Below are 288,358 nucleotides of genomic sequence, written 5' to 3'. Positions count from 1 at the left end.
TGACATTGTTTTCGAATAAATGATAATGGGATGCTCCTAGTGCCTGCCGGCGTTATTGCAATTTGAGCTCGCTTGCACTGACCCTGGCATAAATCACAGCCTCAAATGGCAACGCCATGTAGCTCAAATGCTCCTGAGCTGAAAACAGTGGCGACCTGTTTTACCAACCGCGCGCGACAGTTGTAAATCACTCCTTGTAGCACACAACCTAGCACACATATGTCATACGCGCCGTAGTGGAAAAACAAGTAGATGGTGGTTTTTATTTTACACATCCCGGAACTGCGTGTGGTTAGACCACTAGTGCATTTTTCATTGCCGAAAACGCGGCCTGTAATAGAGATGTACGCAGCGAAAGACCCCGTCGCTTGTATTTGCGCGCTTTGAAAACGCTAACATTTGCATCAATGTCTTTGATGCCTGCACACCGCACTCACTGACTCGCAGCCAGATGAAGAGAAGAAAGCGTGGTAGCCCTCGTCGGCGTTCAAAGCGGTCACAGCGAGGCCACCATTTTGGAGTGCGGAATGGCAGCTTTATTTAGTGTTATGATTGTAGAAGACGGCGCTTTTATCACTGCGTGGGGCTCAGCGGCCCACATATACCTTTCCCAAGTCGAAGACTTGCCTTCGATGTACAGGGCGTTTCACCTAAGATTTTACAGAATGTTTTAAAATTTTGTTTTTCAGATAGAACAGCGCTTTTTTTCGGCATAGCATTGTCGACGGTGTATTGCATCAGAATACAGTTAAGTTGGGCTAACTAACATGCTGGTTAACTAATATTTAACAGTCAAATTTTTAACTGTTCGGGTCCTAATTATTCATAGGCGTGTACCCTACCGCAGTTACAATAGATACCAGGTTTTAGAATTTCTAAAACGCGGTTGGCCCCGTCAATGCGGCCCAACAAATTTTGGCTAATTCGGGCCAAAATACACGCGCTTTCGAAAAGATTGGAGGCAATGCAACCTTTTCAGCGCAGTAACTCGTCGAAGTGGTTAAGACTGGTTGGGTGACAGCAAGGAGGGTGACCCCGTTTTAGAAATTCTAACAACTGACAAGGATATTAATCACAGTGGATTGCACACCTCTCAATAATTGAGGATCTTAATACTAACGGTTAATAAGTTCATCATCATCATCATCATCATCATCATCATCATCAGCTTCGGAGGCTTCGGAGTTCGGAGGCTTGCCATATCAAAAAGCTTGGCAACACCTGTATCAGCAGCCCATCGATAAATCTACTATCAAAGGAACTTGCGTATCTTAATCAGTGACGTGCCTTTTTTTTAGTCAAGTTGTGTGGTTGTGCGGTATATTTCTCTCATGCTTATTTTGTGTTTTTACTCGTGCCATTTCATTTATATGCTGCCTCACCTGTAGCAATAAACCATTTGGTTGTTAGTCAGTGCTGGTGTTTTGTCCTTCTGGTGTCTCGTCTTTGATTGCTCTGTTTTTCCAATTCGTAAATCATCAGCTTCACTACACCGGCTGCAGGGCAAAGGTCTCTCTCAAGGTTCTCCAATTAATCCTGTCCTCTGCCAGTTGCGGCCACTGCATCCGCGCAAACTTCTTCATCTCATCCACCCGCCTAACTTTCTGCCGTCCCCTGCTAGTTTGCCTTCTCTTGGAATCCACCCCGTTACCCTTAAGGACCAGCGGTTATCTTGCCTTCGCTTTACATGCCCTGGCCAAGGCTATTTCTTCCTCTTGATTTCAACTAGGATATCATTAACCCGCGTTTCTTCCCTCACCCACTCCGCCCTCTTCCAATCTCTTCACGTTACACCTATCATTTTTCTTTCCATAGCTCGCTGCGTTGCCCTTAACTTAAGCTGAACCCTCTTTGTTAGCTTCCACGTTAACTACATAATATTAGCTAACCTTTGGGCTAGTTAACACATCTTAGCTGTATTCTGCTTTGCGACACCGCTGACAATGCTATGCCCCAAAAAGCGCTCTCCGAACTCAAGAAGAATATCTTTAAAAAGTGTGTAAATAGTGAAACAAACTGTATGGTACGGGACACCGTGACTACAGCACAGATCTGCCTAGAAACATCGGCAAACTAAAGTAATCATTTCTATCTTGTAAGAAGCTGCTGGCTAGATTAGCACCATAGGCGTGACGTTTCCAAAGTAGCAGGATGTGCGAGAATACGGTGGTTCTGGTACATTAATTCAGAATTCACTGAAGATGGCACCTGGAAGCGATTCCATCTCAAATATCTGATTTCAAATCTTCTCGCCTTTATTCGGTAGCTGGAGTGCTACCGGAGCCCTCCTAATATTTTAGACTGCCGATCAAAGCGGCCAACGATAAAAACTGAAAACAATCGAATTCTTAGAAAGGTTGAACTACACGAATGGTGGTTGTTGTGTGTTTTTTTATGGCATATACATGAATAAGGCTATCATACCCCAAACGCCGGGTGTGTTGTGGTAGCTTTGTGTATCAGGATTACACACCTTCTGAAGATATTTTAACTTGTGTAGAAGCATTGCTTCTTTAAAAAAAACTGAAACACAAGAAATTTCTATAAACTAAAAGCGTTAAATTAGAGTCCACAACACAAAGTATCAAAGGAACATTCGCATGTGTGCACGACTGTTTCTTTACCACATCACCAGGCGGAGCGTTCCTGATTTCAGAGATGTTAAGAAAAACAGAATAACGCTAAACATCAAAAAGTGCTTCACGAGACTTCATTGCGCTGTATTGATTTATTATCGAGCTCCCTTTTCTAGGGAAATTAACATATCTTCCTTTTTTTACCTTCGATTGTCCTCGAAGGATCTGAGGAAAAAAAACCTTCAGTCTGGCTTTTTTACTTGGTCCTTCAAATGATTCAAGCCCACATGAACGGAGCATTACTGTTACCGACTCTGTCTTTTCTTTACCCTAATTGAAAAACGAAACGGACCACCATTGTTAGAATTATTTCTAATTCTGGTATTAAAACTTTTGTTGGGGGCTCAAGACAACGCCATCGTATTTTAAGGACAGATGTATGAATTTCTTCTACTCGAGTAGCACCTTTCGTCGCAGGCTCCTTTTCCTACAAAGTGCGCCTAATCTACAGCTAACTCGAGTATTCTACATTTAATCAACAATTAACTTGCTGCATTTAGGCGTTCAACATGTAGGTCGTGTAAGGCAGTAGACACCAACATCCTCCTTATTCGATCGCATCCTTTCCGCATAAAGGACCGAAAAGAAAACGTGTTAAAAAAAGGAACGAATTAGACAAGCAAAATGCCAAACAGCCACAGCTGGCTTCGCTACAGTGGTAGAGAGGTTTTGTGTCGCAAGCAATGCGAATAGGTACAGATAACATTTCTTAGTGACGAAATTGCCGTTGCGATTAGCTTATCGTTTTGATATTCACTTGACTATGCGCTAAAGTGAAAAATGCTAGCTGCTATTTGCCTAGGCCTAGTCACATTCTAAGTTTTGTCGAGGCCAAGGCAAGCAAACTTTGATACGTCGAACAATTTCGGACAAAATGTTTGAAAATCGAAAAATTGTGACATACCTTTACATAAATATTGAAGACAATCGTCTCTTTTTCCTGATATGTGGCAAAATCTTTCTTTTAAAGTTTTGCCATCGATGGAATCACGCAGTTAAAAAACTCCCATAGAAAACCAATGGGGAACACTTTTGACGGTAGCAAAAATCTCAATATATTAAAAAAAAATAAAAGATTGCCGTCGGGTGATCTACGCATGCATTTATTGTTATAGTTATATCTTACATTATATGAAAAAAAAAACTGTTCGTAAAATGTTTCCCGTTAAAAAATGGCTTTGTCCAGAATTGTTTGGTATGAGAATATGCGTGTATTTAGATGCCAAAATGTTACTGCTGGAAAGAATGCCGCTTACTGATGAGTAAGAGAGAAGTTCGAAGAAAAGAAGTTTTTGATCAGGGAATAGATAAGCGATGCTGGAAATAGGCGATAATCACGCCAAGCAAATCAGCCTGCAAACTCAAGGCTGCAGCAAGTGGACTGTAGAGGCTACCCGATGCGGACATCCATAGGTCGCTGGTTCGAATCCGGCTCGACGGAGTGATTTTCTTTTTTTTTTTTTGCGCGCAGGCGCAGCGATCTGATACTTTTCAAGCTCGGTTACAAAGTTAACTTTTTGTCCGCCTTCAAATGGTTTGCTAGGCTCTATACTAACGGGCGCTATACTATTTCGGGGCTATTCACTCAGATCATAAATGGCAGTTTTGCCAATATCCTTCAAGAGAAAAGTATACAACAGTTGTATTTTGCCGGTATTCACCTATGGGCAGAAACGTGGAGGCTAACGAAGAGGGTTCAGCTTAAGTTAAGGCCAACGCAGCGAGATGTGGAAAGAAAAATGATGGGTGTAACGTTAAGATATTGGAAGCTGGCGGAGTGCGTGCGAAAACAAACACGGGTTAATGACATCCTAGTCTAAATCAAGAGGAAAAATCGGCTTGGGCAGGGCATGTAATGCGAAGGCAAGATAACCGCTGGTCCTTAAGGGTAACGGAGCGGATTTCGTTTCGTTTCGGATGATGCACCCTTTAAATCATCACCTGTGTACCCCCCTAGCTTGCACAATATTAAAAATTGTTGAATGACAGTCGCTTATTCTTAACAGGCAAGCAGTTGTTGGAGCAGAAGAATTTGAGAGCGTGTCATCAGTGCCGGAGCAGCTATAAACAGGATCTACACGCTGAAATTGATCATAATTCTAAAAATAACAACTGCATTTTTTTCGAATTGACATGAAGCAAGTTATAAGTAGTGATGTAATGCACCGGTTAGTATTTTGCTTTTCCCGCATTTTGTATAGCAAGGTTACAGTATGTTTAAATTTTTAAATATGGGTTTAAACGCCGTGAAACGGGCTGTGAAAAATATACATCCGAGTGGGTTTACATCTGGGCTAAGCAGCGCGGCTTGTTTTGCGTCGCCAGCGTTGCAAATCCGGCGAAGGCGAATGGAACTCACGTCATTGCCTATGTGCGGCTTAAGACTCTGACGGCTGCTGAAACGCCGTCAGCTGGTGCCAACTGTAGCATTTGTTCTCCGAAGTTTAGCCGGCGTAGAGGAGGAATTGTGATACACCATTTCGAGACGAGAAGTGTAGTCACATACGAAATTATGTGCTGAGTGATGATTATGAAAAGCATGCAAGTCCATAGTTTGAAAACACAGCAGGAAACTTCTAACATAGTTTATATTAGAGTTTAGAGGCTATCTTGCCGCTCTATGTTCAGACAACGTCCTAGTCATTACTGCCGGGTGTAGTCTTTCACTTGACTCGGTTGGCTCACGCGATCCCCGGATTCTTTCGGTTTGCTGACAGTTGAGCGTAGACGTGCTGGTAATGGTTTCCTACGATATGTTCGCTGAACGTTTGCTGCATAAGAAAAACAAGCATATCCCAGAAAGAATCGCATAAATAATTAAAGTAATAAAATTGGATGTTTTTATTCAACCACGTCTTTGAAGAGTGGATATGCAGAAATTAACGCTTAGAAAATGCCGCACAGTACCGTATCTAGGTCACACGCCCCAATAGAACAGAATACAATAGAATTTATTTGTGTCTAAAAAAGATGGGGGGGCCTGCAAGTAAAAGCTGCCCGCAGCCCCTTAACCAAGCGAAACAGGCAGAGAGCTAGAGCGTATCCCGTCGATAGCTCAGTTCGTAAAGCGGCGGACTCTAGAGATTTTTTTCTACGCGGATGCATTCATAGGTCGATGGTTGGAATCCAGCTCGACGGAGTCCTTTTCATTTCTATTTTTTTTTACCGTTTGACCTCTTTGTTTTCAATGATGGTGCAGCCAGATCAAATGACCAAATCGGGATTACCAGACCTCTTTGACGATTCTGGTTGGCTCTCAGAGTCATGACCCACAGAAAGCACAGCACAAGGGCCTTTTTGCAGTTTGCCTCCATCTCAATACGGCCAACATGCAACGGCCAAGATGCAACGGTGAGGTTAAAATTTAGATGCAGTCAAAGGTACGACACTCCGAGCCTAACCTTAAAAAACAACTAGCAAAGCACTCAGCACTACTCAGCTTGAACGCTATCCGTACACTTCTTGGAAACAACACTTGCCGGCTCCTTTTGCGGCGCCAAAGTAATCATTTATCTGTCGGCCGAAACGTTACCATCGAGTACTCCCATTGCCTAAACTGCGCAAGCATTCCAGGAGGACCGTGTGTCTATGGTGAGCTATAAACGTTATTCTTTTGCCACCAATGACTGCCACTGATCTTAACCAGCACGTCTCGGACTGCCCATAGCAGGCGTTAAAAGCGCGTGGCTTCCATTGGAAATCAACTTCCCGTAAGCAGTTCATTCTTGTTTCTTTCCTCCTTCCTTCGCTTGAAATATTTAGTACGCACGGCGAGCTGCAGTGTTGACAAAGACTGCGTCTAAAAGAGGCAACATTTTTGTTCTAATTACTTTTATAAAATGCAAAGAACTCTCTTTGCGCTATAGTCCTGGAATATTGAAGAAGCTATTCGGCCTACCGTCGGCGCCGTGGCTTGGAGAAAGACGAAGACGGCGTTCCGAACATATTTTCTTATTTCAAACATTCTACTATTTTGCTTAGCTTTTTTCCCGCACTCATACCTCCTTGGCATTCACCACCGTACCTTGGGCAATCCCCCCGCGTGGGTATGTGCCATTTTCATATGGTGAAGAAGAAGAACGGTCGCGTTTTTGACGCCGAGAATTTCTCGGCTACATGCTACCCGAGCCTTGCCTTGCCTTAATCAGCTTGAACGTCTCTTGCTAGCGGCCCGCTGCGGGGTAGCGGCTGAGTACCTGGCGGTGTTGTGCTAGCTTGCCGAATTTCTCCTTCTTGTTTTCTGTGCCTGCTCCTGTTATAGGGTGATTGGGCGCGGGAAGACGGCTTAATGTCTACCTCTTCTCCCGGCCAAGGAGTTTCCCCATGGTCGGCCTCTCTTCCACAGGACCAGCTCCCAATCGATGTCTTTTTTCGCAGTGGAGTAACCAGCATTCCTGTGGCTTTAGTTCCTGCTGATGGAGGCGCGATTCGTTTGAACAACCCGGAAGCAGTGCAGGTGGCCCTTCAGCCTACATCGCCTCACTACATGCGAATCACAGATGTGCGGCAGTTCGGCAAGGGTGGGATATTGTGCAGGTCACCGGACAAGGATTGTGTCGCCGACCTTTTGAAGTGTACCTCCTTCGCCAACCACCCGGTGAGCGCATTTATTCCGCCTCATCTAGCATGTTCTAAGGGCTTAGTCCGAGGTGTTGACTCTCGATTGAGCCCTTCGGAAACGCTGGAGAACCTCTCGTCTGCGGGCGTCATTGCGGTCCATCGTTGCAGCAGAATGGTAGAGGGGGTGAAAATACCTACAGAGTCCGTCATAGCCACATTCGCAGGAGTAGTGTGCCCTTTAGAGATCAAAGTGTGGCCACTAGTGTTTCGAGTTGACGCATTTAACTCTCGTCCTCTTCAGTGTCAGAACTGTTGGAGATTTGGCCACAGCGCCAAAGCCTGCAAATCTGGCTCACGGTGCTGTGCATGCGGCGAAGGCCATGCTAGAGAAGAATGCCCTGAATAGCAAGAAAAATGTTGCCTGTGTGGTGGTGCCCACTCTGCCAACTGTCCTGATTGTCCTGCACGAGCTCAAGAAGTGCAAGTTCTAGAGATAATAGATAAACGTCGATGCACGCGACGTGAGGCCTTTGCCGCAGTCAAAGAAAGAGCCTCATGTTATTCTAGTGCGGCTGCAAAATGTCCACCTGCAATGGACGCCTCTTGGACACAAGCCATTACCGCTGCGGTTGAAAAAGCAGTGGCGAATGCAATGGAACGCATTATGGAAACTGTATCCACGTGCATTTCACAGGTAGTAGCTACCCAGATGACTAATCTGCTACAAGCGCACGCCGCTCCGCTCTTGTCCTCTATGGTTTCGGCTGCTCCTCCACCATCTGTGGACATCAATAGCGCTCTACAGGGCCAAAGTCAGCATGAGCGACAAATGACTCCTGAAAAATCTCTCCCGAACAGCGTTAAGGACGCATCCTCTGATGAATGTGTTGAGATGGAATTCGATACCCGCGCCCAAAAACGAAGTGGGTCTCCTTTGAGTATCCCGGATCCATCTTGTCCCCAGTCCAAGTCCAAGAAAAGTCATGCAAATCAAAATCCTAAGACCAGGATTCTCGAAGCGGCAGTTGCCGCTGCAGCACTCCCGCCAAGATAGGGTAGTTAAGTGTTCTCCAATGGAATTGCTGATCTATATCCTCAGCTTCAAGAGATTTAATATGCCTATGCAATCAACTTCAACCGGATGTAATTGCGTTACAGGAAACATGGCTTACTACAGATATTAATTATCATCTTAAAAATTACCGTTCGTTCCTGCTAGACAGGTCTTCACGAGGAGGAGGGTTGTTGTTGCTGATTTCCTTAAAGTTTTGTCACAGGGCCTTGATTTCTTTTCAGTATGCGGACAGTCAGTGCGAAATACTTGCGGTTGATCTCAAAATCCCAGGTCAACAGCCCTTTACTGTAGCTAACGCATATTTCCCTTCAGGTGTGCATGACACTCGGCCCCTTGACTCATTGATGTCTAGCAGCAGATCTCAGGTTTTATTAGTTGGGGATTTTAATTCGCACCACGTGACGTGGGGGTTTAAAACAGATTGTTTCGGCTCTAGACTATTTGATTGGGTTTGCGACAATAACATAGTCTGCAACAAGTCAGGAATGCCTACATTTGTACTTGGTATGTGCCGGTCTGTGTTAGACTTAACCTTTTCCTCCCCAGGAGTCTCTGTCACGTCTTGGGCGCCTGTTGACTGCGCGACAAACAGTGATCATCTACCGATTAGTTTCAGGGTTGCGTGTAACTTAACTCTTCCCGAACGACAACAGCGCACCTTCATAAATTACAGTCGCTTTAAAGACACTCTCAAATCAGCTCTCACAATCGATTCCGACCGAAACACCACCACAAATTCCGAATGTAAAGCTACACATATATGCACAGTGTTGGAACGCGCAAGGCAACAGTCTCAATTCATTGTCACAGGATTTAAGGATGCAATCACCAATAATTGGTGGAATGCAGAGTGCACGCGTACCTATAGACGGCGGAAAGCAGCTTGGAAGAAACTCCTCCTAAATCAATGCCCAAAAAATTAGTTGGATTATAAGTATGTCGCAGCAACATTTAAGCGCACTATCTCCCGCGCGAAGGAGGAGTATATTACAAGTCATTATGATTTTCTTTCACAGTCAGGAAATAAACGGGCCTTGTTTAATTTTATGATGAGAAGGAAAGTGATTCCACCGGCTGTCAATATTGAATCCCTCGGTCAATCCCCTGCTGATATCGCTAAGGCCTTAGAGGGAATTGCGGGTGGCCTAGAACGTCGATTCACATCTGCACTTCATTCTCCACCTACATTCTCATGCATCTCAAGTGATTTCATTGAAATCACTATACCTGAGCTTTCACAAATTGTTCTGCGCCTATCACCAGCGGCTCCTGGCCCCGATAAGGTCACTACATCTATGATTAAATTTTGTTTACCGAATCTCCTGAAGATCTATTGGCTCTGGTTAACCATTCCCTTAAAGGTCCATGGATACCCCATGAGTGGCGTCTTGCGGAAATAGTTCCACTACTTAAAAAATAAGGGGAGGGTTTCACTTCTGACAACATACGCCCGATTTCATTAACATCGAATTTAGTGAAATTGGTGGAACGGGTCCTGCTTCGTCGTATCATGTATTTCATTTCTGCAAATGATATCTTGAATCCTTGTCAAATTGGTTTCAGGCCGGGCTGTTCCATTTGGTGTGCTCATACTGACCTTGAGAGCCGTATTAAATTAGCTCGCAGCACTAAACAGTTTGCCGCGCTTGTCACTCTGGATATCAGTAAAGCTTACGACAGCGTCGAGTACTTGATGCTGTTACACAGATTACAGGTCCTTAATTTCCCAAACTATTTCGTAGCCTGGATCTTTGCTTTCCTAGAAAACAGGGAATTTTATTGCTGCCGAAATGGTGTTTCTTCAAGGAAATTTCGACAGACAAGAGGTGTACCGCAAGGCTCAGTTCTTTCCCCTGTTCTTTTTAACATCTTTCTAAGCTCCATTCCATGCATCCATAATGTGACAACTTACGTGTACGCTGACGACATCGCATTTTTTGCTTCTGCAAAAGATATTCACTCTCTGTATCAGATCTTGCAGGATTACCTCAATATTCTTGACAACTGGTTAGGAAGTATTCATCTGTCCCTAAATGTGAACAAATGCGCCTTGTTGGTCTTCCCGGTTTCTCATCCTGTACATATCTGCGCTGCTTATAGAAATCATATAATTCCTCAGGTTCACACAGTGAAGTATCTTGGAGTGATATATGACTCTACTCTTTCCTGGCGGGCTCACATTGAGCAAGTTTCGGTAAAAGGAGTTCGGGCCATTGGCATCCTGCGTCGGCTTTGCAGCGCTAGGTCAGGGATGAGTAGGCACACACTTCTGCTGAGCTACAAAATCTATGTCCGCCCAATTTTGGAGTTCGGATGTGTTTTATTCTCAGGAGCTCCTGCCTATAAACTTCGACCGCTTGTGCTTTTGGAGCGTGAGGCGTTGCGCCTCTGCTTGAGACTTCCAAAGTATGTAGCTAATGTTTTCCTGCACCTTGAGGCGCGAATTCCATCTTTATTAGCCAGATTTCGCCTTTTAACAGTCCAAACCTTTTTAAAATTGTGCGACTCTCCTCTCCACACATACAATGTAATATTTCTTAGTCAACCCGCAGTCTTTCTAAATACCACCTGATCTCGTTTGCATACTCCGCAGATATGTTTCGTGCAGTCTCTCCTCGATCCCTTAAACATTAAGCTCACAGACATCCATCCACTGCATAACATCTCACCTTCAGTCGAGATTGCATTTGATAACATTTTCCCATCGAATGCCAAGCTCCAGCCCTTTCCTCTCCTTCACGGTTGGTTACAGGACCACCTAAGGTCCTTTCCTTTTCATATTCTCATTGCTACCGATGCCTCGCAGGATCGTGAAAAGGCAGGTGCGGGCATTTTTTCACCTGCATTGGGACGGTCCTTTTTTCTCCGTCTCCCTGACTTCACTCCAATTTATCTGGCCGAATTATTAGCTGTCATTCTAGCCTTACGTAATTTAGATCCTGCCGTTTCCCAAGTCATGGTTATGACGGACTCTCTATCTATTTGCTTTTCATTATCATCACCCTCTGAGTCTCGGGCATTACGCCCCTTTAAGCAGCTGATCCCCCTTCATCTAAATTCGGTGAGGTTGCTTTGGGTACCGGGTCATGTGGGCATTCAGATAAATGAGGTTGCTGATTCATTAGCAAGGGCCTCTCTCTGTGGCCCAATAATTGCTGTCCTGCCAACCTGTCAACCTGTGCATATACAGCTGCGGTGAGGTTTCGCAGTTACACAATATTTCAGGAATTTTCAGCCTCGGCGTTTACTTCATCTCCCGAATATCGGCACCTTCTGCACCCTTGGAGTAGCAAAGACTGGAGTTCGCGCAGACTGGAGGTCTCTTTCACGCGTTTGCGATGCCGAGTTCCTCTGCTAAATTTCTACCTTCACAGATCTGGTCTGGCGGTTTCTCCACTGTGCCCATTTTGTGCCGAGCCTGAGACAGTGGATCACTACCTGCTGTTCTGCCGCCGATTCTCTTCTTTGAGGAGGCGCTTATTAGAAATTCCGTTTCACCAGCTGGGTCTGCCTGTGACCACTGAGGTTGTTCTTTCCTTTGGCGCTACTTCGCTTGGACGAAGCAACAGGAGTGCGCGCTGTGCAGTTCAAAAATTTCTTCTAGAAACACAGCGACTCCCATGCTAATATTAATTTTATTTATTTATTTTTCTATTTGTTTTCATTTTTCTGATTTTCAAACAGTTCATTTATTATTATTATTATTATTATTTTATATCTATTTTTTATTTATTTGTTTTATTATTATTATTTTTCTGTCTCTCTTTCAGTCAATACAAAATTGAACCATTCCATATGATGCATTCAAATTTGCACACAAAGCCGTCGACCCATCTTCGATCTCCCAGCTAACAGGACCCCTTTCGTTGCGTCGTCCAATCTTTCACCCTATACCCTATTAATACTCCTTTTCCTCTAAAACTCCTAATCATTCCAACAGTTCACCGCCTGTGTCTTGGCCACTCCCCCGTAGTGGGTATGTGCCATTCTACTTGAGGCCAACCAACCAACCAACCAGAAATGGATAAATCGGCCCTAGGCCGAGGTACTGTTGCGGCTTCTGCTGCCAGTAATACTTACCGTACTATTCTTCCCCGTCTGCCTGCTGGTATGGTTTTTAACTCCGTATTTCTGCATGCGGACCTTGCTGGCCGTCCCTATCGTGCCCAGGACTTCCGAGATGCCTTACGGGGTGTCATTGACCTCTGTGACATCAGCTCTATCGGACAGTTTCAGATGTCTCACGTATGGATGATAACATGCAAGACAGCGTTAGCGAAAGCTAAGCTCGTGAGCACTCAGGAGTTACAAGTGAAAAACCGCCGTTCTCTAGTGATTGACCCGGAACCGAAGACAGTAAAGCTCAAGATACTTTGGCTCCCAGAACACCTTGAATATTTTTACATTCGGGACGCCCTTCGCGCTTGCGGAACGATTACGTCCATCACAGTGGAGCACTGGAGGGTTCTAAAAATGGAGGGCATGCGCACCTTGAATCGAGACGTTGCCTTGACTCTTGCTGATGGCGTCACTGTCAACGACGTGCCTCACATTTTGACAATTTGCCGGTGTACAATGTCTGGTTTTAGTGCCATGAAGGCCACCACTGTGTCTCCGTTGCTACAAGGTTGGCCATATACGCCATCATTGCCGCACTCCTCGGTGTGATGATTGTCGGCGTTTCGGCCATACTACAAAGGAGTGCGTAGTGTCGTATGCTGATAAGCTACGCGGTGGCACCCGTGTCATGGACGACGCATTGCAGGAGTACTTGATGGACGCAACAGAAGTTTTGGATGCTGCTGGTGGCGCGCCAACCGTTGCGCCCATTGACTCAGCGACTACTGACCCGCTGTCTGGCCCGGTTCCTGCTGTGCAGCATGACCCTACCCAGCCTTCGCAGATGAAGCAGCTGTCTGCAGATGATGAGCGTCGATGCCTGGCGGAGCAGGCTCCAGCTATATGCAGTGTCAGTGATGGCACTCTTGGAGCTCGTGCCTGTGCTGTGCGTGGGCCAGAGGAAGACAAGGACGACGGTGTGGCTCCGGCGCCGAGTGCCTGCACTGCTACATCTTCTGAGGCTCCTGCCGGATGTGCCACACAGGTAACAGAGTGCCAACCTGGCACTTCCCTCCCCGACGGCAACTGTGATGCCGATGAGCAAATTTTAAGTGTGGCCTCGAAGCGCGGCGTGTCTCTGAGGTCTGCCTCCTCTGAGGAGGACAGTGTCCTCGCCAAGCACAAGTCCCGCCGTCGAAAGTCAAAGAATAAGAAACCTCCTCGGCGCTCCACATCAAGGAGAAAGGGCGTCAATTCTAGGGAGGTCTCACCTTCCGGAGTGATACCCCCAGACATCCTGGATGCCTGATTGAAGCTCAAGTTAGCCACCATGGCGTCTAACCAGCAGTTGACTGTTGCAACACTCAACATATGTGGACTCTGTTCAAGGCAGAAACAGGTACAGTTAAGCCGATGGCTTTGGGGCAATCCGCTAGACATTGTCGCTATTCAAGAAACTAAGAGAGAACGTGAAGTGGATACAGATATAGCCCTGCGACCTTTCCTAACAGATTACAACGTTTGTGTGTCGCACTCTGTGGGTCTTTCGGCAGGCTGCTTTCTTTTCTTAAAGAAGAATCTACCTATTTCTGACTTTAAGTACCAGGTTGACATTATTTGAGTTGAGTATATTATTGGCGTCAGTCCTGTCTTTTGTGTGCCTTCTGTGTCTCCGTTTTTTGCGCCATTACCAGTTTTTTCTTTCAAACATGAACCAACTCGCCCAAACTAGAGTTTTACTTAGGTTGACATAGAAGGGCGTCTGATATGTTGTGACTTTCGACTGCATGGCGAGTCGTGGAGGGTTATCAAAGTGTGTGCTTCAAATAATCCGGTGCAACGAGCAGCTTTTTTTCATGACATTGCAACTCTCCTAGGATGTGATCGTTATGTCGTTTTCATGGGTGACTTCAACTGTGTGTGTGACCCACGCGATCGCACAGGTCCTAACTAAAACGCTGATAAGAGCTCTGGTATATTATTGTCTATTACCGAAAACGCAGGTTTAATTGATGCCGGATTGTCATCCGCCTTGAAATACATCAGAGGAGCCTCACACTCACGCCTTGATCGCATTTACGTTTCCGTAGATCTCCTTAAACGGCACATTTCATGTGCTGTCAAGCCTGTTTCTTTCTCAGATCATGCTATGGTCATTGCGCGGATTGGAGAATGCGCTCGTCCCAAATTTCAGCCGCAGTGGGAACTGTGGAAGCTTAATTGCGAGCTTCTAAATGATGAGCATTTTCAGCAGCGAGTGATGACAGCTTTGGGATCTTGCTTGGTCATGGATGTCCCATTATTTGCAGCTTGGGAGATGTTTAAGCTAGAAGTTCGTAGCATAGCTATTGAGATCGGCTCCGTGAAGTCTTATCTTAAGCATGGTGAGGAGAAACGGTTGCTTCAGAGTCTTTATAATCTGCATGCGCTTGAATGTGAGGCTCCTGGCTTGTACACAGAGGAAATTGCTGCTGTTAAGTGCAACCTTCAGAAGTTTGATGCAGAACGCTATCGTGCGGCCCGTGTACTATCCAGCAGCAACCGTGCTCTGCACTCTGAGGAGCCTACTAGACAGGCCTTGCTAGATGAGCGTCGTCATGTGGCTGCCAAGCGAATTTCTGAGCTCTACTGTGGTGGTGCCCTGGTCACAAGTACAGATGTCATTGAAAACCACTATAGCTCTCTGTTTGCTGCCACGTCTAGCACTGCTGATGATGATCATATAGCGCGATTGGTGTCCATGATAAACCCACTCAATGAGGATGAGTGCAAGGCAATAAGTGGCTCTTTAAGCTTGGGTGAATTTCAAGATGCAATTCATCAATTGCCGCTTTCTAAAACCCCGGGGCCTAACGGCATCTCAGGAGAATTTTATAAGGCATTTAAATTGGTTCTAGCCCCTGTCCTGCTCCAAATTTTTGAGACAAGTATTGAAGTTGAATTTCTGCCTCAGTCATTTACGAAAAGTCATATTGTCTTGATACCGAAAACCGAGGATAAGGAAAAACTTCGATTTGTAGATGGCTACAGACCAATCACACTTTCTAATGTAGATTATAAGATTTTTGCTAAAGTACTGTCAAGTCGGCTGCAGCTTGCAATGTCTACTTTGATTGGGCCTCATCAAACATGTGGCTTACGGGGGCGATCAATACAATCTAACCTACATGCAGCGCGTACGGTGTTGCAGTATTGCAGTGACGCTCAAGAATAAGTAGCAATGCTCCAAATTGACATGGCAAAGGCATTTGATCGAGTGTGCCATTCATTTCTTTTTGCACTTTTAAATCACGTCAATCTCGGTTCAATACTTTCTACTGGCATACGCCTTTGTTACAAATCCTGTACCACGCGCTTGATTGTTAATGGCCGTCTCTCGCAACCAGTCCCAATTCAGTGTTCGGTGAAACAAGGGTGCCCACTGTCTCCGCTCCTGTTCGCATTATACTTGGAGCCACTTTGCATAAGTGTTATAAACAGTAGAGCTGTCAATGGTTTCCGAATAATGGGCCACGAACTGAAGGTATTGGCTTATGCAGATGACCTTGCGTTTTTTTGTACTGATAAGCCAAGCATCGATGAGGTTATTCGTTTAACGGAGGACTTTGGTTCGGTGTCAGGAAGTCGGATTAATCGCTCTAAGAGTTGCACTCTTTGGTTTGGTAGCTGGGGTTCGACACCTGCTGAATATGCTGGTATAACATGGACATGCAGGCCACCAAAGTACCTTGGCGTCCCTTTGAGTGCCTATAAGCATAGCGCACATTATTGGAAGGACCGCGTGTCAACTCTTCAGCGCTATGCTCAAACGTTTGTCCCCGTGGCCTCTCAATTTTTGGCAGGGCGACCGCCTGTAATCTGTTTCTCGCCACTAAAATATATTATGTACTGCAAATTACTCATTGCGCAAGACTTCCTATCCAGCGTTTTCACAGGGTTTTCGCTACTTTTGTGTGGGATTCGCCTTTTGAATCCATGAGGCGTGATAACCTTTTTCGGCCTGTAAGCGCTGGCGGCCTTGGTCTAGTTCACCTGTATGTCCGACAGATAGTGTCACGTTTCATGTTTTTCTGTGACACTACACACCCAATAGTACGTTCATTCCTGCAAACATATTTAGTTCATGTTTTACCCAACCTCATTGTTTCTTCCAATGTTTGTGACTGTCCGTGTTTGTGGGGCATAATGCAAGAGGTGTATTTGGCTGTCCGTTTTCTACTTGTTCGTTTTTCTCCTGAGTTCCTCTTTTTAGTGTCGAGGAAAAAGTTGTATAAGAATTTGATTAGTATGCTCTTCCCTCCGCCCATGTACCGCTCTCTGTATTTTGGTTTACCGGGGCATGACGTACTCAAAAGAGTACGTAAGATGCCAGTCTCGCCGTGTACAAAGACCTTTTTCTTTAAGTTACACACCGGTACGTTGCCCGTTAGATTGTGTCTACCGTTAATTGCCGCCTTTGTGATGAACCAGAAACAATTGAGCATTGTTTCATCAGTTGCAAAGATGCAGTACTTTTCTGGTATATCCTGCAACGCGCATTTAAAAAAAGAATTCATCTGACTCCACATTCTGTTCGCTTTCTCACTGCGCTGTGATTTGTTGATCAACCCCTGGACATGTTCTTTCTGATTGGACTGCACAGCCTCTGGAAAACCCGTATGATGGACAGACACTGTGAACCTGTTGTGTCTACAAAGGATCACTTCAGTCGAATGGTTATTCATCTAAGAGACGTGTATGCCCAGACTGAGTACGAACCGGAGTGGCACTCACTATTAGTGATGTGCTCTGCATTGCCCCTTTTCTAGTGCATGGTCTTTTCAATATGTATTGTTTAACGCTGTTTTCATAATGGCTTGTATATAGTTCATGTACATAGAACATTGCATCACTGTAATACATACCATGTTGAAGAAAAAAAAAGGCGCCGTGGCTTAGTTGGTTAAAGCGCCTGTCTAGTACAAAGGAGATCGTGAGTTCGAATCTCGCCGGTGCCTGATTTACTTTCTTTTTGCACGCTGCCGGATATGTTCGGTTTTCGTTTTAAGGGGTTCAGTCCCAAAATGACTCAGGCTATGACGGAGGACGTATTGGAAGGCTTCGGAAAATTTCGGCCACCTACGACCACCAAAATTTCGAATGTTGAGCCGATTAGCTGTGCTAGTGGAGGTAATGTACCCCAACGTACATCTCTTCTTATTTCCACTCATAACCGGTGCCCTCTTTCTGACCCCTCCCTTCCCTCCCGTCTGTAAATCTCTCATCGCTTATGTTCAGTTGGGCCACATGGGATTTTACTAAAGAACAAATTATTTCTCATAATTACTCCTCTAAAAGTACAGCAGATGCGGCATCTTTTTATAGAGGGTCAAAGGAAGCCGCCAATAAAAAAACTCAACAATGCAAAAAGTCACACATCGTGGAGGTGCTGGGTATCGATCCCAGTACCTCTCGCATGCTAAGCGAGCGCTCTACCATCTGAGCTACACCCCCGTACAAGCACACCGCCATAACTGGAATACACGGGGAGCAGGGAAACACAGTGAAGAAATCAAGGTCGAACGACGGCAGCCGAAGAAGTCCGAAGAAACCGGTTTCCATCGGGATCCTGAGTAGCGTTTAAACGCATTACTAACCGCAAAGCGCCATTTTGGTTTTCACAGCTATTCCCGAGAACCATCACTAAAAGTCGAGTGGGTGAATAAAAGTAGATAGTGAAATAAAATGGTTAGCGGATATTAACATCCCCTTCACAGATATTAAGGTTTATTTAAGCTTGCAGTTCCAAACAAGATACTCGCTGACCGAATTACATGAGACGGAACACCGGAGTTTGTCTCCTAAAATTCTATGTGTGCCTCGATTAGCGCTGTATTCTTCAGAATTATTTCGAACTAACTTGTCTGGCAAATTACTTCGTGAACACTGCAAGGTATGTATTAGTGGAGGTTATTGCCTTCCCAGAGTGTCTTCTGCAGCTTGCATCGTTTCCATTAGCACATCGCAGTTCTTTTTCTTGTATCCCCGATAATTTATTCATTCTCTCAGCCAATGAGGCCCCGTTTCGACTGCAAATTTGGTCGTTGTAACCACTCGTCCGCATACTTCCCTACTATTCAAAACCAAGAGCATCGAATGACTGCTATTTCTGGAATGGAATTATACATTTTTTATTGTCTTTCTCTTCTAAGGCCTCCCGAAGTTCTTAGCAGCTTCACATCTATGTTTCAGAGACACTAAGAGGAAGCCTACGTCTTCAAGCCTTCGAATACACTAAACCAGGACAGCACCCGTGCACTCCAAAACCATCATCATCATCAATTTCACTGCACCCACTGCAGAGTAGAGACCTCTCCCATGTCTCGCCAATTAATCCTGCCCTTTGCAGTTGCGGCCACCCTATACACTCAAATTTCTTAACCTCATCCGCGCACCTAACTTTCTGGCAACGCTTGCCTTCACTTGGAATCCACTCCGTTACCCTTAAGGACCAGCGGTAATCTTGCCTTCGCATTACATGCCCTGCCCAAGCCCACTTCTTCCTCTTGATTTCGACCAGGATTTCATTAACCCGCGTTTGTTCCCTCATACACTCCACACGCTTCCGATCGCTTCAAGTTACACCTATCATTTTTTCTTTCCATAGCTCGCTGCGTTGTTCTTAACTTAAGCTGAACCCTCTGTGTTAGCCTCCACATTTCTCTCCCATCGGTGAGTACCAACCACGTTGAGCTGTTGTAGATTTTTCTCCTTAACGTACTTAACTTTACTTAAAATATTTACTAAACAAATTTAACACAATAAATCAAATTTATAAATATGCAAATGATACTGCAATAATTCTTGATACAAAGGATTTCGAGAAAAGATGTGTTCGTTTTCAAAAAGACATACATGAAATCATGGACTGGTTTGGCAAAAATTGTATTTTCGTCAATCCTCAGAAAACAACATTTTTATGTTTAAGAAATTCACACAAGCCGGTTACCCTCACTCGACCTTTCCACTTGCGCACTTCTACTTGTGGCACTTGTAAATGATGTAAATGTGTGCCACCAAAACATGAGTCAGTGGTTAAATATTTAGGCCTTTTTTTGGACCAATACTTTATATGGAATAACCATATCGAGTACTTGCGAAAAAAGTTACGAAATACGGTGGTTTTAATTTACAACCTGCGGTGGAATTGTCCTCTTAATTTAAGAAATACAATATATAATGCATTCGTGGAGTCTGTTTAACGCTACAGAGCCACTTTATATGGCTCATGCTCAGAATACAAAATGCAAACGATTGATACACTATTAAAAAGAATAGTAAATAGTATCAGTTATGGCACAGGTTTACGCATGGCCTACACAAAAGAGAAGTACTCCGAAATAGGCATACTCAAGGTACGCGAGACGTTTCGGTTTTCGGTAGTTACGAGACACTATTTTGCAAGTGATTTCAAAGCACCTGTACACAACGAAGTCACCCTCAGGAAAATAGAAAGATACATTAAGCCAAGAGTTTTCACAAACTACGGGGGAAAAAAAACTAGAAACTACTATGCCTCTGCGCTATTTAACGAACTTAACAACGACCTGTGCTATACTAAACAACGGAAAACAATGGCGGAAAGCTTCTGGATGTGGCGCTTAGCAACAATGCAAGAATTACGTGTTTTATGGTTTTGCAAGTGTGAACAGTTCCTTTTTGCATACCTCATGTGTCTTGCCATCTTAGATGTGCTTTTCATGTATTACGGGCCTTTTTCCTTTTCTTCTCATTTTTATCTTTTTTTTCGTGACGAGCAGGGCAGAATCCTGCTATCTTATCATTGCTTTGGATAACAAGTTTACTGATCATGCATCCACCAACTGCCGGGTCAGCCAACAAGAGCTATATGCTTAGGGTGACCAACAGACTTGTGTGTATGAAAAAGTGGTGAATAAATTGTATTGTATTGTATTGTGTTGTATGTGTTTTTTTCATAACTTTCCTGTCATGATAGAGTTCACTCAGTGCATTTTGCGGCTCGGCATTTGTCCTGCAAGGCCTTAGACGCCAAAAGTAGCCTTATTTGTGTCAATTTCTCATAAACAACTTAATTAGACAGGGAAAAATCGTCATCAGAGCAGCAGGTTTCACTGCCATGGAAAAGCGGTTTTGAGTCGCGGGTAGCAAGTGTATTCATCTTAAAGCAGCGCGAAACACAGGACGCAGTGGAAGAAACAAGAGACGACACGAGCGCAATCTAACAACTGAATTTTATATCTCGAATGATTAGATATATAAGAACCAAATAAACGACAAATCAAAAAAGACATCACGATAACCCCTAAAAAAACCCGTACGCGTATGCAGCGGGAGGCTAAATGCCTCATCTTATCAAAGCCCTCCAGCAATCTTAACACATGAGAGTGTATTGCCTGAAAAATTGTCTTTGGTAACAACACTACTATTGTTGATAGCTGATCGTTTTTCTTTGTACTTCACAATGCCCCAAGTGCGAAATGCTTGCTACTGCTTGCCTGGGCTCAGTCACAATCTCTCTTTTCGTTTGGGATAAAGGCAAGAACGCTTTTAAGCAGGTTTCTGTATTAAGTTCACAAAATGTTACTGCCAGAATAGAAAACTATTGTGAGACTTAACCAGAACGACGGAAGTTCAAACAAAAAAAATTGGCAGTGGCTTAGTTCTGCTATGCCAGGATATATATAGCGTGAGGTGTTGATATATCTTGGTTAATCTTGTTGTTATTAGCTTGGTTTCCCCCGTGCTAAACCTTGAAATTCCGGTACGTGTAACTATGACTAAATTGAAGACGAGACCATGTGCAGTATCAATTGTGAAGCGTTTTTTTATTTCTTACGGTTTCTCTTCTTGTTTTCCTCGTTGATGAAGCATAGGCTGTCGGCGTTCGTTGTGTTCATTCGCGCGGGCGTTGAGAACGTTTTACACTCCGATCATTGTAAGGAAAGGAAATGCGCATAACTGGCTCCCTGGGTCAGTGCACGCCTCAATCGTGCTTATAGGTACGTGTGGCGATTAGACAGAGAGATGTGGGCGACAGGCATTGACGAGTTTGTGCCAGAAACGCGGCGCTGAAGCCATAGGCCGTCGGCGTTCATTGTGTTCATTGCCTTTGGCGTTTTTCCTCCAAGGAACACGGCGTAGTAGCTCTGTATCCCTCCACATTTATACACGCGGCGCAATCTCCTCGCGCATGCGCAGTAGCCCGCAGCGGCGAGCGCGCGCGGCGAGCCATGCCAGCTGTGCGTAGTGACCTCACTTGCTCCTCACGCATGCGCAGTGTGGTTGAGCAAGAGAGCACGCGAAACGGAGAGACTGTGGCCAATGTAGCTCACGCTACAAAAAAATTTGATCAGACAGTAGATAAGACATGCGGGAAATAGGCGTAGCACGCCGTACAAGACAGACTGGTAACTCAAGTTTGCCTATCTAGGTCACACATGCGAATCGCCACCGCCCAGGCTAGGCGGAAAACGTTCCTCGCCTATTCCGTCGATAGCTCAGTTGAGGAGAAAGACGAAGACGGCGTTCCGAACGGTCGCGTTTTTGATGCTCTCCGCAGAAATGGATAAATCTGCCCTAGGCCGAGGTACTGTTGCGGCTTCTGCTGCCAGTAATACTTACCGTACTGTTCTTCCCCGTCTGCCTGCTTGTAAGCTGGTTTTTAACTCCGTATTTCTGCATGCGGACCTTGCTGGCCGTTCGTATCGTGCCCAGGACTTTAGAGATGCCTTACAGGGTGTCGTTGACCTCTGTGACATCAGCTCTAAGTCCTGAGTGCTCACGAGCGAAAGCTAAGCTCGTGAGCACTCAGGAGTTACAAGTGAAAAACCGCCGTTGTGTAGTGATTGACCCGGAACCGAAGACAGTAAAGCTCAAGATACTTTGGCTCCCAGAACATCTTGCAGATTTTTACATTCGGGACGCCCTTCGCGCTTGCGGAACGATTACGTCCATCACAGTGGAGCACTGGAGGGTTCCAGAAATGGAGGGCATGCGCACCTTGAATCGAGACGTTGCCTTGACTCTTGCTGATGGCGTCACTGTCAACGACGTGCCTCACATTTTGACAATTTGCGGTGTACAATGTCTGGTTTTAGTGCCAGGAAGGCCACCACTGTGTCTCCGTTGACACAAGGTTGGCCATATACGCCGTCATTGCCGCACTCCTCGGTGTGATGATTGTCGGCGTTTCGGCCTTACTACAGAGGAGTGCGTAGTGTCGTATGCTGATAAGCTACGCGGTGGCACCCGTGCCATGGACGACGCTTTGCAGGAGCACTTGATGGACGCAAAAGAAGTTTTGGATGCTGCTGGTGGCGCGCCAGCCGTTGCGACCATTGACTCAGCGACTAATGACCCGCTGACTGGCCCCGTTCCTGCTGTGCAGCATGAGCCTACCCAGCCTTCACAGATGGAGCAGCTGTCTGCAGATGATGAGCGTCGATGCCTGGCGGAGCAGGCTCCAGCTATATGCAGTGTCTGTGATGGCTCTCTTGGCGCACGTGCCTGTGCTGTGCCAGAGGAAGACAAGGACGACGGTGTGGCTCCGGCGCCGAGTGCTTGCACTGCTATATCTTCTGAGGCTCCTGCCGGATGTGCCCCACAGGTAACAGTGTGCCAACCTGGCACTTCACTCCTCGACGGCAACTGTGAAGCCGATGAGCAAATTTTAAGTGTGGCCTCGAAGCGCGGTGTGTCTCCGAGTTCTGCCTCCTCTGAGGAGGACAGTGTCCCCGCCAAGCACAAGTCCCGCCGTCGAAAGTCAAAGAATAAGAAACCTCCTTGACGCTCCAGATCAAGGAGAAAGGGCGTCAACTCTAGGGAGGTCTCACCTTCTGGAGTGATGCCCCCAGACATCGTGGATGCCTGATTGAAGCTCAAGTTAGCTACCATGGCGTCTAGCCAGCAGTTGACTGTCGCAACACTCAACATATGTGGACTCCGTTCAAGGCAGAAACAGGTACAGTTACGCCGATTGCTTTGGGGCAATCGGCTAGACATTGTCGCTATTCAAGAAACTAAGATAGAAAGTGAAGTGGATACAGATATAGCCCTGCGACCTTTCCTAACAGATTACAACGTCTGTGTGTCGCACTCAGTGGGTCTTTCGGCAGGTTGCTTTCTTTCCTTAAAGAAGAGTCTACCTATTTCTGACTTTAAATACCAGGTTGACATACAAGGGCGTCTGATATGTTGTGACTTTCGACTGCATGTCGAGTAGTGGAGGGTTATCAATATGTATGCTTCAAATAATCCGGTGCAACGAGCAGTTTTTTTTTCATGACATTGCAACTCTCCTATGATGTGATCGTTATGTCGTTTTCATGGGTGACTTCAGCTGTGTGTGCGACCCACGCGATCGCATAGGTCCTAACCAGAACGCCGATAAGAGCTCTGATATATTATTGTCTATTACCGAAAACGCAGGTTTAATTGATGCCGGATTGTCATCCGCCTTCACATACATCAGAGGAACCTCACATTCACGCCTTGATAGCATTTACGTTTCCGTAGATCTCCTTAAGCGGCACATTTCATGTGATATCAAGCCTGTTTCTTTCTCAGATCATGCTATGGTCATTGCGCGGATTGGAGAATGCGCCCTTCCCAAATTTCAGCCGCAGTGGGAACTGTGGAAGCTTAATTCCGAGCTTCTAAATGATGAGCATTTTCAGCAGCGACTGATGACAGCTTTGGAATCTTGCTTGGTCATGGATGTCCCATTATTTACAGCTTGGGAGATGTTTAAGCTTGAAGTTCGTAGCATAGCTATTGAAATCGGCTCCGTGATGTCTTATCTTAAGCATGGTGAGGAGAAACGGTTACTTCAGAGTCTTTATAATCTGCATGCGCTTGAATATAAGGCTCCTGGCTTGTACACAGAGGAAATTGGTGCTGTTAAGTGCAACCTTCAGAAGTTTGATGCAGAACGCTATCGTGCGGCCCGTATACGATCCCGCAGCAACCGTGCTCTGCCATCACCACCTAGGTGGTGTTGGCTCTGCACTCTGAGGAGGCTACTAGACAGGCCTTGCTGGATGAGCGTCGTCATTTGGCTGCTAAGCGAATTTCTGAGCTGTACTGTGGTGGTGCCTGGGTCACAAGTACAGATGTCATAGTTACCGAGTTTGAAAACCACTATAGCTGTCTGTTCACTGCCACGTCTAGCACTGCTGATGATGATCATATAGCGCGATTGGTGTCCATGATTAACCCACTCAATGAGGATGAGTGCAAAGCAATAAGTGGCTCTTTAAGCTTGGGTGAATTGCATGTTGCAATTGATCAATTGCCGCTTTCGAAAACCCCGGGGCCTGACGGCCTCTCAGGAGAATTTTACAAGGCATTTAAATCCGTTCTAGCCCCTGTCCTGCTCCAAATATTTGAGACAAGTATTGATGTTGAATTTCTGCCTCAGTGATTTACGAAAAGTCATATTGTCTTTATACCAAAAACCGAGGATAAGGAAAAACTTCGATTTGTAGATGGCTACAGACCAATCACGCTTTCTAATGTAGATTATAAGATTTTTGCTAAAGTACTGTGATATCGGCTGCAGCTTGCAATGTCTACTTTGATTGGGCCTCATCAAACATGTGGCTTGCGGGGACGATCAATACAGTCTAACCTACATGTAGCGCGTACGGTGTTGCAGTATTGCAGTGACGCTCAAGAACAATTAGCATTGCTGCAAATTTACCTGAAAAAGGCATTTGATCGAGTGTGCCATTCATTTCTTTTTGCACTTTTAAATCACGTCAATCTCGGTTCAATACTTTCTACTGGCATACGCCTTTGTTACAAATCCTGTACCACGCGCTTGATTGTTAATGGCTGTCTCTCGCAACCAGTCCCAATTAAGTCTTCGGTGAAACAAGGGTGCCCACTTTCTCCTCTCCTGTTCGCATTATACTTGGAGCCACTTTGCATAAGTGTTATAAACAGTAGAGCTGTCAGTGGTTTCCGAATAATGGGCCACGAACTGAAGGTATTGGCTTATGCAGATGACCTTGCGTTTTTTTGTACTAATAAGCCAAGCATCGATGAGGTTATTCGTTTAACGGAGGACTTTGGTTCGGTGTCAAGAAGTCGGATTAATCGCTCTAAGAGTTGCGGTCCTTAGTTTTGTAGCTGGGGTTCGACACCTGCTGAATATGCTGGTATAACATGGACATGCAGGCCACCAAAGTACCTTGGCGTCTCTTTGAGTGCCTATAAGCATAGCGCACATTATTGGAAGGACCGCGTGTCATTTCTTCAGCGCAATGCTCAAACGTTTGTCCCCCATGGCCTCTCAATTTTTGGCAGGGCGACCACCTGTAATCTGTTTCTCGCCACTAAAATATAATATGTACTGCAAATTATTTATTGCGCAAGACTTCCTATCCAACGTTTTCACTGGGTTTTCGCTACTTTTGTGTGGGATTCGTCTTTTGAATCCATGAGGCGTGATAACCTTTTTCGGCCTGTTAGCGCTGGCGGCCTTGGTCTAGTTCACCTGTATGTCCGACAGATAGTGTCACGTTTCATGTTTTTCCGTGACACTACACACCCAATAGTACGTTCATTCCTGCAAACAAATTTAGTTCATGTTTTACCCAACCTCATTGTGTCTTCCAATGTTTGTGACCGTCCGTGTTTGTGGGGCATAATGCAAGAGGTGTATTTTGCTGTCCGTTTCCTACTTGTTCGTTTTTCTCCTGAGTTCCTTTTCTTAGTGTCGAGGAAAAAGTTGTATAAGGATTTGATTAGTATGCTCTTCCCTCCGCCCATGTACCGCTCTCTGTATTTTGGTTTACCGGGGCATGACGTACTCAAAAGAGTACGTAAGATGCCAGTCTCGCCGTGTACAAAGACCTTTTTTCTTTAAGCTAAACACCGGTACGTTCCCCGTTAGAACATGGTTAGAGAAAAAGGGCATTTTTGTGTCTACCGTTAATTGCCGCCTTTGTGATGAACCAGAAACAATTGAGCATTGTTTCATCAGTTGCAAAGATGCAGTACTCTTCTGGGATATCCTGCAACGCACATTTAAAAAAAGAATTCATCTGACTCCACATTATGTTCGCTATCTCACTGCGCTGCCGTTTGTTGATGAACCCCTGGACATGTTCTTTCTGATTGGACTGCACAGCCTCTGGAAGACCCGCATGATGGACAGACACCGTGAACCTGTTGTGTCTACAAAGGATCACATCAGTCGAATGGTTGTTAATCTAAGAGACGTGTATGCCCAGACTGAGTACGAACCGGAGTGGTACTCACTATTAATGATGTGCTCTGCATTGCCCCTTTTCTAGTGCATGGTCTTTTCAATATGTATTGTTTAACATTGTTTTCGTAATGGCTTGTATATAGTTCATGTACATAGAACATTACATCACTGTAATAAATACCATGTTAAAGCGAAAAAAAATAGCTCAGATGGTAGAGCGGTGGACTGTAGAGGCTCTCTCATTGCAGACATTCATAGGTCGCTGGTTCGAATCCGGCTCGACGGAGTTTATTTTTCTGTGTTGTGACGCCGCGCTTTCCACTGTTTCATAGCGCACATAACTCGAAATGCCATACTAGGACATTCTTCAAGCTCAATTACAAAGTTTGCTTTTTGTTCTCGCTTAAACGCCTCGCTTGGGAACAGCTAGGTACTGTACGATCGATCATACGATATCAATCACACATAAAAATTCCAGAAGAAGCTCTAAGGTTAACGCGATTTATCCTTAGGATATATTTCCTGAGTATTTTTTATTCTGTTAGGATGATGGACTCTATCGATCTCGACGTGTGTATACTCATAGCTTGCGCAATATTCAAAAATGTTGGATGACACTCGCTTATTCTTAACTGGAAAACAGTAGCTAAAGCAGAATATGAGCGTGTGGCATCAGCGCCGGAGCATAAATATACAGCGTGTGCAGGGCTAAACATATCAAAATTCAAAAATTGCAAAAGCCTTTTTCGAACTGAAATGAGGCGCATGTTATGACTTATATGTAAAGCGCTAGTAAGCATTTTGTTTATTCCGCCTGCTTGAATGCAACATCTACATTAGAGATTTAATTTTTTTAATTATGAGTTTAAACGCTCAGGAGGGAATTGGAAAGTTGTCGAGTGCCACGAATGTGGTCCTACGCAGGCTCTTCGGACAAGACCGCCTTAGCGTCGCCCTTTTTATTCGCTGCAAGCGAAGGCCCGCAAAATCTAACGAATAGCATGCGAAAGTGTGCTCCGTGAGCCCGAATTCACCGTGAATACAGCACTCTCATCCGCGACTTCCTGAATCCCTGCCAGCTTTTCCACCTCCCGCGCCGCCGAGGACTGAGCTTTGCGTTGATGCTGGTTCAGAGATAAGCGCCAGAGGTTCCTGACGGCCCGCGGCGCGTCCACTGCAGCCTGTGCTGTTTATCTTATATTTCCGGTTACCTCATATAACACACTAAAAGCAAAACCATCCCCCTGTCCTGATAAGTCCGTAGATATTCTTAGAACAACCATAGGCGTTCCATTATTTGTGTGCATGTGCATTTTTTTCTCCGCATATTTCAAATAAACAACAGTCGCTCTTCAATCCATGTCGACATTCGATCGTTTCTGCATAAACGTTGCCATTTTGTCACCCTCTGTCTCTACGTCGCTTACAGTCCGGATGTGAATGGGTGCGAGCTTGGGATATTATGACTAAGCGAAACAGTTTCAAACAAAACACTCGCCGTAAAGTAGGTATAAATGCACACACGCACATGGAATCGGTTGCATCAATACATATCGTTCCACTTCCAACTCGACTATAATAGACTCATAAAAAAAATGTATCTAAAAAACTGCTCGTACAAGCATGCCCGGAAGACCGGGACACTCAGCCTTTGTCGTTACAATTATGAGCGAAACTTTAGTTTCCCATCTACGCATCTGGCAAAGAAGTTTTTAGTGCGTTAAGTGCAATGGTACTAATTTAGTTTCTTCTATTAGCACGGGTCTCTCTATCGCCTCTTTTGCAGATTCGTTCGTCAAAAATTAACGGTCATATCCTTTCTACGCACAGATTACCCCAGTGCAGTAACACATGCGTGCCGTTCAATATTTTCACAGGTACGTTCAATGATCAGTGCTGTTCTGTGTGCTGTTTAATGCTCACAATTGAGTTCGAGCGCTCTCTCAAGCAAATGGTACGGAGGCTTCGAACTTTTGTTAGAATGCAACACAAAACATAGTTTAACCTCGTTATGACAAAGTTTAAGTGGTCTAGTGATTATTTCATTATAGCCGTAGCTTCGCTATAGCTCTTGTTAACAGAGCTGCCTAGTGGAATCCTAATTCCTTCCCTATATTCATTGTTTCGTTATAACCCGTTTCGTTATAACTAGGATCGACAGTAGCACTTCAAAACGAACGAAGTTTGTGAGCTCCGAACACATAAAAAGCAGCAGTGTTTTCAAAGTCACTCTTTTTCTTCATATTGTACATTCACTGGCTGATGAAATATCTCTTTCGTACAGTGTATTTTATATAAATCCCTACTTTCCTCCCGGGCTTCACTTCGCATGGAATTAGATTCAGTTTTTAACAAAGCTCTTCTTGTTGATATAGCACTAATCGTAAGATAATTATTATTTGAGAAATTATTATTTGCGTAAGCTTCTACAGCCTCCACAGAAGGTGAAGTGGATGAGATACTGGGGGTGTCTCTTGCTGCCGCAAATGCTTCGGCGGTTGTGCGTCCTGCGAGGCACCCATTCTTTCAATGTTTTCTTTCTCATGTGGTTCTTTCAACTTCCTCTTCTCTGCACGCGGCAATTTTAGCGACCCAGGTGGATATTGTCGTTTGGTTCTGGCGTGGACATACGGACGGACAAAAGTCTGAGGACGAAGACGGATGAAAGTGTAGCCGTTTAATGCGTTCCTGCATGCTAAACGAGTCACAGCATCATTTCATGTTTGGTATGGTTTGTGGGGTTTAACGTCCCAAAGCAACTCAGGCTATGAGGGACGCCGTAGTGAAGGGCTCAGGAAATTTCGACCACCTGGGGTTCTTTAACGTGCGCTGACATCGCACAGTACGGGCCTCTAGAATGAGTGATGATTGTTAAAACAAACGTGAATATATAATCAACAATCTGAAAACACAGCTGGAAACTTCTTACATTATTAAATTACAGTCTAGAGGCTATCCTCACGCTCTTTGTTCAGTGAACACGCTAGTCATTACTGCCGGGCGTAATGTCTTTCCTTTGGTTTCGCTTTGCTCACCCGATCCCCGGATTTTTAAACTTTGTTGACAGCTATGCGTAGACGTGCTGATAATGGTTTCTTACGATATGTTCGCAGAAGGTTTACTATATATACAAAAAATAAGCATATCCCTGAAAAAAAAAAACAGATAATGAATTAAAGTAATAAAATGAGTTGTTTCGTTTTCATTCAAGTACGTCTTTCTCAGCAGAGCGGATATGCCGAAATTACTGCTAATAAATTGCCGCAGAGTGCCGCAGCTATGTCACACGGCAAACCACTAACGAAGCGAAGCAGGCAGAGTGCTAGAGAGTGTCCCGTCGATAGCTCAGTTCGCAGAGCGATGGACTGCAGAGGTTTTTTTTCATGCGGACATCCATATGTCAATGGTTCGAATCCCACTCGACGGAGCCTTTCTTGTTTTTATTTTCCTACCGTTTCGCGTCGGTGCTTTCGATGATGGTGCTACCAGATCACATAACCATTTGCGGTCTACCAGATCACTGTGACGGTTCTGATTGGCTCTCAGAAATTACGCCACACAGCAACTGTGACACCGCACAGTACAAGAGCGTTGTTGCATTTTGTCTCCATCGAAATGAGGGAACCGCGGCCAAGATGCAGCGGTGAGCATGAAATTTACAAGCACGCAAAGGTACGACACTCCGAGCCTAACCTTAGGAAGCAACTAGCAAAAACTCAGCAGTACTGAGCTTGAATACTATTCGCACACTCGTTCGAAACAACACACACCTGCCGGCATCTTTCGCCGCGCCAAAGTAATCATTTGCGTGCCAGCCGAAACGTCACCAGCGCACGCTCGTTCCCGAAACTACGCAACCATTCAGGAACCTGTGCGTCTATAGTGAGCCACAAACGTTATTCTTTTACCACCAATGGCTGCCACTGATCTTAATCAGCACTTCTCGGACTGCCCATAGCAGGCGTTCAAAGCGCGTGGCTTCCATTGGAAATCCGATTGCAGTAAGCAGTTCATTCTTGTTTCTTTCCTCCTTCCTTCGCTTCAGATACTTAGTATGCACTGCGAGCCGCAGCGTTGACAAAGACTACGTCTAAAGGAGGCAACGTTTCTGTTTAGCGACAGTCCACGAATATTGCAGAAATTATTTCGCCTAACATCGGCGCTGAGGCTTAGTTGGTTCAAGCGCCTGTCTAGTAAACAGGAGATCGTGAGTTCGAATCTCGCCGGTGCCTTTATTAAGTTTTTGCAGTCTACCGGTTTTGTATCAAATGTTTGGTTTTCCTTTTATGGGGTTTAACGTCCAGAAACGACTCAGGCTATGAGGGACGGCGTACTGGAGGGCATCGGAAAATTTCGTCCACCTGAGTTTCTTAAACGTACACTGCCATCGCATAGTACACGGGCCTCCGGCATTTCGGCTCCATTGAAATCCAACTGCCATGGCTGGTATCAAACCGATGACTTTCGGGCCAGTAGACAAATAACAAAACTATCGAGCCGCGACGGCAGCTAGTTCGCGTCCGTCCGTCCGTCCGTCCGTCCGTCCGTCATCGTTAGCGTCCGTCCAAATGGTCGGACCACCAAAAACTACAGGCGATATATTATGCTCCCACGTCATCCTCTCAGCCTTCACGCCAACAATCACCAGGCCATGCCGTATGGTAACGGATCCCAACATCCATCTATTCTTATTTCCACTCAGAACCAGTGCCTTCTTTCCGGCCCATCCATTCCCTTCATCTGAAAATCTCTCATCGCTTAGGTTCAGCGGGGCCGCTTGGGATTTACTAAAGAAAAAATTCTCATAACTACTGCCCTAAAAGTGCAGCAGGGTCGGCATCTTATAATAGAGGGTCAAAGGAAGACGTGTTTACTAAGCCATGCATAGGCACTAAAAAACTCAACAAGGCAAGAAAATTATAAAAACAATCGTGGAGGTGCTGGGTATCGATCCCAGTACCTCTCGCATGCTAAGCCAGCGCTCTACCATCTGAGCTACACCCCCCGTACAAGCACACCGCCGTAACCGGAATACGCGAAGAGCAGGGAAACACAGTGAAGAAATCTAGGTCGAACGACGGCAGCCGAAGAAGTCCGAAGAAACCGGTTCCCATCGAGATCCTGAGTAGCGTTTAAACGCATTAACGACCGCAAAGCGGCATTTTGGTTTTCACAGCTATTCCCGAGAACCATCACTTAAAGTCGAGTGGGTGAATAAAAAGTAGATAGTGAAATAAAAGGGTTAGCGGGTATTAACATCCCCTTCACAGATATTAGGGTTTATTTAAGCTTGCAGTTCCAAACGAGATACTCGCTGACCGAATTACATGAAACGGAACACCGGAGTTTCTCTCTCCTCTAATTCTGTGTGTGCCTCGGTTTGCGCTGTAATCTTCAGAATTATTCCGAACGAACTAGTCTGGGAAATGACATCGCGGTCACTGCAAAGCTCGTGTTGATGGAGGTCATAGTCTTCCCACAATGTATTCTGCACCCTGCGTCATTTTCATTAGCACATCGCAGTTTTTTTTTCTTGTCTCCCCGACAGTTTATTCATTCTCTCAGCCAATGAGGCCCCGTTTCGACTCTAAATTAATTCGTTGTAACCCGTTCTTAGCATACTCATCTACTATCCAGAACCAAGAGCATCGAATGACTTCTATTTCTGGAATGGAATGACAAAGTTTTATTGTCTTTCCCTCCTAATGCGTCCCGCAATTCTTAGCAGTTTGACATCTACGTTTCACAGACAATAACAGTAAGCCCACGGCTTCAAGCCTTCGCCCAGGCCATTAACACTGGCAGCTAACTTCTGGTAAACAAATAAGCCAAGAACTTCTTTTTCAGGGGTACGTCAAAGAACACGATCCAAAGAAAATGCGACCAGGTTCGAAGCATTCTGCAGAAAACAATCACGAAAAGTAATATTGCTCGCGCCCAAATGGGACAGCGCCGATAATTGTGATTTTGATGAATGATTAAACTAGACTCTACACATGTTTAGGAATGAGCTCCTGTCAGTGATATCGAGGCAAAGTGTCGAGGGCGGATGCGCGATTTTCGCCATCTTTTTTTGCAAACGAGAGCCGTAAAATCTATATAATATTAAAAGTCGCCGCTCTGAAGTTTAATCTTTTCTTGGGTCCATGGCCCGCCGTATTTTGCGTCTATCGTTACTTGCCTGGAGGTAGCTGAAAACACTGGAATTCCTTGGTATCCCATCGTAAGACCAGGCTTCTAAGCTAATGTTTTCATCAACCCAGATAACATGTCCGCAGGAAATAGTTGCTTACATAAAATTACATCTGAAAGTGTACTTCAGGCTGTTTTGTTTGCGGTGGTCAATTGGAGAGTGCAGGAGCAACTAGCTTGCGATGCCTTAAAAAACTCCGGCTTTAAGCGCTGCTTGATCAATATATACGCAAAATATTTACTTGAAAAAAAGTGTTTTTTTCCTAACTTTTCTATCATGATAGACTTAACTGAATGTATTTTGCGCTTCGGGATTAGTTGCATGTCCTGCAAAGCTTTAGACATCAAAAGGCGGCCTTATCCGCGTCATTTCCGGATAAACAATTGAATTAGACAGGGAAAAATCATAATCAGTGCAGCAGGTTTCACTGCCATGGTAAAGCGGTTGTGTGTCGCGAGTAGCAAATGTAATTCGTGAAAAAAAAAATGTATTTACTAACAATACTACTATTGTGAATAGCTTATCATTTTTCTGCGTACTTGACAATGCCCCCAAGTGCGAAATGGTTGCCACTGATTGCCTAGACTCAATCGCAATCTCTCCATTCGTTTTGGAACAAGGCAAGAAATCTTTTAAACAGATCTCTGCATTTAGTTGTCAAAATGTTACTGCTAGAAAGAAAAACTAATGTGAGACTTATCAGTAAGACGGAAGTTCAAAAAAAATTTTTGATTAGGCATTAGATAAGACATGCGGGAAAATAGGAGTAGCACGCCAGGTAACTGAAGGCTGCCTATATAGGTCATACATGCGAATCGCCACCGCCCAGCCAAGGCGACAAAACGCCTTCGTTCGTTCCGTCGATAGCTCAGTTGGTAGAGCGGTGGACTGTAGAGGACTCTCCGTACGGACATCCATAGGTCGCTGGTTCGAATCCGGCTCGACGGAGTTTTTTTTTTTTTTTTGCGCGGGGACGTAGCGATCTCTACACTTTCATGGTGCGAATAACCCTGCATGCCAAACTAAGATACTTTTCGAGCTCACTCGGAATGTTGGCCTTTGACTCCTTTTAAACGGTTCAGCTCGAAACACTTACGCGCTGTGGGATCGAGCAAACGGTATTGATCGCACATGAAAATTCAGGAAGAGAAACCTGTGTGGTTTACCTCAGGTGTCCGAAGGGCACATTTCCTGAACTTCTTTTGGTTCATTTCGAACGATGCGACTGTATAAATCATGTCTTGTAGACACTTCTCGCTCTCCCAAGATTCTAAAAATTAAATGGTTGTCCATTATTCCTAGCTGGCAAGGAAAAGGTGGATCAGACGGAGAATTAGGAGATGTGTCATAAACGCTGGCATCAATATGTATTTCTAGGGCAAAGCAGATAGAAATAAAAAGAAAGTTCGTCAGAACCTTAATCACTTTAATGTTGTTGTGAGTTGTATAAAACAAGATGTAGTTTACTTTTTTTTAGTAGCACCTAGTTCAATGGAGAATGAAATTATATACTCTGACTTTTTAAATTTGCAGCTGGACGATAAACATCGCGAAAGATTGGCACACAGCGCTATAGAGGTCCTAATTCATATTCGGGCAAACTACGCAAAAAGATCGCCATTTTTTTACTCGGTTCAAAAGAAGCCCAGCGAAATTTCAAAAATTATCCCAGGACAGCGTGATCCATGCACCCAAGTGCGACGCGATTACAGCGCTCTCAAACGCGTCTTGGAAAAGCGCTACGGGATTCGCGCCGTGTGCGCTGTGCACGACAAGGCTTTGCGACGTTGCTGGTGGCGAGATAAGCGTGTACCGTTGCTGACGTGTGATGGCGTGCCGTCAGCAGCCGCTGACGCTTATCTCGTTTTGCAGGCAATCTCATAGTTCGCACTTTCTTGCCTGTAAGCAGCCTACATATTTACGCCAACACTGCAGGAGTTCAATACCCTTTGAAAATCAAAATCATGCCTAGCATTCGGACGAATTTCAATCTGCTAAGCTGTTTTTTGGCTGTCAGTAATAAATCAGGAACTGTCACCGAAAGTCAAGTAGTGGTAACTTTCGTGGTTACACGTCGTGGTAACACGTAACTTTGTAGGCACAAGCCACAGTTTTGCGCGAGAACACGAATATATTTTCGTCATATCAATGCGAAAGCTTTATACTGCTCTGCACCAGCAGAAAGTGTCCGCAAGACGTGTCCACAAATTTTGTCCGCTCGATTCCGTCGTTCTCTGAAGATAAATATGTGAAAGTGTGAGTGTGACAGATAGTGCGTGATAAAATGTTGCCGTTGGAAAAATCTCGTTGATGAGGTATAACTAGTTAATTAAAAGCGATAGAACACTCAAAAGTAGACTTAAACGTCAAAATAGCCATGGACGTCCATATAGTACATGGACGTTAGAACAGCGATGGACGTCGATATAGTATGTGGAAGTTTTGCTTTCGCATTGCTCCAATGCGTGTCACCGCAGTGACCAAAGTTCTTTCATAGTTTTTAGGGCTGAGATGACTGCTCCTTCAGGCGCCGGACTATCGGCAGGCGCACGTCTGTGACTTTAGTTTCCGCCGTTGTAGAGCAGATCCACTGCTTTCAGGTCCTCACTGAATATACCGGGAATTTAAAAACGATTGCAAGCCACCAGCAGTGTAGAGGGCGCAGTTATCTGCAAGACGGCACGGTGTTCACTTTGGGATTGCACTGCGGAGTAGCCTAAGGAGCTTCGAAACAGCAATCGATTTTTTTTATCACGGATACGAACGTTAGCATGAAGAGTTGTGTAGCTCTGAAAACTTGTTTCTAGCACAGTAACGCAAAAAAAATATATTCTGGATTTTTTATCTCTCTATTTTCTGACTAGATATGCGTACTATTTCGGCGACATTTTGTGCGAGCCCCTCAACTAATGGCATTAGAATATTTTTTTTATTCCATAAATATCCTATATTCTGTTTCTGTCTTTGTGCAATTGAAAAGAGAATTATTTGAGCTGGGCTATGATGGGCCCAAACAAACAAAAATGATTAAATTAATGTATGGAAAGAAATTTATGCACAGCACCCTGGAACTGTCAATATTTCCGCAGTAACTGTCAATTTTCCGCAATTTTCCGCGTTTCGTGCTGCATATGACAGGGGATGCAAAGGAATCTGAATGCGGTTTCCTTCATGCTTTTTTTCACATTGAAAAATCTAGTGTGTACAATAAGCTGCAGCGTAGGGAAAGACTGTGCGCAGAAAGAGGACGAGGCTTTGTTTGTACATTTTCGAAAAAAAAACAATGCTCTTTGAGAGGCAGTCGGTGATATTGGAAATGTTTCCCCATTGCGCGCGTCGGCGCCGTGGCTTAGTTGGTTAAAGCGCCTGTCTAGTAAACAGGAGATCGTGAGTTCGAATCTCGCCGGTGCCTGTTTTTTTATTTCTATTTTTTTGCACCTTGCCGATTCGGTAGTGGTTGTTAGTAACCGTCCAGAAGGTCCGATTAATGCGCTCTAGAAACCAAAGGCATTGTACTCTACGCCCACGCCCTCCCAGCCGCCTAACGGGATACATTCGCCATCCAATTCGATACGGTAATGGGCTCCAAAGCACTTGACTCTTTATTTCTACATAAAAACTGTGCCCTCTTAACCACCTGCCCTCCCTTTTCCCATATCTATTATATCTTATGTTCACCTGTGCACCTATGAAAGCAGCAAGTTAACCTGTCAATATCTCGGTAGGTCATAGCAGGAGAGCGATAAGGTTAATGTATTCACGAGAAAATCCTACCTCCCAACTACGGATTCAAAAGAACCGCCGAGCCGGAACTTTTCTCGCAATCATCACCACAAGCCATGTTTATTAAACCAGTATTGGCGCTAAATATCTGAGCAATGCTCTGAGGTGTAAGTTATTAAAATAAAAATACATCGTGGAGTTGCGGGGTATCGATCCCCGTACCTCTCGCATGCTAAGCGAGCGCTCTATCATCTGAGCTACACCCCCGGACACTCCTGGCGAGGCAACAGGACTACGCCAAGAGCCCGGCACCACCGGGAAAAAAATTCAAGGTCGAAAGGCTGCAACAGAACACGACCGTAGAAACTGGCTGCCATCAGAATCTTGCGACCCATTGAAGAGAATTCCCATCCGCCAGGCAGCATTATGGTTGTTGTGTGTAGCCGTAAAGGGTAATGGAGCGGATTCCAAGAAAAGGCAAGCATAGCATGAGGGCACAAAGCAAGGTAGGCTGCTGAGTAAGGAAGTTTGCGGGTATAAAATGGCCGCAGCTGGAACTCGACAGAGTTAATTGGAGGAATACGGGAGAGGCCGTCATTCTGCTGTGTCTGCGGTTAGGCTGATTGTGATGACGTTAGTAATAGGCATATTCGTTTTGACAATTTTGAAAACGCCGTTACCCTCGGCACTGTAGCTAGAAAAACTGTGACCTTCTCGCGCGGTTTTCTAAATGCACCCGTTGTTGTCCTGCGCACTGCAACTCCCACCTTCTCTGTCCTCACCGCGCCGCGGTGCTCACTGCTTCTCGCTTTGAGCACGGGCCACTTAATTTAATATTTTAGTAAACTTTCTAAAGGGCTGGTGAACAAAAACATTACCGCCAAGATTTCTGGCCGAAATGATACCTGTGGCACTAAGAGTGACCAAAACAACACCCTTTTCAAACATAAATGAGCGGAAAATGCAAGCTATGACAATTAGGGATGTGACGTCAACCCTACCCGTAGTTAGTTATCGCCAGCATGGAGCGCCTTTAAGTAGAAGCGTCTGCCGTGGTTTTGTTTCGTTGCACAGCCCATTTCGTTCGCCTTCCTCGTGTCCGCGCCACAAGGTTCTCTGCCTGCATCTCATGGTTACATACTTTGGGTAACTACTTGCCTAACTGGGGCAGAATTATTAGGGAATCTCCACCATCTGCAGCGACGGCGAAAAAAAAAAGTAGTAGACGTTCCGCGCTTGTTAAACCTAGTGATACGAGCGAAAGCTCTGTTAAGCATGGTTTGGCACCGGAGTCGATCCGGCACGCGCCTCATACATGGCGAGAATGAGCCACTGAGTACCAGCGTGGCAGCTGTTCTACCCCCGCTGCTCATGTGGTACAGAAGCGGTGAGACTCCAAGCGAGCGCAGCTGCGGCGCCTCTCCACAGCGAGTCACGTGGTATGACGTCACTTGCTGCACCTCCGCTCCGCCGGCTCAAGTTCAAATGCGCACCAAACTTGACCTTGGGAGTTTTAGTGCGAAGAGTAGGGCTTTCGCTCTAAAGCAACATTCCTCAGAGATGATACCGCAAGCGCCATCTCGCGCCCGCTAGAGGAATGAGCGCTGCCTTTTTCTGGGCAGAAGTTAGCTTGCGATGCTTTGCCTGATCCACAGACATCGCATTTATGTCTTGTTTTTAAGTATGATACTGCACTGGAGCCCTATTTGATCTTTCGGAATAACTGAACGTTCAGGCAACTGAGGTTCAGCATAAACGCTCGCAAGCATGGCACGAGACGGGGAACTCTTTACTGCAAGCCAGCTTGCTTACGGCGCTGCTGAGGGTAGACTTGAGGGGACCGCAGCTTCGCAGGGGGGCGCTGCGGACGCCACTGAAAAGCGCCCTCTCCGGCCGACTCCGCACTTTTGTCCGGGCAAACCGGTCTCCCTCCCATTGAGTAGCTGCGCGAGCAGCGCGCTTTCTCCTGAAAAAAAGCCAGTTCTGCACGTACTTTGCACGTGTTGGCCAGCCTGCAAATCTCTTTGTGCAGTCGCGAGCTTTTTCCCTCGTGCTTGAATGCTGACGAGCTTCAGAGAGAGAGAGAGAGAGAGAGGGAAAGGCAGGGATGTTAACCAGAAAGGATTCCGGTTGGCTACCCTGCACAGGGGAAGGGAATGAGGGGAATTAAAGAGGAAAGAGAGAAGTAACGGGAAATAATCACAGTCTGTCAATTAAGGCAGTCGCTCTCAAAAAGCGAAAGAGTGCCTTGTAAGCCTTGATGGCAGTTGACTGTTGTGGCCACGGACCGAGGATCTTGGCCTCTGTGAAAGGGCGAGGGTCCAGGCGGTCCAAAGCACATCGCAGCTTATGTCTTTCGGCTACAAAGGCAGGGCACTCACACAAGATATGGGTGATTGTCTCATCACAGGCGCAGTTCACACAAGAAGGGCTGTCGGCCATCGCGATCCGGAAAGCATACTTATTCGTGAAGGCAACACCGAGCCATAGACGACACAGTAGTGTTGCTTCACGACGCGCTACATTACACGGAAGACGGAGGCGCAGTCCAGGGTCCAAAGTCCTGAGGCGACGGTTGCACAACTCACCAGAGTTCCACGCTGAAAGTGTGAGCTCCAGCCTCAAAGAACGAAGCCCACACGCTGCGTCAGCTCTCGTTACGGGGATATTAACGGGGATTCCATCATTGTGGGCAGAACGGGCAGCTTCGTCAGCCTGGTGATTGCCATGAATGCCGCAGTGGCCCGGCAGCCACTGGAAAATTATGTTATGTCCTTTCAATGTGGCGTCATGGTAGAGCTTGCGGATTTCGGCAACGAGTTGTTCGTGTGACCCACGGCGTAGTGCAGTTTGCAGGCCTTGAAGGGCTGCTTTAGAGTCGGTGAAAACTGTCCAGTCATCTGCAGATTCCTGACTAATGAACTGAACTGCAGCCCGTAGGGCAGCTAGTTCTGCACCAGTTGAAGAGGTGAGATAGGTAGTCCTCACCTTCATTAAAATAGACCTGGCCGGTATCACCACAGACCCAGCAGAGCTTGTTGAAGTCACTGAGCCATCTGTGTAGACATGTATGCGGTGTTTATGGTTAAAATGCAAATGATGCAGTGTCAGTTGCTTGAGAGCAGACAATGATAAATCAGATTTCTTATTAATTCCAGGAATAGATAGGTGCACCCGGGGTTCATGGAGACTCCATACGGGTGAGCATGATCTTGATGGGTGGGCGAACTGCGAAGGAAGATAGGCACGGTGAGCTTGAATTACATTTGCAAATGCAGTATGTGGTCTGAGTACGGGAAGAGCTGCAAGATGATGACTCGGAACTCGCGTGAGGTGCCGAATGTGTGTTCTCATGGTTTCAACAGCAATGTATGAAGTAACAGGATGCTCCCCAGCGACAAGAATAGTGGCTGCCGTTGAGGCACATTTAGGTAGCCCAAGGCAGATTCGTAGAGCTTGCGCTTGAACACTTTGAAGTGTCTGAAGGTTTGTCTTTCTGATATTGTTTAAAATGGGAAAGCTATACCGCATGTATCCCAGGAACAGCGAACGGTACAGTTGAAGCATCGAGCGTACAGATGCACCCCAGGACTTTCCCCCGAGGAAGGAGAGAATATGAACAATCGCTGTCAGTTTCTTTCGCATGTCGTAAAGATGGGGACTCCACGAGAGGTTCCTATCGATAACAACGCCAAGGAAGGGATGGTTTTTCTCATAGGGAATGGCGTTGCCATTAATATATATGGGGTAACTTGTCATTTTTTTCGCGTGAACGCCACGAGGGAACACTTCTCGGTTGAAATATTTAGGCCCTGCTGACGAAGGTATAACGTCAGTATCGTTGCCGCCTTTTGTAGTCTCGCACGAACTTGGGGACGGGTCACGCTTGATGCCCAAATACAGATATCATCGGCGTACATTGAGATCTGGACTGATTGTGGCAATGAGTCAACCAGGCCGACGAGAGCTATGTTGAAAAGAGTTGGGCTCAGCACTCCACCCTGCTGGACTCCGCGCGAATTTAGATGCGAAGAGGTTGGTCCGTCTTCAGTCTGGACAAAACACGACCTCCCTGACAAATAGCTGCGTATCCAGCTGAACATGCGGCCTCCAATCTGAGCAGCTTCTAATGCGTCCAAAATGGCCTGATGCGTTACGTTGTCGTAGGCGCCCTTGATGTCCAAGAATAGTGCCGCAGTCAATCTTTTCAAGTTTTTTTGGTGCTGGACGGACGATACAAGGTCAACCACATTGTCAATGGAAGAGCGGCCACGTCTAAAGCCAGACATAAATGCAGGGTAAATTTGGTATCGCTCCAGGTACCATTCCACGCGTGTTAACAGCATTCTTTCCATGACTTTCCCGACACTGCTGGAGAGTGCAATTGGTCGGTATGCTGAAATGTCGAGTGGTGATTTTCCCGGTTTAAGGAGTGGTACGAGACGACTGGTCTTCCATGCATTAGGAACTAAGCCCTCGCACCATGACTTGTTGTATGTATCCAGAAGAACCCGTCGAGCCTCTTGGCCAAGGTTGGCGAGCGCGGAGTATGTCACACCATCGGGCCCCGGCGATGACGACCTTCTGCAACAAGCCAGCGCAGCGTCAAGTTCCTCCATGGAGAACAAGTTATCCATTCGTGAATCCCGCGAGGGTGGAACATCACTGCAGTGCAGCGTTGTGGATGGGTTCGGTTGGCCTATTATCCTTGCGCAAAATTCTTCGGCTACCGCGACCTCGCTGCGTCTTTGGTGGAGCGCGAGGGATTTAAACGGGTGGCGCTGTTGAGGGGACGTACGAAGGCCACGGATCACATTCCAAACGCGTGACAAAGGCTTTCGTGGGTCAAGTCTCTTGCAAAATGTTCTCCAACGTTGTGTCTGCAGGGCTTGAATTCTGCGCTGGATTTTCTTCTGCAGGCGTCTTGCATCTCTGAGGTCTAAGCGCGACTTTGTGCGTAGGTATCTGCGCTCTGCCCTGCGCCGTAGTGCCCGCAGTTGTTGTAATTCAATATCAAAGTCGGTGTACTTTGCGACGGGGTTGTAGCAACACGTTGCGCTCTCCATGACCTCCTTAATTTTTTGTTCAAGACCTGTCGAGAATCCTTCCATGCATGCATCCTCCATACGCGCTTTAAAAACTGTCCAATCAATGCGCTGCATACGTGTGGCAGAACGGGACGTGCAATGGCCGGTAAAAATCAGGTAGGTTGGGATGTGGTCACTGCCATGGGTTTCTACATCCAAAAACCATTGGACGTTGTTGGTTAGGCATCGCGAAACGAAAGTCAAATCTAGGCAGCTGCTATAGGTCACCCCTCGAATATACGTCGGGGTTCCGTCATTTAGGCACTGGAGGCCGTGGTCAGAGGCGAAGGAGACGAGTTTCCTTCCACTAAGGTTCATCCTAACGCCTCCCCACATGGTGTGGTGAGCATTGAAGTCACCTATAATCACCCATGGACCGGAGGTGGCTTCAGAGGATTAGCAAAATGTACAGGGGCGCTAGAAAAAAATGCGGACAGCACGGCGCCCACGCGCTGCGCAGTCGGAATTTATCTTCAATGTGTTTTTATCTCGGGAGTAACAAAAAGACGCTAGAGTGGTACATTATTGTATCACGGATGTCTCCAGCGTATTTGTTTTGCGAGCCAAGTATAAGCGTGACGAAAATAAATTCCAACAGCGGAGCGCCTAGGCACTGCGCTGTTCGCATTTCTTTCTGTCGCGGCAGTACGCTCAGAGATGTAGGTTAAAATAAATAGTGGACAGTGAATTTTTTTTTTCGCTGCGCAAACTTGAAAAATGTACTGCTAGTGGATCAGGCCCACTATGTGAAGCAGATTGTTGACGAAAAAGCCGGTACCGTAACGGCGAAATGTGTATCGCAAGTAAATGACGAGGTCATTTAGGACTTGGAATTCGAGCTAAATACCATTTTTTTTCTGGCGCGGCCATCTTCGCAAGATGCTTAATTTCGTTGGGTGGCTGAGCAGTTAGGTGCATGCAGGTTTGTTGGCCAAATAATAAGGGTTTTGTTACGTGTTTCGCTGAAAAATAATGAAAATAATTTTTATTTTAAATTAAAATAAAGTGGCCTTAAGGCGACACGCGAGGCTGAGGAGAAAAACGAAAACACTCACGAAATGCGCCTACCAGCTTCTTGCTATATACGGCAAAGAGAAAAAATGCTCTAGTTTGGTCAATCGCTACAACGGAGATAAGCGGTTTGTATATTTATTTTAATGCCGATTACAGCGCACGCGCATCCCCAAAACAATTTATTTGCAGAGCCATCGCTCATATGCAAATGCTCATTCATGTGCAAGCAAACATTTCGATTATTTTTGTTTTTAGAAATTTTTTACATGTAAAGCAACTTCGAAAATTGAGCCAGGCGTCACAAGTCGGAACATTGAGGCGATCACCGACCTTGCCTCACACGCGTCTACATAATGCCGCTAGCTGTTGTCAGTCTCCAAAATCAAAAAATGACAAAAGAAATGAGTTTCGTTAGCGCGAGCTTTACTAAACACTGCATGCTTAGTGAATTACAGCAAAAACTGCTCAGAAACATTATTACGCGTGCAACATGCCAAACATGCTTAGCAACAGGAAAAAGCTTACTTCACCCTGCCCATAGCAGTTATCGAGGCCTGCCGTTTCTCGTTCTCATCCATTTCATACCCAACAATTCCGGACAAAAACATTTTTTAATAGGAAAAAGTGTATGAACGCATTTTTTTTTCATATACTGGAAGATTTCACTATAGGAATCTCCCATCGATAGGCTAGCATTTTTTTTTCGTATTAACGTTTTTCCTATCGTCAACTGCTCGATACGAGCGATGAAAAATATTTAAGATTTTGCTGCATATAGAAAGGGTGGACCATTACCTTCAATATTTCCGTTACTGTACGTTACAATTTTCCAATATTAATTTTTTTTCCCCAAGAATGTAGGACATCTCCAGGAAATCTGTAGAATTCCACGGGCAGTCCTTGGCCGTCGATGTTCAGAGAACTATTGTGACAGCCCCAGACACGACAAGTTTCTCCACTCTTAGAACGTCGCGGAATTCACAGCGAGCGGCAACAACACTTTTGTGCGCCCGCGAGCAGGACGGCACGTGCTCACAATGAAAGAGAGAGTGCCAGCTGCGCGAGCAGCACGCGCGTACCAGTCGACACGCTGCTGGCTCAATGCGCTCCGCCCGCGACGTGCCCGGACGGAAACGCCAAAATGACCGGCAGGGGAGAAGTGGCGCTAGTGCAGTGGGAGCAAACTTCAGGTGCGCTTCCCTACAGAAGCGGTGAGACTCCAAGCGAGCGCAGCTGCGGCGCCTCTCCACAGCGAGTCACGTGGTATGACGTCACTTGCTGCACCTCTGCTCCGCCGGCTCAAGTTCAAATGCGCACTAAACTTGACCTTGGGAGTTTTAGTGCGAAGAGTAGGGCTTTCGCTCTAAAAGCAACATTCCTCAGAGATGATACCGCAAGCGCCATCTCGCGCCCGCTAGAGGAATGAGCGCTGCCTTTTTCTGGGGAGAAGTTAGCTTGCGATGCTTTGCCTGATCCACAGACATCGCATTTATGTCTTGTTTTTAAGTATGATACTGCACTGGAGCCCTATTTTATCTTTCGGAATAACTGAACGTTCAGGCAACTGAGGTTCAGCATAAACGCTCGCAAGCATGGCACGAGACGGGGAACTCTTTACTGCAAGCCAGCTTGCTTACGGCGCTGCTGAGGGTAGGCTTGAAGTAATGTCCACCAGCTTGTAGCCAGATCTTTGTTTAACCAAGTCGAAGCAAAGGTCCACAGTGGTCTACAGGTCGCGTACTCGCCACTCAAGTATCATGGGATCGATTGTCAACTAACTGCCCCACTTTAATTTTCAGTGCAATTAATTTACTTACAACATTACGTGTCATAATGACATATCAGTCATGCTACGAATTTATAGTCACAATCTAACTCCAATTTTAGTCATTATCATTCCACAGCTCAACGTGTGACTTGACAACCATCCCGACCAATCGTGAATTAATGTGTTTTCGCTTGCGGCTTTTCCTCCAAACGTCGTGCGTAGCGCCGTCGCCACATTAAAAATCACTCACGACGCGGGGATTTAGTTGGTATGGCGTTCAGCTGATAAGCCTAAAGACCTACGATCGAATGCGGTTGCGCAGGCTCTTTTTCGATGGAGGCGAAAGGCAACAACACCCCTGCCTTGTGTGATGTCAGTTCACGTTACGGAATCTCAGGCGGTATAAATTAGTCCGGAGCCTTCCACTATGCCGCCTCCCGTAGCCCGCGTGTACCTTCGCATCGTTATGGACCCAAAGCCTGACCACCCAATAAAGACAACGGCAGTGATATCGACCACCGTGAAACAAAGCTCTTAAAAGATCTATCTTAGTGAAGCAGCGCAACGGCACAAGGCCAAGGGAAGAAGAGGACAAACACAGCGCTGAACTGACAACAAATGTTTATTCCGGATGCTAACAGCATATACATACTCTTTTGCACCTTAGAAAAAACAAAGAAACAGAGAGCAGCAGAAAGTATCAATCCCAGTCATTATGCGCATGCAAAATCCTGCCCACACAAGTTTGAAGTTAGTTTCTCCAATCAGGTTGATAGGCTAACAAACGCAAAATACCCCCTTCATATCCTGGCATCAGTAGCAGAAGGGATATTGAAAAAGCTGAAGGAGGGCAAAGCTGTCCCCCATTCCAAACAAAAAAAAAATCTGGCAGTAATACCTTATGTTCATGTTGTGTCCCACAATTTGAAGAGAATAGGCAAAAAGGCTGGAGTAGATGCTGTTTTTTCGGCTCCTGTCAGACTGAGTGGCTAGTGTGCGAGAGTTAATCGCCCGGATAAAAGATCGGAATCTGGTCATAATTGCAAGAAAAAACACAGGATGAAGTACGTGCCATGCCAAGACAACGTGGTGTACTCAGTCGCGTTGAAGTGTGGTGGGTCATACATCGGCCAAACTGGCCGGTGTCTAAATGAAAGACTTAAAGAGCACGCAAACAATGTCAAGAACGCAGCCCGCCACATAGGTATTCACTGTCGTGACTGTTCATGTTACCCAGAATTCAAAAACAGCCAAGTTGTTACCAAACACAAGGATAAGCTTACACGAGAGATTATTGAGGCATCTGAGATCATGAAGCTGGGTGCGAATTGTATCAGCACTCCTTCCGTTGTCATCTCGGTGAAAGAGCACAACTTCCTGATTTCAAATGATCGATGTACATGCGATACAGCTGCATGCGCATAATGACTGGGATTGATACTTTCTGCTGCTCTCTGTTTCTTTGTTTTTTCTAAGGTGCAAAAGAGCATATATATGCTGTCCTCTTCTTCCCTTGGCCTTGTGCCGTTGCGCTGCTTCACTAAGATATGTCAGACCAACTCGCCCACCAGTTCATGTTGTTCTTAAAAGATCAATTCCAAGTATTTACTAATGAAGAAACGGTAATAACTGAAAAGCATGGTGAGCTTTTGATCAAATTTATTGACGCTAGCCACCCTGAAACAATGTGAATGGACATGAAATAAGGCGATACCAAAATATTCTTTTTTAAAAATGGAAGGAGAAAAAAGAATGGAGGTGCTGGGTATCGATCCCAGTACCTCTCGCATGCTAAGCGAGCGCTCTACCATCTCAACTACACCCTTTTTTTCCTTTATTTTCGAGATTGACATGAAAACAATAAGAACACTTCAGCTACACTTGAGCTGATACGGGTGAAGTTAAAATTTCTTAAGTTTCACTAGATCATCTAGTAGTGTTACCCACTGGGGTGGGTCACGCTGCGCCTGGTAACATTCCCGCAGATAAACAGCACTTTCAACAAAGTTCTCACGTGTACTACGAGTGTTTATATCCGCATGCCTTACTTGCATTCGCGTTTTCCACAAGTTGTGGAGGCCAAGAAGCATTAATAAGTCATAGGGTACCTCTTTGCGATCAACTGGTAGAAATCTGATACCATAAGGGTACAGTGGTAGTTCTTTCTTGATGGTTCTCTGCAGGACATCCCAGAAAAATATGGCGTCCCAGCAGTCTAGGAAAACATGTTCAATTGTCTCCGGCTGCTTACATAACAGTCAATTTGTTGTCCATGGGACAAAGATTCCTTTTCATGGAGCCAGGTTTTAACGGGTGGTGTATTAGAGTGCAATTTGAAAAGGATGTTTTCACTGGCGGCCGGACCGGCATCTTTTTCAGCCGTTTTAAAATATCCTGCCCTGGGCCTCCACGGTAAGGTGCACGATATAAAGGTGGCGGCAGCATAATATCAACCAGATCCTTATACAGCTTCTTTTTGGGAACGTTATACAGGTATTCTAGTGAAAAACGCACTTCCAACAACCTGAAGGAAAGGACAACCTCACGCAAATATTCGTTTACAGCACCACACATGTTTTCACACGATGACACTATGATTCCGGGGAGCAGCCTTTGCAACCGCATTTGCATAACAGTTTTCAAAACATGTAATTTTGATCACGAAGGAACTGAAAGAGCGCTTAACGGTACTATTATGTGTGCGCACAGAGATATCTGGAAAAGGCAGGGAACAAATCTGGTTTACGAGGCTACAAGACATCGACTGTTGCTGAGTTCATGCCCTGCCTTTTAACCGGTTTTTCGCTGCTTGCGCGAACGCGACACCATACAGTGGGTCTATTATCACTTGCTTCAAGGAAGGTGAGAACTCCTGAGATTTTTGCTTTTGTACATTGTGACCAACTAAATAATTTCACTAAGATAATATTATCCGCTAGAAATGAGCCATAAAAAATTACATTATGTGGCGGTCATTTAAAGAGTAGAGGGTAAACCATCGAGAGGTGTCTGGAAGCTTCGGATGTCTTGTGTGCGCAACTTGACGGATATATACACAAAACATTCACAGCGCAACATGTTGGATATGTACGCAAAATATTTATTAACTAAAAAAATGGGATTCTCATAACACTAATATTGCATTGTCGCATTTGACATACTATAAATCCTGCAAGGCTTGATACATAAAAAAGCTGCCTCATTCCTATCATTTGCGTATAAAGAACAAAATTAGACGGCTGAAAAATGCGCTTCAGACTCACTAGATTTTACTGCTCGGAGCCATTTTCTGTGAACAGTTGCATAAGTGATGCGAGATCATAATTTTTTATTAGCAAATTACTTCTATTGTTAGAATTTCATCGTTATAGCGCATGCGGTATACTTCAAATCGTCCTTCCAGTGTCAAGTCCATCCGTCTGCTTTCCGTGGGCCCCTCCGGCTCTTTTCGTTCTTTCGAAAAGAAGAAATGAACGCTTTAGTGTCATAAGTTTGAGTGCTTCCTCATCTTCTGCCTGACTGCGCCCACTGCAGGGCAAAGGCCTCTCCCATGTCTCTCCATTAACCCTGTCCTGTGCCAGTTGCGGCCACCGAATCCCCGCAAACTTCTTAACCTCATCCGCCCACCTAACTTTCTGCCACCTCCTGATACGGTTGCCTTTTCTTGAAATCCACCTCAATACGCATGAGCGTTTTAATATGCGCCCACTTCATCCCCGCAGATTTCTGGACAATACTCGCCATGCCACTGATATGGTAATGACTACGAAGTCCTCGTCTGTTTATTTTCACTTGGTACATGCGCCCTCGTCGCTTAGAGCTTATGTTCACCAAGTCAACGTTCTGTCAAAATAATAATAAACCTCTCAATATATCGGCGGGTGCTAAGACGACCGCGGAAGAGTTAACTCAAGAGAAAACCCTTTCCCAAAATTAATGCTTTAGAAGAACAGCATTGTCGGCACCCCCCAGTAAAGGACCTCCGTAGCCATTTTTGTTAACCCATGTCATCATCATCATCATCAGCCTGACTACGCCCACTGCAGGGCAAAGGCCTCTCCCATGTCTCTCCAATTAACGCTGTCCTTTGCTAGTTGCGGCCACTGTATCCCCGCAAACTTCGTCATCTCATCCGCCCACCTAACTTTTTGCTGTCCCCTACTTTGTTTGCCTTCTCATGGAATCCACTCCGTTACCCTTAAGGACCAGCGGTTATCTTGCCTTCGCATTACATGCCCTGCCCGAGCCCATTTCTTGCTCTTGATTTCGACTAAGAACAATATGTTATGGGTATACAAAAACGAGATTGTTTTACTCAATACGTACGGGCGAAGTTTAGAAAGAAACCTTTCAGCTCAGGCAATGCATTAGCGACGCGGGTAAGAGGCGAGAAGCTCGCTGTATACATTACCCTGAAAAATCAAGGCTGCGTATCTAGGACACACAGGTGAATCTCCACCTCCTAGGCAAGGCTGCAAAACCATGTCGTCCGTTCCGTCGATAGCTCAGTTGGTAGAGCTGTGGACTGTAGATGCTCACTCCCTGCGGACGTCCATAGGTCGCTGGTTCGAATCCGGCTCGACGGAAGTTGATTATTTTTTATTTGAGCTGTGTCACAGACCTATCAACTTTCATCCTGGATGTAAAATGAAAATCCAAACTAGGCCACTTTCATTCATAAAGTTCGCATTCTCTGAAGTCTGGTTCTAAAAAGTGTGCTTGGAAAGGCTTGTCCCTTACATGCCGAAACCTCAGAAACTTGAGGAGACTCAAATCTTTTTATATAAAATGTGTATTTCAAATCAGAACTCAAAATCATCCTTTAATTGGTGCAAATATTTTCCTCAACAACGAATTCTGAGCCGTCCTACAATGTAGGACACTACGCACAATTTGCCACCTGTTACGTGTGGTAAAGCTTTAAACATTTGACATCGACTTTAAAATCACATTTCTCTTCACGCGCACAGGTTTTCCTCCGATAATGCTAAAAAATTATTTCCTCTTTCTTCGAAAATCAAAATAAGCCGCAGCGGTGGCTCAGTGGCTATGGCGCTTGACTGCTGACTCGAAAGACGAAGGTTCGATCCCAGCCTCCGCGGTTGAATTTCGATGGAGGCGAAATTCTGTAGGCCCGTGTACTGTCCGATGTCAGTAAATCAAATTAAATTCAATCAAAATCGCAATATAGTAGGCCAAAGAACAGTGGAGAATCTTTCTGAACGCACACACACACAACTCTTGCACATGGAAAGTTGAAAATATCTCCATACTACGCCAACGGGCGCGAGCTTTTAAAAACAAAATAAACTTTTAGTGTTGATGTGCAAGAAAGCGCCATTTTACACCTAGGACGCTATGCCTATATGGATTAAACACTATTCGACCGAACATAGGATATTAATCGCACATACAAATTTCAAAAAACAAGCACCTAATATTGACGCAAGGTATTCGGAGGATGCATTTCCTGAAAAGTTTTGTGTTTCGTTTAGAACGATGCGACTCGTATAAGCATGACTTGTAGACACTTTTAGCATACCCAAGATTTTAAAATTGTTAAATGGGTTTCGCTCATTCTGAGCGGGAAGCAGTAGGTTCATCAGAAAGAGCATTAGGGAACGCGAAATCAGCGCCGACTGAAAAATATACGGGGTTTCCGAGCTAAAGGAGATCAAAATTTAAAAAAATGAAAGCATTCGTCCGAAGTGAAATCAAGTGAATATTGCCAGGAGATAAGTGAAGCACTGTCAAGTGTATTTTTCGTTCCGCCTTCTTTATTAATTAGTTGACATTAATTAATTACCTTTTTTAAATATTACCTTAAATGCTCAGCACAAAGCGAGCAAGGGTGGGGGAAGTCTCATGTGGAACGCTTTGTCAAAGTTTCGACAAGAGTGCTTGTCTGCGTCTGGGCAAAATGTTCATTACTGGCGCGAGTTTTATAGGTCCTTCTCCCTGAGGAAGAAATTGCAGTAGGGGAGAAAGATGGGATGTGGGAAGGGAGATTGGAAGGAAGCATAAATATCAAATCTGTTGCCGAAGCTTATTTTCCGGCTAGCTTGCAAAACTATCAAAGAAACACGCCAGACATGGCCTTGTTTAATGCTGGTCTAATGCACGGTATTCCACTTGTGCTTGGGTCTTTACGGTCGGCATTATCATACAAATAAAATAAATCAATAACTACCATTATTGCCCGGCGTACAGTTTTTATCATCATTTCGCTTGGCTCAGCCAATCACCGAAATCTTTCAGTTCGTCGGGAGCTATGCGCCTACACGCTGATGTTGGTTTCTTACGATAAGCTCGCAAAGTGTTTCCTATATACAAAAGACAAGCATTTGGGTGAGTGAATGACACAATTAAGGCAATAAAGAAAAGTTTTACTCAAGCACGTATTTATCGGCTCAGCTCGATGTGTAGAAATTGCAGCTCAGTTATACAATACTCAAAGCGCAAAGCGCCGTGTCAAATAGCAAATCACTAGAGTCCAGCGAAACAAGCAGAGCGCTATGGCAAGTTTCTTTGATTTCTTAGTTCGGAGAGGGATGCACTGTATGGTTTCTTGCCACGCGGACATCCACAGGTCTCTAGTTCGAATCCGTCTCTCCGGATGCTTTTTTTTTAATTTTTCTGAAGTTTTGCAATCACTGTTTTTTCGTAGGTGTTTCCTACGATTCTGCAATCAGACGAAGTGACGACTTGTAGGATACGAGAACTCTTCCACGCTTTTGATTAGAGTCGTCGCGGTGGCTCAGTGGTTAGAGTTCTCAGCTCCTGGCCCCAAAGACGCGTGTTCAATCTCGGCCGGGCCGGTTGCATTTCGATGGAGGGGAAATGCTAGAGGCTTGTGTAGTACTGCGCGATGTCGATGCATATTACAGAACCGTAGGTGGTCGAAATTGTCCGGAGCCCTTTCCTACAGCGTCTCTCAGAGCCTGAGTCGGTTTGAGACATTAATCCCCATAAAATCATAAAACGAAGCTTCTCACTGGCTCTCGGAGTCATGGCGCCGCACGCGAATTATTACAGCGCACAGCAAAAGGCAGTTCTCGCCTCCACTGTTGTGCCATTGCCTACACCAAATGCGGCTGCCGCGAACAGGATTAAACAGTTGCTGTTGAAATTTTTGGAGCAGTAATAGGCACCAGAAGTATGCGGAGCATAACTATGACAAACGAATAGCAAAACAGTCATCTTTACTTCGAATGAATGCTCATTCAGCGACTTTTATAGAAACAATTTTCCCTTGCCGGCACCTTTTGTGGCATAAAAAGTAATCATTTATGCATCAGAAGTATATTTACAACCCCGCCCTCTCCTTGCTAAATATGTATGAAAGGGGTTCATTGTGAAACACGTAAAATACTTTTTTCTTAGTTTCTCAACTTTTCTGTAGGGCAGTAAGTTGTGGTTTTTCTTAAGTTTATCTCCATATCCTTCACACTTCGGTTTATTTTGTTTCATGAGAAGAAAGTTATACGTGAGATGTCTATGCGTGAAGTGAAAGCCGCATAAAATCACTTCATTGAAGCGTTCTTGGTGGCTAGATGACTTTCATTCCGTTCTATTAGCTTCGCCTAGTGATATTTGCTCTTTAGTTCTTTTTCCTATTAAGCCTGCCATTTTGCACTGTTTATTGTATACAAATGTCATAAAATATGTATTGTTCGCTTGATTTATTTTACAATTAAGAAAATCTCCGGCACATGCGCCGGGGCTAACCTTCCCTTGATTTCAACGTGGCTAGGGACCCAGCAAAACCTTCTTGTACGTCATTGTCTATGAGATAATATTACATCATGCATTATTTCTCTTATTGTGGGTTGAACTAAACTTCCTGAGGGTTGTTCCGTATTTGCGCTGAGAGAGACAGTGTAGATAAGATTTTTTTTCATGTTTCATTCCTTATTTTTTCTGCAGCCACAGCAAAGACGTAACATTCTGGCATGCAAACTGAAGCGTACTGAGGCAACCAGCCTACTTTCGCCCATTTCCCTTGTTAGTTGGTTGGTTATTGGGGCTTAACGTCCCAAAGCGACTGAGGCCATGAGGGACGCCGTAGTGAAGGACTCCGGAAATTTCGATCACCCGGGGTTCTTTAACGTGCGGGGACATCGCACAGCACTCGGGCCTCTAGAATTTCGCCTTCATCGAAATTCAGCCGCCGCGGCCGGGTTCGAACCCGCGTCTTTGGGCCAGCAGCCGAGGGCCGTAACCACTAAGCCACCGCGGCGGGCCCATTTCCCTTGTGCTAACGCACTTCCAACGTAGAGTGCTGTTTTAGAACCACCCGTGTAACAGTCTTTGTGCTTCTGGTATTTTTCACCTACTGCAACAAATTTGTTCTGCAAACAATTCTTTGGGGTTAGCTTTTCCGCCAAAGTAACATCGCATACAGCAGGGGAAGGTTATCAAGGTGGAAGTGGCTCGAGTCCCCGGGCAATATCGGAAACTGGGTTCAGTATGTTTATTTCACGGTACTTTTCATCAAAGCGGAGGAGAAGTGACTCGACTGGTTGCTGTTTGTTGGTAAACAGTATTTAGCATCTACAGTCTTTGCCAAAAGTAGCCGGGCAGGGCTGGTTCCTTTCTTAGCCGCGTAGCGAGGCACTTACAGCAGCCGTTAAGCTCTGAACACGGCTAACGTAAGGTGAACCCTTGCCCTCACGTTTTGACAGCTTTCAGTCTTCAGGGGTGCCGTGAAGGCTCAGTTGTACGGTTGAGGAGCAAAAACTGCTCGGTTACTTTTGGCAAAGGGGGTAGGTACCTTTAGTAACTATAGGGAAACGCAGATGTTTGGTAGGAACTTTCTTTTCAGAACCTATATGCACGTAAGCATTGCTCACCTGTCTGTGATCGGCGCTTGATTTTTTATACTTATAGGCAATCTACGAAGGATGTTCTGGTTTGGTTTTACAGTATTATTCCCAAAGCAAATAAGGCTATGAGGGACACCGTAGTGAAGGGCTCCGGAAATTTCTGCCACCTTGGGTTCTTTAACGTGCGCTGACATCGCAGACTACACAGGTCTTTGGCATTTCGCCTCCAGGAAATTCGACCACCGTGGCCGGGATCCAACCCGCGTCTTTTGGGTCAGCTCCGAGCGCCATAACCCCTGAGCCACCGCGGCGGCTACAAAAGATGTTCTGTCTGCGCCAGTTGAAAGACGAAAACTTAGATTTTATACTACATCCAGACAGACATTTAAGGTATGATGGCCGGCATATCTTAAAAGCCTCAAAGATCCAAACACCGATACCCAAACACTACCCGTAATCTAACGAGGAGCATACTGCGCAGCGAAAGATCTTGAAAAGACAGAACATATCAGACCCTGGGTGTTTTCGTGCGAGTTATTTCAGTAAATTCAAGAATTGGGCCGCTTTATTTTCGAGGGTGTTAATGCGGTGTACGAATGTGAGCTTTCTGTAACACGTGTTTTTGTTTTCCTGGAAGTACGGCTTCATTGAAGTGGACGGTGTGGTAAATACGTTAGCTCTTTTGGAGCGAGAAAAGAACAACATTTTTTTTTCTGCGGGGCGGGGAGGTGAACGTAAATACATTGCTGTCTGGCCAGAGTGCTACTTTGTTTAGTGTGAGTTGTATTTATCTCTCGAAGTTGATGACTAGTAGATGGACATGCAGTTCGAAGCTTGTCATTGTAGACGTAGTACACAATGTACTGTGGCCGCCGCGGTGGCTAGGTGGTTATGGCGCTCGGCTGCTGACCCGAAAGACGCGGTCGAATTTCGATGGATGCGAAATTCTAGAGGCCCGTGTACTGTGGGATATCAGTGCACGTTAAAGAACCCCAGGTGGTTGAAATTTCCGGAGCACTTCACTACGGCGACCCTCACAGCCTGAGTAGCTTTAGGACATGATGGGATTTGTGGGCGCGAACAAACAGAACACAGGACAGGCGCCTTTTTCACAATTAGTTTAACGGGAAGGAAACAAACACTTAAATATGAAAGAAAAGATATCACAGGTAGGTACTGATAAAAACAGTTAAGATTTTATGTTAGGACTAAACAAACTCAAAATTTACACAGGTAACCTATTTCCTTCTTTGTAAGCGATACTGACGGCTTATTCACGCAATAACCGCACGAGGCAACATAGAAAGTTTCCATCACCTCCCCGGTTCTTTGTTCAGGGTGACGGAATGGAACCTGTGCTGCCACAAAGATAGGCCGGCAATTATTACATTCTTGGGGGTGTTCCCTCACCCCTGAGGCACTGCCATTCTCGTGCTCTTTAATGCGAATGTTCAAACAACGCCCAGTCTGCCCTATGTACACCAGACCACAGAGAAAAGGGTTCTTGTGCACCACTCCAGTTTCACAGCGCACAAACGGAGCCCGGTGTTTGACTGTGCATGCGCGGGAAATGCGGTTAACCTTGTCCGCCTTTTTTTTTTGCACAAGGGGGCATAGTCTACCTAATTTCAAGAGTGCAAAAAAAGGCGGAAAAGGCTAACCGCATTTCCCGCGCATGCACAGTCAAACACCGGGCTCCGTTTGTGCGCTCTGAAACTGGAGTGGTGCACAAGATCCCTTTTCTCTGTGGTCTGGTGTACATAGGGCAGACTGGGCGTTGTTTGAACATTCGCCTTAAAGAGCACGACAATGGCAGTGCCTCAGGGGTGAGGGAACACCCCAAGAATGTAATAATTGCCTGGCCTATCTTTGTGGCAGCACAGGTTCCATTCCGTCACCCTGAACGAAGAACCGGGGAGGTGATGGAAGCTTTCTACATTGCCTCGTACGGTATTTGCGTGAGTAAGCCTTCAGTATCGCTTACGAAAAAGGAAATAGGGTATCTGCGTAAATTTTCAATTTGCCTAGTCATAAGATGAAATCTTAACTGTTTTTATCTGTACCTACCTGTGATATCTTTTCATATTTAAGTGTTTGTTGCCTTCTCATTAAACTAGTTGTGAAAAAGGCACCTGTCCTGTGGTATCTTCTCTGTGTTCTGTCTGTTTGCGCCCACAAATTCCTACATGAACAACCTACAACTAGCCCAGCTTTCCATTCTGTTGAACTAGCTTTAGGACGTTAAACTCCATAAACCAAACCATAATGTACTGTTGAATTACTTTGCCTAAAGAATTCATGTATACTACGAAGATCGTAGTACTTAATATGCACTCCTGATGCAGACTATTCTCTTGAGAAAAGTTTTTCGGCAGCCTAGCACCGAAACGAACTTTAAATTAATGATTAGATGGACGTCGCTGGAGCATTTCAAACTCCTGCCACGGACGCCAAGTTCTGGTAGGGCATAAAGAATCCCGAAGCTCCAGGTTCTGTCATGTTACTTCTCTAGATCGATAGAGATCGCTAGGTGATGTTGTGTGTGTATAAATGCTTTTCGGACTGTGTTTTAAGGCGGACGATATGGTCAGCTGCGGGGCATGCATTTTTAAAACCACAGTGGCGGACACCTTGATTTTTAGTATTCGAGAATAAACATCAACCTAATACTCAGACCACTTCAAGAAGATTTGGTCAGACAACTTGTAAAAGCAATACATCATTAAACCACCAGCGGAGGTTGGCGGCTTTCTGGGCTGTAGGAATTGATCGACAGCTGCTTTTTTCTAAGCCTCAAATGTTTCTTCTAGTACTCATGTTTATAACAAAATTCTGAAGAACTTCTTCAGAGGGTTCAGATTGATGCACCAGAATGTCGTAATGATTTGTGACATGCCTAGCGCTGTATTTCGAATTTCTTGATCTCAAATAAATTAATAAAAGGATGGTTGACGCTAGGAATCGTAGGCAGCCTCTTGTTTTCGGTTGTATTTGTGTATTTAAAACATTGTGCAGTGTGATGAGCTTGAAATTGCAGAAAAATAGTTACCCAAAAGGTCTGCTTGTTTCATACTTGTCTGTATACCACGGCCTGTGAGGAGAGGAAGTGTGAACGCGGAGTAGGTGCCACTAAGTGTTGGAACCTGCTCCCAGAGCTTTTTGATGCGATTGATCTCCTTATAGACGAAGTGTTACTCTGCCGTGATAGTTTTGCAGCTCTGCGACGTATAGGTCGGGCTTTATTTTTGCCTCACTGAAAATTGCAAGATTCTCCTGTTAAGGATACCTATAAAAACTCCCCATGCTTCATTTTTTTCTTTCTTGGCTTGCTTAGTTTCTTGCGTCCAACACACTTTATGGCTCTGGCGCACCGCTTTTGTGGACTGCAGAATAACAAAGCGTCGGCATCAATGATACAAGTCTTGAATACTTTGTTGTTTGATTTATTCAAAGTGTTTCTGGAAAAGAAAAGAATCATTATACTGTTTTTTTCTCTAAGCAAAGCGCAGTCAGCTAACGCCGTGGTTTCTTTGGGATTGCTGCAGCTGATGATGATAATAAGGAGGAATAAGAGATAAGGCAATGAGGTTAACCGGAAGAATAACCGGCTTGCTATCCTACACGGGGGGAAGAGAGTGAGGGGATAAAAAAATGAAAGCGAAAGGAGAGTAACAGAAAATTGAAGTTACATGGAAAGTCAGCGTTCGTTAAAGTCGCAGCCTGTCATGCAGGCCAGAAGTTCGCATGAAGCGGATCAGTGCCTTGGAGGCCTTCACCGCCGAGGGTCGCCGCGGTCAGTGGCCGAGAATCTTCATTTCCTTCAGTGGGCGTGGATCTAGACGCTCCAGCGCACGGCTGAGAGACTGCCTTGCGGCGCTATAGGCAGGGCAGTCACAAAGAATGTGGAATATAGTCTCGTCATACGCGCAGATGGCACATGCAGGGCTATCAGCCATACCGATTAAGAAAGAGTAATGATTGGTAAAAGCTACACAAAAGCCACAGGCGACACAGCGAAGTTTTTTCACGTTGTGGCAGGCCGGATGGAAGGCGGAGCTTCAGATATAGGTCCAAGGATTTTAAACGTGTATTGGAAAATTGGCCGGAATTCCCCGCGGCAAGCATGATGTCCCGCGCAAGTGCGCGAAGTCTTCCCGCTGCGTCTGATCCCGAAAGGGGGATCGACAGAAAATCGCCGTCGTGGTGAGCAGTTCGCGCGACCTCATCCACGTGGTGATTGCCTGCTATGCCGGTGTGAACCGGTAGCCATTTGCAGATAATGTCATGTCTTGCATGGATGACAGAGTGATGTAGTTGTCGAATATCCGTGACCAGTTGTTCATGGGCTCCACGGCGAAGAGCAGCTTGTAAGCCTTGGAGAGCAGCTTTGGAATTGGTGAAAATAGACCACAGCTGAGGGCGCTGCTGATTGATGTGTTCAATGGTGACAGGAAGAGCGGTGAGTTCTGCACCCGTCGAAGAAGTCTGGTGAGCTATCCTAACTCTAATTTCTGTAGTCCATGATTATAAGCGGGTAAAAACTGGCATGTGGTGACTTTTGTATGGGTTGTCTAAAATATCTCACTCTGAATCGCTAAAAACAGATGGTGAATTAAAATACAAATCTTGACAGCTCATTTTTCCTGAGGTTGGGGAGCGTTAAGTAGACTTACCAGAGTTTAACAAGGAAACTTACGGCTCAGAATAAATTTCAGTATTATTAAAATTGTAGTACCGGTTTCTCTGTCCCCAAAACAACTGTGGGCATTACAGTCTCCAACTAGCAGGTAGGGCGCTAGCACCTGCTCTAAAAGGTCCACTTACTCATGAAGGGTTTTTTTGAAGTGCACCTCAAGATATACGGAGGACAGTGTAATTGTTTTCTAGGCACCCACAGTAACTCCTAAGGCTTCAAATCTACTTTTATGTTCAGCTCGCGAGCTGCTACGGCAGGTTCAATTATGATGGCTCTGCCTTCCGAGAGTCTGTTCACCCCTCTCTGTCACGGCGGAACGCTGTATATTTCCAAAGTACATTCATGTGTGCCGACAACTTATATTGTTGCTAAGACGACCATGCTGGCAGGGCCGCGGCACGGTGCCATCGTTTTAGAGGCAGCAACAACAACAACGAAGCGCTCGGGCTAGGCCAGCGGCTCTTAAATAATCTCTTGTCCATCGTTCATCGCGCCTTATTCTTCGGCTGGCCGCTACGTAACATTTGGTGTCAGATACTGCAGAATCATCGGCTCCTGGTCCTGGAGCTTCGGCGTCCTCTGTCAGCCGTGGTCGTCGGCGGAGAGTTCTTGACCTGGGTTGCTCGGCAGTGTCCCAGCCTGTCAGACTCTATCAGACTCAAACCGACCTCGCTGTTGCTCCCCCGTCCCGCCCCCGCCCAGGCCAACCGACGCGTCGAACTGGAGCCGACGCCAAGGCCGACCCGACTACCGACCTTCCAACCGGAGACGCCGCTGACAAGTGAATACACTGTCCCCCTGCCCATGCCGTTCGACACGTTCAAGGGCGTAGGCCGTCGGTTCCTGGCGACCAGCGGCTCGGAAGCTACGTGGACCAGGACTCATTCACTCATTTCTTTCATCGTGGCGGCCAGCACCACACCACTTTGCCATCTCTGCTGTTGCGATATCTGAAGCGCATAACCATTTTGCGCGTCTCTTTGTAAACGATCGGAACGACCGATCGGTGGCCCCGAGTAATGTGACGAAGACAAAGCTGGCAGTGGCGCGGGACGGAGCGCTCGCGCTAGGCCAGCGGCTACTAAACCATCTCATCGCGCCTCATCCTTCGGCTGGCCGGCACGTAACAATATTCGCGTCATGTAGACATACATCAATTGAAAAGATTGAGTTTAAGGTGTTTTTGTCATTATGGTTATTTAAAATTCCTCCACAGTCCCGTTGTATTGTGAATGTCACCTTAATATTGTGTATATGTACAGTGAAAACTATATTGAGTTTGTTATGGCCCCGTGACTTGTGGCCACTCTTGTTTGATCCAAGGTATCCCGCTGTCGCTCTGACCTGGACGGCACAGAGCTGCCTTGGGTCGTGGCTATCACATATTCAGAGGTGCTGGATGACCGTGCAGGAGGCATGAGGACGTCCGAGTTAGACATCGACCTGTGGGAAGAAACTTCGAGGCCCGCCAACTCAGCGGATTGAGTAGCCTGTTTTCGGTAACGGCAGAGTAGTGCTGTGTAGTCTTGCTTAAGACGCAGATGGCCCCGCCGCAAGCTCACCGTGTGCAGCATGGATAGGTACAAAATGACAGTGTAGTGTTCCGCTCTTACTCACCACATTGGCGAAGTGTGTTCTGCGGTGAACAAGAACGTCTTTGCCAGTGCCAATAGTCGCTTTGTTTCTTTGATTGAAGAGTTTTCTGCGCTTATTAGCGTGATGATTTATTTTTCTTTTTTTTCCATGACGGACACGCCCTGGAATAAGCAGCGTGGTCTTGTTCGAAGTTTTTGCAGCGTGGCACAGCGCTACAGTTCTCAGGATGGTGATCCTTCAACGCGCATTTCACGCAAGTCTTGCGGCCGCGGCAACTCTGTGACCTGTGCGGAACCCTCTGGCAACTGAAATATCTGCAGGGGTTAGGTATGGAGGATGTCACATATATTTACAGGCATTCCACTTTAATAGTGTCTATGTGCTGATGCTGATTGTGGGGCCCAGGAGTTTTTTGTCTTTGTCTTTGCTTTCGTTACGTATTTTCATCCGGTGAACATCAATGATATTTTGGTTTGTGACCCATAAAGCATTTCGATTTAAGTAAAATGAACAAAATAAGTTTCGCGGTTTACGCCTGTGACAGTTTTACGAGATCGGTGGGAAGTGACGAAGACAGGGTTGTTGCCTACAGACACAATAGCAATGAGTTTTTGTTTTTGGATGTCGTCACGCAGTTGAAGCAAATAACCGCCTCTGGCCATTTCTGATACCTTCTAGCCAGGGCTCAAAATATCTGTTAAGCAGTTTGAAATGAGACATGGGGATATGTTTATGACTTGTTTACCTTCTATTGCACTACGAATGACGTGGTACTTTGAGAATGTTAACGCCTTTTTGGGGAAAACTCTGCTGCTTCGTCGGACCGTATTTTAATAGAAAGATCTTATGGGAAAAAGAACTATCCATGAAAAATAAGTTTTCCTGTTCTGGCGGCAGCCGCCCTCAAGGGAGTCCTACGAGTGGACGGGCCAGGGTTCAATGAAGTTCTGCCGATGCCGGCTGTACACTTCAGATGAGGCGAAAAAAAAAATCTTGGGGAGAAGGCAGTAGCTGTGAGAAATTGCTAGGGATGTGGAAGATGGAGGGAAGGACAGGAAAAGGTGACTGCCGATTCATCCGGTCGGTTCAGCCCTGGGGGTGCCGTCTACAGGAAGCGGGGATCGAAGTGGAATGGTGCCTGCGCCGAGGGGCCTTAGAGGTCCAGACTCTTGGCTTAGGCCCAACCACTAAGATCCCCTTGTCCACAAGCACGGCCATGAAATGCACTGCTAAACTTAGGTTGGGGTCCGTGGTGGCAGACTCCTCACCAACACCTGCTTTCACAGATGCCCCTGCGATGAAATTACGAATGGACTTTAATTACACTCCGTAAAAACAGTATCGAGCAGCGCGCAGTCTATCTGTGGGTATGTTTTGTCATACCAGCACTATCTCGGCACCGGCAGTTCTTTATGCAGTTGTTAAATATGTTCTGAAAGCAATAGACACAGATCTTGTAGGCGACTGTTTTTGAGGTTGACGGCTTTGTCGAGAATCTTAATATGCGTGGTGTGCCAAGGAGAAAAAAAAATCAGCACTCTTTAGCTGCACTGAAGCCCTCTGCTGAAAAAAAGCGGAAGATGTCCTGCCGAAGACGGTCGAAAAACTAAAAAAAAAATAAAATAATGTGTTTCCGTTGTGTGTTATGTTTTGTTTTATGGAATATCGTACACAACTAAGGTTCTCATGGGCTCATCTGAAACAAGCAAGAATAGTGTAAAAAACTAGCATAATATTTTTACTACGCAACTTAACATCTCAGAATGATAGTATTGCCATACCTATCCCTTTTAAAGCATACTGGGCGTTTTTAAACCTGACTGACTGTTCAGTATTTGTGTCACCAACCAGAAACAATGGGAGTAAATAAAAATGCAGATCTGCGCCATTTTGGTAACGAAAATTGGTTTCGTAGAAAAATAGCAGAACTAAATGTATCATTTGTCCATCACCACTCGAACTGCGCTGTGGGATAAGGGATGCATGAGGGATGAAAGAAGAAAGACATAAAAAGGCGCCACTGGGGAGAACGCCCCTACAGCGCCTGTCTTGCCGAAATTAGGTGCCTAAGGAATTAATAGGATTACCTTGTACTTATCTCCTCGTTTTATTACTGGAGCCTCCCTTTGCGAAAAGAGGCGGTGCTAAAAATGAAATGTATTTAGAACGTACTGCATTAATTTCACAACATTATTGTGTTATTTTGTCTCTATAGTTACAACCAAAATGAATGCCTTATAGGTACAGTAGGTCTAAACTTTGAACATTTTTACAAATACCTCACATATGCAACTTTTGTCCGCCGAGCACATTTCTGGCACATTAAAAAAAAATTAGCTGAGGTCTAGCTTTGATTAAACCCTGTAGGTTGCGCAAGCACAGCGCCCAGCGCACCCGTCTAGCAGCATCCTCAGCTCGCCGTTTAGCAAGCTGCTGTTCACGCTCTTCATCGGTCCGCTGTTGCTTCCTGGCTGCTGCAAGTCAGCGTAGCTTCTCTTTCTCTTTATCGGGTAGCATGTCGAATGAATCCAGCAAGCAAGCGAACGCGCTTTATACCCATTCTTCCCCGTCTCCCTCACATCTGGCGAGAGTGCAGCGCAACAGCTCCTCCACTCGGTAGCGACGGCAGCTGCAGCGCGGCGTGCCTACCGCCGCGACCGCCCGACGGCTTGAAGTTTAGGGGGGGGGGGGGGGGGGGGGGGGGGGCATCTGCAGCCGGTCTTGTTGCTATGGCAACGACGCTCCATCTGTTGCGCGCCGTGCCTACCGCCGCGACCGCCCGACGGCTTGAAGTGGGGGGCCCATCTGCGGTCGCTCTAAAGGTGAAACGTGCCTACCGCCGTGGCCACGCGAAGAGGCTGAGACCTGGCGTAATATTGCTTACGCAATAATATGCACATTCAGCTCGGCTTGAAAAAGGGTCACCAGTTGGCTTTACTGCACGAGACAAATTTAAGCTATCGTACCGCAGAACGAATCACTGATCCGACGGCGCAACAGCTTCGTCGATGATACTTTTCATGCAACGAGCATTAGGAGACTCAGCCTTAAGAAAAAACGGCTTTGTCATACATCAAGAGGTCTGCATAGTTTATTCGGACTTTATATGGTTTTGCTTCATTTGAACTGGCGTTATTAAACCTTGGTGATATATCATATGTTGTAATGTTTGCGTGATATTGTACCATTTTAGACTAGTGCCGAAATATTACTGGCCGTTCTCTACATTCATAGATCCCTGGGAGTCGTCATACCACTCCTGGCGCAGTGGGGCAGCGGTTAAGCGATGCGTCGCTGCCCTGCGATGGCAGCGGCTGCCAAGGGTGGCGATTTTAAATAGGGTAGAGACACCAAGTTTTTGGAATGTTTGCATGGAACGTAGTATTGGAGGCATCAGCAAGCACTACATACTTTATTGTTGTATTATTTGTACCAAGCCATTTCGGCTTCGGTTCGTGGTGGCCAGACTTATGTTTTACGTCAAAAATTGGCACCCATTCCGTGGTTTCGTCACGTGGGCACAAAAAACTGTGACGTTTACCGGCAAGCGCGTCGTCTGCATGAAAAGCGCTGCGCATGAACACGGACAAAAGGACCTTTCGCAAGGCATACTCCACAAAGGCATCGAATGCCTGCGACTCGGAACAGGAAGAAGGATCGGAATTTTATTTTGGGCCAGATACGGAAGATGACTAAGATTATGAGGAGGAGGGATAATATGCCCGGATTGCAAACCAGGACAGTCACTTCGTGTTCAACCCGCTGGCCAGCGATTCGGAAGATGACGCAAGCGGCTGGCCTGAGGCAGTTAGGATTTAGTAAGCGACAGCTGGGCGCAGAGGCAACGTTGAATGTTTAGTAATGTGGTTGACATGTACAGTTTTGCTGGCTTTCTTCTAGAATGTTTTGCGTTGTTCGTAATATCACGGCTTGCGAGCAACTGTTAGATCTTTCTGTCATTATGTTAACAGTCGCTGCTCTAAAATCGTGACGCACAAACCACCACTTCAATGACACCTACTATTGCGTCAAAATATTGCAAGTCGCTGCTCTCAGAAAAAAAAATGTTGTATCTATGTCTTGTGACATATTTGCGCGACATTGTTACCAGCGGATGCAGCATGCGCGTCTATCTCTCTTTCTCCTGAGAGCTTTACACATTCCACGCGATTTGATCAGTTGAATGAGCCTCGAAAAATATTTTCCCGTAGTCTAGCATCCTGTAAACTTTTACCGCGATAGTATATTATCGCATGTAAACTGCCCCGGTCCTAGCTTAAATTTGCATAACTGATGCCTTTAATTTTGTCACTTTAGCACTGCACGCCGTTCGCTGACTTCAGAGACGTTTCTCCCTCCCTAAACCACCTGCACGTGTTCTTTCGGATGTCATGGACAGCTCCTGTTCTCCTAGCCGTTTATGGGCTCTCCCGATCGTATCCTTTCTTACTATACGTGTTTTCGCGCATACTGCCGCATCAGATCTTGCACACTCGTGGAGCAGGTTCGAACCGTGTGAGCAGCTCCAAAGACGCGTTCAGTGCATATGCCTGGAAAACGGGGCTATGAAACCGTCTTCGGCTCTGGGCGCGACGGTGCAAACAGGCTTTGAGTGGAAGTTTTGGGACATACGATGCGAATAACATAAAGCCATGCATACAATTACTGTAGGTACCACTGTCACCTATGCCGTACGATGGGCACGGATCTTGAAACAGTGTGGTGCAGGGAAATGCAGAAAGTGGTAGCCCAAGTGCCTGAAAACACGGAATGCCTGAGAGCCAACCCAAGGCTTCAAATTGAGTGTTTGAACATCCATGCATTCCAAACAGCGTACTTTGGGCGGTTGGAAGGCAGACCTGACCTTGTCAACGCACAGGAGATCCTAGGGTAACTGAACATGACTTTCTCCACTACACACCAAACGTCATGTGAACACCTCGGGTGCACTTCGATACTAATATTTCACTATTGGTGTTCGTTACAGCACTCGCATGTGTTTAACAGGCGTATAGAAGGACGCTTCAAAGCAATAGTTTAGAGCTGCCTTTGGATGGTACACAATTTCAAGCAAGTTTTCAAGTTTCAGTCAGGTTTCAATTGTCGCACTATTGCTAGCAAATCTAAAAGCAGTCAAATTGTAGCTTTAATGGGCTGACTATTTTTGTTCCGAAAGCAACACTACGCGAGTCGTCGAGCCATTTCGCGGAGCTGACGAAAGGCCATACTGCGCATGAGCGAGGAGCAGTGACGTCACAGGAACAGCTGGCGCGCCGCCGCCGTCGCTGCGCGGGTGACTCAGAGGTGCCGCCGCCGGGAAAAACTTCTCCACATGCTCTATTTTTCTGTTTACGCAGTTGTAGAATGTTACACCAAACCTGCCACGTGTAGCCTGCATGTAGAACAGTGAATGCGAACTTTACTGTATTAACTTAATCTTCGTCTATAGCCAGCTCAAGAACACTTCCTACTATACTAAGCAAGTTTTTTAAGCGGGATTCAACGTACTGTTTGACAGCAGACTCATTGCTGACCGCCACGATACACATTAAAGCAAAATAAATGTAGAGAAGCACGTATAGGACTGGGAAACTTTCTGAGGATCGCTGTGTCATAAAGCGTCTTACTGGGCACATGAGTTGTCGGTGAACGTGACTCTGACTTGCAGCACGATAATCATTTCGAGCCGTGCCACTTTACAGCCTCTGGCGTCAGCGCAGTAGCTAGATGACCAAGATGAGCAGGATGAAGAGGAAGCACACGTTACCTATGAGCAGAACATTAAGCTCACATGTTAGTATGAGTGAACAGTCCAGAGCGCCTTGATTTCTGGGTGATAGTCTTTTGAATAAGGCTTGTGTAGCCACACAGAGGTGTCCGCCTGCATGTCTGGGTGATAGTCTTTTGAATAACGCTTGTGTAGCCACGCAGAGGTGTCCGCTTGCATGTTGAGCGCTATCACAGTTTCTTTTTTGATGCCATGATGCCTACGCGAACGCAGGCCTGAACCGGTCGAACCTCCTACCAGAAAGATGTTACCTTCCCAGCTTTCAAACACACACTTGGTCTAATTTGAATTTTCTTGACGGAGCTTGAATACTGGTGCATTTGTTCTTGGAGCTGTATCATTTAGGCACGTAAATACTTGGGCGTTGTCCCGGCTAGCTGAGGAATGTAACGGTCACATGTTACAGTGTTAGCTGTATATGGGACGTGTCCGCTATGTTAAAACACTTCAATGACTCATTGCCGCGCTCATAACTCATTACATGCTTTTAGCTATCATTCTTGGTAAATTTAGGCGAATATCACGGGCGAATCGCCAGGCATGGCGGTGAACATGGGGCCGACCCTCGGAACGAATTTTCCAAGTTTCAGTCCAAAAAATCATGTTACCGGCTGCGATTCCCTACATAGATTATTTAGACACGGTGCCAGAAGGATGCATGCACCGACGACAGGGAGAGAGTGTGTTTGCGCAGTCAAGGTTGCGTAGTGGGCGCCTAATCTTGGCGCTAAGAGTGAGCAGACATGGCAAGTCTCTACGATGTGCTTAACACCGCTTAAACGTCCGTGTCCTGGAGCCGTTGCGGTATGATTTGGAAGGAACGCTGCAACATAACTCTCTGATCGACACCAAGACTACTCAACGTGTCTATACACCCCCCCCCCCCCCCCTCCTTTCCTAAGAGGAACAAGTGCCACTTCAAAAGCCAACGTTTACGGGAGGAAGTATAGTCCTAGTACAGGCTAGACCTCTCCTACAATGCACTTCATGCTTGCACCTACCGTCGAAGACAAGCATTATAACTTTTGGAACAGGCTATCACAGTAATGACTTTATTCGTTCTTTCATGCATCTAGGTTTGTATCACAGCTTTATTAGCGAGTAGATTCTGCTCCTCTCTGGTGAGTGCTTTCTCTTCATTAAAACATGTCGTCCGGGTGCTCTGAAACCTCTGGAAGAAGAGAAATTCCATTGCAGAATCATTTGAATTTACATCAGCTCCGGCTTCAGCGCACCTTAGCCAAGGAAAAAAACTTCCCCAACACTCACTCTGTGTTCCTTTTCGTCAAGACTGGGCCTGGATTTGCGCCATATCTTGACCAGCTTATCGCTGCAGAGGTCCGGTTGCTCCTTTTTTGTCCTCATTTCTCCTGCAACAGCGTAGTATGTTTTATAGCCAATCAGTTGATGATAACAACAGTGGCAGAGAAATAAAGCATTTACTCTATGCGCAGGAAGTAAGGTTTCTACGAAAAAAAATATAAACAAAGGGTGAGTGGTAGTAAACTTTTTAAAGGTATTTAACAGTTGTGACTACAGCGTAGAAAATTGCTGATATGCCGCACTCTTTAACGTACCAAGGGGCTCGTACAGTCACGATTGAATTGCAAGTAAAACTTGGGCGGAATTGCCCAAACTATCATAAAATATTTAACCTTATTGTTTATTTTTGTTCATTTATGGTCTGTAGTGAAGGTTGCCACAAACGCATTCCTGCGTAGGCAGTAGTGCACCATTGTACAGTCCATAAGAACAAAACAGGATGAAATGTATGCGGGAGGCGCTAGCGACCGTAATTTAATCTTTTATGCGTATTGATTCAAGAATGCTCCCGTTAGAGCTGTCAGGAATAAATCTGTCTAAATCAGGATTTGTGAACACAGCAAGTGCAATATAAAGCTATGTTGAACGATGAGTGTAGGACGAAGGAATATGTGGTAGCCAGCATAAAAGGCCCTATGCTTTCTAGCATTGGGTCCGACGCCACGGCGACGCGGGTTCGATCCCGGCCGCGGCGGTTGAATTTCGATGAAGGCGAAATTCTAGAGGCCCGTGTGCTGTGCGATGTCAGTGCACGTTAAAGAACCCCAGGTGGTCGAAATTTCCGGAGCCCTTCACTACGGCGTCCCTCATAGCCTGAGTTGCTTCGGGACGTTAAACCCCAATAAACCAAACCAAACCATCAGTAGTTATGATGCTCGGCTGCTGACCCGAAAAACGCGGGTTCGATCCCGGCCGCGGCAGCCGAATTTCGATGGAGGCGGAATTCTAGAGGCCCGTGTTCTGTGCGATGTCAGTGCACGTTAAAGAACCCCAGGTGGTCGAAATTTCCGGAGCCCTTCACAACGGCGTCCCTCATACACTGAGTCGCTTTCGGATGTTACACCCCCGAAACCAAACCTAAACCAAGCTTTCTAGCATTGTCTAGGAGCTGTTAATCCATTGCAGTGCACCGGTCAGATGAGGAGAGTGAAGTCATTCGCGTAAAAATATCTGCAAAAATGTACCATCTCGAAGTAAATGCGTCATGGAGAGTTCACCAGACGTTGGTAGTAATAACAGTAATCCCCATCAGCTGAACAACATCCACTGAGGAAAAAGGCCTATCTCATAACACTGCAATTGAACACGTCCTATGTCAGCTGCAGGGACCTCATCTCCGCAAAATTCCTGAGCTTATTCGCTCAATTGACTCTAAGACGCCCCCTGCAACGCTCGCCGTATGTTGAAATATAGTCCATTACTTTACGGGGCCATCGGTTATATTGCCATCGCATGACTACCCCGCCGATGTCCATTTATTCGTCTTGATTTTGGCTAGTTCATCCTTAATTCGCGGTTTTCCCTGATACATTCTTTTCTCTTCCTGTCTCTTCAAATTATACCTATAGCTTCAATCTTCGTTGCGCGGTCTAAGGAAAGGTTTTTCGTTGGCCTCTACTTATGAATTGCCTGCTGAGGGATATTGGTAAAGAGCTGTTCATTGCCTGAGAGTGCCTGCGAAATGCACTCTGCCTCATTCTTATTCTCATATTACTCTTGAACTCACGTAAATTGTGCACAGTAATTAGGAAATGCTCAGCAATAACTATGCAACGTTACCAGACTACACCGAACTACCTGCGGCTCTCGAAATAATTATGTTTCAAAACAGACACACGTAAGCTACTTGCAGTACACCCATCATGAAGTCGGTGCGGTCAGCTCACATTGCCCACATGCCCTAGTACTTTCGGCCACTTGGATAGTACTGACATATAAAAAAAAAATGTGTTTCATGTTGGGGCCTGAAAGCCACATGGGAACAACTGGGTCGGGGGCTGCCCCTAATGTGGGTAAGCCCCAATTGGGCTTTGCAGGCACCGCGAAATGCGCTTCTGCTAGACTATTGTAGCTTTCGCTACAAAACATGTGTTCTTCGTCCTCAAGGGCTGCCCAAATCTCCCCAAAGTACGACCTATTTAGGAGATGAGTGGGCTGCCCGCATTCGCTCAATGCAGCCTAAATGAGGTGAGCCCCACATGAGCAACCTCTATTGGCCCCATATGAAATCGATCGGGATGTTAGTGGGCGCCCAACTTGAGGCCCATGTGGGCCGCCGTTGTACAACCCACATTGAGCCCAGAGTGACTCATCTGCACTGCCCACATCGGACCCACAGGGGCCCCACTTAGTAACCCACTTTGTACTACTGGGGGCGCATAATATACTTAGAACACCCGCGGGGACAGTAAGTGAACAAGGGAGAGCCCGCGCGGAATACGCATAAATGAAATAGCCATCGGAATGAGCACAAACCTTAGCACCGTGTTAGATATGGTGTGCTGAGCAAGGTGAGGTGTAGCGGCAAGTTCCGTACTGAGCTGTGTAAATATTCTCGGTATGAAACGAATGCTGGACAAAGTTGTCGGGAAGCAAACGGGCAAATAGTTCGCGCCAGTAAGAAAGCTGCGGTAGTCGAAGGTTTTACTTTATGTAAGGTATTCAGGTGCACCCCACCAGTGCGAGCATACAAGGCTACAGGGTGCCTTTGCCACGAAGAGAGCCTTATTAAAAAATCAGCACCACAAAATCTTTCCTACTTCGCAAAGTAAATGTAAAAAGCGTGTAGGGGAAAGTAAGCGGCTAAAGTAAGTGCAGCAGAGGGTGTATCATTGAAGCACAGAGGAAGCCTGAAAGCAGGAGAGAAAAGTAGCCATTGGCAGAAACGAGAAGCACTTAGTAACAGACAATGGCGCCAACTGCAAGTGAATTTGCTCATATTTTTCATCATCATCAGCCCAACTGCGCCCACTGCGGAACAAAGGTCTCTCCCATGTCTCTCCAATTAATCCTGCCATGCGCCAGCTGCGGTCAACATATCCCCGCAAACTTCTTAACTTCATGCACCCACCTAACACTGTGCCGCTCCCTGCTATGCTTTCCTTCCCTTGGAATTGAATCTGTTACTCTTAAGGACGCTAAGACGCTTGCGAGTGAGATCCTTACATTTAAGGACATATTTTTACAGTAGCAGTAACAATCACGGTGCTATTATCAAATATTGGGCCACTGAGGAAATTACAGAGGAAGTCAAGGAAGCTATATAAAAGGGCTGATGTAAAAAGCCGTAAATTATTCAACTAATTCAATCAGTTAATTTCAGATCTCAAGGACGGTTGAGGTACTGTGCCATAAAAGCCCGCAACCCCGTAAATAGAATGTTTTATGTACTCAGTCAAAAAGCTGGATGACTACTAGGCACAGATTATAATGATCAAAGTCCTACCTGTTACAGCGCTCACCAAGACTCCAATTGCAACAGTAGCAAAAATACCAAAGAAGCTGCTCCAAAAGGACGACATCCGAAAAAGGAAGAGCACTTCTTCCGATCTAAAAAAAAGAATATTGAAAAGGTAAGGATCGGTATACTAACAGTACGTCTTTTAGCCCGCATGACGTAATGGGCAGTAAATCAGTTTATTCAGAAAGCAGCATATGCTTTCTAAATGCGTCCTGTGCCCTGTCTTGTGCCAGCTGCGTCCGCTCTATCCCCGCAAACATCTTAATCTCATCCGCCCACCTAACTTTCTGCCGCCTCCTGCTACGCTTGCCTTCTCTTGGAATCTTGTTCGCCAACCTTGACGACATCGGTTAGCCTAACTGCCTCAGTCCTCCTAACGGAAATAAGCCCCTTTGACATCTCATTTATGACGCCCTAGCTGCGCTGTTCGCGTAGCTAGACTAGCCTAGCTGGATAACGTTCTAGTGTTAAACGTTGCCAGATTAAGTTTGCAATCGCAGCCTGTCCAAAGCCAGAGATTCTTAGCAACCTCCGCTGCGTCACAGGCATCACCGCCACCTTGGCCAGTTGCTCCGCAGTCGCTGAGGGCTGACGGCCGAGGGTTAATTTGTTGATTCATATAGCAGGTTGTGATCATGTACTACTCTACGTAGCATGATTTTCTGTGTGTTATTCTTTTTATTTCTGTTTACATATCCTGCAATTTTACGTCTGCATACTTACGGTTCAGCGCACGCCTTCAGAAACATTTCTTTAGTGGCGACCATTACTTCACCGGGTCGCCCACCTATGCACCCTTCTGTAGTAGCAAAACGAAGTGAAAAAACCCTGTTCCAATATTCCAATTACACCACGCATAAACTGCGCTACGATCTTGCATGGAGCGTTGTGTTTTCAAAATAGAGGGTCAATAAAGACTGTAGTGAAGCGCGCTTTGTCAAACACTACAGCGAGTAAAGGCGCAACATTTGAAGACAATTTCAGGCGTTTCTTGTCTAGCGCTCCGTTTGATTACCGATTTACTCATTTTAGGCTGTTGTTCAGCCAGAGTGGAAGAAAGAGCCCCATGCTCTGTTAGAATTGACCTGAAGCTCTGGGCTATATCTACAGTTGTGTTGAAGGTGTAGCTTTGTGTGTTTGGTTTCTCGATCTATGGACAATCACTATGCGTTGAGTACTGCCATCGTAGCCTTTGGCGACTGAAAACAGCCGTGGTTGCACGCTAGGCATTTATAAGGTTATTCAAGGGAGGCTGGGAGCGGTATCATGTCCTTCACGTGGAAGGTGCTGTTTAGTATGCATTAGGCTTAGTGACGTGATCTTGGCTAATCACCCGGGTGGGCGGGAAAGAGGTGCTATCTAGGATGGGACACATGCGGACATGTATCTGGTATCGGTTGACTACTCTTACAGAGAGTGCACTACAACAGATGTTGGCCCACCTTTGCGCCTGCTCCTAGGGGAAGAAAATTTCACCCGAGTAGTGTCGGAGTAACTGAACTGTAGCAGACATGTGAATACCTGTGCCTCATTGGACAGAAGCGTTGCATGAATTTTATGTTTTTTTGGTGCAAACCCGCCTATGATGAAAAAACTGGTTTATAAAATGGCGTACTAAGGTGCGCGAATCGCACAGGGATGAAACAGTGCGCCAGGAGTTCTCAGTGGTGAACCTAGTGATTAATCTGATAGTTTCTCAGTGCTACTGAAGCTGGTAGGGCTGTCACTATTGCGGTAAATTGGAAGGGGAATGTAGTATATCTTGTTCAGTTCTCAAAACATGCATTGTTTCTTTATAGTAAGCTTTACACACATATTTCAGTGCTTCGCCAGATAGATACAGACCGCGGAACACCTTGCTGCATGTACCTGCCTTCAAAAGATGTCCTTTACGTCAGTTATTTTCACACAAACACAACGTAAAAAAGAAGGGCGCGCAATGTTGCACATTTACTTGTGGGCTAGTTGTTGCACGGTGCGAAATAATTTCACGAACGTAAGCAGAGAATTATGTTGTCAAGCGTTACCGGTTAGAAGACGCACGGTACGAAAGGTTACGAAAGATAGCAGAATGCTTTATGAATGTATCTAGCGCAGATGGTTCGATAAACATCCTCCACAATTCTGTTGAGGGAAAGCATAGAAAGCTGCAGATATCGACGGGAATTTTTCATAGAATAAGTACGGGACAGCAATTAAAATGTCGGGTTTAATTATTGATTCAAACAAATTCACGCCCATTCAGTCAGAAGATGCTTTTATGCAGTGTGTGTAAACCTCTTGATGATAGTTTTGTAAATAAAAGCACCTATTTAAAGAATGTTCTTAAAAGAGACCAACATGGCCGCGGTACGAAAATACACCTTGCTAACCTTGGCAGGTGCAATTTAAAAAAGAAAAACATTTTATTTACTTCGATAAAGCGGGAGGCCCATGTGCAGTTCAAGTGAACCTCTAAGTTCTTCATCGCATCAAAATTCGAAGATTGTACTTGTGGAGCACAAGAGCAGCGCTTCAGCAAGCGGCCTGTGGTTCAGGCGACATAATATCTCCTAATGAAGTGCGACTACTGCACTTACGACAGCCTTTTTGTGGAATGCCCAGTGCTATATTTTGTGGAAGAAACTTGAGTCAGCGTCTATGAGTGAAATTATGTTTAAAGTTTGAAGTTTATTCATTGCTTTTGTATTGCAATTAATAAATGCGCAATAAAGCAGGAGCTAAAGGGGTAGCCTGACAAGGGTGCCTGCCCTATCAAGCAGTAACGGCACACAAGATAGAACTTCAAACAAAACTAATGAGCATATACAATACACCTTGTAGAGACAGCAAACGTTGAAATTTGACAGAAAAGAAACATTGTATTAACAATAACAAGAATGTAAAATAGATCTAATACACAAAGCACACGCTCAACAAAACCTAAATAATTGTATTCTAACGCAGCATAAAATGCATCTAATACACATAGTACACGCTGAACACAAAGTTAAATAATTGTATTACAAAGCAACATAGGGGACACCTGTAAATTTAAATATGTACTTTTTCAGTTTCCAGCAGGAATTTTTTCATTTGTCTCTTTTAGATACGTGCCCTGAAAGCAATCCTGTTTCCTAGATTACTTAAACGGAGGGTGACTTGGCAGATTATATGTTGTGTGCCATAGTTTGTATGTATGCGTGATGTTCCCAGTGTTTCTTTGCATCAGCAGTACTGACTTTTTTGTCTTAGCCCGACATTTTCATAGACCTTATTTTTTATGAATTGTGGAAGCTTGTTATAGTATATTTGACTAGGTTTAAGGATTTTATGCTTTGGGGAAGAGGGGTCCGGTTGTAAATATTGAGTTCTACCTTTGCATCTTTTCAACATTCTTAAAATTTTTTTTTCTCTAATATGGTAAACGCGCCATATTTTTTTTTACTCGTAGTACCCCATACTAGGCAGCAATACGCTAGCCGGGAGTAAAACAAAGTGTACTGTAATTTTTTCTCCAACCAAAGAGGAATCAGGTTGGTTAGTCTAAAAAGGCACCCGACAACTTTACTTTATTGTGATCATAGATTATCTACATGTATATTCCTTCATAGATTTTTTTCAAACCACGCAATTAGAAATTCCTGCTTCAGTGCTTGTTCCATTTTAATATTATTTAGCAATATAGCAGCGCTTGTTTCAACAGGTTTTGTTAACTGAAGCAAAAATTATGTATTTGGCTTTATTTATATTTATTTGTAGCATATTTGTATGCAACCGTGTTCAAAGTTTATTAAAATATTATTTAGCATTAAATTCTGGATTTGTAAGTGCAGTAGACGCAAGGAACGCATTAGCATCATCTGTGTACATAATCGGACGATCGAATCAAGTATATCAGGCAAGTCATTTATATAGATATTAAAAAAATTGGACATGGTATAGACCCTTGTGGGACAATACTGATTTTGTTTTGTTGGGCGATACATCAATGTTGAATTTTACATGCTGATAGCTGTTTGGGAGGTAATTGCGCAAAAAATCTGGTGCACCACCACGTATACCGTAGTAACTAAGTTTGGACAATGGTATTTCGTAGTTAACGGAATAGACCAAGTGTAAAAAACTTATTTTCAATATTGTAGAGTATTTCATGTGTGGCATTCAGTAAAGCCTCCTCGGTACTTTCTCTTTTTCGGAAAGCATATTGATTAGCCGATATAATGTTTTACTTCTCAATAAAACTTTTTAGACGCTTGCTTATACTTATCAGCCAACCCTGCCACACGTGTTTCACATGAATAACCTTTCCGAGAAGGGAGCGGGTACTTACATGTAATGTGATTGGTTTCTAAGCAGTGAATGACCTAGATGGGTAATATGTGCTCTAGTAGCTTCCATATGGTACTTGTTAAGGATATTGTGTGGCAGTTCAATGGTGAAGACCGATCGCCCGACTTGGAAATAGGTATGATTTTAGCAACGCGCCAGTCATGTGTAACTGTGGTTTTTAGTACTAAATGTGTGCTGATAATGTCTTAAAGCTGGTGCCATAATTTAAAATATTTTGTTATTAAACCCACTGTCGTCTGAAAATGATGAAGATTTTAGTTTGCTTGGCGAAGAAAAAATACTACTGTCACTTTTTATTCCTTTCCCCCTGCAACCATATATGCGATATTTACTTCTTGGCATGAGATGGTACTTTCACAAGTGAAGACGGATACGAAAGTTTTGGTCAGGAGTTCATCGCAGTCCGATTCGGGAACTACTTCATTGCCGTTATTTGTAAGGTATGAGGACAATAACTAGAGTTGATTAAGCTCCAGAATCCCTGAGGGTTAGTTCAAAGCATGGATAATAAATTGTGCCTGAAAATCTGACACGCAGATGCGAGAAGGGACTTGCACTCTTTATCGCATTGTGTATATTTTGACCATGAGTAAGAAAAGCGTTTTTTTTTCAGTCTTCTGTGAAGTCGTTTGCTTTTTTTGTTCAGACGACGAAGCTTTTGAGTGAGCCAGGAAGCAGTGTTTCGGTATTTTGAAGTTACAACTGGGATGAACTTATCCGTTAGTCAAGTTAATGTATGCATAAAGAGGGTCCACCTTTCTTTCTTCAGTTGGTCTCGAAAGGTAATTGTCCATAAAGTTGTGAGTAGAAAGAGGTAGCTCCGTATTCTTGCCACCATAGTTGGCCTTACCATAACATCTGATCCCCTTAGTGATGTTTCTTTCGCTCAATAAAACAGGATTTCACCTGTAGTAGTGTGATGATCAGAGACCGCTGAGGTGAACTATGTCGATGTCAGGATAATTTTTTGTAAGTACATCAAGAATAGCGGCTGAAGTCGCTGTGAGATTTGCGTGAAATGAATGGGTAGCTGAGCTGACGAAAGTTCAAGACATGATTTTTACCTCTAATAATGCCATGATCAGACAGAATGTAGAGGTGAGTTGTATCGTCCTGGTGAGTATTCCATCTAAAAACGGCTCACAGAAAAACACGCAAAACACAGGGAGAACGGACAGGACAAGAGCGCTCCTGTTCGTTCTCCCTAAGTGAGTATTCATAATAATTTATAAAGTATACTTACTTGGACTGTTCGAAAAGAGTTGTGACATTTGGCCCAAAAGCCGCCGCACTGTGATTGCGGTTAGCGGGGCAGTAGTCTAGTGACACAGGCATTCTGGTGGGCTTCGTATTTTTCTGAATTGCATGCTTTATGTGCCAGAGTTGGTAAAGAACTGTTACAATTGTGGCCACTCCCGCACCCTGTGAAAGTAAGCGGTCATTTAGTTAGTGACATTTTATTGTACGAAGCATGCAAAATAAGGCGGCAGTCTGAAATTATGACGGGCCTACAAGTTTCTTCAAGAAGTTCACATTTTTTTATATTAGGAGATCTCAAGAAAATTATCGCCCATGCCGACAACAGTGTTCTTGACAGAAAACTTATTATAGCCTCCTGTGTGTAAACAATTGATTGCGAGAGTATAAAAGATAAAGAAATAGAATAAAGTTATTAAAGTAAAGCATTGTGTCTTGGGGTGTGCGAATGTTTGAAACTCTCGAATAGCATTTCGCCCCCATCGAAATGCGAGCGCAGCGACCGGGATTGAACCGGGATTGAACCCGGCAGCTGAGGACCGTACCTATTGAGTCCACGCGGTCGAAAATTATATGAACGAATCGATTATGTTCTATATCTTTTTTTATTTGTTTGCCAGTAACTGGCACAAAGCTTCAAGAAGGCTGGAATTAGCTTCTTTCTATTTTTACCTTAAAACAATGACAGGTGGCCTGGCGCAGAGTGCTCTGCCGCAAGCAAGCGGTTTTGCGCGGGAAGTAGGTTTCAGAACCCCCCCCCCCCCCCCGGCCACCCCGCCCCCCTAAAAAATACTTCACTTTTACAGCAACTTCCCGTATTTAAATTCTCCGCTTATGAGTATCTTTCTACTCCAAGAGGCACAGCTACATCACAAATAAAATTGAAAGCACCTTGTCAGTGGCACATGCTGTGTACGCACCTTGGAGTGGACGAACGGAAATAGCATAGCCAGGAGGCACAAGCCGACATAAGGCGACGTGAGGCAGGTATACACCATAATGAATGTCTGTCAAGGAAAGAGGAACACATCAAGCAAGTTCATGGACTAACGGAAGTACAGTCACAAAACAGATAATTAAAGGCAGTATGTACAACGAGAGGGGCGCAAACTCCAAAGACCGTGATGCAATCTATACCGCCATCTCTCCAAGTATTGCATTGGCCTTACATGGTAGCCAACATGAAGATGAGCAGTGCTCTCAAAAGGATTTGAGATGGGAGATCAAGAACCACATGTGGAAGTTCTGCTGTACGCAGAGCCGAAAATGTGAGCGATGCCTAGCCATTGCCGGCCGAACTGGCGGACTATCTCACCATGGTCAACCGGGCACAAGATCTACGACGAGCTTACTTTGCGCCCTCCACTAAATTGATTCTCTCTATGAATAGAAAGGAAGGGTTCTTTCTGTTTACTCTCTCTACAAATCAAGAAGTTGCAAATATCTAGGCCCTTGATATCTGATCCTTGCCATGCTAGCAGTGGAGGCACGCTCGAATCCAGGGTCGGACGTCGATATTCATAGAGGTAATCAGAGCACCTTAATGCTGGAACTTCGTCCGGGTCACTAACTTAGAAGTGAGCTATATTCTTCACGTCTTTGCCTTTTATGTTAGGACCGTAGAGAATACAGCTCTGAATCGGAGGTCCTGTGATCGAACACGCTTGAAAAGTTTACGGTTCGCGGAGAATATACAAGTAATTGTAAGGGTACAAAGTTCGAGGAGTCAGTTAATCACTCTTCCATGGTTACGTCGTACTACTATGTTTTTCATGCTTGCGAACTATTTTTTCTCTTGACTCAAAGTACTTATACGAATTTGAAACTCAGAGATAATAAAATATTGTATTTTAAGGCGGAAGCCCTTGATGCCTCATCGTTGTAAGAAGGAGTTGCCGACAGAAATGTCACGCTTTTCAATTGGTCGAAACAGTCGTGACGTCAGAGTGCGCGAATTTCAAACGGGGCAATTGTACTTTGGCTAGTAACCATGCAACCAATTGAAGGAATCGTATAGTGATGCTCCAAGTAAGTGGGACTGAGTTTAGTTAATTGCATAATTACCAAATTAGCCTAATCAACCCTTCTAGTCAAGCCAGATAAATAAAACCGAGCAGGAAATTGGTCGAGTTCGGGAATCGTACCCCGGTCTCCGGAGTGCGAGACGAGCCTGCTAACAAGGTTTAGGTGTCCACCCATATATGCGAGACAGATACATTTCCTTTCCTCAAAAACCAATTTACCGCCGAGCAAGGCGTACAACCGAACGGGCGATGGAGTTCTGTGGACTCCCTGGCAGCGTTGCAAGACGCTAGCGCGTTTCACTCTTAGAGGCGAAGCTTAACATATTAACAACGCCTAAGTGACACAAGCAGCAACATGGCGCTTAAGGCTTTCGCCTCACCGCACTTTAGGTCAACAAAGTGACCACCTCAATTTTTTTGTGCATATTGATTGCTCCCTTTCATAGGGGAGGATTTTCTACAAGAAGGCACTTCATCAACCGTCGGAGTGTGGCCCGGCATGCGCCAAAGGCACTTCCTCCATATACAAGAGTTGTGGCACGTTGAAAGGAGCATTATAGCCCCGCATTGTTTTACGTACGTAATTATGCATACTGGGTTCAGTATTTGGAAGCAGGTATCCGGGAGCACGGACATGCTGCGAGAATTCTACAAGGTGGAGTAGTCTATATATAAGACGGCCCCTTGATTTCCTGTATCAATATGCACGTTAACTGCGTCGACTAAAGTTTATAGTGGATTTTAGTTATGCGTGACGAAGCCAGTTATCTTCTCCGTTTCCAACTGATCGCATAAGACACGTCCAAAAGCAGCGTTGTGCGCAAGACGTTTTGACGGGATAATTGGTTCGGAAGCATCAAGATGCGTACAGCGCGTTCAAAAATTCACAGAGAAGGACAAAGAAAGCGCGCTTTATATCGTCTCCCCTTTCTTGGTGCGTTTCTGTCTGTCTTCGATAGAGCTGAGCGCTTTATAACGTTTTATGCGCTGATAATCATCAGCAAACTTGATAGTCTAAATTAGAAAGCCTTGTAAAAATATTTATGCCCGTCCCTAATAAATAAAAAGGGCTTCTCAAGTCATGAGAATAAATGAATAAGAAAGCAATTTTCACCGTTCATTACAGTTTCAAGTACCTTCTATCCGAGGAAGGTGGTTAACAAGAGTTCAGTCATGAGCAGGTTTGTCTGAGATAAAGTGGAATCAAAGCACCAAGCGTAATATGATCGAGACGCCTGTGCGGTACTTACCCTGGCCAAAGACCCCATGTATATGCAAAGGGTGCTATAAATTGTCATCACAGTTCCTAGGGCTAGAGCTGCGGGACAGAAAAGAAGGAAACGGGGAAAGTTTTAAACGTTCACAGGTTTGCGTGTGCATTTGTCTGGACACAGAAGCTTTTCGCAAGTACTTCTAAATAAGCTTGAATGTACCAAACCTCTGCACCTGCCCTTATGCACCTCTCCGGCCTACAAACGATGTTGAAAGGACGAACATTTCGTACAAAGGCTGCGCTGTAATTCATGGTCTTCAGTGGGAGCCTAAGTCACCAATACTGGTCTAAGCTTACCTCTTGAATAGAGGAGCATCGATGCTCTTTTACACTTGTATATTATAACCTCGGATGAATACGTGGCCCTCTTTGAGAAACTCCGCTGAGAGGAGCGAAGCGAGAAGTTGAATACGGCATACAGGAATTCCTGTGTAGCATGAGTTACCTGCTAACTCTTTTTATGGGAGGGCAGAAGCCGCGGAGGCCAACTGCTATGAGTGGTAAGCAGCATACAGCTACCTTTAGCACAGCGCATACCGCTACTGCGTACCGCGCCCCGCCCTACGAACACGCTGATTGCTCCCGACGCGGCAGGCTTGCGTGCTGTTGGCTACTGTTGGCTAGGGTGCCTTGATGCCAGCACCGCCGTTCAGGGTGGAGACAACATCGCGGGCGCCGCCATATTGAATCACACGGGGTCAGCTGCGCTAGCGTGTGTAACGGCGCCACTCTTACTCTCAGCGGCGTGAGAGTGCTTTTGACTAGAACAGTCTTTTTCATCAACATCGCACTGCGTATCTTTTCACTCATGATAGCCATTTTAACATCCGAGGGTCGAAGACATAATTGCATGACTTAATTTTACAGCCCCAGGTGGTCGAGGTTGAACATTTAGTGTTGCGTCTGCTGGTTTGAAAAACGCGCTAATACTTTAAAGATCTGTTGCCGGGCAGGTGCTGCTGCTCCATGCGGATAGAAGAAATTGCTGCCTCTTTTTTTCCCACGATATTTTGGATTTCAATTCCTACGTTCTGTTAACACCCGCGTGTCGTCAACCGCCCGAGCGCTGCGGCTGGTTTCGCTATCGTCGCGCGGGCTGTTTCCGTTTCTTATGCTCGCAAAAACTGGTGTCTGTCTGCTTTCTAATCTTTCAAAGGGTAACTGCGAGTTGCTCGGCCGTTTATTGCTAACAAGGGCGCAATTACATGTGCTTATGGGGCGGGCGCTGGTATATACAAATGATGCCGCCGTATACCGACGTTGCCACTGCTCCTGCGTTTTCTTTCTCGAGGCCAAAGGAAATGAATCGCCCCTGGTTGGCGATAACATAAAGGCATGTTGACGGGCTAGTTGGTATTGCATCTTGAAACTTGGTAAAAAACCCACCTAGGCGCAAATAATTTCACAAGGACACAAAAAGAGACGAGGAGACAACGGACATGCGCGTCTCTTTTTGTGTCCTTGTGAAATTATAGCATAAAGGAGTACTGGAAGTTTCTCACTCGTTTCATTTTTATGAGACGCGCACAACCACCGAATGTTCTTGGGTGCGCTCGCATGCACACTTCGCTTGCTCCATAGACATACGCATCGGTTGCTTTCCTGCGATTCCTCAGTTAGTGAAACACAACAAATAAAGCCACCAGCGGTCGTCCGCAGCCACTGGGCCTCGAAAAACGGAAGCTCAGCTGCTTGCACTAAGCAACTGAGACCAGCCCGACGACCGACCGCTGTGATTCAAAATGGCGCCGCAGGGAGAGAGAGGCGGCGTTGGAGCGGTCAAAAGATGGCACCACCCTGAACGGCGGCGCTGGCATCGAGGCACACTACTGTTGGCGGGAACGTGGCGCCATCTGACGCCGCAAGGGCGATATGCGCATTGTAGTGGCGTCATAGAGTTTCTTAGAGGGAAAGCTGGCGGCGCTGCACTTCAGCCACCATGAACGCTCAAAGCACCATGGGGCAGTGAGCTACTTGTTGCGAGACAGTCGTTGTTTTTCGGGAACACGGAGTGGCACTACTAAGGTGTTTCATTCCGAAAACGCTGTTCGTGAGTGCGCAGACGACTTTCGCGCGAATGCAGTGTGTAAAAACCATAGTAGTGAAATCGCAACGACACACAACGCCAATAAAAGGTTTCACTTTTCCAAAATACCATTAAAAAACCTTTTGAAGTATTTAAGGAACTAAATTTTTTTGAAAACATATTTCCTTTTAAAAGCGCGCCTGTTGAGCACGAAATATTAGTTTTTATAATGTTCAATACTGGGCCAATAGGAGAGCGAGTCGTCTCCTATTTTGGGCAAACTTTGCACATAAAGGCTTCTCTGCTCGTTTGTTGCAATTTACAGACAGGATATTGAATGTTAGGACATTCGTATTTATCGAACAGCTTTATTTGGACATTATTTTTTGGCCAAAAGTTGAAGTTCTGCATTCGGTAGCTCACCGCCCAATGATGCTTTGAGCGCCCATGGTGGCTGAAGTGGTCACGAGGGGCCTTTATGCAAACTCCCATAGACGGCTTGCCAGCTCTCCCTCTAGGTAATAGTAAGAAACTGTATGAGTGGCGTGGCGCGGTGAGCGGTAGGCGCTATGCCAAAAGTATATAATAAGGCTTGTTCACGGGAGCAGTATGAGCCGAATTCGAAGCGTGCTGGCTACATGAAAAGCTTATTAGCATGGAGGAAAAAAAAACTAAGGAGGGAGCGTGACGTAAGGCGGCCAGCGTTCGCAAGCCGAGTGTATATGAAGCCGTTTTCTCCCTCAGTTTTTCGCTCTCCCAGTCAGTCCTTTATGTTTTGGTTCTGGTATGTTTTAGTGCGCGCGTATGCGAGGCTTGTGGCGCGGGAGAAAGTTTCCTTAGTCAGTTTGCCGCGGTAGTCCGCGCATGCAGGCGCGCAGCGTGGCTTGTTTTTACCGCACGCTATCGCGTGGCGTGTTCACGCTGGGGACAAATTCTTTTTTTTGACTATATTTTTAGTTGTAAAGACCAGGCTTCAAGGTTGTCGCCGGACGCTCCCTCCGCAGTTTTTTTTTCCTCTATGCTTATTGGCAGAATCGCATCGAGAGCGTGGGGCTTCCGAGGAGGTTTAGCTTAGTGGAGCGTTTGGGGATCGCGAAACGAGAACGAAAGCAGAAGAGAGGGGCAGAACAGCGTTAACGCAAACTACAGTAAGAAGCGTGCGGCGCGGAGTGCCGCAAGCTTTTTCAGTCATTCAGTGGACTTTCATTGGCAAGCGCTAAAATGTTCGCATTTTGCTCTGTTTTGATGCATTCACGCATGTCCCTTCGACCGACTCTCTTTCTCTGCCAAATCATATACCCTCCTCCTCACTGATCGAACAGCATCGGCAAAACCGACGGAGCCCTTATTCTAGAGGACTGTGAATGCCGAGCACGCTGGTATTGTCAGTGATGTCGGCTGCAATACCGGAAGTTGCGAAATAACGAATTCCGGTGCACTCTGCACATAAATGCTGCAACATGTTAGCTGCACGACTGAGTGCGGTTCCTCTAACAGTATCTAGCCAGGCTTTTTCAGTAGATGCCTAATTTTGGAAGCAAAATCAGCACAATGACTGCCACACCCTGCATTTATCTCGCCAAATATCGCAGCACGGTAATGGTGATTGAGTGCCACGTTAATGTTGGCTAATCATAATAAGCTGTAGGCTTATCTAAACGCCCCTGCAGAATCGTTGCGTTGGAGGCGAGTCAATATTATCATCAGCATGCCTGTCCTGTTAATCGGCGCAGACTGCAAGAAGTAGGCATTTTATTCGCGGTACAAATTTACTGCCTTCACATGTAGCGATGCATGCAAGAATATTGGGTCAGGAATAAATTTCCGAACAGTGGTAAATATCACTTCTCTCACCCGAACCACGTGTAATCCACAACATGTGTTTTTCGGCGTTCTTCCAGCGAGGTCTAATCACGTCCACATACAGAATGGCGGCTTGGGAATTGATTGTTGACGATGTTGTACTGCAAAGCAATAAACGGACAGCATGCGTTGTTCATGGTGCGCATCCAGGAACAGTTTGAAACTGCATTCAGTTAAATAATAGAGCTTACGTAAATAAAAGCTAAGAATAAAACAGAGTAACTGCTAAAGCGCTTATTTGGGCTAATTGGCTCGTCGCCCTTACAGACATCTTGCCTAGCGGAAAAAGGCAGACAGAAAAGAGAAGTAGTGGCGCATTAAAATGCTGAGCGCAAAAGAAGCTCTACTTTAGCTTGGTTTTAACTTTAGGGGGCAAGCAAAAGTGGTCATGGTCTCCAGACAAGTTTAGCGTCGAAAGTGGCACTCGTTTCCGTATAGTCTGATTATACAGGGTGTGTCACCTAATAGTGTACACAATTTTAAGAACAGATTTTTTTTTTTTGCTTAGTTGAGCGGCCGCCGCGGTGGCTCAGTGGCTATGGTGCTCGGCTGCTGGCCCGAAAGACGCGGGTTCGATCCCGGCCGCGGCGGCTGAATTTCTTTGGAGGAGAAATTCGAGGCCCGTGTACTGTGCGATGTCAGTGCACGTTAAAGAACCCCAGGTGGTCGAAATTTCCGGAGCCCTCCACTACGGCGTCTCTCATAGCCTTAGTCGCTTTGGGACGTCAAACTCCATAAACCAACCAGCTTAGTTGAGCGCTTTTTTCGGCATACTATTGTCATGGGTGTAGAACATTAGCATACAGCTAGGGCGTGCTAACTAGGAGGCTGGTTAACTAATATGAATCGAATATTGAACAGTGCTAAGCCGAAAGACGCGATGTTCTAATCCAGAAAGTGTAGTTTTAAAAATTGTGTAAAGTCTTATGTGAAACACCCTGTATTGCGGTACAAGATGACAATGAGGAGCGCGTTTTGCGCTGACGGTGGTCCCTAAAGCATGCGACTAAGAAAGGCCACTCCACGGGGCTGAGAGTTAGTAGAGTAGCAAGATGAGCGAGTCTTGTTCTGGGACTGGTTGCTGCAAAACAACACTTTTGTTCCCAGCGATCTGCAGCAGAACAGAAGCCATTCTGCTTCCGCTGAGGCCGGAGATGTGCAGGAAGCGAGGAAGAGTGGGAAAAAGAGGGAAGGCAAGGAGGTTCACAAGTGTTTCGCTTGGATATCCTGCACCGGGGAAAAGGAGAGAGAGAGGCTACAAAGCGGTAATTTATGTGATCGCTGTAAGGACGTAGTTCAGCACTACATCTGCAATATGCTGGGTGATTTCTTTTAACGACTGCAGATTTTTATTTCAAAAACTGCGAGAAATTCGTCGGTGTAGTAGGTTGAGCTGGATTGTACAGGAAATCATAATTTTTGTATATCATGTATGTATCACAAATTACGAAACTAATTAGCAGAAAATAATTAATAAACATAAAATAATAATTAGCACAAAATAATAATTATTATTATAGATTTTTTATTTCAGGGGGCAAGGTTATATTGCGGAATTGATGGCCGTCAACATCGAAGGTGGGCCCTGATCAAAAGTTTCCTTAATTGGCAATGTGGTTCGAAATACCGAACATCAAACATGCGCCTTTGAAAGCTTGTTGAGTTGGTTTGCCCTCATTACTTAATTATAAAATGACTTCGCTGGGCGTACTATGGTCGCCGAAATGAATTTAACTATTCCTACATGATGACAAACACCAAATGCGGCAAATTGTCAGAGACATCATTTTAAATAAGGAATGTGAGCAAGCCAACTCAACAAACTCTGAAAGCGTAATTTTGACATTCAATATTTAAAACGGCATTCACGATTAAGAAAATTTAAAAACGCAGCTCACCTTTGCTGTTGACGGCCATGAATTTGACGATATAACATTGACCGCTTACATTCAAAATAAAACACTTTTTTTAACTTTAGTCAAATAATTGCTTAAATATTTCTCAACGTGGGGCACATAATGTCCGTCTTGCTCTACATTCCAACTCAGCAGACCGAACCGACATATCTTTCACGGTTTTTAAAATGAAAGTTCGTAAATGTTCAAAAAATCACCCCGTATACACTAAGTTTTCAGAGAACACTAGCCTCATGGGTTCCTGGTAGAAACACATTCATTCACTCAAGAGACTGAAGTGGAGCAATTTGCCGACAGAACAGTGTAAGGCTTATCCCGCTTGTGCATAAACACAACCACGACCTGAGAACCTGCTGGTGAGTCAGGACACTGTTGCCGCAGAGTCAGAACCTGTCGTTCTACCATGCAGGCCCAAAGAACCGTGGTAACGCTTGTCGTGCCTTCAAGGTTTGTGGTCGATGTGGCCACCGTTAAATTACTTTGTTTTCCGTCAGAGGCCGAGGAATAAGGCCTGTATAGGCCAGAACGCAGCGTTTATATTGAAGTTCTAAAGACAAGGTATAGAAAACGTGGATGGTGATTGTTTCAGCACAGCAGCCCGTTACACAGGCAGAGCTGTCGGCATGGCAGTGAAAAATGCGGCGCGCCGGGAACTAGTGTATTCCTACATATTGCAATCAAGTTTGTGCTTTTAGACACCCTCTAGTTAAATACCCTCTAGTTTCATGCTAATTACTTATTGGTCCAAGAGCGGTCAAAAGGCGAAGAAGACTTTTGGCCCTTATTGACAGTGAGTACGTTCTAGTTGACCTTTACTCCTGGATTTCATTCTTCACCTGAGTCGGTAAGAAGCCCAACTGATACTATTAAAAAAAAGCGTTAGCTGCGTTTATGGGAATTTTCACGTGTGTTTTTCGTGTTGAGATCCTGTGGTAATGTGTTATTCCCAGGAAAAAAAAACACAGAATGAAATAAGAATAAGGATGTGCATAAAATTTGAATGATGTGTTCGGTTTTGTTTAAGCAAACTATCTCAAGGCAATAAATTCAATGTCTCAAGGTTTTAACGTCGCAGTTAAGGATCAGAAGTTAAGTGTGCTGCTACACCATGACATTGAAGGTTACTATTTTCTCAAGTAGACGTACTGGTCGAGGACAGTTGCAGCAGCGCTATAGTAAACAATGATATGCAGCATGAAAATGAAGTAGAACATCATGAAACCTCTGCAGGTTATGGGTACTTTTTAAACTGCCATTGCAAGACTGAAAAGCTATGAGCATACACACTAAGCCAAAACGGATCTACTAGTGTGAGATATACAATGCGGTAGTCCTACTAAACGCGTTGTCTGCCCTGTGTGTTTATACCACCTGTGTGGCTCTAGTTCAGTATCACAAATCGCTGCTGGCAAGCCCACATATGCAGTGTACCTAAAATTCGAGACACACTTAAGCACCGCCTTAAGGGTACGACGAGATAGCGTTATTGGGGCCCTTTGGCGGCCTAGGGTCCTTTTTGCGTATCACTTAGCAGACACAGACACTGTAGGATAAGACACACATAACCTCCCTTAACCTGGTCGAATGAACGTGCCTCAATGGCCTAGGTGCAGCCTGCATAACTTGCAAAGCAGTGGTCACGGGCTCGATTCACATCGATTTACACTGATTTTATTTTAAGCGCAACACTATTTTTATCTTGCATGTCGTAATCACGTTTGAGCCATTAATCAAATGGTTTAATCCGATTTATTTCCACACCTTTGCTTCTGACGTCAAGAACCTCTTCATCAATCCGGATTATCTCGGCGCGCCATTTATGACGTTGGGTTACTTACTGAAGGAGGCCCTTAGCCCTGTCGCTTTGATATATCATTCAGCGCCAAGAACTGAACTCTCACAATTTCTCCCGTCCTCATAGCTCTACCAGAAGATGTTGTTGAGGCTACCAATCAAGCCAACATATACTGTGAAGCTAAATGTAGCATTCGAGGGCAAAAACTAAACACCGCAGCATTTTGTCGATCCTCAAGGCTTACAAGAGAACATCGCTGGCGTGGCTACCTGCGCGAACATGCACTATGAAGGCGGATTATGGAATTTACATCAAGCTGAGCATTGAACACCAGGTTAAATATTAAGCTGCTCTATGAACACTGCACGGCAGCACTATTCCAAAGTCAGCTGGAAGCAGGCATGCGCTGACTCATTCGGCGGAAAAGCAGGCGAGGGCTGTGCGACCCATCAGCGAGCCTTAAATGGACCACACGTGCATGAGCCACTTTCGCAACTGCAGTTACATGCAAAGAACCTGACATAAAAAAACCTTGCTTAGCGATCTTGAACGCATGAAGTTTCAAATTAGGCTAGCAAAAAGGAAAGATTTTTTGCAGCTTCGAAAACACATTTGATGGGTCTCCACTCGCAAATTTTAGATATGCAAGCGCAAAGTGTTAGCCAGTACCAGTTAAATGTTAGAGGCTGTCGTGCACTCATGCTGCCTAATGAAGGCTCTCTGGGCAACCTTGGCGATATTTTCTAAAGCTGGGGCAGTTTAAAAGCAGGAGGCGTGCTACTTCGCTCGGAGGCATCATGAACCATTAAGCGCAACATGATAGACGCCGTGAAGAAGACGGGATGATTTGGATGCACTGCACTGAGACACAAACCTTATTCAAGAGCATCATAAACAACTTATTGTAGAAGAAAAAGCGAGATCACCAAAACAACAAAACACTTTCTTCATAGATTGTGTTTGGTTTGGTCGTCTCGTTCCTACTGCTATTATTTGGCGCCAGCAGAGTGTTTTTACGTGCTGACGCAGAAATAAAAGCGTAACGTTGAGCGCCATGTATCAAAGCGTATTCGTTGCACCTTCCTTCACTGTGTGCCTTGCGTCACGTTTAATACTCCTTGAATTACTTGTATATACATATGCTAAGAATCCTCTAGTCTGCCGCGGTGGCTGATAGGTTACGGCGCTCGGATGCTGACCCGAAAGACATGGGTTCGATCCCGGTTGCGGCGGTTGAATTTTGGTGAAGGCGAAATTCTAGAGGACCGTGTACTGTGCGATGACAGTGCACGTTCAAGAACCCCGAGTGGTCGAAATTCCCGCAGCCCTTCACTATGGCGATTCTCATAGCCTGAGTGGCTTTGGGACATTAAACCCCATAAACCAGACCAAACTAAGAATCCTCACTCAAATTGTAAGTTTTTGCGTTATCTTCCTTCAGCTGAGCTGTTCATGTTATTCAGATTGCGGATAAGGAATCCAACAGGACTGTCATACATACTTCTACATGTTGTGTTGCTCAGACGTTAGTTACATGCACACACATTATGGGAGTTAACACGCTTGAGCGTATGTACCCGGGTGGTAGATAAATTTGTATGCGATCACTGCCCGACACCTTAGGTAAATATTCGCTTTTCTTGTCAGACGAAACAAGCCCTGGTTCCGCCATTAGCATTTGCAAAGTACTAGGACTTATATGCAATATTTGACGCCGTGTCACAGCAGATTCCAGAAGAGCTTACCGTTAGTGCAAGCGGGGTTATTTTAATCCTCGTTAATCTACAATCTCGGCATCTCTATCACAGAAGCGTGTGAGGAGCTTATATAAGTAACTTGAAGCGTGTTGTTTTGGCGAAAAGTCAGATTCGGAGCTCCTTGCCTACATAGTGGGGGTATAATGCCTTCCACATTTGCGGCGTATAACCGCCATTGAGAGCGCCCAGCGGCAAAACTCTATGTATAGTACACGAAGTCGAATAAGTGTCTTCCCAGGTCCACCATTTTGCGATGCACAAAAGTATTTTTATAGTCTTTATATTTCTCGCAAGCTATGGCTATTCAAGGAGGCTCTCTTTGGTACCCAGCGGGAAGTCAGTCAAGGCAGGTGCGTGGTCAAGGTTCTGCTGCTATTTTTGAAGGAAATGAATCTGGACGACCGCATCTCCAGCGGTAACGAGAGCGTCCTGGTCACCTCTCCCTGGGACTTATGTTGAGGCTTTGCTTTACCAACGTGCTAGCTCGTGTGTGAATCCACGTGTGGAACCCGTATGAGGGCTTTGGAACGTCATAGGATGTTTGTGCGAGGCCGCCTGCCTTACGGTTTGGACAGTTGACCACGAGACCTGTGTTAAGGGACGTCTGCCAGCTTATATGCGCGTAGACGTCTGCATTATGCCCTTCACCATTCATGCAGCTCCACCGTATTAAACACCATCATCCCCATCATCACTCCCTGCCCCTCTCAGTTCGTCTGTTACCTCGCAAAGTGTGGTGCAGTAGTTCACAGATATCTTGCCCCGGTCGTCCTGCTCACCCTTCCCGACATCAGCCGTTATCTTTCTAACTGTAGTTTTCTTACGTGTTTCTTAAGTGTGGCCGGACTCTGGGTTGTACGTCGTGACCCTAACGTTGACTCGTAAATGTTATGCAGGTAAGCCAAGAGCAGCCGCTCTGAAGCTTGTGTCCTGAGTACGATGAGACCCAGTCCTTGGCTATGACAGCCACGGAAAAAATTTCGCGGAGAGTGTGCCATAGTGGTCATTGCTAAAGTCAGGAACTCGCAGGGTTACAGCGCGAGAAGATGCGGCCGACTCAGGAAGTGAAGTAGACGGAGCAGAGCCCAACACTGCCGCTGTCTTTTTCACCACCCTCTATACCCTCGCACCAAGCGCGCTTGAGCGATGGACGCGCCACCCCTCAGCCACGCAGCCCCAAGGGCTCTACATTTATGCATGGCATTTCATCATAAGTAATTTTGAAGGCAGGAGGAAGGAGTGGATTGTGTGAAGCTGCAGTGCCATAAATTCCGCAAACGCAGTCCGGTTTGCTCCGACGGCATGGTATGCGGCGTTCATTTGTCTGTAAGCACTCAAGGTACGCATCTTCAGTACATGTGTACGGTTAGCAAATTCATCATCATCATCATCACCAACCTGACTACGCCCACCGCAGGGCAAAGGCCTCTCTCATAACTCTCCAATTAACCCTGTCCTTTGCCAGCTGCAGGCACCTAACCCCGCGAACTTCTTAATCTCACCCGCCCATCTAAGTTTCTGCCGCCTCCTGCTATGCTTGCCTTCTCTTGGAATCCAAAGCGTTACCCTTAAGGACTATCGGTTATCTTGCCTTCACAGTACATGCCCTGCCCAAGCCCATTTCTTCCTCTTGATTTCGACTCGGATGTCATTAACCCGCGTTTGTTCCCTCGCCCATTCCGCCCGCTTCCGATCTCTTAACGTTACACCTATCATTTTTATTTCCATAGCTCGCTGCGTTGTTCTTAACTTAAGCTGAACCCTCTTTGTTAGCCTCCACGTCTCTGCTCCGTAGGTGCGTACCGGTAAGATACAATTGCATACTTTTGTCTTGATGGATATTTGTAAACTGCCATTCATGTTCTGAAAGTACCTGCAATATGCGCTCCACCTTATTCTAATTCTTCTAGTTATTTCCATCTCATTATCTGGATCAGCGGCCGCTACCTGCCCTATGTAGACGTATTCCCTTACCACTTCCAACCACCCGCTACCAATTATGAAGTGCTCTTCCCTTGCGAGACTGTTGAACATTACTTTGGTTTTGTGCATGTTAATTTTAGGGCCTATCGTTCTGCTCTGCCCGTCTAACGCATTTATCATGCTTTGCAGCTCGTCCCTTGAGTGACTTAAGAAGGTTATGTCAGCAGCGAATCGCAAATGGCGGCCAGAAAAATACAACGCCTTAACATGTCGTTTATTATCGTTGAATTCAGAAAAGGTGAAGGCCAAGTGAGTTCTTCAGTTCAGTTGTTGCATCAACAAGCAAGTTGGAACGGGAAACATATAGCAATGAGTTCATGCAGCATAATTAAAAATAAAGCAACTCCATGGTCATACTCAATGCAACGAAGTTAATGACGTCTGAAATTGTTCTCCGTTTTACATAAATATGATGATCAGGTTTTCAGGGCAGCAGTGCTTTTCATATTGTGCTAAGGATGGCCGCTTATTTCATACAGTTCTTGGCCCTGCAATGGGAGCCTTGCCTTCACTGGTGCTGTCGCGGAACTGATTGGTGGTATTCGTCAAGTTCCATAAGCCTATTTTTAAAACCATCGTTGTAGCGCAGCGCACGACATGGGCAGAAAACGATAGGACACACACACACAGCGCTAACTTCCGACAACTTTATCGTTTCTGGAACAGTAAAGTTGTTGGAAGTTAACGCTGTGTGTTTGTGTCCTCTCGTTATGTTTCCTTGTTGCGCTACAACGATGGTTTTAGGTCAAAACCAACATGCCCAAGTTTCTACCTTATTGAAGCCTACTTCGAAGTTTCCAATGCATTGTTAACGGTTTTCATTGCTGTCGGCTACAGCTACCGTGCAAATGAAGAAGGGAGAAGCGTGCTGAGTGCATGCGTATGCGGATAATGCGGAAGATCATTCGCCCTTAAAAGACAAGAAAAATAGTGAGAAGCCACAGAGAAGACTCCCGAAATATAGGGACTGTGAACGCAAAATACGACAAACAAAACCGTTGGAAACCAGGAAATCCTGCTCCTAAGCCATTCAAATTTTTCGCCCTCATACGAGGCTGTAAATGTCTCGTTTACATGAAGCTCACTGAATTCTGCACAATATACTCATACTCACCTTGTTGCGGCGCAGACAACTCCAGCTAGAAAGAGTCCAACAAATCCTGGCACGTGCAACAGGTACGTGTTTATGTAGTAGGGCAAAATCTAAAAGTTTTCATAAAAGGTGTAAAAGAAAAGAAACCATATGATATTGTAACGTACTTGCTGACGAAGGGGGGTTTATTAGTAGGCACGAAAGGGAAGGCCAGGCAAGCTGGGGCAACAACAGCGACAGACTCCACACGGCGCGAGCCCTACTTCGTCGTCGTCGCCCTACTTCATATGCGCCACCTGGCAATACTAGGTGGCATTATTCCCCCCTTATGAAAAAAAAAAGAGCGCTGTCGCTGTCGACGTAAGGGGGAAACAAAAAATAAACAAAAAAAACAAGCAAACTGCCGCAACTGAAGCGCGCGAAAACATCAGCACGGTTGCGTCACCGTGTATAGTACGGCTTAAGCCGCACAACGTGCACAATGTCAGAGTCGGGCTGTCGGCGTCGCGGTTGCGCAGCACCGTCCGGAACCACTTCATAGTTAACCTCACTCACACGCCGTACCACTCTGTAAGGGCCAAAATAGCGGGAGAGCAGTTTCTCACACAAGCCTTGGCGACGAACAGGAGTCCACACCCAGACTTGGTCACCGGGTTTGTAGTCAACCTGTCGGTGGCGAAGGTTGTAACGGCGCGCATCTGAGCTCTGCTGTTGCCCGATGTGCACGCGGGCCAGCTGACGGGCTTCTTCAGCACGTTGGGCAAACTGTTGGGCGTCTGGGGCGAGTTGGTCATCCTCTGGGCACGGGAGCATGGCATCAAGCATGCTCTGGACTTCGCGTCCGTACACAAGGCGAAACGGGGAGAAGCGCGTAGTTTCCTGCAGGGCGGTGTTGTAGGCAAAGGTGACATACGGCAGGACCTCATCCCAAGTTTTGTGTTGAACATCTACGTACATGGACAACATGTCCGCAAGGGTCCTGTTTAATCGTTCGGTCAAGCCATTGCTCTGCGGATGGTAGGCCGTGGTCTTGCGGTGTGTTGTGCAGCTCAGCCGAAAGATGTGGTCGATTAGTTCCGCTGTAAACGCCGTCCCTCTGTCTGTAATCACGTGCGAAGGAGCGCCATGTCGCAGGACGATGTTGTGCATGAAAAACTCTGCGACTTCTGAAGCTGTGCCACGAGGGATCGCCTTGGTCTCGGCGTAGCGAGTCAAATAGTCGGTAGCAACTATGATCCACTTATTGCCGCCCTGCGACAAGGGGAAAGGGCCGAGGAGGTCCATGCCGATCTGGTCGAACGGAGCGCGAGGGGCAGTAACGGGCTTGAGAAAACCCGCCGGCTTAAGTGGTGGCGTTTTCCGGCGCTGGCATTCTCGGCAGCTTTTAACGTATCGTTTGACATCAGCAGAAAGTCCAGGCCAGTAATACATGTTCCGCACTCTGGCGAGCGTACGTGAAAAGCCCAAGTGGCCAGACGTGGGCTCATCGTGGCAGGCGAAAAGAACGTCAGATCGGAGGTCGGCTGGAATGACGAGAAGGTAAGGTCTATCGTTGCCTCTCGAGTTCTTCTTGTACAAGAGACCTTGCCGCAAACAGAAGGAGCCAAGACGTCGAGAGAAGTGGCGAGGTATAACCGTATCACTACCTTCAAGGGCGTCAATGAGAGGGCGAAGGTCCGAGTCCGCCCTCTGCCGAGTCAGTAGGTCGGAGGCGGTGAGAGTACCAAGGAAGCCGCTGTCGTCATCGGGCGCTGCGTCGGCAGGATCAACTGGTGCACGCGACAGTGTGTCGGCGTCTTCGTGTCTGCGGCCGGACTTGCAAACAATAGTAATGTCAAATTCCTGGAGCCGTAAGCTCCAGCGTGCCAGGCGTCCAGATGGGTCTCGCAAATTTGCCAGCCAGCATAGGCAGTGGTGATCGGTGACCACTTTGAATGGGCGGCCGTAAAGATAAGGGCGAAACTTCATGGTGGCCCACACGAAGTAGGGCGACGACGACGAAGTAGGGCTCGCGCCGTGTGGAGTCTGTCGCTGCTGTTGCCCCAACTTGCCTGGCCTTCCCTTTCGTGCCTACTAATAAACCCCCCTTCGTCAGCAAGTACGTTACAATATATATATATATATAGGTTTGGTTTTGGGGTTTAACGTCCAAAGCGACTAAGGCTATGAGAGACGCCGTAGTGGAGGGCTCCGGAAATTTCGACCACCTGGGGTTCTTTAACGTGCTCTGACATCGCACAGTACACGGGCCTCTAGAATTTCTCCTCCAAAGAAATTCTAGCCGCCGCGGCCGGGATCGAACCCGCGTCGTTTGGGTCAGCAGCCGAGCACCATAACCGCTGAGCCACCGTGGCGGCCGTATATATGTATATATATATATATATATATATATATATATATATATTTATATATATATATATATATATATATATATATATATATATATATATATATATATATGTATATATATATATATGTTGGCGCAGGAGTACGTAACGAGTTACGCCCGATATTTCCGAGGCAGAGCTCCTCGTGCAGGATAAAATACGTGGGCAAAGAGAACGTGACCTAGGAGGGATCCAGCGCTGTGAAAATCACGTTAAACTAAGATGTTCCAAAGCTTATCACTTTGTACATCCGCATTCACACCTCGAGAGCCTGGAGCAAAGCTCGGTACACTGTGTGAACAATTGTCTAGTACGGGCGGAATTTGTACGGTTGACCGTAGTAACTAAATAAGCAAAAAAAGTATGAGTGTCGTCATACAAAAATAACGCAGTTCCCGTGGCAGTCGTGGTGTACAAATTTGAAATAGGGGCAATAGAGGCGTAGCGGTTGTGTATTTAGCTCGAGATCCGCAGGCTAGAATCATGTGAATGGCGTTTTCTTTACTCTGTTTTTCCTTCGCTTTTTTTCTACTTTTCTAGACGATATTTTCTCTACCGCCATAATTTCACATATTTGAGAAACATATAACATATCCGCACCATATATACGAGACATACAGAACACATATCGAATAAACACATACATACGACGTACGTGTGACACATATAGAAAGATCATTCAATAGTCTTAAATAATTTAGACAGTAGAGCGTTAGGACAGCTTGGTTATTTCAGAAATCTTCGCTATCATTTATTAAAAAGGGCAGTAGCTCCTCAAACCCCACGTCTAGCATGAAATTGCGGTTTTGCAGTATGCCAACAGGTCTCAACAGTTCGCACGAAATAATAGGGCAAGTGTCGCGTAAAGTAATATGGTGGGGAGGAGGGATAACCGCAAACTTGACAGGACTGAAGATCGAGAAGAGGTCAGGACGAGCGGTTATCGTCCTGTCCTCTTCTCGATCTTCAGTCCTGTCAAGTTTGCGGTTATCCCTCCTCCCCAACATGTCTGACCAACTGGCCCAAAGCTTCCCCTTGTTGAAAATAATATGGGTAGGACTAAATGAACTAGCTAACGAAAAGAGTTCGAAGCGGTATCACACAGCGTACCGCGATGAGTGGTTGGCCGAAAATGCGGCATTCTTATAACCCCGAAATATATTCCCACAACCTTTACATGGAAAAGTTTAGAAGTAATCAGGTGAGCTATTCAACGTTTTACAAACCAAGCATGTGTGCCTGGGATCACAAGAACTAATATTCTAGTCAGCTATTCTACGTTTTACAAACCAAATATGTCTGCCTGGGATTACATGAGCCAAACATCTGTGAGGTCTGCAATTTTAAGAACTGACTCTCCGTATGAGACTGGGAAAAAAGCCACTGTATTGGGATCAAAACATTCTCCTTGAACTTAAATGGTCGGCATCCGTTTAATTTCCAACGTACACTTGCTGCCCTCGGTTGCAAGTTTTTAATTATACTGTCTAAAGACAGGCCGCAAATTTTTGACAATAAAGTCACTTCCTGTAGTCTAGTCTGTAGCCAATAAAAAGTCTATACACAGTTTATAAAGAATCTATAGATTTGTGACTGCAGATTTGATAGACAAAAAAAAGAAAGGAGGAAGTAACTAAGGGAAGGTTTGGTTTGTGTTATTGGGGTTTAATGTGCCAAAGCGACCCAGGCTATGAGGGACGCCGTAGTGAAGGGCTCCGGAAATTTCGACCACCTTGGGTTCTTTAACGTGCACTGACATCGCACAGTACACGGGCCTCTAGAATTTCGCCTCCATCGAAATTCAGCCACCGCGGCCGGGATCGAACCCGCGTCTTTCGGGTCAGCAGTCGAGCACCATAACCACTGAGCCACCGCGGCGGGGCACTAAGGGAAGGTAATAGAGTCCTAAAAACTCTATAGAAAGCCTGTACACCATATTTATGAGGCATATGAGAACTCATCACAGGTTCTGAGCGTTCAAGACCAAAAAAGAAGTGCGGAGACAGCTCTGCAAATTGGTACCAAATGACATCCTTGAGAATTGACGAAATGAAGAACTCACTTGATCAATGCTAACGACGTCACCCAAGAGCAGTGGGTCACAACCCCGAAACCATACAGTCAGAGCGATGCCCATCGCAATGGGTCCACAGTAAGTAAAAGCAGCGAGGAATGAGCTGGTCACGGCAGTGCTGGCAAAGGAAACGTATATATAAACATAAACAGACTTAGTGGTCATGATGTCCCATCTACTACAAAAGTTTTATGGCCAACAAAATCGTTTCTTATGCGCAGTCCAAGTCGTCCCGTTTAAAAGGGTCCGTTTATCTCACCGTGTGATCTTAAAAAAATAGACGGCTCCGCAAGATATTTATTTACAGGAACACCGAACTGCAACTGTGAAGCTGTTGCCGTATAGCCCAATGACGAATTCGAGCCGAATTCTCTTACCACTTTCAGCACCTCGCTAGCAATTCTAAACTGCCGTTGCCTTCCGATACTGTTGAATATTACTTTGGTGTTCCGTTTATTAATTTTAAGCCCACAATCCTGCTCTGCCTGTCTAACTCTTCGGTCATGTTTTGCAGTTCATCTCCTGAGTGTCGTAGCAATGAAATTTCATCATCTAATCACAGCATATAAGGTTTTACCCATTAACTCTTATCTCCAACCGTTCTCACCCGCTGTAAAGAGGCGTAGGATAAATAGGACTGGCGAGATCGTGTCTCGCTGCCTGTCTAATTTTTTAATGGAATTTTATTGCTTACTTTATCTAGGACTATGGTAGGTGTGCACCCGCTATGGATATTTTCCAGTATTTTTGCACGAGCCTCTACTCCAGCCTGACTGTGCAATGCCTGCATAAATGCTGATGTTTCAAATCAGCTAAATGCTCTCTCGCAATCTATAAGGCTATATATAGGGGTTGGGTATACTCTGCGCATTTCTCTATTACATATTTGATAGTGTGAACATCATCTATTGTCGGGTACCCTTTACGAGAGCCTGCCAGGTAGTTCTGTTGACAGGAGCCTAATAGGCCGCCGCGATGGCCCAATGCTTACGGCGCTCGGCTGCTGAATTGAAAGACTCGGGTTCGATCCCGGCCGCGGCGGTCTCATTTCTTTGAGGACGAAATGCTAGAGGACCGTGTACTGCGCGATGTCAGCGCGCGTTAAAGAACCCCGGATGGTCGAAATCTCCGGAGCCCCTCCCTACGGCGTCCCTGATAGCTTGAGTCACTTTGGGACGTTAAACCCCATCGACCATCAACCATGATTAAAATGTAACGTTGTCCTGGCCCTATTAGAGTTTACCTTAGTGACGGAGAGATGTGCGCTGCATGCGTTGGCTTTGACAACGATGCTCCAGAAACGCGGCTCTGGTGCACATGCCGCCCGCGTACATTGGGTAAGTTAGCACAGACAGTGAAAAGGTTGGACGCGCATGACTTGTTCCTTATTGAGTAGACACCTCAATCGCGCTTTCAGGTAGGTCACGGTGCTGTCCGCATTAGAACTGTGCTTTCGCACAATATTTCGTGCTTAGGAATGCTACACCACCCGCCATTTATTTTTTTTCAGAGCTAACCGAACAATGTCCAAACGAAAGCGCTGCGTTGAGAAAATAAAAAAAAGTTCGCCGGTCATCGGCCTTGACCTGAGAAAGGATTTCACTCCCTGAAATAGATGCATTTTTCAGTTCTGTTTTCATCGCTAGTGTACATGAGTATAATTAATAACTCTTTTATGATCGGGTCCAAGTGTCGTTCGTTTAACACATTTGAATACTTTCTGCGCTGAGCTTTGAACGTTCATCGTGAGGTACGACAGAACCCCGACGTCCGACAAGCACGCAAGCAGCTTGAATAAAACCCTTGAAAATATTCCACACTGGAACCAATACAGGACAACTTTCCAGGACTAAGCTGCACCGCAAACTTTCCGAGGGGTCACGTGACCGGTCACGCGGTGGCCGCAGATTTAGCCTCATGGGACTAAAGATGTAAAATTTCAAGAAATTTTGAATGGCATGAAAAAAACCATTCTTTTCAGGGTTTTTTTCATGAAAAATTTAAATTTCGCAAAACGTACTAAAAACAGATTTATTTGCAACAGCACAACGATCAATAATAATGCTCCGAAGTTCAGTCGAATATGCAGTTATAGATGTCATATTCTGAAACGAACTTCTTGTTCTATTGCACCGAGAAGATAAATAATGATTTGCACTCCAGGCGAATATGGATATATAAATATCGTAGTTTTGGAACGAACTTCTTGTTCTATTGCACCGACAAAGTGAACATGAAAACTGATCTATAAGTCACTCCATATCGGATTCAGAGTCACTGCCGCTGGATGCGGCACTGCGCGCAGCAGCATGGATTGAAGTTGTGTTCACAGCTAGGTTCAACTGCACATACACTAGCTTTGAAACGCGTTCCCCTTAAAGCCTGTTGCGAATCATTGTATGGACGTCTCCGAAACGTGACCAGTTTCGTTCGCAGCTGGCGGTTAATTATGGTATCTGCAGAAGTCGGCAAGCCAGAGGAGTTAGCGGCTGGTTGGTGCAAAGGCCTTGCCACCAGGTAGATGTGGCCACGTGCTTCGCAGAAGACCCCTGTCCTGGACCAAATTCCTGCGGATGTCCTGTACTCTGCTACGTTGGAAATCAAGAAGCTAGGCTTGTATTTGGCTAAAACCGCTTACGTGCACAGCAGCCTATGTTATTTATGCCGTGTGTGTCGCGCTGTAGAATTTGCAGCCATTTTGTTGTACTGTAGCCGTGAGTTCAAGTATTAGTGCGTTTTTAAGTCAAGCCTGGATCTTATAGGTCACCTGGCCTCCAACCCGCGTACTCGCAGCACGAACGTTTTAAAAGCACTACCTGGCACCGGCGATGACGACTGCTCTCCAATCATTCAACCATGCAAACTGTTATGGTTTTCAAAGCAAAACAAAAAACTAAAACTGAAAGCAAGAAATCATAGAACCTTGAAATATCATTGTGAAATTTTCGATGCTTCTTTCCATTTTTTGTCGGCTGAAAAAAACGAAGAAACCGGTTTTTTTTTCCAAAATTGCAGTGTTTTTTTCAGCCCTTTACATCTCTACATGGGACCTTGATGAGGTAGGGCTCCTCATCTGAGACTTCCAAGTCCCTTTTCGAATGGACGTGCTACGTACCTCTTCGCTTCTTCAAGCGTTCGGCAGGCCATGAGTCTCTGGGTAACAACTTGATCGAAGCCGAGTCGAATAATTGCTGGCGCGAATGAGCCGAAGAAGCAACTCCAGATGTTCTCCTCGTCAGTCAAGTCAAAACTGTAGCTGTTGGAAAGTGAGAGAGAGAGAGCCGCTAAAACGAACCGGTTTTTTTAATAGTGTTTACGATGCGTCAAAATAATAATAATATTAATCTTTATTTGCATCAAGTACAACATGCAGGATGCTGGAGGCATGCTGGAAAAGCTGTCATGATGACTGCTTGACATGGCCGCAGGCCCACTAGACATTGGTCATTTTACAGCATCGCAAAAACAGAAGTAATAAAAAAGTCTTGAAAAGACTAAAGCCAGAACAATAAACAGGTTGTCAATGACAACATACAAAAAGACACTAGCCAACAAAAGCCGTAAACTGCATTTCACAGCGTTCATTATACGAAAATCAAAGCGACACAATAACTAATAAAATAATGAATTGGACGAGTAAGAAAGAAAACCAGGCACTACCGTGACATGGCCACAAAGCAAGGAGATCAGCAGAGAACACTAAGAAAACAATTCTCAAATCCTAACACGTGTTTTAATTCTTTTAAAGATATAATCTCATGAGAAATTTGATCATCGTGTAGTTGATTAAATATCATTGGTCGTCTGGATTTTAGTGTCCGCATTGCGTACATTGTTCTATATGCTTTTATCTTTCGTTGTTCGTTATGACTCAGGTTATGTGCCTTAAAATATTTTGCAGGTCTGATGTCACAAAAAAGAAGCTGCGTTTCTTAATCTTGTCTTAACATTTTAGACAACCAGTAGTCACACGTCCTTAGCACTTGCATAACGTTGTATTTATTGAACAGTTCGCGACTGTGGTTACTACGCACATTGTTCACAGCCAGGAGAAACTTTTTTCTCTAACACATACAGCTTTTGGAAATTTTCTTTTGCCGTAGATCCCCATACCGAATGGCTATTTCGTTTTGTCAGGAGAAGACAAGTGTACTATAAATTTACATGACCTTGCGCATAAAATAATAGTCACAAAAGAAACAGGCTTTGTTCTAACTATTTATGTCTTTTATTCTGAAATTCACTCCAGCGGCCCTGGTAATGTTTCAAGCTACCACTGCTAGGAAAATGTTTCATGCTGAAATCCCAGTTAGACACGCGCAGCACCAGCAGCAAATATGAGTTCTAAGAGAGCTTCGTAACTGCAGGCACAAAAACAATCTTAGGTCTGGAAATCCATCAGAAATTAAAGTTGCGATGAGAACCTCCTCTAACTCTTCTACCACGGCTTTGCAGCATATTAAAATTAAGAAACAAGGCCGAACGAATCTCTAGCCATGCCTACTCGGCGCTGAAAACGAGCGGCCCATGTGAACAGTGTACTTACTCTGCGATGTAGTCCATGACATTCAGGTGATTAACTGGATGAATGGTTGAGTTTGGCGACGAGGAGTCGATGATTATCTTTGTAATAAGCGTTGCTGGAGCAACCAAAATGATCAAAAACTGCATGCAGTCAGTCCATACAACGCCTCGAAGTCCACCCTTTTCAAAGAAGAGAGTGTAAAGTGAGTAATAAAATAAAATGATGTACAACAAAATTCGCCTCCAACGATTGTAATCACGAGTAATAAAGAGCTTTAAATATTTACTGCACACTTCAGCTCTATCCATCCTCACGAATTCAGTTTCGTTCCGAATTATGTGAATAACGTATTCACAAAGTAATTGTCGTTAACCATGATTGAAAGGTTTTAGCTTCTGCTCAGCTCCGGCTATTAAAGAAAGAAACACATATACTAGCTAGGCAACACTCCAGCTTTTGAATGACTGCTCGCAATTCCTTTCATTTATTAGCGGCACAATAACGAGGAGGGTTCGTGCTAACATACTTCCTTTGAATTCTTTGAACCGGTGTTCTCCTCATTCACAGCATATTTGAGGCAGCGAAACAGGCCTTGCCACCCCGGCTCCTGGCGGCAACGGGTGCAACGGATGATAAACTCTAGCCCACCGCTGTTATCGCGCAAACAGAATAATGCTGCAGGATAGTCAGATGCACTGGAGGTCCACTTACGGCACTGCCACTGCCCTTTTATCAACGAGTATCCATTTGTATAGTCTGCGTATGTTGCTGCGCGTAGATTTACAGCGCAGCTGGCTCGAAAGGCTCAAAACGAGCTCAGTATCCGTACCTAACGCACACCTTCACCTTTGATATTTGTCTATTGTAGGCGCGAAGTTTCCCTCGCGCATGCAACCGGAGCTGCGTGAAGTATAAGCCGTGCGGGTTCAAGTGGGGGCTTTAGAGCGAAAGCAGTATTCACGAGCTTTGTGTAATGCTTGACCTTGAGGGCGACCTTGGGCAACCGATAAATAAATAAAGAAATGAACTAAATATTTTAGCGACTGTGATTCGAAGCCATGGAGGCGCGAACTGATCAGCTTTGCTGGCCACTGCACGAGAGCTCTAGGCGATCACCGCACCCGCTCACACATCAGGGTAAATTGCCGCACACTTTCGTGCAATGCCCTGCACGTTGTTTTCTTCTTCAACTAATACTACTACTAAACTGACATTCGCGGTTTGCGCTATTAGGCAGTAGTGGTAGAAAGATGTGCGTTGTATGCGTTGGCATGAAAAAAGGTGTGGCACAAACACGGCACTAGAGCGGTAGGCGTTTGCGTTGACGAGATTGCTGCAGAAACGTGGCGGCACTGGAGCAGAGGCCGCCGGCGTACATTGCGCAAATTGGCGCTGAGGATGAAAAAGTTGAAGACGCGCATGACTGGCTCGCTGGGTCAGTGGACACCTCAATCGCGCTTTCGGGTACGTGACGGTTGTGTACAACATTATGATACTAACACGGATGGGCGATGCCCGCACTGTGGGGAGACTTGTGACATCTCCCACATGTTATGGGTATGTACTCAAAATTTCCGCCTCCCGCCTTCCCCTACCCCTTCCCGAGAGGCATGGGAGACTGCCCTCCTAAACTGCTCCACGCTGGAGTCCCAAAGGGCTCTGGTCAAGCGGGCGCCAGACGTGCCTCGTCATGGGGCGTCCCGGACTAGGGATGCCGAGCACGTAGTGGAGCCACAAGCTGTATTCCAAAAACTAAAAGTTTTCACCCCTAACACCACCACCACCATCTGCAAAAAACTGTGCCTTCGTACAATATTTCGTGCTTAGCAATGCTGAACCGCCAACCATTTTGATTTTTATAGCAGCTTAAGGGTTCTGCCCAGATTTTTCCCGGATGTTTAGTCACAGTTAAAAAGGCTTAGAAGCACATGACTGTTGTAGTGTTCATGCCATATAAAACCGAAAGGAGCACGTGTGCAGGAAATAAGCTTACATCCGCCGGAAACACGCGTATTTACATCCTTTAGCCGAGCTATTTCGTAAGCATCATGTTAACAATATCAGTCTCCTTATAGTTACCGTCTCCTCTACCGCATTTATTTCGCTAATGAAAAGTACGAACAACTTTTCATGACACTCTCAGATGCAACGTTACTTTGCAGTATCTCAAAAATACCTGCCCCTGAAACATAGCCGGTTCCACGCCCCCGAACTAATTACTAATTACTTTCTACAGTCATTTAGCCACGCAGTGGCAGTGTTACTGAATATGCTCGGTCTATTAAGTTTTAATAACACTCAAATAACACGCAAAATTTTGCGTTCAGTGTTTCTAGACGGACCCATGCTTGCTGTTTCTTGCATAAAATTGTAACGCGAGCAATAAAAACATACACGTGTTAGTTTCACGTCTCAAGTGTGCAATTATCGATTTTATTGCAGTATCGTGTGCATGTTAACGCTAGTCTTAGTGTAACGTCTTGATAACCTTTTATACATTCACTTCACCCTCTATTTTTGTAAATTTGTGATAAAATGTGGCTGTTTTTTAGGTATCGCAATATATATCTTGTATAAAATTTTTTGTACTGCTGTCACTGATGCCTGCCGCCGACACCCAGGCGTTGTCAAGCTGTTGCTACAGCTTTTTGGCTGGAAGACCATCAACATTGTGAAATGTTGACAATAAAGGTTAATTGAATTGAATTGAATGTATTGAAACCGGTGGTCACTGGTTTGAGCTGTTGTGTTTTCCTTCATAGCCGCAGGAAATATATATATCGGGAATAATATACAGGAATTTGCCAGTGCTTTGTGAGAAAGGAAATTATTAAAATACATAGTAGAATGGCGAAAATATATAGGAAGCGTGAGAACACGTAATGTACGTGTCCAACATTCTCGGTCAAAAAATTTTGAAAATTGAAAAACTAAGCTACTGTTAGATATATATAGAAGGCAATGGTCCAACTTCCGATATGTAGCAATATTTTCTTTTATAGTGCTCCGATCGCTCGCATCTAGCAGGTAGGTCTACCATAGATAACCGATGGGGAACGCTTTTGAAGACAGCAAGAACATTGATAGGAAAGGTAAATATTGAGGCCTGTCAACGGGATATCTGCCCAAATATTGTTTTTTTCTATTGAAATATTACAACGTATGAAAATATCATGCTCATAAACTCTTTCTATTCAAAAATGCATTCGTCCAGAATTGTTTAGTATGAACGATGAAAATGGGAAATTAAAGTGGCTTTGCATGCTGCATGGGCACCGTCTGTATTTAAGCGCGCAAACCTATGTATCTAACGAAAGTCTCTTCAATATTTGATAAGAAATTAATCGATCAACCACTCTTCCTAGTAATGCTCACCATTCAATGCAGTGGGGTCTTGCGGGGAGCGAGCGACCTACGTGTCCCAAATCCCATGCTCATTAAAGTTATTTCACCCTCTCTTTCACTCCGTGGTTGGACTCCTGTTGCAGTACATTGAGTCTGGCCGCCTTCTATGGAGACGTAGGGCTCCGATAGAATCCAAAAGTAACAATCCATCTTTTTCAAGAGCATCATGACCCCCTCAGAAAACGCATTTGCCAGTTATTGCTTCAGTTACGACCGAAATGACCGCGTATTTAACGGTGCACGGAACCTCAGAAAGTAATAATTGTTAGCGACAATATGCTTGAAATGTGCACCAACTGAGGAGTTGCCTTATAATGACCCCTGTATAAGAATATTAGATGCAAACAAGCTTTCTTACAAGCGCTGTGTAGATAGTTCCGGACAAACCAACACCAATGTTGCACCAGAAGAGCGGTGCATGGAACACTGAAAGAAAATGTGTTGTGCTAAGCAAAGATACTTTATCTGCATAGACTCAAAAGTAAATAAGCATAGTTGTTAGCTAACTGTACAATTATCCTGAAGATACTGACGCGCATACGAAAGTCGAATGCATGACTGAACGTCTCTTGTTAATCGGGAGGTCAGCGCCCAGGTGCATTTTAACGCTGTAGCGCCAAGGCCGCTGTTTTGCGGAAAGTCCGGCTTCGTTGATGTGCCGAGAACATACGAATTGGGCGATAGGGCCGTGACATAACTCATATAACTTCGCGCGGGTAATTCAAACACCCACAACGGTCACACACTACAACAGCGATTACGTAGTACACAATTCCTCATTGATCTGCAGGGTCATGACGTCATTCTACTACCATTAAGTAGCTTCTCTGAAGAAATAAAAACATTTGCGCTCAATAGAAAAATGGTAGAGACGGGAATCAAACCGCTGTCTCTTTGGTCGCGAGCCGTGCGCGCTACCCTTCGACCACGAGGAACGTTCTTTCGATTCGGTTAAAGCGAGGTCCAATGCGGTGTATAAAATAAAGAAATAAATAAACAATAAAATAATAAAACCAAAAGAAAATTGAATAAGCAAAAGCGTCCGTATCTGCGAAGTGATAAGCGAAGAGAACCCCAGGTTGCTGAAGGGACCGTTTAACTCTATCGTGTCAAGCCATTCAGGCGGAGCTCATGTGTCACCCAAATTTTGAAGCGAAAAGCTTCACTAGGCTCGTCATCACCGGGTCTGGCGTGCGCCGTGATCAATTTTAGCCACAGCTGCGCATGCGCGAAGCCGAGCGACGTCGCGCGGAGCGCAGGTGACCGCTGCTGCCGCAGCCGTCGTCACCGCCGCGCGCTGACTCTGTCGTCTGAGCGTCGCCGCTTCTCCTCCTCGCCACCGTTTTAACCTTCGCCGCTGCCGTGCGGTCGCCGCCGCCGTCCCAAGAGGAGAAAGCTTTTTCGCTAGGCGTTGCGAGAACGCGTGAGCGGCGGCGGCGACCATAGAAGAGGCGGCCATCCTCGCCACCGTTTGACCTTTCGCCGCAGCCGTGCGCAGTGCCCATTTGAAAGGAGGGGTATATAAGGCTCGCTTGCCATAGAACCGACGCAGACACTCGCCAGGAAAGAGAAGAATAAGATACAGTCGGACGGTGCAGAAACACCGATTCAGCAGTTGGTTTGGTTCGGTTTATTTGTGTTTAACGTCCCAAAGCAACTAATACCCCGGCCACACGGCAAATTTAATGTCATTCTCATCGAATGAAATTTGTTCGACTTAATGTCTTTTTTTCTGCGCGCTGCTACACGCCAAAAACTAATGTCATTTGGAAATGATGGCGATTGCAATGGAAAGAGAGTACAGCATACAAAGATTTCGATGTATGCTTCAATACCTTGCAAAAAGTATTCCTTTGCTTATGGAAACCTACTTTAAAAACCTAATCGTCATTCAATAACGTGTTGATCACGGCGACACCACGGATCCAAGCCTAGACAAAGTTCAGCCAGCGGTGGCAGGCACATGCCGGACGTCATTTTGTGAAATGCTCTCTATGGTGAAATTAGACAGTATTAGCTGTGCGTCCGCAAAAGCTTTACGCGTGCTACGGGCGCACCTTACGCGCAGTGCCGCCCGTCCTCACAACAGTTTTAGTGGGGAGCACGGTGATTGGGAGTGACTAGCGTAGCGCGCGAGAAGCATAACATACTGTGTTGCCATCTAGATGACAGCAAGTCAAACCTCCTGAACTGTGTGCCGAAAAAACGTTTTTCTCTTTTATTAACGGCAGTAATGGATGCATTCGAAGGCTTTGTTTTTTTGAGCGCAAATCAGTTGGATGAAATGAAAACGTAGATTCTAGTGCAAATTTGGAGAAATACTTCGCAAGGGGTCGTTGCTATGACGACAGTGTACGCCGTACATAGTTAAGCCTAGCATCAAGAAATTCTTAAATTTATTTCAAAAACGATTAATATTTCACGCCTATAATGTTACGGAGAGACGATAATGCACAAAATAAAAGCGAATACAACCGTTTAGAGCAAGCTATCGCGTCGAAAAATGCAGCGGCGACGCAGTATTCGGTCCGAAGCGGGCGTGCTGGGCGTCGCCATTTTGTGAATGTTAACCACGCAAGCCACGCAAGGCTGGTAGCGAGAGTGAGTTTTATTTTTGTCCAATTCTATTCGGCATTCTTATTGATATAAATGAACGACCACACAATCTTACGGACGCGGAAATATTAGTGTTTGGGACGATTTTCTTATATTTTTTTTTCGGTGTATATTCCACCAAGTCTCTGGTGTCGAGGTAACACATTAGCTCGGCGATCGCTGGATAATGAGTTCTGTAAACTCATTCGATACCGAATATCGTTTTCATCGAATGACATTATAGTTTCTTGTGTGGCAGCAAAATAATGTCATTTTGAACGAACGTCATTCGATCGGAATGACATTGAATTTGCTGTGTGTCAGGGGTATTAGGCTTTGAGGGACGCCGTAGTGAAGGGCTCCAGAAATTAAGACCAGCTGGGGTTCTTTAACGAGCCTGTTTTTCTGATGCTGCATTACGTCTGTGTTGATCATCGTGGGAATTTTGATCAGTTTAATCAGAAGTGGTAGCTTGGGAGTTGGCTCAAAAGCAGCGAGAGCATTTCGCTTATCCAGGCTTAACCTTAGGTAAGCCACAGCCAATTTGTTACGGAGCAGTTGTGAAACAAATCCACATGAAATTTCCGTTGCGAATACAGAAACATAGCGTGCATAAGCGAACCGCCAAGGACTTTTGATATTCAACGTTGTTCTGGCTTTCTTGCAGCCTGATCAGTAAAGGAGAGTAGATTATGATAAGTTCTAAGAAAAGCTGATTAAACTGATCGAAATTCCCAAAATGATCAACACAGAGGTAATGCAGCATCAGAAAAACAGGCACACCCGAACCTCTGAATGAACATCCGATGCATTTCCGTTATATTATTGATAATCTTCGGCACTAACTGCTTCCTCCATTATTCGAAATAGCGGAGTGAAGTCTAATCAGTCCACTTTTAGGCTTATTAGTGATGAAGGCAGCGTTAGTCGTGCGGTTCATGTAGCTGCTGTGCAGGAATACATATTGGCTAAAATTTACCTTGGAAGCTCATAATGCCAACACTGCAAATGGAACGCAGGTTGTAACCGTGCAAACAGGGCCGCAGGAAAGAAGAGACAGGACAATGCGCTACCATGTCTTTTCGTACATGCGTTCCTGTTAGTTTGTGCGGTTACGATATGCATTCCATTTCGAAGCACCTACTAGCACCCCTATCGGCATCGCTTATAATGGTTCCTAGAAGCCCACAGCAAGGTGCATATAATATTCTACTTCTATCACCTCTTGGAATAAACCACCTATCCGAGCAACAGCAGTACAATTCCTACATATATACATAGAGTCTGCATATATGAATGCCACGTCTTTCATGGAAGCCTCTAAACAAATTTTATAAATAAGCTTTCTGAGGTAAAAAAAGCTCTGTTTCCGGAAAGTGATACCATTGATTGAGGACGTAAAATATCAAGTGAATCATGTTAACTATTAAATTGGTGAACTAAACTATCATCATTAACTTTTCAGATTATACAGATAGGCGCCTAGTTGCAAGTAGGGGTTTGTTACTTAACTTAAGCAGCAACGAAATTCGTTTTTCAATTTTCATGAATGTGGTCACTGTCATCACTATGCCTAAACAAATTTTGTCCTAATCTCGTGCAATTCGAAAACTGCGCAGCGGCTAAGTGTGCACAGAGATGTCAATCAAATCGCATCACTTCACACTGCATGAGCCACGTGACCTTCTGGGTCGCTGTACGTACTGCTCTGCTCGCCGCTGCTCACTGCTCTTGCCGAGGCGAGTACGAGACGGTCACGTGACGCGGAAGTCGCGCAGGGGCGTTTACTGGTGGGCCTCGCATTGCGGCCAAGGCAGGAGCACGAATTGGGAAGTACGCGAGAATTGGCCAGAATTTGTTTAGTCACAGCGCTGAAGGCAACCCCGTTTTTGAAATCTTTGAAACTGTTGTGGCTATTACTAATTGTCAGCTGCACATCTTTAAACAGGCGCCCATTAGTAAGAGATAAAAAGATGACTATTATAATTTAATCATTTATTTATTTATTTATTTATTTTCATACTCGTAACCTTCCGATGAGGGTCATTACGGACAGGTAGAACATATACAAATATAATTACAAATGCAGCTCTCATTGCGAAAAATACCGACTCCCCCCCCCCCCCCACCCCTCGTTCGCGCAAAAACGTCTCCACACCTAAGAGAAATTCTTCGACATCAGTCTGCTCAACAACATCATTTCACAATTGATTCCACATTTCAATCACATCCGGAAAAAATGGATAAAGGCGCACCAGTTTAGAATTTTTTTAGCCAACATACTAGTTAACGTGACTCATGTGTTTTCTGAAGTCCGCGCGCACAAGTATCACATTGCCAAAGAAGACAGCTTTTAAAAGTTAGTAATGCGCCTCAGCGAAGGCAAGACAACCGCTGGTCCTTAAGGGTAACGGAGTGGCTTTCAACAGAAGGGAAAAATAGCAGGAGGCGACAGAAAGTCAGGTGGGCGGATTATATTAAGAAGCTTGCCAGGACATGGTGGCCGCAGCTGGCAAAGGACAGGGTTAACTGGAGAGACATGGGAGGGGCCTTTGCCCTGCAGTGAGCGTGGTCAGGCTGACGATGATGATTAGTGGGCCGCACTTAAACACCCGGTATAAACCAGGGCTAACCTGTCCATTGAACTGCTGCTAGTTTCTAAAGTAAATGCACACTGCGCTATGGACACGCACGCCAAGTGTAGCATTCTTTCCGTTGACGCTGACACTATGGGCAGTTGCCCAGCTACGCAGTACGCATAGGTGTCACTACGGTATTAGTCGTGGATGTGAACTAACTTCCAAGGACGAAAGGCAGCGCATATTTCCGCATGCTTTGACTCTCCGTCTTCAGCTTCGTCTTCCTCGGTGATGCTACTAAAGTTAATTTTACTGTTAAATAAACCCCACTGTACCTGTTACAAGCGTGATGGAGGCTGCAAAGATGGAGAGGGCGCCGACACTTTGCTGGAATGAAAATGGAATGACAATTATAGGGCCAATTTTTTCGCAACATGATCGTGAGAAAATGGAGATGGCAGAGAAAAAGATTAGTTTCAAGCCGTAGTAGTGTTAAGGGCCAAATGTGGCAAATTTTTATCATAATTATCTCCTTGCAAAGCTCCAAGGAGTTCATTGCTATCCTTCAGAATTACGATCCTTGTGAATACCGCCTTGGTGATACGCACAAGAAAAGGTTATTAGGTAAAGACACCTTCTAAATAATCTTTGAAAGAAACACACACCTGCCATGGAAATTATTTGAAAATCTGTTACCCATAACTCCTTCAAAAGGAATGCTATAGCTTACCTCCTTTCTTGTTCGAATGATTAAAAAGTTGTTCACACAGAAATTCTTGATGTCACTGTTGTTCCGTTAACTCTGTGAATTCTCTTGTATTTCTCATTTTAATACGCCTTGTAAATATCTAGTGTATAATTTAGTCATGGCAAAAGTATGCACCTTCCGCCTATTTTCTACCTTGCATAAATGTGTTTTTTGTATAATGAGAATGTATGAAGTTCTTGGTTCTTTTGCCTCGTGTACTGAGCATTGTGTCGGGTGCTTGGGCCCCGTCAGGCAGAGTACGTCTGCCTTTTGCCCTTGTATCTGATACATTGTTGTCTGAAATAAAGGATATCTATCTATCTATATTTATAACATGTACTCCGTAATCAGCCGATGCCGCCGGCAGCACATGTGGAGTGTAGAATTATTCTTTGTCAGTTTGTTGGGCGGTATTCACATCAATCAGTACCAAGCAAGGCGGCATTATTTCGTTGCTAGTTAAAAAAGACTTTCTGGTTTGACGACCTAGAGTGACTAAGGCTATCAGGGACGCCGCAGTGGAGGGCTCCAGGTAATATCGACCACCACGTGCGAGAGAGCTGCGAGAGAGCTGGATTTGCTTGAGACAACTGGCGCCATCTAAGAGAGATGTGTTTAACTATTTTATGCTTTCTTTTTTTTCTGCTGGGTGGCGCAAGCGTCCCGTGTGTGTTGTAGTTTGTTGCTTTTTTCGAACGATGGAGCTGTGCACACACGATTTTTGAAGGGCAACATTTTTCTTCAAAAATGCCAGGCAAGACGCCCATTGTGTTCTCCGTGCTTCTAAATATGTCAGGCTCATATGAGTAAAATTGTGCAGTTCGTACAATGTTGTAAAGAATTCTGTGTTCGAAAGTCTGCAGGCATATGGAAGTTCATTAGGCTTAGGCTCTAGAAGCATGGCGTCGTGTGTCGTTCATTCTCGAATGAAACGTATAAATTTATTATGTATTCATTCGTACTTGCAAGGGAACGGAGTCTCACCGCTGAAGAGGCATTAGAGGTGTTTTTTAGCCTGCCTGACGGTTCTGAAAGGGATGTGTCAAGTGATTCGGGTGACGAGTTTACCCTACCATCAACCTCGGCTTTCGCTCCGATAGAGTCGTCGGAGTGCGACGAAAACATCGAGCCGCCGCGCAAGAAAATACCCAAGAAGGCATACACACGCAAAAAGAAAACTAAGAACGCGCGCGCTAAGCCCATTCATCATGACAGTGACCATGAAGAGGAAGAAGACGATTCCCTATCAGCAGGATGGATAGCCGGGCAGCCTTGCGACATTCCAGTGAGCATCGCAGAAAATTCACCGACATACTCACAAAAACTAAAGGCAGACTGCAGCGCATGCGACGCGTTTTCTCTGTACTTTGATGAAGAGGTGTGGAAAATGATTGTTGAGGAAACAAACCTCTATGCTCTTCAAGGAAAGATGCCAAACTGGCGCACGCTGACAGTGAGCGAGCTGAAGGCCTACATAGGGATGCTAATACTAATGAGCATTAATAACTTGCCTCAAGTGCACCTGTATTGGAGTTGAGACAAGTTTTTCAATGTTCAAGAAATCTCCAGTGTAATGTCGTTTAGACGTTTTCAACAGATCACTCGTTGCCTGCACCTAAACGACAATTCAAAGATACCTGATAAGACCTCACCAAATTTCGATAGGTGCTACAGGGTGAGGCTCCTAATGGAAATGCTCAACATCAACTTCCAAAAAGAGTACAAGCCTTCCTCCACGTTGCTGTCGACGAGTCCATGATTCTCTTCAAGGGTAGATCGGCAATGAAGCAATATATGCCGCTCAAACCAAAAATCAAGCGTGGGTATAAAGTGTGAAGTATCGCTGACAGCCAGACTGGTTACATCTGTAAATTTGACCTCTATCAAGGCCGCACAGAGCGTCGACCCACTGACGTGGGACTCGGTGAGCATGTAGTGCTCTCTCTAACAGAAGACGTGGTGGACGCAGGCACACAAGTTTTCTTCGATAATTTTTTTTCCTCGACGAAGCTTCTCCAGCGCCTTCGAGAGCGAGGTACATTTGCTTGTGGAACATTCAGATCCAACAAGAAAGATCTGCCTCAAGAGGTAAAGGTTGACAATAAATTGAAGCGGGGATCATTCCTGTACAGATCCAAAGGGCCAATTTCTGTGTACCAGTGGCGGGACTCCAAGAACGTCCATGTGATGTCCAATTATCACGACCCCAGAGAAGAAGCTACAGTGGAAAGGAAGCTGCCTTGTGGAACAAAAATCCAGGTGACATGCCCGAAGGCTGTGAAAGACTATAATCGGTGGATGGGTGGAGTTGACCGATTTGACCAAAAAAGAAATGCCTATGTAGTAGATAGGCGGTCAAATAAAGGATGGCACAGAATTTTTTATTTCATGGTTGATGCTGCCATCGTGAATGCCTTTATTCAGCACGCAGGTGTTCACGATGCTGGCAGCACAGACTTGCTGCAATTCAAGCTCATTCTTGGGCGACAACTAGTCGAGCGGCAATGCTTCCGCATTGGAAGATCCCAGGCAGACTACCTCAGAAAAAATGGGCGCCACAGTGGTTCTATACTAACGGGAGTTCCACACGAAGTCCGTTTTCAAGGAAACAACCACTTCCCACAATCATCTGGCACAAGAAGGAGATGCCGCTGGTGTTCAACCAACCGCGCCGAAGTGCGCACCAAGCTCATATGCACAGGTTGTAACGTGTCATTATGTATGCAGTGCTTTTCTCCCTTTCACTCATCAAAGTGAACCTAAAATCACGATGCAACTTTCTTTTGTGGTACCCCCTCGTGAGCATTGGGACACATGCTGTCCCACCTCCCTTTATTCCTTGTCGTGTGCAGCGGGACACATGTTGTCCCACCTTTTGTGCTAAAACCATTGTACGGAGAGTGACGAAAACTGGTCTGACCGCCTTTTCTTAGCCTCAATAAAGTGTCCTTGGATCAAAAAAACAATTTTTTTTCCGTGTGACCTCATGCCTTATAAAGGGTTAAAGAAGACATGTTGTAGGGCAGTTACTTGCCATATTCAACATTAGAAGCGGACAAACATGCGACGAATGCTCGATTTTTAAATTGATATTTGCATCAATTTCACAAATTCACGTTCAGTTCAACTGCCCTAGAAATTACTGTAGTGCTTCTCTTCATGATCCGAATAGGGGAGGGTTCGCGGACTAGTTATTAAGCGGCAAACATGCACACCCGGCCAAATCTGCAACTGGTGTGATTATTGCATCCCAAATTAAATCTTGTAAAAGGCTTCTCTCGTCTAAACCGCCGGCATGTTCATGCAGTAATTTTACCTGTGAGGTGGCATTTGCTGGTTCATTTTTTTTCATGTTATGCTTGAGTGGAGTAATCTCCTGTATAAATCAAAATTATTAGTAATCGTCATCGTCTGCGGCTACGAATAGCCATAACAAGGTGGATGCGTAGCAACGGTTCTGGGGGCGTAGTCCCACTTACTCTAGTTTGGTTTGGTTTATTGGAGTTTAACGTCCCAACGCAACTCAGGCTACGAGGGACGCCGTAGTGAAGGGCTCCGGAAATTTCGACTACCTGGGGTTCTTTAACGTGCGCTGACATCGCACAGTACACGGGCCTTTAGAATTTCACCTTCGTCGAAATTCGGCCACCGCGCCAAGATCGATTCCGCGTCTTTCGGGTCAGCAACCACTGAGCCACCGCGGCGGGTCCACTTACTCTGGGTAAACGACTTGTCTAGCATGGGAGGAGAGGCAGTTTATCAAGAGAAAGAAGCGAGATGAAGGATAACCATTGCTGCGTGTGCCGCTAGTTTTGGCTCTTCATAGCTAGAGACGATGCGAATTTCCAATAATTTTGGTCCAGTCAGGCACCTACTCCACTCAAGCACAATATGAAAAAAATGAACCAAATGCCGCCACATGCGTCGAATTACAGCATATATGCCAGTGGTTAACCCAAGGTGCAATTAGGGATGCAAAAATTACGCCGATTTAAGATTTGGCCCAGTGTAAGTGCCGCAAAAAGACATCGTTATGCGGAAGGACATATAAATTTCACTCACCGTTAGAAAAATGTAGATCGCGCAGGCCGCTAATGAAATTGTGCTGTTGAAGCGCATCCGAAGGTACTGCAGAAAAAGAGAGTAAAACACGTGCATGCATTGAGTGTTGAACTTAGCAAAGCGCAATAAAAAGACAGGGACAAGAAGAAGAAGCACACAGGACAAACGCAATGCGTTTGTCCTGTGTGCAGTGTGCGTTTGTCCTGTGTGCATGTATTACATTTTTTTTTCTCACTTCAACTTTTAGAGTCGTACTATGGTTTCTTGTTAATTATAATGAGCATAATCATGTTGCGCTCCGACTGCTGTAGGGAGCCAGGGGCATAGTTAGGGGAATCACTTCTCGCCTTTTGGCCCGGCACCTTGGCTATTCCGCACTGTATTGTCAGAATTTCAATAAAATGAAACATTAGACACTTTTAGTCAGCCGTACGGAACGGGCTTACGTACGCAGGAGCGTTGCGGGTCGCGATTGCGCATGCGCAGATGTTCCGTACCGCTGGTCCGCTTGCGTACGTACGCACGTATCGTGCCGTTGCGTGCGCGCGCTACGGGCTCGTTACGGGATGCGTTGACAAGATGGCGGCGCCCGGCTCGCCCTCTTCGGAATAAACACATGTCACCGCTGGATTCTTCGACGCGATAGCTCGCTCAAATGGTAGCGGTTCGCTTTTATTTCACACACTAGCGAACGCGTAGAGGTATAAGCGATAACTAGCTACTGTTCTTCAAATAATTTGGCGACTTTCAAGCTCTTAGGCCTAACTAAATGCGGAGTGTTTACCTCGCCAGAATGGCACCTGGCGAAGCAGTTGTCCAGCTTTTAGTCCTTTGTTACATTTTGTTCTATTTGCATAGTTTTTCTTCTTGAAACGAAAAAAGGCTCGCAGTGCACCCGCCCTAGTTATCAGTAATTACGGATTAAAATTTCTTCAACACAGCGTTGATGTGCTTTGGCGTCTTCTCACTAGATGGCGCTACCGTTTACGCGTGCCCCTGAGAGACGCTACGGCACGGCCAACTAAAAGTGTCGATTATCAACATCGCCCAGCATCGTCTGGCAAATGTTACCCCTCCCGGACTACGATTTCAGAGAGTGGGCCATTCGTGAAACTCACCTCAAATATCGATGTTATGCCGAGTTTGTAGAGCACGGGCACAAAGATATGTGTGGCCAGAGGAAACAGCAACAGAGGTGTAATTACACTCCAAAAAATGTGCCAGCCGTAGGCGTAGTAGTGAGCCGGCATGCCCACGAGTGCAATGGAGGAGAAGAGAGAGGCCACCGTTGAGGCAGCGAGGGGAAGAATTCGGAGGGTCCGGCTTCCAAGGAACACATCTTTTGTAATCCCGTCAGACCCGCCTCCCGTCGGAGGTTTCCGAAAAGAGAAGTAAAGACCGAGGGAAAAGTTCCCTGCAATCAGAACTCCGAAGAGCACGTACTCCAGAGTAGGCATCGCTGCTTCGTCTTCCGCGTGGTTCTTGGACGCCGCTTATCAGCTCAGCATTCGCAGTCTGCCACGGAAGATGCGCCCAAGTAAGCCTGCGAAGTCAGCCTTCTCAAGTACACGCGCTTCAGCTGCTGTTGCTTTAATTGATACTTTATTTTTTTTTTCGCGCTATACGGTGGGAGAGGACCCAAGGAAAAAGCCACTCAAACACGGCTTGAGGTGTCCTTGGCGTCCTGAGCAGGCACTGACCGCAGCGGAAAGCAGCACAATAGAACAACGTACCAAGGCGCAACTAGCTCCGTCACGTTCGATGCAAAGTACAGAACGCAAATGAAAACATATTAGGAGATAAAAATAGTCGACTTAAAATAATCATATCAGACTGGCAAAATCGCGTGCATAACCCACAGTACTCAACACAGAATGTTAAATGTATCACTGGCTGCAGTGAAAATACAAATGAAACAAGTGAAAAATACAGCGAGTCAGAACTTCTGCCTTACTTGGGTCCAAGGAGGAGACTCCGTTATCAGAATGCGTTAAACCTCAAATTAATCTGCGTCAAGATTAGCACCGACTAGAGCACCTGCTGTGCTCAGGGGAGTATCGCTAAGCCTATACCGGGCTCAATTCCTGCAAACTTCATGCACTCAAACTAACATCCTTAAGCAATGGGGGACGCCGGTACACGATGAAGTGACGGCTCCTGATGCGTGCGAATTCGAAAAACTTGCGCGTGCAGCCTGGTCGTTCTGGCTATTTGTGGGCAATGGGCGAGCTCATGTTCCCGTTGTTGAGCTGTGCGCTACGCCGGAAGCTAGCCATCAAACGGCCCGTCCTCCTGTGGCACGTTTTTCATGTGCTAGCTTCACACTTTTGTGCTCGCTTTTTTTTAGGTCAGGGGCAGGACTTCCATAGAAGAGCAAGGAAGATGAAAAGCTGAAAAAAAAAGTAAAACTGCTTCCGCTCGTAGACAGCTGGTGTAAACAACGTGCGCCTGCTACGTCAAAGATACTGTGCGAACACGGAGACCTCCTTTCGCCTCTCACCCACGATTCCCGACCCACTGTGCAAGAGGAAGTGATTGCTATATACGTCCGTTGCAAGCGAAATAAAGCACACCACCCTTGTAGGTAGCGTTCCCCACATCAGCAGTCTGCGCTATGGGCGAGGTGGTTAACCTTCTGTTTGCAAGTGATGTTCATATGAAGCTCAATTTTTTATTTCCCTTGAAAACGCACCTTTATTCTTAAGTTTTATTTGCGCGCTTTTATTTTCGCACATTTCATTTTGGATCTTGTCACCGCCGAGGGTTTTCCACGTGGAGCCATATGCCGAGAAAAAAAAATGTTCTATACACAAAACAGAACAAAAGCCCATATAGTCGGCGATCTCTGGAACGAATAATAAAGAACTGAAAGAAGCGTGTGTTTCCATCAGTGACAGTGAGTATTATGCAGGTGTTCCTTTTTTAGAACGTTGTCGTTTGGCAGTAACACATGTCAAAGGCAGGAGACATACCTTATCGCCTCGCATTACTCCGGCTGTCGTAAACGCGGTCCCATTCTGTCCATGAAATGTATGGGCATAATTCTGGCATAGGTTAGTCATTTACAATATGGCTACATTTTGTCACGGTTAATTTAAAAACCACAAGTGAATTGCCGATAGGAATTTTCGGCTTTGAATCATTGCTCCTAAGTGTGGCTTTTAAAAGGTTAAGGGCTCCTGAGTCTTTAAAACACCTTTTTAGGCAAATTAGGGTTGCACGAGAAATTCGCCGCCTAATGGCCAAAACGTTATTCAGAAGAGCCGAAACCTTAGGGCTGCTCCACACAGCCTGCCTTTGCTTTTCGTATCAATGTTATCTGCGTTCAGAGTTTGCCAATTTAACACGAGGATGCTTATTGGAAGTTTCGCCACTCGCTAGTACGAGTCCTGTTTACATCCTCCGTAGAAAAATACTCTCTTTGGGCGCTTTTCTTCATAGCAGACAGGTTACAGTCGAACATTATGATGTAAAAATAGAATCAAAATCAATGTTTGTTTTTAGAGTATAAATGAATGGAAGCAAATATTTCTGTGGATAGTCACGCGTGCAGGGAGCGATCAAATATAAAACATATTTCATCAAGAAGTCAAAATGAGCACGAAATAGTAATAAAATATCTTTGGGAAGGAAAATTGGAGGGGACACTTAAGCTGCGGCTTACTGGTATGACGCGATAACGCCTATGGTGTAATGGTCATACATGCAAGATTGGTCGTTCTGGACTTGGCATTCATAGATCCCTGGGAATCCTCACTCCACTCCTGGTGCATTGGTGCAGCGGTGAAGCGATGCGCCACTGCACTTCGATGGCAGGTGCTCCCAGAGGTGGGGCATGTGCGACTCAGGCTGCTGTTTCCGGGCAACCTTTCGTGACCAATCATTAATTAAACTGCCACCTGCCACAGTGGTCAGTTTCCTCGCAGTTCGGTGGGCAGGGTGTAATGATACCACGATGTCACGTGACATAGGGGGCTTACTTAGGCTTTTTCTCCGGGGATTTCCCGACAGCGCTGCATGACCTGCATCTGTGCCTGTATTGCAATTGGCCCGTGCGGAGCAACGTCACCAGTGACAGCACATGGACAACTATAAGCAGCGGTTGACGCACCAAGCTTCGCAACATTGCACGTAGTGGCAGCGGCAGCAACGGCCTGTGACCGACTGGATATAACCTTTCTAACCGTGTTTTACAGGTTGGTGCTCTTCTTTTTGCTAAGATAGAAATAAGCTCTAAACGACTAAGTACTTGCGCAAGTTGTTCGGCTGCAGCTGCTGCTGCTGTGTTTTTTGTTTGCTGTGTTGCGGTGTTTCCATAGACGCTATTCCTTATAACATCTTGCTTGCTTGCCAGCAGTCTGTTTCGAAGGCATCTACCGTTATAAAATGCTCTGAGTGTTCATTCTCCTATCATGCTGGCAACTGCTCAGGAGTGGGGCAAGAAGCAGTGAAATCCAAACCGGATATAGGAAAGTCTTGGCTCTGCCCGACATGTAAAGCTTCTAAACTAAGGGGGTGGGAGGGTGGGGGGGCAAGTTGTGCAAAGGGTAAACCTGAACAAGATGCTGATATTGCGGCTAGACTAATCGTGATGAATCGGGACATCATCGCCCCACTCCCACTTCTTCAGAAAATTAATGATCTCATGTTGCTCAAAAAAACTGTTGAAAGCACTGAGGCAAGCATCAGCTTTCTGCCTGATAAGTACCATAAGGTTATAGAAATCACTGACTCCCAAAAAAAAGACATTGACGACCTCAAAGAGACAGTGGAAAACATAGAAGCACAAACAACGAATGAAGAAATTCAAGAATTTAAACAGCAACTAAAGGACCTGGACCAATATGTGATAAGGAATATCAGTCTGAGCTGATATCTGCTCGCAGGCACTTCTTCACACACGATCTACCGGCAATGCTAACAAACAATCCACGGAAGTTCTGGCAGAAAATAAACCCCGCTAATCATCCTGACATTACTCTTACCAACGCGGAACGTAGCAGTGTTCCAGTTGCCGAATGCGCCGAATTTTTCAATGACGCATTCACATCCGTTTTTACCCGTGAAGATCTCCCTCTACCTCCTATTTCTGTCAGCACTTCTAATACATCAATGTCTGAAATATTTATCAGTGAGACCGGTATCCTATCCTTACTAGGGAAGCTTAAAACAACATCAGCATCAAATCACCTTGGCTTTAATAACAAAATACTCAAAAATTCATCTGATGGTATTCATCGCATCTTGTCCGCTATTTTTTCACAATCTCTATCATCAGGCGTGATTCCGCTGGACTGGCACCTAGCTAAAGTTGTGCCAATTTTCAAATCTGGCGATCGTTCCTCACCACTAAATTACCGACACATTTCATTAACTATCACTGTTTGCAAACTTCTTGAACACGTAATTCACTCGCAGGTAATTAACTATCTTGAAGAACATAACATTATCTTTAAATATCAACATGGGTTCCGTAAAGGCTACTCATGCGAAACGCAACTTGCCGGATTAAATCAAGACATACATTCATCGATTGATGCTGGCATTCAAGTAGACTCCATATTTCTTGATTTTTCTAAAGCTTTCGACAGAGTACCTCACAACCGGTTATTAATGAAACTAGCACTGCTTAATATTCACCCGCTTGTCATTGCATGGGTTAAAGATTTTCTCTTTTGCAGGTCTGAATTTACAACTGTCAATAACCACAATTCGTCTTTCAGCGAAGTACACTCTGGCGTCCCACAAGGAAGTGTGTTTGGCCCCTTACTTTTCCTAATTTTTATCAACGATTTACCAGATTCCATTCCTTCCCATATCAGACTTTTTTCTGATGATTGTGTAATTTATCGCAAAATTTATTCTAACACCAATTGCCAATCCCTTCAATTTGACCTGGATTCAGTAACAGCATGGTGCTCAACCTGGCTTATGCAACTTAATCATTCAAAAACTAAATTGATGTCTTTTACTAACCGAATGTCTCGAATTAAAACAGCATACTCCTTAAATAATAGCTCACTCGAGCTAGTCAGCACGTATAAGTACTTAGGACTTCACCTTCATTCAGACTTAGCATGGAACCACCATATTAACCTTATGCTTGTATCTGCTAATCGGTCATTAGGTCTCTTAAAACATAACCTAAAGCATGCTCCTCCTCACCTCCGTGCTCATGCCTATACCACCCTAATTCGACCTGAAATTGAATATGCCTCGGCTATTTGGGACCCTTACCAATCTTACCTAATAAATAACATTGAATCATTGCAGAACCGCGCCGTTCGTTTTATTTACTCCGATTATTCACGTAACACCAGCGTCACAGCGTTAAAGAAACGCGCAGGTCTCCAGGATTTATGTCTCCGCCGTAAAATTGCACGACTATCACTTTTTCATAAACTTTATCATCATCCATCACTTCATAACGACTTTTTTTCTTTGCCTCCTTCGATTTTTGTCCGCCGCGATCATCCCTTTAAAGTTAGACGTTTCACGTGCAGAACATTTATCTATGCGCATTCATTCTTACCACGCACAATATCTGACTGGAACACTCTGCCTTCACATATCGCAACCACCACTGATCCTGATAAATATTTTAAACTTATATCATCAATAACTACTGCTTAACTCTTCGCATACATTGTTATTTTATTTGTTCATGGCTTCCTTTTTTGCAGGGTTTGTTACTAAAAAGATTCGTTGTATTAGTGTTCCTTTTGTATAATTTTAATACTGCACTAATCTTCACTCTTTGCCGCGCTGCCATTCTTTTGATTCTTTTGCTTACTTATATGTCATGAAAAGTGTCTTATTTGTGCTTTTGATTGATTCTTTTGCTTACTTATGTCATCCAAAGTGTCTTATTTGTGCTTTTGTTGTTTGTTTTATATTTGTGGTTTTTTTTTTATTCTGTTCAATTGCCTGTGCCCCCCCCCCCACCCCTATGTAATGCCATCTAGAGGGCCTTTAGGGGTATTCTGTATAAATAAATAAATAAATAAATAAATAAATAAATATGACCGCCGAAAGAACCTTGAAATTCAGGGCCTCAAGAAGATTGATGGTGAGAATTTGTTGAGCAAGTTGCACGAGAGTTGGACATTGAAGAAGTCACACCCAGGGACATAGAAACCGTACACAGGCTGCCGTCCAAACCTCTGAAGACACCCATTATCCTTGTGCAGTTTGCTTCGCGCGCCGTAAAGGAATAGTGGTCCGAACAAAAAGCATTATTCTGATCGAAACTTCCCGACCACAGTTTTTTTGACACCATAACTTCTCAAAATCAGAAACTGCTCTGGCTGGTTAAGATGAGGTCAAAGGAACGTTTGCACCGGTTTGCATGGCAAGAAAACGGCAGGATCCTTGTCAGAAAAAAGCAAGGTGAAGCTGCCGTTCACACAATGTCTGAAGATGACATCAAGCAAATCGCTTAATCGCTTGAATAAGTCACGTGTCTAGAGGAGGGCCTGTCATCATGGCTGAACAGTCCTTTAACTGCTGTTATCATGACACAAACTCCTTCAGAAAATTCATGAAAGAGCAACGATGGAGGAAATCTATATCTCAGTTCCATCTTAACACCAGAAGTTTGCAAAATAAACACATCGACGTTGGTACATATTTGGACTCACTGAATCACAATTTTTCCGTAGTATCCTTCACGGAAACTTGGTTCCAAAACGCACAAGATGCTGTGCACTTCGACAATTATAACTGCGAAACAATGTGTCGTCAGCGACAGAGGGGTGGCGGTGTGGCACTTTATTTCAGCAGAGATATAATGTACACTGTTATTCCAGAATATAAACTTATCACAGAAGACTATGAATGTCTAACAGTTGCAGGTCATGCTTTTGCAGTAGCTGTTATTTACCGTCCACCTTCAGGGTCTGTTTCTGCATTCTTATGCTTCTTTGAAGAACTCAGCGAATACCTGCTCTTATTACATATTCCATTCGACATGCCAGGCGATTTCAATATAAACATGCTTTCTTTCGACAGTTCTTGCAATGCTTTCCTCGCGACGATGCATTCGATAGGACTTGTTAATGTGACTGGCATCGCAACACGCGCAACACCAGACAGTGAGACGTTAATTGATCTATGCCCTACATACTGTTTAGAGGACACTAGGTGCCGTTGATTGTTTTCAGTGAACATTAGTGACCACATTCCATTTTTTGTTTTTTACCTGTCATGCAAAGACAAAGCGGACCCCAAACCGAAATATCGCGTAAATTTATCAGTGCTAATGGTATTGAGAAATTCCGTAACCTTCTATCAAGAACAACATGGTATGACGTCTTGAGAAAGGACGACTCGAACATTGCGTATAATTCATTCCTGCGTACAGTAAATGAATTAGATAACAATGCTTTCCCTCTGAAGCAAGTAAACAGAAAATGGAAAAGGAGAGAACCGTGGATTAATGATGAATACAACAATAGAATGAACTATAGAAATAACCTGTTCCAATTATTTATTGGGACTAAAGATAGCTCTAAATTCCTAGAATACAAAAAGGTTAGGAATAAGTTAAACGCTGACCTAAAGAAAGCCCTTATATCGTACTACATGAACAAGTTTGCAGCAACTTATAACTGCCCGAAAGAAACATGGACACTAATGCGCTCTCTTGTATGTAAAAATCATGATTTTGCTCCCAGCAAATAGCCATTGTTGGCAAAACCTGTCCAGATCCTTCACTGTCAGATAAATTTAATGGTCATTTTTTAGCATCTGGTGCGTCACAGGGCACGCGGCACTGTTCGCCTAGGAGTTACATAACTACGAAAGAAACTAGTTCCATGCTGTTGTCCCAATCACGCCAAGTGAAATCAAAACAGTTATCAAAAGCCTCAAAGATACTTGTGCATGTGGTCATGACGATATTGCAGTCCGTCTTGTGAAATGATTATGCGACATTTTGAGCGTACCACTGTGTCATATCTGAAACTGCATAATGCGTCATGCGTCCTTCCCTGATCAAAGGAAGATCGTCTGAGTGTGCGCAGTACATAAGAGCGGGGCAAAGAACGATCTCGGTAACTACCACCCTATATCCATGCTTCCAGTTTTTGCAAAGGTGGCCGAAAAAATAATGAGCACTAGAATCAGCAGTTTTTTGTGCTCTAAGGGTATAATTGCGAACCAACAATATGGTTTCCAAAAAGTAAAACGCGTTGACTCAGCGCTACTGAATATCAAGGAAAAAATAATAACAAACATAGAGAGACAGCTATATGCTCTTGGTGTATTTCTAGATTTCATGAAGGCATTTGACTCCATTAAACGCGATATATTGTTCAGTAAACTTTACGATTACGGAATTGGCGGCAAAGTTCTTTTTTTGTAAAAAGTTACTTATACAACCGCCTACAGTGCGTTAATATTCATAATACCCGATCAACTACGCAAGTAAATAAATATGGCGTACCCCAAGGTCCCATCTTAGGTCCTTTCGTATTTCTCTTACATATTAGTGACATTGTATCAATACCCCGAACCCCCAAAATAGTGTTGTATGCTGATGATACTAATGTGTTTTTTCATGACAATTGTCTTATCACTCTAATGAAGATAACCAATGCATGGCTCGAAGAATTACCGACGGGGTTGCTGCATAGCCAACTAAGATTTAACAAATAAAAAATGAGCTACATTATCTTTCGGGCTAAAAATAAGGCGACTGACACTGAAGTTAATTTAGTCTTCGAGGGGCAAACATCAAACCGTGTGAGTACTGAAAAACTTCTGGGTGTACATTTCCACGAGAACTTTAACTGGACACACCATATAAATTATTTGAATATGGACCTCGCGAGAACTGTTGGAATGCTAAATAGATTTAAGTTTATGCTCCCAGCGTGGTTCAAACGCCAGCTTTATTATACCATCATTAATTCAAGATTGCAATATTGCCTACATGTTTGGGGCACCACTATCAAAGGTAATTTCGAACGTTTTCATATTCTACAAAAGAAATCCATCCGATTAATAAAATACGAGAATACGATACATGATACGAGAATACACAGCTCCAGTGTTCTACAATAATGAAATACATACAATTACAAGTACATTTCGACAGCGCCTGGCACTGAACATATTCACTCATATAAAATAGAACCTAAATTAATTTCTTGGGATGTACCAACTTCAAACATACGGCTATAATTTTAGAGAAAATTCATTTGCTGAGAAAAAACTCAGAACTTCCTATGGGACGCAGTCGTTAGACTACCAGATCCCTGTCCTTTTACATTTGTTTCCACAACTTATTGGCATCGCAGTGGATGTAGAGTGACCGGGTACTTATAAAGCGCAGATAAGAAATTAGCTACTAGTCGAACCAAAATGACCTGTCTCTTGTTATCCCAATCAGGTTAGTGTTCCGTTTGTATTGCTGTGTTTCTTGTCAGATTATTGATATATATCGATACAAATGTTGCTTCTTCACGCTTCTTGACCCTAATAATTTAGCTGGTTATGAACTAATCTTTTGTTGTGATAAACATTTATGCAACTGCGCTTCTTACCTTTTGACACAATAATAACTTAATTGGTTGTGATGTAATCTTTTGTTTGGGGAAAAATTTTCTTATTTTATTTCGTACTTACGATTCTAATTTCATACAATGCCCTGTTTACAATGCTTCTGTTTTCTGCACGTACTGAAAGATGCATGAAGGAGCTAAACACCGCAGCGGACACGGGACAGAGAAAGAAGACGACACAGGGCGGTACTTCCAACTTGCAACCGCCCTGTGTCGTCTTCTTTCTCTGTCCCGTGTCCGCTGCGGTGTTTAGCTCCTTCTGGTCTCACCAACTGGCCTACACTTCTACCCTCCTAAGTTGAAAGGTGCAATGTATTTTTTTTTCAACTGCTTTTATAGCATAGAGAGTGCAATGTTTCTCGACAGGAGGCGAAGCCTTCTCAGGCGTAGATGAAACGACTTTTGCCTCGTCTTCCCTGGTAGAATATTTCTCTTTTAAACTCTCTTGCTCATGATGTATGCTTGCTTTCTACCAGAAATAAAGTGAATTTGATGATGATGATGATGCTGACGACACCGTATATTCTGGAGAAATAGATCCTCAACGATATCGCGTTTAAACACGCAGGAAAGAATCATTCGCAGCCGAGTATCAAAAAAATAAAGACTGATCAAAAAGTACAGAACAAAAGTTGAAAAAAAAACGGAAGAAAAAGGCAGTGTGGCCGCTTTATTCCTTTCAACAACAGAAAAAAACGCCTTGCAAGGCAACTCAAAGTTCAATGTATTCCAGACTTTAGGACAAATATTTAACTACCCGTATCCCGTATACATTATAACAGGCAGACAGTTTGAAATTTTTGTTTAGTGGGTTGACTGCGCGTATTCGCCAGCATGTCCGGTCAAGAAACAAGATGTGCCAGAAAGTTGCAAGATGGAAGTGCTGATTTCCAGGAAACGGCGCATTACGTAATTGGGTACATTGTCCTAGTAGAAATTGTTGCTGGAGGTCATTTAAAGGGGTCGTTTGCGCTGAAGGAATATTTGTTGTTTTGTAAAAAAAAGGCCGTCATCTCATTGCCATAGATTTTACGGTACAAAAAAGAGCTGCAATGAAGTTGTCATGTTTCAATTCTTCGTTTTGAGTTCCATGATCACCATCAGTAACTTTATTTCCACACTGTGGGGTTAACATTCCTGCTTTAGACGTTAGCCAGGATTCCTTAGGCACTGGCGACGTCTTCCGCCAGTTGAATTATTTTTGCTTGAATCTCCGGGTTGCAGCTGAGTACATAGGTCTCCCTTTGGTCCTTCGATTTTTTGATAGAGCCCCAGATGTAGTGTCCGAGGATATTCCCATATTATATAGTCGAGCGTAGCCCTAGTTTTGCATCTTCAGCCAGTCCGCCCGCCCAGAATATGAGTACTCGAGCTTGTTCGAGGGCCGTTTCGTTTCCGGCTAGGGAGGCGTGGGCGGGGGTCCAGAGAGCCTCAAATGCCTGCTTTCTCTCATTGTCTGCAGGAGTCATCTCCCTTTGGGAGAGGTTCTCCCTCTGGCGAAGCTCGTCACTGCCGACATTTAGCTAACTATGGTCCTGGCAGTTTGCTTGATATGGCTAACGATATTGCAGTTTGTTCTGCCGTCTCTGTGTTGTCCGTGCGGACAGTGGAACTGACAATTAATTCAGCTTCTTCGTTGAGCACTACTCTTCGGCACCGGCGCGAAGATTGCTACTGCGTTCCTGCTGACATGTTTTTTGAACCCTGCTTAAATTTCAAAGTATTCAGTACCACTAAATAAAGCCATAAGAACGCAGTCTTCATCAGCTCCGAAAGGTTTGGATCACGGACTGTTGAAAAGGGGTTAAAGTCTGAAACACCACCTCCGGACTTTCATCGAGCGCTATCTTTCTCTTATAACGCTTCCACAAGTACCGCAGATGGCTTCGTTGAGAACATTATTGGCGGTGAAGAGAGGGGTTCAAACGCGATAGCGTTGAAGACCCCGTTGTCCAGAAAATCCGTTGTAACTTCGGCGTTTGGCAGGGTGAAGAGGAGCTACACGTTAACTATGAGCAGAACATTAAGCTCACGTGTTAGTATGAGTGAACAGTCCAGAGCGCCTTGATTTCTAGGTCGACAGCCTTTTGAATATCGCTTGGGTAGTCACAAAGAGGTGTCTGTTTGCATGTTGAGCGCTATCACAGTTTTGTTTTTGATACCATGATGCCTACGCGAACGCAGGCCTGAACCGGTCGAACCTCCTACCGGAAAGATTTTGCCTTCCCAGGTTGCAAAGAGACACAAGTGAAGGTCTAATTCGAATTTTCGGACGGAGCTCTAATAGTTTGTGCATTTATTATTGCAGCTACAGAATTTAGGCATGTAAATATTTGGGCGTTATTCCGGCGACCTGAGGCATGTATCGGTCACGTAGGCCCACACTGAGGGCCCCGTATTGCAGCGTTAGCTGCATAAGGGACGTATCCGCTATGTTAAAACACCGCAATGACTCATTGCCAAGCTGATTACTCATTAAATGCTTTTAGCTGTCATGCTCGGTAAAGTTAGCCGATTATCACTTGCGAATGGAGCTGAACACAAAGCCGAACATGGCGGTGAACATGGGGCGGCCCTTCGGAACGAATTTTCCTAATTTCAGTCCGAAAAAATCTCGTTACCGGCTGCGATCTCCTACCCAGATTATTCAGAACGTACGGTGCCAGAAGGATGCATGTGCCGACGGCAGGGTGAGAGTGCGTTTGCACAGTCAAGGTTGCGTAATGTGCGCCCAATTTCGAGCTAACGGCAAGAAGACATGGTAAGTCTCTAGAAGTGCATAAGTCCACTTAGACGTCTGCGTCGTAGAGCCATTGTGGTATGATTTCGAACGAACGCTGCCACATAACTCTCGGATCAGCACCATGACCGCGCAACGTGTCAAAGCTCTCCCCCTCCCCCTTCTTGAGAGGAACACGCGCCACTTCAAAAGCCAACGTTTACGGGAGGGAGTATAGTCATAGTACCTGCTAGACCTGTCCTTCAATGGACTTCATGCTTGCACATACCGTCGACGACAAGCGTTATAACTTTTGAAACACGCCATCGCAGTAATAACTTTACTCGTTCTTTCATGCATCTAGGTCTGCATCACAGCTCTGTTAGCGAGTAGATTCTGCTCCTCTGTGGAGAGTGCCTTTTCTTCATTGAAACATGTCGTCCGGGTGCTCTGCAACCTCTGGAAGAAGAGAAATTCCATTGCAGAATCATTTGAATTTACATCAGCATCGGCTTCAGTGCACCTTAGCCAAGGAAAAAACATCCCCAACACTCACCTCGTGTTCCTTTTCGTCAAGACTGGGCCTGGATTTGCGCCATATCTTGACCAGCTTATCACTGCAGAGGTCCGGTTGCTCCTTTTTTGTCCCCATTTCTCCTACAACAGCATAGTATGTTTTGTAGCCTATCAGTTGCGAGCAACAACAGTGGTAGAGAAATAAGACATTTACTCTATGGGCTGGAAAGTAAGGTTTCTGCGAAAATAAATGCGAATAAAGGTTGAGTGGTAGTAAACGTATTAACGGTATCTAACAGTTGTGACTATAGCGTAGAAAATTGGTGATATGACGTATTGTTTAACGTGTCACGGGGCTCGTACAGTCATGATTGAATTGCAAGTAAAACTTGCGCAGAATTACTTGAAGTATCCGAAGATATTGAACATCATTGTTTATTTTTATTTATTTTTTTCCTGTACTTTAGGTTCCCACAAACGTATTCCCGAGTAGGCAGTAGTGCACCATTGTTCTGTTTATAAGAACAAAAGAGGATAACATGTATGCGGGAGGCACTGGCGAAAGTAATTTAACGTTCTATGCATATTGATTCAAGAATGTTCTTGTTAAATCTATCAGGAATAAATATGTCAAAATCAGAATTTTTGAAGAAGGCATGCGCAATAAAGCTATGTTAAACGAGCAGTGTAGGACGAAGACATCTGTGGCAGCCAGCAAAAAAGCTGGCTTTCTAGCACTTTGCCTAGGCCGTGTTAATTTCAGTGGGGCGGTCAGATCAGGAGAGTCAAGTGATTCGATTAAACATTTCCGCAGAAATCTATCATCTCGAAGGTCACCCGTCGTCGAAGTTCACCGCCCTTTGTAGTCATAACAGTAATCTTGATCAGCTGAACTACGTCCACTGTAGGAAAAAGACTTCTTTGATATCCCTCCAATTAAACCCGTCCTATGCCGGGTGTGGCCTCCTCATCTCCGGAAAATTGCTGAGCTCATTACCTCAACTAACTCTAAGACACCCCCTGCGACGCTCGCCGTGGGTTGCAATATAGTCCATTACCTTATAGGAACATCGGTTATCTTGCCTTCGCATAACTACCCTGACGATGCTCGTTTATTCCTCTCAGTTTGGGCTAGGTCATGGCTAATTCACGTTTCTTCCTGACCCACTCCATTCACTTCTTGTCTGTTCAAGTTGTACCTGAAACTTAATCCGTCGTTGCTCTGTCCTAAATGTAATTTCAAAGCTTTTCGTTAGCCTCCAGTAATATAACTGCCTGCTGAGGGGTATTGGTAAAGAGCTGTTCATTACCTGAGGGTGCCTGCGAAGAGCACTCCGTCTCATTCGTATTCTGCTATGGCACTTGCACTCACGTAAATTGCGCGCAGTAATCAGAAAAATGCTCAACTATAACTGGGCCACGATACCAGGTTGCGCTGAACTACCTGCGGCTGCCCAAACCATTATGTTTCCAAACAGACACGCATGTGTTGCGTGTAGTACGCCCATCATCAAGCCGGTGCAGACAGCTCACATTGCCTACATGTCCTAGTGCTTTCGGCTATTTGGATCGGGCTAACATATAAAAAAGTCAGCCCGTCATGTTGGGGCCTGAAATTCCGATGGAGTACCTGGATCTGAGGGTGCCCCTGAGAAATCCACATCGACCCCCTATGGTGATACGTGGGTAAGCCCGAAGTGATCTTGCCCGAGCAGTCCTTCATCGGTAGCTTGTCGGTATTGGGGGTGTTACCGGTAATGAAAACATGTATTTTTGGTCCTCAGGGCTGCGCAATTCTCCCCAAAGTATTACCGATGGGGGTGATAAGTGGGCAGCCTACATGAGTCGCAAATGGGACCGATCGGGATTTAGTGGGCAGTCCAACTGAGGCCCATGTGGGCCGCCGTTGTACAACCCACATTAAGCCCACAGGGACTCATCCGCACTCCTCACATCGTACAAACAGTGGCCCCCACTTAGTAACCGACTGTGTACTAGTGGGGCACATAATATACACGAACACCTGCGGAGACATGGGAGTGAACAAGGCAGAGCCCGCGTGGGAAAAGTATAAATGAAATCGACATCAGAATGGGCACAAATCTTAGCACCGTGCTAGATACTGTGTGCTGGGCAAGGTGAGGTGTAGCCGCAAGTTGCGTAATGAGGTGTGAAAATATTCTAGGTATGAAAAGAATGCTGGACAAAGTTGGCGGGGAGCAAAAGAACGATGGTTCGCAGCAGTAAAAAAGATGCGTTAGTCGAAGGTTTCACTTCAAGAAAGGTATTCAGCAGTACCTCGACCATACGAGCATAAGAGGCTACAATCTACTTTTGCCAAGAGAAGAGTGTTATTAAAGAACTCAAGATCATAAAACCTTTCCTACTTCACAAAGGGGTAGGTAAGCAACAAAAAAGAAGTGTAGCGTGGAGTGTATCATTGAAGTGTAGAGGAAGCCTGAGAGCAGAAAAGTAGCGACCGGCAGAAACAAGATGCACTCAGTAACAGACGTGGGCGCCAACTGCAAGTTAACTTGCACTTATTATTCATCATCATCAGCTCGACTACGCCCGCTGCAGGACAAATGCTTCCGCTATGCACCCTGGCCAATCCCCCGCCGTGGGTATGTGCCATTCAGCCCGAGGACATCATCATCATCATCAAATGCTTCTCCCATATCTCTCGAATTGACCCTTTCCTTTGCCAGCTGCGGCCACCCTATTCCCGTAAAGTTCTTATTGTCACGCGCCCACCTAACATTTGCCGCCCCCTGCTACGCTTCAATTCCCTTGGGATTGAGTCTCTTGCTCTTAAGGACGCTAAGACACTTGAGAGTGAGACATTTAAACTAACGCAAATATTTTTACAGTCGCCGTGATAATCGTGGAGCTGTTATCAAATATTGGGTCGCCGAGGAAATTACAGAGGAATTAAGAGAAGCTACATAAAAGGGCTGATGTAAAAAGCTATAAAGAAGTCAACTAATCAAATAAGTTAATTTCTGTTATTAAGGACAGTGGAGGTACTGTGCCACAAAAGCCCAGATTCCCGTAAACGAAATGATTTATGTACTCAGTCAATAAGCTGGATTACAATGATGCAGAAATTATCATAATCAAAGTCCTACCTGTTATAGCGCTCACCAAGACTCCGATTGCAACAGTAGCAAAAATACCAAAGAAGCTGCTCCAAAAGGACGATATCCGAAAAAGGAAAAATGCTTCATCCGATCTGAAGGAAAAACAACATTTAAAAAATAAGGCACAGTATTCCGACAGTGCGTCTTTTAGCCCGCATGAGGTAAAGGGCAGGAAATCAGTTTATTCACAAAGTAGCAGATGCTTTCGAAATGCGTTGAAAGACGGCAGCAGCAGTAGCAGCTGCCTGGCTACGCCTACTGCAGGGAAAAGACCAGCCCTATATCTCTCCAGTTCACCCTGTCCTGTGCCAGCTGCGACTTATCCTCGCAAACATCTTAATCTCATCCGCCAACCTAACTCTCTGTCGCCCTTTACTACGCTTGCCTTTTCTTGGAATCTTGTTAGGCAACCTTGACGACATCGGTTATCCTAATTGCCTCAGTCCTCCTAATGGCAATAAGCCCCTTTGACATCTCATTTATTACGCGCTAGTTCCTCGAAGACCTCAGCTAGACTAGCCTAACTGGATAATGTTCTACTATTAAACGTTGCCAGATTCAGTTTCCAATGGCGGCCTGCCCAGAGCCAGAGATTCTTAGCAACCTCCGCTGCGTCACAGGCATCACCCCCACCTTGGACAGCGGCTCCGCAGTCGCTGGGGGCTGACGGCCGAGGGTTGATTCGTTGATTCATATAGCAGGTTGTGATCAAGTACTACTTTATGTAGCACGATTTCCTGTGTATTTTTCTTCTTATTTCTGTTTACACATCCTGCACTTTTACGTCTGCATACTTACGGTAGAAAAATTTCATTAGTGGCGCCCATTACTTCACCGGGTCGCCCACCTATGCACCACCCTGTAGTAGCAAAACGAAGCGGAAATACCATGTTCCGTTGCGACCACGCATAAAGTGCGCTGCGATCTTGCATGGAACGTTGTGTTTTCCAAATAGAGGGTCAATAAAGGCTGTAGTGAAGCGTGCTTCGTCATACACCAGAGCGAGTAAAGGCGCAACATTAGAAGACAGTTTCAGGCGTTTCGTGTCTAGCGCTCCGTTTAATTATCGTTTTACTCATTTTAGACTGTTGTTCAGCCAGTGCGGAAGAAAGAGCCCCGTGCTCTGTTAGAATTGACCTGAAGCTCTGGGCTATATCTACAGTTGTGTTGCAGGTGTATCTTTGTGTGTTTGGTTTTTCGATCGATGGACGATCATAATGCGTTGAGCACTGCCATCGTAGCCTTTGGCGACTGAAAAAAGCCGTGGTTACACAATAGGCGTTTATAAGGTTATTCAAGAGAGGCTGGGAGCGATATCATGTCCTTCACGTGGAAGGTGCTGTTTAGTATGCATTAGGTTTAGTGACGTGATCTTGGCTAATCACCCGGGTGGGCGGGAAAGAGGTGCTATCTAGGATGGGACACATGCGGACATGTATCTGGTATCGGTTGACTACTCTTACAGAGAGTGCACTACAACCGATGTTGGCCCACCTTTGCGCCTGCTCCTAGGGGAAGAAAATTTCACCCGAGTAGTGTCGGAGTAACTGAACTGTAGCAGACATGCGAATACCTGTGCCTCATTGGACAGAAGCGTTGCATGAATTTTATGTTTTTTTGGTGCAAACCCGCCTATGATGAAAAAACTAGTTTATAAAATGGCGTACTAAGGTGCGCGAACCGCACACGGATGCAACAGTGCGCCAGGCGTTCTCAGTGATGAACCTAGTGATTAATCTGATAGTTTCTCAGTGCTACTGAAGCTGGTAGGGCTGTCACTATTGCGGTAAATTGGAAGGGGACTGTAGTCTATCTTGTTCAGTTCTCAAAACATGCATTGTTTCTTTATAGTAAGCTTTACACACATGTTTCAGTGCTTCGCCAGATAGATACAGACCGCGGAAAACCTTGCTGCATATACCTGCCTTCAAAAGATGTCCTTTACGTCAGTTATTTTCACACAAACACAACGTAAAAAAGAAGGGCGCGCAATGTTGCAAATTTACTTGTGGGCTAGTTGTTGCACGGTACGAAATAATTGCTCGAACGTAAGCAGAGAATTATGTTGTCAAGCGTTACCGGTTAGAAAACGCACGAACGAAAGGTTACGAAAGATAGCAGAATGCTTTATGAATGTGTCTAGCGCAGATGGTTCGATAAACATCCTCCACAATTCTGTTGAGGGAAAGCATAGAAAGCTGCAGATATCGACGGAAATTTTGCATGGAATAAGTACGGGAAAGCAATTAAAATGTCGAGCTTAATTATTGATCGAAACAAAAATTCACGTCCATTCAGTCAGAACATGCTTTTATGCAGTTTATTTATTTATTTATTTATTTATAGATACTGCGATCTTGTACAGATCATAGCAGGGTGGGACAAAACAAAATACAAGCATATAAACACACACAAATTCACAACATTTACAGGCACTTTTCAAACAGAAGTAAAGAATTTTGATTAACAGTCTCGCTATTAAGTTTATTCCAATCAGTAATTGTCCTCGGAAAAAAAGAATATTTAAAGCAGTTATTTCGCGCGTTCAAAGGGGTGATTGTTAGTGCATGCCTTTGTCTCGTGTTATAACCTGAGGAGTAAGAAAAATAATTAGAGGTATCAACTTTATAATGTCCTTTTATAAGCTGGAAAAAAAAACTTTAGTCGACAAACACGATTGCGCTCAGTGACGGGGGGTAACCCACTTCGCCTCACGAGCTCACTTACAGATGCACGGCCATATGAGTTAAAAACAAATCTAACCACTTTATGCTGTATTCGCTCTAATTTCTGAATGTTTGTTAACGTGAAAGGGTCCCAAATGATTGCGGCATATTCTAGTAATGGACGGATGAGAGAATTGTAGGCCAATAGACGAACACTAGATGGGGATGACTTTAGGGAGCGCCTCAAGAAAAATAGCTTCCGCATTGAGTTTGCTACTACAGCGTCTATGTGTTTTGACCACGAAAGGTTGTTAGTAATCCATAGGCCCAGTGTGTGTTAACCTCTGGCCCAGTAATCCAGTGTGTGTTAACCTCTTGATGATAGTTTTGTAAATAAAAGCACCTATTTAAAGAATGTTCTTAAAAGAGACCAACCTGGCCGCGGTACGAAAATACACCTTGCTAACCTTGTCAGGTGCAATTTAAAAAAGAACATTTCATTTACTTGGATAAAGCGGGAGGCCCGTGTGCAGTTCAAGTGAACATCTAAGTTCTTCATCGCATCAAAATTCGAACATTGCACTTGTGGAGCACAAGAGCAGCGCTTCAGCAAGCGGCCTGTGGTTCAGGCGACATAATATCTCCTAATGAAGTGCGAATACTGCACTTACGATAGCCTTTTTGTGGAATGCCCAGTGCTATATTTTGTGGAAGAAACTTGAGTCAGCGTCTATCAGTGAAATTATGTTTAAAGTTTGAAGTTTATTCATTCCTTTTGTATTGCAATTAATAAACGCGCAATAAAGCAGGAGCTAAAGGGGTAGCCTGACAAGGGTGCCTGCCCTATCAAGCAGTAACGACAGACAAGATAGAATTTCAAACAAAACTAATAAGCATATACAATACACCTTGTACAGAGAGCAAACGTTCAAATTTGACAGAAAAAAAGTTGTATTAACAATAACAAGGATGTAAAATACATCTAATACACAAAGCACACGGTCAACAAAAAGGTAAATACTTGCATTCTAACGCAGCATAAAATGCATCTAATACACATAGCACACGCTGAACACAAAGCTAAATAATCGCATTACAAAGCAACATAAGGGGAACCTGTAAACTTAAATACTTACTTTTTCAGTTTCCAGCAGAAATATTTTCAATTATCTCTTTGAGATACGTACCCTGAAATCAATCCTGTTTCCTAGATTACTTAAATGTAGGGCGACTTGGCAGATTACATGTTGAGTGCCATAGTTTGTATGTATGCGTGATGTTTTTAGTGTTTCTTTGCGTCAGCAGTAACGACATTGTGTCTTAGGCCCGAAATTTTCATAGAGCTTATTTTTTATGAATTGTGTAAGCTTGTAATTGTATTGTAAGCACAACATGCGACCTTCGTCTTCATCTGTACATATCCATCATCATCGCTCATCTTCTTCTTCGAAGGGTTGGTCGCCATATTTACGGGTGCCATTAAAGCTCGCTCCATCCTGCGCTCTGTCTCCCAACTCCGCAAAGTCGGCGACCAGGTGGGCCGAATGGTTCGCCGCGTTTCCTACAAGCGAGGAGGGTTGCGAAGTAAGGATGCGGTGCGGCTCGCGCATGCCTTCGTAACTAGTCGAGTACTGTACTCGACTCCTTACCTCCGCTTACGGAAACATGACGAAGATCACTTCGAGATTGTACTCCGCAAAATTTTCAAGAGAGCCCTCGACCTCCCGGTATCCACTTCCAACGCGCGACTCCTCGCGTTGGGGGTGGTGAACACCTATCGAGAACTCCGCGAGGCGCATCTCGTTAACCAATACACGCGTCTCGCCAGACCGTCTCCGGTCGCCGCCTCTTGGACCGGTTACATATCAGACATGATCACCATACCATGGAACGGGTTCGAGTGCCAGAGCTGTGGAGAAGCGCCCTCTACGTTCGAACCCTTCCGACTAAGATGAACAAGGAGGACCATAATGGCCGGCGCCAGACGCTGGCGAATGCCCTGCACCGCCACTATGGCTCAAAGAAACACGTCTTCTACGTCGACATTGCAGGCCCCTACCGCTCCAGGGGGGAATGGTACACGGCTGCAGTCATACACGAGGGAAAACAGGTGGACGGCCTCTCGTTCAGAGCGCCCAACTACACGCATGCGGAGGAGGTGGCGATCACCCTCGCAGCCTCCCATCCCGACTCTAAATTCATCCGCACAGACTCTCGCGAAGCCTGTCGTAACTTTGAGTTCGCTTGGATCACTCCACTCGCTCAACAAATTTTACACCGCAGTACTCGCGATGGCGATGCAACTCATCGCTCAATCATATGGGTCCCCGGCCACCAAGGCATGCCAGGTAACGAAGCCGCCCATGAGGCAGCCCGCGCACTCACTCATCGGGAACGAGGCGTCCCTTGGGAGGAGCTTAACCCAGGTCACAGCCCTCTCCTTTCTTTTAAAGAAATTACTGAGCACTATCGTGCCGAACACCGGCGATACCCAGTTCCTATGAATGGACTGGGTAAAGCTGGCGAACGAATTCTCCTCAGGCTCTTTACAAACACCCTGCATGGCCCGGCGGTTCTCAAGCACTTTAATCCTTCTTTTGACGGCCGCTGCTCATTCTGTGGGGAGGTGGCCGACACCTTCCACATGGTTTGGGCATGCAAAAAAAATCCTTCTCTCCCCCCAATCACTCCTTCCCCTACCCGAGAGGACTGGGAGGCGGCCCTGCTCAGCTGTCAGGAACTATCGGCCCAACAGGCCCTGGTTCGGCGGACTTGTGTAGCGGTCTCGACCAACGGAATCCCGGAATGAGGGACTCCGCCTAGTATTGTAAGGGGTGAGACCCATTAGGGGCCTCTCCCCGAGCACCTCTCTGTAAATTACTAAATAAATGCTCTTCACCACCACCACCAGACTGCAGCTACGTTCCGGTCGCCAACTGCTCGTACCACCCCCACCGATGGATACCGTCGGCGACAACACCACTCGTACTCCCGATGGGCCCCCCGTTCTTCTTCCCCTCGATTCGAACCGTCTGGGGCCAGCAATGATGAGCCAACCCGAACCTTCTCCATTTTCTGGACACCCCACTTGGACCATCATCACACTCCAGCGCGAGCCTCCAATTTTTGCTGGTCTTCGCGGGGACGATGTCGAGGACTGGCTCGACCAATATAACCAGGTCAGTGCCCATAATCGTTGGGACTCAGCGATGAAACTTGCAAACGTGTCCTTCTACCTCACTGCCGTGGCCAAGACTTGGTTCGTCAACCACAAAGATGCCATCCCGGACTGGGATCACTTCTCGGCACAGATACGACAAATTTTTGGCACATCTGGTGCAAGTCCCGCTGTCTACAAAAAAAAGCTAGACACGTGCGCTCAGCTACCCGGCGAGTCCTACACATCCTACATTGAAGACGTGCTTGCCCTGTGTCGACGTGTCAACAGCGCTATGTCAGAGTACGATCGGGTACGTCATCTCCTGAAAGGGCTTGGGTCATTTGCTTTCAATACGCTCGCTGCTCAGAATCCAACGTCAGTCCAAGATATCCGAACAACTTGCCATCGTCTTGACGACCTTCAGTCACTTCGCCTAAAAGACACCTGGGACACCCCAATTTCACCCGACGTGGACTTACGCTCCCTTATTCGCTCCATTATCCGGAAGGAACTGCACGGCTCCACCTTACCGCCAGTCGACTCCCACCCGCCCCCTGCCCCGTCGTCCTCGCCTTTGCGTGATCTCATCAAAGACGAGCTCGCTTCGGTCACTCGTCCCTTGGCTGCGGAACCACCTGTACCGCGTTTTGTACCTACCAAAGCCAGGGTTGCTGCGACGCCTCCTGCTGCTGTTTACGCGTCCCATCCAGAGCCCGTCCAGCAAACTCCGGTCTCAGTGTCCCCGAGGCCCCCCCCCCCCCCCCCCCCCCGCTATGTGTCCTGTTTGGAGTCCGCCTGCACGTCGGCCGGTGTGTCACTACTGCAGAATTCGCGGGCATGTTGCCCGTGTGTGCCGTCGGCGTCAACGCGACGAGCGCGAGTGGTACCCAGACTTTCGCAACGGAGCTACGTACTCGTCACCTGCTTACCGCCCGACGTTTGCCACCAGTCCTCCTCGTCGCCCATGGTACGGGGACTTCTCCCAAGACGCTCCGCACTCGTCGTACGCTTACCGCCCAACGTTTGCCGACCATACTAATTATCGTCCCTCCTATCCCTCTACTTCTCCGGACCGCTCCTCGAACGGCCGGTCATCGCGCCGCCGCTCCCCATCGCCTTTCCACCGCTCCTCGTCGCCTCTACGTCCACCATCCTCCCAGACAACTGGCCACACGGAAAACTAAATTGTGCAGTTTCCGGAGGTAAAACTGCACCGCACGCCGACCTCTCAATTCCTCCTGCACAGCCATCGAACATGTTAACCGTTGATATTGAAGGCACTCTAGTAGAAGCATTGATCGATACGGGCGCCGCCATTTCTGTAATTAGTTCTGCTTTATGTTCTCGTCTTCGCAAGGTGCGCAACCCTTACAGTGGTCCTTCTCTCCGTGCTGCCAATGATGAATCAATGCGTCCTTCCGGATTGTGTACAGCACGAGTCACTATCGACGGCATCCTGCACTACATAGTATTTGCTGTGCTTCCCTCCTGTGCATATCCCCTCATCCTCGGCTGGGACTTCCTCCACTCTGCGCAAGCTGTAATTACCTGCTGTCCCCCTAGTCTAAAGCTATTGAATCCGACCTTTCTGCCGTTTCTGTCCTGCCTTCTCATCATCTGGTTACCACCGCTGATCATGTACTTTACCCCGGCTGCGAAGATGTCCTCTCTGTTGCTTCTGCCCACGTGAACGCTGGGGACGTTTTCGTGACACCAAGCCCCTGTCTTTTCTCAAGGGGCATCTTTCTCGTCGCGTCCTTGCTCCGCTTCACCAATGGGTCTTCACTACTGACTGCCTTCAACACTACGCCGGAACCCATTCTTCTGCGTCAAGGCACAGCCATCGCTTCTGTGGATACCACTCAACCTGTAGCCGTTCTTTCCTCTGCCCCATCAAGCTTAGCTCTTTCGACCCCTGCTTCTGCCTCGGCATCTATTTCAGCTGCTATCAGCCCCGGTCTCACCCCGACTCAAAAAAATGAATTGCTTGCCGTCTTGACCAAGCATGCCGCTTCCTTCGATACCCAGACAACAACCTTGAGCCAAACCACCGCAGCTAAGCATCGCATCTACACAGATGGTTAGGGCATCATTCGCCGTCGCCCGTATCGTGTGTCTTCTAGTGAGCGCAAGGTTATTCAAGATAACGTAGCCGACATGCTCAAGCGCCACATCATACGCCCCTCTTTGAGTCCTTGGTCTTCGCCTGTTGTGCTGGTTCAAAAGAAGGACGGCTCAGTACGCTTTTGTGTTGACTATCGCGCCCTTAACAAGATCACTAGAAAAGATGTTTATCCGCTGCCTCGTATTGATGACGCCCTCGACTGTCTCCAAGGTGCACAATTTTTCTCTAGTCTCGACCTAAGATTGGGATACTGGCAAATACCGATGCATGAGGCCGACTAGGAAAAAACTGCTTTCGCCACTCCCGATCGATTAAACGAATTCAACGTTATGCCGTTCGGCCTATGCAATGCTCCGGCCACGTTCGAGCGCATGATCGACACCGTTCTCCGAGGCCTGAAGTGGAAAACGTGCCTATGCGACCCCGAGAACATAGTCATTTTTTCTTGAGCCGTTATATTGGTCCGTATACTGTACTCGAACAAACGTCCCCGGTGAACTATCGCGTTGCCCCTGTTCATCCTGTTAATGATCGTCGTTGCCGAGGTGCCGAGATTGTTCATGTTTCCCGCCTCAAACCCTTCGCCCGCCGCCCTACTGTGCTATAACCTGCGCCCGGGCCGGTCGCTTTCGTACGCGAAGGGAGAAAGTGTAAGCACAACATGCGACCTTCGTCTTCATCTGTACATATCCATCATCGTCGCTCATCTTCTTCTTCGAAGGGTTGGTCACCATATTTGCGGGTGCCATTAACGCTCGCTCCATCCTGCGCTCTGTCTCCCGTCTCACAGTATATTTGACTAGGTTTAAGGATTTCATGCTTTGGGAAGAGGGGTTCGGTTGTAAAATTAAGTTCTACCTCTGCAGATTTTCACCATCCTTAAAATTTTTTTCTGTAATATGGTAAACCCGGCAGATTTTTTTTCTCGTAGTACCCCATACTAGGCTGCAATACGATAGCCGGGAAGAAAACAAAGTGTAGTATAATTTTTTCTCCAACCAGAGAGGTATGAGGTTTGTTAGCCTAAAAAGGCGCCCGGCAACTTCACATTATGCTGATCATAGATTGTCTATATGTATATTCCTTGATAGATTTTTTTTAAACCACGCACCTAAAAATTCCTGCTTCGCTGCTTGTTCCATTTTAATATTATTAAGCAGTATAGCAGTGGTGGTTTGAACAGGTTTGTTAATTGGAGGAAAATTATATATTTGGCTTTATTTATATTCATTTGTAGCATACTTCTAAGCAACCGTGTTCAAAGTTTATTAAAACATTCATTAGGATTAAATTCTGGATTTGCAAGCGGAGTAGACGCATCATCTGTGTACATAATCAGACGAGGGAATCAGGTATATCAGGCAAGTAATTTATATAGATACTAAATAAAATTGGATATACTATAGACCCTTGCGGCACACCACTGATTAGGTTCTGTTGGGCGATACATCATTGTTGAATTTTACGTGCTGATAGCGGTTTGGGAGGTATTTGCGCATAAAATCTAGTGCACCACCACGTATGCCATAGTTACTAAGTTTGGAGAATGGTATTTCGTAGTTAACGGAGTCAAATGCTTTACGTAGGTCAAGAAATAGACCAAGTGTGAACAACTTATATTCGATATTCTAGAGTATTTCATGTTTGGAATTCAGTGAAGCGTCCTCGGTACTTTTTCTTTTTCGGAAAGCATATTGATTAGGCGATATAATGTTTTACTTCTCAATAAAACTTTTTAGACGCTTGCTTATGACTATCAGCCAACCCCGCCACCTGTGTTTCGCATGAATAATTTTTCGAAAAGAAAGCTGGTACTTACATGTAATATCATGGGTTTCCAAGCAGTGAATGACCTGGATGGGTAATATGTGCTCTAGTAGCTTCCATATGGTACTTGTTAAGGATATTGAGCGGCAGTTCAATGGTGAAGACCGATCGCCCGACTTGGAAATAGGTACGAATTCAGCAATGCGCCAGTAATGTGTAATTGTGGTTGTTAGTACGAGAAGTGTGCTGATAATATTTCTTAAAGCTGGTGCCATATTTTAAAGTATTTTGTTATTAAACCCAATGTAGTCTGAAATTGAAGAAGATTTTAGTTTGCTTGGCAAAGAAAAAATACCCCTGTCACTTTTTATTGTTTTCCCCCTGCAACCATAGATGCGGTATTTACTTCTGTGCATGAGATGGTACTTTACAAGTGAAGACGGACATGAAAGTGATGGTCAAGAGATCAGCGCAGTCCGATTCGGGACCTACTTCATTGTCGTTATTTGCAAGATATCAGGACAAGAACGAGAGTTGATTAAGCACCAGAATCCCTGAGGGTAAGTTCGAAGCATGGATAATAAATTGTGCCCGAAAAACTGACACGCAGATGCTAGCAGGGACTAGTACTCTTTATCGCATTGTGTATATTTTGACCATGAGTAAGAGAAGCGTTTTTCTTTTCAGTCTTCTGTGAAGTCTTTCCTTTTTGTTGTTCAGACGACGCAGCTTTTGACTGAGCCAGGCAGCAGTGTATCGGTATATTGAAGTTACAACTGGGATGAACTTATCAATTAGTCAAGTTAATGCATGCATGAAGAGGGTCCATTTTTTTTTCTTCAATTGGTTGTGAAGGTAATTGTCCATCAAGTTGCCAGTAGAAAGAGGTAGCTCTGTATTCTTGCCACCATAGTCTGTTTTACCATAACATCCGATCCTCTTAGGGATGTTTTTTTTTCGCGCAATAAAATTTGATTTTACCTGCAGTAGTGTAATGATCAGAGAGACCGCTGAGGGGAACTATGTCGATGTCAGGATCATTTTTCAGCAGTACATCAAGAATAGCGGCTGAGGTCGCTGTGAGATTCGCGTGAAATGGATGGGTAGCTGAGTTGAAGAAAGTTCAAGACATGATTTTTACCACTAATAATGCCATGATCAGACAGAACTTAGAGGTGAGTTATATCGTCGTGGTGAGTATTCATAATAAATTATAAGATATACTTACTTGGACGGTTCGAAAAGAGTCGTGACATTCGGCCCAAAAGCCGCCGCACTGTGATTGCGGTTAGCGGGGCAGTAGTCTAGTGACACAGGCATTCTGGTGGGCTTCGTATTTTTCTGAATTGCATGCTTTATGTGCCAGAGCTGGTAAACAACTGTGACAATTGTGGCCACGCCCGCACCCTATGAAAGTAAACGGCAATTTAGTTAGTGACATTTTATTTTACGAAGCAAGCAAAATAAGGCGGCAGTCTGAAATTGTGACGGGCCTACAAGTTTCTTGAAGAAGAAGTTCAAATTTTTTTTATGTTAGGAGAGCTCTAGAAAATTACCGCCCATGACGACAACAGTGTTCTTGACAGAAATCTTATTATAGCCTCCTGTGTGTAAACAATTGATTGTAAGAGGATAAAAGATACAGAAATAGGATAAAGTTATTACAATAAAGCATTGCGTCTTTTGGTGTACGAATGTTTGAAACTCTGGAATAGCATTTCGCCCCCATCCAAATGCGAGCGCAGCGACCGGGATTCAACCGGGATTGAACCCGGCAGCTGAGGACCGTACCTACTGAGCCCACGCGGTCGAAAATTATTTGAACTAATCGATTATGTTTTCATCTTTTTCTATTTGTTTACCAGTAACTGGCACGATGCTTCAAGAAGGCTGGACTTAGCTTCTTTCTATTTTTACCTTAAAGTAATGACCAGTGGTATGGCGCAAAGTACTCTGCCGCAAGCAAGAGGTTTGTGCGGGAAGTAGGTTTCAGCGTTAAAAAAATACTTCATTTTTACAGCCAGTTCCCGTATTTAAATTCTCCGCTTATGAGTCTCTTTCTACTCCAAGAGGCACAGTTACAACGTAAATAAAATTAAATGCTCCTTGTCAGTGGCACATGCTGTGTACGCACCTTGGAGTGGACGAACGGAAATAGCATAGCCAGGAGGCACAAGCCGACATAAGGCGACGTGAGGCAGGTATACACCATAATGAATGTCTGTCAAGGAAAGAGGAACCCATCAAGCAAGTTCGTGGGATAGAGGAAGTACAGTGACAAAACAGATATAATTAAAGGCTGTATGCACGACGAGAGGGGCGCAAACTCCGAAGACCGTGAAGCAATCTATACCGCCATCTCTCCTACTATTGCATTGACCTCAAAAGGTAGCCAGGATGAAGATGAGCAGCGCTCTCAAAAAAGATTTGAGACGGGAGATCAAGAATCACATGTGGGAGTTCTGCTGTCCGCAGAGCCTGAAATGTAAGCAACGCCCAGCCATTACCGGCAGAACTGGCAGACTATCTCACCGTGGTGAACCGGGCACAAGGTCTACTGAGAGCCTAATTTGCGCCGTCCCCCAAATTTATTCTCTCTATCCCTAGAAAGAAAGGGTTCTTTCTGTCTACAAATAAAGGAGTGGCAAAGATCTAGGCCCTTGGCATCTGACCCTGGGCATGCTAGCAGTGGAGGCACGCTCGAATCCAGGATCGGATGTTGATATTCATAGGTGTAATGAGCGCACTTTATTGCTCGCACATCGTCCGGGTCACCAACTTAAGAAGTGAGCTACATTCTTCACGTCTTAGCCTTTTATATTAAGACCGTAGAGAATACAGCTCTGAATGGGGGGTCCCGTGATCGAAGGCGCGTGGAAAGTTTACGGTTCGCGGAGCTTGTACAAGCAGTTTTAAGGGAACAAATTCTGAGGATTCAGTTAATCACTCTTCCATGGTTATGTCTTACTACTATATTTTTCATGTTTCCAAACTAGTTTTCATCTTGACTCAAAATACTCATACGTAATTTGAAACTCAGAGATATTAAAATGTTGTCTTTTTGAGCATATTGGTTACTCCCTTTCATAGTGGAGGATATTTTACAAGGAAGCACTTCATCAACCGTCAGAGTGTGGCCCGGCATGCCCTAAAGACACTTCCTCCATGTGCAATAGTGGCGGCATGTTGAAAGGAGTATTATAGGCCCGCATTGCTTCACGTAGGAAGTTATGCATACTGGATTCAGTATTTGGAAGCTGGTATATAGGAGCACGGACATGCTGCTAGAATTCCACAAGGTAGAGTAGTCTACATATAAGACGGCCCCTGCATTTCCCGTATCAAGATGCACGTTAACTGCCTCGACTAAAGTTTGATCATGGGTTTTAGTTACGAGTGACGAAGGAAGTTATATTCTCTTTGTCCAACTGATCGCATAACACACATGCAAAAGCAGCGCTTTGTGCAAGACGTTTTGACGGGCTAATTGGTTCGGAAGCATCCCTATGCATAAAGCTCGATCAAAGATTTACAAAAAAGGACAAAGCAACCGCGCTTTGCATCGTCTCGTCTTTCTTGGTCCTTTTCTGTGTGTCTGCGATAGATCTCAGCGCTTTATGATGTTTCATGCGCTGATCATCTTCAGCAAATCCTGACACTTTAAATTAAAAACCCTTGTAAAATTATTTCTGCTCGCCCCTATTAAATACAAAGGCCTTCTCAAGTCATGACTATAAATGGATAAGGCAGCACTTCTCATCGTGCATTACAGTTCCAAGTACCTTCCAACTGAGGATGGTGGGTGACACGAGTGCAGTCATGAGCAATTTTGACAGAGATAAAATCAAAGCAGCAAGCGTTACATGATCGAGACGCCAATACGGTACTTACCCGGGCCAAAGACCCCATGTATATGCAAAGTGTGCTGTAAATTGTCATCACAGTTCCTAGGGCTAGAGCTGCGGGACAGAAAGGAAGGAAACGGGGAAGTTTTAAAAGTTTACAGGTTTGCGTGTGCATTTTCGGACACCAAAGCTTTTTGCAAGTGCCGCTAAATAAGTGCGAATGTACAAAGCCTCTACACTTGCGCTTAAGCACCCCCCCCCCCCCCCCCGGTCTACAAAGGGTGCTGAATGGACGAACGTTTCGTACAAAGCCTGCGCTGTAATCTATGGGCATCAGTTGGAGCCCAAGTCACCAATACTGGTCTAAGCTTAACTCTTTAACTGAGGAGTACCGATGTTCTTTTACAGTTGTATATTACAACCTCGGAAGAGTATGTGGCCTCTATGAGAAGCTCCGCTTAGAGGAGCGAAGCGAGAAGTTTAATAGGGCCGAGAGGAATTCATGCGGAGCAAGTGTTTCCATGTAACTTCTTTTTGAGTATGGACAAAAGTCGCGGAAGCCAACTGCTGTGAGCGGTAAGCAGCATATAGATACTTTCAGCACAGCGCATACCGCTACTGCTTACCGCGTACCGTGACCCGCCCTGCGCACGCGCTGATTGGTCCCGACGCGGCAGGCTTGCACGCTGTTGACAGGAGCGTGGCGCCATCTTGCGCCCTAAAGGAGATATGCGCATGCGCAGCGGCGTGGCGCGGTAAGCGGTAGGCGCTATGCCAGAAGTATATAATAAGGCTTGTTGACGGAAGTAGCATGCGCCAATTTGAAGCGTGCTGGCTACATGAAAAGCTTACTAGGCAAAATCGCGTCGAGAGCGTGGAGCTCCGAGGAGGTTTAGCTTAATTTGGCGATCGCGAAGCGGGAACGAAAGCAGAAGGGACGGGAAGAACAGTAATAACGCCAACTAACAGTAAGAAGCGTGCGGAACGGAGTGCCGCAAGCTCGATCGGCTGTTTAGTGGGCTTGCAGTGGAAAGCGCGAAAAAAGTTCACATTGTGATCTGTTTTGATGAATTCACGCATGTCCCTTCCACCGACTCTCTTTCTCTGCCAGATCATATACCCTCCTGCGCGTAGATAGAACAGCATTGGCAAATCCCACGAAGCCCATATTAGAGAGGACTGTGAATGCCGAGCAAGGTGCTATTGTCAATGATATCGGCTGTGATAGCGGGAGTTGCAACATAACGAATTCCGGTATGCTCAGTACATAAACGCTGCAACATGTTAGCTGCACGACAGAGTGCTGTTCCTCTAACAATGGCTGCCCCGGATTTTTCAGTATAAGTCTAAAATCGGAGGTGAAACCAGCACATTGAATGCCACGCCCTGCATTAACCTCGCCAAACACCGTAATACGGTAATGATAAGTAAGCGCCACGTTAATTTAAGCTAACCATAATGCGCTGTAGGCTTAACTAAATGTCCCCGCAGAACCAATGCACAGAAGACGAGTCAATGTAATCATCAGTATCCTTGGCCTGTTAATCCGCGCAGACGGTAAGCAGGAAGCATTTTATTCGCGGTACAAATTTACTGCCTGCAGATGCAGCGATGCGTGCAAGAACATTAGATCAGAAGCAAGTTCCCGGACCGTGGGAAATGACACATCTCTCACCTGAGCCACGTGTAATCCACAACATGTGTTTTTCGGCGTTCTTCCAGCGAGGCCCAATCACGTCCACATACAGAATGGCGGCTTGAGAATTGATTGTTGACGATGTAGTACTGAAAAGCAATAAACGGACAGCATGCATCGTTCATGGTGCTCATCCAAGAACAGTTTGAAACTGCGTTCAGCTAAATAACGACGCTTGCGTAAAGAAAAGCTATGAATAAAGCGCAGTAACTGCTAAAGCGCTTATTTGGGCTAGTTGTTTCGTCGCCATTACAGGTATATTGCCTAGGGGCAAAAGACAAATAAGAGAAGGAGTGGCCTATTAAAGAGCTGACCTGAAAACAAGCTCTTCTTTCGGTTTGTTTTAACTTGAGGGGGCAAGAAAAAGTGACATGGCATGCGGACAAAGTTCGCACATAAAATGGGTTTGGTTTATGAGGTTTACCGTCCCAAAGCGACTCAGGCTATGAGAGATGCCGTTGTGAAGGGCTCCGGAATTTTCGACCACCTGGGGTTATTTAACGTGCACTGACATCGCACTGTACGCGGGCCTCTAGAATTTCGATTCCATCGAAATTGGACCTCCGCGGCCTCCTTCTCGTATAGTTTGATTATACGGGGTGTTTCACCTAATACTGCACTGAAATTTTAATAACAGGCTTTAGTTGCGTGAGCGCTTTTTTCGGCATAGCATTGCCAGCAGTGTAGTACTTTAGCATACAGCTGAGTCGAGCTAACTAACAGGCTGGTTAGCTAATATTGAATTAAATACTGAACAGTGCTATGCCGCAAGAAGCGCTGCTCTACTCAAAAAGTCTGTTTTAAAAATTTTGTGAAATCTTACGTAAAACAGTCTGTCTTGCGGTACATGGTAGCAACGAGTGTCGTGTTTGGCGCTGACGGTGATCACTAAAGCAGGCGACCAAGAAGGGCCGCTCCAAAGTGCGGACAGTTAGTTGAGTAGCAAAACAACGTTAGTTGCTGCAAGACAACGCTTTTGTGCTCAGCGATCTGCAGCAGCACAGAAGCCATTGTGCTTCCGCTGAGGCCGAAGATGTGAAGCAAGCGAGAAAGAGTTAGAGGAAGAGGAAAGACAAGAAGTTCCATCACCGGGGCATAGGAGAGAGAGGCTACAAAGAGGAAATTTATATGACCGCTCTGAGTACGTAATTCATCACTGCACCTGGTGATATACAGGGTGATCTCCTTTAACGATTACAGATTTTTATTCCAAAAACTAAGAAATGCATCGGGGCGGTCTGTTGAACTGGATCGTACAGAAAAGCGTACATGATGTATATCATATATGTATAACAAATTAGCAGACTAATCAGGGCAAAACGATTGATAAACGTTTTGCTTTTGACTTTGGGGCAAGGTTACAATGCGGGACTGAGGGCCGTCAACATCGAATGTGGGCCCTGTATAGAAGTTTTTTAATCGGCAATTTGGTTCGAAATATCGAACATAAAAAGGTGCATTTGAACGCTTGTTGAGTTCACTTGCCCGCAATATTTAATTATAAAATGCCGTCGCTGACCTTACTGTCCTCGCAGAAATGAAGTTCTCCTACATCATCAGACAAACCAACTGCGCCAGTATTTGGCACACAACAATTGCGAGATGCACCATTTTAAGTATGAAATGCGAGAAAGCGAACTCAACAAGCTCTAAAAAGCGTAATTTTGACAGCCATATATTTAAGACTGAATTCACGATTAAGAAAATTTATAAACACAGCCCACCTTCTCTGTTTACGGCCATCAAGTTGTCAATATAAGCTTGATCCCTTAGATAAAAAGTTTTTGTAAATTTTGTTCTATTAATCGCTTAAATATTTACCTACATTATTTATCTACGTCCGCCTTGCTGTACATTCAGACTCAACAGACAGCACCGACGTACATTCGGGGTCAAAAGTCTGTGGACCACGTGTTCCTCAAACGAAGCCGATAGTTCTACTATTAGCCGGCGGCTATAGCGTGCACTTCGATATGAAGGTAAAAATTTTCTTCTCTCGTGTCCACAGCTGTGGTCTCGAGCCGGCGGCTAATGGCATAGCTATCGGCTTCGCTTGAGGAACACGTGATCCAGGGACTTTTCTTTCCTACGGTATTCTCACGGTTTTTGAAATAAACATTCGTAAAGGTTAAAAAAGTCACCCTGTATACTTTTAAAGTATTTAGAGGACACTGGCCTTATGGGTCCCTGGTCAGAACACATTCATTCTATTAAGATACACAAGTGGAGCAATGGGCGACAGACCAGTGCAAGGTTAATACAGCCTGTGCATAAACATAAATACCATCTAAGGACCTACTGGAGAGTCAAGTAGCTGTTGCAGCACAGTCAGAACCTGTTGTACTAGCACGGAGGCTTAATGAACCGCTGTAACGCTAGCCGTGCCTTCAAGGGTGGCGTTTGATGCGGCCGTCGCCAAATTACTTTGTTAGCCGTCAAATGCCGGGAATTAAGGCTTCTAGTCCGCAGCGCAGCGTCTATATTGCAATTCTAAACGCAGGAACAGGCCTGGATACCCGTCTGTGACCGCCTGTGCACCTTCTACATGGTTAATAACATGTGTCGGTGTTTGTGTTGCAGACATCAGTTTTATGTGCGTCTACTCACCGAGGTGCGAGTGCCTGGATACCCTTTCCCCTGTGTGGAGTAGCCGGCCCGTGCCATGTTACCATCGGCCGACCTCTCCACCTTTTCCTCATTAATATTGTTTTCTCTCTCTCTAAGCACAGGGTACACAAAACGTGGGTCCTCATTGTTTCAGCACAGCCACAGGCGACACAGGCAGAGCTGTCAGAATGGCAATGAACAATGGGTGTGCCAAGTTTAATCTTACATACTGTAGTCACGTTTGTGTTTCAGACGCTCTCTTGTTTCATGCTGAACTTTTTGTAGCTTTTACTTGGTTTCATGGATTTCTTATTGATCGAAAAGCCGTAAAAAGGCGAAAACGAATTTTGGTCCTTGGTAACCGTGCATATGTTCTAGGTAACATTTATTTCTGGATTTCATTAGTCACCTGACTTGGTAAAGCGCCCAACTTTTACTGTTAAAAAAAAACGTTAAGTGCGTTTATAGGAGTTTTTCACAGGTGTTTCATGTGTCGAAATTCGGTGATAATGTGTTATTCGCAGCAAAAAGAACCACTGAATGAAATAAGATTAGGCATGTGTATGAAATATGAATGGTGTGTTCAGCTTTATTTCAAGGCATTAAATTCAATGTATGAAGGTCTGAAAGTTTTAATGTCTCAATTGAGGATCAGAAGTTATGTGTTACTGCGCCGCGGCATTAAAGGGTAGTACTTCGTCAAGCAGACGTACTTGTCGGGGACAGTTGCAGCAGTGCTTGTTAAAAAAAGATAAGCAGCACGAAAATGAAGTACATCCTGAAACTTCTGCTCGTTGTGGGTACTCTTTAAAGGGACCATGAAAAGAATTAAAAGCCGCTTGTAAATGTTAGAAGTTATGCTCAGAAGCAGTGACACCAAGTATGAGTCTTCGGAACTGAGCCGGCAATTTATTATGGCTTTTTAAAAATCGCGTTTTTTAAAATTCGCGGGCCGTTTGGTGTCTTCGTAGGGAGCGATTTTGAAACCAAAACCGGGAAAACAGACGTCACTAGTCCCATGACGTCGGTAGGCCACCACACGCTGTCATTCGCTCGAGCCGCGGCAGCTACGACGTCACGGGCACACTTCCGGTAGCGGTGAAAATCGTCTGCTCGAGGCGCCGCGCGACCCCCTCGGGCAAGCGCGGGCCAGGGCATTGCCTTCACGCATATGTTTTCAATTTACCTCTGCCGCCTCTTTCTGCCGGGAGTTCGGGAGCAAAGAAAGCGCCGAGACCGGAGAGACGCTGCCGACGCACGCTGCTCCTCGGGAGTGCGACAACCGGAAGTCGTAAACCGAACGTCAGCGAATGACGTATTCATGGGCGGAGCCCAGTCCCGGAGCTGTTTTCTTTATTTTTTCTTGGTGCTCCGCGTGTATGAGTTGAGGGGGCAGAGGAGGAGCGTGATTTTTAATCGTCTATAACTTCGTTGTTATTCATGCTAGCTCGAAAATTCTTTCGCTGGGGTGACGAGTGATGGATTGCCTATCTTTACGTAATCTCAGTTAATTTGTTTCATAGTCCCTTTAAACTGCATTCCCAAGACTGGAAAGCTATGAGTACAGACACTGAGCCAAAACGGATCTACTAATGTGAAATATGCTATGTGGTAGCCTTACTAAAGGCGTTATCTGACCGATGTGTTTATACCTAAATAACTTACTTCTCGAGAACCAGCACGGATTCAGGCAAAACCGATCATGCCAGTCACAACTCTTTGAGCTTGTGACTGACCTTCATCAATCCGTACACATGTCTCATCTCACAGACGCCATTTTCATTGACTTTACAAAAGCTTTTGACCGTGTTGCCCACAAACGCCTACTACTGAAGACCCGAAATTTACAGCTCGACGACAAAACAACTACATGGATCGAGCAATTCCTAACCGATCGTTACCAGTCGGTCAAAATTGAGAACCTCATTTCTAAACCCACTCGCGTATTATCCGGTGTCCCGCAGGGCTCAGTATTAGGGCCATTACTTTTTCTAATTTATATAAACGACATAGCCTCTAATATTACTTCATCAATACGGCTTTTCGCAGATGACTGCGTAATATACAGGCAGATAACCACCCCGACTGATGCACTAGCTCTCCAATCAGATCTAACAGAACTAACTGAATGGTGTTCAACGTGGCAGATGGATATCAATGTCAGCAAAACTAAGCATGTAAGATTCTCTAGCGTAGCAGAAACATCACAGAATAATTACTGGTTAAATAATAGTGGAATTGACTCCGTGTCGTGTATAAAATATCTGGGAGTGTTTTTCAGTCAGAACTTAACCTGGGATGCTCACATTGAATACATAACTAATAAAGCCTTTAAAAAAATTGGTCTCTTGAAACGCCGTCTACCCCTTGCGAACGCTGAAACACGGCACAGCGCTTATACAACGCTTATCAGGTCGTCTGTTGAATACGCTTCTGTTATATGGAACCCCTCCCACGCGATTCTTACAAATGCTCTAGAAGCAGTACAAAATAAAGCCGTCAGATTCATACTGTCATCCTACTCACGTCATCAAAGCGTATCAGCAATGAAGCAAGCCATCAATCTTCAACCTCTTGCTACACGTAGAAAGTTCGCCCGGTTGTCATTATTTCACACCTTATACTATAGCGAAACGCCGTTCTCCCGAAATCATATCTTTCCTGCGCCTCATTGTTCAGCTCGCCTGGATCATGCGCATAAGGTACGTCCGATTTTCGCTCGCACACTAAAATATCAGAAGTCACCGCTAGTTTTGTCAATTAATGAATGGAACTTATTGCCATCCAGCATTGTCGGCCATACTGAATTATCATCGTTTCAAACAGCTTTACTAACATTTTTGAACACAGAAAATGCGTCATAGAGTGCTAGATGATTTACCGTGTCCATGACTTTTTGGCGGTCCTTTTTTTTGCTTTGCCATTTCTTGTGTGCTGAACAGCTCCGGAGCCTCTTTTGTGTGCCATTGTATTTTTAGTTACTTATTTTGCCCTAATTATTACTCACTTGTTTGAACGTGTTGAATTTTGCGGTTTCAATGTGTTATACTGCACTTAACCAAATGTTACCCAAACTCTGCCTTCTGTATATTTACCATCATTTGTTATGAGTTGATTTGTTATGTGTGCTTTATTTTAATCATTCCCCCCCTATGTAACGCCCTCTTCTGGGTCTTTAGGGTAAATAAATAAATAAATAAATATCACCTGTATGGCTCTTGTTCAGTGTCGCAAGTCACTGCAGGCAAGCCCACCAGCATAGCCCACCAGCTATGAACCTAGAAATTAGAGGCACGTATATGCTCCACCTCAAGGGTACGACGCGAAAGCGTTATTGGGGTCCTTCGGCGCCCTGGGGTCGTTTTTGCATATCCCTGTAGGACAAGACATACAGGCCTCTCTTAACCAGGTCGAACGAACTTTTGCCAGTCGCCTACATATTTCTCACTCGCGACGCAGGGGTCACGTGCTCTATTCCCATCTAATTACCCCAATTATCTTTTCAGCGCAGCCAGTATACTTTCATGTTGCATGTCATTATCACGTTTGAGTCATGTTGCGGCCTTACAAGAGCAATTCATGTAATGTAATGTTTTGATCACTTATAATTTCCACAGCTCCGCTTCTGACGTCACGACCTTCTTGACCAATCCGGACTGTGTCGGCCAGCCATTTACAAAGCTGATTTCCCTGCTGATCGGCACCCTTAACGCTGTAGGTTTAACATGAAATTCGGGACCATGAACTAGGCTCTCCAACAATTTTCTGGTGTGTTCACTGCTATATCAGAAGGCGTTGTTGAGACGGCCAGTCAAATTAACATATCTTTTGAAGCTAACTGGTGCATTAAAAGGCAAAAAATAAACGCGGCATCATTTTGTCTACCCTCATGGATTACAAGAAAGCATCGCTGGCGTGGCTACCTGCACAAACATGTACTATGGAGGCGGATTATAGAATTTGCATCAAGATCAGCATGCAACCCCAGGTTGAATACAAAGGTGGCCGGGGAACACGGCGCGGCAGCACTATTCTAAATTCATTCGGATGCAGGCACGGATTCGCACATTCAGCGAAAGAGAAGGCCAGGGCTGTGTGACCCATCATTGAGCGTTAAATGGGCCACACGTGTGTGAGCCAGTTTTGCCACCGCAATTATATAAAAACAACATGACATAAAAAAAAACCTTGCTAAGAGATCTTGGGCATAAAGTTTTACATTTATGCGAGCGAAAACAAAGCAATTTTGATTTCTGAAATTGAAGAATTTTGATCATTTGATGTCTCTCCACTCGGAAACCTTTTTCTCCAAGCACAAAGCGTTACCGAGTGCCAGTTAAATGTCAGCTCATATCGTGCACTCATGCCGCCTACTTAATGTTTTCTGGGTAGCCTTGTCGTTATTTTCGAATCCTGGCACAGTTTAAGAGCAGAGGGCCTGCTACTTGGTTTGAAGTCATCATGAAGTATAGAAAGCGCGACACGATAGACCCAATGAAGAAGGAACCGAAGGTGATCTTGATGCACGGCACTGCGAATGAAGCCTTATTTCAGGAGCACCATAAATAACTGATAGTAGTAGAAAGAGAGATCAGAAAAACAACCAAACACATTATTCATATATTGTTTCGTTTCATCGTCTCATTTCTTTTGCTATATTTTGGCACCAGCTGCGTATTTTTACGAGCTGCCACAGAAATAGAAGTTTAATTTTGAGCGCCGTGTATCATATCGTGTTCGCTGCATCTTCCTTTGCTGTGTGCCTCGTGTTACGGCGTATGGTCCTTGCATTACTTGCAACTTGCATATACTAAAAATCTATACTTGAGTTCCCCTGTCCCCAGGCGGTCGATATTGCCGGAACCCTTCACTACTGCATCCCTTATAGCCTCAGTCATTTTGGGACGATAAACCTCTACAAACCACCACCTCAAGCTCCTGTGTCAGTTCTTCTGTGTTCTCTCTTCAGGTGAGGTCTTCATGTTATTCTGATTGCGCATGGGGAATCCAACAGGACTGTCGTACATACTTCCTCCTTTTATGTTGCTGAGACATTAGCGATGCATTCTTCTCGTATTGTTAAATCAAGAAGCGTGGATACTGTGCTAGAGAATGCATGAACGCTTACATTACCTCCAGCAAGCTCAGCGCCAGTGGCACTACCCTGTTTATGCATAAAATATGCAGCCAGTGAGCATTACTGTGCACTTACAACGTCTATTGCTATGTCACTCATAGGATGAATTGCAAAGAATAACCGGTGACTTGGGCAAAGCAGAACGGTGGATCCAGTGCACTGATGTATATAGTTTGTGCAGAGGACCATAGCAATCACGATAAGCACTGCTTATCGGACGCAACTGGGCTGGCCTTATGTTTTGCTGCGTGCTACCAGTATGTATTGACGTACCACTAAAATTTATAATGCTTCCGCTATGGGTTCATTGGCCACAATGGCGCAATTCTGCTTATACACCAGCTTAACAGGATGCTTGGAACATGGTTGAAGGAGAGCCTCAATAAATGTTTTTATCGACGTGCTGCTGCTTCACATTTGCCATTACAGAGCGTCAACAGCCAACATAATTCTGGAAACACGTCTATTGCGTGTAATTTTGGTGAAGTGGACTCTTCAGCACATTAAAATGCTTCCAGAGTTTTCAGTTGGGTAAAATTCTTTCCTCTAGAACCAGGTTGGTCACAGGCGCAGCCCGCTTGTGACATAGGTTCGGGAGCCAATTATTTGTCTCAGCCTCATTAGCGATAATCTGGGGCCTTCATCGTCACACTAGCTTGAAAAAAAGCTACGAAATTTACATGACCGGATCGTGCTTGCAGGATTTATCTACACAAACACAGCAGGCGCGCTGGAAACCAGTGGAGCAGAAGGCAATCTTTATATTAGATTGCCAGAGCACTCTTATTTTAGATTGTACAGGTGAGCTAAATTCGAGAATGTCAGAAAAAAATGTTGCACGGCAAACTGCATCTGTCGTGCTAAAGCTGAGATGTATGCGCGCACATTCTTGGAGTTAACACGGCTCAGCGTATGGACCCGGGTGGTATCTAAATTTTGATGCAATCTCTGCTCAACACCTTAGATAAATATTCGCCGTTTTGCAAGATGAAACAAGACCTGTGTCCGCCGTTCGAATTCGAAGACTGCAAGGGCATATACACAACTTTTCACGCCTTGTCACTGCAAATACCGCTAGAGCGCAGCGTCAATGCAAGCGGTGGCATTTCAGTTCTTGTTGATCTACAGTTTCGTTTTTTTTTGTCGCAGAAGCGTATGAGAAGCGTATATAGATAATTTGAAGCTCGGCGAAAAGTCGGCGGGTGCGGCGGGTTCGGCGAAAAGTCGGAGTCATAGCACTTCGCCCACATAGTGAGGGTATAATGCCTGCCACAGATGCTGCATAACTCCGGAATTAAGCACGCCCAGCGGCCCAGCTCTATGTGTAGTGTACAAAGGAGAACAAGAATAACGGTCTTCCCGGCTTTACCATTTTTCTGTGCACAAAAGCATTTTTACAGCTTAAGTTAAGAACAACGCAGCGAGCTATGGAAAGAAATATGATAGGTGTAACGTTAAGAGATCGGAAGAGGGCGGAGTGGGTGAGGGAACAAACGCGGGTTAATGACATCCTAGTTGAAATCAAGAGGAAGACATGGGCTTGGGCAGGGCATGTAATGCGAAGGCAAGATAACCGCTGGTCCTTAAGGGTAACGGAGTGGATTCCAAGAGAAAGCAAACGTAGCACGGGACAGCAGAAAGTTAGGTGGGCGGATGAGATTAAGAAGTTTGCGAGGATACAGTGGCCGCAACTGTCAAAGGACAGGGTTAATTGGAGAGACATGGGAGAGGCCTTTGCCCTGCAGTGGGTGTAGTCAGGCTGCTGATGATGATGATGATGATGTTTCTCACTGGTCATCGCTATTCAAGGACGCTCTCTTTAGTACCCAGCGGAGCGGGTATCCAGCGGGAAGTCAGCGAAGGACAGTGCGTGGCCAAGATTCTGCTGCTATTGTCGCAGTAGATGAATCTGGAAGACCGCCTCTCCAGCGCTTACGAGAGCAGCCTGGTTACCTCTCCCTGGGACTTGTGTTAAGGCTTTGCTTTATGCCCGTGCTAGCTAGTGTGTGCATGTATGTGTGGAACATGTATGAAGGCTATGAAACGACATAGGCTGTTTGTGCGAGGATGTCTGCCTTACGTATTGGGCAACTGTCCCCGAGACCTCTGGTAAGGGTCGTTTGCCAGCTTATGTACGCGTAGACATATACATTATGCCCTTCACCTTTCATGCAGCTCCACCTTATTCAAACATCATCATCCTCATCGTCACTCACTCTGTTTTCCTTTCCCCTTTCATACACTAGAGCATTAGGTCACAAGTACCTAGCCCCGGCCGACCTCCCACCCTTCCCTACATTTAGCCTTTTTAACTGCAGTTATCTTCCGACTTTCCTTAGTGCAATCGTACTTTTGGTTGTACGTCGTGACTATAACGTCTAAGTGTTATGCAGGTAAGCCACGAGTTGGCACTCTGAAAATTTTGTCGTGAGTCCATTTGGCCCACTCTTCGGCTATGACGGCCGCGCTAAAGATTTCGCGGAAAGTGTGCCATGCTGGTCATTGCTATTAATAGCAAAGTTCGGAACTCTGAAGGTTACAGCGCAAGAATGTGTGGGAGACTACGCAAATGAAGTGGAAGGGGCGCAGCCTAACAGTGGCGCTGTCTTTTTCACCACCCTCTCTAACCTCGCATCAAGCGCGGTTGAGAGACGAACGCGCGAAACCTCGGCCACTCAGCTGCAAGGGCTCTACATTTATGCTTGTCATTTCATCGTTAGGAATTTTGAAGGCGCGAGGAAAGAGTGGAATGTGTAGAGCTGCAGTGCCACAACTTTCGCAAACACAGTCCCTGTGTGTGTGTGCCCCTTCATGACCTATGGTCTGTCTTGGAGATAAAATGAAGGTTCTAGAGATCAGGCAGAGATGCAAAGGAGTTAAATATTTGGTCCGGTTTGCTCCGTTGGCATGAGATGAGGCGTTCATTTTTTAATAAGCACTCATGTACGCATCTTCAGCATGTCTAAACGGTTATCAAGTTGCCGCCAGAAAAACACAGTTCATTAACATGTCGTGTGTTTTCATTGAATTTGGAAAAGGTGGAGGCCAAGTAAGTTGTTGAGTTGAGTTGTTGCATCAATATGATAGGTTGACCGGAAAACAGACAGGAACGAGTTCATGTAGCAGAAGTAAAAAAAAAGCAACTGCATGGTCATACTCAATGCAACGAAGTTAATGACGTCTGAAATCGTTCTCCGTTTTATATAAATATGTTGATCAGGTTGTCAGTACAGCGATGCTTTTCATATTGTGCCAAGAATGGTCACTTATTTCATACACTTCTTGGCCCTGCAGTGGGAGCCTTGCCTTCACTGGTGTTGCTGCTGAACTGATTGGGACTATTTGTGAGGTCGTAGCGCAACACACAACAAGGACACAGAATGAGAGGACACGCACACAAGACTTACTTCCAACAACTTTACTGTTATTGGAAAAATAAAGTTGTTGGAAGTTAGCGCTGTGTGCGTGTGTCCTCTCGTTCTGTGTCCTTGTCGTGTGTGGCGCTACAACGATGGTTCGATGGTTTTAGGTCAGAACCAACAAGCCCATGTGTTAACCTTATTGAAGCCCACTTCGAAGTTTCAAATGCTTTGTTAAGGGTTTTCATTGCTCTCGCCCACGGCCGCTGTGCAAATGAAGAAGTGGGAAGCGTGCTGATTGTGGGCTGACTGTGCGGGAAATTATTCGCGCAAAGAAACGAAAATTAGTAAGAAGCCACAGAGAAGACTCCCGCAATGAAGGGACTGTGAACGCAAAATATGGCAAACAAAACCGCTTGAAACCAGGTAATCCTGCGCCTAAGCCATTCAAATTGTTTGCCCTCATACGGGGCTGTAAATGTCTCGTTTACATGAAGCTCACTGAATTCTGCACAGTATACTCATACTCACCTTGTTGCGGCGCAGACAACTCCAGCTAGAAAGAGTCCCACGAATCCTGGCACGTGCAACAGGTACGTGTTTATGTAGTACGGCAAAATCTAAAAGTTTTTATAAACGGTGTAAAAGAAAAAAAAACCATATGACATATATATTACTACTTGAGGTCTGCAAATTTATGTGAAGTACAACTTTATTCCCGTATACTAAGTGCGAAGAATAGGATAGAGTAAGCCTTTGATGCCGAGTGTCGTGATCTTGTGGCGTACTGTTCACAAGCTCATCTCTGCACGCAGCACGCAGGAGATTACAATGCGCTTAGGTACGCGTTTGGGTGGCAGGTAAATTTGGGCTCATTTGCTTTCTTGAGTGGCGTAAGAGTACATAACGAATAAAGCCGGGTATTTTCGCGGAAGAGCTCCACGTGTAGTATAAAATACGTGCGCAAAGAGAACGTGGCCTAAGAAGGAGCCAGCGCTGTGAAAATTACGTTAAACTGAGATGTTCCGAAGCTTATCACTAAGTACATCCGGATTCCCACCTCGAGAGCCTGGGGCAAGCCTCGGTACACTGTGTGAACAATTGTCTAGTACGGCCGGAATTTGTGCGTTTGACCGAAGTAACTAAATATGCAAAAAAAAGCATAAGTGTCGTCATACAAAAACAACACAGTTAGTCCCCGTGGCAGTCGTTGTGTAGAGTGTTGAAATAAAGGCAGTCAAGGTGTAGCGGTTAGTATAATTGTCACAAAATTCGGCGCATTTTAGAAACAAAGAAAAACCGCCGCGCGCACGGCGTCTCGCTGGCGCGAGCCCAACGGGAGAGAGGGAAAGCCCCCGCCGAGCGCGTGCCTCTCTCTCCACCGCCACGGCGTGCGCCGAAGGAATGAGTCATCCACGCCGATTTGTCTAGAACGTGCGAGTCCTTTCTACTGTTAACCGGGGGAAGAGGGGGAAGCCTTGCGTGCGCTAAGACATGTCCCCCTCCTCTGCACCCGGACGTCGGCTACGCCGCCACGACGGCGCCACGCTAGAACACGCTGGAACCTTCGCGAAACGATTCCTGACTTTAACCAATGAGGACGCGCGGCCGGCGAGAGAAAGCAAGGGAAACTATACAGGAGATACTGCGTGTATGTGCGCGCCTACTTTGGCGCGTACAACAAACAGACGGGAGAGCGAGCCTATAAAAGAAGGACGTTGACCGCTGTCAAGTCAGTCCGGACCGCCGTTTAAGCTTCATCGAAGCGCGCCCGTTCGACTCCCGGGAAAACACCACTCGGCCAGCATCGCACCAACGAGTCGCCAGTCTGCGGGACGGCATCGTCGTGGAACTCTGGTCGTCGGACTGCCGCAGTGCCCGGTGAAAAAATTGTGTTTTGTTTGTTTACCTCTCTCTCTTGTGTTAGTGCACTTTAGGTGCAATATTGCCTCTGTATTGTATTCTCTCTCGAGTTTAACATTGCACGAGTTGCATGGTTTTATTAATCGCCTTGTATGTGTTCGTACTAGTGATTGTGAAATCCTCTGTATCGTCTCTTTGCTGCATAAACTTTGTTTTGTTTGTGAACCTTTGGCTCCGACCCATTCTCTGGCTTGCGACCAGCGAAAGCTGGGCACCGAACGCCCGAAAACCTCTTGTCACTTGGTAGCTGGTCTCCGCTGAGTTTGCCACGCTGAGTCGAGGGCATCTCCTTCGAGTCCGAGACCGCTACCCCCACACGCTCTAAGGGTGTCTGGGAGCTTCCCACGTAAAAGTGCGCGAAGTCTGGGTGACAATAATCAGCTCCAGATCCGCACGTTAGAGTCATGTTAATGGCATTTTTATACTCTGTTTTTACTTCGTTTTTTTTCTACTTTCTTAGATCTTCTTTTCTCTACCGCCATAATTTCACACATTTTAGAAACATATATCATACCTGCCTCATATATACGAAACACACATAACACATATCCAATAAGCACATACATGAGACATACGTATGACACATATAATAAGATTTTTCAATAGTCTTAAATAATTTCGGCAGTAGAGCGTTAGTACAGCTTTGTTATTTCAGAAATCTTCGTTATCAATTATTAAAAGGGTAGTAACTCCTAAAACGACACGTCTAGCATGAAATTGCGGTTTTGTAGTATGCCAACAGGTCTTAGCTGTTCGCAAGAAATAACAGGGCGTGTGGAGCGCAATATATTATGGGAAGGACCAAATCAACTAGCGAACGAAAAGAGCTGCAAGCGGCATTACATAGCGTACAGCGATGAGTGGCTGGCTTAAAATTCGGCGTTCTGATAACCTCGAATATATAACCCACAACCTTCACATGGAAAAGGATAAGAGTAATCAGGTGAGCTATTCAACGTTTTACAAACCAAGCATGTCTGCCTGGGATCACAAGAACTAATATTCTGGTCAGCTATTCTACGTTTTACAAACCAAACGTGTCTGCCTGGGATCGAAAGAGCCAAAAATCTGTGAGGTCGCGAATTTTAAAAACTGACTCTCCGTATGGGACTGGAGAAAAAGCCACCGAACCTAGACCAAAACATTCTCCTTGAACTTAAATGGCCGGTGTCCGTTTAATTTGCAAGGTACACTTGCTGCCCTCAGTTGCAAGTTATTAATTAGACTGTCAAAGACGGGCCCTAAATTTTTGACAATAAAGTCACTTCCTGTAGTCTAGTCTGTAGCCAATAAAAAAGCCTATAGACAGTTTATAAAAAATCTATAGAGTTCTGACTGCAGATCTGATAGACAATGAATAGAAAGAAGGAAGTATCTAAGGGAAGGTAATATAGTCCTAAGAAGTCTATAGAAAGCCTGTAGACCATATATATAAGGCATATGAGAACTCATCAGAGGTTCTGCGCGTTCAAGACTAAAAAAGAAGTGCGAAGACAGCGCTGCACATTGTTACGAAATGACTACCCTGAGAATTGACGAAATGAAGAACTCACTTGATCAATGCTACCGATATCACCCAAGAGCAGTGGGTCACAACCCCGAAACCATGCAGTCAGTGCGATTCCCATCGCTACGGGTCCACAGTAAGTGAAAGCAGCGAGGAATGCGCTGGTCACTGCAGTGCTGGCAAAGGAAGCATGTATATAAGCATAAACAGATTTTGTGGTCATGATGTACCATCTACTACAAAAGTTTTAAGGCCAACAAAATTGCTTCTTATGCACAGTCCATGTCGTCCTGTTGAAACGGGTCCGTTTATCTCATAGTGTGATCATAAAAAAATAGAGGGCTCCGCCACATATTTATTTACAGGAACAGCGAACTGCAATTGTCAAGCCGTCGCCGTATATCCCAATGCCGACACCGATCACGGGTGCGTTTGCATGGCGACGTTGGAGAAGCTAATACGTAATTATAGCTGAGACGGATGAAGAACACTCGGTTCTAGCAAAAATAACGGGTTTTTAATACGCGAAATTTTTTTCGGCTGGATTCCTGCGAGAATATTTGTCACGTAATGTCGGCAGCTACAGTGCTGTTAACTCTCTGGATAGCTTAGCGGGTACAACTTTCGGCTGCCGGGTCAAGGGCGCGTGTGGTCGACACCAGTCCGCGGCGACAGCGTTTCTATAGAGGCGACATAAAAAAAAAGCCGCGGTGCTGCACGTCAGTGCGCTTTACATGTACAGCAATTTCGGACAGATATTTTGAATTGTGGTAAATTGTAAGACACTGTTATGAAAATGTTGAAGGTAATGGTTTATTCTTGTGATATATAGCAGAATATTTCTTTTTAAAATGTTTCCATCGATCGCATCGAAAAGTTAAGACCACCATTGAAAAGCAATGGGGAGTGGTTTTGACGATTGGAAAAGCGTTAATAGAAAAACAATAATTGAAAAATGAAGTGAAATATTTCGTTATATGAAAAAAAATGTGTTCATAAACGGTTTACCACTCGAAAATGCTTTTGTCCAGAATTGTTTGGTATGAAGAACACCAGATGGTCGAAATTGGCTCGAAACTCACTAAATCGCCGTCTATCATAGCACATGTGCAGCTTTCGGACGTTAAACAGTATGTACCGTGCAGCAGAGATTCTTCTTAGGCCAGTTGGCGCATATTGAAATTGTAACAAAAGGGGGGCACCAGAGGATACAGAGACGCGTACACGTGAAAGAGGCGTTTGACGAGAACGGGCGCTGGGTCCGTCCCAGCGCTTGTCCGTGTCTAAGGTCTCCGCAGCGGTAAGGCACCCCTACCCCTTGGCCGTTAAGGTTAGCGCTCTTCACGTGGTGACGACAAGTCAGACAGGCTTTAGCGCCGAAAATGTGGCTCTCACAGGCTCACTGGTGGCACCAGGCGATGTTAGGCGTTCAAAGCAACCTGTGGATGGTAATTATACGGTATCCAATATTTCAATCCGCCGCAATCGAAGATTGTCAACGGAGCCCATGTATCGCACGTCCGCTCGGGACGAACGCTTGCAGCACCTAGACAAGGGCCATCGTGGCACATGATTTGAAAGGAGCGTTCGATAACGCTCTACATAAAAATATCCTGCAAAGCCTCGCCGATACCAACATGTGCGTCGTAAGAACCTACAACTATATCAAAAACTTCTTATCAGCCAGGCAAGCCACTATAAACTTCGGTGGAGATCGAGGAGCGTCTCCAAGCAGCAGCGGACACGGTGCACCGGTACGCCAGGGAGAGAGGCCTCCAGTGTGCGCCGGAAAAGTCCCAGTTGCTTGTCCTTAAGAACCCGAGGACACCCCTAGCGCAGAACATCACGGTGTTTATAGAGAACCACCCAGTAAGGAAACCCACGGAGATCAAGATCCTAATGAAGTATATCCCGCAGGGGCGACAGAACACCACCACTATGAAGAAGCTTACAACATCCACCGAGCAGATCCTCCGGATGATACATCGTATCCGAAATAAACACCATGACATGAAGGAAAGGGACACCATCCGCTTAGTACAAGCTTTCGTGATATCTTGGATAATGTACGGGACGGCATTCCTTAACCTCTCCAGGTCGGAAATTGAAAAGTTGGAGACACTGATCAGGAAAGCCTGTAAGACGGCATTGGGGCTACCGAACTCCACGCCAACGGAAAAGCTCATGGCTCTAGCAGTACAAGCACAATGGCTGTCACAACTCAATAGGCTCGCACTCACAAAAGCCGGCAGAGAACTGCTCGAGAAGATCCATGTTAATCTGCCCTATACAATAGACTAAAGGAAAGAGGTCCCACGCGATGTGAGAAGACGCATCAACGTGCACTCCATTCCACGGAATATGCATCCGGCATATTACATCGAGAGGAGGAAAGCAAGAGGGGAAGCCCTGCAGAAGAAATTGGACAAGCAACCTAACACCCTTTACGTGGTCGCAGCAGGATCACAGAGTGGAGTCATGACAGTTGTGGTCTCAACGCCTTCAGGATCGATGGTGAACTGCGCCTCGATGAAAATATGAAACCCCACTCACGCAGAATAGGCAGCTATTGCATTAGCTGTAGCATCTAACCCCAACGCCGTTGTGCTCACTGATTGCCAGAACGCCTGTCGCAACTTCAATAATGGATTAATTCACAGGTCAGGGTTGTCATTGCTGACTAAGCATCCATCCAGCCAAGCCTCAGTCATCTGGTTTCCCGGTAACCTGGAACTTTCAGGAGAAAACGAAGCCACTCACAGGCATGCCCGAGCTCTTTTATACCGGGCGTCTCCCCTTGATGACTATAAAGAGTGCCGCGACCTAATAGGTTTAGCAGTGTATGCTGACAATCTCGCGTCATACAGAACAACCAGTAAGTAGTACCCAACACCACATAAATCCCTAAATAAGAAGAAAAAACCCTTAGGAGACTACAAACAAACACATACCCAACGCCAGCTAAGTTACACCATTGGTACCCTACACTATACAATCCGCAGTGCCCACACTGTGGCGAGGTAGCTAACCTCTATCACATGATGTGGGCATATCCCTTAGTTGACCCCATTCCAAACCCCCCAGAGGAGCAGTGGGAGGCTATTCTGCTCAGCGATGATCCTGACCCTCAGCACTGGCTGGTGGGGAGGACCAGCGCAGCAGCAACAGCCAGGGGACTACCGGACTAGGCGGCCCACCCACATGCTCTAGAATATACAGCAAATAAAGATGTTTGAACTCAATCAATCAATTTCTAAGGTCTCTTTCCTGTGTACGCGTCTTTGTATCCGCTAGTGCCCACCCTTTGGTTGGAATTTCAGGACTTACCGTGCCGTACCGGAGTGCGCCATACTATACTGTAATATTGTGTACTGTGCTGTACTTTATTGTAGGCAGGCAGGTGGGCAGGCGGGCGGGTAGGTAGGCAGGTAGGTGGGTAGGTAGGCGCAGATAGGTAGGTAGGTAGGTAGGTAGGTCAATTTACATTGGGTAAATTGACATTGACGATGAAAACGGCGGACGAGCATGACTGACTCCCTGGTTAAGTGAACACCTGAGTCGCGCTTTCAATTAAGTAGCGGTGTTCTCCACCTTAGAAGAACTGTGCTTTCGCACAATATTTCTTGCTCAGGAATGCTACATCACTAGCCAATAATTTTTGCAGAGTTCATCGAACAATGTCCAAACAAAAGCGGTGCTGTGACAAAATGTAAAAAGTTCGCCAGTCCCCGGCTTCCGCCCCATAAAGAATTTCACTCCCTGAAGTATATGGCTTTTAACTTCTATGGATGTGCTACGTACCTCTTCGCTTCTTCGAGCGTTCGGCAGGCCATGAGTCTCTGGGTAACAACTTGATCGAAGCCGAGTCGGATAATTACTGGAGCGAATGAGCCAAAGAAGCAACTCCAGATGTTCTCCTCGTCAGTCAAGTCAAAACTGTAACTGTTGGAAGGGTGAAGAGAGAGCTGCTAAAACAAGCTGGGCTTTTTTTAAAGTTGTATATGGTGCGTCAAGATGATAATAATAATAATAATAATAATAATAATAATAATAATAATAATAATAATAATAATAATAATAATAATAATAATAATAATAATAATAACAACATATAATAATAATAAAAATTCAGAGGGCACTTTGACTGTCTAAAGTGGGTAGAGGCGGAAGCGTTTTCCGCACCACCTTCCTGTTTCTGTGGCACCAGTGGCGTCACATATGATTGAGTACTAATTACTAAGTGATGACAAATCACTAATTAATGGTTAATTACTGATTAATGCCTGAATACTAATTAACTGCTAATTAATGAGGCTTAAGCTTCGCCTTTAGGAATGGAACACGACAGCGCGTTGTAGCGCTGCCAGGGAGTCCACGGAACACCACCCGTTCAGCGCGATGCCTTGCCCTTTGAACGCAACGCTTTTTGAGGAAAGGAAATGGCGCAGTAAATTCTCTGTCATCTCGGTGGACACCTGAACCGCACCGTAGAGGAAGGGAGGAAGTGGGAGTGAAAGAAGATAGATAAAGAGGAGCCGTAATGAAGAAAATAAAAATTGTACTTGAGGAAAGGAAATTACGCAGTAACTGTCTCACAAAATTCAGGGGGGCACTTTTTTGACCTAAAGTGTGGTCACTGATGCCCCTAAAAGTGGAACGCGACAGCGTCTTGCAACGCTGCCAAGGAGTCCATAGAACGCCATCGCCCATTCGGTTCTACGCCTCGCTCGTCAGTAAATTGGTTTTTGAGGAAAGGAAATCTATCTGTCTCTCATTTGTCGGTGGACACCTAAACCTCGCGGGAAGGGAATGGAGGAGGATGAGAGTGAGTGAAGACACCGTATTCACTAGGCGCGCCTTTGTTCATTCCAAACCATCGAGCAGGCATGGCGGAGTATGAATATTGGAAACAATAGAGCGTCCCTTGATCCCACACGTCTGGTGGGGACCGACTATATCCTGAATTACTGACTGTAGTCTACGGGCTAAAATCTTCATGAAAACTTTATAATCCACGTTTGTGAGGGCGATAGGACGATATGCTGTGACCTGCTTTAACTTTTCTGCGTCATCGGATTTAGGGATTAGCACTGTATGTGATTTACCATGTTTCCAATATTCATAAAGCGAGGTGTGTGCTGGAATGTTGTGATTACACAAATAGCTGTGTAGCCATCCTTCAGCTAGATCTTGAGAAGGCATTCGATTGTGTTTCGCACGATATCCTGTTCTGCATACTCGACCATGTGAATTTAGGGTCCATTATTTGCGAGGGAGTGGCCTTGGCGTACCGGAGCTGCACGACAAGATTAATTGTAAATAAGAGTTTGGGGGCCCCCATTAGCCTGCAGCGTTCCGTGCGCCAGGGTTGTCCCCTCAGCCCTCTTCTATTCTGCATTTACATTGAAGCGTTGTGTTTGAATATCATAGAAAGTGAAAAAATTCGAGGATTCCAGCTACAGGCAGCAGAAGTTAAGCTGCTGGCTTATGCGGATGATGTCGCGGTGTTCACAGTGAACCGGGAAGGTATAACCGAGGCCGTGACATGCGTAAAAGAATTCACCAAGATCACCGGTAGTAAAGTGAATTGGTCAAAGTCCCTGGGGCTTTGGCACGGTGAATGGCCAACGAAGCCCGGTAATTTTGCAAACGTGTCCTGGGTGACGACCCCAGTAAAGTACTTAGGCGTTCCACTGGACGGTTATCGCGATAGCGATTCGTACTGGAAAGCACGGACGCAAGCCACGCGTGAAAAGGTGGAAAGGTGGAAAGGGCGACACCTTTCAATTTTCGCAAGGGCCACAGTGTGCAATCTGTTTTTTATGTCTAGGCTGTGGTATGTGATGCAAGTGTTGCATTGTGCAAGGATGAACGTACAGAGACTGCACCGGATCTTTGCCGTTTTTGTGTGGGCTGCGGACTGGGAACGCTGCAGCCGGACCAATTTGTTTAGGCGGGTGAAGGATGGCGGCCTGAGTCTGGGACACTTATTTCTGCGGCAGATTGTAAGCAGATTTTGTTTTGTGCGCGATGTAAGCGATCCGTTTTTGCGCACTGTGTGCCAATTAAGGCTCGGAAATGCACTGCCGGACTTTGTTGTCACAACCGAAATTTTCTCGGGACGTATTTTTGGTTACTTTAGAGAGGTTGTCGCGAGTGTTCGATTCCTGTCTGTTCGATTTTCGTATGAATATTTATCTTCTGTTAGCAGGAAAAAGTTGTATAAAGATTTGTGCGATGTAGTTCTTCCACAACCTATGTACAGGGCCTTATACAATGGAGGCCAGGGACGCGACGTACTTAAGCGTGTGAAGGCGATGCAGGTGCCGCCAAGTGCAAAAACTTTTTTCTTTAAATTACATACCGGAACACTACCAGTAAAGAAATTCTTGGAAAGGAAGCAGTTATTTCTACCTTGGGGATCACATTGTTTAATTTGTAAACAACCAGAAACAATAGACCACGTTTTTTTGCACTGTTGGGAGGGGGTATACTTTTGGGACATCTTGCAACGGACTTTAAAAAAGGAATTTCCGCTCGACGCTCATGGTATCCGGTACTTGCCTGTAGAGAGTGAGGATGGGACACCATTCGACCTCATTATGCTAATGGGCCTCCATTGTATTTGGCGCTCCAGAATGGCAGGATATCATTGCGATCCTGATGCACGGCCAGCACGGATCTATTTTCGGGAGTGCATGCATAAGTATATTGAAGTTCAGAAACTTGCTCCTGAAGCTCCCGAGTGGCTCGAAAGAGTCGAGCCTTTGGTGACGCTTAAGGAGTTTTAATATGACGAAGCCACGCACCCCCGGGCGGATAGTGTTGTTAATTATTGCTCATTGCGCTCTGTAAGTGTATTTGTGTACTGTGGTTCTTGCCGAAGTCAGGCAATAAAAAAAAAAAAAAAAAAGCAGGCATGGCGGAGTGGGTAGCATGCTCGTCTCTCACGCCGAAGACCGGGGTTCGATTCCTGAGCTCGACCAATTTCTTAATCGGTAGTTTTTATTTATATGGCCTGACTAGTAAAGCTAATTAGGCTAATTGGGTAATTAAACAATTAACTAAGCTCAGTCCCACTTACTTGGAGCATCACTATACGATCCCTTCAATTGGTTGCATGGTTACTAGCCAAAGTACAATTGGCCCGGTTTGAAATTTGCGCACTGTGACGTCACGACCGTTTCCACGAATTGAAAAGCGTGACATTTTCTATCGACAACTGCTGCTTACAACGATGAGACATTAAAGGCTTCCGCCTTAATAATAATAATAATAATAATAAATCCCCCGCGGTGGCTCAGTGGTTACGGCGCTCGGCTGCTGACACGAAAGACGCGGGTTCGATGCCGGCCGCGGCGGCCGAATTTCGATGAAGGCGGAATTCTAGAGGCCCGTGTACTGTGCGATGTCAGTGCAGATTAACGAACCCTAGGTGGTCCGAAATTTCCGTAGCCCTTCACTACGGCGTCCCTCATTGCCTGAGCTGCTTTAGGACCTCAATAAACCAAATAATAAACCAAATAATAACAATCATAGTAATAATAATGTTTGTTTGCATCAAGTACAATATACAGGATGCTGGAAGCATGCTTAAAAAGCTGTCATGAAGACCGCTTGACGCGGCCGCAGGCCCCCTCTACAGTGGTCATTTTACACCGTCGCAAAAACAGAAGTTATAGCGACGTCTTGAGAAGACTAAAGCCAGACTAATAAACAGCTTATGAATGATACCGTACAAAAAGAAACTAGTCGTCAGAGGCTCTGAACTGCATATCATAGCAATCATTGTGCGAAAATCAAAGCCACACAATAACTAATGAAAGGTTTGGTTTGGTTTTTGGGATTTAACGTCACAAGGCAACTCAGGCTATGAGGGACGCCATAGTGAAGGGCTCCGGAAATTTCGACCACCCGGGGTTCGGTAACCTGCACTGCCATCGCACTGTACACGGGCCTCTAGAATTTCGCCTACATCGAAATTCGGCCGCCACGGATGGGATCGAACCGCGTCTTTCGGGTCATCCGCCGAGCGCCGTAACCACTGTGCCACCGCGGCAGCAATACTAATTAAAAAATGAAATGGGCGAGTAAAGAGGAAAACACAAGGCATTACCGTGACTTGGCCACAAAGCAAGTAAATAAACAGGGTACTCTAAGAAAACAATTTTCAAATCATGACACGTGTTATCAATTCTTTTAAAGAGATCTAAAGAGAGATTTGACCATCCTGTAATTGATTCAGTATCCTAAGTAGTCTGGTCTTTAGTGTCCAGATTCCATACGTTGTTCTATTTTCCATTATTATTTTCCATTATTCGTTGTGACGCGTGGTTATATGTCCCTTACAATATTTTTCCAGGTCCCGAAGTAGCAGAAAAAGAAGCTTCCTTTTTTAATTCTTGACTGAATATTGTAGACAACGTGTAGTCACAGGTCCTTAGCAGTTGCATAACGTTCTATTTATTGAACAGTTTGCGAGAGTGGTAACTAGGCTCATTTTCCACAGCACGGCCACTCGGAGAAACATTTTTCTATAACACATGCAGCGTTTGCAAATTTTCTTTTGTCGTAGAACCCCATACCGAATGGCTATTTAGTTAAGTCAGGTGAGGACAAACGTACTACAAATTAACAGCATGACTAGACGCATAAAATAACATAGTCACAAAATGAACAGGCTTTTTTCTCACTATTTATTATTTCCTTTATTCTCAAATTCACTGATGCGGCCCTGGTAACGTTCCAAGGTACCACTGCTCGGAATTTTTTTTTTTTTTGTTGAAATCCTACTTGGACACGTGCAGACTCTGCAGTAAATATGAGTTCTAAGAGAGCTTCGTAACTGCAGGCACAAAAACTACCTTAGGGCTGGATATCCATCAGAAATTAAAGTTGTGATGAGAAGCTCCCCTTACTCTTCTATCCCGGCTTTGCAGAATGTTAAAATTAAGAACTAAGGCAGAGCGAAGCCGTAGCCATGCCAGCTCGGCGCTAAAAACAAGCGGCACATGTGAGCAGTGTACTTACTCTGCGATGTAGTTCGTGACATTCAGGTCGTTGAATGGATGAATGGTTGAGTTTGGCGACGAGGAGTCGATGATTATCTTTGTAATGAGTGTTGCTGGAGCAACCAACATGATCAAAAACTGCATGCAGTCAGTCCATACAACACCTCGAAGTCCACCCTTTTCAAAGAAGAGAGTGTAAAGTTGAGTAATAAAATAAAATGAAGTACAATAAAATTGGCCTCTAACGATTGTAATCATCAGTGACATATAGGCTTAAATATTTTGTGCACACTTCGGCTCCATCTATCTTCACGAATTCAGTTTTGTTCTGTGATAGGTGAACAACATATTCACAAACTGATTGTCGTTAATCATGACTGGAAGGTTTTGCCTTCTGTCCAGCTCCGGCTATTGAAGAAAGAAACACACACACTAGCTAGGCAACACTCGAACAATTGAATGACTGCTCAAAATTCCTTTGATTAATTAGCGGCACAACAACGAGGAAGGTTCCTATTAACATATTTTCGCGTCTGAAAATTTCTCAAACGGTCGAATTCTTTGAACTGGTGTTCTCGTCATTCACAGCATATTTAACGCACCAAAACAGGCAGGGGCCTTGCGACCTTAAAAGCGGGCATTACGAGCTATTGGGAAAATACAGTTATTGCACAGCTGCCGGCCTTTATTTAGGTCTTATGGAATACTAGAAATAAGCAAAATGCGCACATACAAACTATGTCTAGAAATATTACGCCAGTACAAACTAGACAAAGTAACCTTCTAAACCACCTGTCACACTAAGAACATACGAACTTCGGAAACAATGCATGGAAACACCTCGTGTACGCACAAATTATGGTTTTCAGAGGTTAGGTTGGCAAATTGCTGAATTAATTAATAAATACCCTATTATTGTGGATACTGCACGCAGCACACCCTCTATACGTAAATACAAAATGTTAATAAAAGCAATGATCATAAATGAACTTTAGAGATGAAAACTAAACGTATGCCTATCACATGTATATGATTTGTAAGTACTGCTATGGTCGAATTGTGGTTAAAGTATGCTGTTTGTTGTCGCCGAAAACGAGTGTTTTCTAAGGATGTCTTAATATATTCTGTAAACAATAATAAATGAGTGATCAATCATGTAATGCTTTTGGTTATTTTTGTAGCCTGTGGCGCCCCCTGTAATCCGGGTGGCGTGGCCTCGTCAGGCAATGTATGCCTTTTGCCACGTCACCCTGGACAACCTCTCCGTTGTCTGAAACAAATTCAGAATGAACAGAATGAAACCTCAGCTAATGGCAGCTACGGGTGCAACGGATGATAAACTGTAGCCCACCGCTGTTATCGCGCAGATAGACTAATGCTTCGCGGTATTAAAATTCACTGGACGTCCACTTCCGGCACGGGCGCTGCCCTTTTATCAACGGGAAGCCATTTGTACGGTCTATTTGCGAATGTGGCAGCGCGTAGATCTGTGACGCAGCTGGCTCGAAAGGCTTGAAACGAGCTCAGTATCCGTACCTTGCACACACTTTCACACTTGATTCTGTCTGTTGTTTCCCACCGCAGCTGCGTGGATTACAAGCGGCGCGGGTTCAGGGGGTGCCTTTGTGCGAAAGCAGTTCTTCACGAGCTCAAACCGGCTCACCGGTTTGTGTCATGCCTGACCTTGCGGGTGACCTTCGCCAAATGATAAATAAATAAACAACTGAAATAAATGTTTCCGTGACTGTGATTCGAAGCCGCGGCGGCGGGAACAGATCAGCTTCGCAGACCAATGCACGAAAGCACTATGCAATCGCCGCATCCGCTCAGACGTCGTGGTAAATTGCCACACACTTTCGCGCAATGCCTTGCACATTGTCTTCTTCATCAACTAATACTTCTACGAAACTGACATACGCGGCTTGAGCTATTACGCGGTAATGGTAGAAAGATGTGCGTTGCATGCGGTGGCATGGAGAAAAGGTGTGGACGAGACACACGAGAGCAATACGCGTTAGCGTTGACAAGGTTGCTACATAAACGCACCAGCGTATATTGCGTAAATTGGCACTGAGATGAAAAAGTTGAAGACGCCCGTAACTGGTTCCCTGCGTCAGTGGACACCTCAATCGCGCTTTCAGGCACGGGGCGATGGTGTCCAACATTACGATCCTAACACGGATGGGCGGTGCCCGCACTGTGGGGAGACCTGTGATATCTTTCGCATGTTGTGGGCATGTACCCAATATCCCCACCTCACCCCTTCCCTTCCCGATAGGCTTGGGCGACTGCCCTCCTGAATTGCTCCTCGCTGGAAACCTAACGGGCTCTGGTGAAACGGGCCCCAGACGGGCCTCGTCATGCGGCGTCCCGGACCAGAGATGCCGACCATGTAGTGGAGCCGCAAACTGTATTCCAATAACTAAAAGTTTTCACCACTACCACCCCCCCCCCCCCCCATCTGCAAAAAATTGTGGTTTCGTACAATATGTCGTGCTTATCAGTGCTAAACCGCCAGCCATTTTGATTTTTATAGCAGCTTCATGATTTTGCCCGGATTTTGCCCTGATGATGAGTCGCAGTTAAAGCAGGCTTAGAAGCACATGACCGTTGTAGAGTTCACGCCATAAAAAACCGAAAGGGGCACGTGTGCAGGAAATAAGCTTACATCCGACGGAAACGCACCTATTTACGTCCTTTAGCCGAGCTATTTAGTAAGCATCATGCTAACAATATCCAGTCTCTTTATAGTTACCGTCTCCTCTACCACATTTATTTTGGTAATGAAAAGTATGAAGAATTTCTAATGACTCTCTCAGATGCAACGTTACGTTCCAGTATGTCGAAAACACGTGCCCCTGAAAAATGAATGATTCCACACCACCGAACTGATTACCTTCTACACTCATTAAGGTATACAGTGCCAGTGTTATGAAACAAGCTCAGTCTATCCAGTTTTAATAACACTCTAATAATACGCAAAATTTTGCGTTCAATGTTTTTAGAGTGACCCGTGTTTGCTGTTTCTGGCGTAAAACGCTAACGCGGACAATACAAACATACACGTGTTACGTTCTCCTCTCATATGCGCAATTATCGGCTTTGTTGTAGTATCGTGTGCATGTTAACGCTAATCTTTGTTAACGTCTTGATAACTTTTATACATTTACTTCAACTCTTACTTTTGTAAATTTATGGTAAAATGTGAGCGTTTTTTAGGTACAGCAATATATATCTTGTATAGAATTTTTTGTACTGCTGTCACTGTTGCCTGCCTCTGGCTCCCAGGCCTCGTCAAGCTGCCGCTACAGCGTTTTGCCTGGGAGACCATCAACATTGTGAAACGTTGAAAATAAAGATGAATTGAATTGAGTGTAATGAAACTGGTCGTCACTGGTTCGAGCTGTTATGTTTTCCTTCATAGCCGCAGGAAATAGATATTTCGCGAAGAATATACAGCAAGCTGCGAGTGCTTTGTCAGAAGGGAAACTCGTTAAAATATATAATAGAACAGCGAAAACGCATATGAAGAGTTAAAACACGTAATATATGTGTACAACATTCTTGTTCAAAAAATTTTGAATATTGAAACACTGTGAGGCACTGGTATAAAAATATAAGGGGAAATAGTTCATTATTCCGATATGAAGCGATATATTTCTTTTATAGTGTTTCTATCACTCGCATCGAACAGTTAAGGCTGCCATATATAACCGATGGCGAACGCTTTTGACGATAGCAAGAACGTTAATAAGAAAATTATTGAAGCCTCTCGACTGGATATCTGCACATATATTAATTTTTTTTGTAGTGAAATCTTACAATTAATGAAAATGTGGGGCTAATAAACTCTTTTTGTTCAAAAATATTTCGTCCAGAATCGTGCAGTATGAAGGGTGAAAATGAGAATTTAAAGTGGCCTTGTATGCTGTATGGGCACCGTCTGTTCTTAAGCGCCCCCACCTATGTATCTAACTCAGAGATTTCAGTATTTGATAAGAAATCAATCGATCAACCACGCTTGCTAGCCATTCAATGCAGTGGGGTCTTGCTGGGACCCAAGTACCTACATGTGCCAAATCTCTTGGTTATCAAAGTTATTTCCCTCTCTCTCTCTCACTTCTATTGCCGTACATTAAGTCTGGGCGCCTTCTATAGAGACGTACGGCTCCGTATAGGATCCAAAATTAACAATCCATGTTACTCAAGAACACCATGGCCCCTCAGAAAACGCATTTACCAGTTATTGCTTCAGTCATGTGCAAAATGACCGCGAATTTGATGGTGCACGAAACCCCAGAATGTAACAGCATTTAGTGACAATATGCTTAAAAAGAGCGCCAACAGATGAGTTGCATGACGATGACCTCTGTATAAGAATGTTAGATGAAAACAACTTTTCTTACAAGGGCTGTGTAGATCGTTCCGGATAAACCAACAGCAATGTTGCACCAGAAGAGAGGTGCATGGAACACTGAAAGAAAATGTGTTGTGCAAAGCAAAAATTCTTTATTTGCATAGACGAAAAAGTAAAAGAGCATAGTTGTTGGCTAACTGTCCAATTATCCTAACGCGTATAGCGCTCGTGGTGTTCGTTTCTCGTCTCTTGTGTCCTCGTCTTTTGCTGCGCTACAGTGTATTGGAACTATGTACCAACAAGCCCAAAAAGCCACGCTATTGAGACGGATAGGGATTAGTGCAATGCTTGACTGAACCTCGCTTGTTAATCGGGGGACAAGCGCTCAGGGGCATTTTAGCGCTATAGTGTAAAGGGTCCTGTTTTGCGGAAAGCCCGGCTTCGGAGTTGAGGTGTCGCGAAGGTGCTGATTGGCCAAGAGGGCCGTGACGTCACAACCACATGACTTCGCGCGGATAATTTAAACACCCCACAAAGGTCACATGGTACAACAGCGTTGAAGTAAGTACACAATTGCTCATTGGTCTACGCGGTCGTGACGTCATTCTAAGCTTCTCTGAAGAAAGAAAAGCATTTGTGCTCAATAGAAAAATGGTATAGACGGGATTCAAACCGCTGTCCCTTTGGTCGCGAGCCTTGCGCGCTACCCTTCGACCACTAGGAACGTTCTTTCGACTCGGTTATAGGGAGGTACAATGTGGTGAATAAAATAAAAATAGACACTAAAATATAATCATAAAACCAAACGAAAATTAAATAAGCAAATGCGTCCTTATCTGCGAAGTGATATGCTAAGAGGACCCCACGTTGCCGAAGGGACCGTTTAACAATATTAGTGTCAAGCCATTCAGGCGCAGTTTATGTGTGTCCCGAATTTTTCGGAGCAGTTGTGAAACAAATCAATATGAAATTTTCGATGCGAATACAGAAGCATAGTCTGCATAAGCGTACCGGCAAGGAGTTTTGATATTCAGCGTTGTTCTGGTTTACTTGTAGCCTAATAAGCAAAGCGGATAAGTTCATGATAAGCTCTTAGAAACGCTGATTAAGCTGATCAAAGTTTTCAGGACGGTCAACGCAGAGGTAATCTAGCATAAGAAAAACAGCCATACCGGAATCTTCGAATGAACATGTCATGCATTTCCGTTATATCATTGATAATCTTCGGCACTAGCTGCTTATTCCACTATTCCAAATAGCGGTTTGAGGTGCAACCAGTCCACTTTTGGGCTGATAAGAGACGAAGGCAGAGCTAGTCGCGCGGGTCCATGCATCTACTGTGCACGAATATACATTGGCTAAAATTTACGCTGGGAACTGATAATGCCAACACTGCAATTGGAACGCAGGTCGTAACCACGCAAACAAAGGCGCAGGAAAGAAGAGACAGGACAAGGCGGGACCGCGTCTTTTCGCACCTGCCTTCCTGTTTTTTTGCGCGGTTACGATATGCATTCCATATCGAGGCACCAACTAGCACACCTATAGGTGTCGCCTATAATGTTTTCGAGGAACCCACAGCAAGGTGAATATACTAACTACTTCTATCACGTAATGAAATTAACCACCCGCTCAAGCAACCGCCGTACAATTCCTTGACTTCTGGAACATTTTAGGTTGGATTATTGGTTTATGGGGGTTTAACGTCGCAAAGCAACTCAGGCTATGAGAGACGCCGTAGTAAAGGGCTCCGGAAATTTCGACCACCTGAGGTTCTTTAACGTGCACTGACATCGAACAGCACACGGGCCTCTGAATTTCGCCTTCATTGAAGTTCAGCCGTCGTGGCCGGGATCGAACCCACGTCTTTCGTGTCAGCAGACGATCGCCGCAACTACTGAGCCACCGCGGCGGGACAACATTTTACAGTCCGCATACCTGTATACCACGTGTTCCAGCGCAGCCTGCGACCAATATTTATATATAGGCTTTTGAGGTAAAAAGAATGCTATTGCCATAAAGTAAAACTAGTGCTTGGCGACGTCAGAAATCAAGTGAATCATGCTATTAAGTTGGTGAACTAAAATTTCACCGCTAAATTTTCAGATATTACAGATAGGCGCCTGGTTGTAAGTAGCGGTTTCTCAATGACCTTAAGCAACAACGAGATAGGTTCTTCGAATTTCATGAATGCGCTCATCCTCGTCACCGTGACTAAACAAATTGTGCCCTATACTCGTTCAATTTGAAAATTGTGCTCCGGATAAGCGGGCACAAAGATGTCTATCAAATCGCATCACTTCACAATGCATGCCCCACGTGACCTTCTCTGTCACGCCCGCGCTGTACGTACTTCTATGCTCGCCGCTGTTCACTGCTCTTGCCGAGGCGATGACGAGAAGGTCACGTGATGCGGGCGTCGCACAGGGGCGTTTACCGGTGGGCCTCGCTTTGCGTGCAAGGCAGGCACTCGACTTTGGAATTAAGCGAGAAATGGCTAATATATGAGTCACAGCGCTGAAATCAATCCCGTTTTCGAAATCGTTCAAACTGATGTGGCTATTGCTAATAGTCAGCTGCATTAAACAGGCTCCTATCAGTAATAGATGAAAAGTAAGCTGTAATAATTTATTTATTTATTTATTCATGCTGTTAACCCTCCGTTGAAGGTTACCACAAGGAGGGAGAACATATGCAAACACAATTAAAAATATAACTCCCATTGCGAAAAATTGCATTCACAAAAACAGAATTGCAAATTTCCACCCCGTTCACTCGTCTCCATACCTACGTCTCCAAACTTCACAAAAATTTTTCAACATCAGACTGCTCAAAAACATCATTTTGCAATTGAATCCGCATTTCAATTACGTCCGGAAAAAATGTATAAGTGTACACCAATTTAGAATTTTGTTAACCAACTTCCTAGTTAACGTGACTCATGTGTTTTCTGAAGTCCGCCAGCACAAGTACCACATTGCCAAAGAAGGCAGCTTTTAAAAGTTAGTAATGCGCTTCAGCGAAGGGAAGACAACCGCTGGTTCTTAAGGGTAACTGAGTGGCTTTCAATAGAAGGCAAGCGTAGCAGGAGGCGACAGAAAGTCAGATGGGCGGATGATATTAAGAAGCTTGCAGGGACGTGGTGGCCGCAGCTCGCAACGGACAGGGTTAATTGGAGAGACATGGGAGAGGCCTTTGCCCTGCAGTGAGCGTGGTCAGGCTCACGATGGAGACTAATGGGCCTCACTGGAACACCACGTATAAACTATGGCTAACGTGTCCATTGAACTGCTGCTATTCCTCTCTACGCTATGGACACGCACGCAAAGTGTAGCATTCTTTTCGTTGACACTGACACTATGACCAGCTACTCAGTACGTATAGGTGTTACTACGCTATTAGTCGTGGATGTGAACCAACTTCTAAGGACCAACAGCAGCGCATAGTTTCTGCATGTTTTGACTCTGCGTCTTGAGCTTCGTGTTTCTAACTGATGCTACTAAAGTTATTTATAGTATTAAATAAACCCCACTGTACCTGTTACAAGCGTGATGGAGGCTGCAAAGATGGAGATGGCGCCGACACTTTGCTGGAATGAAAATGCAATGACAATTATAGGGCCACTCTTTTCGCAGGATGATTGTGAGATAATGGAGACGGCATAGAAAAAGATTAGTTTCAAGCCATAACAGTGCTAAGGGCCAAACTTGGTAAATTTTTATCATAATTATCTCCTTGCAATAGCGCCAAGGGGTTCATCACTATCCCTCATAATTACGATCTGTGTGAATACCGCGTTGGTGATACGCACAAGAAAAGGTTACTGAGTAAAGACACCTTCTAAAAAATCTTCTAAATAAATACACACAGGCCATGGAAATTATTCCAAAAATATGTCACCCATAACTCTTTCAAAATGAATGCTATAACTTACCTTCTTTCTTGTTCGAATGATTAAAAGGTTGTTCACACACAAATTCTTGATGTCATTGTTGTTCCGTTAACATCTGTGAATTCTCTTGTATTTCTCATTCTAACATGCCTTGTAAAGATCTAGTGTATAATTTAGTCATTGCAAAAGCATGCAACTTCCACTTATTTTCTACCTTGTAAAAGGTATGTGTTTTGTATAACGAGAATGCACGAAGTTCTTGGTTCTTTTGCCTCCTATACTGAAAATTGTGTCGGATGCTTAGGCCCCGTCAGACAGAATACATCTGCCTTTTGCCCTTGTGACCGAGACCTTGTCTGAAATAAAGAATATATATTTATCTATATCTATAACATGTACTCCGTAATCGGACGATGCCGCCGGCAGCCCTTGTGGCCTGTAGAATTTTTCTCTGTCAGTTTGTTGCACGGTATACACATCAATCAGTACCAAGCGAGGCGGCATTCTTTCGTTGCTAATTAAAAAAGACGTTCTCGTTTAACGTCCCAGAGCGACTAAGGCTATCGGGACGCCGTAGTGGAGGGCTCCAGGTATTATCAACCACCACGTCTTTTTAACTAGTGTGTTGCTTAAACAAGACATGTTGTAGGCCAGTCACTTGCCATATTTTTAATTTCTTTATTCCAGTTTTTGTTCGCGGTATACAAAAATCTGAGCACGGTGAGAGAAAAGCAGTGTTCCACCACTGCTTGAGAAACGTCGCCGCCCCTGAATGTTGGCAGAAGCACATGATGAACGAAAAAAATATATATACATTGACTGACGTGTGAGCATCAAGGGGTAGAAAATTGAAACAACACTCGGTACAAAATAAGTCTGGCTTGGTTTGGTTTATGGGTTTAAAGTCCCAAAGCGACTAAGGCTATGAGAGACGCCGTAGTGGAGGGCTCCGGAAATTTCGACCACCTAGGGTTGTTTAACGTGCACTGACAGCGCACAGTATAGACGAACACGTCATATATTGATAATACCAGTAGCTACTGTAGAAATAGAGAAACTACATTCTTACACTATCACAAACAGGATTTCGAGCGTGGTGCTTTCCAGCAAAAACTAAAGTTTTAGTCAACAGTGCTGTTAGATACACAGGTTGCGAATTGAAGACAGTGACATGGTACAAAGTTCATCAGACAAAGATGTGTTTAGAACATTAGAAGCGGACAAACATGCGACGAATGCTCGATTTTCAAATTGCTATTTGCAACAATTTCGCAAATTCACGTTCAGTTCAACTGCCCTAGAAATGACTTTAGTGCTTCTCTGATGATCTGACGAGGGGAGGGTTCCCGGATTTGTTATTAAGCGGCAAACATGCACACCCAGCCAAATCTGCAACTGGCGCGATTTTTGCATCCCAAATTTCACCTTGTAAAAGGCTTCTCTCGCCTAAACCGCAGGCATGTTCACGTTTTAATTTTACGTGTGGGGTGGCATTCGCTGGTCTATTTTTTTCATGTTAGGCTTGAGTGGAGTAATCGCCTGATTAAATAAAAATTATTGGTTTGGTTTATGGGGTTTAACGTCCCAAAGCAACTCAGGCTATGAGAGACGCCGTAGTGAAGGGCTCCGGCGATTTCGACCACCTGGAGCTCTTTAACGTGAACTGACATCGCACAATACGCGGGCCTCTAGAATTTCGCCTTCATCGAAACTCAGCAGCCGCGGCCTGGATCGAACCCGCGTCTTTCGGGTCAGCTGCCCAGCGCCGTAACCACTGAGCTAGCGCAGCGGGCAAATAAAAAATCAAAATTATTAGTAACTATCATCGTTTGCGGCTACGAATAGCCAAAACAAAGTGGATACGTAGCAACGGTTTCGAGGGCGTAGTCGCACTTATTCTGGGTAAACGAATTGCCTAGCATGGGAGGAGAGGCAGTTTACCAAGAGAAAGACGCGAGATAAACGGCAACCACTGCTGCGTGTGCCGCTAGTGTTGGCTCTTCGTAACTACAGACGATGCGGATTTCCAATAATTTTGGCCCCGTCAGGCACCTACTCCACTCAAGCATAATATGAAAAAAAAAATGAACCAAATGCCGCCACACGCGTCGAATCACAGCGTGAATATGCCAGTGGTTTAACCTAGGGTGCAATTAGGGATGCAAAAATTACGCCGGATAAAGATTTGGCCCGGTTTAAGTGGCGCAAAATGACGTCATTATGCGGAAGGACCCATAAATTTCACTCACCGTTAGAAAAATGTAGATCACACAGGCCGCTAATGAAATTGTGTTGTTGAAGCGTAGCCGAAGGTACTGCAGAGAAAGTGCAAAAACGTGCATGCATTAAGTAGCAGTGCTAATTTGTGCACAGCTGGCCGCAAATACATGAAAGAATGGAAGGTTGTGGTGAAGGCTTTTAAATTCAGATTGAAGTGGATTCGGATCTATATACCTGATAATTATTTAGGCTGTTCACTGAAGGGAAAAGAAGGTGCAGAAAACAACTAGCACCCGGAGATTTTGTCTGCTGCCAGTGACCACGGTTCACAGATGCGGATGGACCTGCTGAGCTCCGTAATATAACAGTACAGAAATATCAGCGCTAGGATTGTGATAAAGCGATAGCCGTGGTAAAATATGGTTTCTTTCGAGTAATACGAATTAATAAAGGCGAAATGCTGCAGCATGAGGAAAAAAAGAAAAACCAAGCGTAGAAGCAGTGTCACTGTCATCCGTAGCAGAGTGCAGTATTACTGCGCCTGAATGCATGACGTCCCGCCGCTTAGTATATATGAGTCAACCACTGTATCGCGAAGTATAGATTCACACGCTGAACTACATATAATAAAAAAAATGCTTTACAGGGAGACAAACGGGGAAAGAATTCCGAGAATTCAGATATTGCATTGTACTGAGGAAGTACTTTGAACTTACGCTGAGCTTTAGTCTCTTAGTCCTCTGTTTACCGAGGATTCAGTAGCGAAAAAAAAAAATCGTGCACTCGTCTCTATACAAGTACAAATGTACACATGTTAGGTGCCTGCATGAAATGATGGTTTTCATGCCACAATTAGCTCAAAAATTTTTTAATTTCTGATCGTCCACATCTGTTCAGTGGCTATCAAGGTGAGGGCGGAACAAGTTCCATATAGCGCGCTCTCATCCTGCGCGAAGTGGGCGCAGCTTCCTCAAAAAACGCAAGTGCGGGATCATAAGGTTTGTAGTAATAAAGAGAACGAACGCCAGTAAGTTTTACGAGTTTAAGCTATTGTACATATTTTCGGGGAAAGCCCTGTGTTCAACATGATGAAAGATCGAATCGAGAGGCATGAGCCTCACTCGCGGGTGCGTGCGTGTGAAGGTCCTTCTGTAAAGTTTTTTTTTTAAGCCAGCACAGTTGTTAGACCAAACAACCACACCATGTACTTTTGTTGGCTTCTCCTGTCTGATGACATTGGTTCTAAGAGTGTCTGTTATCAATTGACGGGCTTACCAGAAAAAGCGCCGGAGTAATGTTCATCACCTGGTTAGGCTGTGGGCTTCAGGAACATAGAAATGGACAGCTCGCTCCTTGCCTTCTAGTCGTGGACGTTTGTGCGAGGTTATGCGTCTGGATGGATGGTAGAGTAAACTTGCTAGGATGCTTTGCGGACACTTTTTCCCAGACGACTGGTTCCTTTTCCTGATGTTAACTTTCCGTGACATAGCTTGCCTTTTTTAATGCTATAGCATTGAACATTATATCATGCTATTTCGCGTTAGTCACAAAAGTAGGTTAGTGGTCGAGAGGGAGATGACCTCAGAAGGTCACATGGTCTTGGGACGTCACCGCAGCTTGCCTAGCGTGGCAAGAAGTTAATTAAAATCAATTGAGTTCATTTGCCACCTGCAGACAATGGCACTTGTGATCATGCAATTTCGCGTCCTGCGTTAGGCACAGAAGTCGCTGGTTGGTGTAGAAGGCGATGACCTGACAAGGGCACGTGAATACGGGGGGGGGGGGGGGGGGGGGGGGACTTCTAAGCTGGAAAACAAGAGGCACTGAGGAGCCGAGATGGGCGAGACACGCGAGTTAGAGCAGGGTCTCAGCGGATTAACTCAGCACATGATTATGTGTGTGGAAAAAAAGATACGATTACTGTGAACTCACTGCGCATGTGGTGACAGACCTGACCCCGAAACATAACATCTAGCAGCAACGTTGCTTCTCATGCTGTCGTTTTCAACTCGTAAGGTGAATAAACTAAGCGTCCTCATAAAACTTTTTGCTACCTTTCGGCCCCTCTGGGCGACGAGAGAAGGAACAGAAAAGGTTTGTGGAACTGTAGCGCTTTGAAATATTACTAAAAGGACATAAAAACGGCGTTGTTAAAAGCATTGACCCTTAGAAAAAGAAGCAGCTTGCTTCCTGTGGGCATATTTGCTGACGCACAGCTGGCCCTCCCGAAGCTCAATATGTTTTGAAAGAACCTCACATTGAAAACCACCTAGTTCAATGTGGATGGCGTACAGTTCAACAGTTTTTTCTTCTGCTCCCAAAATGCCTTATAGTACTATGAAATTGGGAAAACCGCCAAAGGTTAAAATGCGCGAAGCTCATCGCTGTGGCACGGGCAATATTTTGAACTTTATCAGCGTCCATCGGAAATGTTTCGCAAAAGTTACCCCTGCCGGACTACGCTTTCAGAGAGTGGGCCATTCGTGAAACTCACCTCAAATATCGACGTTATGCCGAGTTTGTAGAGCACTGGCACAAAAATATGTGTGGCCAGAGGAAACAGCAACAGAGGTGTAACTGCACTCCAAAACATGTGCCAGCCGTAGGCGTAGAAGTGGGCCGGCATGCCCACGAGTCCAATGGAGGAGAAGAGAGAGGCCACGGTTGAGGCAGCGAGGGGAAGAATTCGGAGGGTCCGGCTTCCAAGGAACACATCTTTCGCAATCCCGTCGGACCCGCCTCCCGTCGGAGGTTTCCGAAAAGAGAAGTAAAGGCCGAGGGAAAAGTTCCCTGCGATCAGAACTCCGAAGAGCACGTACTCCAGAGCACGCATCGCTGCTTCGTCTTCCACGTGGTTCTTAGACGCCGCTTATCAGCTCAGCATTCGCAGTCTGCCACGGAAGATGCGCCCAAGTAAGCCTGCGAAGTCAGCCTTCTCAAGTACACGCTCTTTAGCTACTGTTATTTTAATTCATAGTGTATCTTTTTTTGCAACTATACGGTGTAAAAGGACCCAAGGGAAAAACAGTTCAGACACGGCTTGATATGTCCTTGGCCTCCTTAGAAGTCCCTGGCAGCAGCGAAAAACAACACAAGACAACAACGTATCAAGACCCAGCTGGCTCCGTCAAGTTCGAAGCAAAGTACAGAACGCAAATGAAAACTTATTAGGAGATGCAAAAAGTCGACATAAAATAAATCATACCATACTGGAAAAATCGCACAGTACTCGACACATAATGTTAAATGTACCACTGATTGCAGTAAAAATACAAGTGAAACAAGTGAAACATACAGCGAGTGACAACTCTACCTTACATGTGTCCAAGAAGGAGATTCCGTTAACAGAATGCGTTAAACCTCAAATAAATGGGCGTCAAGGTTAGCACCGAGTAGAGCACCTGTTGTGCTTAGGAGAGTATCGCTAAGCCTACATACCGTGCTCTATTCCCGCAAACTTCATGCACTGAAACGAACAACCTTAAGTAATGGAGGACGCCGGTACACGATGAAGTGACGGCTCCTGGTGCGTGCGAATTCGAAAAACCTACGCGTTCAGCCTGGTCGTCCTGGCTATTTGTGGGCACTGGGCGAGCTCATGTTCCCGTTGTTGAGCTGAGCGCTTCGCCGGAAGCTAACCATCAAATGGCCCGTCCTCCGGAGGCACGTTTTTCATGTGTTAGCGTCACACAAAGGAGTATGGTACTTTTGCGCTCGCTTATTTTTAGGTCAGGGGCAGGACTTCCATAGAAGAGCAAGGGAGAAGAAAAGCTGAAAAAAAAAGAAACAAAAACTGCTTCCGCTCGTAGACAGCTGGTGGAAGCAACGTGCGCCTGCTACGTCGAAGATAGTGTGCGAACTCAGAGACCTCATTTCACCTCTCACCCACGATTGCCAACCCAATGTGCAAGAGGAAGTCATTGCCACATACGTCCGTTGCAAGAGAAATTTAGTACACCACACTTGTAGGTAGCGTTTCCCTACATCAGCATTCTGCGCTAGGGGTGGGGTGATTAACCTACAGCTTGGAAGTGATGTTCATATGAAGCTCAATTTTTTGTTTATCTTGAAAACGCATCTTTATTCTAAAGTTTTATTTTCGCACTTTCATTTTTGCACATTTCATTTTGGACCTTGTCACCGCCGAGTGTTTTTCACATGGAGCCCTTTCCCGATCAAAAAAAAAAATGTTCTATGCATAAAACAGAACAACAGACCATATAGTTGGCGATCTCAGAAAAGAATAACAAAGAACACAATGAAGCCTGTGTTTCCATCAGTGACAGTGAGTATTATGCAGTTGTTCCTTTTTTAGAACGTTGGCTTTTGGCAGTAACAAATGTCAAAGACAGGAGACATACCTTATCGCCTCGCATCACTCCGGCTGACGTAAACGCTGTCCCATTCTGTCCATCAAGTGTACGGGCATAGTTCTGCAGATGTTATCTGGCAGGGCTCTCGTGCGTAGTGCCTCAAGTGATGAGAGGGATGCTGGACCCGTCGCATATCCTCGGGCTCGCACAATCTCGATGCGCGCGACGTCTGACGGGCGTTTCGGGGGGTTTGGTGCGTCTGACGCCCTCTAATAAGGGAGTAATTACTCATTGACGTCCACTCTAGCGCAGTCAAACGGCTATAAAGGAAAGCTAACAGCTTTTTCAGAAACTTCGTAGTTAATGAAAAAATTCGCCCTGGTCCGGGGTTCGAACCCGGGAGCACCGCTTAACCGGAGCAGTCGCTCTACCAATTTAGCTAACCGGGACGGCAAGCTTATGGTAGGGCGAGAGCGAATTGATCAATAACTCGAAGTGGGAAGAGTGTTGGTCAAATGTTTTAGGGGAACCCCCAAGGTGGAGTAGATTTGTATTAAGGGAGTAATTACTAAGTAATTATTGTAGCCGTATGGCTACACTCGAGTGGACGTCAATGAGTAACTACGAAGTTTCTGAGAAAGCTGTATAGCTTTCCTTTGTAGCCGTATGACTGCGCTCGGGTGAACGTCAATTAGTAATCACTCCCTTATTACAAATCTACTCCACCTTGGGGGTTTCCCCTATAACATTTGACTGACGACCTCGCGTCCCGCAGGACGACGGTGAAGATTGCACGTAGCGAAAGGCGGAATGCATTGAAAGATGCAGTCATGCATCCCCATCTCTCCCCACCTTCCCTGCACGCACTTGAATGCGACTAAGGCTGCACGAGGCACGAGCAGCGAGCGGGTAGTTACATTACCACGGAACGGGACCACGCGTGAGTCGGGAACGGAACCACGAAGCCGCCACAGTGGCTCAGTGCTGATGATGCTTGCCTGCTCACCGGAAACACGAGGGTTCGATCCCGGCCGCGGCTGTCACTTTTCGGTGTTGTTGAAATGCTAAGCGCGAGTGCACTGTACGATATCAGAGCACGTTATCCCAGTTATCCGGAGCCCTTCACTACTACGGTCATCATAGCGCGTGGGACATTGGCGGGTTAAACGCCATAAACCCACTTGTCGTGAGGCATGCACATCATACCTATGCTGCAAGAGCTTTAGCTCAATAAATGCTCTCCCGCCTGCCACTGCTATTGAAGCTCTGAATGCGTACTGCATGCGCGGCAATAGAAAACGTTATTCAAGCACGAGTGGATTTCTTTATAGTTTCCTGTCTATAATTAGCGACTACATTGTAGGCAGCTGTAAAGTTGTCGGAGAGCAAGAATAAATTCGCGCTACACAGACCAAAACAGCTGGTTCAGATGACGTTAGCATTCTGTATATGGGACACAGCAATGTTTTACAAATTCGGCATGGAGAAGAACATGTTTAGTTATTTACAATATAACTACATTTGGTCACGGTTAATTGAGAAAGCTCAAGTGAATTGTCGATAGGAATTTTCGACTTTGAATCATTGCTCCTAAGTGCGGCGTTTAAAAGGTTAAGCGCTACTGAGTCTTTAAAGCACCTTTTTGGGCAAATCAGGGTTCGGCGCCCACTGGCGAAAAATTTATTCATAAGATCCGAAACTTTAGGGCTGCTCCACAGATCCTGCCTTCGCTTTCTTTTTATCCATGTTATCTGCGTTCAGAGTTTGCCAATTTAACAAGAGGATGCTCATTGGAAGGTTCGCCACTCGCTAGTACGAGTCCTGTTTACGTCCTACGTCAAAAAATCCTTCCCTTGGGCGCTACCATTACAGTCGAACAATGTGATCTAAAAATCAAATCAAAAGCAATGTTTATTCTGAGAGCCTGAATGACTAGAAGCAAAAATTTCTACGGAAAGCCACGTGACTAGTGTACTGTCGAATATCAATTACATGTGATCAAGCAGCCAAACTGAGGACGACCCTTATGAAAATGGCCTATAGATAGTCTACAGTCTTTTTATTGACTCTATTGACTTCTTATGGATATTGCTTTTTGTCTATTCATAGTCAATAGACTGTCTATAGACAAAAGTCTACTAAAAGTGAATGGCCATTAATCTATAGATTGTCTATAGACTATGACATTTGTATTGCCTATACTGTTCTCCATGATTTGTCTATAGACAGTCTATCGACTTTATAGACAGAATTCTATAGACACTCTAGAGACCGTCTAAAACTTTTTTTGTGAGGGGAAATAGTAATAAATCCTTGGGAAGGGGAATTGGAGGGGAAGCTTAAGCTGCGGCTCAGGGTTATGACGCCATAACGATAATGGTGTAATGACCGTGTGTGCAGGATTGGTCGTCCAGGTCTTTTCATTCATAGATCCCTGGGAGCCCTCATACCACTCCTACCGTAGTGGGGCGGTGGTTAAGAGATCCGCCATTGCCTTGCGATGAGAGGTGCTTCCACCGTTGGGGCTCGTTGCGACCCAGGTTGCTCTTCCCGGGCAACCTCTCGCAGTCAATAATTATTTTAACTGCCACCCACCACGCTGGTCAGCTTGCTCACAAACCGGTGGGCAGGTTGTGATGAAACCACTGTGTCACGTGACCTAGGAGCTTCACTTAGGCTACCACCGGAAAGGACGCGTTCACAAGGAGGAGAAGTGCGCAGGATAACGCTGTTCAGGACAGCGTTGTCCTGTGTACTTCTGCTCCTTGTGAACGCGTCCTTTCCTCTGGTTTTCTACTTACCATGCACGAACTGGCCCTACAAGCTACGCGTCTTGAATCCCTTAGGCTGCTTCTCCGGGGATTTTTCGGGAGCCTCAACGGTATCGCGTTAATACACCCTTGATTGAAGATTTCGGAGCCGAGTATTAAAAAAACAAGGCCTGATAAAAAAGTACAGAAGAAAAGTTCAAACAAAAAGAAAAACGAGAGGAAAAAGGGAGTGCGCGGAGATTTTTTCCTACTGATAAAAAACGCCTTGCAAGACAACTAAAAGCTCACTGTATCCCAGACTTTTGGACAAAAATATAACTACCCGTATCCTGTATACATTGTAACAGGGAGACAGATTGAAATTTTCTTTAAGATTATTTACTGCACGTATTCGCCAGCTTGTTAGGCCAAGAAACAGGATGCCCCAAAAAGCTGAAAGATGGAAGTGGGATTTCCAGGAATCAGCGCATTGCGTAAATGGGGATGTCCTAGTGGAAACTCTTGCCAGAGTCCAATTATACGGGTCGTTTGCGCTGGAGGAATTTGCGCTATATGGAAAAAAAAGGAAAAGCCAACTCAATTCCTTCGATGTTACCGTACAAAAAAAGAGCTGCAATGAAGTTGTCATGTTTACATTCTTCGTATTGAGTCCCATGATTACCATCAGTAACTTTATTTCCGCACTGTGAGGCTGACACCCCCTGCTTTGGACGGCAGCCAGGATCACGCAGGCGTTGGCGGCGTCTTCGGTCAGTTGAATGATTTTTGCTTCAGTCTCTGTGTCGGAGCAGAGAAGATAGGTCTCCCACTGGTCGACTTTATTGTTATACTGTTATTGCTAGATTGTTTATTGTTTATTGTTATCCTTCGACTTTATTGTTAGAACCCCAGCGGTAGTGTTCGAGGACATTTCGTTTCCATGTTACAGAGTCGAGCGTGGCCCTAGCTTTGCATCTTCAACTAGCCCGCCCGCACGGAATGTCACTTTTAGAGATAGTTCGTGGGCCCCTTCATTTCCAGCTCGGGAGGCGTGCGCAGGGTTGAGCGAGCCTGAAATGCCTGTTTTCTCTCACTGTCTGCCGGGAGAGGTTCTCCCTCCGGTGAAGCTCGTCACTGCCGACAATTTGATAACTATGGTCCTAGCAGTTGTGCTTGCTATGGATAACGATATTGCAATTTCTTCTGTTTTCTCTGTGTTGTCCGTGCGGACAGTGGAACTGGCAATTAATTTAGCTTCGTTGAACCCTGCCCTTCGGCACTGGCGAACAGAATGCATAAGATCCCTGAAGCGATGCGCACCATTTTCTTGGGCTTTTCATTCATTTTCAAACAAGATTATTTCCTGTCACATGTTACTGCGTTCCTGGTTTTTCGAACCTTGCTTAAATCTCAGAGTTTTCAGTGCCACTAAATAAAGCAGTAAGAACGCAGTTTTGCTCAGCTCCAAAAGGTTTGCATCCAGGACTGGTGAAAAATGGTTGAAAGCTGGAGCACCACCTTCAGACGTTTGTCGAGCACAATATTTCTCTTAGAACTGATAATCAGGCATTTACAGACGTCGCTGATGGCATCGCTACGAACGTTTTTGGAGGTGCAGAGATGGATTTAAACGCGATAGCGTCAACGGGCGCGTTGTTCAGAAAATCTGATTTCGGCATCGGCGTTGTCAGTGAAAAATCACGAGCGTGACACTGGCAGGTTTTGTCCTGAGAGCAACTTAGGAAGCAGGTGGGCCACGTAGGTCACTTGACCTTGCGGCATCATCAAAACTTACCCACCAGATGGTGAGAAAACTGCCCACTATGGCAGGTGGCAATTAAGTTAATGACTGGTGGCTCAGGTAGACCAACCTAGGTCGCAGGAGGCCTGCCACTGGCAACACCTGCCATCGCAGGGCAGTGGCGCAACGCTTAGCCGCTGCACCACTGCGCCAGGAGTGGTATATGAGGACTCCCAGGGGTCTGTGAATGTAGAGTATAAAAGGACCTTCTGCATATATGGAAATTAACCCATTACGCTATCGCGTCATACCCTTAAAGGGATACTGAACCAAACTCTTGGAGCTGCTCTTTTGCATGTAAACAAGAGCTTGACTGCTAAAATTGATAAATATGACAAGCATTTTAGCGAAAAAGGCGGATAACACGCTTTTTTTCGCGATTTATTGCCGTATCTTTGCACCTGGCGGCCGCCCGTGGAAGCTGCGACTAAACGTCATTACATCCGCGCACCCACCGTTCCCTCAGAAGCACGACTGCCATCGCTACTCGCGGCTTTTCCATGTCTGTCGTCTGCTCACGGCGTAGAGATAAGTCAAAATGTTAATCGATGCTGTCTACATACCATAACCGTATAGCACGCTTACGTCCGCTAAATGCAGATACTTTTTCCGGACCTTACGCCATTTCTAACGTTCTCACTATTAAAACAGAAGCGCGACGGTATTCAGACTAGTGGCGCCATCTGGTGGTTAGGAGGGGAATAATTGTTGTCAACAAACCGACACCACTCTTAGCCTAAAGGGGGCAGAATCTTCAGTCTAAATGAAAAATAAAGCAAATTTATTACTCTAAGTTTTCTTACGGGCGACAGGAGACGAAGCGAAAGACCGGTGGCCCATTAATGGCCAGTGAACGCGCTAAAGAAGCCAGTAACAACGACGCAACCAGTCCGAAGCGAGGTTTCATGCATCGAAGGGCGCCGCCATATTTGCCGCCGCGGGAGGCTGCCATGACGTCACGCTCTTCACCTCGCGCTGGCCGGGAGGGCTTGGCGCGCGCTCATGAAACACCGAAAATAAAACCATCCGCTGAAAAATATGCGCAGTGACGACTAGATTTCCGTGTAATCACATTCCGATAATCTATTTTCAGCGTTTTTGTTCAATTTTCAAATTTTGCTTCAGTATCCCTTTAAGGCGGAGCTGAAGTGTACTCCTCCAATTTTTTCCGGGTGGAATACATACACTTGAGTAGGTCAGTTTTTAGAAATTTTTCCAGCTTAATTGTTACTGGGTCACAATAATGCATTCACGTTGCACTGTGAGAGGCATGCTGACCGAACAAAAGTGCTGAGAGGCATGATGGTTTACGGGAGTTTAACGTCCCAAAGCGACTCCAAAGTTTTTGTTCAAAGTTTGGGACATCTATCTTGTATATTTTAGTGATGTATAACATTTGCTTTGAGTACATGTGTGTATTGCGACTTTCGTTTTGCATGTGTGTTCGCGCTTCGCGTAAATGTGGATCTGCATCGGGACCTTCAGTCAAGCCTCTCCGTTCAGTCAAGCCTCTCCGTTCGATGACGTTCTACGTCACACCTGCGGAAACTCAGGACGTTCTACGTCCGCCGCTTATGAACGTGGGTGGCGCTGATGAACACTCTAAAGGTTAGGTTACATGTAAACATAAATACCCCCGAAAGCAGAAGAATTGACAGCCGTCGCCGTAGCTCAGAGGTAGAGCACCGGACGCGTAATTCGGAGGTCGTGGGTTCGGATCCCACCGGCGGCAGGTGGTTGTTTTTTCTTCTGCTTTTCTAATCAGTTATCTTTAAACGATAACATATTCAGTAATATTCTAAATTGATCAACACCACAAAATAAATAACTTAAAAAAAATCCCCTGTGCCCCTTGGTTTCTGTGGCTGTTGGCTTCTGTCATATTTATAACGAGCCCCTCATCCCCTTCCCTTGTTTGCTTAATTGCTTAGCGAGGGCCTCGATTCTGGCAGCCTTGACGCCTTAGGAAGCATAAGAGGGTTCTCACGCAGCTTCCACCCTCTCCGTTCGATGACGTTCTACGTCACACCTGCGGAAACTCAGGACGTTCTACGTCCGCCGCTAATGAACGTGGGTGGCGCTGATGAACACTCTAAAGGTTAGGTTACATGTAAACATAAATACCCCCGAAAGCAGAAGAATTGACAGCCGTCGCCGTAGCTCAGAGGTAGAGCACCGGACGCGTAATTCGGAGGTCGTGGGTTCGGATCCCACCGGCGGCAGGTGGTTGTTCTTTCTTCTGCTTTTCTAATCAGTTATCTTTAAACGATAACATATTCAGTAATATTCTAAATTGATCAACACCACAAAATAAATAACTTAAAAAAAAATCCCCTGTGCCCCTTGGTTTCTGTGGCTGTTGGCTTCTGTCATATTTATAACGAGCCCCTCATCCCCTTCCCTTGTTTGCTTAATTGCTTAGCGAGGGCCTCGATTCTGGCAGCCTTGACGCCTTAGGAAGCATAAGAGGGTTCTCACGCAGCTTCCACCCTCTCCGTTCGATGACGTTCTACGTCACACCTGCGGAAACTCAGGACGTTCTACGTCCGCCGCTTATGAACGTGGGTGGCGCTGATGAACACTCTAAAGGTTAGGTTACATGTAAACATAAATACCCCCGAAAGCAGAAGAATTGACAGCCGTCGCCGTAGCTCAGAGGTAGAGCACCGGACGCGTAATTCGGAGGTCGTGGGTTCGGATCCCACCGGCGGCAGGTGGTTGTTTTTTCTTCTGCTTTTCTAATCAGTTATCTTTAAACGATAACATATTCAGTAATATTCTAAATTGATCAACACCACAAAATAAATAACTTAAAAAAAAAATCCCCTGTGCCCCTTGGTTTCTGTGGCTGTTGGCTTCTGTCATATATATATATATATATATATATATATATATAGACTGTATAGACGTTCAGACTCTGTAGTGTGTTGTCGCCGAGCTGCACCCTTAGCACGACGCTTTGCAAGACGTTCTTCACGCTGTTCTGGCGTCTCTTGTGCTCGTTGTCGCTTTCTCACTTCTTCATGTCGCTGCCACTTCTCCTTAGAGGACTGCATAGTAAAGCATTCACGTCAAGGCAAGCGCGCATTTATACGCGCGGCGTGCCGACGGCGCTGCCATTTGGCGGAGCGCGGCTGAAACAACGGCGCGCCACCTGCTCGGCGCAGCAGCTGTTCAAGGTCATCCATCCCTACCGACCGGGGTTACGGGACGAGGTGAAACCTGGTGTAGTATTGCTAACGCAATAAAACTGTCACAAGGAGCTCATCCGCGATGGACATCAGGCTCTCCATGCGCCCTTGGCCGCTTCCTATTTTTTGCGACTCAGAGCTCAGGACGCACGGGGCCATCATAGAGCGCTCAGAATTTTAACACATTACTCGCATTCCCTTAGTCTGGATGGGGCTGGGGAAAATCCTGCGATATGCAGGATTTTTGATGTAAGACTTTAGACAATTTTGAAAAGTAGGCTTTTTGTGTTAAAGGAAAACTTTTTTCGGATAGCATTATCACTCATGTAGTGCATCTGAAACAAGATAAGGCGTTCTAACTAGCACGCTGTTTAACTAATATTGAATAGCTAACTGTTTTACTTTTACTTTTAGGATTAATTACAGAGAGGCGTGCAGCCCACCGTGGGCAATTTCCATATCAGGTTTCAGAATTTTGAAAACTAGTTTACTCCCGCCACTGTTGGCAAACAAATTTTGGCTATTTCAATCAGTTACGAGCACTGCAGGGTTGTTTTACCTGCAAGCTTCTCGAAAGAGCGTGTATTTTCGCTTGATGTAGCCAAAATTTGTTGGGGCCAGAGGGTAACCGCGTTTTTGAAATGATAAAAATTGCTATAAATATTACTTATGGTGGGTTACACGTCTCTGAATAATTAAGGAGCCTAAGAGCAACAGTTAAAAAGTTGACTATCCACTATTAGTTGAACAGCCTGCTAGTTAGCACCTCTCAGCTTTATTGTAATGAACTGCACTGCTGAAAATGGTGGGCCAAAAAAAAAGCGCTGTTATAACTCAAAAAGTCTATTTTTAAAGTTGTGTAAAGTCTGAGATGAAGCACCCTCTAAACACAGCGATATGTGGCGGTGCTCTGTACATACCGCGCGCAGTAAACGCGTACATTTCTTATCGCAGACTCGGTACCGTCGGATCAGGCGCAGTGAACAATGAAGATCCGCCGTGCTCGTGAGGGTGAGAAGAACCGTAGGTGAGGGTTAAATATAGTCGTTCGTGCGGCAAAACACATAGCCGCTATGCTTCGCGCTCAAGATTCCGTGCGCCTGAGCAGTAGCTTGACGACGCCAACGACCTATTGCGTGGGTAATGGAGTAACTCATGACCTGGGTGTCGTTGGTCGAAAGATTAAAAAGAACATTGACACCATGATACCGTAGAAAGGTGGAAACATGGAAACAGTTTCAGATTTTCAGTCGATCTTGCGCCTTTATTCAAGAAGGATGTTATGCGAGGATAGCCTACTGCATTGCCCAAGAAAGCCTTATTCCTGAATTATGGGTGGTGGTGGAATGATAAGGTGCGATTCCTTTCAGGAACACCGCCACGATGATATTAAACTTTATCCAGGAGTAAAGGAGTTTATCGTAAGGGAACGCACACTCAAGGTTCATATTTATTCGCTAAGAAGCAACGCGGTTTTGTGGCCTATGTTTGAGATCTCTTTCGCGCCATTTCCTAAAACCTTTGTAAATAGTTCACATATACAGAACCTACTTTCACTGTAATAAATACTGCGTATTAAAAAAGAGAGAATGGTTTTATGGCTTATAGGTTGCGTACTCGCTTTGCAATCTTAAGCGCGCTGGTTCATGTCTTGGCACTTTAAAAGAAATTTTATTTTTATTTCGTTATGGCGTCACGAGGCTGCTTGGGCTGCGGTAGCACTTTCCCTGGACAAACGCTGGGCTACATTGCTGAAGAGCCGTATAAGGCTTCGCCTTAAAAAGTGGTATCTGCATCACTTATCGGGCGACACCTCTATTGCGATTTTTTTAGCTTAAATCGTCAGAAAGGTGCAGGAGGCACTGGGCGGGTTGTTTTTCGATTATTCAACGATTTTCTTATCTTTTTTGATTAAGACGTCGCACTTTGTACTTGTCACTTTAAGGAGACTGTTTTATAGGCCTTTCACGACTCCTTTCGTCACCTTGTCTTCACATCAGAACTCGCACAGTACCAGACCATCCGCTTCCTGGAGTTAGTGCTGAGTTTTAGCCCTAGTCACGTGCGTTGAAAGTACGAGCACCGCGCCAAAAAAACAGTTCCTACCATATGACTCCAGCCACTCGAAGGGTACCTAGCGAGGAGAGACGACTGTGGTGCTTCCATCTGCGCTGACGCATTTAAATGACCATCAAATTGGACCTCGCTACGACACACTGGCAACCAAACTGAAGCAAACTACTTATCCTGCAAACATTTTATTTGCTCTGTATGAAACGTTGTGTCCATGATGAACATCCAGCTTGTCCACAGTAGGAGTGTCATTTTTTACTCGTCATTCCGTGCACTTGTAGATGAAGATTACCGACGTGTGAGGTTTCAGTACTCTTCTCCGCACCTAGAGAAGGGATTTCTTTGCGCGCGCAGGTAAACAACGGATCAAAAGAGCCCATATGTCACACACGACTTCAAAAAGTGATACACGTGCGAAGTAGGAGTGGTCTACATGTTTCCTTTGTAATCTGTACTACCCTCGTGTCACTCCTATCTTGGGCCGGACCGAACTGATAGTATCTCTAATAAATAAATAAATAAATAAATAAATAAATAAATAAATAAATAAATAAATAAATAAATAAATAAATAAATAAATAAATAAATAAATAAATAAATAAATAAATAAATAAATAAATAAATAAATAACAAAAGATGTATGGGACAGACGGGTAGACGTAAGATTGGTCAAGAACGTTTAGGGGAGAAACTTGCCTCAGTATTGCTAGCACTGCGATCCGAGCGGCTGCTCTCCCTTCTTGCAAGGTTCTGTTTTCCTAGCCAAAAATAAAGACGAGCTAACTCGCGAAGTTATGTTTTGAAAGCCGTGGCGATTGTCGACCTTAGTGATGACTCTATTAGCACTCCACCTTTCACGTTCTTGATGAAGAATTTATATATCTCATAGAATTTTGTTAATTTTCAGGCTGAGGGCATTAGCCTGCTGGCAAATACCTGTGGTCTGCGCGGTTTTACTCTCTCACGTTGTCTTCTTGCTTTCAACTACGTGTTACTGTTCTGCATTTTTCTTATGGTGTGGCCATTTACAACCCTGTATCTTAGTTTTCTTTATCTTTTGTATTTTTATCTTCTTATGCGACTGCTTTTTGACCGTCTGCCACTACGCAGCATACCTTCCGCTCTGTTACCCTCCTCACCATCATTCCACTACATATAGGTTTGTTTGTTTGAATAATGTTTCGCTGCTAGTCAGCCTGGTGTACCCTCACGATGAAAACAAAACCGAAAAGTGCGGCGCCTACGCGCTCCGCTATCAGCATTTATTAAGCATGAAATGCTTTTAGCTCCCGTTGTCGGCAGTGTGGTGACGTCACGCCGAGACCGAGAGCCATCATCCGGGCACTGAAATCCACTCATCCGGGCACTGAATTCCAGTCATCCGGGCACTGAAATCCACTCATCCGGGCACTGAATTCCAGTCATCCGGGCACTGAATTCCAGTGATCCGGGCACTGAATTCCAGTCATCCGGGCTCTGAAACGAGAACATCCGGGCACCGTACGAGACTTAAAGATTTAACGAGACTCTCTAAGCCCTCCTACGCGACCGGCATGCAAGCGCCGGTTGGTCTCCAAATGAGACAAAAAATAACTGCTGCCAGTGCCTTCTCAATGTTTATCAAGATATCAGTGGAGCTGTGGGTTTGATAATGCACGGAATTATAATTTCCGATTTCTAATAACGCGTGCAAAAAGCACATAAATGCCACGTTACACTTCGTTGTCATACGTGATCCGGGGGAGAAGCGCTGCGTTCAAAGGGCAAGGCATCGCGCCGAACGGGTGGTGGCGTTCCTCCCTTCCTTTACGGTGCGGTTCGGGTGTCCACCGAGATGGCAGAGAATTACTGCGCCATTTCCTTTCCTCAAAAAACCTTGCGTTCAAATGGCAAGGCATCGCGCTGAACGGGTGGTGGCGTTCCTCCCTTCCTGTACGGTGCGGTTCGGGTGTCCACCGAGATGACATTAGGCCCGTAAACATTTCATGCTTACTCTACTCTCGGTTACGGGAGGCGCAGAGATTTTTTTTTTCACTCCCCCACTGCACAAATCTCTCAGCAGAGAGGAAGCTGTCATTTGGAGACAATTACAAACAGGCTCTTTCCCAAACCTACATACGAGGGGGTACCCAAAAGAAACCGGACTTATTTTTGTTTGAACTTATTTGTTCACATTTTAAGCACAGACCTTCAATCTCCTTCAATGTATTCCCCACTTGCAATGATACGCTTGTCGAACCTTTCATTCCATTTTTCAAAACATTGTTTAAATTCATCTTTTGTAATGCTTGACAGTGCCTCCGTCGTTTTTTTCATTGCGATTGCACCTAGGTGTTAACAAAAATTTGGAAAAGACACTTAAGCTCCGTCCTAAGGGTATGATGCGAAAGCGTAGTGGATTCGTTCCCATATATGCCGGTCATTCTTTACTTTAAATTCATAGATCCCTAGGAGTCCTCCCACCCCTCCAGTGATGCAGTAGTTAAGCGATGCGCCACTGGCAGGTTCTCCCAGGGGTGGGCCAATTGTGCGACCCAGGTTGCTTTTCTCGAGTGACTAATCATTAATATAACTACCCCTTGTTACGGTGGATGCAGTTTGCAACTATCTGGTGGGGAGGTTGTGATGGCGGCGGAAGGCCACGTGACCTAGATGGCCCACCTGCCTCCTAGGGTGCTCTCTAGGGACCACCTGCCATATCCATTCTCGTCATTTTTCGCTCAAAACGCACACGCCGACAACGCCCACACCGGATTTTACCTATAATGCTAGAGTTTTCCATGATGCGATAATAGACGATGTAGCGTCCTTTTTTAGAATCAAGGCACAAGCGCGATGAAAAGAAATGCGAAACGCGAAGCGCGCAGGCGCCGCCCATTTCGTGTTTATTTTTATCGCCCCTGTACATGTGTTCTTCCGAGTGTGGTGTCTACACGCCGGCTCTGATTCCACTGGTATGAGAAGTTCATGCGTAACCGTCCTATTTAAAGTTAAACAGCCAGTGAACAGCTTGCAACCAGAGAGGCGAGTCCAAGGCAAAGGACACTTGTCGAATTTTTCCTTCGTCAGTGGAGCACTTCCGGTCTCCTACAATAGGCGATGTAGCGAATTTCCGCTAGTGAATATGTATCCAAGTATTTGAGCAAACGGCATTAAAAAATGATACTTTCATTTCTGTGTCCTTGAGATCTGCCGCTTTCAAATAAGAGTAATCGTTTCAGGTTTTAGGGGTTTAACGTCCCGAAGCGACTAAGGCTATGAGGGACGCCGTAGTGGAAGCCTCTGGATAATTTCGACCACGTGGAGTTCTTTGATCATTACCACCACCATCAGCCTCCTGACTACGCCAACTACAGGGCAAAGGCCTCTTCTATGTGCTTTGTTAGCTGCTTTGAGCTTTGTTACCTGCGGCCACCGTATCCCCACAAAACTTCTTAATCTCATCTACCCACCTAACACTCTGCTGCGCTTTCCTTCTCTTGGATTCCATTCCGCTACCCTTAATGGCTATCGGTTATCTTGCCTTCGCATTAAATGTCTTGCCCAAGCCCATTTTGTTCCTTTTGATTTCGATTACGATGTCATCAACTCGCGTTTGTTCCCCGAACCACTCTGCCTGCTTTCGGTTTCTTAATGGTACTCCTATCATTTTTCTTTCCATGGCTCCCTGCTTTATTCTGAACTTAAGCTTAACCCTCTTTGTTAGCCTCCACATTTCTGCCCCATAGGTGAGTACTGGTAAGATGCAGCTGTTGTATACTTTTCTCTTGAGGGATATTGACAAACCGCCATTCATGACCTGAGAGAACGTGTCATATGCGCTCCACCCCAATCTTATTCTTCTAGTTATTTCCCTTTCATGATCTGGATTAGCGGCCACTAGTTGACTCGCTATCAATTTTGAACTGCTGCTACCTTGCGAGACTGTTGAGCACTACTTTGGTTTTGTGCATGTTAATTTTAAGGCCTATCGATCTGCTCTGCCTAACTAAATATTTGCAGCTCATCTGCTGAGTTACTTAACAAGGCAATGTCATCAGGGAATAGCAAATTACTAAGTTATTCTGCACTAACTCTTATCTCCAACTGTTCCCAATCCAGGCCTCGGAACGCCTCCTGTAAACAGGCGGTGAAAAGCATTGGCGAGATCGTGTCTCCCTGCCTCACTTCCTTCCTTAATGTGCATTGACATCGCACACTACACAGCCATCTCGCATTTCGCCCCCCACCTGTCGAAACGCCGCCGCGTCCGGGATCGAGCCCGCGTCTTCCGGGGCAGCAGTCGAATCCGATAACCATTGTTATTCGCATATTCCCAGTTTTGAGTGAGTTGCCGAATTTTTCAGATTGTCATGAAATGCCACTGCTGCAGGAAAGCTGACTGGAGCATTTAGAAGTAGGAGGGCCAGTTCATACACAGAGACTCTAGTACTGCCCTCCTCCCGTCCTCTTTTGCAATCTCAAAGAAATATCACATAGAATTCTGGCACCTCTCAGCAAACCTTGCAGACGGTTTTGTTACAGATCGTTTTCGCTACACCCTGACCAAAAGGTTTTTTTTTTCTTTGATGACACTGAAGTTGTACAATACAGCAACGTTAAAGCTAACAATTGCGGCCTGTATTAAATATATAACTCCAGACGCATGTGTAAGATAGGATAGGATAGGATAGGATAGGATAGGATAGGATAGGATAGGATAGGATAGGATAGGATAGGATAGGATAGGATAGGATAGGATAGGATAGGATAGGATAGGATAGGATAGGATAGGATAGGATAGGATAGGAAAACTTTAATGTACAACAGACAGAGGGTAGCCAGGGGGCCACCCGCCTAGACGACGGCCGAAAGGTCTTGACTCTCGGCGGCGGCTTCGGCCAGTCGGACGAGTTGTAACTGAGTCGCCGGATCGGAGCTCAGTAGTAAGGTCTCCCATTGGTCTTTCGTGTTTATACCTCGTCCCTCCCGGGGACATTCCCATAGTATGTGGTCCCAGGTGGCCCTAAGTCAGCAGTTTGCGCATTTGTCTGGAAATTGCCCTGGGTACATAAGACTGCAGAGTGCTGGGTTAGCAAAGGTGTAAGTTTGTAACCGGCGCCAGTTGATGGCTTGGTATCTGGACAAGGATCTATCCGCTGGAGGAAGTCTAGCTCGTTGCAAGCGATAGTGGTGTGTAATTTCTCTGTATGTCACCATGGGATCCCTGTCTGTAAAGACCACCTCGCTCGGGTCCGCCCGGAAGGAGTGGAAAGGAGGCTGTGACCCCGAAGTCCCATCTATTACTACTTTCGATTAAACTTCCAAGAAACTGTGGTCATCCTTCATGAAAAGCTGGGCTGATTGTGCTGCGCAATGATGGCGACTCCCTTTTATGCAAACAATAGGCTTAATTTGATTCTAGTGATTACCAGCTTACTGTGCTTACGGGACGCCGGAGTGTTCGAAATATATAGCGTATAAAAGTAGGCTGTCCTGATTTAGGACGCGTGAAAATGGTAGAACAAGTGTGCTGACTGCATGGAAACCAATGTTTAACCTCTACCATCAGGGTAGCCACTGGCGGCCTATTCAATCAAACCGGGCACCGCTAGAATGATTCCTAAATGTGTACTCACTTTATAATTTACCTAATAATTATAGTTATGCCCTATAATTATGCCCAACATTTCTGAACAAAAATTTTGAGCATTGGAATATGGTAGGGAACTGTTGCAGAAATGTTGGAGGTAATGGTCCATTCTTCCTATCTGCACCAAAATCTTCCTTTTAAAGGTTTTTCCATCGCTCGCACCCCGCAGTTAAGACTGCTATTCAACGCCAATGGGCAACGCTTTTGACGATCGCAAAAACGTTAATAAAAAAAATGTAAGCCTGTGGATTTATGATCTGCGGATATGGTGATTGCTGTAGTGAAATATATATGAAGATATATATGAAGAAATATGAAGAAATTGTGATCATAAACTCTTTGCCGTTCAAAAATGTTTTTGTCCAGTATTTTTGGGTGTGGTGCAAACATCGGGAATATTAATTTTAATAAAGATGTTACCCCTGACGATGATGATAATGATGTCCTCAGGCTTAATGGCACATACCCACGGCGGGGGATTGGCCAGGGTGCCAGCCTGACCTTCACAGGGACGTTTTTATTCTGTTTTGCTGGAATTTCTTTATCTTCGCGTCCTCCTACGTGTGTCAAGCGTACCCGCCGCCCATGTCACGCGCGCGAGCTTAAAAACACGGCGAAGGCACGAAGGTTGTTATGCCGCGTGGCAAGTTCAACAAGAATGGAAAAAAGATGGCTCCTACACATATTTGCAAACAGTGACGGCTACCCATACCCAACAGTTCTGGAGAAAAGCATTTTTGAACAGGAAATACTTTATGAACACAACGTTCCACTTATTATAAGACTTCACTATAACCATCAATATACCGGCAGATCTCCCGTCGACAGGCTTGTATTCTTTTGCTATTAACGTTTTTGGCTATCGTCAAAGCGTTTCCCATTGGTTTTCTATGGCAGGCTTAACTGCTCGATGCGGGCGATGGAAACACTGCAAAAGAAAGATTTTGCTACATATCAGAAGAATGGATCATTAACTTCAATATTTCCATATAAGTACCTTGCATTTTTCGAATATTCATTTATTTTTTTGTCCAGGAATGCTATTCTCTTCTCTGCTACTTCTCTCTCTCTCTGCTACTTCTCTGCTACATCTCTTGGCAATTCTTGCACTTCTCAGCTCTATGGCGGCTTCCGTGCAAGGAACGTTGCAGGGTTCTTGTAGAAATAAACGATTGTATAGATGTAAAGCCTGAAATGTACCAGGACAGGTGGACTGGCCATTGTCCCGAGATTTTACGTGGAGCGAAGTTCAACCCTACGACAACCAAACCAAGACATCGCGACATACCAGTTATACGTTGTGTAATTGTTGATGCAAGGAATTTTAGCACATATTTAGGCCCTGATATGCTACGTGCAGTTGGCGGTTTCCAGTGTAACGCATGGCAGCACTGTCAGGAAGTTGCGTGAAGCGAAATAAGATGTGTCTGCGCGTCGGTTGGCTAATGTGCAAAGACTGGTCGTTTCCACACTGTAGTAAAGAACAATTTGTGACAAAAAAAATTATATTCACTTCCTGAATCCTTGAAAATTCCTTTCCGAGTGACCAGAATTCCGAAACGTGTGCGGTTTGGCGACGGCGGTAAAAGGGTAGAGCGGGCCTTTTAAGGGCAACTGCAGAAGTTTTGAATTCGACGAGCTTAAACGCGTCGAACGTGTGAAACTTGCAGGTGATGCGTATGAATTTTTTTTTAGGCTAGCACTTGAAATAGTAACGTAATCGCCGATTCAAACTGGCGATGGCCTTCACGCTTCTCCGCAGCTCATAGCGCCTCGAACGGGGGGGGGGGGGGGGGGGGGGGGGGGGGGATGGCGGTAGGTTGACGTCATCTACGGCATCGGTACATTTCAAACACATAAATGGTTCGAGCAACGGTGTATGTCCTACTGCATGTTTTATTTAATTTTTTTTCGACCTAAGCGTGGCTCTCAGTATTTTGCCGAAGAGGCTGCATATCCTCTATGGAACATGCGTTCATTTTGAGGACCGCTGCGCTTCTGGTGTCCTGAAACAATAGAAATAGAATTAATTGGGAGGTGATGGGCATATATACTCACAACGGAAACTGCGGACCTTCACGAGAAGCGCTCTCCTAAACATTACCTCGCCATCTTGTTGCCCATGGAATCGGCTTTTTCTACGCCATAGTTTCACGAGCACGTCACTGCAAAGTTGTGGTTGCTCTTCTTCTGCTTGCATTTCTCCTGGAAAGCATATTTTTCATTCTCTAATTAATCAGTCCTGTGGGTTGCGGTTCACAGCGCCACCGATACTGCCGAATTTTTTTTACGACAGTAATTCATGAGTACTGCTGTTTGCGAAATTTTCATCTCAGTTCGCATTAGCGAAACGGCAAAAATTACGTCTTGCTTGATTTCATAGCTCTACGGCACATTTAACCATTTTCGCGTTATAGTGAAATAAAGCCACTGCATATTAATTCGAACGTCGCCTAAATTTCAATAGCGCTTAAAATATAAAATAAGCAGCCTCTCACGCCCCAGAATAAAGCTCAGTTTCATTGTTTGTAGCGCAGCAATGCTTCCAGTAAAGCCGTTAATTTTAATTATTCGTCCATCGTTAAACTCAGCACAGTTTCAATTAACGATAAGGTGATCAGTGAAGAGTAATCTTACCTGTGATGGCGCTAACTAATACTCCAATTATGAGCGTTGCGAAAACACCGAATAGACTACTCCAGAAGTATGACATCCGGAAGAGGAAGAATCCTTGTTGGGACCTGCTAAAATAGAAAATAGAAATGCAACTTTTGAACACTAGCTGAGATTCAAGGCATAAACAGTGCTTGTCGCATACTACTACATAAAGGTCATTCAGCTAAGTAGCACAAACCGGGAAAAAAGGCTCGTATGACCGTCCCCGAGCCTCCGTTTGAACCAATGGGCCATGCATAATATAGGTGTGGTACACTGCCTATTACACATAGAATTTCACCTAGCAGTGATGAGATCTTAAGCGATATCACAAAGCCTGAGACTTCTTCACATTGGTCATCGTATACCTTTCGCCACCTCCGCGTAAAACCACGGCCATGACGTCATCTTCAGCGCCAGTGGCAATGTGCCCTCTAGTGTAGAACTGAGAACACAAAGGGAGCCACACACTCTGCCGAGCCAGCAGAACACATGGCGAGCCATATCGTCCGGGAACTTTGCGCACGCTTCGCGAAAATCCTGCCTTTAGAAATTATTTAATGAGACGCTCGCTACAATATTAGCCAATTCTGATAAGCAATGCGCCTTGCAGCAGGGCGGCCTATATCCCTCGAAAACATTGAGCTTGGTACATGAAAATTCGACATTAGAAAGCATTCAGTGAGACATTCTGAGCGGCTTATGCCAATTTCTGACAAGCTTAATGCGCTTGTTGTCTTGCAGCGTGAGAGATTTTGCGCACCGACAGACGCTGTCCCATAAAGCTTCTTTGTAGGGGTGTGCGATTATCAAATTTTTTGAATACGAATCGAATACGAATACTCGGTTCCAAATATCGAATCGAATATCGAATAATCGAGAACAGAGGCATTTAACCACTACAAAACATTTATTTGAGCACCCAAGAACATCGCAGTTTAACCATCAATGATTAAATGAACACAAAGGGTGTGTGTGGCTGCACAAAAAGCATCAAAGTCTCGAACATTATTCTTAGAAGAGTGGAAATATCAGAGACGATGGCTAGTACACAGCACTGATTAAGGCTGGCTTGCCATAAGCACAAAAGCGCGTTGCTGGGATAAACATGAAAGGTTATCGAGACGGAAAACCAGCTGCTCCGCATGGTCAGGCAGAAGTAGTTCTCTTCTAGCTGAAACGACTCCTCCAGCCACAGAAAATGCCCTCCCACTTGGCACTGAACTGGCACGTATTGCTAGGCACTTCGTGCACAGCTCTGACTGTACCAGCTCCGCAGGTATAGCCACAAAGAAGCTCATCAGCGCAATCAGCTACGGCATGGTCTAAAGTTACGCATTGCTCTAGGCGCCGCCGTGTTGTCATGTCTCTGTCGACAGGACTTGCGGATCGATATGAACGCCGGTGCTCACAACAGAATATTCGGCTAGATACGTATATTCGCGTCGGATCGAATATTCGAAACAGCTCGAATACTTGGATTTCGAATCGAATACGAATACTAAAAATATAATATTCGAACTATATTCGAAAATTTCGAATATTCGCACACCCCTACTTCTTTCGTATAAAAAGCCGTAAGAACACCCTAAGCAAAATTTACTGCAAGCGTAGTATCATCATGCGTAATGTGCCTTAAACCAAACTGGCGAGTGCACCACGGCCCAGCACTAGATTTCTCTACATCATGCTCAGCCTGCTACTGTACAGATAGTTCCCTGTCGGTTCGTGTATACACCATCTGGAGCCTTCGTAAAAAATACGCAGCCCACCGGTTAAGCTTCTGAGCCGTGCAGTGTGGCTCGTTTTGCATAGTCGGCGTTCCAAACACTTCGAAGGTGAGAAAACTCTTGTCCTCATACCTCCAAACCTTTGAGCTTCCGCGACTGCGAAAAGAGCCTTACTTGACGGCTTAGAACCAGGCAGCTTGGGCAGCATATTTTTGGCAAAAAGGTGCATTTAGGTTGTTCCCAAGAAAATAAAAGATGGGGCAACGCGCCCTGTGACGGCATTTTTGAAACGGATCCGCCAAACTCCTCATTCAGAAGCGGTCAATCAGTGCAGATAGGTTTCCTTTGGAGGCGGTTTTTAAAACTCTAAAATAATTTAGGTCCCATTCTAGGCCGATGAAGGTCAATAGCCTGCGAACCTGAGTCCAATCATGGAGCCGAACCTGAACTCTAACATTCAGAACCTTTCCGCCCGAATGGATTGAGAAGAGCAATGGAACCGGCACGCCGCAAGCAGAATCTCGGCATGGGGGCCTTGAAGATGTCTCCAATGTCGCCGAGGGTTCCTCTGGCTACCGGCGGAGGGCGTAAGCTGAATGGCTGCATCCCTCAAATGTCGTGGCGGCGGTACAAAGTTTGTGCTAAGATGTGAGCCCGCTTGCGCATTCATTGTTTTTGTGCGCCCCAACCCTGGGCTAAACAACGAACAGACGGGCGCCTCGGTAAACGAAGAGTGCTTCACGCCGCTAAAGAGTCGACGCTGTGGATCTATCATTGCGTGTGTTCGAAATAGCGCTGCGGCACGACTCATAGTTGAACACCACTGCTGATGAACACGTTAAATTAGTGGAGTAACGCACGCCAATCTGGAAACCAATGCTTTCGGGAGGGAGCAAACTTTTAATGTGTTAGACCTTTCCTGCAAAACATCTCACCCTTGGACGTACTCTCAACTACGAAGTAGACTACATTTCGAAAACATATATTGAACAAGCGCTATTTGATTCTATCGACAAAAAGAAGAGTAGAATGATTTCGACCCCGACCGCGGCGGCCATGTTTCGATGGAGGCGCAACGCAAAAGGCGGCTGTGGGCTGCGCTATGTCAGTGCGGGCTAAATATCACCTCTTCTTTTCTTTCTTTCCCTCCGTCCTTTATCACTTCCGTTACGGTGCGGTTCAGGTGCCCAACGACATATGCGAGACAGATACTGCGCCATTTCCTTTCTCAAAAACCAATTTACCAAAAACCAGTTTATATAATGCTTTAAATGCCATTTGTTAGTTATTTATTCTCATTTTTTGGTTCTTTTCTCCATGAAGCACACTTTGAGGACAGTAGGACAACGTGCCTTATCTCAATGACGAGATATACACGGCTCACTACACGGCGCACGAGTAAGAACACAAGTCTATACACTGGCGAGGGCAGCTGCTTCTTTTGATTTATATTTATGTTTTTATTATATTCAAGTTACAAAGAACCTGGATTTACATTTAGAAATGAGTGCATGATGAGAGAGATATCCCGGCAAATAAACGCTTGCTAATGATATTACGCTCCGTGAGATTGACGTCGGGAAACGTGGGCAGAAAAGTGTTGCAAATTGCCAATCCGCCTTTTTCATCCGGCCGCTCGGCGCCTGCGCGCCTGTTCTCTCCTCCAGCTCCACTGGTTGAAAATAAAACCGCCAGCTCCTATTGCGCATATGCAGTTCATATTAGTGACAGGCGCCTGCGACAGATGGCGGCAGCTGCCAAATACACAAACGCCGCTATAAATGAGGCAGTTCCATCTCCTGTGCCTCTGGTGACTGCAGCACCAACGGCCTTGCACTCCGGCCGCCACGCTGCCTCTCAGCAACATTGACGCCGTTCTTTTTAGCCTATTAAGTAGGCTTAAGAACTACACGTGACTCCAACATGGAATTGTTTTCAACCCGCAGCAGACGAATTTTCGCCACTGCCCAGAGGGCGCCATTTCTTGTGAAAAACGCGGATTCTGGGGTCTAATATCGCGAAGCGACACGTGGGCTATGAGGAATGCCGCAGTAGAGAGCTACGGATGAATTTAAGCCACTTGGGGCTCTGACGTGCTCATGGGCGTTTTTGTGTATCGAAATAGGGATGCCGTAGATGGGATGGCGAAAAGTGTTGCATTACAAACATTAATACGAAGACTATGCGTAAACCATTTCATTTGACGCTACTGTTCATACGGGTCTGTTCTGATATTTGGAAAACGATAAAAGGGTGATGGCCGCATACGTTTCTTGCATAGAAAGCGAAATGCACATGCCAGTGTCGCATCGGCTCCTAAAAGTCGAGCATTAAAGCAAGCAGTGCTTATGCTTTATTGTAATCGCTTTCACTGCGAGCATTTTTATACTGCGACAGACACATCGGAGCCCTTTCATTGTTACAACGATAACTCAACCATGAGAAATTCTCGGATGTTTGCGGCGTCTATGTCAATGGCGGCCCTGAACGCTCTCATATGATATCAATGCAAGGCCACCTTCAGTTGAAGTGCTATGGTGCCATAAAGCCGCGGGAATGGGTGCTACTAAGGTGTCCCTAAGCATAGATTTCAGAAAAGATCCGCGTGTCTACGGTCAATGCACGTTGCCTGGCGTGAAGAAGGTGACGCAGATAAAGTAGGGATTTCGCTTATCGGGAAGAGAACTAGCGAAAATTTTTTAACGACTCCCTTCAATTTTCTGGCGGTATCTGAGAATATATAGAAGACTTACTCGGTGCTTTCCAAAGGAGCACTGATGTTTGGCCACAAAGCTGTGGAGTTGACAATATGGCTTCCAGGGCAGTACTCCAGAGACACCGGCATCCTGGCTGGCTTGGAATCATTCTCTATTACGTGCTTTAAGTGCCACAGCTGGTATACCACTACTACGGTTGTGGCCACTCCTGTGCCCTGTGTGGGCAACGTTTTGTGGACCTGTTAGCTCCCTTTATTCAAATAAAACGAATACTATGAGAGCTAACAATTGGATCAAAAATTTTCACTTGTGGGCGCAGGCGTAATGGTGATGCTCGAATGAAAATATATAATCAAAGATATTTTGGATGAAAGTTATGGCCAGACAGGTCTTAAAAAATAAGTGAACAATATCGAGATAATCTATAGTCCTATACACCTCAAGAACAAAGTGGCAAACAGCCCTGAAAGCATGTCGTGCGGCCAATGTAGTAGACCGGTTGCCACGACGTCGCAGTTAATCCGATAGCAGCCTGTTATCACACGTGACTAATAGGTGCCTCGGTGAAGTGATATTTACCGCGACATTATGACAATCGGTCGAGGGCATTGGTTGGAGGCGTCTTTTCAGGGGTGTTTCCTTACTCGTACTTGGGTTGTATCGAACTACAGTATAAGTAATAAATATACAGTATAAGTAATAAAAACACAAACTGGGTCCTTTTCTAGTCTTGTCCGTGTTGCTATTGCTCTGTAGTTTTAAGTATGCACAACCAACTATCCAGTTATTAAGGATTACGTTAGATAAAGCTTCAGAGGCACTAATGGTGAATTTTTACGAGACAGCAACCTTGACAGAGAACCTGAATCAAATTTCAGAGAGTGATTTGGTATATCCGGATGTCGGCACCATGACAGCATAGCGGACACCTGCTACAGCAGCTAGCAGTCCGAATATGGCCGTTGATGGACTGAAAATTGGAAAAGAAACTGACGCAAAGACAGACAATAGCTGCAACAGAATCTGCGACAATAGTGGTGTGGTATCGCGTTTCACTTTGAATCTCGCGTTAACAAGTGGCAACCTTCCAGTCAATGTTTTTGTACGCGGAATTGAGTGGCGCCTGCCAGTAACACATATACGTACGCACTTGGCAGTGGACGAACGGAAACAGCAAGGCCAGCAAGCACAGGCCGACAAACGGCGACGTGAGGCAGGTGTACACCATGAGGAATATCTGTGAAGAGCAGATAAATATATTAGGACTTTAAGTGAAAATAACCGAAGTACGACCAGGAAGAGAGCGTCGCTGGTCAAGACTCGGCGAAGTAAACCCCGGCAAGCGCTAACTGATATGTAGACCGACACTGCCTTCGGTGCCTCTACTTCCGCCACTTACTTGTACCATGTGACTCTCTTAAATGTTGGAGCGCTGCCGTTGGGTAATACGATTGTAGACTGCCCTCACTATCGTACTTTTTCAGATGCTGAAAACGCATATAAACGACTACTAGAAGCGAGGAAGGTACAGAAAACGGACGGTTGTTTACTGTACTGAACAACGGGAAAAAAGCGCTTCACCCAACACGAGAGAAAGGTAAATGTTTCTAAAAGAAACAAATTTTGTCACCACACAGCATTTTATGCGACTGTTTAGAACCTTTCCTACTTAACCTGGAAAGCATTGTAATTTGGAACGAGAACATAGGCGAAAGAGGCCTCGCATTAGTTTGATCCCATGCAAGCCTTCACCTGAATTATGACAGACACTCCAAACGACTTCAAAAATGCGATGCAGTTTCCGGGACGTTAATATGTACAGCACTGGAATGTAATGTATATCCAAAAACACCTTTCACCCATGGGCCTCTCTCGAGGAACTTATAGCGACTGTATACAAGGACTTTTAATTTAAGTGAGAAAAGGAGCTGAAGGGTCATCTTTTGAACCGGTGCGCCTATTTTGATGTAGTTTTCGGGGATGACGTGCGCTTATGCCTTTAGAGCCTAGCCCAAATTTCAAGTATGCGCAGTGTGAAAACAGTTAATTACATAAAATTGGGCTAGTGAATGCATCCGTTTGGGGAAAACTAATTTTTGAATACATGCAATTTATTCACCTTACCGGCATAGGTCACCCCAGGAAAGCCCCTCAAGGGGAAGAGGGGCTCTTTTATGACTAGGTTTTTGTGAAAGTAAGACCACTGAATTAAACTTTGTTGTATTTTGCTTTCACACCTACTTCGAAATGTGACTTTTTTGCCATTACAACCTGACAATTCAGCAAGATAATAAAATTATTTCTTTGCCCTCAAAAATTTGAGTTACGTAGACAGCGCCGTATTGATAAGTTTTGTATTTGTAGGATTAACTGTATAGTTTTCCTAAATGTGCAGTTTGCACCACGAATGCGAACTAAGAACCATTTCAAAAATTTCACCACCTCTAATTTTACTTTATAGGCCTGTTTTCTGAACTAAAAGGCTTTGCAGCTTAGGTAGGGCTCTGTTTTACGAAACGATTATGTTCAGTGGGAATTGCTTTCAGTATTTGCCTCTTAGTTTCCTGTTTTTGAGCCATCTACCAACCTTATAGGGGTTCGGAAACTCACGAAAAACGGCTGAACAGTAACTGTAAGCGCAGTAGCAGTGTTGAAACTTAACTGCTTCTCTTTTGATGATTGTTTCGTTGCGCGTACTCTGTAGCCGAGCTGAAGGGATAGGCGAGTGCACATGCGCAAAAATGGTATAAAATAGAGGCAGTCATGCTTCCTTCACCGAGTGGCGTGCCGAAGAACAGACGCTACTCACTCGGCCCAAAGATCCCATGTATATTAAAAGTGCGCTGTAAACAGTCGTCACAATGCCGAAGCCTAGAGCTGCAGAAAAAGAAAGAAGGTAAACCATGAAGTACCTAAGTTGTTAGAAATTCGGTGGAGTAAAAATGCTTTATTTACTTTAAAAAACTTCGCAAACAAAAAGCAGCAAGGCTTCACAATTTTTTAGCGATGTCCGACCACCCTTCTAGACCTTTTTCTCGCGTAATGGAGCGTTCTTGTCACTTCTAGAAGAATACCGGGAAGTGTTTTTTTTTCGCGATGGTCAACCGCTTTCGGGCCCTGTTCTCCTGGGTGCATCTTTTGACGTGTTAATCACTCCAGACCTCTTACAACTGCTAGACGGAGTGTTTGAATGTTATGGTCCAGCCGAATATGAAATTGCAGGGAAAAGAAGGAGCAGAGGCAATGACATATTTCACGAGAGATTTAGTTGAGGACGCCATTTTTTATGTTAGCTTAATTTTTTCACACTCTGAGAGAAATGCCCTCCTAATGTATATCTATGTGTAATTGTCACCAGCAGATCTATAAATGACAAAAAAAACAGGTCTGCTATAAGCGGATGGCTTGAGAAAGTAATTAGTAATTCGTTTATTAATTTTGTACTCGTTCTATTCACAACGCGCTTCCGTGGCGAAATATAAAACCACGATAGTGACAACGTGTCGTCAAGAACAATTGTTTATGCAGAGCGAAAAAATCCTCACCTGAGCCGCGCGTGATCCACAGCACATGCTGTTGGGCTTTCTTCCAACGGGGAGCAATGACATCCACATACAGAATGGCAGCCTGGGAATTGATGGTTGACGACGTTGTGCTGCAGAGCATGAATGCGTGAATACGTGGCACATCATTCTCAATGCGCTTCCGCAAGAGCCCTAGGAACATTGCCAATGAATTCTTTTCATGGAGGAGGGAAAAGAGAGGAGCGGCTCCATCTACCCCAGATGTGTTACAACAGCGTGCGGGAAGTCACGTGTAGTTGTTAAGCCTAGGCCAAAAAGCAACGGCGTCGATGTTGCTGAGAGGCAGCGCGGCCGGAGTGCAAGGCCGTTGGTGCTGCAGTCGCCAAAGGCACTGGAGACGGAATTGCCTCATTTAGAGGGCGCGAGCGCATCTTCCGAGCCCGAGGCAGCTTCGCGAACAGTGACGTCACTGCGTTTCATCCAATTTTTCTTTGCAAAAATAGCACAAAGCTCAAGGCTAGACAAGAAGAAACGAGCAGTAGGGACAAGTGCTGACTTAAATATTTTTTACTCTGAACTCAAAACAATGTATATACACCTAGATGCAATATTACAGGGAACAAAGAAGCGCGTGTTCTTTACACTGCGCATGCTCAAAAAGCATGGTCATCTTCTCTTTCCGCTCATGCCTCTGGTGCCGCCCATTACCGTCGTATGTCCGCGGCAGCGCTTTGCCAAGCCCGGAGGCCACGGGCTCCCGTGTTTCTTGTCATATTGCTTCGATGTATACTTGTTGCTCCGCAAGCACTTTTTTTTTCTGCCACGTGTGTGCGTTCAAAAAACAAATTCTTTGCCCAGCAATGTTCGGGAGCGACTCTGACGCATGCGCTGCCAGCTTTTCCGGTGAGAGCAAAGGATGACTGAAAGGCTCAATATAGGGCGAACACAGCACGTAGACAGCGTGCAATCTAATGACATTAGCATGGCGCAAGGCGTTGAAAAAACTCTCAAGCATTAACCCCATAGCGTTAGAGGTTCCGTTCGGCGGAAAACCAGGCGTCGGCATGACTGCAACATGCTAACTGGTTGACAGTGTAGTGAAGTAAAAAAGTAGTTTCCCTGCAAACAAAATAAAACATGCTCTATTGGAATCAAACAGCTATCCTTACTGTCGCGAGCCGGCCATGCTACGTCTACGCAACTGAGTACCGTTTATTCATTGCTATAAATGGAAGCCTTCTACGATCACCTCATGCCGCACAGTGGGTGAATTACTTAACGGAAACATTGCAATGCATTGCAAAGGACAATAAAGAAAATGCTTCTCCCACATCTTGGTACGTGTGTTTGACAAGAGCTGAATGTCCGCATTTTCGGGCAATGTATTGTTGATTGTTTGCTTGTCTTCAGTGAATGTAGAACAACAGACGGCGAAAAGGTTCTGTACTTGTTGCAAGTCCCTGCTGAAAAAAGTTCTATGATGCAATAACCTCATAGAGGCTTCATCATAAAATATCACACAATCTGAATGATATATCATACAATTTGTGTGCTATTCGCTGACATCCCTATGATGACTGTATGCTTTTACAAAAATTTCTGACATTTGTATGATAATTTTCAATGATATGTATGATAAGTCTATGATAAATGGTATGAGTTTATTGCATCGTGCAACATTTTTCAGCAGGGGTATTTTCACTAAACCAATAGGCCGCGCTCATTAGGGAAGTTTCTTCAGGAGTTGAATATACTGCTGTTTTGGATCGCTACTGTATTTCAAGAGGGTTTTATTTTGTTAGTCGATAGCAGCGCTAGGATTTATTCCTTGCAAGAAGCCCAAACGGACTGGCAGTTTGTTCAAATCGACGGAGTTGCTAATGTGGGTGTCTCCGCTGAACGGAACGAAACTGCTGTATCTTGTCTTCGTGTATACTTTCATCCACAATGATTTAGTGCGGCGCTAAACGCTACACGGCGGTGCGAATGCCTAAGCTGAACATGCTATGTTAGTAGAAGTTTAGGTAATAGCTAAGTGCTCAAATACTACAAGTTAGCCAGTATGTAAGAACATCTGCAAATGAGGTTGCACGTATGCCTTTCTTTAAAATGTTTCGCTATTAGTCAGCCTTGGCTGGCATTCTTTCCACATAATGATAATTCCGCAATCTTTAGAAAAACAGTCAAACTTGTGGTCGTGTGATGGCTGTCGATTCGTTCTTTACTAAGCAGTGCGGATTCTTTCTCAAACGAAACAGCAGCTTTATTTAGTGCCAACAATTAACACGTATTTAAAGATACACAGACTGCGGCGCGTCTGAGTAGGGTACGCGACTGCGCGACCGATGAAGAAGTAGCATACAGACAACACAGTAAAAAACCACAAGAGTCAGAAAGGGTCAATACAGCTGAAATTATTTCGTCGTTCAAAATTAAATGAAATACGCATTTGCATGCAGCTAAATGAGTTCAGGGTATTTACCTAGTTGCGGCGCAGACAACACCGGCAAGGAAAAGCCCGGTAAGTCCAGGTACATGCACCATATGCGTCTTTACGTAATGCGGCAGTATCTGAATACAGGAAAAAAGTGTAATGAGGAATTTTAAAATTGCCTTTTATTCTTACTTTAACTATAAAAATTTAAATAAAGGAGTCAAAGCCTTTTTAACACGTTTACGTCTACTTCAATCATTGTCGCTGCATGTAAACGTTTTCTCGGCGGCTAAAATATGCAGTATTCTTGCGAAGGATTTACTTTCGTAATTTTGTTTCGTTTCATGCGATACGTGTTCTGGCAAACTGAATATAATGTCATCATTTGGTTGCTAATTATATGAGGTAATACTGATATCACTGCTAAACCGAAATGTTTAAGTGAGGTGGCATGGACAAATGGTAATTCTTACGGTGACTATGGGTTCAACGGGTTACCTGTAGCTTTTGTACTTAAGTAATCTTTATCTGAGAGGGCTCTGGTAATAAGCGGCTCTGATGCCCGTGCCATAAGAACTGCTTGTGACGAATGCTGGAAGAGAAGAAATTTTCCGTGAATGTTGTCGCGGGTTAATTTACGAACTTTTGACACCGGGCAGAAAAACGTGATTAGGTATCAATGCTACATTTAGAAGAGCCGCGGTACACGAAAGAAGGCTTTATGTTTGTTTGTCGCATGATAATCTGATCATCATGTTTTATTCGGGCAGGTGAGTGACAGGTGTTGCTTGCGTAATTCCTCACTGCATGAGCACAATATCTTATGCAGTGCTAATTCTGTCTGCAACCTCGTTATTTGTCCTGATATTATGCTCTATCCGCCACACTTACGAGACACACGTTCCATAAAAATGTATAACATTACAATGCCTCCTATTTGTGTTTTTTCACTGCATAATATGACCACGGTTAAAAACAGACAGAACAGCAACAACTTCTATGAGCTGGCCATTTTTGAGACCAAAGCGAAGAGTGCAGCTTACTTGGTCAATGCTCGTGATGGCTCCGGACAGCAGAGGGTCGCAGCCTCGAAACCACACAGTGAGTGCCACACCCATCCAGACAGGCAAGCAGTAAGTGAAAGAAGCAACGAATGCGCTGGTCACGGCAGTTCTGCACAAAAATATAAGTACTGTAAGCACAACATGCGACCTTCGTCTTCATCTGTACATATCCATCATCATCGCTCAAAGCACAACATGCGACCTTCGTCTTCATCTGTACATATCCATCATCATCGATCATCTTCTTCTTCGAAGGGTTGGTCGCCATACTTGCGGGTGCCATTAAAGCTCGCTCCATCCTGCGCTCTGTCTCCTGTCTCACAAGTGGTGGAGTGTGCTCTCGATCCCTGCGTCCTCTCCGCCGCCAGACTGCAGCTACGTTCCGGTCGCCACCTGCTCGTACCATCCGCACCGATGGATACCGTCAGCGACAACACCACTCGTACTCCCCATGGGCCCCCCGTTCTTCTTCCTCTCGATTCGAACAGTCTGGAGCCAGCCATGATGAGCCAACCCGGTTCTTCCCAATCTTCTGGACACCCCACTTGGACCATCACCGCACACCAGCGCGAGCCTTCCATTTTTGCTGGTCTTCGTGGGGACGATGTCGAGGACTGGCTCGACCAATATAACCAGGTCAGTGCCTATAATCGTTGGGACTCAGCGATGAAACTTGTAAACGTGTTGTTCTACCTCACTGCCGTGGCCAAGACTTGGTTCGTCAACCACAAAGATGCCATCCCGGACTGGGCTCACTTCTCGGCACAGATACGACAAATCTTTGGCACATCTGGTGCAAGCCCCGCTGTCTACAAAAAAAAGCTAGATACGCACGTTCAGCTACCCGGTGAGTCCTACACATCCTACATTGAAGACGTTTTTGCCCTGTGTCGACGTGTCAACAGCGCTATGTCAGAGAACGATCGGGTACGTCATCTTCTGAAAGGGCTTGGGTCATTTGCCTTCAACACGCTTGCTGCTCAGAATCCAACGTCAGTCCAAGACATCCGAACAACTTGCCATCGTCTTGACGACCTTCAGTCGCTTCGATTAAAAGACACCTGGGACACCCCAGTTTCACCCGACGTGGACTTACGCTCCCTCATTCGCTCCATTATCCGGGAGGAACTGCACGGCTCCACCTTACCGCCAGTTGATTCCCACCCGCCTCCAGCCCCGTCGTCCTCGCCTTTGCGTGATCTCATCAAAGACGAGCTCGCTTCGGTCACTCGCCCCTTGGCTGCGGAACCACCTGTACCGCGTTTTGTGCCTACCTATGCCCAGGTTGCTGCGACGCCTCCTGCTGCTGTTTACCCGTCGCATCCACAGCCCGTCCAGCAAACTCCGGTCTCTGTGTCCCCGAGCCCCGCTATGTGTCCTGTTTGGAGTCCGCCTGCACGTCGGCCGGTGTGTCACTACTGCGGAATTCGCGGGCATGTTGCCCGTGTGTGCCGTCGGCGTCAACGCGACGAGCGCGAGTGGTACCCAGACTTTCGCAACGGAGCTACGTACTCGTCACCTGCTTACCGTCCGGCGTTTGCCTCCAGTCCTCCTCGTCGCCCATCGTACGGGGACTTCTCCCAAGACGCTCCGCACTCGTCGTACGCTTACCGCCCACCGTTTGCTGACCATACCAATTATCGTCCCTCCTATCCCTCTACCTCTCCGGACCGCTCCTCGACCGACAGGCCGTCGCGCCGCCGCTCCCCATCGCCTTTCCGCCGCTCGTCGTCGCCTCTACGTCCACCATCCTCCCAGACAACTGGCCACACGGAAAACTAAATTGTGCAGTTTCCGGAGGTAAAACTGCACCGCACGCCACCCTCTCAATTCCTCCTGCACAGCCATCGAACATGTTAACCGTTGACATTGAAGGCACTGTAGTAAAAGCATTGATCGATACGGGCGCCGCCATTTCTGTAATTAGTTCTGATTTATGTTCTCGTCTTCGCAAGGTGCGCACCCCTTACAGTGGTCCTTCTCTCCGTGCTGCCAATGATGAATCAATGCGTCCTTCCGGATTGTGTACGGCACGAGTCACTATCGACGGCATCCTGCACTACATAGTATTTGCTGTGCTTCCCTCCTGTGCTTATCCCCTCATCCTCGGCTGGGACTTCCTCCACTCTGCGCAAGCTGTAATTACCTGCTGTCCCCCTACTCTACAGGCTTCTGAATCCGACCTTTCAGCCGTTTCTGTCCTGCCTTCTCATCATCTGGTTACCACCGCTGATCATGTACTTTACCCCGGCTGCGAAGATGTCCTCTCTGTTGCTTCTGCCCACGTCAACGCTGGGGACGTTTTCGTCACACCAAGCCCCCGGCTTCTCTCAAGGGGCATCTTTCTCGTCGCGTCCCTGCTCCGCTTCACCAATGGGTCTTCACTACTGACTGCCTTCAACACTACGCCGGAACCCATTCTTCTGCGTCAAGGCACAGCCATCGCTTCTGTGGATACCACTCAACCTGTGGCCGTTCTTTCCTCTGCCCCATCAAGCTTCGCTCTTTCGACCCCTGCCTCTGCCTCTGCATCTATTTCAGCTGCTATCAGCCCCGGTCTCACCCCGACTCAAAAAGATGAATTGCTTGCCGTCTTGACCAAGCATGCCGCTTCCTTCGATACCCAGGCAACAACCTTGAGCCAAACCACCGCAGCTAAGCATCGCATCTACACAGATGGTTCGGGCATCATTCGCCGTCGCCCGTATCGTGTGTCTTCTAGTGAGCGCAAGGTTATTCAAGATAACGTAGCCGACATGCTCAAGCGCCACATCATACGCCCTTCTTCGAGTCCTTGGTCTTCGCCTGTTGTGCTGGTTCAAAAGAAGGATGGCTCAGTACGCTTTTGTGTTGACTATCGCGCCCTTAACAAGATCACTAGAAAAGATGTTTATCCGCTGCCTCGGATTGATGACGCCCTCGACTGTCTCCAAGGTGCACAATTTTTCTCTAGTCTCGACCTAAGATCCGGATACTGGCAAATACCAATGCATGAGGCCGACTAGAAAAAAACTGCTTTCACCACTCCCGACGGATTATACGAATTCAACGTTATGCCGTTCGGCCTATGCAATGCTCCGGCCACGTTCGAGCGCATGATCGACACCGTTCTCCGAGGCCTGAAGTGGAAAACGTGCCTATGCTACCTCGACGACATAGTCATTTTTTCTTCGACTTTTTCTGAACACCTTGTTCGTCTCGATGAAGTATTAAGCGCACTTTCTGAGGCCGGCCTACAGTTAAACACCAAGAAATGTTGCTTTGCTTCCACTTCTATCAAGGTACTCGGTCGCGTCGTTAGCCAGAAGGGTGTAAAGCCTGATCCCGACAAAGTGGCTGCAGTTTTGCATTTTCCTCGCCCATCGCGCGTCAAAGACCTGCGCAGTTTTCTGGGGCTAGCGTCATACTTCCGGCGCTTCATACGCAACTTTGCCTCTTTTGCGGCCCCTTTGCATAAGCTCCTCTGCGCTGGCCAGCCGTTTGTTTGGTCTGAGGCCTGTGAGGTCGCTTTTACTACCTTAAAAAAGGCTCTCACATCTGATCCGATACTGGCACATTTCGACGACAATGCTCCAACGATTTTACACACGGACGCCAGTGGACACGGCATTGGTGCAGTTCTTCTGCAGCGGCAGCACTCTTCGTGCGAGCAAGTCATCGCCTACGCCAGTCGTACACTGACTGCAGCGGAGCAGAACTACACGATAACTGAGCAAGAGTGCCTCGCTGTTGTCTGGGCCATTCAGAAATTTCGCCCTTATTTGTACGGCCGCCAGTTCACAGTTGTCACTGACCATCATGCCCTGTGCTGGTTGTCCTCGCAGAAAAACTTGTCCGGCCGCCTCGGCCACTGGATTTACCGTCACCTATAAATCGGGCAAGAAACACCAGGACGCCGATGCGCTATCTCGTTGTATCCTCGCCCAAACCCAACCTCCGCATCCGCAACCCGTGTCCTCCGCATCCTCAAACTGCCAAACTACCCCTTCGACGGCTATTTCAGCCTTGACCGCCGCACCCATTGACTTGATGCCAGCTCCCAGTCTTGGCGATCTCGCCTCAGCGCAGCGGGCCGACCCTTACTGCCGGACTCTTATCGACCGTCTGAGCGGTGCTACGCGGCCACCGAATGCCCGCCTACGTCGCCAACTTAATTCTTTCAAGCTAGTCAACAACATCCTTATTTGGCACAATTACAGCCCCTTCAGTGACTCATGGGTGCCTGTCGTACCCCGTTCTCTTCGCCGAGAAGTTTTGCAGGCCTTTCATGATGATCCGCCGGCTGGCCACTTCGGCTTTCAGAAAACTTATGACCGCATCAAGCGTCGTTTCTTTTGGCCTGGCCTCTCAACCGCTGTTGGAAAATATATTGCGTCTTGCATCTCTTGCCAACGTCGTAAACGGAGCACGTCTGCCCCTGCGGGCCTTCTACAGCCTCTCCCCTGTCCTTTCTCCCCTTTTGAAGTCGTTGGGATTGACCTCTACGGTCCCTTACCATTAACACCAACGGGCAACCGTTGGATCGTCACTGCCATCGACCACTTAACTAGATACGCTGAAACGGCCCCTGTTCCTTCCGGCTCTGCTTCAGAGATCGCCCACTTCTTCCTGAACGCCATCCTTCTGCGCCATGGAGCTCCTCGTGTCCTTATTAGTGACCGCGGCAAGTCCTTCCTCTCCAGCATCCTTGCCGAAGTTCTTCACGCCTCCAGAACCGTGCACAAAACCTCTTAAGCTTATCACCCTCAGACCAATGGGCTCACAGAGCGCTTTCATCGCACGCTGTCCGATATGCTAGCCACCTACATACAGCCCGACCACACCAACTGGGACACCATGCTTCCCTTCGTTACCTTTGCATACAATAGTGCCGTGCAAAGAACCACCAACTTCTCCCCATTCTTCCTTGTGTATGGACGTCAACCTACCTTCATCCTCGAAGCGTCTTTCTTCTCCGCCCCCTCAACCTCTTCCAGACTCTCACGAACAGTTTACTTCTCGTCTTACCTACTTCCGTGCCATTGCCGGCCTCAATACCGACGCCTCCCAAGCCTCCCGGAAAAACACCTATGATCTCTCCCACCGTGCCATATTTTTTCACCCTGGTGATGAGGTACTGCTGTGGACTCCAGTGCGTATCCCGGGATTGTGTGAAAAATTTTTGAGAAGTTATATTGGTCCGTATACTGTACTCGAACAAACGTCCCCGGTGAACTATCGCGTTGCCCCTGTTCATCCTGTTAATGATCGTCGTTGCCGAGGTGCCGAGATTGTTCATGTTTCACGCCTCAAACCTTTTGCCCGTCGCCCTACTGTGCTCTAATCTGCGCCCGGGCCGGTCGCTTTCGTACGCGAGGGGAGAAAGTGTAAGCACAACATGCGACCTTCATCTTCATCTGTACATATCCATCATCATCGCTCAAAGCACAACATGCGACCTTCGTCTTCATCTGTACATATCCATCATCATCGATCATCTTCTTCTTCGAAGGGTTGATCGCCATACTTGCGGGTGCCATTAAAGCTCGCTCCATCCTGCGCTCTGTCTCCTGTCTCACAGTACACTTATTCACACGCACAAATCTAATGTCATACATAACTTTTGCTTTAGATGGTAAGGAGCGCATCGAATTCGTTTTTTCAGATGTATGTCATCGATGTGGATTAATGACTTATACCAATGCTGGCAATGACACGCAATTAGAATCACAAAATCGTACTCCTCGAGCAGAGCACATCCCTTTCAATCAGGTCAATATACAGGCTGATGGTGTCACTGGAATCTCTGCGCTTGTCTCGTTTTAGAGCGAAATGCTCTAGTCCTCCCATGCTGAGCCTCAAGGTCAACTGGCTCTTAGATTTGACCTCTGACTGGAGGTGAGCCGCATGTGCAAATTCGCGCATGACAGGTGCCTCGACGTCATCACCTTCGTCGCCACAGCTGCGCGCTTGGCAGTCACGTCCGCCGCTGCGCTGGATGCTGCTGAGCCGCTTCTCCTCGCCAGTTGTGGCATTTGATGTGTCACGTGATTCGCTCTTGCGCTTGGCGGTCACGTCCGCCGCTGCGCCGGCAGTCGCTCTGGGCTCTCGCTCTTGCACTTGTCGCACGTGATGCATCACTTGTCTAACCATGCTGAACACAGGTTTCGCTCTCTATCTCCTGGCTCCGCTGAGTTGAGATACAGCCACTTGCGTTCTACACTTCGTAAGTGTAGGGACCCTTTTAAGTGGGCTGCTCGTAGATACCGCTCTGCCGTCATGGATATGGGCGCGTGGCTTTGGGCATGGGCAGCACACATAGAGGGGCCAACTTCTTTTTCTTCGGTGGCCGCGTATCATCGGCGCATGCCGTTAGTGGAAGCGATGACGGTTGGCATGTAATGCGAAGGCAAGATAACCGCTGGTCCTTAAGGGTAACTGAGTGCATTCCATGAGAAGGCAAGAGTAGCTGGGGGCGGCAGAAAGTTAGTTGGGCGGATGAGATTAAGAAATTTGCGTTAATACAGTGGCCGCAAATTGCAAAGGACAGGGTTTAATTGGAGAGGCATGGGAGAGGCCTTTTCCCTGAAGTGGGCGTAATCGGGCTGATGATGATGATAACGGTAACTACAATGAATTACAATCCCATGATGTATGCACGGCAGCGTTTTCTTGCACAATGAAGCAAAACAAACTTCACTAGCATTTTCTGAATACATTCTTTCATGCTTAGATCATAACCCTTGGTGTGGTAGGCCACTCGTCTTAGGAAGCGAGAGTTCGACCATGACATTTCTGTTTAGAAATATAAATGCATCACAAATCACAACAGCGGAAACTGAAAAGTTTTCCAGCAGTGCGTGAGCACCCTCAGGAGGGAGAGCCCTCACGAGTGCGTCCTCACCATCACGTCATGAGGGCTTTTCCATCATTCAGGTGAGGGTGGGGAGGATTGTCGCAGAAAAATCTGTGAGCGCGACGGTGAGGTTGGGCAGAGGTGTTTAGGACATGGTGATGGAGGTAAGGATGCATGATTTGAGAGTGAGCGTGTGCCTCAAAGTTGCGTTGCATGAACTGCCCAAGCCCATTTCTTCGTCTGTATTTCGGCTCAGATGCAATTAACTCGCGTGTAGTACCTGACCCGCTCTGTCCTCTTCCTGTCCCTTAAAGTGACACCTATCATTTTCCTTTCGATTGCTCGTTCCGTGTCCCTAACTTAAGTTGAACTTCAGCGATATTTGCTTACGCAACTTAAGTTGCTGAAGCAATATTTTTTCGCGGCAGGCCTTTCAGAACTGGCAATCATTTGTCTATTATTTGTTTCATTATATTTTCAGCTGTTAGTTCTCCCTCCGGTGCAGTCATCTCCTTTTTCGCTATTGCTTGATGTTTGCTTGAAGGCAGTCGGCACGTGCGGTAGCTGTGAAGCCAGTCGAAGGTGCGGCCGTCAAGGGAGCTCCGACCGGGCCTGAACCGCCTAGTGCGGTGATAACGGCCCCGAAGATGTGCGGCCCAAGCTCCCAGCATCTGTGACACCACATTGGCACTGCACGAGTATCTCTATCCCGGCTACACTGTTTGCGACTGGACCCTGCCATTCCGCAGACAAGGCACCACTTCCCGCACTCTCGAACTCTTTCCTCCGTGTAGCTCGGTCTCTGCGTCTTTTTTTTTTTGCACTCTTCTATTGCATGGTTCAATCGCGTAACATTTTTTTGTGCTTATGCATCTGTTTTCAATCATTAAAAAACGATTACCGGTGTGTCAATCTTACCATAGCCTGAAATTTAACGCGGGGGCGTTATAGAGGTCTTGTCCCAGAAAATCCGGCGTCGCAGTCGGCGTAGTCAGCGTCGTTGACCATGAGCGAAAAATTCGCGAAAATTTCCAGAGAAGCAAACTTGGAGGCATGTGGGCGACCTAGGTCACGTGGCCTTGTGGCGCCATCCCCACCTGCCCAGCCGATTGTAAGCAAACGGCCCACCTTGGCAGGTGGCAGTTGCTGAGGACGATTCAGGCACGAACGCATCGGCCCGACGCTCACCCTACTTTTCGTATTACAGTTGGCCCGGCTGTCTGGATCACCGTCGCGGCTTCCAGGTTCGCCAACACGTGCCAACGATTGCCAACGCAACTTGCTGGCTTCTACTAACTTCGTCACACAGGGCCCAGTGGTTACTGCGTCGGAGCATGTGCGCATACTCCAGCTCTCCGACTGTGGCGCACTGATGCAGCGGGGCGTATAAAAGCTGAACTCTTGGCCCTGGACGAACCATTGCTGAGGACGATTCTGGCACGAACGCATCGGCCCGACGCTCATCCTACTTTTCGTATTACAGGTCTGTAATACTCTTTACTTGTACACACATTTTGTAGTTTGTGCCTGGGTCGTCCTGAAGCAATGAGTGATGATGAAGGGTCCGGTACCCCGTCTAACACAAAAGAAAAGAGTGAAAAGCTATTCGACAAGGCTCCAACTACTGTGAAAGAAGTTGGAAGTTTTCTTGTGAAGCTTAATAGCAAGTTGGAAGCCTTGGGAAAGAACCTGAACCATGAGCTTGGCACCCTGCGGGGATCAGTCGAATTTATGAATGAAAGTTTTGAAGAATTTAAGAAAGAACTGGCCGAGTCTCGTCGGGAGATAAGCGAGCTTAAGGAAGAGCAGAATTATCTAAAGCATGAAAACAGTAAACTTTCGAAACAGCTGCAGCGTACTAGAGCAGAGCTAACTGAACTTCAGCAGTACAGTCGGAGAAATAACCTTGAGTTAAAAGGCATCCCTACTACTGACAGCGAGTCACTGACAGGCATTGTCACCGCTCTTGCCACGAAGGCTGGAGCAGAAATAACGGTGAACGATATTGACCTCGTGCATCGAGTGCCAACAAAAGACAGGAACAAATCGAATATCATCGTTAAGTTCAGGTCAAGTGATGCCCGTGATAAACTGCTCGAATCGGCAAAAAAAAACTCGCTTAATCACATCGGACCTTGGCATTTCTGGATCAACATCCGTGTTCGTAAACGAACATCTTTGCCCAGAGTATAAAGTGTTGCTTGCTAGGGATATAGCGGCGAAGAAACTTCACAACTGGAAGTGTTTGTGTTGTGTTTTGTGGGGTTTAACGTCCCAAAGCGACTAAGGCTATGAGAGACGCCGTAGTGAAGGGCTCCGGAAATTTCGACCACCTGGGGTTCTTTAACGTGCACTGACATCGCACAGCACACGGGCCTCTAGAATTTCTCCTCCAAAGAAATTCTAGCCGCCGCGGCCGGGATCGAACCCGCGTCTTTTGGGCCAGCAGCCGAGCACGATAGCCACTGAGCCACCGCGGCGGCGCACAACTGGAAGTATGCATGGGTATCTCGTGGCCGGATCTTGGCGCGAAAAGCAGACAACTCGGACGTGATCCGAATTTCTACAGAGGCCGACCTCGGCCTTATAGTCTAGTTCACTCAAAATGCTGACTGTACGAACCACTCATAAATTTTTCACGTCAAATGAATCACGCACCACACTGCATTGCAATGTAAGGAGCATAGCTAGAAATTTTGACGGCCTTTGTACGTTTCTAGCAGAGCACAGCTTTCTTTACGATGTTATAGCCATTACGGAAACCTGGCTGATGCCCGGTGAAAGCTATATCATTCCCAATTATGTCTTTCTATCCCGTCCCCGCATTTCGAACAATCGAAGAGGAGGGGTAGGCTTGTACATTAAAAAGGCCCTTGTACACTGCGAATGTCCGTTTCTTAACGCATCGGTCAGTAGCAGTTCGGAATTTCTATTTGTTGCACTTGAAGGTGTCATGGTTGGTGTTGTTTATAGAGCCCCCCACGCAGATCGCAGTAAGTTTGTGAATGATCTTGAATCTGTTTTTATACACGTAACCGATATGAACAAAAAAGCAAACATCGTCGGCGATACTAATATTGATACTTTAGGTGCCAACCACAGTGAATACACTGACCTGTTATTTTCTTATGGATTTACGAATCTTATCTCTACTCCGACCCGAATCGCAGGTTCTAGCTCGACATGCCTCGACCATGTTCTATGCAATTTCGTGCCACCTAGTTATTTGGCTGTGGCATATGATACAGCAGTGGCAGATCACTTCGCGATTGCCTTCTTATACCGCGTAGACGATAGAGATAGCCGTAGAACTTCTGACAGCACGTGCGAACATAGGAAGAAAATTGACTATCAAAAATGCGCACTCAGGCTCTCTGAAATGAGCTTTGCAGACCTCGCCGATATGAATGCCAATGAACACTGCTGCAGCCTTGTCGATAGAATTAAAGCTTTGATAAATGATTGTAGTTTTACGCAGAAAAAAAACGTACTATACACATCCAGTGTGCCCTTGGATGACAGCAGCTGTGCTAAACATGATAAAAACACGCGATCAATGGCACACCAAAATGAAACAAAACAGAGGGAACGCATATTATAGTGCTCAGTATAAGATTCATGGAAATAAAGCTGTTGCTACCATGCGTGTACAGAAGAAGCTATATTTTAGTAACCAAATAAACGCATGCGCCGGCAATTCTAAGAAACTCTGGGCTACAGTGAACTCGATAATTCAGCCTACTTCATCAAACCGAATACTTCCTGACCTGGCCCTTTCCGCAGATAAACACCTGCTATCAGATCAGTTTAACGATCATTTCTGCTCAGTGGGTGCTGATTTACGTCTAAGTATGGGTCTCACAGACGAACCTTCTCTGCCTGAGTATCTTGAAAAGACCTTCGGTTTTATAGAAATAAGCAGTGACGAAGTAATGAGTGCACTTAATTCAATGGATGCCACTAAGGCCACGAGTCTCGATGGTATTCCGGTTTCCATAATTAAAAACAACAGTGGCGTCCTAGCTGCCACCTTAGCCTCTTTATTTAATAAAGCGTTTCTGTCCGGCATCTATCCTGATAATTTGAAGCTTGCCAAGGTAGTCCCTATCTAAAAAAGTGGGAATCCTAATGAACTCGGAAACTATAGGCCGATCTCAATCCTTAGCTGTATCAACACTCTCTTCGAAAAACTATTGGCTAAAAGAATTACGCAATTCCTGACTAAAAATGCAATTCTGTCAACGTCCCAACATGGTTTTCAGAAATTTAGATCGACCACCACGGCTGTGCTTTCTATAACTACTCAATCAATGAAGCACTCAATAATAACAATATTTCTGTTGGTGTATTCCTGGATATTAAGAAGGCATTCGACACTGTGGATCTCGATATTTTATGCAAGAAACTAGAACGATATGGGTTCAGAGGTGTATCACTCGGTTTCTTTAGAAGCTATTTAACTGGGCGACGGCAGTGTGTTATTATTGACGAACACGCGTCAAGTTCGCGTTCTATTTCCGTAGGTGTTCCGCAGGGCTCAGTACTGGGGCCTATACTTTTTACACTCTACATAAACAACTTACCCGATTGCCTAATAAATACCCGTGCCATTATGTACGCCGACGATGCTTCATTGTTGGTGACTGCTAACTCCGTTGAAACAGCCAAGCATATTTTAAACTCAGAACTTCAGAGAGTCAATAAATGGTTTTTAACAAATAGACTCACTTTGAACATAGGCAAGACTAAATATGTTATATTTGCCTCCCCTTATAAAAAATACCAGAATACCTGCTCCGCAATATCGATAGGAGATAAAGAAATTGAAGAAGTTAAAACTATTCAGTACTTGGGTGTAACCTTAGACGCTGCATTAAACTGGAAATCGCATATCGAAAAATTGCGCAGCAAACTATCTTATGCATGTTTCGTTCTGGCCAAAGCTCGGCGACATTTCAAAATACACACACTAAAAACAATATACTTTAGCTTTTTCCAATCCCAATTAACTTACTGTATAGAATCAGGGTTGTTCACTTACATCACTTACATTGAACCTGTTTTACGCCTGCAGAAGCGGGCACTGAGAATAATGACTTGCACAACACCGTATACGCCTTCTCGCCCTTTGTCTTTTAGACTCCAAATAATGCCGGCATTGCAGCTTCGAGATTTTCGCGTTGCACTACTCGTACTAAGAGTCCTCTCCGGCACCTCCCCCTTTCCTTTGAACACAATCCATAGAGCCCCAACTAACAGCCGTTCAGCAGCACAGGGAAGATTTCTGGTTCCTACATCTCGCAATGACTATGGCCAGCGCCGCTTCGAGTATCAAGGGGTAAAAACTTGGAATAAAATCCCCTGTGCAGTCTTTGCAACGTCTAATCCTTATATTTCACTGAAGACCTTTTTTCTGTCACAAATAATTACCTGATTTACAATGCAAATCGCTTTGTGATTGTTTCTTATTATTCTCTGTAGTGTCTATGTTGGGTTTGCCATTTATATGTCATTGAATAATCACTTCTAAGGCAACTGCGTTTATTTTGTATAAAGAATGCTGTTCCTGCCTTCATGTTTTTTTGCACACTCTTCTATTTTTTTTTGTAGTGAGCCCTCTTGTATTTCTGTAATTTGAACCCTCTTGCTTGTACGCTTTGCATTTTTCCACCATTCTTATGTGTATTATTTTGGCATGCATGTAGAAAGCATTTGTCCTCACTAATCTCTTTGCTTTTATTGCATGGATCCATAACTAGCCTTTGGCTAAGGATCCAGACAGTGATGTTATCTAGTGTGCTGAAGAAATTATAATAAAAAGAATTGAATTGAATTGAATTAAAGACTGGTCGCTCGGGAAGAGCAGTATAGGTCACACAAGGCCCACCGACGGCAGCATCTGCCTTCCCAAGGCAATGGCGCATTGCTTGACCACTGCGCTAGAGTGCTGTGCGGACTCCCAAGGATATATGAATGTAAAGTAGAGAATGACCAATTCTGCATATGTGGCCATTGACCATTACGCTGTGGCCTCATGCACTTCAGGTGGAGCTTAAGTGTCACCTTCAGTTTTGGTCAGCTATATGTAACTGTAATTCCCCTGGCACGTAGCCTTCAATACCGTGCTTTCTGGAAATCACCTTGTTGCTCTTAGACTGGTGTAGGATAGTGTTTCGCTGAAACTTGATTCAAAGTAGAATTTTTTGTTGTCCAGTGGGCCATGTACACCCCATGTCTTCTATCTGCGACTAATAAGGCATGACCCCTGTAGCCCGTCAGCTGTCCGAAAGTTCTTCGTACACGAGGGGTGAAATAGTTTGCCGCTCCACCCTCTTCAAACTTATCGAGTGTGCAGCGGTGATAGTTCGGCCCAATTAAGTATAGAAGTGTCTATTACCAGAAAATTTCCTGGCTTAAATTATCCCGGAACTCTCCATCTATCGGCTACTGAGGGCTCCAAGAGAACTTTTCTGTGCTTTTCGGGGCCCCGATTATTCTCTCAGCACAGTCTATTTTAGCCCCTGCCGGAAGTACCGGCGTCATCCAGCTGTCAGCGGTGATCGGCTACAGTAGGATCGTAGTCCCTATGCTACTTCTTACGGCCATTGTTGGTTAGGGAGAACTGCCAAGTGGTAAGTAAAATGCACGCGGCTCGACAGAGCCGAAAGCAGATTTAGCGAACCTAGTTTCTGCCTGGTGCTAACACTGAGTGTCATCTGCACATAACCGTCTGTAATAAGGAAAACTAAATTGAATGTTAAAATGGCTGATTGCGGGGGCAAGGCAGGGCTAGGAAATCAAAGTGAGGGTGAGGGTAAAGGAGGGCCAATGATTTAATAGTGAGAATGAGGGTGGAAAGCAAAAATGAATGCATTTGCCCAGCTCTTGTTCCATGTTCTCAACAATGGAAGTTAACGAAAAAAGTGTTAAAAGAAAAAGCTGTCATAACAATAAGTAACTTCATTACCTTTGGGCTTCTTTGAGTGTTCGAGACGCCATGAGTCTCTGGACAACAATTTGATCGAAGCACACTCGATATAAATGTGCCGTGAACGAACCTAGAAAAACTGTCCAGAGGTTCTCATCGTCCGTAAAGTCCAATCTGTAACTGTTCAGAGGTAACGTAAGCAATCTTATTAAAATTGCACGCACTTGAAGATGTCGTATTTGTCCGCATCTTTTTCTTCATTACGGGAAGTTTTCATTCTCGACAATGAAACTTTAGAGTCGTCATATAGACCAGACTACAAAAACATGTCGTAGCGAAAACGTACTAAAAACAATGCACTGTTGGCATATCCTCGCAGATGCGAACTCTTTTCTTTATGTATTTGTTTATTATTTATTCTATTGATTAGATTTTAAAACTCCAAAATTTGGCAGATGGCTGAGGACAATTGGCACTCTGAACAAGAAAACACGAGAATCGTGCTTTGCAAAAGGACAAACGCAATCTCTCAGGAAAAGCTTTTCCTCGTCGGTTTTTAAATTGCGGCGTAAAAGTTATCTGCTCGAAATCATCGACTTAACAATCTTCTTCACTAATATTGTGCTAAAGACGTTGCCCAAGTGGTGTAAGACATGCTTAACAACCCTACGAACGAAGAAACGTAACGTATTTCTAGTACACTCACTCTGCAACGTAGTCCGCGACGTTCAGGTCGGTAATAGGCTGGATGGTTGAGCTTGGCGTCAAGGAATCAAACACTACTTTTGTAATCACCGCTATAGGTGCTGCCAGGATGATTATAAACTGCAAGCAGTCAGTCCAGACAACCCCTCGCAGTCCGCCCTCATGAGAATAAAAAAAACAAAGATCACATATGCGCAGGTACTTTTCTCGGAATAAACATCGCAAAAGTTTCATAGTGTGGCATTTAAGCCCACGGCAGCCGGAAGAATGGATAACACTAATATATAGCATATGACTATGAGTTGCACTTTTCGGTTGAAACCGAAAAACAGGCATAAAAGTTAGCCGAATTCGTTTTCGGGCTTTTAACCAACAATGATCAGTATTTCTGGCATGCATGTCACAACTAACTAGCTATTCAGTGCTATAGTTACAGTAGGTAACAGCAGAAAATTAAAGTGCTGAAACCTGGAGCATGGTCATAGAAAGGCACGTTAGGAACTCAGTACAATGTTTTGAGTTATGAGACATTGATACGCGAATTCAAACATGCCGTTGCACGTAGGAAGGCTGGACGACTTGGCTAAGCGCTACTGGCTAGAGTAGCACCGACTGCTTAGACTTGTCACTGACTTGTTGCTGCCGCTTCGTTAAGTAGATTTTTCCACTCCATGTAAGGGCACTGAAAGCCTTGAAACCATTACAAGCAATAATTTAGCTTCGGCATTTCTACTTTTTGTGAGGACACTTCGGCTTCCCTCTGCAAAGGCCTCTTACGATGACCATTTATGTGACACATGCTGCTAGATGAGGGGCTGGTTAAAAAAAAGGGTTAATACAAACTTTACGTCACCTTTGACCGCACAGGGACGTCAGATATTTCAACGATAAAACCGAAAACCGACAAAAACCAATAAAAACCGCGTGCTTGACTACATACCGAAGCGACAATATGAAAAATACGAAACCCCATACGTGCTAAAGGCACTATATGAGAGGATAATCGTAGTTCCTCTCACAAGTGCTGTGTAGACGGTTCCAGACAAGCCAATCGCAATGTTGCACCATAATAGGGGGACCCGGAATACTGAAAAGAAGAAAAAATGAATCGATATAGCTTGCTTAGGAAATATCTGTTCTTGCTTACTGAACACAGCATCACACTGCAGAACTTTTGCCCAATTCCCCCTTCAGCGCATAAAAGAAACGGAAAAGCTACACGAAACATTGCGTGAATAAATGAGATGATTGACGACGAAGAGTGTAGTCTCTTCAGAGCACAGTATACAGTTTGTAAATGAAGGTGGAAAATCTGCGAAGTAACAAACATGACTCTTTAAAGGGAGACTGAAGCACTTTTTTTTTTTAAATTGGGCTGGCAGCGGCATCCTATAGTTTTTCATGCTGTATACTGGAATATCGCATCCAAATAAGGCAAAAACAAGCGCGAATTGCCTTTTTTAGCCGAAATATGCGGCCTGTGCCGCGGGGCACGCCGCGCGGCGCGCCGCCGCCCGTGATTGGTCAAGAGAGGTCGTGACGTCACTTTGAGGACTGGAGAAGCTGCCGATGCGGATCCGGCGCTGCGCTGAGTGCAGATCGCAGCTTTCCGTGTCGTTGTAAAAGCGAATAGGGCGACTATTTTTTTTTTACTGACCTCCGAAGAAAAGGATACTACAGTTTGCTCATTCCACGTATCGCCTGAAACCAAAAAAGACACAAGCAAAAAATTCTACGCCTAGCACAAGCATACGCCAGCGTCAAAGACGCGATGCAGACCATGCGTAAAAGGTGCCAGCACAACCTCGGCTCATATTCTCGGAAAGGAAGGGGCGCGAACAATACTCAAGTCAATTACCACCACCGGACGCCTCCTGGCTCGCCCGGAAGAGCTTAATCCTAAACAAAAGGCCCAAAGTACTGTGTACAAAAAATCCTGTTCTCAGTACCCGGCGTTGCAGGTTGGGGCAAGAAAGTATTTCAAGGAAACGGTGAAGGAGCACAAAGTTGGTGTCAAAATTAGCGAAGTGCAGTGGCCAAGCACTGCGAGGCATGTGACCACAAGATAGTGACGCAATCATTGTGCGCTGGAAACCAATCCAAATACGTGCACAAGGCTGCTGCTTCACTCGTGGCGCGTTCAGCAGATGCCAGAAAATATTAATCGCTGCCGCGGAAATGTTCGCCCTTCCTAGATTTGCAGTTTAGGTTCAGTGAAGTAGTTGCCAACTATATGTGTGTTTAAAAGCCAAGCTAGCTGCAACTCGCCCGCTGCCACAACTTGATGAAGAAAGCGAGTAAGGTTGCGGTGTTTTTTTGCAAAAACTCGGTTGGCATTCATTTCTCTCATAAATTTGCATCCGAAATCAACGTCGAACGCTTTCATTTTAATCGCTTAGCTACGATTAAACGAGATGCGGCATATGAAGAGCTTCGATGCTTGCTTGCTTTGCTTTATTGTGCTTTGCTCTGCTTGCTTGCTTGCTTGCTTGCTTGCTTGCTTGCTTGCTTGCTTGCTTGCTTGCTTGCTTGCTTGCTTGCTTGCTTGCTTGCTTGCTTGCTTGCTTGCTTGCTTGCTTGCTTGCTTGCTTGCTTGCTTGCTTGCTTGCTTGCTTGCTTGCTTGCTTGCTTGCTTGCTTGCTTGCTTGCTTGCTTGCTTGCTTGCTTGCTTGCTTGCTTGCTTGCTTGCTTGCTTGCTTGCTTGCTTGCTTGCTTGCTTGCTTGCTTGCTTGCTTGCTTGCTTGCTTGCTTGCTTGCTTGCTTGCTTGCTTGCTTGCTTGCTTGCTTGCTTGCTTGCTTGCTTGCTTGCTTGCTTGCTTGCTTGCTTGCTTGCTTGCTTGCTTGCTTGCTTGCTTGCTTGCTTGCTTGCTTGCTTGCTTGCTTGCTTGCTTGCTTGCTTGCTTGCTTGCTTGCTTGCTTGCTTGCTTGCTTGCTTGCTTGCTTGCTTGCTTGCTTGCTTGCTTGCTTGCTTGCTTGCTTGCTTGCTTGCTTGCTTGCTTGCTTGCTTGCTTGCTTGCTTGCTTGCTTGCTTGCTTGCTTGCTTGCTTGCTTGCTTGCTTGCTTGCTTGCTTGCTTGCTTGCTTGCTTGCTTGCTTGCTTGCTTGCTTGCTTGCTTGCTTGCTTGCTTGCTTGCTTGCTTGCTTGCTTGCTTGCTTGCTTGCTTGCTTGCTTGCTTGCTTGCTTGCTTGCTTGCTTGCTTGCTTGCTTGCTTGCTTGCTTGCTTGCTTGCTTGCTTGCTTGCTTGCTTGCTTGCTTGCTTGCTTGCTTGCTTGCTTGCTTGCTTGCTTGCTTGCTTGCTTGCTTGCTTGCTTGCTTGCTTGCTTGCTTGCTTGCTTGCTTGCTTGCTTGCTTGCTTGCTTGCTTGCTTGCTTGCTTGCTTGCTTGCTTGCTTGCTTGCTTGCTTGCTTGCTTGCTTGCTTGCTTGCTTGCTTGCTTGCTTGCTTGCTTGCTTGCTTGCTTGCTTGCTTGCTTGCTTGCTTGCTTGCTTGCTTGCTTGCTTGCTTGCTTGCTTGCTTGCTTGCTTGCTTGCTTGCTTGCTTGCTTGCTTGCTTGCTTGCTTGCTTGCTTGCTTGCTTGCTTGCTTGCTTGCTTGCTTGCTTGCTTGCTTGCTTGCTTGCTTGCTTGCTTGCTTGCTTGCTTGCTTGCTTGCTTGCTTGCTTGCTTGCTTGCTTGCTTGCTTGCTTGCTTGCTTGCTTGCTTGCTTGCTTGCTTGCTTGCTTGCTTGCTTGCTTGCTTGCTTGCTTGCTTGCTTGCTTGCTTGCTTGCTTGCTTGCTTGCTTGCTTGCTTGCTTGCTTGCTTGCTTGCTTGCTTGCTTGCTTGCTTGCTTGCTTGCTTGCTTGCTTGCTTGCTTGCTTGCTTGCTTGCTTGCTTGCTTGCTTGCTTGCTTGCTTGCTTGCTTGCTTGGACACGTCGAACCGAGTATAAAATCACTAACCGAGCCTTGCTGAGCACGTCTCAGGTGGTCTGGCCGCACCTAAGCTGGTGAGAGCGACACATGCTTAAGCCTCTATAAAGATTCTTAAGGGGCTAAGTGAGCATGTTTCTAATTTTAATAGAGGCGCTTCTTCGGAATGGTGACACGCCTGTCATGCGCGAGAAAATCGAAGGAACTGTGTCATGGTTCAGCCACGCTTTTTCGACAGAAATGTCCAGAGGTCACATTAGGGACAAGCTCTGCATGTAGCCGCTCTTACGAAAGTGCTTCGAGCAGAGTAGGCTTGCTTTCGGTCAGCTTGAATTCTTCGTCACAGCAGCGAGCGCTTGCGCTGCGAGCTTTTGATCTTGCTAAAATCAGTGGAGGACGACACATTCTCGGCCGTATTTGTTCATGGACACGAACGCAGATTAGTACCTCGTGTTGAATCTGATTCTCAAGGTCGGCTGACAAGCTTTGTCCGTCACAACGCACGCAGCACGAGAAACAACGCGCGCTGAAAGCTCGCTCGGGTGCGCCGAAGTATCCCCGGCTCCTCAACGTGACGTCACGTTGGCCGCCATGGACGAGGTTTCCCTCTCCGCTGTTCTCCTCTCCTACGCTCGCGCGGGGCGCGGGAGATTTGAACATCGCGTTTTTAATTGGTGACTGCGCCACTGTTTTAGCCAAAATCGAAAAAATAATTTCACAGACGGGATCAGCAATGACACTACTTCAAAACCCTAAAAAATTAGCTGATTCGAAAACCGCCTCAGTATCCCTTTAAAACAGCGCAAAAGACAGGGACACAGATAGAAAAGACACACACAGAGCTGACTTACAACTAAACATGTCCCCCCCCCCAAAAAAAAAGGAAAATGAAAGGTGTAACGGTAAGGGACAGGAAGAAGGCAGAGTGCGTGAAGGAACAATTGTGGGTTAAAGATATCCTAGTCGAAATCTGGAAGAAATGCGCTTGCGCAGGGCATGCAATGCGAAGGCAAGAAAATCGCTGGTCGTTAAGGGTAACAGACTGCATGGATACCAAGAAAAGGCAAGCATAGCAGGGAGCGGTAGAATGTTAGGTGAGCGAGCATGATTCAGAAATTTGCGGCCATAAGATGGCCGCAGCTGGTGGGCTGTATTAATTAGAGAGATATGGGAGAGGTCTTCGTCCTGCAGCGGGCGCAGTGATAATGATGATAATGATAGTAATGAAAAGTGAGGTAGCACTATGGGCCTAAAACGTTAGTGCACACTCCTATCTACACCTAGGGAAATTAGCTGGACCCCTACAAGCTGCTGCATGTCTATACTTGATATTCTCGTTCTTTCAATGCCTGAAAAAAACACGAGATATGCAATCATGCCTGACACCCTCTTGACCTATAATAGATCTTTTTCTTCTATTTTGAGAAGGAATGGCGTTCGTTACGGTTCCTGTAGCTTCTTGCACCTTCACCTATGCCCCTTCCACACCTAGTTACGCAATGCCCGCATGACTGCGCATCTTTGCGTGGAACGAATAATTCCTTGATCTGAGCAGCCTATATAAAAACTTGGTTCACTTCTGAATGTTCCCTTCGATGCTATGAGTGCAAGCCAAGGTTGAGTACATTTTTCTAAAACAAGCCAACGCGTTAATGCGATCGATATTTAGTGTTTCCTTGACTGCATTAGCGGTTACTCTTTCAGATACTTTGCAATCAAAACAGAAAGATGATTAATGCGCTATTTTTCAGGACTCTGACGTCACCTGTTTTCTGGGATAAGATTAGCAGCTGCGGCTGTAAGAAACCTTTGTTACCTTTTTTAAGGTAACGTTTCAATACTCCTGGGCCACCTTGTAGTTGGTCACAGCTTAGGCATGTTCCACCAGCAATTACTGGCCAGCGGCTATGCGATCCCTCAGCCGTAGTTCGCACAGGTAGCATTATGCATCGGTTGGGCCTTTGGGGGACGACCTGACATTGCCCTTGTTGCACGCCTTTTGTGTGCGTCGTCATTAGCTTCCTGTATTAAGGTAGGAAATATTTTCTAATGCATTATCTCTAAAATGCTGCAAAATATCTGCAGTTAATTTATTTCCACTTACCAGTCTACCCACGTGTAGTGCCTCTTACACTTTTGCCAGATTTTGCCAGACTTTTTACGCCAGTTTAAACATCCGTCCAAATTTTGAATGACGTTGCGTTCCTTATCTCTCGGTACGTACTATCACGATGGAAAGAAATGAGATCAGAGCGGAGCCTAGGCGCTCTGCTGTTCACATTTTTTTTTTAACACTCTTTAACTTCGGTGGTAGCAAACAGATGCAAGAGTTGTCCGTGATGCATTCTAGGACGACTCTAGCTACTTTTTAGCCGCTGCGGTGGCTCAGTGGTTATGGTGCTCGGCTGCTGACCCAAAAGACGATGGTTCGATCCCGGCCGCGGCGGCTGGAATTTCTTTGGAGGAGAAATTCTAGAGGCCCGTGTACTGTGCGATGTCAGTGCACGTTAAAGACCCCTGGTTGTCGAAATTTCCGAAGCCCTTCACTACGGCGTCTCTCATAGCCTTAGTCGCTTTGGGACGTTAAACCCCATAAACCAAACCAAACCTAACTACTTTTTCTTACCAGCCAGGTAAAGCGCGATGAAAAGAAATTCGAACAGCGCAGCGCGTAGGCACCGCGCTGTTCGGGTTTCTTTTCATGGTGATACGTCATGATACCCTGGCTAGGTATTCTTTCCTGCCTTAGGGCTTCTTCGCTTTCCGACTGTTCTCCATCTTTATATTTTACTTTTACCTATAGCTTACCTCAGCGGTTATCGACTCCGATCGGTCGACTTCTCTTAACTGATGGGTGTTGTTCCATACGTTCAAAATCTGGTGTTTTTAAATAACATCCTATGCTTCCTAGAAGAGCTTACTTAAATCGCGCCTAGCTTCTCTACTTCATAGACCAACTGAATCCTCCGCCATTTTATTGAGAATGATGTCATCCATCGCCTCTGTGCTGTTGTCGTATTGCTGGGTCATCTTTTCTGGAGCAAGAACAGGGTGTCCCTTTATGAAGTACTTTTCCCCCAACGACAAACTTGATTATGTTCTTCGTGAACGCTTTCGCTAACTTCGTTTTCTAAGCTAGGCTAATCTCACACTTCCCGATTAAACTGTTGCCACACTTGACCTTGTCGTGTGCCTCTAAATCCTGCAGGTTGGCTAGACTGGCAGATATAGTGAAGTCAATTTCTAGTTTCCTCATTTTGCCACTTCTGTGTACACACAGTTTTATCACGTTTACTGGAGAGCGCATTAATAATTATTCTATAGCTTTCTTGTACAAATAATTGTTCTCACCTGTTATTCTGGAATTGATTTCATAATTAATATTCCCTGCCTCCTTCACCTGCACCTTGGTAGGGACGTCATCTAGCAGTACAGTCTACGAGGTTTTTACTTCATTCGACTCCTGTTCAACAACTTCCTCAAACTCTTTTTCAACGACACGTCATCGTGACTAGGAGTCGATGCTTGCACCTGCGCTTAAAATAGTGAAGGAACAATACTGTACCGGTTACGAGTGTTAGTGACGCTGCAGAGATGGATATGGCTGCGACAGATTGCTGCAAGAAAAAATAAAGGGAGTCATTTACCCTTCTTTGAATAAAAATCTCACTGACAGCTGTGCGGCAGCGGAATGCTGAGGAAAGTCGATGTGGTTTGCAATTCTGATGGAGGGTGCTGAGTTATGTTTGAGGTGAGTGGTAGGGTAGTGTATATGCGGGCCTCACGCACTGTCGCTCATTCATCCATGTAAGGCGGGCGTGACCGGTCCGACAACCAAAACAGGCGAGGGTGAGACTAAACGATCTTGTGGCGCTGTACCTGTTCTCTCGCTTCCGGTCGCATCACTAGTGGGGGCGACAGTGATACGACACACCAGCAAGGCTCACCACACCTGCTGTGCCTCTCTTCCATGCCTTTTCTGCTCACCCTCCTTCTTGCTACGACACCGGCAATTACGGTTCCATGCAACCGGGAAACATGGGCTTCACATCTGCCTCTGTAGAACTGCATACGAGGGGGTACCCAAAAGAAACCGGACTAAATTTTTTGGTCGGCAAAGCTTCTGTGGTGCCGCGTTTTGCCACTAGGAGCGCATAGAACGAACATTCCAGACTCAGTAAGCCGAGTGCCATCGTTGAAGGAGGTCAGACTAGTTTAGGCAGAGTTTTAGAGTGACGACTGTTTTGTGTGAATGTCGTTTTTGCAATGGCTGATTTTCGTGAACAGCGTGCGCCGGTGAAATTTTGATTTTTGCCCGGAAAAAGTTGAATGGAAACTCTTGAAATATCAAGAAAGACGTACAAGGACGATGCTATGGGGACAACTCAAGTGTTCCTGTATCGAATCCTGAATCAAAGCAATAAGCATGCCAATGGAAAACTTCAAATTCACCTCGCCTCAAGAAAGCTCGTCAGGTGAAACCAAACCTCAAAACAATGCTGATTTGTTTTTTCGACGACATGAGAGGAGTCGTCCATTGAGAATTTGTTCCGCAGGGTCAGACAGTTAGCCAGGCTTTCTACTTGGATGTTTTGAAAAGATTGGGCAACAGTGTGCGGTGGAAGCGGCCAGATTTGTGGCGGTCGGGTGACTGGTTTTTCCATCATGGCAATGCCCCTGTTCGCACAGTTCTGTCTCTACGACAATTTTGGACCAAAAATGGCCTGACCCCTATTCCTCAACCCTCATACTCTCCCGACCTTGCCCCGTGCTACTTTCTTTGTTTCCTAGAATGAAAAAATAGGTGAATGGAAAGCGTTTCGCTGATGTTACTGAGGCGAAGAAAAAAACGACGGAGGCACTGTCAAGCATCACAAAAGATGAATTTAAACAATGTTTTGAAAAATGGAATAAAAGATTCGACAAGTGTATCATTGCAAGTGGGGAATACTTTGAAGGATATTGGTCTGTGTTTAAAATGTGAACAAATAAGTTCAAACAAAAATAAGTCCGGTTTCTTTTGGGTACCCCCTCGTATAGTGTCCATTCAGTGGCATAGGAGTTTTAACACCAGTTATAGTGTAAACTGAATGTGAAAAAAATACTGATGAAAGAAAACTGAAGTATGAGAGAAAGATTGCACAACACAACATAGCAACTGTAACTTCACGGCACACACTTGCTAGCTTCTGGAAAAGGCTATGGAGTACATACAGTTCGCAGATAGAATATAAAGGAATCGGTGAGAGCAGAACAGAAATGAAATTTTGTGCTGGAAAAGCTTACAAGGAGTAGGACCCGTCCTCAAAGCTAGCGTATAGTAGGGTGGATAAATTTATTTACATACTTTCAATCCTTACACATCGAAACAGATCATTGTATTACACAGGAGCTGCTCGATTTCACTCACCGTTAAAAAGATGTAGACTGCGCACGCCGTTAGGGAAATTTTTGCGTTGAAGCGTAGACGAATGTACTGCGGAGGAAGTGTGAATAAAAATTAGCATATTAGCATTTTATAGCACCAATGATACAGCACAGATGTCCAGAAATGAAACAAAGAAAGAAGCTTACGCTGCCACTGCTACTACTTATTTTCACACCCAATATGTGGGATTTATTTCTGGGAACACTGCATTTATGCGAAGCTAGGGCGAATGAATCAGTGCCGAAACTGGAATCTTCATACTACCCCTCTATTACATAGCTTATTTTAATTTAGTGAACTACATTATAGCGGAGAGCAGTCAGACATCAAGCCGGAGTAGATGCTGTGATTATTTTATGCTTTGTGTACAGCCGCGAGAGCAAATATGCAGCGGTTACTATAACTAGAATGCTTGCTTGCTGGTCTAGTTGGTTCATTGTAACTTATGGAACAGCGCAAATAAAATTAAGAAAGGGCGACGATAGAGACAGGGTGAAAAGAGCGCTGACTTCTAATTATTTAATGTGTTGAAGATGCCACGCTAGTTTCTGTACATATAAAGCGGCGGACCCCACTTTTATGGATAAACGAAATGTTGCCGGGAGTTTCGGTTTGGCGCGTAGGTATGTGAGCAAAAGAGCGGCACATTCCTGGCACTCACCTGAAATATGGACGTGATGCCCAGCTTGTAAACGACGGGTACGAAAACTCTGGTGCCAAAAGGAAATAACAGCATGGGCAACAATGCGCCATAGAAATTGTGCCATCCGTAAGCGTAGTAATAAGCCGACATGGCGATGAGTCCAGTCGATGAGAAGAGCGATGCCACCGTAGAGGCGGCGAGGGGCAGTATTCTAAGCTTCCGGCTACCAAGGAAAATATCGCTCGCCGTCACATCAGATCCGCCTTCGGCAGCAGGCTTCCGGAAGGAGAAGTACAGGCCGACGGCAAAGTTCGCCACAGCCAGAACAACGAAGAGGGCATACTCCAGTACATGCATGGTCGTCAGGATTTCTTTTTCTTAATCTTGCAGGTCACCTTCCACTCACACGCTCGAAAATTAGCCACTGAAAGAATGGGCACTCAATGGGCACTCTCAAGCTGCAAGAGAGCTCATGTGCATCATAAACTCGCGTGCCTAATACGGCGAAGCTCTAACCATCCTGTCAATTTGATCAAAAAGTCCACAATAAGCCAACTACGTTCCTCTCTAATATCGACACAATAGCGAGATCCAAACCGCGAAGTCAATGCTTAGAACACAATTACGAAAATTCTAGAGCATTGTTTTGAGGGACCTACAGCTGCTCAAAGCAGGAAATCCAAGTCTAGAAATAGCTCAAATCTGCAAGTTGTCTGGGAACAAGGGCTCTTACCACTTCAGTGCGCTAGTGTGCTATAATTTCGCTCTTGTTTCGAGAATATGTGCCCCAACACTTACACCAGACAGCGTCACTCCTATGTTGTGTGCGTCCAGTTCCAGCTGCACTTTTAGGGGGGATATTTTTGGGTCGCAAACGTACACAATGAAACGAAAATACTCTGTCGCTTTATGTGGTCCTCCAACTGTGTCAATAATGAGCGTTCCTGCCCTCATTTAAAAACTTTTCATTTGTGAGGCGACTTGAACGTATCACATTGGTCTGAAAAGTCTGAAAAAAAAAAAACTGCTGCTGCTCAGCATGTGCTCGAAATAATTCGTGTCATATCGCGGAATAACCGCAAAAGCGGCTTCCCTGCTGCGCCTGCAACGTAAGTGTCGTCGTGGTGTGCGAAAGGGAGGAAATTACTTCGCTGCATCCTTAAAAGCAGAGAACCAGGTAATGGTAACAGAACTACCTGCCTGCACATTTGTATTATTTCAGACGCGACAATGAATAAGATGTCGCAAACACATATGCAACCTGCCACGAATCTTGCGCGGTCTGCTTGCGTAAACAAACGTTTTAAAGGGAAGCTGATCGTCCTTCTGAGAATTCGTCGAGATTCAAGGGTTGAAATGTATGATCAGAAATAGAGGCTTTTACGTCGGTTCCCTCCACTTGCTTGTAAATGAACCCTATAAAGTAAGATGAAATGACGCTTCTGTGAAATGACGCAAGCCGAGAATTTGTACAGTAGCAATAATATTGTTCACATAATAGCCGAATAAATCTCGAACTATTCCTCAGAGCCTCGGAAATGTCGCAGACAATTAGATTTCTTATTATAGGAGCCTTCGCCCATATCTTGCAATGGTTTCTTCCTTAAAAACAAGTGGTTTTGCGTTCAAAATGCGCTTAGAGATGTGCAACTGCAAAGAAGGCTGAAATCCGTCGCGACTTTAATTATTGACTGCGGCGCCATTTCAAAACGCTAGCCCAAAAACGTATTCGTATGCTTTATCTTCAAGCGTAACGTATTCGGCCGCTTTAAGCTTGTTGAATTCCGAAGCGTCTTCAGTTGCCCTTTATGACCCAGCTCTTGCAGTTCCTCCATCGCCTGCCCCGATGATCAATTCAAAATTTCTTACAAGACGTCTCTAGTTAGCAAACAGCCTTTCAAGCCCGCATTTCTCTCCTTTCTCTGCTTCTCCATTTTCTGTTCAATTCACTTTTCAATTCAATTAAATATATTTCTCATTTTTTATAAGAGTAAACAAACGCCAGGGCAAGCCACGAAAAGCTACTGATTAGCAGCCTGACGAAGGTTGGTGCCCCCTATGTTTGACACCTTGAAGGGCGGTTGAAGGGAAAGAAAACTTTTTCCATTATCACAGAACAACAACAGCGCACCCATGACAATCGGCATCCGCTGCGGGCGACGTGGCATAATTAAGCTTAATGTGAAATCGGTCTACCCATGGCGACGCTTTGAGTGTGCTTCAGCCCTCTCGGCAACAGTTTAATTTGTGGCATAGTGGCATGGTGAGGTTTTCCCCGCGCAGTTCACACAGCCTTGCTTATATGGACTAATAATGTCTGTAATCTGGCTATATACCTCATTTCATGCATCAGCGCGAGCCTAGAAACGCTTCTAAGGTTCGAGTTTAGCATAGAATACAAATAATAAAGTCACTGGTTTTTGTACACAAGTTTGATCGAAGGTACTGACGTGATTTTTTATCAAGCAGTAATAGCACTGCGGTCACCGACAGAGCTTTGCACGTTTCCACTGAGTTCAACTGTACGTGTCTGAAACGAAGCAATGAAGTCATTGTTCTTGCTGGGTATTTCTGAGCGGGAGAGGAATTTTCGTTTTCAAGCGGTCTGCTGATGATGAGTTGCGTCTAAAACTGGTGGCTTTGCCCGGAGAACAGCTGTGGTGCCAAGAGTGCATTGCACGCGCTCGTTTTTTTTTGTTATATTGTGATTCGTTGTTTGTGATGGTGACTGATTATGTGACGCTATAGGGGGCTTTCATATGTACTGAACTGCAGCTTCGCTTTAGGCAACTGCTGGAATAGAAGTATATACGATGTCTGTTAGAAAATAATCTGAGCGTTGGCCATTGAAAAAAAAAATGGCATAACTGGAGCGTTGGAAACCTAATCACCTTCAAAGTAGTCTGCTTGGGAATCCACAAACTTCTCCTAGCAGTGCTGCCATTGTTGGAAGTATTCCGAAAAGGTTCCTTTCGGAATGGAGTTTATCTCAGCTGTCGTTGCAGCCATAATGTCATCTCTTGTCTGAAATCGCGCTTCTTTCATTGGCCTCTTCATTTTGGGAAACAGCCAGAAGTCGCAGGGGCCACATCAGAAGAGTAACGAGTCTGTTGAACTACAGGAGTCTGAATTTTCGCCACAAAAGTCTGATTCAAGTGCGAGGAATGTGCCGGAGCATTGTCGTGATGGATGCGCCAATTTCCTGTTATCCTCAACTCCGGTCTCTTGCGCCGCACAGCACCACGTAGGCGACAGAGGTTATCCCTGTAGTATTCTTTGGTCATTGTTTGACCCTGTGGGGTGCGTACTCGTGGTGTGCCACACGGAGGGAGTCAAAGAAAGCAGTCAGCATCACTTCGACATTGCTGCGCACTTGGCGGGCCTTCTGTGGTCCATGGAATTCCTCCACTTGATGACTGGGATTTGGTTTCCGGGTCGTACCCGTACACCCAGGACTCGTCACCAGTGATTATGGTGTTGATGAAGTCGGGGTCACTGTTTGTCGAACCCAGCATGTCCTGTGAGACTTCAACAAGAAGCTGCTTTTGCTCCACCGTGAGCAGCTTCGGCACGAATTTCGCCGCAACTCTCCCCATGGCCAAATCTTCGACGAGAATGGAATGTGCAGAAAAATTGGTAATGTCCACCTCTTCCGCAATTTCTCGGATAGTCACACGACAGTCCCGCATCACCACAGCGTTTACTTCGGCAATGACCTGGTCATTTCGGCATGTTGACGGCCGACCATAGCGTGGCTCTCTCTCCACCGATGTACGCCCGTCTTTAAATCAATTGTACCACTGCTTAATCTGTGCGCGGCTCATAGCATCGCCACCAAAATCCGTTTGAATATTAAGAATGGTTTCCACTTGGCTGTCGCCCAGTTTCTGGCAAAATTTGATGCACTAGCGCTGCTCCTGTCGCTCCGCCATTTTCCTAGCAATAAAAAACCAACGAGAGCACTGCGCACTGCCTCACTGAAACGCTGAGTCCCAGAGACTGCCGCTATCCGCAGGCGGGAAAAAATTCGTGCATGCGCACGAAGGTTCAAGATCAGCTGCTGCAAGCGCGCTTGTTTCATATTCATCAGTTGTTCGCAAAAAAAAAAAATAAAGTCGGATACTTTTCTAACAGACCTCGTATGTCGAAGACGACGATGGCCGTGGATCATATGTCGAACCCTGGATGGCAAATACTCTGAAACGCTTTCACCAGAAAGTTTTCCTGTTTAATTAGACCCCTATTAGTTGACTGCAGAGCGGCTTATAAACAAGCGATGTCATAGATTGGAAACATGTTTGCTGATTCGATTGAGGGTTGACCGTTCACATTCGGCAACGTGAAGAACTATGGCAGTGGGCAGATAGCTGGGTGTCAAAATTTAAAGCTCAAAATTTATTTTTCCTCACAATTATCACCATCATCTGCAGTGGAACTTCACCTCAAATTAGGCTCTGTGAAATCAATGCCCTATAGTTATGGACAGACCCTCTCTATGGGTCTTAACCTAGCATTTCGCCCTTAACCCTAACATGGGTATGGACCTGTACGCGCTGATAGCTGCAGCTCTTCGGGATCGACTTCTTAGATAAGAAAATAAAGAGCACTTCAGGCATCCTTTCTTAGTGTACAGTGTTGCTGAGGCATTCTATTTGTCGTTTAGAAAAGAGCTTTCGCGTTGTGTTGAACGGAAAAAGCGCAAATGTCTCTTCGGTTCGGAGTATCTCACCGTAGACATCATCACGCTGACCAGGATTATTTAATTCTATAAATCCACCCCACTCCTCCGTCCTCGTTCATCGCAGTATGGTTGCGCCAAAAGACATTTGCTGTGGGAAGAAATGCACATCTGGTAACGGAACCCTGCCCGATAATATCCCTGTCATGCAAAGGGCATGCACAGTTGTTTCTCCCCCATCGCTCTAGTTTAGGGCCATAGCCCCCTAGGCTACATGATCGACATGATCGACTAGGGTGACCCCACCCGTCTAATACTTTATATTTGCGCAAGACATAACTGAACTAATTGTGATGTTTACTTTATATCAAACGAGCATCTGCGGCCCGTTGGTTTAATACACTACTTAAAAGTGAAAGCAGCGGTCGTGCTTTTATACACGCTATTTCCAAGTTCTTCCTACCAGTGGTGGCAGCCGTCATCGTTACGCCCCTTGATAGCGAACTGTTACTCTGCGTCCCAAATACAGGCCGCAATAATAAGGCACCAAAAATCTTTTCAGATTGCAGATGTCGACCAGTGCCCCCTTTACATAACCGTCAATATCATAACTCTGATAATTATAGACAGCATTCCCGCCCGGTTTTCATGATCAGGGTGCTCAGAAGTTCAAAAGTGACGAAATTTCAGCACTTCAAGAAGCAGCCATACTGACAGGCTTCATATGAGCCGTTCGTATGGAATTCTAGAAATATGGAGTCCGTAAGATAAAAAAAAAATATATGGAAGTCCACGTCTCGCTTGCACAGTGTACATCAGCATTACACAAAATTTCTCTACGAATTCTATACAGTGCACTTGACGTCATATGGAGTCCGTAAGTGTCCCTACGTCTATCTATGCAGTCCATACCGACTCTTTATGATCCGTACAAACTCTATAACATATCTCATGGAATTGTATGGAATTATGGAACTCGTCATACGTAAACTTTCAGCGTTTCCGTTTCAGCGTTAGCGCAATCTTTCTTGGCAGCGCTACGATGGTGGCTGATATAGCTGCCCAGCTGTGCAGAAGCGACACATCAAAAAACAAGCCGCAAATATGCAAGCTCATTGCTTTCTGCGTAAGGATACCTTAAGTAAACTGCGAGTCAGCATCCAAGTGCTAAATAACTCCATCTTATTTTCTGCATTGTCCTTTTGCGAAATAAATTTCCTCACAGCACCGGTCCTCTGGGCCGTCGTTTTGCTGGTGGTGTGGAACAGATTTAATTCCACTAAAAGTTCTAAATCGGCTCAGGAATGTTATATTATAGTTGGCTAAAGCTTGCTATACCCAATGGCGCGAGCTCAGGCAAGGTTCTTTTTATTCTTTGAAAAGCATCACTGTTAAAAGGCACCCATAACCAACGCTCCATAGTAGTTTACCCAGATCAGGAACACATGATGGTTTTCGCGTGACGTACTCTTGGTTTGTGTAGAATTGAAGCATATATGGTGGCACGCTGAACGATCTAGGGCTCGTACTGTGGGCATACTCGAGGCTGTTCAACAGAAAAACAGCACGGAAAAAGGCAAGACACGCCGATACATCTCGAGAGAAAAGAAAAACGAAAGTATCTTCCAACTGGCAACAGTGAGCAAAAACGTCGCCGACCTAGCTTCATATCGCTTTACAAGCAGCAGATGAATGTGGTTGGTTGGTTGCTTTTTGAGGAAAGGAAATGACGCAGTATTTGTCTCACATGTCTCGGTGGACACCTGAACCACGTCCTAAGAGAAGGAAGGAAGGTGGCAGTTAAAGAAGAAAGAGGGAAAGGGGTGCAGGAGTGGAGTGTCACAAAAAGCTACAAATCTTTACATTAGATCGCTATTCTTTACTATAAGAAGATTATCCTGTACAGCTGCACTCCCCCCTCCCCCCCCAATTTACACTCTTTTTGATGGTCAGTTCGCGCTTGCATTAGGAAGAGGCGTCCAATACGAACACCAATATGCCAAGCAGGTTGCCGAATATTAATTTTGGCGTTCTTACAAATGGTCTCCACAGTTCTGGGATGCGAAACCTGTCTTCCATTGGAGGGGTGTGTTGGATATGGAGTCGAGCAAGAAGGCGGCGACCCGACTCCATTAGCGACAAGCGCGTGTACTGGTTTGTAAGGTGCGCCTCCCGGAGCTCCCGGAAAGTATTCACCACCCCAAGAGCCATAAGACGGCTGTTTGAAGTAGTGATGGGGAGGTCAAGGGCACGCTTAATAATTTTGCGAAGGATGACCTCAAGCGCATCCTCCTCTTCTTTCCGTAGGTAGAGATAAGGAGTCGAATAGAGAATTCGACTGGTTACAAAGGCGTTTGCCAGCCGCAAGGCATCCTTACTTCGTAACCCCCCGCGTTTGTTGGAAACCCGGCGGACCATACGGCCCACCTGGTTCCCCACCTTTCGGAGTTTGGCCAATGTAGTGTCTGGCCGTCTGTGTTTGTGGATGTAGAGTCCTAGTACCCGTATCTCGTCACTTTCGCGTATGGGACCGCTCTCAAGAGAAAGAGAGATTTTAGTTGCGCACTTCTGTGAGGGGCGGAGGTGCACAAATTCCGATTTTTGAGGGGAACATTGAAGACCGCAGCGGCGGGCGTAGCGGTCTACTATCGTCGCCGCTGTTTGCAGGCTGGTTTCAATGTCTCCTGTGCTGCCCTGCGTGGCCCATATGGTTATGTCATCGGCGTACAGGGCGTGCTGCACGCCGGCGACACCACTCAGCTGGGCCGACAGGTGCATCATAGCCAGATTGAAGAGCAGCGGGGAAAGTACAGCGCCTTGGGGGTTTCCCCGCGTGCCGAGTAGGTAAGGACCATGCTCTCAATCTTGGATGCGGATGTAGGATTGACGATCCATTAAAAATTGGCATATGTATCTGAATGTGTTGAGGCCACAGTCGGTCTGACTTAGGTTAGTGAGTATGATCTCGTGTGTTACATTGTCAAATGCCCCTTTGAGATCCAAGGCGAGTACTACCCGGTCATTATGGGGGCATTCGAGGGGAACAAGGACTTCCCGATTAAGTTGCAGGAGGACATCCTGTGCGGATCTGTGTGGGCGGAATCCGAACATGGTGCTCGCGGCCTGTCGGAACGTCGAACAAGGCTGCACTCCCTTCCTAGCCTATCGAATATACCAAAATTGCATACGGGATACGGACCCCGCACACCGTTACATTATATGGGCCCCTGCTCATTAGGGGTTGGCAGGAAACGAGGCAGCAGACGCAGCCGCCCGCGCGCTCTCTCACCGGGCTGTTTTCTCCTCCCCACCCGATCAGGAACCCGATTTTAATCCGGTGTATACATTCAAAGAAATTACAGCCTACTATCAAAACAGTCATCGCCTTTACCCAAGCCCATGTAAAGGCCTCAAGAAGGCGGATGAGCGGCTCCTTCTCCGCCTTCTCACCAATACATTACTGTGCCCGGCAGCACTAAAGCATTTTGACCCCTCCTGTAACGGCAGCTGCCCGCACTGTAGTGCGGTGTCTTCTGACACCTATCACATGGTGTGGGCCTGCCCCTCCAACCCGGCTATTCCCCCCATCCCCAACCCAACCCGGGAGGACTGGGAGGCGACCCTGCTCGGCTGCCACGACTTACAGGCCCAACAAGCCTTAGTCGGGCGCGCCCGGGCGGCGGCCACCGCCACTGGGGTCCCATACTAGGGACCTCCACCTAGTGTTTGTAAGGATCGGTCCCTTACGGGCTGATCCAAGCATACCTCCTGTCCTTTCTTAATAAATGTTTTCACCACCACCACCACAAATGGTCAGACTGAAGTGAACGTAGTAACAAAAGTACCCTCCGACGTACTGGATGTCACAGCGTAAGGCACGCACACTAGCCTGCTAGCTGTTAAGGCAGCAGCCGAGATACAAGATTGGCTGAAGCACTCACGAAAGCCCACGAGGAACCGCGGAAGATGCTGGTAATAGGCGTGAAAATCACAAATAATTTCAGCGAGTTCTCATGTCAGATTATCAGTTTTTCCTATTGCGCACAGATTAACAGTATCCGTACAGCACATAGTGAATAAATTCACAATCTTAATGCCGGTATTCCTAAAATTAGTCATTATAATGGCACCGTAATCATTTAAGCTTGCCTATTTACTAGGATTCTGGGTGAATGGATTGTTTCTCACCGTTTTAATTGCATAACTGATACTGACTTTTTTTTCTTTGTTTTTCATGAGTCGAGCGTCCGACCTCAGCCGCACAATATGGGCTTTAGGTGACGTTAAGTCAGCTCGCCATTGAAATCTGGAAAAGCGAGATGAGGTCGCCTAAGGAGACCTCGACCTCAGCTGATGAGGTTCTGGCTGAGTGAGATCGCCAATTTTTTTTTTTTCATGCTCAGGTGAGGTCGAGGACTTTTTGATCAAATGCGCACGTGTGCAATGACACAAGGAGAAAATATAAAGCTTTACAGGATGGTTACCCCCCGCAACGTGAATTCCAGCAACAGCTGGAGTTCGTCGAATATAGCGACGGAAAAGACGCGTGTGAGACAGAGCAATGTGACACTTGTATCAGGACGGTGGCTATGTTGCCACTGAAGTTCTAAACAACATGCTGCGCATCGCGAAGTTAGTGCGTCTGCAGCGCCTGTACCTCCATAGCGTATGCTGCAGCATCACTATATGGTATTACTACTCAAGCGGCTTATTTCATTTCCAACCCTTCACGTCAGGATTGCGAACGATGCGCCGCAGACCAACAAGCCTGCTTTAATTCATCACGCGATGGGACTCAGACTCCAGGCCCGCAGCTGCTGGCTGCTGTTGCGTACTCAAGCTCGCTTCAACCCTGACCACCTTCTTCTCCCTTCGGCACGCCCTCACTCCTTTCTATTCTCTTCTCTCACTTCTTCCTTCTGCGGAGCACTCCACTATCACCAGAAACGAGAACTTCCCTTGTAAAATAAACGTTTCGGAGCAGCTGCAAGAATACTTTTGCCTTAGTATAAGGCACTATAGGGCAGGTCCTGCTTTTGGGGCTTTAAGAACTTCGCACTGGTGTAATGCTGTAATGCACCTTGCCTCATTGTTGCTTCTAGTGCGTTGTTTACTTGGTTTCGCACTTTCGAATGTTGATCGCTGAGAAGGCCACCAACAACCCTAACCGTTCTCTCGTCGGTGGCCAGAAAAAAAAAAATGAGATGAAAATCTTTCCGTGTTGCTTGTACGTGTTACTAGTTGGGTTCGTTTTTGGTAAACGGAGTTCTGAAAGATTCAGATTCAGCACACAGTCCATCGTTCTAACCATTCTTTTAGTTCCGCTTTCTCAGCACGTTATGGGCTTGCTTGATCAGGAGCGGCAGAAGTATTACAGGTGTTTTGCTGTGCGGGGAACGTGGGAAAGACAGCTCTTCCATGAGGCAGTGTGCGCTTGTTTGAGACGGTGGTGTAGAGAGACGATTTTAGCTGTCTCGTACAGGGGTGCTACATCATATTTCAACCAGTAAGGTAGTCCCTCCTTGGGGGCAGATAGCGCATCCAGGCACCCCGTGTATGCTGTCCAGTGTGCAGTCATTGCGAAGAATATACAGCTGAATGGGTTCGCTTCTAAGCCATTTAGCGGGACTATTAGCACATTTGACAGTCCTAAGCTTAGGAGGGTTGAGGACGCAAGTTCCTGCCACCTCCTTGAGCTTAGGGTATGCAAGAGGAGCCGTGCTGCTGGGCTCAAAAGCAGACTCCTTGGGCTGTATACGTTTGACAAAGACTGTAATTATGTGTGTCATTACTGATTGAGCGTGCACACTAGTTTTTAGCGCCAACTTGAAGCGGGAAGGCAGAGAGAAGAGGTTGGAGGATCATGTCTTTTCAGAGCTCTTGGAACTCGGGTGCACTTTTTTCATGTAGTTTCTTGCGATGTTCGAGTGGGTCGCCGGCGCCAGCCAAGGATGTGGGAGTTCGCGTAGTTCCTCCAGCGGCTCACTGTGCGCGCGCTTTCGAGTTCTCCTTCAGTGTTCTCCTCTCTCGTTCTCTCTAGTTTATGCTAACTGCAGCTTTGCTGTTTTGAAAGATTTGCCTCCTAATCACGGTGAGCCGCTCTAAAACGCCGCAATGTTTGTTACTTACAGCATCTTTTCAAATTATACTTTCACTAGTCATACCTGTCAGGCACACAGAACCTCCAGAGCTTCAAGAACAAAACAAGCGGGAAGCCCATGAGCAGAAAGAAGTAAAGAACTCAATGTGCTGACTATCGGCTCACTTCACTTCACTTTATTACCTTAAAGAACCCAGGTAGGGGGTATTACATAAGGGGATATTACATTCTTTTACCGCCAAAGTAGCGAGTATGCACAGAAAAAGGAACGTAATTAAAACAAACAAAAGGTGAAGAAACCTAGGCGACACAAAAGCAGCCCTTTCTGGACCAATCGTAGAGCAGGTCATGTACTCATATAAACTACGCTAACACTATTAAACTAAGCTGACAGCAAGTGGCACAGGCAAGAGTACAGTGGTATATTGCGAGGCTTATCTTTGTAAACCCTGCACACCGGCCCTGGGTCGCACCCGCGTCCTCAAGATGAAGAAGCCAGCGAGGAAGGGCAGATTTGAAGCGCTGATCATTGAGCCGTGAGGCCCGGATTGCGTAAGCACACCGTTTGCTAGCCTTGTTTAAACTAAAACGCGTTATATGACTGCATGAGTTGATCTGGAATGCTCCCAGCATTGATTTTACTATGCCTCCTCCTGGATGCCTTATAATTTCGGTACTTTCCGTGCCTTCATCTTTTCTGAGTATATTCGAGGTTGTCGGAATAGGAGAATCGGTCGATATTCAGCGTGGTGTGTCGTATGGTACCTTGCGGTCCAATGTTTGGCACCATGTTTTCTATTGCTAAGGATGCGCTAGCATGCCCAAGTAGCTGCCTTAATCTCTCCGAGCCTCTTTGCAGGAAGAGCTCATTCTGTGAACCCCAAACTTGGCCTCTTCGGGATTACATCGCTGGCTTTTAAATAACGCAAAAGCTGTTCAAGGGCCCTATTCCTTTTCCAGTTGAAGAGGCCAGTTGAAGATGACAAAACAATTGCTAGAAACAGGGAAAAAACTTATTGAATCACGCGATAACTGATAATGTGAATTAAATACATTCTATTAGTTTACTGACGCTGATTAGGACCAATCTAATATAATAGCTAGCCGAAACACGGTCAACTTTCCGGTGCCTGTGAAAGCGGCTGGGATTTAGAACCATTGCAAGTTATGATTCTAGTGCTGGCTACGCACGATTTCAGCGTATGAATCGGTTATTTACTACCTTGACTGATTGCGTAGGCTCATGTTGCTGAGATCATAGGAAGATCGAGCAGTATGGCAAATACGGACTGGCAGGCTCTCCGAGCACTCGCAGCAAACTGTTTACACATGTGAATTTCTGTTCAGAGCACAAGATAGCGCCTTGCCGGCGGTGATATTGGATGCAATCTCTGACTGCTTATCAAGAGCGGGTGTGAACACCTGAGCTCTGTAGCATGGTGAAATAGTTGCGAGGAGAAAAGAACAAAGAAGAAATGCAAGCGTAATAAAAGTAGATAAAGCTATGCAGCACTACAAGCCGACGGCCTTCACCGTGCAGTGCTTTCATTTTCTTATTTCTGTTCTCGCCTACCAGTTATGCGCACATTAAGGATTTTTATATCTTTTAAAGCGACAGCATTCAAGGTCCCGTTACCGAGAAATTTTGGCGCCGGCGTTGCCGGCGTCGTGAGCGAAAAATTACGAGCATGACTCTGGCAGGTGGTGCAGAGAGAGCAACGTTTTCTGAAGTTGTGTTAACAAATAGCTATGGCACTGTACAGAGAACTTGGAGACTTACTTAGAGGCACCTTGACCAAAAAGGACGGAAAATAGAAGACCTTAAAAATGGCCTCCTCGTTATAAAGGTCCGGGAAGAAACGAGCAGTGTAACATCACGAAAGAGAATAAGGCACGGGAGCTCATGAGAAAAACTGCAATATTTATAAGCAAACTTCCGCTGCACAGGATGCGAATCAACATTGATGCCAACTGTTGACCGGAAGAGAAAGCACAATGCACGTCGCGCTTGAGTAAGGGGGTAGTAGAGAAAATGGCGGATCCGAGCAAAATGATCGATGGTAGCTGACACATCACGTCGATGCCTTGTTGGTACTGACAAGCATTCAAGGACACACGGATTCGATAGTAAGTGATACGAAACAGCAAAGAGGAAAATTACAGACTTTTACTGTTACAGACTCAATTCACGGCACCGCGTATCAGACCACAACATCAAGTGGATGCTATTCACATCAGCATTAATGTTGCCTCTGTTATTCGCAACGGGAACAATGTTTTTGCGCTAACATCGCATGAAAGACACAAATCTACCTGCTGCCAATTTATTGAGCATAAAGCTACCAACAAAAATTTTTAAATTCTCTTGTTGCTCTGGCGAAAAAACTTACCACCTGTATCTTCTACAACTGGAGACTTCAAAACCATTCCAAGTGCTTCCGTCATGCGTCAGCTTGAAAATCTGTTCAAATTACTTCAGGAGTCGTCACTTCACCATAGCAGCATAGTGGCAGTGACCCAAGAGTTTTTGTGGAACACCTCACTTATTGGAGCAATGAGTATTCACACGCATCCGTTCTTCACGTCGTGTGGGTAGTTCTCAGTGCGTCTGCGCCATGCCCCTCAAACATGGTTATAGCAGACTGCTAAGTACGGTTGCTAAGTACGGTATTACAAAGTGCTTTCCTATAGAAACTGTAACGTAGTAATGTCCGGAAGTGAAGCCGCTTCGCCTCCCGACATTACAACATTACAATATCTATAGGAAGGAAGGAAGGAAGGAAGGAAGGAAGGAAGGAAGGAAGGAAGGAAGGAAGGAAGGAAGGAAGGAAGGCAGGAAGGAAGGAAGCAAGCAAGCAAGCAAGCAAGCAAGCAAGCAAGCAAGGAAGGAAGGAAGGAAGGAAGGAAGGAAGGAAGGAAGGAAGGAAGGAAGGAAGGAGTTTTTTGTTCCAAGCATGTGTACATGTTTGAGGGGGAGGGCAAAAGGCACAGTAAGCCTCACGAGACCCGTCCCCCATGGTGCACCTGACACACAACACAGCGCAACATGTATAAGAGTGATGTAAGATAGAAATTAGCACAAACGAATTACAATGGCAAAATTATCATAGCATGTCAAGGAATGAAAGAAAATAAGTAGTCATATACATCTTTAGTTAGGAACATTTTCACAAGTGTAAATTTATAACGATTCTACTAAAAGCATTTCTGTTAATTTTTGTCTTAAATAACCACTCATTTCTGTGTTTATGAATGAGATCTGATATATCTTTGCTAGAATTTAGAACTGTTATCTGGTATAGGAAAGTTTGAGAGCCATAATTTGTTTTTATTCTGGGTGGCCTGGTACAGTAATCTCTTAGCTGGTATTTTAGGTGTTCGTCAGTAGGAAAGCCGCTTCGCTTGAACTGGACATGAATCTTGGACACCTGTATTTCTAGGCATGGTCCTGGCCAAGCTTTGTAGACTGCAGTAATTCAAGTAGACTTCTTTGTATTCAAGGTGTGGGCAGAAGCTGAAGTTCATTTTACCCAAAAGCTGAAAACAGTTACACAAGCATTGCATGCACTAAATATTTCCTGCAATAATATGTGTTTACGGTTAGTAATGTTAGCGGAGCAAATTGACAGCCGGCTGGGTAGATATCGTAGTCAACCCCATAGCACTCACACCATGCTGTCAGAGGAATTCCGGCTCCCACCGCCTTGTTCGGCCAAGCCTCCTTATAACGCCGAAAGGGGCAGGCGACAGCACTCGTACGATTCGTCAGTGTACTGCCATGGGCGTTCATCCTTGTGCGTTCGATGCACACCTCAGCAATGTTTTGCGTCCAACTCAATTTGCGCCGCTAGAAACTCGTCGGATGTGGTTATAGGGGCACGCCGGAGGCGGGTTTTGTAGGACTCGTGTGAAAAGCACCAACCCTGTCTCTTTCTCATAGGACCGCCAAGCGCGTAGCCCCAGTGGTGGTATAGTGCTGGTCTAGTGTACGATACGGTGCTTCTTTGGCAGCTTGCGTGCAAAGCCTGCTCACAGTTTGCCTCAGGGCGTCCCCAACGTGGGAAGTGCACAGCAGTGTTCACAAAACGTTTTCTAAGCCGAGGGCATGCCTCCTATTCCTTTCCGCTGAGGGCCGAACATTTGTTCGGCGAGACGCTGATGAGGCAGGCCGCAAAGGGCACCTACGTCTTTTAAGCCATGCCTTAGGCAGCGAGGATTTGGGCAAACAGAATCGCAGTGACACGAACAGAATCAACGAATGCTTCGAGAATGTGAAGGATAATAGCGCTTCTTTGTTTTCTGGGTTTATGCCTCGTTCTGTTTCTTCATGAGACGGGTCTTCCATTGTGGAAGATGAGGAACGTGTGAGCAGCTTCTATGGCGGCTACCCTATTCCGAAGCCCTACCACTTGCGTTTGGAATTCATTTTTCTGGCGCAAAGAACTTCAGAAACAGAAAAAGCCATTCGTCGCGCAAAGTTTGTAGATACGAACTCCAATGCCTGAGCCTCGATCACATTTCGTGTGAAATGAAGCTGTTCTTTACATATACCGCCCGTTCTTTAGCTGACTTAGAACTGTTTTACAGTTCACTGCGGCAACTAGAAGCAATGAATGGTGCTTAGCTTCTGCATTTTTCCACCCCACTGTTCTCGATTTAGTAACACAGAACTGCTGCTTGCATATGGCACGCAGGTACCGCTCACGACAACACGTGAAAATTCCACTGCGCTGTGATGAAGAACCTTGTTGAGGCTCATTATATGTTACTAAGGAATTGACGGACTGCAGTCTCGAACAAGCTAGAAGAAATATTACGTGCCCTCTTCTCGCTCTTGGTTTCGGCTATACAACTGTGACCACTTTTTCAGATGCGGAAAACTTAAAATTTCTTCCCAAAGGAGAAATCGAAAGCTTCGATGTGAAAATGCTTTACTACCGACTAATATCCGTCAGCTCGAATTAAGATTCTTCCATTCACTAGATACAAGCCGTCGTGTCCTATAATGCGTATACCGGTTCTTTCAATCAAGGCTCTTAGTATGTGAGGCGTCAAGTAGCGTTTGCAGCATAGTTCTTTGATAGGCAACGACAAATCTCGAATCACAACCGGTCCCCTGAGTGGGATAGTTCAAAAACTGTTATTTGAACTTTGGTATCTAGCTTGCTAGACAATATTAATCTTCTCTCAGAGAATCCTTCTTTTCTGAAATTCATCATCACAGGCCGGACATGTTCAGCGTAGGGCAATGGTCTCTCCTATGTTTCTCGAAATAACCCGGTGCCGTGCCAGCTGCGGCCACCTTATCACAGAAACTTCCAAATATCATTCGCCTACTTTCTACCGCGTATTGCAACGCTTGCTGACTATTCGAATTTACTACGTTAACATTAACGACCCTCGGTTATTTTACCTTTAATTACATGCTCTGCCCAAGCCCATTTATTCTTGATTTTTACTAGGAAATCATTAACTCGCGGTTCTCTCTCAACCACTACGCTGTGCTCCTCACTCCTAACGCACCTATCATTTTCCTCACCACAGCGCTCACTGCGTTGCCCTTAAAATAGGTTTTACGCTTTTCTTTAGCCTTCACGTTTCAGCCCCATGGGTGAGTGCCGGTAAGATGCAGCTTTATCTCCTTTCCTCTTTAGAGATACTGGTTTACTTCCTTTGATGATCTGAAAAAAGCTGCTAAATGCGCGCCACCACATTCTTTTTTCTTCTAGGTGTTTCAGTCTCGAGGTCCGGATCTGTGGTCACTGCCTGCCATATGTAGATGCTTTCCCTTTACCACTTCCACCCCTCGCTCTCCAAGTGCTCAACTTTACTTTAGTTTTCTGCATATTAAATTTTAGACCTAGCATACTCCTATCCATTTTAGGGTTAAAGTATTATCCATTAACTCTTACCCACAGCTATTCCCAAACCAGGTATCTGAATACCTTCTGTAAACTAGAGGTGAATAAAACTGAAGCGATCGCGTCTCCTTGCCTAACACCATTTCTTATTATAAAGAGTGCTAGGCACCGCGAGATTTGAAATTACTACTTTGGAAATGCTTTTTGTGGGCTTCAGAAGCTCTGTTCTAAAATTTTAATAGGAAGCTCGGTAGAAAATCCGGCTTACTGTAACTGACAAACATTTCTTCAAATGGCGACTTCGGTATCACTTTGAGGCATACAAGTATGCGTGATTTATATCTATCTATTAACAGTTGGAAGTGGCGCTTGCGTTTGTCGTTTTGTGCGCAGTGTTGTGTCGTTTGTTTAGTTAAAAATGCAGAACCAACTAGGCCTGCGACGTAAGTTGGTGAAGTATTCTGCAGCTTTTGCCAACTTATGTAACTTAACGGAGTCGCGCGCTGGAGCACCTTCAGCCTATCAGTCCGCTTTATTCGTCTTTTTGTGATTAGCTACACGAACAATGAACGGTTTGGCACGACATAGAACAGAGAGTAGATCCAACCGACGTGTCCTCGTCCTGCATTCCACACTGACCTGTGTCTGCTATCCAAATGAGATCATATATTTTTGGCTGTATAAGGTTTATGATTCTTCCGTATACTTAAGCGTCAGGTTCGCCATTATTCGTGAGGAGGTGTCGGTCTTCGGCGGTGGACGTCTTCTTTTCGATGAAGACAGTTGTCTTGATGTTCTGGAAGCATATGAATGGCGTTACAAAAAGTCACTTATCGCATACGTATTCTCAACACTGACTGAACAAACCTATGAGGAGTGTTTTGCTAACATACCTACCTCGTTCTTCTGCGTCTGATCGGATGGCCTTGATTTACGCCAGAGTTTCACTAGCATATCGCTGCAAAGTTCTGGTGGCGCTTCTTCACTTCGCATTTCTCCTAAAATTTGAAAGATTAATTTCATTATGCCTCAGTCTCCACAGTGGCGGTGCGCACAACAGGTGACGGCTGTAATATCCCCCCCCCCAAACCTCGATTTCAATTTAATTTCAATTTCAATTTTATTTATTATCCCACGTACACATGGTAAGGGTCGAAGCAAAAAGCCAGAAATTGTGGCTCGATATGCCCCTCGGCCCCTACACTGCAGGGCAGCAGGTAACATGCAAATTACCTGCACAAATCATATCGCAGAAATGCAAAGCAATGGTTGTCAAAAACGGGTGACGCATCATTAGAAAAAAAAGAATGAATGAAGCGCACAGAAAAAACATTATAACAAAAAGGAAGAGAAAAAAATACACTTTATAGAAAAACACGTCTTTCGTTATTCAAATCAGGTCAAAACTTTATGGTATGAAAGAGATAAAGAAGCAGTGAAAGCATGGTGAAATCTAAAAAGTGGCACATACATCCCGTATATCTTTGCAATAATATATCGAAGAGAGGTATAATACGATGCTTTTCGAAGAAACGTGACATTAGCAGAAAAATAACAGCTAGCTTGTTCATGGCAATGAGGCTGAGGGTTACTAAAGATCGTTACAGAAAAGCATTACAAAAACGTTTCATACTGTAAAGCCTGCAACTTCACACACATAATCGTCCTTTATAAACGTTTGATAGCCTGTAAATGCATTAGTACTCCGTGTTAGGTTTCGCAGCGATTAAGAAATTGTTCATGGTATGCGATTTGAAAGAGTGTTTATAAAGAACGTTGATCTACATATTATAAGTAGTACCTTGTTGGAAAGAAAAGTTAGTGGTACCTGTTAGGGCACTGACTAATACTCCGATGATAACTGTTGCGAAAATCCCAAAGAAGCTAATCCAATAATACGACATCTCAAACAGAGAAAACGGTTGATCCGACCTGCAAAAGAACAAGCGAATTAGAAAGCATGCAGTCATGACTGCCCGTCTGGGCGTCAAGGGCGCGCGCGCGACGTATGAGACCACGTTAAAAACATATGGTTACCGTGCACCGCACAAGTTCAGCCTATAGCAACAAAAACACGGCAGGAAAGGTAGCACACACCATATCATGAGACTTGTTCCGACTGCGAGAAGTGAGAAAATTACTAAAGCCAATATTACACGGCAGGTACCTACGGAAAGTCAACAACACTGCTAGCAAGTATCTCATCCAGTTATTCTAATATACGTCATAAGTTTCAGCAGCTATCGCGTCTTTAAATAGGATGCCGTGTAAATTACAAAGTTTAGAAATACGCATGAGCCACCCTTGTTTAGAGAGGCTTAGCATAGTGCCATCCGCGGTTCCCACTGCGATCCGCCTCCGCGGCAAGCCACTGCGCATGCGCAGATCACCCTGAGGCTGCCAGAAGACGCCAGGTGGCGCCAAGTGCCGGCCAGATGCTTGCACGTCTCTCGAGTAGAGGCCAATCAGCGCGCGGGCGCTTGCAGCGCTTGCATTCGGATCGCGGCAGCGTCTGCAAATCGCGCTCGCTAATTATGGCTATTATCATCATCAGTAACTGATGCTAAATGTGCCGGGAAAATTAGATGAGCTCGAGTGATTTTCGCGGGTTCTCTGGTTATTAACAAGCTTTTACCACTACCCGTCAAAATATACGATGGTTGCATCCCCCGCCAGTGCTAACATATTGTGCCAAAACTTGAAGGCTAACGAAAAGGCTTCATGTGTGGGGACTGTACCGCAAGCAATAAAAATCACAAAGATAAGATGGAGTTTACGGAAACAAAAATAGCAATATGGATTTATATTAAAACGCTGATACGCTGACGCCGACCATGGAATAAATAAAACAGAACCAATACGTTCCCGCACCCGTATGGAAGCATGGTTTGAAATTAAATTATGCTGTAAGAGACACGCGTTTCATTGTAGAGCGTTTTATTTATTTCTCTGTATCTGTATTTCAACGTTTCATTGAAGTTCGCCCCGAGCAGAGGACTTTTTGTCCAACCAGGGTTAGTTCACTACTCAGGGTTAATGCTACCAGAGCGCTTCTTGTGGCGGTTGTTCCTGCAGAGCTGTTAGAAAACCAGAGCCCGCATGCAGACGTGTATCAGATGAATATAGACAAGCGATACTAAGGTCTTAGTGACAACCCTAGAGCAATCAAATAATATGCTTCCACGGAACACGGCCCTCTTCGAATCAAATGAATAACAAAGAAATAATTGGTTTGGTTTATTGGAGTACGTCCAAAAGCGACTCAGACTATGAGGGACGCCGTAGTGAAGGGCTCCAGAAAGTTCGATCACCTGTGGTTCTTTAACGTGTACTGACATCGCACAGTACACGGGCCTCTAGAATTTTGCCTCCATCGAAATTCGGCAGCCGCGGCCGGGATCGAACCCGTGTCTTTCGGGTCAGCAGCCGAGCGCCGTAACCACTGAGCCACCGCGGCGAGGCGCAAAGAAATCATCAGCAAACAAAAGAAAAGTGCTAAAGGGTACCTCACAAGGAAGATGGCAACGTTATTCGCATTTTCAATGCTTCACAATGCAATGAATCGCTGTCGAATACATTCCTCTGAAATATTTGCTGATACACACCGTCGTTTTCTCCTAGCTATTAAATGATTGTATCATCAAATAGGCATGCTTTTTCAGCCTTTGCTAAGAATGTTCACGTTATAAAGCAGTGCTACGCACCCGCAATAACTATTTTTCGTAACAACCTTTTTGTGTGAGCTAGGATGAAGGCATAGCCATCGGCGCTGTTACGTCCTGCTGTGTAAATTAGGTTCTCACTTTTCCTTTCCCTTTTTCTAAGTAACCAGGTATAGAAAAAAAAACTGGCCCCCGATTTGCCTGGTTAATCTAAAACCGACTTAGGTGCGCTATCAGGTTTGCCCTTGCTAAGGTGCGTTCATTCATCCAGAGGAAACCAGGTAGCATTCCGCCAAGGGTCTCGACAGAACCAAGGAGCGCCACCTTAGACGGCTCCAAACCGGGTCTTTCTTAAATCCCGCCGTACTAAAACACGTGGACCCGACTTTCACGGGCAGGTGCAAATTCTGCGGGCAGTATTCTGACCTATACCACGTGGTGTGGGCCTGCCAGTTAAATACAAATATAGCAGTTATAAGTCAGCCAACTAGGGAGGGCTGGGAGGCGGCCCTGTCCAGCTCGGACCTGGAGGCCCAGGAGGCCCTGGTCGGGAGAGCACAGGCAGCGGCGGCTGCCAATGGCATCCCGGAATAGCAACTGCCACCCAGGTCAACGACCATCCACAGCTTCCCCTCCCAATTCAGTAAAGTGCTACAATAAATGTTTTCTCCTCCTCGCTTCAGCGTCTACTGCCGCGAGACACTTCCTCTCATCAGCAGTTTCGCCCGTCCTTTACAGGCGCATTTATTTTGCTGAGCCTTCATTAGTCCGGCCTCTCCGCCCTTTCCTCTGTAGGTGTAGAAAGAAATTTCCTCCTCTCTGGTTGTAGGTATCCAGTTGAAACCCTCAAACATCGTCTGTGCTCTACCCACACGGTTTACAAAGATTACATGGTTTACTCGGTTTACAATCCGACAAGCGTGACAGTGCACATTTGTGTTATCATGGAGTCCCTACTCCAATATGTGTTAATGACATGAGTCGGTGTGTGTATTCAAGAGATGAATTTCACGTGCGTCTACTCACCGCGATGCGAGTGCCAGCCAGTGAGTGTGTGTGCGTGTGTTCGTGCGTGCGTGCGTGCGTGTGCGTGTGTGTGTGCGTGTGCGTGCGCGTGCGTGCGTGTGCGCGCGCGTAGACATCCCCCATGAAGCTGATTGTATTATGCCATCATCAACCTTCATTCGCACTCTTCCTTTCCTCCCCTTCCATTTCCCCGGTGTGGAGTAGCAGGCCAGGGCCATGTTACCACCCACTCCTCCTTTTGCACTCATTAAAATTCCTTTCTGTCTCTCCCTGGAACAACACCTGCCACCTGCCATGGTTGGAAAATGCTTCAACAGGACATAACAGCATTTTCGCCACTGAGCCATCTAGTGCTATCTTTTTCGCTCTCGCCCTACCGCGAGCTTGCCGTCCCGGTTAGCTCAATTGGTAGAGCGACTGCTCCGGTGTAGCGGTGGTCCCGGGTTCGAACCCCGGACCAGAACGAATTTTTCTTTAACTACGAAGTTTCTGAGAAAGCTGTATAGCTTTCGTTTGTAGCCGTATGGCTGCACTCCGGTGGATGTCAATGAGTAATTACTCCCTCATTACAAATCTACTCCATCTTGGGGGATTCCCCTAAAAAACATTTGAGCAACTATGTTCCCACTTCGAGTTATTGATCAATTCTCTCCCGCCCTACCGCGAGCTTGCCGTCCCGGTTAGCTCAATTGGTAGAGCGACTGCTCCGGTGTAGCGGTGGTCTCGGGTTCGAACCCCGGACCAGGACGAATTTTTCTTTAACTACGAAGTTTCTGAGAGAGCTGTATAGCTTTCCTTTGTAGCCGTATGGCTGCGCTCGGGTGGATGTGAATGAGTAATTACTCCCTTATTACAAATCTACTCCACCTTGGGGGATTCCCCTAAAAAACATTTGACCAACCTAGTTTACTGTACTGTTCCTGTCTGGCTGATTCTAAGGGTTGGTCTTATGGCGATTTGTGAGAAAGCGATGCCACTATGCGGCAGTACCACGAACTATTCTAACAGTAATACAGTAACTAGAATTTGATTATTGATCGACGCATTTATCTGCATTTATCTCCGCATTTATCTTTTTCGCCCTTGAGTATTAGTTAAGATTAATGCGTCTACCTGTAGTAAAAGCGATTGGCCTATGTGCCTCTTCTCTCTCTTCGCCTCGTACAGTGGTGCGAGTTCAATATTTTCCAGCTTGTTTTCTGCGCAAGCAGCACGACGATCGCTGGAAATTGCTTGCCTGTAAATTTAATGCAAAAATTGCGCTGCTGGATTAGTAATTTGCCCATTGTAAAGGCGACTCCATCACGAGTGTCAAAGAATTGAAATTCTTTCCAAAGCGCGTTTTCCGTCTAGCACTTTACTTTCACAACCGATGATTTGAAACGCAGAACAGCAATTTTTTTGCCTTATATTCCGTTTAATCCTTGGCACACTACAGAAAGAAATGGCTTGCAAGAGGCAAGCGGCGGCGTACCGTGGAATTTAAAAAAAAAAGAGACATGTAGGACTGAGGCTCACAAGATACAGTCCTCTGTAGCGCCTCCATGTTAGTCCATTGAGGTGCCCCCGCTAGTTCGTGAAAATTGCCAATAAGTACAGATTTATGACCGGTTAATAATGACAATAAAAATGTGGAATGGTTCACTTGGGGAAGGACAGGGCACCTGAAATCCTTATTCGTCCTTCCTACACTCTAAACAAAAAGGAATCAAAAGGCTGTAAGCCGTCCTCTAGTAATCTCCGTTTTATAAAAGGAACTGCAGCTTAGAGGAAGGCTTACGCCCTGCTCCCATACAAGCGTGCTGGTTTTTATAGTGTAGCGATAGCCTGTAATTAAGTAAACGATTGTAGCCGGCTTACTTGAAGACTGCGGAAGTGCTGGAGATGGTAGGCACTGATGCTGCAATGCTCACGCTTAGGTTTCCGGGGCAGTAGTCCAGGGACACAGGCATCCTGGCTGGGTTTGCTCCCTTCTGGATGGTGTACTTCAGGTGCCAAAGTTGATATGCTACTGTAATTATAGTTGCCGCACCTGCGCCCTGTGGAGAAAGGCTGTTACTGAGAACTAGTGTGTTTTTTGTTAGAGCCTTAAATCAGGCTGCAAGCTCTATTAAGAAACAATCGGCGACAATTATTTGAAGGACCCGGAAATGATCATTGTGATGTAGGTTTTTCATTTCTTTTTTTATTTTATTTGTTCTTCGTTTTCTGCGTATAGAAAGCTCAGTCAGGTACACAGTACCAAAGGTACTGCGTACATAACTAGGTTCCTAAACCCCAACTTTGTTCAGAAATAGTGCAATTTTCAGAACAAAAATCACAAATTTCGAACCTAGGAAATTCAAATGCAGCAACTACAAACACAGCACAAAAGAACATTACATACAGAATTAATAAAGGAGTATTAAAACAAACACATTATATTTCAGGCATAACCGTAATAGAACTAATCAACAAAGCCTACATAATTCACCATGCAAAATAACACACACAGGTTATTGTACGAAAACGGATCATGCATTCACAACTGAAAAGTGTTATCGGACCGAGGTCACCTTTATTAAGATACATTCACCAAAACATATCAAACAGCGGAACACTGCTCAAATAAATATTTAACTAAGTCTCCTTTACACTCTGGTTGAAGTTTCCATTGCAATGTTAATTTCTCTATTTTGACTTAGATATATTAATTTTGATTTAGTTATTTCTCTTTTTTTATTTATTTTGCAATCTCGATTTACATGGCTGCACCATTGAAGAACCCAATTGTAGTCTGATGCTTGATTTTTTTTATATGAAAGAAGAAAAAAATGAGCGTCTGGAAAATCATCGCAATTCTTCGGTTCTATTATTTGTTAAACATTTACGTGCTTGCAATCACGAAGAAAAAATTGCAGGTGTTCATGTATGAGCAAGGAAGCTAAGCTCTAACTAAACCAAGCAGTATGGCCGTTTCGCCGGTTTCGACCATCTGAGGTTTTTTTTTTTTTAAACAGCTCGCAGCACAGTATCTGGAAACAACTTATGTCCCAATTTTCCTGCATATAAATGGGGCCTCTGATGTAGGGAAAAGTACACCTTGTGAGCAGAGTGGTGTTCTGAGCCAGTTGGTAAAGCATGTTTAAGGGAGGCGTAGCGCGTCCCTGTCTTTTTTCGCGCTACGCCTCCCTTAAACACCTTGTGAGATTGAAGAGTGCGGATGATGATTCGCAGGCAGCATATTAACATCTAAGGCTAGGATTAGCATCCGGTAGGGGTGAAAACCGTTACAACCAAATGCTCAACGGGATATAGCTACCTAAAACCAGGTAAATCGAGAAATTTCGCATTCATCACAAAATTCTTTGTCGGTAATTATTGCGTTTGTTTTCGAGTATTTTACGTATTGAACACTAAACTCACGAGCGCTGTGTAAGCTGAAAGAGGCATGAGGCATGTCCGTTTGCTTTCACAAAGTTGCGTGCGCGCAGAACAGTCCAAAACGTTCCGTGCGCGATTCTACAGACTTTCACTCATAAAAAGAGCTTTCTACGGGAAAGTGAATATTTCGCCAGCTCAGAATGCGATTGGGAATGCATTCATTATGCGTATTCGTTTCTCATGGATGTGGTTTTAGCTACCTGTTGAAAGAAATTATAGCGCGCTTAAAGCTACTTACGTGCTGTGAATGCGAAACCTTTTGCGTGTCATCGTGAGCTAGTAGTTAACTACCTTTGTTTACTAGGTAGTACTAGTTAGTAAGTAGTACTAATGTCTGAAATGCCTTTCCGGTGAAGGCCTTTACGAAAGACCACACGACATAGGCGTATACATGAAGCGTCGCTTTAACCTAGCCACCACGTCACTTCCGGTCTGATGATGTCCCTTCCTGCTCCCTTGCCATCAGTTCTGGTGCCGGGATCATGGTGACGTCACACTGAATTGTCGCGGCCTGAGTTCGAAACCTACTTCGGAAGGAATTTTATTTTTATTTCATTGACGATACAGGCATTGCGATTACGTCATGAGGTCGCGTGGGCTATATAGCCGTTTCTCGTGGACGGCGGGCCAACGGATTTCGCCTGATGAACCATATCATGCAGCCAAAAGATGGCTCATCATAACTCAATAAACTCGCATGCTTGTGTGAATCTTCTCATGCAGGCTTAGCTAGTGGCATGGACCGCTGGGTGAACAAGCAGGGATGCAGGAATGCTGCACACACAAATGTGTAATCAACTTGTTTTGTGTCTACTTCGGTGGCTGCCGAAATATAATATGCCGTGAATGGTTGGAGCTTACAGTACGAACCCTTTGAGACGAGACGTGTAGAAAAACTCTCGGTAAGGCGAGCGAAATGAACGTCGAAAACTTTCAAGATGGCCTTTCAACTGCGCGCCAGAGTGGGTCCTTAAATGTACAGTGAGGAGAGCTCCATTTATATTTTTTTATAGCAAAATCCGATAGTTCGCCATTTTATGGCTTTGTTGCCACTTGGCCGGGAGCGAAAGATGCATTTATTTCTAAGAAATTTGGATTCGAAGTTGAGAAAGTTTTTCCCGCCGCTCAGATTCAAACTTGGGATTCTCCTATGACGACACAGGACTAAGAGACGTGAAACATGACGTGCACATGACGTAACGCAGACTCCGTGATTTCTGACGACCAGCAGCCTAACAGCAGCCGAAATGAAAGCTACCGCCGGCCGCACGTTGAAGGCATCTATCGGCTATTGCGGCCGTCGCTACAGTCGCTACGCTTACGTTTGCACCGGCGTTTTGCCAGCGTTACCATGCATCCTGTTCTCGAAGTCGTCAACGAAGTTCTCGCAAATAGACACCTTTAGCATACCGTGTGCCTTGTTACCGTTAGTAGGGTCCGTTAGCATAATACCGGAAGCCCGCCTACAGCCGGAGAGCAGGCGCTAATTGGTCCCGATGCTACAGGCGCGCGTGTAGCTGCCGGGTACATGGCGCCATCTGGCGACGTCAAGGAGGCTTACGCATGCATTGGCATAGCCGGGCTAGAGGGGTGACGCGCGCGCTCGTCACCCCTCTAGCCCGGCCATGGCATTGGCTGCGCCTCAGTGATTCATGGTTCCTCGTGTTCCAGTGTTACAAGAACCATTGGTTCTAGCAACACTGTTTTGTCCTATGACGTCATCACGCTTGTACTTGCGAGTTTGGCCTGTGGCGGCGATACCTGTATTATGGTTCTTACTCTTTTCTAAGTTACAAGAGCTTTGTTGTCAGTATGAGTGGCGTTTTTGTAATCAGGAGCTGGTATTCTCTCGTTACAAGCCAACTTCAATTTCTCCTGAGTGTCCCTTTAATGTATGCGAATTTTTCGCGTCTTTTGTAAACGTCACAATTTCTAAACTCCGTGAAGTAAGCTGAGTTGTTCTCATAATCACCATTTCTTACAGAAACGACTCAAAGGAAGTACAATGAGCATCCTGAGAACAATGTAATATTTTAATGTGGAATTATTAGGACCCGATAGAAAGTGCATAATTAAACATGAGGGAGGGTTAACTTTTCGGTGCTATCTATGCATACTCTCTATAAATGTCTGAAATGTAGTTTCCGAACAGCGTGAATCATAATTCGTGACTGAAGGGAGTAACTACGCTAACTTGAAGACTGTCGCATGCGATTACCTATTGTTTAAGGCTAGTACCTCACACGTTCGTCATTTTGTTGTCGCTAGGCATTTCCCGCGAATTCTTGTTATGTAAAGAAATAGAAACTCCCCATCACAGCTGAAACATGTAGAAAGCACATATTATGAACGTACTTTTGAGTGGACGAACGGAAATAGCAGAGCCAGGACACATAGGCCAACATGCGGTGAAGCAAGACAAGAGTATATCATGAGGAAGATCTGCGGGAAAAAAAAGGAGGGAAAATCACTCAGGAATCTTATCAAGCACGGATCAAAATAATACCTTAGTTTGGGCACTACACGAACTAATGATAATGCAAAGCAAAAAAGCGTTAAGACAGACACGCAGTACAATATGTGAGTGTTCTCAGCTTTTGTAGTTTGGGCGAGTTAGTGGCGCTTCCGAAAATAGACAGGAAAGACTCACGCACAAGGTTCGCTCCAAGGTTTTCGTAATCGCGCGTGATTTCAAACGCGTGGATTAAATGAGAATCTAGGTTGGTACTGAAAAAAAGATTCTCAGTTAGCAGTAGCCTAGCGCCTTTATTTTTTCTGTGTCTGTCTTCGCATTAAATGTATTTGTTTCGAACTAAAGATCACTTCTGCAAAATGCATTTCTCTACCTAAGATATAACATCCTAACTGCTGATAGGCCGAAAGCGGACCGTGCGATATGAGCCGTCACTGCCCCAACAGCAGCGCACGCTTCGCACTGTAAGGCTAATGTAAGGAATGCAGGAATTTAAGGAATGTAAGGAAGGACTGCAAGGAATGCTGCATTCAGAATGAAGGAATTTACATGTAGCAGGGCTGGGAAGCAAGAAATACAGGTCTTGCGTTCGTAAAAGCAAAATGCGACTTTCGAAACTTAGGTGCATTATATATGACAACAGGCCTTCTTAGGTTCGAGTGGACCCAAAGATTTCATGTCAAATTTGCATACAAGCTTCAAAGCTAAGCGATTCTTTCCGTTTAAAAGTGGCGGCTGCGCTCAGTAAGGAAACTTTTGATAATTGATGGTGGGAGGATCAATTAAAATTTAGTAGCTGCTTTCTGCTATTTTTAGACGCCGCATTGCAGAAATGTTGAGAGTTGCGTGACTTTGCAATCGTTCATTACCGGAGAAACGGCCAGCACGACACAATTGCCAGGAAGTCTTGTAATCTACATAGCCCATCAATTCTTCAGCTGCCAGCTCGATATCAACCACTTTGCAATTACTTTTTTATTTTGGTGTTGCAGTTTGTCTTTTGGTATTTGTCTGTGTACTCCGCTCCTGCTAGGGCCTCATGACCTGCAGGATGTCATAAATAAACTACACATCAATCAATAATAAGTATAGGTTTTTTTGTTTTCCTCTTTGAAACAATACGATTCTCCTGAATACATAGAAGTCTGCCTCTCCAGGCGCAATAATCCGGCACAAAACGCGCACAGCTAGACACGGAGGCCGCCTAGTTGTGGGTTCCTGTGGGTAGGCCCACAGGAACCCACAACTAGGCGGCCTGCGTGTCTGTGCCACTTTTATGTAACAGCTGGGCTCATCATTTTGAAAACAGAGTATTCCTGTTTCGGATTCTTGCTTCCTCCAGACTAGTGACTAAGCTACTCTTCATGATTTTAACCGGCGATATGCGCACGTCTTTTAATCAACTCCCAGGTCTTGCTAGGAGAGTCGTCTGCTGTACACGCATTTAATCCGACACCATTCGGTGTTAGGCAAGTGCTTTTTGTCTCATTTTTTTTCTTGATTACTCCTCTTCAATTTCACCCAGCAGACCACACCCCTTATCCTGGCTAACACCCAACCCCCTCTTCATGGAGTTTTTTTTTTATTTTATTTTCTTTTCCTCTCATGAGAGCTATCTGTGCAAGGATGCAGTGTTGCATTGCGACATTCAAGTTTCTCACGCACTCCTCACGACTGGGCTAAGTATGCCAGTGCACTTCGAGCAGAGCCAGAGGAGAATCCGTGAAAATCTTGTATGAGAGAGAAGGCGGGGATTTACGTACCCTTCCCAAAGAACCCATGTACATGCACAGCATGCTGTATATTGTCATCGTAATTCCCAAGCCGAATGCTGCAAGAAAACAGAAGATTAGAGAAGTGGAGGGGGCTATGACGTAGAAACTGGGCCATACATTTACCGTTAAAAAAATGCGCTCTCGTTCGGCGGCCACATCTCTGACGTAGTGAACACAATACACCATCAGTTCCAGGTAATTCCATTAAATTTGGGGGGGGATTGCGCCGGTGATGTGTTCTGAAGTTAGCTATTATTTGGCATGGTGAACGGAAATACAGCCTACAAGTAATGGTTACACAGCCAGGAGAACCTGAGCTGTGTAACCAATATTTTCACCGCCAATTAGCCCAAACCATAACGCACCCCGCCGCTGCCGTTCCATGGGTCAGTACAGATAATTTATACCAACGGCAGCGGCTATGCTGTACCATCACGATTGCAGCAGTGCCACGTGCCCACGTTCATGGCGGAACAGTTGCTTTGAGTGGTGGCCTGTTTGTTCATTTTGGCATTGTGTGACCCGGTATTCATTCGGTCAGGGTGCCTTTGAGGGTGCAAACATAGCGACATAGTAGCGCATATTCCTGTGAAAATTTTTAAATCCCGCGCTGTTTATTTTTGGCTCGACATAAGAGCCCATGCTAAACTTATTTAAAATCAAATTTATTTAGCATAAAATACATTTAGTCTACAACTTTGACATTAAATTTCATGAGCTAAAGTTAACAAATACAAGTTGAATAATAAATCTGTGGCAATTATCAAATTAGAGGCAGTTGAAATATGTGCCCAGTTTATCAAGATGACTGCCGATAGTTCTACAGTGGAGTAATCTTCGTAAACAAGTTTATCTTAGCGGACCTACCCTGCGCGCCTTTGTCAGTCACTACATTTTCCAAAATTGAAGTCAATGATATAAAATTGGTAATTATTTCAATTAGGATCGATAATTTGCCATTGTTTTGTATATTGTTCAACTAGCCGTTTATGCCTGTTTTGTTTCAATTTTTTTTCCTTCGAAGAGGTGTGTGCATGCTTTTAATCATTAAATAAACAAATAGTTGCGCGTACCAAAATTCTTCTACCTAATACTGTTAAGTCAGTGAAACTCCAGTGCGCTACATTTCTCAACTGCATGTCCTCGTGTAGGTGAGATAATTTTCAGGCGCGGAATCAATAATCTACGAGTTCCTGTAATACCAAGTTGTAAATATGTTTGTGCACTCTACCGAATTAACCCCACTATATGCATTTATTTATCCCAAAAATTACAGCACTATCCTCGTTCAACCGCTCATGGATCCTACTGCACATTCTGCGCATGAAACCCTCTCCTCTTTTTACGGCACGTGCACTAGGATTATGCGTTGCGGAGGAACCGGCCAATACCATCGTCAAGTTCTTCATGCAGCCTCTTTTTGTTTCTATCCTTGCATGCATTGGTGTGTTGATATGCTCTGCAAATTGACTAGAAGAGACGATTTACAATTAATCTATCTGATTAAATACTTTACAAGGACTGTAATTTGTTTTATGCGCTATTAAACGTTTCATTTTTTTTTTCAAGATTAGCAAAGCAGCGTGCGTGTTTGTGGCTTTGTAGCGAAAAGAACGTCCGCAGCATTGCAAATGAGTATCAGCAATTAGGTCTACCACACCTTCCTCTGAAATAAATAAGTGACGCTGCTTACGCGCCTTCTGTGAACATTAACCCTATGGTGTATTCCAATCACAGATCCGGAGCGGTCCGCACGCTCTGTGACAGTGTGGCTGACCGGCGGAGAGCACCAGCCCCGACTTTGCGTTTGGAAGGCTTCACGCTCCGGCCGGAGCAAACCTTGTGCGCTGCTAGCGAAGAAAGTATACCCAGCGTTGCTTGCGCTCTCGAGCGCCCTCATCAGATACGGAACGGAAGGAAGCTAGCCTACGCTACGCAAACTTCCGATAAAATCCACAGGTTCTGGCAGAGCAGTCCGGACTCCTCCATAGAGCGACCTTAACTCGGTGACTGCTCCCTAATAACCATTGCAAGGCGCGACCCGTGTTCCAGAGCTGGATTAGAGTAGAGCTGCTTCGAGAAGAAACAGAATATGTTGCTCCGGAAGTGCTTCAAATTTGCGATTGTAAGTACCCATTACACTGTTTCCGTGATACTTACTTAAAGGTGCACTGAAGAGGAATCTCAACTCGTCTTTTTGCCCCGGGAACTCCATCTACACGTTCCTAGCATTCTTAGAAACTTCGACTTATTGCCGTGTGTGACCGATTTCCCTAATTAAATCGAATTAACGTCCGGCTCCCGCCTTTATTTTTGAATTCTTCCTCGTACGGTGGGCGGAGTCGACCAACGCGTGGAGTGCCTTTCAACCAGCTCCGTGGAGGCTTTGCTTTCACTTTATGTTGTTTTTTAGGTTTCCGTGATTAAATAGTTTCATTCGCAGATAATATAGCCGCAAAATAAGCCAGTAGAAATAAAAATAAGCGCGGACTATTTGCTTCTACGGATTACTACGTATTACTCCGCCTATGGCAGAGCGGCAAGCCGCCACGGGACTGGGTGAAAGGCACTCCGCGCGTTGGTCGACTCCGTCCACCGTACGGGGAAGAATTAAAAAAAAACGGGAGCCGGACGTTAATTCGATTTAATTAGGGAAATCGGCCACACAGGGCAATAAATCGAAGTTTCTAAGAATGCTCAGAACGTGTAGATTGAGTTCCAGCGGCAAAAAGACGAGTTCAGATTCCTCTTCAGTGCACCTTTAACTCGGTGACCGCTCCCAAATAACTATTGCAAAGCGCGACCCGTGTTCCAGAGCTGGATTAGAGTAGAGCTGCTTCGAAAAGAAAAAGAATACTTTGCTCCGGAAATGCTTCAACTTTGCGATTGGAAGTCCTCATTACTCTGTTTTCGTGATGCGTACTTAACGCCAGCAGTGGTATAAGCGCTCGCAAGTGTGTCCTACCCGCGTAGAATACTTCCTTACCTGACCCGCGTGTAATCCACCCCACGTGCTTGTGGGCTTTCTTCCAGCGGGGTGCAATGACATCCACATATAGAATAGCTGCCTGGGAATTGATAGTCGATGAAGTTGTACTGAAAGGCGACAGGGTAAATGTAAATGTTCTGTACTGAAGCTGCACAATAAATCCAGAAAAATGCGCACTTTGTTGTAATGACCGAAAGCAGACAAAAACAGCTTTGGCTAAGCTCAGCTAAGCCAGGATGTAAATAGCGAAAGGTACGTTAGACGTCGAGCATGTTATGCTCGACGCCTAACAACCACAGCAACCGGTTGTCATGATTGCCGTGGTTACGATGCGTGAGCAGTACTGACCTGCGACGACCATTCTAAATGCGCCGCTGAGTAGCCTAGTGTAGCTTTCGCTACAAAAGCTAGCGGATAAAATTAGTTCCAGTCTCACTTCCACTGAAAGGCCAGATTACTCCATTAAGTAGTCCATGTGGAATGATAAACAGCTTTTTTCTGCTCACATCAGCCCAATATGTGGTATCTAGCCTTCGTAAGATGTACAGTCGGGGACAAAAGTCTCCGGATCACGTGTTCCTCAAACGAAGCTTACAGCTCTACTATCAGACAGCGGCTGGAGACCACACTTGTTGAGATTAAAGAACAAAAATTGATCTTTTACCTCCACAAGTGTGGCCGCCAGCCGCCGACTTATAGCTGAGCTATCGGCTTCGTTAGAGGAACACGTGGTCCGGAGACTTTTGTCCCCGACTGTACTGACGTGGAGAAGAATATCAATATGCCATGTGGAGCACCGCAGTAAAGGAAAGCCTTGAATGTCCTAAATAACGTTACTCTACATCAGCTAAAAATTAGAAAAAAAACGTATGGGCAGCGGTTTGTGTAAATGGTACTTGTCTTTGGCATCGCAGCTTGTGGAATTGATTGCTACCGGCGTACTTTTAGAGCCATGAAAGTGTGTTATTTTGTGTTTGTCTGGCATAGACAACTGCTGTGAAAGGAGAATAGGTGGTGAGTATGCTCGTGGCAAGTATTTCATTGATTCTCAGGCGTTGGGTATAGCTAAATTTAAAGTTTAAAGCCGGCAACATAGTGCTTGAAGGATGTTCCCTTATTGCGGCATGGGGTCTACGTTAATGAAGAAAATGTCGACGTCGTGAACGTTGCTGTCTGAAAGTCAAAAGTTGCACGGAATAGCTGATGGTTATTTTCATGAGATTAACTTTGCAATATTTGTGCGCAAGTTTTATTTAGCCGCGTCCAAGAAAGAGCCATTTCAGAATAATGCAGTGGAAATGTCTAAGTTATCAGCGCTGAAGAATACGATTTTCGCGCCACCGAACATTCTGGTGTGTTGTGATCGTAGCCTGGAGTATAGAGTTCGTCCCTTGAGATGAAAATTAATACGGGAGCGGTACAGGGATGAGAGCTAGACTTGAAGGTATGTGAACGTAACGTATTTCGCCCGTATGACCTTAAGGCGCATATATGCTATTCAACAATTTTCGCATCAAAATGCAACAACAGTACCTGTGGACAGGTGATATGATATCTCATCAGTTACCTGGTGGCGGCGCACACAACACCGGCGACGAAAAGCCCAACAAATCCAGGCACGTGCACTAGTTCCGTGTTTATATAGTACGGCAATATCTGCAGCATATAAAAAAAGAGATAGCAAGGACTGTGGAACTGTAGAAGAGACGCGAGAAAACAAGGTCAGTGTGAAACGTCGCACAGGCGTAAGGAATCAAGCACAGCTCTTTAAAGCACACCGCATTCCTTTCTGACGAAGTGAAAACATGATGAGCTTTTAAATCAAAAGGCTGAGGCTAACAGAAGAAAGTGACTTGATATAAGAACTTCGCAGCAACATTGTATAGATCATTTTTTCTCTGCATGGAATAGCAAGGTTTACTAATGATTGGAAAGTGAACCACGCGGGTGGCTTCACTGCAGAGCGTAAAGCGCTATGTGCCAATGAGAGTTCGAGAGTGAATACTTAAAGAAAATATTGAGTTGGGAAGAAGGGAATTTCTATCCGGAACCTGGACATCATGTTTGAAATGTGATCTTCCTAAGATTTTTATGACTGCCACGTTGCTTAAAACAGTAGGTCCCTTTTATCGACTGCATTGTAATAATCATGCTTAAGCAGGGAAAAACACTGCCTGCTAATTACATTGACACGACCCTACTCCTTATTTGTTATTACCGTGAATGTAATGTCACCAAATATGCACTTGCGGTTTCCAGGTGACGCCACGAAAGTAGTGCTAAAAAGCACCCACTATGCTTCTCATACATTCGAACGTACACTATGAATTCGAATACGCGTATATGTGATTAAATAGAGAGTAACCTGTCCTCTAGCGCACACCCTTTTATGAAAGGAACTGCGCTAAAGGACTGCTTACTCTTTTGTTACTCCTTTATGTTTGTAGTGTAGTGCAAATCCCGCCTGCTGCTTTCGGATGCGTGCGACTAATATGAACCCTTACCTCCATGTCGTTTTTCCGCTAGGGCAGTAACAAATGTAGTTCGCCGATTATAATCTGCGAGTTTCCACGCTGTCAAAGGGCGAGAAATTATTCGGGGATTGACAACCTGCACTGTGCAGTGTGCAGTGGTCTAAATATACAGTCGGAATTAGCCTTGCCGAGGCCAGTCGGAAATTGCTCCGCCCGAGTCGCTGATTTAAGAGGCTGCCTCCCTATCGAAAGCGCACAGTCTCAGAAATCTGCTAGTCGAAACTCAGACTAGTGTCATTCTCCGCGGAGCTCTAGGAAAGCTTCACACGTGGCTATCTTCTGGGGAGTGAAGGCGTAGGAATGTTCGTGAGTGTTGTCGGCTTCGTAAGACAGTTTCTACCGGGCTTGCTTTTGGCGTCTTTATGGCTGTAAACTTTTGTGACGCGTCGAAACCGTATTTCGCTTTTGCACGCAGCTGAACGATCAGTCACATTTGTGATGTTGGGAAATAAAAAGGCCACTGTTGCCTGTAGCGGATGGGAAGTCGTATAAGCTTAGGTGAGCCTGTAGCAACGCGCGAATCGCGTCCCTGGATGAGCTCGGTCCCTCGTTCTTAGAATGCAGATTTCAGCAGAAATACGGGAGCCTTAATTTGCTGCTTACTTGTTCAGCCATGTACACTATGCACTTGCCTGTGGGAAACCCGCGCTGTTGCAGCAGTAGTAGACGTAGATTAAATTCGCCCGTTCGGTGTTGTTTTTTAGCGTGTACTGTCTCTGCAAGCACCCCGCCAATACTGAATTTCGACAAGTCGACAGGCTATCGTTGCGGCTGGCTACCAAATCATAATTTTCAATCTACATTTGCTGTATATACTGGCCTAATCGTTAATTTTCCTTACGGCTGTGAATTAGCATGCATCTTGGGAGCTCGCTGTCCATCATGTATGTATCATGCTAGACGGCGTAGCAGCCCCCATGGCGCAGTTGATGTCCCTCCTAACCATTGCACGCTACTCCGCATCGTACGCGTTTGAAATAAAATGGTATTGAGCCGCACGCTGAGATGGAGGGCTCCTTAGCAACAGTGATGGTGACTATTATTAAAGATCGAGGGCTGCTCGGCCAGCTTGTGATTGGCGGTTCCTCAAGTTTTCAACCTTACGCCGAAAGGCACGCGAGGGTTCAGTTTTGAAAAATTATGCTGGAGCCGGTTCACAGCGTGGTCTGTGACAGGTTACTAATGTTTTCGAATTCCCGAAGAGGGAGAAAAGAACGCGAGTCGACGCAGAAAGCCGGCGAGATATCTCCTGCAGCATAGGCTGAGCTTATTGTGTATACTACGGAGCCAAGTTGTTTTTGTTCTTGTTTTGTTCTTACCCGCATCCGAAGGTGCTACTATACCTTCATAACTCAAGCGCAAGAGGTCTGTTGGCTTCCCATAACGAACAGTTTGAGGCGGTACATGCATTAAAAAGATTTTAATAAAATCAGTACCAAATGAACTTATGATGCCGCGAGGAATTGAAAGCTTGAAAAACACACGAGGAATAGGAGACTTATTACCTCCGCTGCAGAGAGGTTACTTCGAAGAAGTTACAGGACGCAAAACTCACCTGATCAGTGCTAGAAATAGCACCAGACAGCACTGGGTCGCAGCCTCGATACCATATAGTGAGCGACGCACCCATCAAGATCAATAAGCAGTAAACAAGCGCTAAAAGGAGTGAACTGGTGAAGGCAATTCTGAAAAGAAAAAGAAAAACGCCTTTATTATAGGCAGTGTTGATTAAACATCATAAACCGGAGAACACCGAATTTTAGCACACCTAAACTAACCACGCACATAAAATGACAAATAATCAGGAATTAAAAAAAATGCTGTTTTCGAACCCAGACACTGCAGCAAAAAATTAGAAGCACAGATCATATAGCTCTGCATCTTGACTGGCTATCGGCTTTCCTTCACGACAAGCGACGCGGGATGATGAAGCTGCAACCAAGCGGAGTCCGTCTTTGCGAACATATAGTTTTGTCAATGGTGGCACTGAAAGAGGGCTACAATAGCTGTATTGATTGCACAATGCTCGACGTTGTTTTTCTGATCGCAGCGTATCTCCTATTTGTTCTCGCCGCAGCATGAAAAACCATAGCTCTCGGTGCTAATGTCTGGGCATGATCTTGTTGGAATGCTAATGGTTGGTCAAATGTTTAGGGGAATCCCCCAGCTACGAAGTTTCCGAGAAAGCTGTATAGCTTTCCTTTGTAGCCGTATGGCTGCGCTCAGGTGGATGCCAGTGAGTAATTACTCCCTTATTACAAATTTACTCCACCTTGGGGATTCCCCTAAACATTTGACCAACACTGTTCCCACTTCGAGTTATTGATCAATTCGCTCTCGCCCTACCATAAGCTTGCCGTCCCGGTTAGCTCAATTGGTAGAGCGACTGCTCCGGTGAAGCTGTGGTCCCGGGTTCCAACCCTGGACCAGGACGAATTTTTCTTTAACTACGAAGTTTCTGAGAAAGCTGTATAGCTTTCCTTTGGAGCCGTATGGCTGCGCTCGGGTGGATGCCAGTGAGTAATTACTCCCTTATTACAATGTTAATGGTTGTAAACAAAAGAGAAATGGGAGTCGGTTGGTTGCACATTTTTGATTGAAGTAAGGCGCTAAACTTGGAGTTAGACGAGACAGATGGGTGCACAAGACAAGCGCGCACTCACAACTGGCTAAAACTTGGTCGTCAACGCGCGTTATTTCTTTAAAAAGATAAATGGTTGTAGTATGAGCAGATGAAAGTTAAGAATTCCTGGCGTAGCTTTGGCATCCTATCTGACATAGTGACTCAATGGCTACTGCAATGTGCCACTGAGCTTGCGAACACGCGTTTGCTTTCTGGACGCCGTGAAAAAATTCTCCGAGTCAGATATTGGTGCATATTAAAGAGCTGCAGCTTGTCAAAAGACGCTGTAGCTTTCTGGAAAACGGCAAAATTTATAGCCCCCGAGTAAAGCTGAAATTCGGGCTTGTTGGTTTGTAGTCCTTACGGTACATATTCTGCGTTCTCACATATTAGCTACGGCAGGAAACGGAGGAGCGGCCAAACAGGGCTTTGCTTGTTTGATAACGCACAATCTGTAGTTCTTGTGGGGCTGCGGTAAGTTAAGTGCACTTTTTATTGTTACGTGTGGTGTCTTCTGTAATGTTTACATTCGTGTAAAGATTTTGGGGGTTCTGAATCATGGCTTAGGACAAAACGTAATGGTTTTTAAGAGCACAAAGAAAATCTGTCGAATTATGCTGCGGTCATTGTTGTACTAAGTCGTTGTACGGTGCCTCACAGACAATTGCTTACAGTTTGTAGAAAGTAAAATCGTTAGAATAAGTCTGCTTTCATTCACTGAGTCGATGCTGGACGCTAGTGTACACTCAGCACCGTATCAACGTCTCCTCATAAGTAGGAAAACTTTGGTACCTTTGTGCTTCTTTCATCGTTCGGGATGCCAGGAGTCGCTGGGCAACAACTTGATCGAGGCACATCCGGAGAATTACCGACGCGAACAAACCAAAAAAACAAGTCCAGGCATTCTCGTCCCTCGTGAAGTCCAGGCTGAAACTGTCAACACAAGAGAAAGAAATCCCTCTTAACCAAAGTTGGCCTTTTGCATGAGCTTAGTACAGCTTTCTAGTGTTTTAAACTGCTCGTGCTAAAACGCTCTAAGCAACCAAACGAGCTTGTGGCCGTTATAAAGCTTCCACTCTTAGCTGAAATTTTCTTCCATATACTTCAGCTCACATAGAGAAGTGCAGTTGCACTGTTATCTTTGTTTCGAATTTAAGTAATACAGAAAACATAAATGGCAAACTGAGGCGAGGATCCCTGAATGTGCGTCTATCAGAACAAAAGCTCCCTTTCCTCAATCAGACTTTAGTCAGAAATCAAACACTATCAGTAGAGTGCTGTGGCCGTACTGCCTCGGATTTCGAACATGCTTTTTAGTGAGATCGTAGCTTAATGCTACTGCAACCATGCATAATCTGGTACGTTAGAATACAAAAAATTCGCTCGCAGTTCATGCACTTACTCTGCAATGTAGTTCTTGACATTCAGATCCTTAACTGGAGGTATTGTTGAGTTTGCCGATAAAGAGTTGATCAATATGTTTATGATCAACGTTGTCGGAGTGGCCAGGATAACTAAAAACTGCATGCAGTCCGTCCACACAACTCCTCGAAGTCCACCCTTGTCGGAAAAAGAGAATATATAGAGGGTAAACAACACTCATGATGTTTTGTAGCCATATTGCAGTAATATATCGCAGAAAGAATTTCAAGGTTTTTATGAATGTGAGGATATTGCTAGAGCAAAAATATGTTTCGCTAACCAAATTGTCTCGAAGCGCTATTTGAAAACATGAACATCTTTAAGCTTATAGCGAAGGTCAATTACACCAAGAAAATATACATAAGAACAGAACTGTGGAATGAACTTCCAGGATGCAGTTAGTTTCTAATCTCCATACCGCATTCTAAGGTAGTAACCTTCGCAGGGCCCTCTACTTGGTACTTTGTCAAGAAATCAAAGCAGAACTATTTGAAATAAGTCATCGTGATCGGTGGGAGATTTACAGAGATGAGAGAGAGTCAAAAGGCTTAGAGCGATTCTTACCAGAGCTGTGTAGAGCGTGCCGGACAAGCCAATGGCTACGTTGCACCAGATGAGCGGTGCGTGGAATACTAAGCAAAAATATTGAAACAATACACTGAGTACTTGACATACTCCTTCATTCAGCCGCGGAAAGGACTCAAGCGGTAGCCTAATAGTCAGTCTTTATTTTGAAGAACATGCGCGCACTGTAGGCAACAAATGTCCGAGTAAGCTTTCTTGAAGACTGATGAAAATGTTCACTTGGCATGAATGTAGTACAATGGCAGAACAGAGTAGCCGACAAAGATTTCAGTCTTTAAGCGTTCGCATAAAAACCCTTCACCTTTGTGTGTGTCTCCCATATGGATAGCAGGCACTCTGGAAGGCTCGGGACACGCAAAATGCAGCCTGAGAGCTGCCTCTTGCGTGGTATATACGGCGCGCCACAGGTGCGGGTTCAAATAACACGACGCAATTCTGCGCCTTTCACGGCGTCTTCTTGAGAGCGCCTTTAAAATGCGCTCGCAAATCCGCTGTTCACTTCATTCAAATCAACCGATAAGTGACGCCACAATACTACACTAGTGTTTGTGGGGTGACAAGTTGGTGTCCTAAAGGTCAGACAACTCTGAGGCCTGTCAGTGACACTACAGCTGATTACTGAAGAAAGGGGATAGGCACCATCTACCACTCTAATAGGAAGCCTAAATGATAGTCGTAGCTTCCTCGTCCTGACTCACAAACACCTGCATATATGTGGCATCAACAGATGATTTTTTCATTTTTACATTACTTTTTTTTGTTATCATCGCAGGAAACACTCGCTTAAGCGCCAGTATTTCTCTGTGCGGTAGGAACGGTACGTATATGCTCTATATAAAGCACTCTTTTCCCTAATAATTAGTCCTGTTCTTCCGTTGTCTTAGATAAATAAATTTCTGTATGAAGTGCAGATAACTCCAGTGACTGGTCACAAATGAAAACGAATGTATTCCAAGACTAGACAATTTGGTTAGCTGCCCCTTTCATTTCAGTGCATCTCCACAACAGTCATACAACGGAGTAAATCAATTCCACTGTACCAGTGACAAGGGTCAGCGACGCTGCAAAGATGGAGATGGCCCCGATAGTCTGCTGCAAAAAAAATGGAAAGAAGTCTATTCACTACTTGTTTGTATGGGCAGCATCAAATAAATGTTACAGTGATCGAATTAATGAGCATATTGTAATGCTCCGGAACGGCTTAGGTCAGGACGTGCTAGAGGTGATAGACATGTGATGTTCACGTGGAGTGAAAGCGGACGAGAAAGGGAGGCATGGACCGGGACGCCAGAGGAACGTCTTTCACTGCCTGCTACTTATTGTTATAAAAGAAAAAGACGAAAGATGAAGAGAGTGAAGATGGAAGATGGTGATGTCGCTACGCAGTGAGCGGCAACGAGGTCCCAACGTTAGCTACACGTCTACCGCGCCCGTTACAACACTGATCTAAAGGACAAATGTCTAAGAAATTATAATGTTTATAACCACGCGTGGATAAGCAAGCAAATATTTCATTTAGATGTCTGAACACAAGTCCCGCAAACATGGTACCAATTAACAACGCTTACGTCTAAGGAAAGCAGGGCTGCACGTCTGCAGCACAGTTCCCCGAACCACGTCTCTCAGAAACAGGTAAGCAAAGGCGATGTTGTACGCGGTGTTCAAAACGTTTTAGAGGCGACTGGCGAAACCTCTGCGTCAGAAGAATTTAAGCACGGCCTTTTCTTCGCACCGCCATTGGCTGACTTTGGCTCAACTTTTAAAGAAAATCCCCTCGGAGATTGGACGGGAGTCCAGACATTCCACAATAGCTTGAAGAGCTGTCGATTCATATCGGCACTGAGGGTACTCACAAAGATCTGGAATGTAGATTCAGTTCTATATTCGACATGCCTGCCAGTTTCTAGTTTTCACCATTGACAGGAACCAGAAGTTTCGTTCTAAAACATGCCATCAAAATGCGGACTAGAAGGAAACAGCTCGTTGCTGATGAAAAATGGATATGGCATACATCGCCTCGCGCTCTTGCGGTCCGGTGGAATAAACCTTTCAACTGAGTCCCTTCATTTGATCTTGAATGAAGTTAACGAGAAAAAAGACGCAAAGGTAATAATTCCAAAATAAAAATGTTCACGAAGCACGGCTTCTTGTTAAATAGCCTATAATGTACCGCGCAGTGCATCAATGGCGCTTCTGCATCTACAAAGACAAGGACTCGCCAAGAGCACCGGGGGAAAATAAGGGCAAGCGGGCTAGAAGTTCCGGCGCCGTTATACGGGTGCCTTGTTCATAATTGTCTTTGTTAACACGGCATCAGAGTCGGCGCAGAGACTGCATTTACCTTTCGCTCGAGATGGACCGCGGGACGATAATCAACGACTGAATTCTAGGACGATTGGTTAACACGGAGCTTTATGAGTTCATCGCGTCCAGTCATGGTGTTCAGAAGGTGTGAGCGCGCGTGAATGAGCGCTTCACTGCCAGCCAAGCGAAGTCAATGTAAAATTTTCAAGCACTAAAATACGGTGGCGACCTAGGCACCAGGCTGTAGTCAACTTGCAATCAGGCTTAATCGTCAACTATGCAAAACAATTTATGATAAAGAACTCTGTGGTCGTGAGTGGGTTTCAAATCCGCGGCGGCACGAAGAGATCAGCTTCGCTGGAAGCTGCATTAGACTATTATGTCAACGCCGCAGCGGAACATCCGGCGTGTTTTACTGCCAATGTCTTATTTGTGCTTTGTATGTCGTTGTCGTCATCCACTTTCATACCTGCGGAATAGATCCAGAACAGACCGGTGTCATATTGCCGTCTTAACGCGAGCCTCGAACCGAAGCCTAAGTGAAAATAAAGTTCGAGCGCACCTAATTCGCTAGTCTAAAACCTCGCTAAATCATCCGTGTTTTTTTTTATTCCATGCTTTTAACAAAAGCTTGTTTTGCGACATGGAGAATGAGTAATGAGAGGGCAACAACTAGAAGAATACGAATGGGGTGGAGCGCATACGGCAGGTTCTCTCACATCATGAATGGCAGATCACCAATATTCCTCAAGAGAAAAGTACACAAAAGTTGTACCTTGCCGGTACTCACCTATGGGGCAGAAACGTGGAGGCTAACGAAAAGGGTTCAGCTCAATTAAAATACGCGTACAACGATGGAAAGAAAAATGATGGCTGTAACATTACGAGATGGGAAGCGGGCGGAGAACGCGGGTTAATGACAACCTCGTCGAAATCAAGGGGGAGAAATGGGCTTGGGCAGGGCATGTAATGCAAAGGCAAGATAACCGGTCGTCCTTAAGGGTAACGGAATGGATTCTAAGAGAAGGCAAGCTTAGCAGGGGACGGCAGAAGGTTAGGTGGGTGGATGAGATTAAGAAGTTTGGGGGGATAGGGTGGCCGCAAGTTGAAAAGGACAGGGTTCATTGGAGAGACATTGGAGAGGCCCTTGCCCTGCAGTGGTCGTCGTCAGGCTGATGATGATGATGATGAGAATTAATATCCCGTGCCAAAAGGGGTTCTGGTAAACTCTGAATTATTATTTTGAAAGGGTTATGCAGCCACGATTGCAATGTCTTTAGGTATGATGTATGCCACTTACCGTGAAAAAAATGTAGACAGCGCAGGCTGTTAACGAAATTTTGGCGTTGAAGCGCAGTCGAATGTACTGTAGAGGAAAAGAAAATGTAAATCTGTTTATTAGGACATGTTCACGTCATGGCGTGGTACGCTGTGAGCAGCAAAATAAAAACATAAAGAACCTTGTTGTTCGGCTCATGAAGCTTGCAACCGCAGAAGTTCCGGTTTGAAAATGCTGTTTTTAGGCCGAATAATACCAATTTGAAAATGTGCCCACACTTGACTCTGCACTTACCCGTCCGCGACCCTCTGGTGGTAACTCTATGTAGCATGTCGCCTTAAATAAAGAAGCAGATAGCAGGTCTCGCTTCAACTGTATATAAGTTGAAAATCACTAATCTTCGGACAAACGGAATTACATACGGCGTTGTGAAACGAGAGCAAGACCAAAAACCGCCGCCGCTTTGGCTCAGTGGTAAGGCGCTCGACTGATGACCCGAAAGACGGGGGTTAGATTCCGGCCGCAGCGGTAGAATTTCGAAGAGGCGAAATTCCAGAGGTCCGTGTACTGTGCGATGTCAGTGCACGTTGAAGAGCCCCAGATGATCGATATTTCCGGAGTCCATCACTACGGCGTCCCTCACAGCCTGAGTTGCGTTGGGGCATTAAACCCCATAAACCAATGAAGAACCGGTTAGTGGAGCACTATTAACTGAGGTTGTATTCCTCATCTGAACGAAAGGCTATGAAAAAGCACATTCATTGCTACTATAAATGACGAACGCAGAAAACTGCAAATCATTGATATGCTGTCTAATTTCAGTATATAGAGGGCCATAACGCACACCCTTTTCTATGTTACTTGCAGGAGTTATTTATTCTTTTGCAATTTCGTTATGAACGGAAGGAACATAAATTTCATTTAATCCCTCGCTTTTCATCGAGCCTGGTGGGACGAGGATTCATTGCGCAGATTTGAGTAGCACACACCAACAGTTGCCTAGGATGCCCGCATCTGCGCAGCCTCTGGCTGCAGTTCCATGTTCTCACCTGGCATGTGCGCGGCACATGTTATATGCCTGTTGTTAGCAGGAGATCGCTATCCCATTGTTTACACCAACTTGGAGTGCACAGAGTGGAATGAACGCCTGCAAGGTAGGTGACCTCGGAAGCTGCTGTGAACAACGAACGAAACAGCGGTCTGTCGCACCGTGTGCTCTTCGCGCTAGTCAGCCCTCTTTTACCGACACGAGGGAGCATATCAAAGTGTGGGAGTTTCATGTGTTATTTACTTGTTTACGACGATTTTGATCCTTTTTTTACATATCTTTTTGTTGTAATTAAAAATAAGCCTTTAGTCGATATTGTGCGCTTATACCTATGGTTCGCTCCTTTGTAACCTTGCCGAAAATACTGTTACTATCTATAGCGCAATATGGGCCTGAGACGCTTTGGGATGTTAAAACAAATAAAGGAAAAAAATTGCGCAAACTAGTGTTTAACCAACTTGTTTATTAAGGTTTAACGTCTCAAAGCGACTCAGGCTATGAGGGACGCCGTAGTGAAGGGCTCCAGAAATTTCGACCACCTGTCGTTCTTTAACGTGCACTGACATCGTACAGCACACGGGCCTCTAGAATATCACCTCCATCGATATTCGGCTGCCTCGGCCGGGATTGAACCCGTGTCCTTCGGGACAGCAGCCGAGCGCCGTAACCACTGAGCCACCGCAGCGGGTTTTTTAAGCTTGAACAAGAGCAAAACCCAACGCATGTGGTAAGGTGGCGCGATCTATACAATACAATTCGCCCTTTGTTAATGAGAGGGAGTCAGAGGATTGGATTGAAGAGTATTGAGGATAACAGTTATTGTAGATCAGCTGGAAAAACCAGCGAATAGCTCATTACCTTGCATAGCAAAAGAACACGAGCGAGAAATATCAGCGCATGACATAGGAGCTACGCACTCAAATCAGAGCGATGGGCATAACCTGTATTATAAATAAGACTAAAGTATCGTTAGCAGTGTGTAAAGAAAACAACCGTTTACCCTAGGCTGACAGTTATAGAAAGTAGTGAGGAACACATCCAAGTAAGCCGAGTATTCACCGGATATTCTGACACTGAGCGCTAAATCTAGGAAAATATGATTCGGATGGAGTTATGACAATGTTGATGATAAATATTTTGTTTTAATGGCCAAGGACGGCTTGGAGAAATAGCACCACTGCTAACGTTTGTGGTCTGCCAGAGTTGGAGTTGGAGACTTTGCAATTTTTTTTCCACAATTTCGCCTCAGTGAAGGCGACCACCAGGCGGGCAGAAAGCTCTTTTTGAAACCCGGTTGGAATTGACTTTAATGCGTATGGCAGCTTTTCTTAAGTAATGAATATAAATTTACCATTTTTCAATTTTCCAAATTTAACCCCCCCCCCCCCCCCCCCCGCTTTCAAGAGGTGCGTATACAGTAATTCTATATTATCGGAGTTCACCTATGAGGCAAATGCATTGAGTCTAACGAAAAGCTTGTAATTAAATTGCCAACAACGTTGTTAGCTACACTAAGGAAAATGATAGCGTCATATAAAAGGGCAACAGCACCGTTTTTTAAAAATTTCTTGATATTCAAGGGTTCATATCTAAATATGTTGCAGGTAAAGCATGCGCAGTTCCTTTGCACTTCCATTTAATACGGTGACGTAATCGACAATTAAATTTTAGGTTTCTCCTCACAGCACTAGATAAGTGCGAAGAAACTCAGCGTGACGTCATGAACGGCAAGATTTCAGAATTCTACCACCGTCAACGACACCCTGCCATGCGTCGTTGGATGCGGCCAAGCAATGCTCGATCGGTTTTCCGTTCGGTGGCGTTTGCTTTTTTTTTTTCATTCAAAGCAAGCGTTTTGTGCATTGGAAACGTGCTAGTACCACCGATGACGTCATCATGGGCTCCCTACTTGGCGATGTGCGCTGCGGAGAAGTTTGAAGGCCGTCGCGATTTTATTCGACGATTACATAACGATTTTAAATGCTAGTTCAAAAGGACTTCGCATGCTTTGCGAGCTAACTTCTCGCACTCGACCTCTGTAAGCCCGTCGAATTCTAAAACCTCTGCAGTAGTCCTTTCAGAGACAGGATAGCAGCAGAGTGAGTTTAGATCAGAGTTTTTGGTACCCTAGCTGAAGCCATGAACAACAAAATAACAAGGCAGGGTAGTGCAGATAGCAGATAGCGCTCATTTTTTGGGGGTAACGGAGTGGATTCTAAGAAATGATATACATAGCAAACTCAGAGTCAAGTGGGCTGAGATTAGACAGTTTCATGGAATACATTGGCCGCTGCTTGCGGAAAACAGGATTAAGTGGGGGTCATTGAGAGAAAGGCCTTTCTCTAGCAGTGAAACCAGCTGGGCTGATAATATGTTAATCCTAAAATTAATGTTAACGAAAACAGCAGAACGCTTTCACTTCAAGAAAACTATAGAATAACCGTTGTCAGGAGCGCAAGCATAGTGTATCTGGCTGCCTTTCAGGAAGTCGTCGATATTTATGTCAGGTGTTCAATCTGGTCGCAGAAACAAACAATTTTTTCCCACTTTTGGGGATATTTTTACATATTATAAGGGCGTGGTTTTCGATGACTCCAAATTTTATTACGAAAGCAATACTAATTGCGCTTTCACACCTTTGCCGTGCCGCGGCCGGTGACCACCATCGTGCTGCGGCCGGTGACCACCATCGTGCCGCGGCGGTGACCACCATCGACCTTCATTTGATCTTCATTGCATTAGATTGGATTAGATTACATTGGATTGGACTGGACTGGATTGGATTGGATTGGATTGGATTGGATTAGAATACATTACATTACATTGGATTACATTACATTACATTGGATTGGATTGGATTGGATTTGATTGGATAGGAGTGGATTGGATTGGATTGTAATGGATTGGATTGGATTGTATAACCGATGCATCACCACGAGTCTAACCACAAGCACCACCACCAGCTACACTACCAGCTGTACCATGGCGAAGGTACGGATATTGCTTTCGCAATTACCGGGCTTAACCAAGCTAAGCCACAGCGAAATTTTTTTGTTTTAAAAACTACAGTTAGATTGATTTCTTGGGCGTGATTGAAAGGAGGTTAGAACGCGTAAAACCTTTCTTTGAAAACGGATTCTAATTAGGCGAGCAGCGCTCCACCCTGCAGACAACAAGAGTATGCAAGCTTCCAGGCATGCATAGGAGTTAGGTCCCTGAAGAATCCTTCACACAAAAGGAGATTAGGACCGCTAGCCTGCTCTTTACTGTCTAAACGTTCTGCCTACTCTTGAGAGGTGTTGCTAGCTGAGGCGCTATTCACAAACGCTCCCAAGAAGCCCCAACCTAAACTCTACCCACGTCCTGGCGTACAAAGCGAGTGTAAAGGGAGTACGGCAAAGTCAGTACAGGAAATCCAAGATGACGCCTGGGGTTTTTCAAATGCACTAAGGTTTGCAAGGTGCGTTTCCATACACAAGAACATCGCAGTCAATGCACTCACCTCAAATACGGACGTCACACCGAGCTTGTACAACACTGGTACAAAAACTCGGGTCGCAAAAGGAAACAGCAGCAGAGGGGCCAATCCGCCCCAGAACAGGTGCCATCCGTAGGCGTAGTAGTGAGCCGGCAGCGCGATGAGTCCAGTCGATGAGAATAGGGAGGCCACAGTTGAGGCAGCTAGGGGAAGCATCCTCAGAGACCTGCTGCCGAGGAACACTTCACGTGCAGTTCCATCACTGCCGCTTTCCCCGGAAGAATGCCGGAAGGAGAAGTAAAGACCGAGAGAAAAGTTCGCCGCAACCAGAACTCCAAACAGCACGTATTCCAAGACGCGCATTGTCACCAGTTCCTTCGGGTGAATCTTCAGCTCTGGTTTACCGGTGGTGACCGCACAGGTGTGCTTCTGGTGAAACGTTGACCTGAAAAAAAAAGCACAAGGAAAAGTTTGCCCACATGACTCGACCCGGATTACCCAACCAAACAAGACAATTGCTACTTCGGCTCGTTTTTTAACCTATGTGCCTGAAAAAACTTAAAGCCTCCAGAAAATCACAGCCTGGCTGGTAGGTAATGTTCAGACCGGAGCTATTGAAAAATTCTTGGAAGTAAGTATCGTTTAAAAGACCGGACATCGTCACCACAAGGGCTTTGTCTACACAGTGTTCTGTCTCTCCGAATGACCTGTGCACTATATGCGTCTTAGAACACCTCTTGGAAATAACTACAACACTTCAGAACCATGCTCATTGTGGTGCTAGAACTTACTAACCGGGCTAAAGGATCGACTTGCTCGTAACGTCTATACACTATGCAGACAGAGTGGGTAGTGGCTGTATGTGTAAGTTGGGACCACAAAAGGGCCGTGAAACGCAGCGTCTGGTTCAAAACAGGGAAGTAGTAAACCCCACCATTTCCCACATGCGCGTATGCAATGCTACAATGATGAACTTTATAAGCTTTTTTTTTATGCGAGAAGCGGGGTTAGCATAGAAAAGTAGCTGCGAGCGTTCCTGGCAAAAGAACAACTTTTCCTCGTTTACACGAGGTCAAATGCAAAGTCGTTTAGATTCACTCAGAGGGAGCGAAAAATTGGCGCACTGACTTCATCAGCCATCAACGGAGAAAGTCATGGTCTGGAGCAGTAATATATTACGATATCCCTATGTGGAGGTACTACCTTCACGTACGACCGTATTTACCCTATTGTAAATCGAGGGTCAACAATGCGGGAGCAAAATGAGAAAAAAAGTAGGTTTGTTATCAAGCAGGGATCGATTTTTTAGGCGCGCAAAGAATAAAACGAGAGGACAGGAATGTAAATAATTTCTTTTAAACTTTACCTGTTTGTTTCCTCAATTTTCAGTACATTCTCCTCAAAACCTCTAAAGATTCGTTGTTCGTTTTCCCAGATTTGTGAATCTTTATTTGCGAGCCACTTGAGATAAGCCTGACTGAATTTCTGTCCTGTGTGGATCAGCACTAAACCCTGACCAATCCCCACCGTGGGTTTGTGCCGTCTCTTTAGAGGTAACACCAACAACAACAGCGTGAGAAACGATGCCTCAGTATACGGAAAGACGAGTGGAACTTTGTGAACTGAAGTACGTCAACAAACGGCTTTCACGCCCCTTCTTGTTTTGAAGGGAGCCGCGCAAAAGATTACCAGATAAGACCAATACGAAGATAGTACACAGTCCTGCCGTGCCGTCACCGCTTCAACGTTGGGCTTTAGACGCATCGTCGTAAAAAAAGAAACATTTCCCAGTGGCCAAACTGAGCAGCGAGTCATGCTTCCTTAACGTTGGTGGCCAATCTCAGCAACATTTAAATGAGTCGGTGCCTTGCTAGGACGGTAAATTTTGTAAGTTTGATGTCGTTGAGAAGTGTGTCAGATAGCGATACCGCTTTTAGTAGCAAGAGTGCTTTTTCGCGTGGAATAGTAACACCAAGCTTTCAGTGCAACCTAAGCGAATTACTGCCATTAGTATGTGGCACAGGGGGGCACTGCAGCGTTGCGAACATCGAGGGAGTCTGGAGAGCTTTCAGAGAAGAAAACGAAGGCATTTACAATTCCTTCAAGTCTCGAGCATTCCGTCATCTTCCACTGACTGCTCGGCCGCTGCAACGATACGCGATACGTATTGATCGGTATTTGTGGCTCGGAGCTTCCGTTGGTCCAACAATGTGGCCTTCTAACTTTGTTTCGTTGTTTTTTGTTTTGCTTCCCGAAGTTAGGGTGGACCTGCATGGCACATAAAGCAATATGCGAGCAAATGCGGTGTAGCGTGCTTTTGTCGCCACGCGGTATTGGATTCAAACGCGAATATCCAATTTTGACGCGATGTTTGACACTTCACGTCTACCATCCGTAGGAACACTCGTGCTACATTCGAGTAAACACGCTATACCTACAAGATCTCCTGGTCTTTACTTTTTCTCTTCGCCCTCTCATTATTGCGATACATTTTGATCACAGAGCCCTTTACATTGTAGGAACGATTGCCTCTCTCCAAACACGCTCGAGATTTTGAGAGCAACGATAAGCCAGTTTTCGTATATCTCAAGCTTGCTTTCGAGAACGAAATGTTTTCACCCGGGTTGACGCATACGTTCACAAGGTTTTGCAAATGGAAGCTTATTTCCAACGAAGACATATGAATTTGTAAATTTTATTAGGCAGAAATTTTGGGAACACGCACGGGTGAAACGAAACCGCATGGCGGTTTCGTTTCACCCGTGCGTGCTAGGCACGCACGGGTAGGCGTGGCTGCGTGCTAGGCACGCAGCCACGCCTACAAG

At 45.5% G+C, this 288,358-nt stretch overlaps 4 protein-coding genes and 7 non-coding genes across 11 annotated transcripts; 5 read left to right on the top strand and 6 right to left on the bottom strand.

The window, feature by feature from the left end:
- The first annotated feature begins 17,253 nt into the window (after nucleotides 1-17,253).
- TRNAT-AGU (transfer RNA threonine (anticodon AGU)) lies at nucleotides 17,254-17,327 on the top strand. Its single transcript has one exon. It is a non-coding gene; the product is annotated as a tRNA-Thr (tRNA).
- Nucleotides 17,328-17,750: 423 nt separating this feature from the next.
- TRNAA-AGC (transfer RNA alanine (anticodon AGC)) lies at nucleotides 17,751-17,823 on the bottom strand. Its single transcript has one exon. It is a non-coding gene; the product is annotated as a tRNA-Ala (tRNA).
- Nucleotides 17,824-30,724: 12,901 nt separating this feature from the next.
- Nucleotides 30,725-30,798, top strand: TRNAT-AGU (transfer RNA threonine (anticodon AGU)). The gene has a single exon. It is a non-coding gene; the product is annotated as a tRNA-Thr (tRNA).
- Nucleotides 30,799-31,498: 700 nt separating this feature from the next.
- On the bottom strand, nucleotides 31,499-31,571 carry TRNAA-AGC (transfer RNA alanine (anticodon AGC)). Its single transcript has one exon. It is a non-coding gene; the product is annotated as a tRNA-Ala (tRNA).
- Nucleotides 31,572-33,616: 2,045 nt separating this feature from the next.
- TRNAY-GUA (transfer RNA tyrosine (anticodon GUA)) lies at nucleotides 33,617-33,707 on the top strand. The gene is given in 2 exon segments: nucleotides 33,617-33,653; nucleotides 33,672-33,707. It is a non-coding gene; the product is annotated as a tRNA-Tyr (tRNA).
- Nucleotides 33,708-36,097: 2,390 nt separating this feature from the next.
- TRNAT-AGU (transfer RNA threonine (anticodon AGU)) lies at nucleotides 36,098-36,171 on the top strand. Its single transcript has one exon. It is a non-coding gene; the product is annotated as a tRNA-Thr (tRNA).
- Nucleotides 36,172-48,845: 12,674 nt separating this feature from the next.
- On the top strand, nucleotides 48,846-48,937 carry TRNAY-GUA (transfer RNA tyrosine (anticodon GUA)). Its single transcript is given in 2 exon segments — nucleotides 48,846-48,882; nucleotides 48,902-48,937. It is a non-coding gene; the product is annotated as a tRNA-Tyr (tRNA).
- A 17,391-nt stretch (nucleotides 48,938-66,328) lies between these two features.
- LOC149347239 (sodium-coupled monocarboxylate transporter 1-like) lies at nucleotides 66,329-115,190 on the bottom strand. The gene is made up of 15 exons (XM_089585535.1): nucleotides 114,852-115,190; nucleotides 113,734-113,799; nucleotides 109,259-109,310; nucleotides 104,108-104,175; nucleotides 100,366-100,523; nucleotides 98,935-99,075; nucleotides 95,808-95,937; nucleotides 91,380-91,468; nucleotides 82,806-82,915; nucleotides 78,903-78,970; nucleotides 76,549-76,635; nucleotides 75,615-75,793; nucleotides 70,025-70,128; nucleotides 66,526-66,626; nucleotides 66,329-66,427 (listed from the first exon to the last, which is right to left on the bottom strand). Exons 1-15 carry the CDS (start codon nucleotides 115,188-115,190, stop codon nucleotides 66,329-66,331), a joined length of 1,791 nt encoding a protein of 596 aa, XP_089441661.1.
- A 12,187-nt stretch (nucleotides 115,191-127,377) lies between these two features.
- Nucleotides 127,378-182,778, bottom strand: LOC149347238 (sodium-coupled monocarboxylate transporter 1-like). Its single transcript, XM_089585534.1, has 15 exons — nucleotides 182,440-182,778; nucleotides 179,975-180,040; nucleotides 177,371-177,422; nucleotides 173,883-173,950; nucleotides 169,496-169,653; nucleotides 164,267-164,407; nucleotides 160,512-160,641; nucleotides 157,567-157,655; nucleotides 145,912-146,021; nucleotides 144,283-144,350; nucleotides 142,526-142,612; nucleotides 141,620-141,798; nucleotides 130,662-130,765; nucleotides 127,574-127,674; nucleotides 127,378-127,476 (listed from the first exon to the last, which is right to left on the bottom strand). Exons 1-15 carry the CDS (start codon nucleotides 182,776-182,778, stop codon nucleotides 127,378-127,380), a joined length of 1,791 nt encoding a protein of 596 aa, XP_089441660.1.
- Nucleotides 182,779-201,621: 18,843 nt separating this feature from the next.
- On the bottom strand, nucleotides 201,622-238,630 carry LOC149347237 (sodium-coupled monocarboxylate transporter 1-like). Its single transcript, XM_089541532.1, has 15 exons — nucleotides 238,292-238,630; nucleotides 237,613-237,678; nucleotides 235,768-235,819; nucleotides 229,317-229,384; nucleotides 228,299-228,456; nucleotides 227,632-227,772; nucleotides 213,809-213,938; nucleotides 212,814-212,902; nucleotides 210,353-210,462; nucleotides 209,617-209,684; nucleotides 207,958-208,044; nucleotides 206,844-207,022; nucleotides 202,343-202,446; nucleotides 201,810-201,910; nucleotides 201,622-201,711 (listed from the first exon to the last, which is right to left on the bottom strand). Exons 1-15 carry the CDS (start codon nucleotides 238,628-238,630, stop codon nucleotides 201,622-201,624), a joined length of 1,782 nt encoding a protein of 593 aa, XP_089397658.1.
- A 16,988-nt stretch (nucleotides 238,631-255,618) lies between these two features.
- LOC149347236 (sodium-coupled monocarboxylate transporter 2-like) lies at nucleotides 255,619-285,896 on the bottom strand. Its single transcript, XM_089585532.1, has 15 exons — nucleotides 285,558-285,896; nucleotides 281,029-281,094; nucleotides 278,465-278,516; nucleotides 277,404-277,471; nucleotides 276,820-276,977; nucleotides 276,210-276,350; nucleotides 274,350-274,479; nucleotides 271,828-271,916; nucleotides 270,258-270,367; nucleotides 267,260-267,327; nucleotides 265,379-265,465; nucleotides 261,461-261,639; nucleotides 256,741-256,844; nucleotides 255,810-255,910; nucleotides 255,619-255,708 (listed from the first exon to the last, which is right to left on the bottom strand). Exons 1-15 carry the CDS (start codon nucleotides 285,894-285,896, stop codon nucleotides 255,619-255,621), a joined length of 1,782 nt encoding a protein of 593 aa, XP_089441658.1.
- Between the last annotated feature and the right edge of the window lie 2,462 nt (nucleotides 285,897-288,358).

Source organism: Amblyomma mixtum, chromosome 4 (assembly GCF_055824585.1).
Source record: "Amblyomma mixtum isolate Tamu chromosome 4, ASM5582458v1, whole genome shotgun sequence".
NCBI classification, from domain to species: Eukaryota; Metazoa; Arthropoda; class Arachnida; order Ixodida; family Ixodidae; genus Amblyomma; species Amblyomma mixtum.
This window is presented reverse-complemented; position numbering and strand designations above follow the sequence as displayed.

Coding starts and splice junctions, on each gene's coding strand:
- LOC149347238 (XM_089585534.1), bottom strand. CDS start 182,778: ATGCGTGCTCTGGAGTACGTGCTCTTCGGAGTTCTGATCGCAGGGAAC. Junction 142,613..144,282: donor ACATGGGGTCTTTGGCCCGG/GTAAGTACCGTA, acceptor TTTCCTTGACAG/ACATTCATTATGGTGTATAC. Junction 141,799..142,525: donor TTCCGTTCGTCCACTCCAAG/GTGCGTACACAG, acceptor TTACTTTCATAG/GGTGCGGGCGTGGCCACAAT.
- LOC149347239 (XM_089585535.1), bottom strand. CDS start 115,190: ATGCCTACTCTGGAGTACGTGCTCTTCGGAGTTCTGATTGCAGGGAAC. Junction 76,636..78,902: donor ACATGGGGTCTTTGGCCAGG/GTAAGTACCGCA, acceptor TTTCCTTGACAG/ACATTCATTATGGTGTATAC. Junction 66,627..70,024: donor CTTGGTGAGCGCTGTAACAG/GTAGGACTTTGA, acceptor ACGCTGTTGCAG/GAGAAATGAGGACAAAAAAG.
- LOC149347237 (XM_089541532.1), bottom strand. CDS start 238,630: ATGCATGTACTGGAGTATGCCCTCTTCGTTGTTCTGGCTGTGGCGAAC. Junction 212,903..213,808: donor CCATCACGAGCATTGACCAA/GTAAGCTGCACT, acceptor TCCTGTATTCAG/ATACTGCCGCATTACGTAAA. Junction 207,023..207,957: donor TTCCGTTCGTCCACTGCCAA/GTGCGTACGTAT, acceptor TTGCCCACACAG/GGCACAGGAGTGGCCACAAC.
- LOC149347236 (XM_089585532.1), bottom strand. CDS start 285,896: ATGCGCGTCTTGGAATACGTGCTGTTTGGAGTTCTGGTTGCGGCGAAC. Junction 271,917..274,349: donor CTATTTCTAGCACTGATCAG/GTGAGTTTTGCG, acceptor TATATGCTGCAG/ATATTGCCGTACTATATAAA. Junction 256,845..261,460: donor AGCACTTCCGCAGTCTTCAA/GTAAGCCGGCTA, acceptor GTTCTTTTGCAG/GTCGGATCAACCGTTTTCTC.